This window comes from Lissotriton vulgaris, chromosome 7 (assembly GCF_964263255.1).
Source record: "Lissotriton vulgaris chromosome 7, aLisVul1.2, whole genome shotgun sequence".
NCBI lineage: Eukaryota > Metazoa > Chordata > Amphibia > Caudata > Salamandridae > Lissotriton > Lissotriton vulgaris.
In genome coordinates, this window is record NC_141695.1 from 641,787,930 (window position 1) to 642,076,287 (window position 288,358).

A 288,358-nucleotide genomic window follows, 5' to 3' on the forward strand; every position below is an offset into this window, starting at 1 on the left:
GATACCGCCCTACCCAAGACCCGCTCCTGAAGCAACCTACTCTCCAGCGGTGCGTACTCTGGAACATCTGTGAGCGTGATGTTTTGTGCCCTCCATGCATGTCTCAACTGTGCATATTTGTAAAACTGAGTGTTGTGCAGTCCAAATTCTTCCTTAAGTACCTGGAAGGATTTTAGTTCCCCCCTTGCAATCACATCTCCAATTGTTGAGATACCTATATCGTCCCACCTCCCAAAGCCTCGCAGTTTACTGAGTTACCCCAGCCATTTGCAGTGCCACAGCGGCGTCTGTCGGGTAGGCCTCTTGTCCCACCCCATGCGTCTAGTGGCCTTGTTCCATGCTGTCAGTGTGATCATCGTGGCCGGTAGCAGCGACGTCCTCACCGCCCCCCGTATAGATAGTACAGTAGGTTTTTGGTGGACAATTTGAACCTCTCTAACGCATAGGTAGGGTGATCTGCTGCTGCGTGTAACCAATCATTGATTGGAGCAAGGTGCTCCGCCCAATAGTAGGCCTCCAGGTTGGGAAGGGAGATCCCTCCGCTGTATTGGCGACGCTGTAGCGTTGACAGGGCCACCCTCGGTTGTTTCCCTAACCGCAGGAAGGCCCGAAGGTCCGCATGGATTTTATTCATCGTTTTGGCTGGCAGCTGGTAATACTCGTTTTGGAGCACATACAAAAACTTCGGGAGGATAATCATTTTGTAGATTGCCGCTCGGCCCAGTAGGGTGAGCGGGAGCTACCGCCACCTGTTCATCTCCGTTGTTGCACCGTCTACGATTCGGGCTATATTTTTGCTAAAGGAGAGTCCCCTGTCTAGAGTAATGAATATTCCCAGGTATTGAAAACCCTCCTTGGTATGTATTAGCTGCCCCGGTAGACATTCTCCCCGCTCCAGACCCTGCGGGTCATAGAGGACTGATTTGTGCCAATTAATGGTGAGGCCCGCCCTAGCACCAAAGCCATCCAGCTCCCTGAACAATTCCGGGATTGTAGTGTCCGGCTCGGTTACAAACAATAGCACGTCGTCGGCGTATAAGGATATTTTTTCCTGTGCAGAGTCGGAGTCTCCCCAAGAGAAGCCCCGAATCCCATGGTTTTGTCTGACCTTTATCGCTAGAATTTCTATAGTGAGTGTGAATAGAAGGGGAGATAGCGGGCAACCCTGGCGCGTGCCCCTGCCGATTTGGAATTCGCGGGACAACCTCCCGTTAACCCGAACTCGCGCCCTCGGAGCCGAGTATAGGAGCCCGACCCATTTCTGGAGCTTAGGGCCAAACCCAAATCTCTGCAGTGACGCCATTAGGAAAGGCCAGTGTACCGCGTCGAAGGCCTTCTCCGCGTCCAGGGAGAGGAACCAATGGGGCTCACTTCTCCCCTTAACCTCCTGCAGCCAATTATGTGTGCGGCGGAGGTTCAACTTGGTCGCCCTGTCTGGCAGGAACCCTGACTGATCCATATGTATGAGGTCCGTTATTACCAACCGCAGACGTTTAGCTAGAATAGTGGCCAAGATCTTTATCTCCATATTGAGGAGGGAAATGGGGCGGTAGGAGGCACATTCGTCTCTTGGCTTGCCCTCCTTGTAGATCAGGACGATAGTGGCCGAGGCGAGGTCCGGTGGTAGGCTCTCCGCCTGGTATGCCTCCAAGAAGAGGGTTTTTAAATGACGTTGCAATAGATCAGTAGCCCGTTTGAAAAACTCTGCCGGAAAGCCATTCGGCCCGGGGGTTTTCCCTGGCTTCAGTGAGGCTATGGCATCAGATATATCCTCTAGGGTCACCTCTGCCTCCAAAGCCGCGCTGGCCTCGGGGGACAGCATCGGTATCTCCGTGTCGCCTATGTAATGCTGCGCGTCCTCGCCCGTACCCAAGTCCCTGGCCCCATAGAAGCTCTCATAATAAGACGCAAAGGCGTCCGCTATGGCCTCGTCTGTGTGCACCTGTTTATCTTCCGCCAATGTGATCCGATCCACCCACCTCGCCGCCCTTTCTTTCCTTCCAAGCCAAGCCAGGAGTTTGCCGGACGTATCCCCCACGTCATACAATCGGTGGAGGGTTGCCAACGATTGAGTACGTGCCTCATCAGTGACCACCTCCCTGTAATTTCTTTGTGCATCTAACAGTTGTCTAAGTAATACGTCCTCCTTCCGTTGCTGGTATTCCGTCTCTAGGGCCAAAATAGACGTCTCCATACTAGCTACCTCAGCCTGCTGTGTTCGCCGCACCTCACCCAACCTGCTCTGTATACGATCCCTCAGGACCAGCTTCATCGCCTCCCAGAAGGTGATCCCTGAGTCAACCGTACCTTCATTTTCGGCCACGTAGACCCTGATGTCTGCTCTGATGCCCCGCAGTATTTCCGGTGTTTGGAGGTCCCATGACTCCAGGTGGCATTCTGCCCCCCCCCCCTTCCCCTCTGGCGCCCCAACTGAGCATACAGCGGAGAGTGGTCTGATAGTCCCCTCACTTTATATTCCGCTGTGTCACTCGAGGTAAGGTTCTGCCTGGACGTGAATATATAGTCTAGTCTTGAAAAAACCCTGTGTGCCCGAGTAGAAGGAGTAGGCCACTTGTGTAGGGTGGAGCCACCTCCAGACATCAGTGAGTCCTATAACATTCATCTGTCGTGCTAAGGCCGAACTTGTCCCCATTTTACGTGCTGTCCCTGACCGATCCTGCGCTTCGCACATAACATCGTTAAAATCTCCACCCACTATTTGTATAGTGTGAGAAGTTGACCTGATATGCAGTGCTCACTATTCTAGTGATCACTATGTATCAGTCGAAACAACCCTAATTGATGATTGGTTGTAAGTCAACCTGATAGACCAGCTATCCTAGTAGCATGGACAAGAGCAGTCTTTAGGCTAAACTCTAGAGGGCGTGTTAAGCCAGCTGTTATACCATCACATATACCCCTTGAACACCAAGTGAAAAGACACCACACAAGTTGTTATGAAAATAAAAGGATATTTATTTAGAACACAACAGCCCTGGACTCTTTATGAGGACAGGGCGCTAAGCACAATACAAAGATCTTAAAGAATTTCTGAAAGTCGCACAATTTACACAAATGCCCGAGGGGCACGGAAAACCATATACTACAAAAGTGGAATGCGAAATACTAGCAGGTAAGTAACTAGTCTCAAAGGCTTTAGGGTCGCTAGGACTGGACTACTGAACCTTCAGATTACGAGCAGGAGGCCTAGGGAGATCGGGTGCAGAGTGTGCACTCTCACGTGGGATGCGGGACAAAGTCTATGGATGCTAGATTTCGTAAAGTTAGTGTTATCGGACGAATCCGACTAGGTAGAGCTGAAACGAAAAAGGATCTGGACACTTAGATAGTTAAGCTATGCTGGAGCACCGAAATGCTCAGGTTACCTAGCCCAGGGGCTGCGGCTGCATAGGGCTGAAAAGACGTTGGGAATCCTCGTTGCAGTCTATGGAGCCTGAAAGAAGAAGTTGCTGGCAGGCGACCAGTGATGAAGTTCGAGGTGATCCAAGCCTGGATCGATGATGAAGGATACCTGTAAGCAGAGGGGACCAAGTTCTGAATCACTAGCCAGTGATTAGATGGGCACCAGGATGGCACTGGACGAAGTCACCTCGACCAGGTGAGTGGGCGACGCTGGGCTCTGCAGTCTCTTGGACCAGGAGGCGTTGTCGGCGACCAGGATGGAGGTGCGAGCTGTCCCACCAAGGTATCTGCTGTCGACATCGCTGGACCCAAGATTGGGGCAACAACTCTTGGTAAATGCAAGCCCACGCGTTGGACTAAAAATGGCGTCTGGAGTGGACCAGGAGGGTCCGGGGTGCTCCTCTGTTGGAGGGGAGCAAGGGCCAGTCTGGAGCAACCAGACCAGCGATGAAGATGTCGTCGTTCGTCGTCAAGAGGGCTACAAGCCAGCAGGCAAGTGGCCGGACAACGCGGTGAGCAGCAAAGAGCAGAAGGGCCCCACGCACGACTTTGGTGCTGGAGCTGCTCAGGGTCAGGGCTTCTCAAGCCCCAAAGCACTCACTCGAGGATCCCTCGGCGGTCGTGCTGGATAAGCGTAGTGCAGTTCTGAAGATAGCCGGTCCCTCGAGGTCTCGTCACACCCACGAATCGTAGCTGAGCTGATGATGTAGGTAGAAGTCAGAGGTGCCAGGGAAGCCGGGTCTCGTCGTGCTGGTCGGTCTGATTCCGGAGGAAGGACGTGCAGCAAACCGCAGGTTACTTAGTTGGTGCCTGCAGATGCAGGGTGACTACTCCTTAGTCGCAAGGGAGAAATCTTAGGAAGAAGTCTTGAGTTCCTTTCGTAGAAAGTAGTTTCAGGATTCAAAGATGATCTAATTTGGAAGGGTCCCCGCTCCCACCTTTATACTAAAGAAAGGGGCTGGTACGCGACTAGGTCCTGCCCATGGGTGGGACCAGGAAGGGGGTTGGTTACACCCCTCTCCCATGCCGGACTTTCCCCAGCTCAGGGGCTGGTGTGCCCCTGGAACTGGTTCTAGCCGGCCTATGCATAGTGAGCACCGGGGTGCCACTTGCAGTCACCTTCCTATTCAGCCCTGCCTACCCAGGATACACAAAACCCTGTCTGGGATGGTGCTAGCACCGCCCCTGACAGGAAACCCTTTGTCCGAGCTCTCCTCGCTGGAAGGACTCTCAGCAGCAGGAGGTCAGACTTGTGTCTGTGGTGGCAGCATCCATTTTGTGATGCTGAGGCTCGAGTTAACTTTAACCGGGGTTCACAGTTACATACATGTCGTGTCCCTCTAGAAGGGTAGAATGCTAACCCCGTCGCCATTGGCGAGGGGTTAGTATTCCAATTCGTATGACACCTTACTCGACATGTTTTGATAAAGCGATACCAGAGTTGGCATATAACCGCGAGGATTATAATGCACTTAAGAGTATATGGTATGCGTTATCATGGAACAGCTATTAGGACTTGGTTCCGCAAGCTGCAAACGGGCTCAGCTCATGCCAGAGCACCATCTCACAAGATTCCAAGCACTCTGCCTTCAGGATTGTTAAGGCCTGCCATAGGAGTGACTGATAGGAATCTATGTGTCCATTTTAGGGTTAGATATAGGTATACTATATCTAAAGCAAAGGGTGATTACACCACCTTGCCCCAGCTGTCGTGCAGCCAGTTGTGTCAGATTTAGATGGCCATCCAGGGGTGGCATAATACATGCTGCAGCCCCTGGTAGGCCCTGGGTACACCTACGCCCTGAGTTACAGGGTCTGATAAGGTGGCCCAGTACCAATGGGTAAATGCACCTAAGGTACACGTGTCAGTTTAGTGAGAGAACAGCTAGGCTGTGGGTCTGATTAGCAGGCCCACAGCCAGGGAAGTCGTAAATCAGTGAAGCAAAAAGCAAAAATCTGGGGTGATCATAGGATTGCAGACCCTACTCTCCTACATATAGTATCTGCTGTATCAATGAGTATGGAGGTGATCGCTTTGAGGGTGCGCGCCTGTAGCTTTGGGGGCGGGTATACCGAAATGATAGTGTACCTACGCCTCTTCCAGGTCCCTTGCACGCCTGCGTAGGTCCCCTGTGGGTCCAGCCAGGTACGGGTAATACTGAATGGTGCCGTTTTTTTTATGAGGATCGCCACACCCTGGAACCTGCTGTGTACCCCGCATGCGCTAGTACTACATGGCGGCCTCTCGCTATAAACGCGCACTTATTGCCTCTAAGGTGAGTCTCCTGTAAAAGGATGATATCTGGTGCTACTTTCTTGAGGTAGGAATTCACCAGGCCCCTCTTGATCTTCGACCCTAAGCCATTCATGTTCCACGTTAAGACGGTGACCCCTTTGTCACCCAATTGCGGGGTGTCTAGTGTACTTGCCATTGTGTAGTACGACACTTGTCCCAGGTGAGTCCCTGTGGTGGAAGTGTTACAAGGTGTGGTAAGGTGCGTTGCTGCTGCTCCTCAACTATCACCCCCACCCCCCCTTGACCCTCTTTGACCCCAACTCGAGGGATTTCGAAAACCTTCCCCCCCCAACCCCTCCCCACCTCCCTCCCCTTCCAGTCGCATCCCAACGTGGGACCAAACTATCCACGGGAGTAGGCCTGTCGCCCTCCCACACTTCCTTCCCATCACAAACCAAAGAACAGTATAAGAAACTCAAACAACATTGAAGGGCGTGTCAACTTGCGTGCTCCCATTGGTCGAGCTCTGAGCACCATCGTTCATGAGTGCGAGTCCTGTGTGTCCATAGGGGCCATCTGTCCAGACGAGTCCTGCTCCAAGTGTTGGATTTCTTTGACTAACGGGTGTACTGAATCTCTAACGCCATCTTCCTCCTCTCCTCCGGAGGCGCGGCCCTCCGACTCGTCTTCCTCATCCCCCTCTGAACGGATGCCATTCCGCAAGCAGCTAAACCTAGAGCCCGCCACAGAGTCGTTTCCAGGCGATGTTGATCTGCCTCCCCTCCTTTCACTTGTACCACGGGTCTGGTAAGGCGTTGCCTGCGTTTGTTTCCTTATCCTCCCAGTTTTCCGATGCTGCGGTTTCGGAAGCTCCCATCGCGACCTTTCCCGCAAAGATCTGTCCAGTGCTTCCCTTCCGGCCACCTCTCTGCTATTCAGGATAGGACGTTCCTCAAGCCATTGCCACGCATCCTCTGGGTGTGAGAAGAATATGGACTTGTCTTTGTAGAGCACCTTGAGCTTTGCGGGGAAAAGGAGCATGTACGTAATATTCAGGGTTCTCAATTTCGCCTTCACGGAATCAAATGAGCGGCGCTGTTTCGATACTTCCTGGCTGTAATCCGGGAAAATCATTATGGTTGTATTCTCCAAACGGATCTCTCCCAGCTTCCTGGCTTCTCGTAGGATTAAATCTCAGTCCGCATAGTTCAGGAATCTCGCTATGACTGGCCGCGGTCTTGCCCCCTCCGGTGGTTTGGCCAGGAGAGCCCTGTGTGCCCTCTCAATAATGAAGCACGTGGAGCACTGTGCAGTCGGAAAGGTAGTCTTCAGCCAGGCGTGGAGGAAGGAGGCCATGTTCTTCCCCTCAATTCCTTCCCTAAAGCCCACAAAGCAAAGGTTGTTGCGCCTCGATCTATTTTCCGCATCGTCCACCTTCCATTGCAACTGACGGTGCGAGGCCTGTAGCTCCGCCATGTCTTTCTTCAGGGCTGATATCGATGCATCATTTTCAGTGACTCTAGTTTCGGTTGCTGCCACCCTGTCCGTCAGGTTCCGAAAATCCTGTCGCAGCAGTGTTATCTCGAAGCCCACTTCTCCTATCTTCACCTCCAGGGCAGCCTGAGATTCTTGGATGTCACTCCTGGACGCCTGGATGGCCGCCAGCAACATCGCTGTTTCCGTCTGCGCTCCGGATATCACCGGCCGTTGCTCCGCGGCATGTCTTGGCGCCGCAAAGTTGTCCATGGGGCCCTGCTTAGTGGATTTAGGCACCAGGTCTCTTTTTCCTATGGCTGCCCGTGTCCTGGGAGGGGTCCCGCTGTGGGTTGCTTGCCACCAACGTCTGAAATGCCCAAGACGTGGGTGAGGCCAATCAGGGGGCAGCGGCAGTCCGTCCTGCCGCACCGTGAGCCGTAGTGTTGTGCAATCTGGTGTCCCTCGGAGTCTCCTCACAGCGGGACCCTTACCTCGTGCCTCCCCTCAAGAGCGTGATCTCTGTCCCGAGTCTCCACACCGTTTGAATCGAGGTAGATGCCCCTTCGTGGACTACGGTGACCACCTCTCTTAATCACGGCCGCCCAAGTCCTCCAAAATCCGTCCTTCCCGCTATTCCTGCGGGTGTCTCTTAGACCAAGGGCCCGTTTGCCAGTGTAGCGTTCCGATGGCGGGGGGCACAGGCGAGAGAGTGTGAGGCAGGTAGAGCCGGAGGGCGAAATCAAAGGCTCTCACCCAACGGCCTCCGCTGTTGCTGTGCGTCCCCCCGGGCTATCTCCAGTCGCCGCCGCCACACCAGTGTAGCTGCCCCGGGCAGCCGTGGGCATCTCAGACTTCTGCGCCTCGCTGTCTCCGCTGGTCGCCTCCTCCACCTGCGGGCCACACCACCGCTCCTCCGCTCTCAGCCTCCGCCGTCCCCCCGCCTCGCCTCAGTGTGGGGACGGCAGCGAACGGCCCCGGCCTCCCGTCACTGGGTATCGGTCGCGCCGACCGCCATCTTGGTAAAGGCGGCCGGTCTCCAGCACCACCTCCGATCCCCCTCCAGGCACCCCAGCCGCAGCCACACTGAACCGCTTGGCGGGGCTGCACGTAGCGGTGTCGCCGCTTGTGGATGTCTTCTCTTCAGGGCTGCGGGTGTCCCATAGACCAAGAGCCCAGTTGCCAGTGCAGTGCTCCGGTGGCAGGGGGGGGCAGGTGGGGAGGTGGCGAGGCGGGTAAAGCCGCAGGGCTAAATCAATGGTTCTCACCAGCCGGCCGCCGCCGCTGCAGTGCGCCCCCCCCGGGGCTACCTCGATCCGCCGCCGCCACACCAGTGTAGGTGCCCCAGGTGGCCGCGGACGTCCCAGACTCCTGCGCCTCGCGGTCTCCGCTGGTTGCTGCTTCCGCCCACAGGCAACACCACCGCTCCTCCGCTCCCAGCCACCGCCGTCCCCCCGCCTCGCCTCGATGCGGGGACGGCTGCAAACGGCCCCTGCTTCCCGTCATCGGGTATCGATCTTGCCGGCTGACATCTTGGTAAAGGCGGCCGGTCTCCGGCGTCACCTCCGATCCCCCTCCGGGCGCTCCAGTCGCGGTTACACCGTACCACTGGGCAGGTCTGGACGTTGCGGTGTCTCGGATTGCGGATTTCTGCTTTTTCAGGGCTGCGGATGTGCTCCTCGGCGCCTCCGCATCAGCCGGGCGTCGCGGCCGCCATCTTTAGCCCACAGTGTTCTCTGGACCCGGCTTAGTTTCTTTCTGTTTTCGGGCGGGCCCAGCGTGTTTCTGCCGTCCCGGTGCGCTCCCCAGCTGCTAGCAAGTCCCGGGCTCAGCTGGGTGATGTTTGTGCTTCCTGGGGTTGTATTTTCCGTCTGATTTCGATGCAGCTCGGCCGGAGCTCCGGCAAGGCATGTCCTAGCCGGCCATGCTGCTGGCCACGCCCCGCTTTGATTTACTTTATGATACATTTAAAAGTTTGTCTTTGTATTTGTGATTTTAAATTGATTTAAAATCACATTGACTAATGCACTTATGAATTGATTACTGATTTTCAACTTATTTGAATTTGTAATTTTACTAATCTCCTATTAAACCTTCATGGTTTGCAAATCTACCACTGTCATTTTTGTGGGGCCAAAAGTCCTTTACTGTATATAATTGTATTTGATTTGTTGGTTAATTTCTCAGTGTGACACTGAAAGCCCTTCTACTTGAATGCAGCTTGAACTTAAGTTTGCACAGGAATCTGCATGATGCAAATTTACTGCAACCGATCTAATTTCTCACTAAACCAATGGCAAGTTTTAGAAGTTTGAGTTACATAGCTCTACTTGTGTGAATAATACTTATTATTGGGCTGGCTGGCACCAGCTAAATAAAGTTGGCCATTCTGTGCTGAAACGGTTGGTTTTCATATGCTAGGTGGCCTCACCTCCAAGCTCTTACTCTTTAGTCGTGAACACGATGAGATGGGAGTCTTTCTTTTTGGTGCATGCTTCTTCCAGGCCTCATTTCCCAATCCTCCCTTCCCTTCCTTTAGTAGAAGTTGCCTGGGGACTTTCCCCCTCAGAACATCTACTTTTGGCTCCCTTATGGTTGAGACTTTATAAGGCCAACTCTTTCCAATCACCAAGTAGAACTTTAGGCAGTTTACTATCAGACAGACCAAAAGGTCTTATTCCAGAAATCTTCACTTACCTTTATCACCATTTACTGAATCACTAATTTGCCAACAAACTATAGAAACTGCAGGTCATAAAATGAAAATACATCTTATACAAAAATAAGAGTCAAGCAGCATGTTTATTTTACCACAATAAATTTATTTGATAAAAATGTTGAATATTGAACATCGGAATTACAGTGGAAAAGAGAACAGGTTTTTCCCTCTCATGGATGAAGTAGCTAACAGCCAACGAATACACATTAATTCATTTTATCTTGGTTTATACAATGTAATATCAAGTTATTCTTTTTAATACCCAATACTGAAAACTCGGCAACATATTGTGCAAACCACAGGTTTAGGAACTGCGCATATAGATTTAAATGTCTTGACAGAAACAGATGTAGGACCTCAATTTCTCTCTCTCAACAGCATTTACGCTAATTTAACACATTTCTCTGACCTGAGATATTAGACATTAGTGTTGAAATGCATTTTGTGAGGGAGAGAAAAAAAACACAGTGGACCTCATGTTTTTCTAAGCCACTATATATTTCTTTCACCTCATTTTAAGAAGATATTCAGCTGGGGTATTCTTGAGGATTTCTTTCCGCTTCACAGCTCCATTCTATGAGGCAAAATTTAAGGCAGAGACAAATTAGATAATGCACAAAAAAGGTTTGACATTCATATTACCATAATGAAACTAACTGTGCTACATATATGTCCCGGATATATTTGAATATATAAAAATAAGATAGAATGGCATTTCAATGGTATATCTTCAAAAGACTGACAAATCTCTAAAGAGATCATTAAACGACAAAAACTGTTTCTATGCCATTATCTCCATAAAAAGTTGCATCTGTAGTTAATAAGGCAGCGAGTGGGTAAATTGGTGAGAACTGCCATGTGAACATTTATAACTTTGCAGTTCCCACAAGAGAAATATATTTAGTTATTGTATTGGTAACGGCCCCAGCCATCTGTCCTACAATTGTTAATGTTTAGAAGGTATAATCCCTAAAAAGGCAAAGTGATCAGATGTGTTTTATAGGCTTGCATTTATAGGGGTGTTTAATGCATGAAACAAAAAAACAGTAATGCCAGCCTGTGCATCACCATCATGTACAGTTGAAAGAAAGTTGCATTCAGTTAACAAAATAAACAATTTTCACCAAGTAAACAAAATAATTTTCAATATATATATACATACAACAATCTTATATTACAAATAACATAATGCAAACATGGATGTCGGTAGAGAAAGGAGTACCTGGCATGAGTACCTGCTTAGTTTGACTGAATCCTTGATTTTTAATTTGCCTTTTCATGGGCTGCTCACAACACCAACGCTGTGTGAGGTATGGTAGACAGCTGCAATAATTCATAAGCCCTACACTTCCATCAATCCAATGCTACTGGCTCTCGAGTTATAGAACACACTGCATTAGAATTCAAGGCAATAAAAATACTAGAAACATCCTTGACAAAATCAATACTAACAGTTGAAATAAAGCAAAATAGCCCAGAATGTTACCCAGAAGCATTAATTGTTATGAAGTGGTCTCTATAATGCCAAAAGAAGACTATACATTCAAAACAGTTATCATTATGAGAGAAAAAATAGAATAGACGCTGCAGTTTGCATGTCTCAGGTGAGGTTGCATGTATCAGGTCACAATGAAAGCTAAATACATTTTTTAAAGAGGCACGCTAAGTGGGGTCAAGTCTGCTACAACAGAGCGGAGACAAAATGTACCTCAAAATGTTTTGCAGGACTACACTGTATTTCTTCATAGGATGCTTTAGTACGTTTTCTTGATCCGCTTACTTCCATCTTCATCCGTGCATACTTACACTGCACTGTCAACCAGTAACAAAAGCTCTAAACAATGAAAGAAATACACTTACCTCCATCTGATCTGAGGTCATATCAGATCAGTTTTAATTGGACTGAGTTTCACCTTCAGATTTAATGTCTTCACTGGTCCCATTGACCTCGTTGATAGTCCCACACTCCATTGGCTCGTTATTTGCAATTTCTCTCAATTTTTCTTCAGTGGACGGTTTTCGCTTTCTCTTCTTTTCGTCCGAATATCTCCTTTCTGCAATAAACAAAAGTACCACTGTTAGCCATCAATTTTAATTTGCTTTCATTTTTTATTGAAGAAGTCACTTCGTTCTCATTTTAACTGCCTCTTGTTTCTAATTCTGATAGTTTACAGTCCTTTCTGAATCCATTCTGGTATTTCCCTTAGTTCCCGAGTAACTGCCGTCTTTTTCTGAATGCCTCCACCTGTCTCATTGTTAGTGTTGCTTCCTCTCGGAATCAGTCTCTCATAGTATTCCGTATAATTTTGTAGTTTCAGATTCTCATTCAGTCAATTTTCTTCATATTGCTTCTCTCTCCTCCTTATTCTGAATCCCCCAGTCTCTTGTTCATCATAAATGCCTACCAGTCTGTTTCATTCGGGCAGGCTTCCTTTTCTTTTGATCCGATTTTCTTAATATCGAGCCAATTTTCCTGCTGTTTTTGATTGTGAATGCCTAGTCTTATTTTAAATCTGGCAGCCTCTACCATTCTTTCAGTACGTTTCAATAATAACCATCTCCATCATTCAAGCGTCCTTATTTTTTGGTTTCTAAATGCCTATCCTCCTTACCTTTCATTTTTACTCCTGATCTCTTACATTGCTCCTGAACACTCATTCTGAATGCATTAAGATGTTTCCACTTGGGCTTGCATGCAGTTACTCCCAATAGGACAGCAGTCTCTATTTCAAATTCAGGGGATAATTGCTTTAGTATTTGGATTACCTTCTATTCCTTTCCTCCAGTCTCTCATGCGGATTGCCTCCTATCTATGTAATTTGGTTGTTCTTAGTCTGATTATTTTCTCGTATATCATTCCAATAACTTTCAATAAGAATGCATTTTCGCTTCTTTTAAATTCCATTTGATAGTTTCAATGCAATTGCATTTTTCCCACTTTCTTAATGGTTACCAGTTTAGCATTCCAGTTTTTTTTGGCCTCTCGTGTTCTGAAGGCCTCTGTGTAAGACGCTTTTCCTTTAACCATTCAGAAGTAACTCCTGCCTCGACCTTTCACCGTGAACTCTGCGTCATGCAATCTCACTCCTATTGGGTCCTTTTTTAGGTCTCGGCCTGATCCAGCGCATTGCTGGTCTGGTCGAGACATTAAGTAGGTGCTTTGAAAAGTGCTAACAAAGCGGCGACCAGCTTGCTATTATGCGCACAAAAGCACGCGTGACGTGCACAGCTGCCATTTGCCACTCGCTAGTGTGCGTGCGCCGCCACTTTTCAGGGCCGCGCCAACCCCCCCTTCCCCTCACACGCACACAACTTACAGTATTAGGCCTCAGACAGCAGCTAGTTGTCCGTGGCTCCAGGAGCTGCTATGCACACACGCCCGACAGGGGCTGCCCAAGCAAACGGCTGCTGCTAGCCAAGACTAACGAGCTTGCCTCATGCACGCGGAAGAACGTCACACGGGTTCGAATATTCTGTGACAATCCCCGCCTCCTTTGCTACTGTCAGCTCCCTGCCAGTGATACAGTTGAGGGACAAGGGTTGTGAGTCTTTTAGCCGCAGTGACGCCCATTTGAATCGGACTCCAACCACCGCAACTATTCATGCAGGGCTCGAGTCGGGGTACCACGCAGTGGGATGGCGTCCCCCCACTCATTTTCCAGGGGGGACGCCATCCCTCCTGCTTTCTTATTAAAACCCCGTCCCCCCCTGCGCTGGTCTGCTCCTTCAAAACGCGATTAAGCACACACCAACCAAAGCACACATTTCCGGGTGAAGCTTGCTGATCACTACGCTCTGTTAACTACGCCTATCGCAGCTCACGCAACCCGTCCCACCCCTTCTTAACCTTGTGGGGAGTCTGACTCTGACCTACCAGTGGAACAGAGACGTCTGCGACCAATCAGTGGTCATAGCAGACGTCACTCGGTGGGTGTTTTTGCACCTCAGCAGTCCCGCTCTCGGCGCATGCCCTTTATTTTTCGGGCTTTTCTTGCTCTGGCTCCTTTCCCTTTTGACCGGATCCAGATATCAACTCGGTTCTTAGTCCCTGCATGGCCTCGCCTGCTGCCTGACCTGCTGGAGACTTCCCTTCCTGCATCTATCGTCACCTAGGAAACCATTTTTGGCTTGGCGACCGTTTCACTTTTAAGGTAAGTTTTTGTGCCTTTCTGCCCGCTGTTTCCCCCATTTTTCCCTTGTTTTTGTGCCTTTCTGCCCGCAGTTTCCCCTGTTTTTCCCCTGTTTTTGTGCCTTTCTACCCTCTGTTCGACTCGTTTTCCCTTGTTTTTGTGCCTTTATGCTCGCTTTTTCCCCCGTTGTCTCCTTCAGTGCTGTGACCAGAGAGGAAACTAGGGTGAAAGATACAGATAAGACCGTTTCCTTCTAAATAGTCCTTAAGCTCGGAGGCGACACAGTTTCAGGTGATTTTCATAAGAGAGATCTTCACGATCGTTAGGGAATTTATTGCCCCACGGTCGAATGTGACCCAGACTGCCCCCACTGAGACGTGGGCATCGGATCTTGCATGCTTTTTCACCACAAAGATTAAGCTTATTCAGGACTCCTTTCCACCACGGCCGGCCGTTGCCTCCCCTTGCTTGGAGGTTGGTCCAGGGCCTTTGGTTCCCTTAGGGCCAGTCCTGTCAGACTTTCCGCCTATTTCAATTGCTTCGTCACTGACACTTTTGGCCAATCTTGAATCTGGATCGCCGCTTGACCCATGTCCGGCCAAATTTTTGGCGAAGATGGCGGTAGTGGTAAATCCGTTGGTCAATCCCCTCTTGAATCTTTCTTTGAGCCAGGGTGTGGTCCCTTCGGCTTGGAAACAGGCTATGGTCATTCCCCTTATCAAGAAGCCTGGTCTGGACCCAGAGGTCTTGGCCAATTACAGACCTATTTCTCTCCTCCCTGCATTGGCTAAGACCCTGGAGAAGCACGTGCATAATGTGCTTTCTAATTTTCTGGAATCATACGATCTGCTTCATTCCACTCAATCGGGCTTTCGTCCTAATCTCAGCACTGAGACGGCGCTACTGGAGGTGTCTGAGGCCATCAAGGAGACGCTGGACTCGGGTGGCAGAGCCATGCTGATCATGCTTGACTTGTCGGCGGCCTTCGACACCGTCCCCCATGAGGATCTGCTCATCAGACCTCATGAGATCGGTCTGAGGGGGACGGTGCTCAGCTGGTTTACATCTTTTCTGGCCGGCCGCCGACAAACGGTCTGGGCCTCCTCTTGCTCTGCTGAGATGCGCCATTGGGAGTCGGAGTCCCGCAGGGCTCGGTACTGAGCCCGACTCTTTTTAACATCTTTATGAGCCCTCTGGCGGCTCTGGCAGAGTCCTTCGGGGCCCAGATCGTATCCTACGCAGATGACACCCAGCTGCTCTTTACCTGTCGGAAAGGTGAGGATTTTGATGGAGAGAGTATCCGTGAGTGCCTTTGGGCTGTTTTTAATTGGCTCCAACTGAACAGCCTCAAGTGCAACTCAGATAAATCGGAGGTGCTCTTCTTCGGTTGTCAATCCGATCCGGACTGGCAGGTATGGTGGCCTGCCGACATGTCTCCTCCGGGGTGGTCGTCTCAGTCAGCTAAGAATTTGGGGATCAAAATTGACAATGGCCTGACTTTAAGATCTCAGATCCTTGCCCTCACTGGCACCTGCTTTGGTCTTCTCCGTATGCTTCGGAAGTTTTTCCCTTTGCTTTCTGAGGACCACAGGAGGACTACGGTACAGGCCTTGATCGGTTCAAGACTGGACTATTCCAACGTCCTATATGTTGGCCTGCCGGAATACCTCCTGCAACGGATGCAGGTGGTCCAGAATGCGGCAGCGCGTGCCATTTTTGGCCTGAATAGGCGAGTCAGAGTCTCTGGCCTGCTGCAGTCGCTTCATTGGCTGCCTATCCGACAGCGGATAGTTTTCAAAGGCTTAACTCTTGCACACAAGGCCTTTTATGCCACAGGGGCTAAATATCTTCAGAAGAGGCTCGTCTCCTATCGTCCTTCCCGTTCTTTGAGGTCAGAGTCGCTGTTCCTCGCCATCATTCCTCGTGTGAGGAAGGCACGTATGGGAGGTCGTTCCTTTATGCTCAGGGCCCCACAGCTTTGGAACTCCCTGCCCCTGGCATTTCGTAGCACCTCAAATCTGTTGGCTTTCAGGAAGGGCCTGAAAACTTGGCATTTTGCTTCCTAGATCACCGTATTCTGCTGACCCTGTTTCTTTTATTCTGTGTGTTGTGTTTGTCTTTTTCAGGTTGTCAATAAAGCGCCGGGACACTCTTGAGTAGCCGAGCGCTATAAAAGACACAAAATAACATAACATAACAAGACACGGCAAGCCTGTGATAGGACGGGAATTTGAAAGGCAGTTTTAATAACCCTTCTCTAGAAAAGCAGAGACCGTCTGTGAGGTACTCTTCTGTAAAGCGGAACCCTCTGCCTGCGAGTCACCCCCCTCTATACAGAAAAAGACTCTGCCAGGCACCCATCTTCTAGAGCACGGGTCCTTCTTATTGCATGGCACCGACCTCTATTTAGGATGAGACCTCAGCCACAATCCCTTTTTCTTTAGCCAGGAACCCTTTCCCTGCCAGGCACCCACCCCTACATAGTAAGAGACACACTGCTAGACACCCTTTTCTGGCTGGAGCCAAGGGCCCTCTGACAGCCAGAAACCCACCTCTATTTTGGAAGGGACCCTCCGTCAGACACACGTTTTAAGCCAGGGACCCTTTGCCTGCCAGGCACCCACCCCTACGAAGACAGAGAAACTCTTCCAGGCACCTCTTTTTCTGAAGGCAGGACCCGCCAGGTGAATGGTGCTTCTCCTGTTAGTGCAGAGTACTAGACAGGCAGTCTGTGTGTTCTGGGACGAGTTGTCTGGGTAGCACAGGGAGATGTGTCAAGCTTGGCATTTGCTCTCAGCATACGAGAGGCATAAAGAGCCCATGTACCCCCACCTCCTCGCCAACATCCTAATAAACGTTAAATATCTCGGAGAAACATCCCGGCTATCTATCCACCTTTTAGGATTTTGCAAACGGTCAGACATGAGAGTTAATAGGACGTTATATAAATTTGGCAGTATGGTATATAATATCGTCAGTATCCATTTTAATATGCTTTGCTGTCTGTTACTTCAACTATCAGTCATGGATCATTCAGGCAGCTCTAGGACACATGTTAAAGTGTTTTCTGTTTATATTTTAAATATGTACTGATTAGAGGAAAAACAGATTTAGGTGATTTTTCCTAGCTTTTTTTGTACCAACCAAGACATTAAAATATTGGTCACACCAGTAAAAATCAGTCAGAGGGTAACTCGAGTTACAATTGTCGCGCTACAAACCACAATTAACACTTACATTTCTATGCTGTTGTTTAACCACCTAAGGGCTGTTAATTCCCCCAAACAGGGACCTTAAGTCACAGGCTTAAGTATTGAGCAGCTTCAATTTTTAAATCTTGCAATATGTGCAAATGATAGATCTGCCTCACATGTGATGTCACCTCCTGTTGTGATGTCACTTCCTGCCGTTATGCCACTTCCTTTTGTGATGTCACTTCCTGCCCACCTAAATTTTTTAGGACTTGAGCCCTGTATACATGTAACACATATACAAATACAATTATTATATTTAAATTTGAAAAGTGTATTGGCTATACTTGCGAACAACTGAACACTTTAATCCAACTTTTTTCTTTTTTTTAAATCGTTGCAGTTTGTTGAGAACTGCTTGAAATCCAGGATAAATCTAGGAAACTGCTGCCTAGTTCAGGGGAACAAAAGGTGTTCTGTTATGTTATGCGTTTTTATTTGGCGCACAGATGCTCCAGCTAAGGAGCGTCCTGGCGCCTGACAAGGCAGCTGCACAACACAACTAAACAATAAACAAACAGTGTAAACAGACTAAGGGAATAAAAAGGTTTTCACCGCACGGCGAAAGGAAAACAGATCACTCATAGCGCGGATCACCGGGGGCAGGGAGTTCCACAGGACCGCCGCGCGCACTCGGAACGAACGTCCTCCTGCCCTACTCCGCTTAAAGCGCGGCACAACAGCCAGTTCTAGGTCCGCAGATCTTAAGGGTCGAGCTGGGGTGTAATGGGCTAGAAGGGCCATAAGAATCGTTGCTGGGGACCCCTTCAGAATTTTATAGGCGACACAGAGGACCTTAAACTGGATCCGCTGGGCCACCGGGAGCCAATGCAGAGACCGCAGGGTACTGGAGGTAGGACAGAATCTTGGGAGGCCTACCACCGCTCTTGCTGCGGCGTTCTGGATCCGTTGTAAACGCCCGATCTCTGCCTGATTCAAACCAGCCAGTAAGGAACTCGCATAATCCAGCCTGGAGATGACAGTGGCTTGGATCATGTGTTGCCTGGTGGGGGCATCGAAGAACTTAAGCACTGGACGGAGCCCGCGCAGGATGCCAAAGCAACAGGCCGCCGTGCGTTTGGTGTGACACACAAACGTCAGGGAAGGGTCCAGCCAGACCCCGAGGTTCTTGAGCTCGGCAACTGGGATGGGAGCGGGACCCAGCTCCCCTGGCCACCATCTCTCTCCCCAAAGATCCGGCTGTCTGCCAAAGACCATGACCTCGGTCTTACTAGCGTTCAGCTGGAGACAGTTGGACGTCATCCAGCTGGCGACCGCCCTCAGTCCTTGTTGAAACCTGGGGGCATCGACTTCGGCATCCCTGCTGATCGTGACCGCTAGCTGGGTGTCATCGGCGTATGACACCATCGTCATACCCCATTGCCTGACAACCTCAGTAAAGATTGAACAACGTAGGGCTCAGCGAGGAGCCTTGGGGGACCCCCAGGTTCAACGGATGGAATTTGGACTGGTAAGGTGGGACGGTCACGCTAAAGGCCCGGTTGGCTAAAAACGACCGGAACCACTGGAGAGCGATACCGGTTACACCAGCCTCCTCTAGGCGCCGCAAAAGGATCGGGTGCGAGACAGTATCGAAGGCAGCGCTCAGATCTAATAGCACAAGCGCTGCCGTATGTCCCGCGTCAAGCACGGAGCGAAGGTGCTCCACCATGTAAAGCAGAGCCGTCTCCGTGCTATGACCAGCCCTAAACCCATTCTGCGTTGCATCGAGGATATCTGCGCGGCGGAGATGTTCCGAGAGGACTGCATTTACATGCGCCTCCGTAACCTTAGCCGGCCACGGCAGGAGTGAGATCGGCCGATAGCTCTCAGGCTTGCTGCCGTCCAGGCTGGGTTTCTTCAGGATGGGACGAACCATGGCTCGCTTCCACTTCAGTGGAACATTACCAGATGTCAATGACGAGTTGATCAGAGAACATAGCGGTGAGATATCATGTACCGCTAAGTCTTTGAACGAGTCTGGGCAAAGTGGATCCTCTGGGGACCCAGACTTCACTTGACGGGCCAATGTGTCTAGACTATCAGATGTTAAGACCGGAAAGGAATGCAATCCCTCAGATGATAGCGGCTTAACAGGTGGATTAGCCGAGGGAGTTGCCAAAGGAAAGGCCCGATAAATGGCATTCACCTTTTCCAGAAAGAACTCTGCCAATTTTTCACAGTGCTCAACAGAGCTCTGGTACGTCGTTGTTACCTTTTTGGCAGTAAGGTCTTTCAATACCTTAAAAATAGCCTTAGACGGGTTCGAGCTAGTCCTGAATTGTGCAGCATAAAAGGCGGCACGAGTTCTGCATACCGCCCGGTGATACAATTTCACAGTAGACAGGTAGAGAACTTTTTTCGTGCTGTTGTAAGATTTACGCCAGGCCCGCTCTGCCCGCCTACAGGAGACCTTCAATGCACGCAGCGAGTCATCGTACCAGGGGCTTGCTTTGCCGGTCCCAGTTTCACAGCGTACCAAGGGGATAAGAGTGTCCAAAGCCCTGGATACCCAATTACAAAACCTGTCATAGACCTGGTCAGTCGACCCAGTGATGTCAAATGGGTCGGCCAATAGGAGGTGGAAAAACCCATCCAGCTTAAGTTTATTCCAGCGTCGTCTTGGAATAGAACACACCACTGGCTTGGGTTGAATAGCCGGAGTAGGGCAATGGATCTGTATCAAGTAATGATCAGTCCATGCTAGAGGTGTGTAGCTGGTAATGCAGGCTTCCGTAAGATTAGTAAAAAACGGATCAAGGGTATGACCCCCTGAATGGGTGGGCTGTGCCACCAGCTGAGTCAGCTGGAGCGCCTCAAGATCTGCCACAAAACTGGACACCGTGGGGCTGGTTAAGTTGTCAAAATGCAGATTTAAATCTCCAATGATGGAAAAATTGGAGCACCCCGTAGCCAGTTCACTGATGGCGTCAGGTAGCGCCGCTCTAAAAGCCACTTCACCCCCCGGGGGCCGATAAATCAATAGCCCCGACAGGGTGAAGTTAGGTGTAATAGCTACCTTAAACATTGCGCTTTCGCAGCCCGCCTCTTGAGACTCGGTTTAGAGTGAATACCGAGTATTCCGGCGGGAAGGCCAGATTGACAGCGGCGGTATCGGCATCCTGCAGCCAGGTCTCCGTCAAGCAGAATAGATCAGGCAAATCCTCATCTAGCAGGTCGAGAATATCTAGATGATGCCTGACAAGCGACCTGGCATTAAGATTCCATATGCTGATAAAAGGCTGTGGGCTGATGGCCGCACGAGTGGCCTCCCTGCAGTTCCTACTTACGGGGGCAGGCAGTGTAAAACATCCGCATCCACACGAAAAAGGGCCGCATAAGGGATCCACACGAGGCGCAGTACAAGTCACCCAGGACCGGTTGATGGCATCCAGACTGTCTCTGGTGTAACACCGCATGATGAACAGGAGTACGGCCAGGAGAGGGGTCAGAGTCCAGCCACGTCCAGCACGCCCTGCCGCGGACGGGCGCAGACGGGCAGGACTCTGGCACGACTCCGGCCACGCGAGGGCGCGCCCGCTCCGCGATCCCGCTACGGAAGGGAGGAGCATTAAGTAGGCGTCCCCTCGCTGACTCATGCGCAGTCAAGCGCTGGCGGAAGGAAGCTACTCTGCCCCTCTCAACGATGGCGCCCACCCCAGGAACCAAGCCCGCCAAGCGGCGGTGGGGGACACAATTTACTGTGCGGGTAAGAGGGAATTTTACAAAGCCCAACTGTCTACTAATTGCTAACGCGCAGCACAAATTAAACACACAAAATGCAGTTTAAAAGCGGTCAACACGCAACGCGCTCCTGTAACAAAGCGCTCCGCTACCTTGTCTGCTGGAAAACGCCAAGGACTCGCCTTAAGTAGGCGTCCCCTCGCTGACTCATGCGCAGTCAAGCGCTGGCGGAAGGAAGCTGCTCTGCCCCTCTCAACGATGGCGCCCACCCCAGGAACCAAGCCCGCCAAGCGGCGGTGGGGGACACAATTTACTGTGCGGGTAAGAGGGAATTTTAAAAAGCCCAACTGTCTACTAATTGCTAACGCGCAGCACAAATTAAACACACAAAATGCAGTTTAAAAGCGGTCAACACGCAACGCGCTCCTGTAACAAAGCGCTCCGCTACCTTGTCTGCTGGAAAACGCCAAGGACTCGCCTTAAGTAGGCGTCCCCTCGCTGACTCATGCACAGTCAAGCGCTGGCGGAAGGAAGCTGCTCTGCCCCTCTCAACGATGGCGCCCACCCCAGGAACCAAGCCCGCCAAGCGGCGGTGGGGGACACAATTTACTGTACTTTCTCGAAAATTAACTTATAAAGTGGTGGTGGAGCTGCACTGGAAGTGAAAGGGAGATCTGAAAAAGATCCTGCTAGCCCCATGTTGGACCGAGCAAGCCCAGAAGGTGCTTGCAAGAGAGCGCTGATAGTGGTGCCACGCTCATTTGTAATTACAGACTAGCACTGAGCAGAATAAAAGCGTCTCTCACCTCTAGTTTACTGCATCTTTATTGCTCCAAATTTCAACATCGCTCTCTATTACTTTTCCATGCTCCGGCTTTGTTAATTGTGCTACTGTCACATGCCGTTTAATTTATGCTCCGCTCATCTTATCTGCCTCTGTATCCCCCTGTAGTCATTCATTATCGCATTTCTGCTATTTCTGGGGAAGAACATTCTGGAATAAGTCCCGGCCTCGCCCTCCGTTGCCATAGGCCCGGGTACGCCTTCCCCTCCGGGGCATTGCCTCATTCAAATTCCTAATTTTCTGACCGTTCCAAAACGTGTTTCATCTGACGTGATTGGCAGCGTAGTTAAACATTTTCTTTTCATGGCTTCGCCTTTGAACTACGTGAATATATTCTCTGACTCCCCCCTCTCCCATCTAGGCGTCCCAGGGTGGATCCTTGGAAGCTCAGTCATCGGCCTGGGTGGACAGCAAAAATAAATCATTCGTTCATGTATGTACGTTTAACCATCTACTGTAAATCTTTACTGCTGTTCTCTTCCCAGAGGCCTTCTGGTAATGGCTACAATAAAAGTCTAATAAAATAATATGAAAGAAATTCTATTATCCCTCCATTCTGGAATATTCAAATAGGCAGGTAGAGTGATATTCACTGTAAAATGATTGAATATTACATGCACTAACCAAAATAATGGCTGTCACTTTGGAAAAAATAGTATTGGCATTCCAGGTCCCAGCATTCTATAAAGCGTGTTGATGCTGAAAGCTGCATTCGGATCACCAAGGACTGCATTCAGCTCTGTGCAGAGCTTAGAAGCAGAGCGCTTTCCATGACATACCGGCTGAATAGAGAGGCAGCTCTGCTTCAGCGATTCTCAGGTCAGTCAACAAGTAAAAAGAACGCGATCTTCTAGGCTTCGGCCACTCCACAGGCCTCACAGGAGCAGGCGACTTCGGATGCTCCACAGGCCTCACAGGAGCAGGTGACTGCGGCCTGACCGGGGGCCTCGGCTGAGGAGTTCCCTTAGGCGGTGTCGGGTACCCCAGCAGTGAAGCCATTCTTGGCGGAGCCACCGGCGGTCCAGAAGGAGGAAGCAGAGGATGAAAGTGAGGAGGGGGAAGCGGAGGCGGAGTGGGATTCCGCGGTGGAGGATCCTTGGGTAACGGAGGAGGAGGGGAAGGTGTCCTCGGCTTAGGAGGTGTATATACCTCGAAGTACACAGAGCCCTGTGACTCCCTTTTCTTAGGCGGAGGCGATGGAGAGGCAGAGCCTATCAGCGCCCGCCGGCGCGTCCTAGCGGACCCAGAGAAACTCCTGGCGCCAGAACTCCTTCTGCGTCTCTTTGGCGTCGAAGAACGCCACCTCGACGGCGACCGTCGTTCTCTCGACGTCGTACGCTGCCTCCTCGACGGCGAACGCCTCCTCGACGACGAACGCCTCCTCAACGGCGAACGCCTGCGATACCTCGACGTCAAGGATCCCCTCGACGACGACCTACTCATTTTCGCCAGCGGCGAGCGGCGGTGTCGCCTCGACGGCGAGCGCCGACGCCGGGCCTTTTGACGTTGATGACACGACCACGACGATGAAGATATAGTCACCGGTGGTCTCGACAGCGGTTTAGTCAGATCCCTTGACGCAGAACGTCGGCGTCGTCTCGACCCAGAGCCCTGGGGAGACGGGGAACAGACTACTGTCATCCCTCTCGACGCCGTTGTCGGTGCTATTGACGCCGGCGGAGAACATGGACGTTTGGTGGACTTCTTACCCCTGGAGAGCCCTCCAGAGGCCTCAGCATGAGCAGATGAAGTATGCCCAGACCCACCTTGTGCCTTCAGTTTCCTGTCTTCCAGGCCTTGAAGCCTGATCTTCATCCTATCCCTCAGGGTCCTGTTGGTGAAGGACTGGCAAATGTCACACTCCTCTGGGACATGAGATGAGGGAAGGCAGATGATGCACACCTCGTGTGGGTCAGACTTGGCCTTCTTCCTCGAGCACTTTGGGCATTTGTCAAACAAAGCAAGCATGACAAATAAAAGAGTGCTCAAAGACACAGACACGAAAGAAAGCACAAAAGTACTTCAAATGAAAGCACTCAAACACTAGAAAAGTGATAAAATCACCAAATAAACCCTTGTAAGGAAGAGCTCAATGCTTCAGGGTCCTGCTTACAGGAGCCGGAAAAAAGAACTGAAAGTAAAAGGGACCTGCTGTGCATTCTGGAATACTGAGAGAGTTCTGGAAGGTTCTCTTAAAGTCACAGTATCCTGTTGTGAGCCACATAATGGCAGCCTATGGGGCTTGTCTGTCCACTACTTTCTCTATCATTCCAGAGGCTTTTGGCTGGTAGAGGAAGGTTTTCTCTGGGGAAAACACTGGACAGGCTATGCTGTTTGTGAGTTTTTTTTGGTGGAATTTCTAGTTGAAGTGCTGGACAGTGCAGCCTATGGATATAGGCTGCATTATCTGTCTTTAAATGTAAGTGTTGGTGCAGGTTGCATTTTTCTTGACAACTTAAGAGATTATTTTTGATTGCTCCGGGCTCCGGGGTCCACGCACATGAGCAGGACTATTCACTAGATTATGACTATACACAGAGAACCCCTACTACAGAAATTCTGTTCCTATTATCAAAAGATGTATTTGGATTACATGATTTCAAGGAAAACCGGGAGGTGTGCAAACAAGACAGAGTCATTCAATTGCAGAGAATCAGAGCGCATGGTTAGGACGAACTATAGCGAAAGAAGAGGAAGATTGAGACATTAAAAAGGGGAAGCTCTCACGTGCCACACATGTTGCCCAGAACGTTATGAAGCAGACATTACAGTGAATCTGAATTTGCGATAAAACCCTCCATTCTGTTCCTTATACTACCCACAGCCTTACTAAAGGCAGATGCATGGATCTACATCAGGGATCTCATATCTTTTCTGAAAAATTCCTCTCATGACTCAAACCAGTTAGGGTTTAGTAGGAGCCAGCAAAATCTAGTAAAATTTGGCAGAAAGTCCAATCTTAATCAAACAAAAATTAAATAAGGGCTGTGGGTTTCTCGTGGATACACAAAAACATCCTATGGCCGTGAGGGAGAAGGTGATGTGGCCAAATTTGTGAAGAGGGTTATGGCAAGCTACAGAGGTCTATTAGTTACAATATGTTTGACCGGCTTTGCTTAAAGTACAGTGTAACCGCACAGGGTACTTCCTAAACCCGTCATTCTTTGAAGTACGGACAGAACCACTTGCAGGTAGAATTAAAACATATAAATCTTACATTTGTGACAAAGTTATTCATGTATTCAGAAAATTTATTTTTCATGCTATGGATAAACGTCAATCTTCAACAAGAGGCATTTGGCACTGATGGTGGGCATCAGGATTCAAGGTTAGCAGTTCTATAGTTTTAATTGTACAAATGAAGCGAAGTAGAGTCTGTGGGCAACATCACTTTTCAGACTGCAAATATCTGGGTATTAGGTTACCCTCCAGGATATTAAAAAAGTTAATGAGCCAAAGCCAAAAGAGAATGTTAATGGGGATTTGGCGAATGATGAGGAATGTACATCACCAAGCTAGATGCCCCACGTGAACATTAATTACCTGTAACAATTGGTTTGCAGCTGGTTGTCCTTTGGAATACATACTGTACTATCCAGGGTTAACTGCAGATATTGCAAGTTGTTTTTCTTCGAAGAAGAGGTTTCAACGTGACTGGATACCTCCCTCGAAACTTCTGTACTAGAAAATACAATCCCCTCACCACCCCCGAAACACATTCACCGGGACATAAACCCCACCTTAGCTTGTGGTTTCCCATACAGGGAAGTGTGAGTAGGGCCAGAGATGCAAAACTGTAAAGTTTATTACTAGTAGCTGACAATGTATTAAGTAAAGCAGAAATTGTCAAACTTCCTACAGTGAGATTGCATCAGGGAGGCAGGAGGGCACATCTGAGTCCTCTGCATTACAAGTTCCAAACTGTTAGTTACAGGCAAGTAACTTTTTCCGTTTACAACATCCGGTATCGGATAACGTATAGTTCACCTGTTAGTGTAGTTTTGTAGTGCAAAGAAGTTTCTGGATACACATACTGTGCATTATTCTGCCATTAAGTGGTGGGCCAAAAAATTGTCTCTAAAGTAAAATTTACTTGCCTTCGGTAATGATGCATCTGTAATAGACATAGGTTAGCTATAGATTCCTTACCTTAGAATTACCCCCTGGCATCAGGTTGGATCCGGCACATTTTTTCTTATCAGTACCCCTGTGTGTAGGTCAACTCCGCGTCAGTCGTGGTCGCCGGGAAGATGTTGCGGTGTCAATTTAGACGCCGCTCCTGCGCGCCGTCAGTTCTTTCTTTTTCTGCGCCAGCCCAACGCAGATCCAGAGAGAGCTACTGCTTTTGTCACTTTTTGACAAAACATTTCAGTGTTTCGGCAGCCTCTTTTTAGAGTGCTCTGACTGCGTGGCCATGAATCCTAAGTCTTTACGGGAGTGGTCCCAAAAGCTCTTGGAGACATGGCGGTCGACTCCACGTCACTCTTCGTCTCGTTCAAGGGGAAGATCTCGAGGCTGGTCTCAGAGCCCCCACACCTCTTCGCACTCTAAGTCCTTGAGGTCTTTGGGTAAGTTGAAGCCCAAGAAGAGGGTTAAGAAGCACCAGGGTAATTCTAAGGTAAGGAATCTATACCTAACTGTCTCTTTCAGAAAACATTTTTCTTTCTCTCTTTAATTTTTGTTGTTGATGGGCATCAACGGACCTGCATTTGGTCCCCCCTTGTGACGTTGTCATGCTTCCTCCGGAAGCTCCCACCTTTGGTCGCCATCTTCAGATAATTTTTTCCTTAATACTGGAACCATTAGCTTGCATTATCAGGCAAAGGCACCGGGAAGCTGCATTACGCTTATACACAGGCCCGTTAGCATCTCACTATATGCAGATGATATGCTGCTCTTTGTCCGTGAACCGCAGATATATCTAGCGCCTATATTGTGGGAGTATATCAGATTCGTGTACTTCTCAGGGATTAATATCAACTGGAGCAAGTCACTGGTGGTCCCATTGACAATGTACAGAGACTTACGCTCTGGACTTCCCCATTGTGTGGTCATCTGACCCTGTCAAGTATTTAGGGGTGTGGGTATATCGGAATCCAGATACAGTCATACAGAAGAATTACAGCGTTGCAGGCGACAAACTTGAGCAGCAAGTAGACCGCTGGTCAAGGATGCCATTGTCCCTGGCGGACTGCATTGCCTTGATAAAGATGGTTATCTTGCCTCGTTTTTTGTACCTGTTCAGTATCATACTGATACAACTGACAAAACTATACGCTCGCTGCTGTTGAGACTGATATGGGGAAGAAAAGAAGCTTGGGTGAGCCTAAATGTCCTGGCAATGGACTATGACAAAGGCGGATTTAGCCTGCCTGACATGTATTTATACTATCTCTGTGCGCAATCCGCCTATTACTGGCGCAGACACCACGACTTTATACCGCATGTTGCGGTAGAAGACTGGGATGCGCACCTGATCCCACTCAAATGTATATTATCACACACTTAGAGGCACTCCAAAGCAAGAAATTACACACTGGATACCACCATTGCAGCCTGACAGGATATCGGCCGTCTAACCGCAAATCTCCCGCTGTATACACAATCACTCCCGCGGGCACATCATGCTGCACTGCCAGTGACGTAAGAGGCGGGCGCCATGTTCACTATGGCATGGGCAGGTGTAGACACTATGCAGGATCTGTTCCCTAACGGCAGTTTCATCATGGATGAAGAAATGGGATATGACCAAAACAGCTTGCTGCTTTTTCTATTAATTTTATTTTTTGAAAATCTGTTTATTAGCATAGTGATCAGAGCAAAAACACAGTCATTATCGCATCAATGAATCAGAATGGAACATGTTCCCGCTTACACAGTAGTAATAGTTACATAGTACATTGTGATTTTGTTCTTTTTCCTCCCTGAATGAGTGTAACAAACCCATAAGAACCAAGATAAACCCTCCCTCCACACTTAAGAATCCCTCCCGACACTCCTACTGTTGGCGCATAAATATCAGATTGTACATTGGCTACACCCATGTTACAGTTTACCCCGGCAGTGTCTATCCACACAGTCAGTCAGGGGCAGAATCATGAACAGCACGGGATCTCCCGTACTATCGTCTAGTGCACCACATTTTGAAACGGTACATGGAATCTCAAGAATAGCAGGACGCATTTAATGCATGTGCAACGAATCATTAGAATCCCCATCGTCCCCTGTTTCAAACATTCCCAGTATGGCAAACCAGTCCAGTGAAATCGGTGTTTTCCTAAGGCCTCTACGTTCCTCTCGGTGCAGTGCTTCACCCTCCGCCCTGCCCCAACGTGTCACTTCCGCTTTCCATAAATCAGGATCAGGTGGCCTTGGTGATTTCCACCTCATCGTGATTGCTCGTTTCGCTAGCAATAGGGCCATGTCAGTAAAACGTGTTGCCACGCTCCTTGTACGTGCCGTTGGTCCCAGCCCCAGGAGTGCATATTCTAGTGTGAGTGTTTGTGGCAAGGAGCCTGCTCCTTTGAGCAGGTCATTAATAGTGGTCCAATAATAACCTAGTTTGGGGCAGTGCCACAACATGTGTACTAGTGATGCGTCATCCGTGGCGCATCGGGGGCATGCGTCAACAGCATCAGGGAACATCATGTGTATGTGGTGTGGTGTCAAGTAGGCTCTATGTAGTAACATCAGCTGGATGAACTTGAACTTGGGGTTTCTGGCTACCTTCTTGGGAAATTGGATGATACGTTCCCATTCCTTGTCCCTTAGCGGCCTCCCTATATCTCCTTCCCATTTCGTCCTGAGAGGCGATAGTGTGACCGCTCTCCCCGTTCTGATGCTGGCGGTGAGCCACTTAGTTAGGTGGCTACCCGTCCCCATGAGGTACTGCATCGTTGGCAAGGGGTTTGTGAGTGGTTCCCGTCCCTCGTGTGCCCACCTACTTGTTACAAAATGGCGAAGGCCAGCATGCAGGAGGAACGAGCCCCCAGGGACACCATGCGTGGCCCTGAAGTCTTCAAAGGACAGCAGTTGACCCTTGGTAAAAAGGTCTCCTATATGTGTCACCCCAGCGTCGTGCCAGGACATAAGTTTGTGCGTTGTGAGCGGTCCCGACTCTAGTGGGATTCCCAAAAGTGGAATTGTGGGGGCATAGGACGTCGTCGGAGACGTGTATTTCAGCGCCTTCCGCCAGTATAGTACTGCAAGTCGGAGGAGCGGTGGGGCGTCTCTCGGTAGATCTGAGCGGGGTAAGATCAATGCATGAATTTTCCCTTTAGCGTGATCTTCCTCTGTCATGCTAATCTCGTGGAGGTTCCGACCCGCTAGCCAATAGGCCAGCCATTGCAGTTGGCACGCATAGTTGTAGGCCCTGAAGACAGGTACTCCCATGCCTCCGGATCCAGAGGTGAGCTGTAGTTTAGCAAGGCCTATGCGCCTGCGCCCCGGTCCCCACACGAGTCCCGTGAGGAGTGTGTCTAGTGTTTTAAATGTCGCCGCAGGGATCAGGAATGGCAAGTTGGTGAAGTAGTAAATGAGGCGGGGAAGCATTACCATTTTGGAGATGGCCACTCTGCCGGCCACCGATAGGGGCAATGACAGCCAAAATTGGATTTGCGTTTTCAGTGTTCTCATGGCCCTTCCGAGGTTGCCATCTATCATAACTTCGGCATCCCTGTAAATGTGTATCCCGAGATATCGGAAGGTGGTGTCTGCCATTTGGAATGTGTGTGGTGCGAAGGGTAAAGGAGCGGACAAGCCTGCGTCCGCAAAGGTGAACCCGTAGGACTTGGGTTCGCTTATGGTGAGGCCTGATAGTGACCTGAAGTCCTCAAATATTTGTGGTATGGGGTCCAGGTTGCCCCGTAGATCATGGAGATACAAGATAATATCGTCGGCGTAGGCGGACACTATGTGTGTCGTCCCGTGCCTCTGAATGCCACAGAGGGGGGCCGCCGTCCGTAGTGCACAGAGCAGCGGTTCGAGGGCCAGGATAAATAGGAGCGGGGAGAGTGGGCAACCTTGCCTGGTGCCTCTCGATATGGCTATTGGTCCTGGAATGTGTTTGGAGGTACGCACCCGAGCCGTGGGTTGGGTGTATAGTAGTTTGACCCAGGCGATATATTCGGGTGGAATCCCGAATTTCGCGAGCGTGGCGAACATGTAATCCCATCTGAGGGAATCAAAGGCTTGTTTCAAATCCAATGAGATGCAGCCCTCGGTGCCCATGTCCGCCGGGTCTCGCAGCATCAGCTGGGCCAGCCTTCTAAGATTCATAGCCGTGCTTCTTCCGGCACAAAACCACACTGGTCGGGATGGATCAGCTGTGGAATGAATTGAGCCAATCGCGTCGCTAGCACCTTGCTCAGAATCTTATAATCGGTGTTGAGGAGAGATAAAGGTCTGTAGTTAGCCAGGTGCATCCCATCTTTACCCGGTTTTAAGAGGGTGGTTATTAATGCTTGTAGGGATGACTGCGGCAAGGAGGTAGTCCGCAACGCTTCCAGATAAATAGCGTGTAAGCGCGGGGCTAGGAGATCTACGAATGTCGCATAGAACTCGGCCGGTAGGCCGTCCGTCCCAGGGGCCTTGCTCCTCGGGAGAGCGTGCATCGCTTGCCTAATCTCCGCTATGGAATATGCTACTTACCAGTATGCATCTGTTCTTGGCATAGAGGGCTGCAGAGTGGTACATTATGAATAGATCGCCATCTGGTGTTGGGCTCGGATGATTGCACTTTGTTTTTCTCTTGGAGAGTCTTTTGTATCTTGGTGACTCCTCCCTTGGTTGGTAGTGCGCATGGGCATCGGCTCCATCCTTAGATTGTTTTGCCATAGTAGGGTTAGATGGAGTAGTATAGTAGAATACAGATAAGAGTGCCCATGTAAGTGTATCTAAATAAGATAATGTTGGAACAGACAGGTTTCCGGGGAGGCTGGGAGGGCATGTACCACTCTGCAGCCCTCTATGCCAAGAACAGATGCATACTGGTAAGTAGCATATTCCGTTCGAGGCATATGGGCTGCAGATGGTACATTATGAATAGACTATACAGCAGTTCTCCCCTAGCGGTGGTCGCCCGTGTCTGTTGCAACTGTCTGAAGCAATGTTTTTAATACTGCTTGTCCCACTCTAGCTTGTTGTGTTGTGTGCACATCTACACAATAGTGTTTTGTGAAGGTGTGCGGTGTAACCCAGGTAGCTGCTTTGCATATGTCATCTAGTGGAATATTTCCCAAGAATGCCATAGATGCTCCTAGTTTACGTGTAGAGTGAGCTCTAGGAGGAACAGTTAATGTTCTCTTTGCCTTTAAGTAGCATATTTGAATGCATTTTACAATCCATCTGGCAATGCCCGCTTTGGAGATGGGATTGCCTTTATGTGTAGGAGAAAACGCAACAAATAGCTGTTTTGTCTTTCTGAAAGTTTGTGTTCTTTCTATATAGTACAATATGGCCCTTCTAACATCCAATGTATGTAGGGCTCTTTCTGCTACTGTTTGTGGTTTTGGAAAGAAAACCGGTAATTCCACTGACTGATTGATGTGGAATGCTGAAATAACCTTCGGTAAGAATTTTGGGTTTGTTCTAAGAACCACTTTGTTTTGGTGTAGCTGCATAAATGGTTCTTGAATCGTAAAAGCCTGCAGTTCACTTACTCTTCTAAGCGACGTGATAGCTATGAGGAAGGCCACCTTCCATGTGAGGAATTGTATTTCACACCTATGCATAGGTTCAAAGGGTGGCCCCATTAGTCTGGTAAGCACTATGTTGAGATTCCAGACTGGGGAAGGTGGTCTTCTTGGTGGAATGACTCTTTTGAGTCCTTCCATGAAAGCTTTTATTGCAGGTACTTTAAACAGTGAGAGATGTTGCCTGTTTTGTAGGTACGCCGCTATGGCTGCGAGATGAACTCTGATAGAGGTATATGCTAGGTTACATTGCTGTAAGTGTAGTAAATAGCAAATGATTTGTTTAGTGGATGCGTCCAGAGGGTTGATGTGCTTACTGTTACAGTGTATAGCAAACCTCTTCCATTTTGCTGCATAGCATGCTCTGGTGGTAGGACGTCTTGCTTGTTTAATGATTTCCATGCATTCTGGTGGTAAATCTAAATACCCAAACTCTATGACTTCAGGAGCCAGATCGCTAGGTTCAGTTGTTTGGGATCTGGGTGCATTATTTCTCCATGGTTCTGTGTAAGATGCATGGGTAATAATCTTAGCTTTTGATGTGGTACTTGTGAGAGTTGTAGCAGCGTGGTGAACCACGGCTGTCTTGCCCACGTGGGTGCCACTAGTATCATTGTCATTGAGTGTTGCTGCAGTTTCCGAACCAGTAACGGAATTAGTGGTAGAGGAGGGAATGCGTAAGTAAATTTGTTGGACCAATTTATCCACAGTGCATTGCCCTGGGACCGGTGGTGTGGGTACCTGGATGCGAAGTTTTTGCATTTTGCGTTCTGATGATTGGCAAACAGATCTATCTCTGGTTGCCCCCATTTTTGGAAGAATGGCTGCAGTATTTGGTCGTGCAGCTCCCATTCGTGTACTTGTTCTGACTGTCTGCTTAGGATGTCTGCTATCTGATTTTGAACTCCTGGTAGGTGTTCCGCTAACAGGTAGATCTTTTGAGGAATGGCCCATCTCCATATGTCCTGTGCTAGTCTGGACAGTTGGAGAGAGTCTGTCCCCCCCTGTTTTTGAATATAATACATTGCAGTCATGTTGTCTGTTCTGATCAGGACTGCTTTGCTTTTTATTTGCATTTGGAAAGCTTTTAGTGCTAGAAATATTGCTAATAGTTCTAGGTAGTTGATGTGCAGTTTCTTTTGCTGCACACTCCACTTCCCCTGCACTGTGTATCTGTCCATGTGCGCTCCCCATCCGGAGAGCGATGCGTCCGCTGTTATTATCACGTGTGGAATTGGCTCTAGGAACGACCGTCCCTTGGAAATGTTTTCTGTGTTCCACCACTTCAGAGAGCGATACGTCCGGTCGTCTACCAACACCAGATCTGTAATCTGACCTTGAGCCTGATTCCACTGTGTCGCTAGACACTCTTGTAGTAGGCGCATTTGTAGTCTGGCATGTGGTATTAGCAGTATGCAGGAGGACATCATGCCTAATAGTTGCATAAACACTCGTGCTGGTAGTGAGTGTTGTGGTTGAAATCTTTGTATTAACCCGACCATTGTCTGTACTCTGATTGGGTTGGGGTATGCTATTGCCTTTTCTGTGTCTACTGTAGCCCCCAGGTATTGCTGAATCTGGTTTGGTTGCAGGTGTGATTTTTTGTAGTTCACCGTGAACCCTAGGTGGTGCAGCAATTGAATTGTCTTCTGTGTGTTGTGAAGACATTCTTCTTTTGACGTGGCCTTTATTAGCCAGTCGTCCAAGTATGGGAAGACATGTATTTGTTGTCTTCTTAGGTGTGCTGCCACCACAGCTAGGCATTTTGTGAAAACTCTTGGTGCTGTTGTGACACCGAAGGGAAGGACTTTGAACTGATAGTGTTGTCCTTCTAACACAAACCTTCGGTATTTCCTGTGGGCTTTGTGAATTGGGATATGAAAGTAAGCGTCTTTTAGATCCAGTGTAGAAAGAAAGTCCCCTTTCTTCAGTAAAGGGAGTACTTGTTGGAGCGTGACCATGTGGAAATGCTCCGAATTTATGTAAGCATTGAGAGGTCTGAGGTCTAATATTGGTCTTAGGGACCCGTCCTTTTTGGGGATCAGGAAGTATAGAGAGTATACTCCTGTTCCTTGTTGATCCTTTGGAACCTTCTCTATTGCATGCTTTTGTAGAAGTGCTAGAACTTCTTCTCTTAACAATGTCAGATGATCTTGACTCATTGGACGCTGTTTGGGGGGGATGTTTGGTGGGGTAGCTCTGAGTTCTAGGCAATAACCATGTTGGATAATTTGTCTCACCCACTTGTCTGATGTGATGTTCTCCCAGACAGGTAGGAACTGTGATAGACGTCCCCCGACCGGTGTTATGTGGTCTGGGGGGAGTTCTATGAAGTCACTGTTTTGGTGTTGAGGCATTGCGGTTGTTATTATTTCCGCGGCCTCTACCCTTATTGTTGTTACCTCTGTAACTGCCTCTTGAATTGCCTCTGGGTGATGTTGGTGTGAAAGAGGTGGATTGCTGATTCGTTCCTGTATTCTTTGAGCCCCCTCTATAGGTGGATCTACGAAAGGAACCTCTGTGTGTTGGCTGTTGCAATGCTCCCATTGACTTAGCCGTTTCTGTATCTTTCTTCATTTTTTTTAAGGTCTCGTCTGTGCTTGAGCCAAACAGTGTCTTCTGATCAAATGGTTTGTTCAGTAGGGCTGTTTGTACTTCTTGTTTGAATCCTGAGATTCTAAGCCATGCATGCCTTCTTAGCATGACACTGGTGTTAATAGATCTTGCTGCAGTGTCTGCTGCGTCTAATGCACACTTAATGGAAGTATTGGTTATTATTTTACCTTCCTGTATTAATTGATCTGCCTTCTTCTGATGTTCTTTTGGGAGATGTGTGAGAAGTTTTTCTAACTCATCATAATGTGCCCTGTCGTAACGTGCGAGTAGTGCTTGTGTATTGGCTATACGCCAGCTATTCGCTGCCTGTGATGCTACTCTTTTGCCTGATGCATCTATTAACTTTGATTCTTTATCTGGTGGAGGAGCCTCTCCTGTAGATAATGAATTTGCTCTTTTACGAGCACTTGAGACCACCAGCGAGTCTAGAGGTACATGCCCTTTAATAAATATTGGGTCCTTTGGAGCCGCTTTGTATTTTTTATCAATTCTTGGGTTTAACACCCTGGCTCTCACTGGGTTTTCGAATATTTCCTCTGTGTGACTAAGAAGACCCTTCAACATAGGAAGAGTACCTGATGTTCTCTGTGCATTAGGTAGAGTCTCTAACAAGAAATCCTCTATTTGAGGTTCTGTATGCATATCTAGTTTGTGATATTTTGCTGCCCTATTAATGAGCTGCACAAAACCTGTGTTATCATCAGGTGGTGAAGGCTTTGAGGGATATAGCTCTGGGTCGTTGTCCTCATCTGACCCTACATCATAATTTTCCCATGGGTCCTCCTCATCTGGGATAGTTTCGTCATCCCCTTGATGTTCTCCCTCCCCTAGATCACTGTCTACATCTGACTGAGGTGTAGCTGGTCTTGGTGTGGAGGGTGTAGGAATATTTGGTCTATTGTGAGGAATAGGAGAAGAGGGTGTGACTCTAGGTCGAGGAGAAGCAGGAGGAGTTATATTTGTCCCCATTGTTCTCTTTTTTGAAGGAAGAGGTTTATCTTCTGACTGTTCACTCTTTCTCTTCTTCGTGACCACTTTCCCAGTTTGTGGATCAATAAACAAGATCTTTTGTTTGGGATCTGTCTGTTGCTCCTGAATCGGTACCGAAGATCCTGGTTCCGAGAGCTGTTTTTGTTTTCGATCGTCAGATCTTGTTGTTTTCGACACCGAATGTCTGCTCGATTCCGACTTTCTGGGTATCGAGTGTCTTTTGGGCGATAAATCATATTTATGTTTCGACATGGAATGTTTCGATACCGAGCTTTCCCTTGTTTGTTGCCTCGGTGCCGAAGTCGATGTCGCCCTTTTCTCGGATCCGACATGGTGGGAGTCCAAGTGTTTCGGTTTCAGTTTCGGTTTCGTTGCCGGGCCCGAGGGCGGGGCGTCGGAAACTTTTTTCTGCGGTTTGACCGGGCCCGAGGGCGGGGTCGTTACCGCACGGGGTCGGTTTTTCGGTAAGGGGACGTCGTCACTCACGGTTTGTTGCTCGATGAGTTCTTCGACCTCCGACTGGTCCCCTTCCGACTCCGACTGGTCCTCTTCTTCCTCGATTTGCTCGTCCCCGAACAGCTCCGGGATCGCCTCCGCCTGCATTCTGGAAACCTCGTGTCTTCGAGCTCGACGATTTCTAATCGTTAGCTTGGAGGAGAATGCTGCGCAGGCTTCGCAGTCCCTGGATTCGTGTTCAGGCGATAGACAGAGGTTGCACACCTCGTGTAGGTCCTTGTGTGGGAACTTAGCACCACACGTTGGACATTTTTTGAATGGAGTCCTTTCCATGGACTCCGGGCTTGACTGCGTCGAGAAAGGCCTCCTGTTCTTCGACGTAGATCCAAGTTTTTCTCTTCGATTTTGAATTTGCAACGCGTCGGAATGGAAATGAACGCGTTCGATAACAATACCGTCGAATTGGAAAGGGAATACGCGCCGATAAATCACTTTCTTCTGAAGTTGATCTGGAGCGTCTCGATCCTCATCCGAACCCGATGGCGGAAAAAAACAATCTAAGGATGGAGCCGATGCCCATGCGCACTACCAACCAAGGGAGGAGTCACCAAGATACAAAAGACTCTCCAAGAGAAAAACAAAGTGCAATCATCCGAGCCCAACACCAGATGGCGATCTATTCATAATGTACCATCTGCAGCCCATATGCCTCGAACTTTAATGTTACGCTTCAAGTCCTTGCATTGTCTGTCGGTGAGTTGGGGTAGTTCTAAATCCCTCATAAATTCCTCAAGTGCAGCCTCTGAGAGGTGTTGGTGGGGGCCATAGAGTGTGGTTAGTAGTCTTTGAATGCAGTATTGATTCCTACTTGAGTCGAAGTCAGTATCCCTGCCTGGTCAATTATTTCCAAAATCGGATGGTACACTGGAGAGTCTCGTATAATACGGGCCAGCAGGGGGCCAGCTCTATCCGCCTGTGTGTGCTGTCTATTAGTGTATTCCCTGTAATCTAATAATCTCAGGTCTTCTAGTAGCTCGGCGTGTTTTATATGTGCGTCCTGCAGTGGTGTGAAGTGTGTATTCGTGCCCGCAGCTTCACTCTCCAGGGACGCCAGCTTACCCTCCACCTCTTTTAGATTATTGATCACCTCCCGTCTCCTGCCCACCCGGGTGGCCATCGCCTCTCCTCTGAGGAAGACTTTGAAGGTGTCCCACTCTATTTGTCGGGTGCTGGCAGTATGTGCGTTCGTGTCGAAGTAGGATTCAATGGCGTCTGACAAGGACGACCTGAAGACCGTGTCTTCAAGCAATTCCGTGGGCAATCTCCAAGTCGGGATGGGAGCCAGTAGTCGGCCCCATTGCCAAGTGAGCTCGACAGGGTTATGATCCGAGAGGGTCTTTCCCATGTGCTGAGCCTGGACAATCGATCCCGTCAGGGAACGGGAGCAGAATATATGGTCTATTCTGGTGTGTAGTTGGTGCGGTGGGGAGAAAAAGGTATATTCCCTGTCTAGTAAATGTGTGCTGCGCCATGCGTCCGCCAAATCCCAACCCTCCGCCCATTGTCCCAGTGCGTCCGCCTGCTTCCTGCTTTCGGTGGCATGCAGTGGGGGGTGTGACCTATCCAGAGCAACATCTAACACAGCGTTGAAATCCCCCCCCAATCACCCAGTGGTGATCCGCCCAATCCGCAAGGATCCCGTTGACATTCACCAAATACTCCGATTGACCTGAATTCGGTGAATACACACAACCAAGCACGACTGCATCCCCATCCAATAATCCCCTTACAAACACATATCTATCCTCTTTGTCGATTCTCTGCTCTATCAGTTTAAAGGGAACAGAATTGCGAAGCCAAATAGCTGCCCCCCCTAGAGAACGCTGAATAGGACGTAGCGAAGAGTTGCCCTCTCCATTTCTTGCGCAGTTTCATATTTTCTGAACTGTTCAAGTGTGTCTCTTGCAGGCAAGCTATCATGATTCCCCTACGATTGAGTTGGGCCAGTATCCTGTGCCGTTTGTGAACCGAGCCCATGCCCCGCACATTCCAGGTGCACAAGTGATAAACATTAAGTGGCCCCATGACTGACCGTGTAATGCAGTAATGTTGAGCTCATGGGTGTCCATGCCAAATATGTCGTACTACAGGAGAGGAGTGTCATTCAAACAGTTAACCCCTTAACATTATGGTCCCCAGGCCAACGGGCTCGGGAGCCGAACCAAGATGCCCAACGTGGGCATAAGTCAACCAGTTCCATGTGCATGTGGTGGGGGGAGTAGACCACTCGTGCCTGTCTTATTGGCCTGCGATGGCATGGTAGCCCTCCATAAACTAGGCCCTCTGGCAACCCACCTTGTGCAGAGAGTGAGATCGTTCATACATTACCACCCAGAGAGTGCTCAACGTGCTGCTGCTCAGAATTCTGCTGCCATCTGAGCCGTGATCTTAGGGAACAATTGCAGGCTGTCCACCGATCCTGACACTTCGGTGTGTGTGTCAGTGGTGACCGTGATCCGGTCCCCGGCTGCTCCCGCGTCGTGTGCGGCTAGCGCCTCCTCCGTCAGCTGCACCACTGATAATTGATCTGCTAGCCGGTCCCCTGTAGCCTGTGCCCTCTGCGGTGACCCCGTCGAGGGGGTTCGTCTGGTGTTGGAAGCGGTGTCCCTCCGGTCCGGCGGATTCCGATGTCTGTCGCTCCCGGCGTCGGCAAATGGGTCCTGCGAGGCCGGTGGTGTTAGTGTTACCTCCATCCATTCCTCTGCCTCCTCTGGCGAGTCGAAGAAGTGAGATTTGTTACCATGTAGGATCTTGAGGCATACGGGGAACAGGAGTGCATATTTCAAGTCTCTCTCTCGCAATTTGCGCTTCACGCCCATGAAGGTGGATCTGGCTCGTTGTACTGTGGGCGTGAAGTCAGGATATACGGAGACATTCTTGTCCTCATAGCGTATTGGTGCCTTCTCTCGAGCCACCCTCAGCACAGTGTCACGATCCTTGTAGTGGAGAAGGCGCGCAATCAAGGGACGAGGGGGCGCTCCCGGTTGCGGGGGTCTCGACGGCATCCTATGCGCCCGTTCCACACTGTACAGGGCGGTAAGATCCTCCGGGCCCACCATTTTCCGTAGCCAATCTTCCACGAATTGGGTAGGGTTTCTCCCCTCGCTCCGTTCCGGAATGCCTAGGATGCGGACGTTGTTGCGGCGGGCACGTCCTTCCGCATCGTCCACCCTGTCCCACAGCTGTTTGAGTTGTTTCTCCATGCCCTCCAGCTTCGCAGAGTATTCCGTCTGCTGGGGTATGAGATCGTTCAGCGCTATTTTTTGCTCCGAGACTCGCTCTGCCAGTTTGTTATGATCAGCTCGGAGCAGGGAGAGGCCCGTCGCCATGCTGTCTATGCGTGATTCCAGCGCCTCACGTGTGGCACATATTTCGTTGAGGATAAGATCCAGTTTGGCGTCCTGCGATCCTTTCCCTGTCGGTGGGATAATGTCCACATTTGAGGAGGCTAGCGGGTCCTCCGAGCCCGTGGATTGCATGTCCGCCGGTGCGCCGTGGTCCTGGGTCCTGCCCCTGTGCCTGCCCATTGATCTAGTAAGCAGGGTGGCGCTGTAGAAGGTGCACTCACCGGTCCCGACCCGTACAGTCGTCCTCACACGGCGCCGAAGGGCGGCAACGCAGTCCCTTGAGCCCACGGGAAGGAGGCAAGTGTTAGGCAGGTCCCCAGAACAAACAGAGTCGAGGGTGCTGCGGTAATGGTAGCGCCTCTGGTGGGTGTGGTGGCGCCCTGCGAGGGGTCCTGCGCACGGCGACAGTCTTGACCTCAGCGAGGTGATGGGGGAGGGCCACGGACCGTAGGCGGGGGGGGTTACGTCAGAGGCTGGAAGGAAGGGAAGTGCCGCTCGCCCGATCCAGTAGCAGGGATCTCGTGGTCAGTGGCCCGCCCGCGGGCTGCCGTGTGGTTGAACCCCGTGAAGGTGGTCGGGGGCCCACACCCCGGTGACGAGTGCAGGGGCCTTGTGTGGGTGTCGCAGTGTGTCCTCAGCGCCTCTGTCCCCTGGTTGGCGCAGCGCGTTCCAGGCAGGGTAGGGCGCCGTACCAGTCACTCGGGGAATCCGGGGCCTAAAGGGAAGATAAGATGGCAACTGTAGTACCGCCGCAGCGCCGGGGCGCACCGCGCTGTTAGTGCGTGGCTCAAGTAGCGGTCTCGGGTCCCCGGGTGCCAATGATCTTCCTCTCGCTCCCCCGGCCCCACTCTCCTCACCGGCTCTCAGGTCTGCGTGAGCGCCTCCGCGCCGTGCAGGCGGGCGCTGGGCCGGTCTCTGTGTCTCCCGCGGTCGCTGGCGGGGCAGCCCGGTCAGGACGGGTCCGTCTGGGGATTTCAGCGCAAGGGGGGAGGTAGTAAGGCGATAGTCGGAGTTGGCGGCCGCCACCGTCCACAGGCCTGCCAGCAGGTTCCGTATCATGTATCCGCCCTGGATCCCCCACACAGTGAGCCAACACCCGGCGGCAGCTCGGTCACTAGGCCAATCGAGGCCGCGGCTCACCACGATGCAGCAGGCCCCAGTAGGCACCGCAGTCCCCCAGCGTCTCCGGTGGCATCCGAGGGGGGCGCCTCTCCGTCGCTGCTCGCCGCTCACCTCCTGAGGCTCCGGGCACAATATCTAGGCGGGTCGCACTTCAGGCAGGCAGGATAATTCGCTTGTTTCGAGGGCTAAGGACGGAGCTCTTCAACTACACGTCCGCCATGATCGGCTCTTGGCCACGCCCCCTGCTCTTTCTATTCATTTTCAATACCCCCACCTTTCCGGATGAGCCCCAGACACTGCAGACACTACAACTTCTCCTGGTAAGTCCCACACACCGTAAGTGGATATCAAAGTTATACGGGGCAGCCAGGGAAGAGAAAGTTACAGGGAACAATGTAAGCAAAGACAGATGGAACACAAGAATGAATCCTCCACTCACACACAAGGAGTGGGAATGATGTTGTAAGCTAACTGGTGCATATACCTCAAATAGCAACTTACTCATCGTTCATTTTAAGTATGTGCAGCAGGCGTATTACACACCAGTCAAACAGTTTAAATGCGGTCTCCGGGATAACGATGACTGTAAAAGATGTGGGATGGCTGGCAGGGATTTCTGGCCTGGGACTGTGACCAGGAGGCCGAGTTTTGGGGAGGGGGTGACTGAAAAGATCGGGGTGATGTCCAGTGTTACTATACCTTGTACACACCACACCTGTCTGTTGCATGTCACACCGCAATTGGAGGGCACCATTGGCAAATTTGTAAGAGTGGCTCTATTGATGGCAAAGAGAAGAGTGGCAATGACATGGGAAGGCTCGCTTGCACCTTGAATAGATCACTGGATTAAAGACCTTGTGTATTGGAGGGAGAATCTCGAACTCTATGCTGAGGAGCTTCCATCAAAATCGAAACTTAAAGACATCTTAGAGCAATTAGTGCAATATCTATGGGCAAAAGATCAGGATGCCACAACTTTAAGGGGGGATGGATAAATCGAACTGTGACTGGCATGCACTGTAGCAAGTAAGAAGGATCACAAAAATGTATCTATGCACAAAAAAGTAATGATTGGTTGATCACAGTGGGTTTCTGTTTGATTGTTATGTATTACTGTTGGAAGACGATGCAATATACGCTGACTGAATCCACATGTGTTGAAACCCAATAAAAAGGAATATGCTACTTACCAGTATGCATCTGTTCTTGGCATGTAGGGCTGCTGACATTCATATCTGTGCATAGATCGCCGCCTAGTGTTTGGTCCGGATGATCGCACATTGTTGTCCTGGAAGAGTCTTCGAAGTATCACGAGATAGGTGGCTCCTCCCCTGGACTACAGTGCGCATGGGCATCCTCTCCATCCTCAGATTTTTTTTCGCCATTGTGGCAGAGATGGGGTATGATACAGTAAGTGATGTCCATGCTTGAGATTAATTCTGAGTGCTACAGCTGCGACAGGCACCGGGGAGGAGGGCGGGCGATATGAATGTCAGCAGCCCTACATGCCAAGAACAGATGCATACTGGTAAGTAGCATATTCCGTTCGAGGCATGTGGGCTGCTGAATTCATATCTGTGCATAGAATAAATAGCAGTCTCCCCCTTAGCGGTGGTTGCCCGTGCCAGCTGCAGCAGTCTGAAAAAGAGTCCTGAGAACAGCCTGTCCTACAGCAGCTTGCTGTTTGGAATGTACATCCACACAGTAGTGTTTGGTAAATGTATGTATGGTGGACCATGTGGCTGCTCTACATATATCCTCTAGAGGAATGTTACCTAGGAATGTTACCTAGGAAAGCCATGGATGGCCCTAACTTGCGTGTTGAATGCGCTCTTGGGGGAACTGTTAATGTGCGTTTAGCTTTTTGATAACAAATCTGTATGCACTTAACAATCCATCTGGCTATACCTGATTTGGAAATGGGGTTGCCTTTGTGCTGTGGTGAAAAGGCAACAAACAGTTGCTTAGTCTTCCTGAAATCCTTTGTCTTGTCTATGTAGTACAGGAGAGCTCTTTTAACATCTAGTGTGTGCAGAGCTCTGTCTGCCACTGAATCTGGATTTGGGAAGAATACTGGCAGTTCTATCGTTTGGTTAATGTGGAACTGTGATACCACCTTAGGCATAAATTTAGGGTTGGTACGTAGCACTACCCTATTAGCTTGAATCTGTATGAAAGGCTCTTGAATAATTAGGGCTTGAAGCTCACTAACTCTCCTTAGCGATGTGATCGCTACTAGAAAGGCCACTTTCCATGTTAGAAATTGTATCTCACAAGAGTGTAGAGGTTAAAAAGGTGGTCCCATCAGTCTGGTCAGAACTACGTTCAGATTCCAGACAGGTGAAGGCGGGTGTCTAGGAGGAATCACTCGTTTGAGTCCCTCCATAAAAGCTTTAATGGCTGGCACTCTGAAAAGGGAAAGGTGCTGCCTGTTTTGAAGATAAGCTGCCATTGCAGCTAAATGTATCCGTATGGAACTATATGCCAGATTGCATCTGTGTAGATGTAACAAATAACATATAATGTTTTGAGTTGATGCATCTAGCGGATTTATGTCATTATTGTTACAATAAATGACAAATCGCTTCCATTTTGCCGCATAGCATGCCCTGGTTGTAGGTCTTCTTGCCTCCTTGATAATATTTATACCGTCAGGGGGCAGGTTCAGGTAGCCAAACTCTTTGACCTCAGGAGCCATATTGAAAGGCTCAACTGTTGCGGATCTGGGTGCTGAATGTCTCCATGGCTCTGAGTGAGGAGACTGGGTGTGAGTCACAGTCGTTGATGAGGCACCACGGAAAGTTCTAGGAACGTGGTGTACCATGCCTGCCTTGCCCATGTTGGAGCAACTAGGGTGAGTGTCTTTGAGTGCTGTCGCAGTTTCGTGTGCCACCAGCGGTATGAGTGGTGCAGGAGGAAAAGCGTACGCAAATCTGCCTGACCAGTTCATCCATATCGCATTGCCCTGAGACTGCGGGTGTGGGAACCTGGCGGCGAAGGTTTGGCATTTTGCGTTTTCCTTTGTGGCGAACAGGTCTATCTCTGGATGACCCCACTTCTGGAAATACGGTTGCAGCACTGTGGGATGTATCTCCCACTTGTGCATCTGATGGCTGTGCCTGCTGAGCAGATCCGCCATCTTGTTGTCCTTGCCTGGGAGGTGTTCTGCCATGAGGAACATGTTTCTTTGAATGGCCCACTTCCACATGCTCTGAGCTAGGTGTGGCAACTAAGGAGAGTGTGTCCCTCCCTGCTTCTGGATGTAGTACATGGCAGTCATGTTGTCCGTCCGGATCAGCACGAATTTGTTGCACAAATGCACTTTGAACGCCTTCATTGCCATGAAGATTGCCATCAGTTCCAGCAGGTTGATGGGCATCTTCTTTTGCTGCGTCGTCCATAGTCCCTGCACTGTGTAATGGAGCACATGCGCTCCCCAGCCCTGGAGAGATGCGTCCGTCGTCGGCACTATTTGTGGTACAGGCTCCCGGAACGGTCATCCCCTGCAAAGGTTTTGTGTGTTCCACCAATGCCGAGAGTTGTATGCACAACCTGTCACCAACACTAGGTCTTTCAACTGTCCTTGAGCCTGGTTCCACTGCCGTGCTAAGCCCTCCTGAAGAGGACGGATGTGTAGTCTTGCGTGAGGGACTATGAAGATGCAGGAGGCCATCATACCTATCACCTGCATAAACACCCGCGCTGGGAGCGAGTGTTGGGGCCAATTTCTGAATCAGCAATTGCATGCTGTTGATTCTCACTGAGTTTGGCTTTGTTTTTGCTGCCAGAGTGTCTATTGTCGCTCCTAGGTACTGTTGTACATGTGCGGGTTGAAGATGAGACTTTGGATAATTCAGTGAAAAACCTAGACTGTGTAGGAGGTGAATTGTGCGGGATATGTGGCTGGCACATTGCTGGGCTGACTTTGCTTGGATAAGCCAGTCGGCCAGATAAGGATAGACATGAATGTGTTGTCTCCGAAGGTGAGCAGCTACTGTCGCCAAGCACTTGGTAAACACTCTGGGGGCTGTTGTGACCCCGAAAGGCAGGACCTTGAACTGGTAATGCTGGTTTTGTATGGTGAAGCTGAGATATTTCCTGTGTCCCAGGTGTATCAGAATGTGGAAATATGCGTCCTTCAGGTCTAGTGTTGCTAGGAAATCTCCCTGACTGAGCAGTGATAGAATTTGCTGCAAAGTGAGCATGTGAACATTTTCTGACAAGATGTATTGGTTTAGGGGTCTGAGGTCTAGTATGGGCCCGAGAGACCTGTCCTTTTTTGGAATTAAGAAGTACAGCGAGTACACCCCTGTAGCCTGTTCTAAAGGCACGAGTTCTATGGCCCCTTTTTGCAGCATGCAGATGACCTCTTGCTGCAATAATTGCATGTGCTCTGCGGACATAGGACGGTGTCTTGGGGGTATGTTGGGTGGAGTGGAGGTTAATTCTAGACAATAGCCATATTGGATAAGTTGTCTCACCCACCTGTCTGTGGTAATGCCTTCCCAGACTGGCAGGAACTGCTGAAGTCTTCCCCCGACCGGTGTTACATGGTCTGGGGGCAGTGACAAGACGCCACTGTTTAGTATTGGCGGAGGATCTGGCGTTATTATTTCCTCGTCCTCTGCCTTTGCTGCTGTTGCCACGGTATCCATCCCTATTGTTCTTGTTATAGGTGGTCTGTGTGCCTCCTTTGTTGTATTGGGCTTGCTGTGATGCTTGACCTCTAGAGGTTCCCCTGTTACCGGAGCGACGAAAGGTACCTCCCCTGAACTGTTGTGACTGCAAAGCTCCCATGGATTTGGCTGTCTCAGTGTCTTTCTTTATTTTCTCTAGGATTGTGTCCACATCAGGACCAAATAAATAATCAGGGTTAACAGGCTGATTTAGTAATGTGGTTTGAATCTCAGGCTTGAATCCAGAGATGCGTAACTAGGCATGCCTTCTGAACATCACACTTGTATTGATGGCCCTAGCTGCTGTGTCTGCTGCATCTAGCGCACATTTAATGGAAGCATTTGATATCAGTTTCCCCTCCTGTATCATCATTTCTGCTCCCTTCCTTATAAGCATCAGGCAAGTGTTGTAGCAGTTGCTCCAATGTGTATCGTAATGAGCCCTACCATATCTGGCTAATAGGGCCTGTGTCTTTGAAATTCTCCAAATATTCGGTGCTTGAGCCGCTACTCGTTTTCCAGAAGCTTCCAAGATTTTGGATTCTTTGTCCGGAGGAGGAGCATCACCACTTGTTTGAGTTCGCTCTCTTACGAGCTTTTGACACTACTAAGGAGTCCAATGGCAGCTGGCCCTTGATATACGTAGGGTCTACAGGTGCAGCCCGGTATTTCCTGTCAATTCTTGGGTTCACAACCCTTGCTCTCGTGGTTTCCTTGAAAATGTCACCAGCGTGTTTAAGGACACCCTTCAGCATTGGCAATGTTTTTACTGATCTTTCTGAAGTTGAGAAAGTGTCAAACAAAAAGTCTTCCTCTATTGGGACAGCATGCATTTCTACATCATGATTATGTGCTGCCCTTTTAATTAACGCGTTAAACGCAGCTGTATCTTCAGTTGGCGAGGTTTTGACCGTGTAGGATTGAGTGTCAGGCGTGGTGTGTGGCTCAACTGGGTCAACAGGGTCAGTCCAGGGTTGAGACTCCTCTTGATCGGTGTCAATAGGATAATTAAATTCCTCCTCATTGTAGCCTCCCCCTACATCCTCATTAGTACGTGTGGGTGAATATGTATATTCTTGTCCATAGGACTCCACAGGCTCAAAAAGAACAGGTGAGGTGGAAGAGTCCCTTTTCTTTTTGAGTGGGATCTTGTATGACTCCATAGGATTTTCTGGAATGATCTTTCTTTTATAAATAGTGAGTCTGCCAGAATCTGAGTCGATGAACAGTGTCGACTGGTTATCATAGGAGGGCGCTTGGAACACAATGTCCTCTTCTATGGGCTGAGTCCTTTTTACTATTGCCACCTTTTTGGTCATTTTGATGCTTTGTTTTGGCTCGAACGCCTTAGGTCGTGCGGTCGGGGGCAGTCCGAATTTAATCGATGGCTTAAGCATCGGAGACGGACTGACCACCTTCGAGGGTGGCGCTGTCTTCGATTCGACCGACTTAATATTGTCACCAGTTTGTTTCTGGCCTAGCGTCGACTCGAGCTCTTGGTGCGCAGCAGGCACGCTCTTTTGCTTCGACTCGACGTGCTCTTTCGAGCTGATCTTGGTCTTCGACTCGATGGTCTTGACTACCAGTGGTTTGGGGGCTGGAAGCTTCGGATCAAGAGCCTTCTGAGACTTGAGTCCCTTGTTAGTGTCGCCATCTTTTGACGTCGACGGCGTCAGTCAGACATGCTTGACCTAAGTCACAGGCTTCGGCGTCCAGATCTTCGGGCCGACACCCTTTTGTGACCCCGAAGGGTCGATGACACTCTATTTTTATTGGATCCGATGAATCCGAAATAGTCGATCCGAGGACTGTCTTTAGCAGTTTAGGTTTCGATTGTGATTCTGTTGGTTTCCGTTTCGATTTCACCATCGACTGTGGTTGATCGACCGATGGCTCCTTAGATATATTCTTAGCTGGGCCTTGACACAGGCTATAGAATGTTGTTTAAGATCTTGGCTAAGGCCTTGCGGCGATGCCTCGACCTGAGCCTTCGAAAGTTCAGTGTCATCATCGGCCCCCGCAACTGCGGTTGGGCTTTGCTCATCGCTAGAGTCGTCATCGACGGTAACGATGGCATGTGCGTCGTCCCCTACCTCGACGACGTCTTCATCATTGACGTAGTCTTCTTCTTCGTCTTCATCATAGTTAGAGTTCTGCTCCGAAGCAGGATCAGACTGTTGTTCAGGATCCTCCTCATCAACGCCCTCGTCGTCTTCAGCCTCGAAGATGTTCTCTGGGTCGGGCGCTGTTCTCTGCGCCGATGGTCTCGCGGCGCGTCGAAGCCTAAGCGTCTTCTTTGACCTGAACCGAGAACAGGCCATGCAGCTGGCCTCGTCGTGGTCTGGAGATAGGCATTTATTGCACACCCGGTGCACATCGATGTGAGGGTATTTAGAGTTGCAGACGGGGCATCGTTTGAACGGGCTCCTTTCCATCGTCGATCGTTGATGGGGCCTCTGGTGTCGAAAAAGCCACGCGGCATTCGACGTCCAGCTCGAAGAGCTGGAACAAGTACGCGGCACCGAACGAAAAGACAATACAGATGCCCCAAAGGCCTTTTGAAAAAGTTTTTTTTATCGATTCCGAACTTGAGTTAAGAAAGTACATCCGAACCCAATGGCGGAAAAAACAATCTGAGGATGGAGAGGATGCCCATGCGCAATGTAGTCCAGGGGAGGAGCCACCTATCTCGTGATACTTTGAAGACTCTTTCAGGACAACAATGTGCAATCATCCAGACCCAACACTAGGCGGCGATCTATGCACAGATATGAATTCAGCAGCCCACATGCCTCGAACATAAATAAATTGGGGGCGTGGCTATGAGCTTCAAAATGGCGGTCGTACCTTAGGTGTGCTCTGGACCTCTCAGTCATCTGCTCTGCCATCCACTGCCATTGGGATAGTCTGATAACCTGTACCACATATCTTGCTGCCTGGGGCCCTCCGGAGCTCCGTATGGGGCGCTTGGCGCCGACTTGGGACCGTGTGGGCTGCCCTGGTCTCTTGGACACACTGCACGCCATTCCTCAAGATGGCGGCGGCCGCCGCAGTGAACACATCGCCACTTGGCTGAACGTGGGGGCTTCCCTCCGTGTCGCAGGCCCTGGCTGAGCTCCTCTCAAGAAGGACCTGGCCGCCCTGAGTTCCCACGCGCTGGGTTGCACGGAGCGACAGCGGCGGCATCAGCTGCAGACTGAGTGGTGGAGTATTGGTAGCATCTGGCGACTGGCAGCGCCCTCGGCTTGTCTGTTCCCCTGTGCCCGCTTGCTGTGACCCTTTTGGACCAGTGTGAGGGAGACCGTGAGCGATAGTGCCTCTTCTGCTGCCCCCGAGGCCTAGCCTGACCTTGCCGGCACTGCGGACCCACTGGGGGAAAAGATTCATGGTTCCTTCCTTCTGTTGTTGCTGTGTGCGGCTGGGGGTGAGGCACCACCCCCTGCTGTCCCCAGAGGCCCGGACTGACGACGTAGGCATTGCGGGCCCCATCGCTGGCACGGCCCGCTGAGGCGGGGTCCCTGGTCGGATCTGGGCTTGATTTGGCATAGCTGGTGCCGTGGGCTTCCGCCAGACTTGGGGACTGTAAGAAGCAGTATGTCATCATTGCCCCGACCGCCATCAGCGCCGTGGGCTCCCGCCTGCCGTGCGAGTTGCTGGAGCGGTGATCTCGAGTTGCCCTGGCGGTGATCTCGAGTTGCCCTGGCGAAGATCACGCGTTGTGGCCTGCTGGGCGGCCTGCTGAGGACAGCCTCCCTAGTAACCCTCTGGGCCTTTGGCCCTTCTTCAGCTTTGAGGCCTACCGGGAGTGGAGAACTTCCGACATCTGCGTGGAAGTGGCCTGCACCCATCCTGATCAGCCCTGCTGAGCTCTGGGCCCTAGCCACTGCTGTGGGCACCGGTGGCTGCCGGTTGGTGGTCTACGACGGGCGGAGTGTCCCTGCGAACTGGCCTGAAAGTAAGGATTGGGGGTGCAGAGGCATTTGAGCTGGGGTGAGGATTCGGCCGTCGATCGGGCAGCAGGCAGGGTCGGGGGGGCCCTTGGATAGCACGGCTCCCCCCACCACCGACACACCTCCTACGACCTGGCCATACTGAGTTACGGACAACACCTCAATATAGGAGTGCTTCTGCTTCAGGAGACGCACCTGATGGGGAATCACTGTTCCTTCCTAACGCGTTAGGCTACAATTGGGTTTGGCATTCGGGCTTCGCTCAATAATCAATCAATCAAGGAATTTGTATAGCGCGATACTCACCCGGAGGGTCTCAAGGCGCTTGGGGGGAGAGGGGTCCGCTACTGCTCGAACTGCCAGGTCTTGAGTTGTCTCCTGAAGGCGATGTGGTCTTGGGTACGACGGAGGTGGATGGGGAGGGAGTTCCAAGTCTTGGCTGCCAGGTAGGAGAAGGATCTTCCTCCCATGGTGGCTCTTCGAATGCGTGGAACTGCGGCGAGGGTGTGGCTGGTCAATCGTAGTTGGCGGGTGGGAGTGTAGAAGGTCAGGCGGTTATTGAGGTACCTGGGGCCAAGGTCGTGGAGGGCCTTGTGTGCGTGGGTGAGGAGACGTACCGTGATCCTCTTGCTGACGGGGAGCCAATGCAGGTCTCTCAGGTGTCCGGAGATGTGGCTATGTCGGGGGATCTCCAGGATGAGTCGTGCGGAGGCGTTCTGGATGCGTTGGGAGTCTTTTCTGTAGTTTGTCTGTGGTTCCGGTGTAGAGGGTGTTTCCGTAGGCCAGTCGGCTGGTGACGAGTGCTTGAGTGACCGTCTTCCTGGTTTCGGTGGGGATCCATCGGAAGATCTTTCGGAGCATGCGTAGGATGTTGAAACACGATGATGAGACGGCGTTGACTTGTCTGGTCATCGAGAGGGAGGAGTCCAGGATGAAGCCCAGGTTGCGTGCATGGTCCGTTGGTTTGGGTGCGCTGCCTAGGGCCGGGGGCCACCAGGAGTCGTCCCATGCCGAGGGTGATGATCCAAGGATGAGGACTTCCGTCTTGTCTGGAGTTCAGTTTCAGGCGGCTGTTCTTCATCCACTCGGCTACTTCTTTCATCCCTTCGTGTAGGTTGGTTCTGGCGGTGGCAGGGTCGTTGATGAGGGGGTTCTTGTGGCATTGCCATAATATTGAAACGCACCCTGACCTTTGTACTTACACAAGTTATTTATGGCCCGTGGGCACGTTCGTGATTATTGGCGGTATACTGGGGGGCACTCCCCTTAACCTTGTGTGCTTGTACTCACTCCCCTCGATGCTCGTCACAACTCAAACAATCCACTGCTCTGCTGGTCACCCTCCCCCTGGTGTCCACTGTTATTGGGGGCAACTTTAACGCCCGCTTCTCGACACAACAGGCCCTCCATCTACTTCCAAGCTGGCGCAAGCGAAAAACACTAACAAATTGGGCTAAATCCCTGGGCCTTTTGCAATGCATGGTGAATCTGGTACCCACATGCAGTTCACGCACACCACTCGCAGGCACGCATAGATGCAATTTTCATTCTGTCTATGGACTGCACCACCATCCAAGACATCCAAATACTCCAGTGAGGTATCTCTGACCATTCCCCGCTGCTCCTCAGTACAGGGACTCCGCCCCATTGCTCACGCCCAGTGTGGCGGTTGAACGCTTGGTTCCTTCAGGACAAGGAATTCAAGAAGGTGGTGGGATCAGAACTGAAGCAGTTCTTCGCCACCAACGTGGGGTCTGTTTATTCCCCGGGTACCTTGTGGGAGGCGTGCAAGGCCACTATTCGTGGATATGCCAAAGGCCACATCCAACATCAGCGGCAGGTCCAACCGCTGCAAATCACCTCACTGGGGGCGCAAGCCCTGCGCCTTGAGCAATCCCCCTCTACTGATGGCAACGCAGCTCACGAGAGGCGCCTCACGAGCATTCGAGCTAAAATCAAGCAGCTCTCGTTGGAGGCCGCCAAGCTCCTGTGGAGATCTTCAGTGGCCAGAGTTTATGGCTGGGGTGATAAAAACGAAGAAAAAACAAAGGTGATGATGGACGGAGCGTTGACAATACAAACACTCACCTCCAGTCAACTGATCTGGGTTTAATCCATCACCGTTCTTTAGTTCACTCCGCCACCCTAGTTCAGACATGGCCATATGCAAATCAGTCTGACCATGTGCCTCATGGGAACAGTACAGCCCGAACTGCCAAGCCATGTCTTCCCTGGACCAGAATCAACCTTCCCAGGACTGGTTTCTGGCATTACAGCCGTCTTCAGCCGGGCTTGCTTGAATCCAGTGGCAAAGTGAGCAAGGGACTCACGTCTGAGCATACCCTGCCAACTTAGGGCGAACAATGAAAAACCAAAGGTGATGATGGACGGAGCATTGTCAATACAAACACTCACCCCCAGTCAACTGATCTGGGTTTAATCCATCACCGTTCTTTAGCTCACTCGCCACCCCAGTTCAGACATGGCCATATGCAAATCAGTCTGACCAGGTGCCTTGGTAGCAGACGAGATTAAGCAACCGCATCTCCCCCTTCACTCCTTCAAAAGGGCTAAAAATATACGAGATATGGTGGTCCATTCCTACCTGGAACCAGTGAGTCAACCAACTCTTACAACCTTATGGAATCTGCCTCCCTTGGTTGGACATTACAGATGCGGCACATGTACTGCATGTGACACCACCATTCAGACCAAGACTTTTGCCCATGGTGGACGGGTTTACACCTTAAAACATCACACAAACTGCAACTCGACTAGTGTGATTTACATTGTACAATGTCCATGCAATCATGTATATGTTGGGCAAACCCAACAGAAAATCAAATCCCGCATCTCTTCCCATTGCAGTAGACTGCGATGTAAGGTGTTAGGTGCGCCTTTGGTAGAACACTGGCAAAAGGCAGGACATATGGTGTCTGACTTGAGATGGTTGGTCATTGAAAAAGTATCCCTAGGGAGAAGAGGGGGTAATTTACCGAAAGTTCTCAATACACGTGAATCCAAATGGATGTCTCTTTTAGACTCGATAAAAAATGGGCTCAATGAACAAGACAGTAGCCTGGCACAATTGACAGCACTTGGTTGATGTATCTGATTATTGCTGATGTGTTTTGTTTAACCTTTCATGTGTTATTCATGAGTTTTGCTTAACGCACCATGGGTTTCTGAGTTTACTCATCTACATTTTCTTTTGACAATATCCAAGAGTAGACCAGGTAGTGTACCTGACCACACTAATCATACTCGAATATACTCGTCTACACGCTCATGTTGGAGAAGTGCACGAGTTGTTCTATACGGACTTGAGGGAAACTTTTGTTATGCATGTCATCACATTAAATGTACCTGATGTCGCTCGTCTACACTCTCATGTTAGAGAAGTGCACAAGCTGTATTATGGGACTTATTTGTACTTTTTCTAATAATGAAATATATTAGACACTATGCCAACCACCATTCTAATTCAGACATATTATTCTGTATCAATGTATTGCAACAACTACTCGTGTACAACCTCCTGTGAGAGAGTTGCTCGAGCTGAGTAACATTCTAAGATTGTAATATACCTAACCGGTAAATCATTGTTTTTATTAACAATTCTAATCTCCTTGATTTTGATGCATATACCATGCTTCCGAGCACTAGTTGCTTTCGCTCAGTGCCGTTTCACTGTAATTATCCAGTAACTCTTCTATGTCCTTAACGTTAGTCAAGTACTGACCCCGCCCCCAACTCCGCGTAGCAGCCTTGCGGAGTCCGCAGAGACGAGCGTCTGACTGCAGCGGCCCCTTCGAGTGCCTGTAAGTAGTAGTGCATTCCTCCTCCCCGAGCAACCGCGTCTTTTGCCAAACTCAAATTAGAGACCCCGCAATTCCTCCTTGACTGGTGGTTTCCTTCTCTTGTAGGATTTAATTACCGCGGAGGGTGTCAAGTATTGATTCCGCTCTAACTCCGCGAAGCCGCCCTGCGGATTCAATCATCACGGTGGCTTACGGAACAGCTGTTCCACCTTGCCTCGCGTTATTTTCGGGCTGGTGTTACACGAAGCGACTTTATCCACATAGCACTCCGCCACTAAACATAAGGAAAGATCGGCTCATTTCAAAGGTATGTCACGGAGCCCCGGTGCCCTCTATTAGGTTGGTATCTTCTTCTAGTTTGTTACCAACATGGTCTTTATTGTATCCTTACAGTGACTTATAGCGTTGCAGAGTTATACCAGAACTACGTCCGATGTGCAAAGACTATCAGCGTTCCTTACCTCTGCGTGTCTAATGTAAGTTACGAGGTGATCTACACGCCACTATGTTGGCTTCTATTACGAATATCTCCCGACTAAATCAGTCTTACACTTTTCCCAACCCACAGCCGGTGTACACTAACGGCAGCCTGTTCCTTTGGGATATCAACAACTGGGACTGTTACCCATAATACTCTCACCATTTGGCTGATTGTTTAAAGCTGATGTAAGTTGAATCCCGATGCTAAATCTAGTATGTATTATTGCATGACAGAATATTTTTCAGAACGTTGCTTTTATCCCACATTGGTTACTTCTCCTCTGTTGTCACGATTTAATATCGCTGAGTTTGACCACGACCTCTGGTTTGGTCTCACTCAATTCCCACGTTCAGAGGCCCGTTCGGGCCCGGACTCCATGGTAAATCAGAGTTATTGTACTGCGTCAAATAGGATGACGATTATCAGGTCTTACAAATATATTAGTCTGACCTCTGGTTTTAATTTTCACAGATAGGACCGCCCCACCCAATTCCTGCTTCCCCCCCCTTCCTGAACATGTCCTGATGAAGACCCCATTAAAGGATCCAACGCAACCTACGGCTAGGGGTCGAAACGTCGACGGCTCTTCTTTTTCACTTGGGACCTCCGGCACATGCCCCTGATTGCTCTGAACTATGTATGTGACCGTTGAATGTCCCCAGTTTAACAGTGTTTCAATGGATGCCTTAATTGTTTAGGCTTTTCGTATTTGATTTGTTTCAATTCTCATTTAAAGACTGTTATAATTCGCCTTCTTTTTGACTGTGTTTATTCTCCTTTGACTTTACACCGCCCTGAGCACACTCTTCCCTTCCCTTTCTCTCCTTCCCCAACTGGGGCTATTTATTTATTAAATGTGAATGCTTTTTCATAATGATTGAAATCTGGTATTGTTAAATAAAGGACAATACCTGTTACAAGTACTTTTGATTAATGGTTTTTGATTAATGTTTGGTTTATTCATAAATTGTGTCAGCCTGAGTTGTACACAACACGTTCTCCTTGCGGGGACCCCTTTCTTACACTTACCACATAGCGCCCAGGTCCCCGCGACTGCATAGGTTCAACCCCCCTTTTTGTAACGTCATGGGAACAGTACAGCCCGAACTGCCAAGCCAGGCCTTCCCTGGACCGGAATCAAGCTTCCCAGGACTGGTTTCTGGCATTACAGCAGTCTTCCGCCGGGCTTGCTTGAATCCATTGGCAAAGTGAGCAAGAGACTCACGTCTGAGCATACCCTGCATGAACTGCATGAACTGGGGTGGCTGAGTGAGCTAAAGAATGGTGATGGATTAAACCCAGATCAGTTGACTGGGGGTGAGTGTTTGATTTGCTCAAACGCTCCGTCCATCATCCCCTTTTGTATCGCTATCGGGGTGATAAAAACAGCACAATCCTGCATAGGCTCGCCCCATATCCCAGAGCGAACCGCATTATCCCAGAAGTGCTGGATCAAGAGGGGTCAACACAACGGTCCCCGGTGGCTATGGCCGGCGCCTTTGCCGCCTTCTACCGTCACCTTTATGCCAAACGAACCCAGGTATGGTCGCTCGGCGAGCTTATGGACGCCGGAGGTGCCCACCTCCCTCGGCTGGATTCTACTGCTTAAGCTGATCTTGACCACCCAATCTCCCACGACGAGACTAATGAGGCTATTGCTTACACCTCGTTGGGTAAGACTCCTGGCCCTAGATGGTCACCACTTCCGCTAAGCTCCGCTTGATCCAATTACACTATTTGCATAAGGTCTACTTAACCACGAAGCGCCTACATAGAGCTGGCTTCTCCCCATCCGCCTCGTGTGCAAGATGTGGTCAAGATGTGGTCAAGATCCGGCGACTTCTTCCACATGGTGTGGGCGTGTACCCAACTATCTCAGTTCTGGGGTGAGATCTAAAGTGAACTGACTGAGGTCCTTTGGTGGTAGGTTCCTCACGATCCACGCCACTCCCTTCTCGGGATTACAGATGGACTAGACGGATCCAGAAACGAGAAATTACTTCACAGCCATGGTTGTGGCCAAGCGGGACACAGCCGCCTCCTGGAAGCTTCCCACAGCACCAGGTTCTGAGAAATGGCGAAGGGGGTGTGGGGCAAATGGCTGGGTGCCGTGGTGTAGCCTGAACTCTATACATGATGTTTGTATTTAATGCTGCAAGGTGGGGTTTAAAAACGATGTCTTTGCTCTGCTAAGTGTCTTGTGTCACTATTGGTGTATTCCAATATCGTATTGCTGGTGCTTGTTCTTTGTAAAAACAATACAATTGTTTATCAAAATAAAAAATAAAAAACATTAACACTGCAAATATATCACTTGATAAATAAATCATAAGAATCGGTGCAAATCAGGGTAGATATGGGAAGATACACATCCTATTAAAAGAGAAATTGATGCAAAATAAGAAAAATCTTTGCTCATTTTTAGGCTAGTATAATCATAATTGCCTGCACATACATTATGAGCCAAATGACGCCGACCTATAACCCTCTCCTGGACAATACAAAAGAAGAATTCATTAAGTCTGTAATAGTATTTAGCACATGTGAAATTCAGTTAACAAGACACTTAAACCACTGTTTTGTAAATGTTTCTGCCCATGGACATTTTTGTGTATCTGCTGTGCTACTTTTAAAAAGGATAATGTAGAACAAATAGCACACTTGGTAGGTACGAGAGTCTGATAAACAAAGGATACAAAAACATGTAAAGATAAATGGCAAAAAGTACAACTATAAATGAGGAGGTTTGTGGAAAGAAAATATATTACCAGTAACTGGCTGATGAATATACAACGTAATTAAGTACGGAGGTTTAACAATAAATATATGATTGTACAAAAATATCTGATTACTTCAAGTCCGCGAGATTTCACCAGAATTTCTGTAATTTATGCACCTATTCATCGATTTATGCACGATTTCTTTTCTTACAAGTGTATAATCTTGTATTAGACTTCATCAACTAGTCACCCTTTTATAAAGTTGTTCATAACGGAGTATAGAGCAAAAAGTAAATCTGTCTTGCCTTTTTCTTTTTTATCTGCATTCCACTTCAGGAAAAGCTTCATAAAGTCTGCAATAACCGATACAGCATGTAATTGTGCTAATCACAACAGATGTGCAAACACCAGAGAAACAAGGCTACACCCGTGCAAACAATGTGCTGAAATCAGTTTTTGAAAAGGCGCACCATATACATAATAAAGGCAGGCTAGCAACAACGAAAGTCTGCAGAATGTAGACACTGGCAATCACACAATGCCTTGCAGGAAACTGCACATTTTATGTTAGCTTAATGCTACTTCAAGATTAGAAAAATGAAGTGCACCAACCTCGTTCTTTTGATTTTCTCTCTTGATCCCGCTCTCTACTTTTGCTCCTGTGCTTGGTACTTCTGTGATCCCGACTTTTAGATCTTCTGTCCCGACTACGAGACCTATGTTTTCTCTCTCCTCTATCATGACTTCTTTGACTATCTCTGCTTCTAAAAACAAAAGTGGAGATGATACAGGGTACATATATAAAACACATGTTTACTATGTCGTCATGAACTTAAAGTATTACCTTATGTTACCTTGTATATTTGTATATACAAATATATAATATATACATACACACACACACACACACACACACACTACATGTGTGTATCTCTTACTGCTTGAGTACAAGGCACATTCGTTCACCTCACTTTGTTCATTACGGATGGCTAATACTAACTGTTTTTGTACGATGTATTATAAAATGCAGACAAAACTTTTTGAGTGCAGGATTCATCGCTTTGTATTAGGCACCACTGTACCTGCTATATAACTCAAACCCCAGGGCCCAAGTGATCTTCGGGTAACCCTTGTGTTACAAAACAATTTGAAGATTAGCTACACAACCATAACTCTCTCTATGCAACGCGTATGACATCGCCCCTCACATCACATACAACTTTCTTCAGTAAGGGTTCCTTCTTAGATCCATAACCCTAAGAATTATTCTGTGCTCTAGGCTGGACCTTGAAAGCAAAAAAAAATAAAGGAAGACCATCAACTAATTGAACCAGTGCCTGTCGGTAAGATTTATCTACAGAGAATTGGGCTTACTTCTGAAGAACTGATCCACCCTCACTTTTCTGTTTTACCTCAGTTCTTGTTACCCCGACTTGACAGATCACAACTTTGGAACAACCCTGTATTTCCTCAAGTTTTTGAGGGGACATTTTTTTTTTATCTCACAGATTTATTTTCGACATCTTTTGCCTACTGCTCTTTTTTTCTGATTTTAGCTTGATCTCTAGCGTTCTCTCTGAGGAAATGCAACCAGTGGGAAGAGAAAATGTCTAAATAACATAGGCACTCCAAAGTGCTAGTATTGCCAGCCCCATGACTATGATATTTTCACCTGTGGACATTGCATTATATCTGGGAAGGACAGTTGAAGCTATTTTCCCGTCAACGTTGTTAGAACCCCATTTATTGTCAGTACAGCCTGGAAGAGGAGCTGTTAATGGTGAATGCTGAGGTCATTTAATTTGCTAATCATATTGATGAACGACCATGTTTGTACTGTATTCCTTAAAACGGTCAATTAAAAGATTTCTACAAACAAAATATTTAAACCCTGGAGCCTGTGAAATTTTAGCGTGACCAGGCCTTTAATGTCTGACTTTAGACCTAGGAGAGATTCACTTGTGAAGTACATGACTAGGTGGAAACATGCTCCTTCCACCATCTCTACAGGACTGGCGGCCATGCGAGGTGCCTGTTCAGGCTTACACTCACTGAACTTTGGTGCCTATAAAACCTGAATCCAATCCAGCAAAGTCCAGCTCAGCTTCTATAATGCTACCTTAAGACAGGGAACCTGTGCAATACACCAAGTAGGTGCCGGAATTCAGACAGGGAATACTTCCTCCTCACTCATTCCTAGGGAGATAATGGAGATGACAGACGAGTATGAGTATGTAGGTGCAGATGTTGATAACTGGCAATATTTCAAGGGGGATCCACAGGAGAATCCTTTTACTTGCAAAATGGGCCACCTAATGATGCCTTCTCCCTTTCTGATCATATGTGCAGTAAAGGAGTCTGGTATCCCTATGCAGGACGACCAGCACCAGTCGTGTTTGATATTTGAGTATTTGGAGTGGCTGATGTCATTACTGGCCTTTGTCCCCTACCTCATTGTCTTCTCTGCCAGGTTGTCTTCCGAGCCTACCCCAACACCCCCCCCCCCCCCCCCCCCCCCACTCCACCACTCCCATTGCCCACTGCTATCACAAGTTGGCTGCTGGTATTTTCCACTGTTTATCTATGCCGGGTGTTCCCAACAGACTTCATGTAACCCCAGAATTAAATGCCTTGTTTGACCCTGCCACTTTCTTTTACACCCTCTTCACGTTGTTTCCCCATGTGGCCTTTTCTTCCTGCAGAATACAGTAATTAATGTGTTATCTCGTAATCAAAGGTGGTCACTTTGGATCACACAGGGGCATGTAAATTCGCAAACGTTCTGGCTGACATCATGGTCAGAGCTCAGCTAGAAGTAGGAGCACTGACCTCCTAAACGTGCTATGCAAAAATGGCTATGGCTCAGAGCAGCAACTCCTATTAGTCGCTGCAGACGAGCTGAATACACCAACTCGTAGTAAATCTCCTTAATCGTGTTGCTTTGCACATATTGAGTTATGAGTGCATGTGAATCTTGAATTACGAACGTAATAAACATGCAGAAGAGAGACCTAATTAAGAGTTCAGACATTTGTAAGTACTTTACGGTCAGCAGTGGCGAAAACTATTATCATGAAACCTAATTTACAACATGTGTTGGAAGCTCAAGCCACTGAAGAATCGTTCAAAAATAATCTTTATTAGAACAATAAAAGGGGAGCCTGGTTATCCTGACGTGTTAAAACGTAATCGTCGTGTATCAAGAGGGAGAGAGAGGACCAGATAGCTAGTCCGTATCCCCAATTTATATAGAGTTTAATCAAAAAGAGACTAGCTAAGTCTGGGAGGGGGTTTAACAAGATTTTAGTTTAAAATCTAAGTGACTCAGTCTTGTTTTGTCAAGGGGTTGTGGCACCTGGTAGGTGTGCTCATGAAGCCCTCACCCACCAACCTAGTTGGTGGCATGCTTCATCATCGGGCCCACCCAGTGACACCTAGCGTGTCCCGGGTGTGCTACGACGCCTGGTTACAGCGGAGCAGGTATGTCGCTGTGTGTGCGGTGAAGGGTGTTTAGAATGTGAATTAAAACGGCTTGGCGGGGATCCCAGTACCCGAAGGTTGAAAGAACTTTAATGCCTGGGCCTCCGTCAGCGGTTAAAAATAAGGCTGAGGGACGTTAGAGGCGAGTTACGACCTCCCACGTCCTTTGGTGGGTCAACATGTTTCAGCCAGTGCCTTATGAATATGCTGGCTTTCTTCAGGACAGATAAAAGGTGTGTGCAATTAAAACTAGTGGGTGTGTGATACAGACTATGTGTCTACACGCCCTAAAGTGTATCTATGTGTGAGAGGGGGATTCCCTTCTCAAGAACACATGTACATATAACATGTAAGGACAAGGACAAAACATACAGGAAAAGAAAGAGTCACTGAAAGGTATTACATAAATACTCATGACAGCCAACTTAATAGCGTGGGGGGTGCAGGCTATAAGCGGCTAAGGTGTAATGGTACTGGTGGTACCATTATGGTGAGAATCGCACTAGAACATCGTAGGTGGGGTGGCTAAAACAGCGGTATTCACAACAGTAGTGAAAGAAGTGGTAATAAGTAAAGAAAGCGCAAGGAATTTCTTACGCTAGTTTTAAGGAGTTTTTCTTCAAGGTTATTGAAGTGGCAAGGGGTTGGTCCTATGAGGAAGAAAAAGGTATGTCCACTGAGGTTAGGAGACCTGTAGGGAGAAAAGAGTGGTAGCGCTTACCCATAGTAGAGGTGGTTGTTCGTCATACTCACAGGATTTCTGGCCAGAGCCTGCTTTGGACCTGTAGTGCCTCCTTCGCAGAACCGGTGAGTAATGGCCAGTGCTGCTGGGTTTTATACTGTGGTTGATTGGCTAATAGTGCGCACCTGTGAGGCAGTAGGAATGGTAGATAGACTCGAGCTGCCGAGTCATGATAATGCCCAGGTGCGTGAGAGGTGCTAGCGGGACTGCGCGCATGCTCGCAGAGTGGTGGCTAAGGCCGGCGCATACACGGCGGGACTGGCACTCAGGCGCTTGCGCGAACAGTGATTGTGTCACCGCACATGCGCATTGAGAAGATATGCGCGCAAGGCACTGGCGCGCCTGTGTAGGTCAGAGTCGGGAGGGTGCGCATTGGGGATTTATACGCGCGAGAGATTGCAGGTCAGGGTCGACAGCATTATTGTGCACAGGGAGTGTGAATAAGTTTACAAATTGAACAAATTAACACAATGTGGGATTGAGATTGGCTCTGCCATTTGTAGGCTGTCCGTAAGATAAGGACGCCAGGGTAATAGTACAGGGGGGTTTTTAATCATGAGGGGAGGAGTCCACATCCCATTGCTCAGAACTAACGGGCTCTATCTACAAGGTAGATATTAAACAAGAGGATTTCAGTGTCAAGTGGGGAGATGTGTCCCTTGGTTATAGGGTTGTCAGTGAATTCAATGGGATGGCATAGTTCAAGCCATCAGTGGCAGTGGAAAGGCGATATATCCATCGCTGTTCTTTGCTGAGGAGTTTCTTGTCATTGTTAATGGGGCTTTCTGGGATTTGTTCGATGACTGTCCAGTTGAGGTCATTGGGTGTGTGGCAATGGGTGATAAAGTGATTCGTCAACCTACTGATGTTTTTCTTGCACCGTATGGTGCTTCGGTGCTCAGTTATTCTGGTTTTGACTTTGCGTGTTGTCATCCCCACATACCGGAGGCCACACGTGCATGTGAGCAGGTATATCACGTTTCGTGAGTTGCAATTAGTGTGGTTCCGTTGAGTCCAGATCTTGTTGGGTTCCAGGTTCAGGGTTTTGGTATGGGTTGTGAGGTGGCACACACTGCAATCGTTGCAAGGGTAATGTCCAGTGATTTTCGGCAGGCCCCATGCATTGAGAATTGTATTTTCGGGTGGTTTCGGTGGTGGTCTAGGTCGGGTGCTAACCAGTTGATCTCTCAGATTGTTACACCTCTTGTACGCAAATCTAGGTGCGTCCCAATTCCTCTGCCCGGAGTTGATTATTCTCCAGTGTTTTTTAATGATTTTGGCTACCTCGTTGGATGCTGTATTGTAGGTAGTGACGCAGGTTATTGGTTGTTCCTGGTCCTCCTTTGTGATGGTTTCAAGGAGTGCATCGCGGTTTTGATTTCTCGCCCTTTAGTGTGTTTTTCGAATGATGGCCTTGGGGTAACCACGGTTTTCCAGTTTAGTTGCTAGGTCTGCTGATTGTGATTTGTAATCACTGACATTGGTACAGTTTCTCCGTATACGGAGAAACTGACCAAATGGTACGTTTTCTTTAAGGGGGCGAGGGTGAAAGCTTGTGTGAAGGAGCAATGAGTTCCTTGCTGTCGGCTTGTAATAAGTGGTAGTGACGAGAGTCCCGTCTTTGGCTGTAATTGCCAGGTCTAAGAAGGGTAATTGAAGGTTGCTAGCTGTGCTGGTGAAATTCAGATATGGATCTCTGGTGTTGAGCCAGGTCATGAATTTGTCCAAGTCGCTCTGAGAGCCTTGCCAGATGACCAGGATGTCATCGATATACCTGTGCCATTTGACGATGTGATGACTGAACGGGTTAGTTTCTGCAGAGATGTTGGTGCACTCAAAATGGTGTACATATAATCCTGCCACACTAGGGGCGAAAACACTGCCCATGGATGTCCCGTTTGTTTGTAGATAGAGGGTGCCCTCATACTCGAAATAATTTTCTTTGAGGGCCAGAGTGGCACATGCCAGTATGAAACTTCTCGGAGTGTGGTAAGGCCAGGGTGATTCTTCTAGAATGTCATGGAGAACCTTCAAGGTGGCATCTTGTGGGAGACTGGTGTACAGGCTCTCCACGTCTAACCCTACCAGTAATTGGGTGTCAGGGTCAAAGTCCATATTGTTTATGACCTGTAGTAGGTGTTTAGTATCCTTTATATATGTGGGTGTTTTTTGCACCAAAGGATTCAGAAAGAAATCGCAGTACCGAGATAGTGGTTCTAGCAGGGAATTTATGCCAGATACAATAGGTCTGCCAGGTGGTGGGATTTTGCCTTTGTGTACTTTGGGTACAGTGTAGAAGTACGGTGTCCTGGTATGCTCAGGGCATAGGTATTCAGCTTCCTGTTTGGAAATGTGCTCCGCATCTGCAGCCCTCTTGACAAGTGCAAGGATAGTAGTTCGTAATTGGTCTGTTGGGTCATGTTCCAACCTGCGGTAGTTCCTGTTGTCGCTAAGAAGTCTGCGGCATTCGGTGTCATAGTCTGTTTTGTCAAGTAGTACGATGCCCCCCCCCCTTGTCAGCTGGCTTTATGATCAATGTGGGGTTATTTTGTAGGCGTTGTATGGTTTGTCTATCATCCCAAGACAAATTGTTGAAGTGGTTGGTCGGATTAAGGTTCTCAATATCATGGTATACTGCCTGTTCAAAAGTAGTGATTTCGGCAGGGATGGTTGAAGGAGGTGGGACGAAAGTTGACTTGATTCTAAGACCCGTGGTGTTCGGGTTATCTTAAGGTTGGTCACTCTCGGGGGTGGGTTTTTCAAAGAACGTTTTCAATTTAAGTTTTCTGAAAAATTGTGCCAGTTCGGCATGCAATTTGAATTTGTCAAGTCTTGTGGTAGGCACAAATGACAGTCCTTTTTCCAGGACGGACTGCTCTTTTTGAGATAGCGGGGTACTGGATAAGTTGAATACCATTGATGGCTGGGCGGTGGCATTCACTATTTGCTCGGTCCCGGTGTTGCTTCTTTTGCCTTTTGGCACGTGTTTGAGCTGACTGGGTTCTCTTCTTCGGCACACCCTTCACCGCACACACAGCGACATACCTGCTCCGCTGTAACCAGGCGTCGTAGCAGACCCGGGACACGCTAGGTGTCACTGGGTGGGCCCGATGATGAAGCATGCCACCAACTAGGTTGGTGGGTGAGGGCTTCATGAGCACACCTACCAGGTGCCACAACCCCTTGACAAAACAAGACTGAGTCACTTAGATTTTAAACTAAAATCTTGTTAAACCTCCTCCCAAACTTAGCTAGTCTCTTTTTGATTAAACTCCACGTGTTATAACTTAAGCCAGTTCAGGATTGCCAAGGAATTAAGCTATTAAAGACTTTGCTATCTGGCCTGAAAGAAGGCATTGCTTGTAATCAAATTAAACTGGAACTTATGCAGACTAAACAAATGATGAGGCCGCCTGTAATGCTGAGATTAGTTCCTCAAGAAAGGCATTTACACAGATCTAGTAATAGGAGATTTATTGACAACTCAACATCTTCAGTATACATAGTCTTCAGTAGCTGCAGGAAGAATTCATAAGATAATAAGCCAACAGACTTGCACCTCTCTGCTTAAAACCAAGGTTGTGCACAGGTTGGCTCAAAGACAAGAGTCCTCCAAAGGCTGCATCAATAACAAATGTCTTAAAATCGCTAAGTGCCTCAACACTTAAGGACCTGACCTAGGTAAGGGGTAGGAGAGATGGGTTTAGGCACAAACTAATATCTTGAAATTAGCACCCACATGCATCAAGGGCTTTTGCATTCGCAAACGGTGCGAATCGCAATTTTCGGCCGTTTGCAAATGCAAATCCTTTTTTTGGGATGCATTAAGGTTTTGGCTATTTTCGCAATTTAAGAAATCGCAATTAATTTGCGATTTCTTAAATGCTATGCATGATCATTTTGAAATTGCGAATTCGCACTTTGGAAGGGGTAAATTAGCATGAAGTTAAACTTCATGCTAATTTACCGAAAATATGCACTAGTTGCATATTTGAAAGTTTAAATTTACACACACACACACACACACACGTCCTTGGGTCATGTGTGTAAATTGCATTTAAACTTACATTTCAGGGGTGCAGGGAGGGGTTCTTTGGACCCCCCCCCCCCTGCACCCTTGAAATTGCATTCACATTTTTCGAATCGCAATTTGAAATTCGCAAAATGTGAATGCCTTCCCATTGATTCCTATGGGCCTTTAGGCCCATAGGAATCAATGGGAATTGCGAAATCGCAAATTAGAATTCGCATAATATTTGCGATTCGGTAAAAATTGCGATTTTTACCGAATCGCAAAAATTATGCGAATAAATTGATGCATCCCGTTTTGCGATTCCTTATTTGCGATTACCTAATTTTCGCAAATAAGGAATCGCAAAACCTTAAATTGATGCATGTGGGGGTAAATCCTTTTCTTTGATGTTGGAGAGGACTTCTACAGAGCAAACAGCCAGGTTACACAAAATTAAAGTTTAAGTTCTCAATGTCCAGCTGGAAACACGGACTTCAAATTTTACCTCTTCTCCTAGGGGCTTAGCAGTCTTTGAATAAAAACTTGTTTGCCAAGCACTTCAGACTGTCAAAACATTTCTTCTTCCCCATTTCTTTTGGCTTCTCCTTAACTGCCACAAAAGAGGAATCCACTCTCATTCTTGTTTCCTTTTTTTTTTCTAAAAGTATATTCGTCCATAACTCGAAAGTCTCTGAAAGAAACTAAACAGCATGAAGGGATTATTTTCAGTATTCACTTTTCCACAGAAGAGGTGCTTCACAAACAGTTAAGACACCTTTAAGAGGAGTCATGGTGTGAGAAATGGGGTCCTGTTGCAGTACCCCACACTTTTTGCATGGCTCTTGATGCAACTGACTGTAGAGTACTGGGTCCATGCTGTCCAGGTTCCCAGTAACCGTGTACTTCCCTAAAAGTGTTCCACAATTGACCCTTCAGGACCCCTGTAAGTCCCTAGCAAAATGTATCTGGATACCTAGGGCACTGAGACTGAAGACGGTCCCCAAGGGCCCTCTCAACTTGGCCATGCAGACTTCCACAGCATCTGGATGACCAGGTGCAGACAACAAAATGACAAAGTTGACATGACACGATGCCTGTGTAGTATTGCCAACTTGTACTGCCTAAGGTAGAGCTTTCCAAACTCTGTCGCGGCACAGTACTGTGTCGCCTGCATGGGCGGATGTGTCACGCGATGACAGGCGGTCTATTTACCGTTAGTGATTCAGTACGGCCGCGGAGAAAGGAGAGGGAGACCGTTAGGCGAGCACGTGTGCGCGCGGCCTTGTTCGCTTTGCCGTGCGCAACACTTGCACAGTCCGGTCTGCAGAGTAAAGTATGTTGACGGCGGATTGTTCCATAAGGCAGCGGTAACTTAAGTCAAATTAATGCTCCTTTGCTGAGCGATAACGTCACTACAATGGGATACGCACCCACCACTAGACGGCAGTCTAACACCGATGAGGTCATTGATCGAAGACTGCCAGTCACTGATCGCGGCAGGTTGGAAAATGGCACTAAGTTTAGGAAGGACGGTGATGAGCAGGAGGGTAGCGGTAAGAATGAAGTAGTAGTAGTTAGAATCCCCTCACATTATCAAAATGGCGAGAATCACTTGTAAACCAAGCTCACACTCGCTCCGTGTCGGATTCCTCTGGCCTGCACAGCTTCCTCTGAGACCGCTGCACTGCGCCGGGCTCTCTCCGTCCATAGCCAGGACTATAAACTCGGGCACCGCCTCAGTTTTTTCGTCCCCCAGGGCCAAGGTTGCCTTCAACTGCCTCTCAGTCCTTTGCGTCAGGCGAGGCCTATTGCTTTCAAGCACCAGCAGCACCCGCAATTCCAGGCCGCAGCATACACAAGATTCAACCCCCAGGCCCAGACAAACACTTGTAAAGTAACAAATAGTTTCTTACCTGTCGGTGTAGTTTTGCAGCTTGATGATCTTTCTGGATTCACTATGCTGTGCATTATTCCGAGGTCTGGTGGTTGGGTCCGGAATCGTAGTCTTTTCTTTGTTTTTTTTTGTGGTTTTCTTTCGTAGCCCAGGTGGGCGTCGGCGTGCCACCTTTTGGTGTATTTCCGGTGACGTCGGCACGCTTCCTGCGGAAGCTCCCACGCTTGGGCGCCATCTTCGGATTCTTTTTTCTCGTGTTCGTTCTGTTTCCGAAGGTATGGCAATGTTCAACTAAGTAATTCACCGCTTTAGCCTCTAAGCCTTCTTTTCCAAGTATTGTCTCTGTTTCAACCACCTTTTTCTCTCCAGCCTCATCTTTCTTGCGGAGGTGGGTGGGTTCGCTAGTGAATCCAGAAAGATCTTTAAGCTGCAAAACTACACCGACAGGTAAGAAACTATTCGTTTTGCAGCGTTAATCTTTCTGGATTCACTATGCTGTGCATAGACTTTGTAGCGGTTTCTCATGTTTGTGGCGGCTGGGTGGAAGATGAGCGTTAGTTATTGAATATGTGTTGAAGCACCTTTTGTCCGACTTGTGCTTCCTTGTTCATCTGAATATCCACACAGTAGTGCTTCTTGAACGTGTGCACCGAAGCCCATGTTGCCGCCAGTCATATGTCCTGAATGAGTGTGTTAGCTAGGAAAGCTATTGTTTCTCCCTTTTTCCTGGTAGAGTGGGCACGCGTCCCCTCTGCTAGCTCCTGTCCTGCCCGTTTGTGGCAGGTATAGGTAAGTCACCCCTCTAGCAGGAGCTACAGACCTAAGGATGGGGACACTATACCACAGGCGTGGGGATATCTGCATTAGCAGATATGCCCCTAAAATATTTAAGTTCATTCTTGGATATTGTAAGTGACAGGGCAGCTATAGAGAGTACTTGGGCTGGAAACTCGACAACTCGGGTTCCCCAGCACTATGACGGCTTCTCTGAACACACGAGTGTTTGGTACAAAACTACTCCTATCAAACCTACACTGATGCCAATGCGGAATTAATAGAAACATGTACTCAGAGGTGCTCCCTGAACACCTACCAACCCTGGTGTGGTCACACCAGACATGTTTCTGGACCCCTGGGTCGAGAGCCCCCTTCTCTGGGACCAAAAACAAAGCACATCCTGGGCAGAGGTGTCACACCTACCCCAGGATGGGCACAGTGCTTGAGAGGAAGTTGCAGAGGCCTGCCGCCTTTTAAATGCAAACCCCAGCCTCTGCTGCTAGCAGCAGATGGCAGCCCCCGGTTTTGACCCCTTGGGAGGGTTAGGGGGGCTTGGGGGAACCGGTTGTATAAACTAGGAAGAATAGTAGGTGTGCCTACCTTTGCCAACTCCACACCTAAGGTGAAGGAGACAAGATGAAGGATAAGTTACTTACCTGTAATCCTAGTTCTCTTCCAGGGTGATACTCAAAGTCATGAACAAACATAAAAAAAATACATAAAACCTATATATAGATACATATATATATTCTTTTTTCACAAGCAATGCAGTCTCCAAGAAAAACAAGGCAAACCAATGCTCTGGTAATCTGCTTGTGCAGCAATAGATCAACTCTTTCTCTTTTTATTTTTATATATCACACACATATGAAGAAAAAACAGGTGGACAAGGAGGCACTTGAAGCTTATAGGCTGCATTGGAAATTAATAGCATAGAAAATTAAAGTAATTGCTAGAGTAAACTGACACTGTGCCTTTAAGGCAGCCATGACCCCCAGCTTCCCATCGTGCTTCAGGGGTGAGTTAGGTCAGTTGTTCTTTGCAGAGACCCGAAGGTCAGGGCACAAGGAAACAAATCAAGGATTGGCCATTTGCCCGGGGAGGTGGGTGGATTGCTTATGGCTTTGATGAGGATACCCCTGGAAGAGAACTAGGATTACAGGCAAGTAACTTCTCCTTCTCTTCCTGGGGATCCTCATCAGTAGTCATAAGCACTGAATCTAATTGCAAGCCCATCCTCTACCCCTGCGGGCAAATGATTAGAATCAATATCAGCTGAATTCAGCATTGGAATAACTTTCTCAAGGAGGCCTGGCCTACTTGAGTGTCTGCTCTTGTATCTGAATTGCGACAATAATGTCCCAAGAATGTATGTACCGACCTCCAAGTTGCTGCTTTGCAGATCTCCGAGATAGTTACAATGTGCATAAAAAGCCACAGTAGCTGCCTTCCCCTTGTGGAATGAGCCTTGGGAGTAGCAATGAGGGGCTTATTTGACAACTGGTAAGCCAGCTTGATACATCGCACTATCCATCTGGAGTTGGAGCATTTAGAGACTGGGAAAACTGTTCTGATGGAACCGTAATTTACAAACAAGTGATCAGACTTCCTAATAGTCTTAGACTTGTCTAGGTAGAACTTTAGGACTCTTTTTAGGTCTAAGAGTGAAGAGACGTTTCAGCTGGAGTGGAGGGATTGGGAAAGAAAGTAGGTAGTGAAAAGGACTTGTTAACGTGAAAATCAGACACCACCTTCTTTAGGAAAGACGGGTGGGTTCTCATCAGTACTCTGTTGTTGCGGAAAATTGTGTATGGCTCTTTAGAGCAGACAGCTTGAATCTCGCTTACCCCACGCGCAGAAGTGATTGCCACCAAAGCGGCAGCTTTCCATGCGAGATGTTACAGGGTTGCTTTGTGAACTGGTTCAAAGGGGGAACCCATGAGTTAGGAGAGAAACAGATTGAGCTCCCGGGGGGGGAAAGAGAGTGAATCAGAGGAAAGACCTTCTTTAACCCTTATAAAAAAATCCTTAACCACCTGAAGCCGGGAGAAGGATGGTTGAGAAGGATACTTTCCGAGTGCCATCATGGCTGCAAGATGTACCTTTATGGAAGTAAACTGCAAACCTGACCTGGCCAAGTGTTGGGGATTTGGAGAATTACCTCCTCTTGACCTTGGATCGGCTGGAAACACTTCCGCATGCACCACATGCAGAATCTCTGCTATTTAAATACATAAGAACGCCTTGTGGAAGGACTTCTTGATTCCTTCAAAATGTTTGTGCAGTCCTGAGAAAGTCCTAGATGTCCATAGTGGAGGACCTCAGGAGCCATGCAGCTAAGTTCAGTGAGGGAAGATTGGGATGTTGGATTCTCCCGTTCATCTTGGAAAGAAGATGCGGCCTGCTTGGCAGCCTCCTGTGGATGTAGAAGATCTGGGTACCACTCCTGTTGTGGCCAGTCTGGCGCGATCAGGATTACAATCGCTCTGGAGTGGTCGAGTTTGGTTATGACTCTTGGAATAATAGGAAGTGGTGGAAAAGCATACAAAAAGTCCCATGATCAGTCAATCAAAAGGGCATTCCCCTTTGTCCATGGCCACTAATATCTTGAAACAAAGTCTCAGCAATTTATGTTGGTGTTGTCCGCAAAGAGACCAATGCTTGGATGACCCCATTCTCGGAAGAGGTCTGCCATTACCTCGTTGTGCAGAACCCAGTCTTGCTGATGTTCGAAGTGACGACTGAGGGAATCTGCTTGAGCGTTTTGATCTCCTGGCAGATGGACTGCTATAATTGACAATTGTCTGGCTAGAAGCCAATGCCAGATTGCCTAAGCCTCCAAGGACAGAGGGTGAGAGTGTGTTTCTCCCCGCTAGTTTAGATAGTACATAGTGGTTGTGTTGTACATCTGGACCAATATGGAGCTGGTCTGGATGGAGGGGTAAAAGGCTTTGAGAACCAGATGCAATGCTCATAGCTCCAGCATATTGATGGGATATGCCTGCTGATTGCTCGACCACAGACCTGGAGTTTGAAGAGGGCCCATCTGTGCTCCCCAACCATGGAGAGAGGCATCTGATCAGAGATTGCATTTGAGGGTTCTGATGAAAAGGAACTCCCACCGGGAGATATTTGTGATGGGTCCACCATGGGATGGAGGATTTCGCAGCTTGTGAAAGTAGGATCCGGTCGTCCCATCGAGCCGTTTTCTGATCCCATTTGTCCTCCAGATCCAGTTGCAGAGGTCGCATCCTCAGCCTGGCAATGGGTACTAGGAAGATGTAAGATGTCATCGACCCCAGAAGCAAGGCAACTTGCCAGACTTAAGGATGAGGAGAGCGAAGAGACTGATTACACTTCAGCGTGATAGTTAATAGTCTCTCCTCCGAAGTGTATTTTGAGTAGCATGATGAACTGATTTTGCCAAATTGACATGAAGGCCCAGCCGCTGTAACAAATTCAGACAGATCACGTTGTGGTTTTTCAAACAATGAGATGAGCTCTTCAGGAGCCTTTGAAGACCAGAACTCAAGGATGGCGGCTCAGTCCGCACGAAACCAACCCAAAGGACTCTGGTGCCTTCTGGATTTGCGATACCTGAACACTCTGCACCAGACACCTCTCGCGTTTGTTTGCAGGTGGCCCACCAATCCAGAAAAGGTTCCCCAGCGAACTTACCTCTGCTGTCATGGATTACCTTTGTGAAGCCTCCAGTTTGTCGCCTGCAGACGCTTTCCCAGACCGAGTTTCTCTACTGAATTGCATTGGGCGCCCAACATAGCTTTTGCACCCTGCCACCCCTATGCCGCTGGTGGTGTATGTCAGGTGCCGACTTGTGCCCATCCCCACTGTGCTTGCTTAAACCTCCAAAGCTTGAGCCCTGCAGCCACTTTACTTACCTGCAAGGAGTGTGTCTTCCGTAACCCTCAGTCTCCATTGGGTAACATTGCGCATGATCTTTAAATCTGACCTTTGCACCCAGTTGCCTCTATGCCGCTGGTGGTGCAGCGTTTCTGCTTACCTGACCCTTTCCCTCTTCTTACCCTGCAACCCGAAGACTGAATTTGCAAGGTGTTCACTTATCTTTAAAACCGCATTATTGTTTTTCTCCATAGGTTAACATTGCAAAGACTGAAAATTGCATTGTGTCCACTTTTGAAACTGAAAAGAATTTCCATTTAAAAACATACTTACCTTTTTGCAAAGGTCTTGGTCTCAAAATAAATCTTGAGCAAAGCTTATTTTTATGAAATTGGTGTGGATCTCCTTTTTGAGTCCTGTGTCATTTATTGGTCATTGCGTGCACAACAACAAATGTCTTACACTCCTCTGTGTTAGACCTAAGGCAGTTTGCCCACACTAACACAAATAGAGCATTTCTTTTGGTTTACATTGAGCCCTGGACACTTCTGAGGGAATCTATGGACCCTGTGCAGTATAGAACCACGAAGTGGTATACTATATACAGAGCCACCTTCCTACGTATGGAAAAAAATGTATGAAAAAAATAGAATACATTTGAAAATAGACAGAGCTAATTACTGGTGTATCCTGCTCAACGGAGCCAGAAAAGTGAACTAAAACAACTGCCAATATATGGCATCATGGGATAGAGGTGCTGGTGGGTCCCTAAAAGGAGCAGTGTTACATTTCGTCCTTGTGAAGCTACGCATAGCTCAAGTAACTTCATTGTCTTTCACTTTACTTCAAACAAGGTGTAGGAAGCTGGCTCTGTATAGAATATACCAAAGTAAGGTATAGTGTGGGCAGAGTCCAATGTATCCAAAGAGGCTTTATAGAGGATAAGGTAGATAATACTAATGCTCTTTTTGTGGAAGTGGGTGTGAGCAGTTAGGCTTATGAGAGGGCTGTGTTAAGCATTTGTTTAACACACTCAGGCAAGAAATGATTACACACCCACTGACTAAATCCAAGATTAATTGTTTGTAAAAAATATAACTTTTTATATGTTTAGTTCTTGGAACTAAAGATCGAATAATTTCTTACCTGTCGGGGTAGTTTTGCAGCTTGAAGATCTTTCTGGATTCACTATGCTGTGCATATTCCGCAATCTGGTGGTTGGGTCCGGAATCGTAGTCTTTTTTCTCTCTCTTTTTTTTTTTTCGTAGCCCAGGTGGGCGTCGACGTCCCACCATTTGGTGTACCTTCGGTGACGTCAGCATGCTTCCTGCGGAAGCTCCCACCCTTGGGCGCCATCTTCAGATTCTTTTTTTCTCTTTTGTGTTCTTGTAGTGAATCCATGGCTACGTTTGTTAATCCTTTTTCCAAAGTAATTCTTTTCACATATGTTGTAAGCTTCAACTTGCTTTCTATTCCATATGTTTCCACCGTCTTCTCCAGCCTCATCTTCCTGGCGGAGGCGGGTGGGTTCGCTAGTGAATCTAGAAAGATCTTCAAGCTGCAAAACTACACCGACAGGTAAGAAACTTTTCGTTTTGCAGGGTGAATCTTTCTGGATTCACTATGCTGTGCATAGATTTTGTAGCGGTTTTGTTACTTTTGTGGCGGCTGGGTGGAAGATGAGCGTTGGTTGTTAAATATATGTTGAAGCACTCTTTGCCCTACTTGTGCTTCCTTGTTCATCTGTACATCCACGTAATAGTGCTTAGTGAACGTGTGCACTGAAGCCCATGTTGCCGCCAGGCATATGTTCGGAATTGGTGTTATGGCCAAAAAGGCAATTGTTGCTCCTTTCTTCCTGGTCGAGTGGGCGCGTGCCCCTCCTGTTAGCTCCTGCCCCGCTTGCTTGTGGCAGAATTGTATCGTTTGTGAGATCCATCAAGGTATGGTGTTCTTAGTCACTGGTCTACTCAGGTAACTGTTTGCGAAGGACACGAAGAACTGTTTTGTCTTCCTGTGTTCCTTCGTCCTTTCAATGTAGTGCATTACTGCCCTTCTGGCGTCTGGAGTGTGGAGCGCCCTCTCAGCGCTTGTCGTGGGGTTCTGGAAGAAGCTAGTAATTTGAATACTCTGATTCATGTGGAACCTTGACACCACCTTTGGCATGAAGTGCGGGTCTGTTCTCATCACTTGTATCTGGATGTAGGGTTCTTGCAGTGTTAATGCCTGTAGTTCGCTCACCCTGCGTAGCGAGGTGATCGCTACCAGAAAGGCCGCTTTCATTGTCAGCATTTGCAGTGATGCCTTGTGGATGGGTTTGAAAGGTGCTTTCATGAGCTCTGTCAGTACCACATTCAGGTTCCATGCCGCCGCTGACATCCTTTTTGGTGGCGCTATTCTCTTTGCCCCTTGCAGGAATCTTTTTACTACCCTTGATGTGAAGAAGCTTCTCCCAGTCTCTCATCTTGTGTACGCCACAATTGCTGCCAGGTGTACCCTTAGCGAGGATGAGCTTAGTTTGGCTTTCAGTAGGTGCGTGAGGTATCTTAGCACCGTTGATTCCTTGGTCAGCTTCCTCTGCAGCTCTTTCTTGCTGCACCATTGAGTGAATCTTTTCCATTTTGCCCCATAGCATTTGCATGTGCTGGGCCTCCTTGCCTCTCGCAACACCTGCAGGGTGCTCTCTGGGGGCTTTAGGTGTGCGAACTCTAAGTGCTCAGGAGCCAAGCCGCTAGGCTGAGGCTCTCCGGTTCTGGGTGTAGAATGTCTCCGTTCTGCATGGAGAGTAGGTCCTTCTTTTGTTGGGAGAACTTGTGGGGTGGACCCTACGTCATCTCCATAATCTGTGAATACCAGGTCTGCCTGGCCCATTGAGGGGTCACCAGGATCAATCAATCAATCAATCATCGTATTTATATAGCGCACTACTTACCCAGAGGGTCTCAAGGCGCTGGGGAGAGGGGATCCGCTACTGCTCGAACAACCAGGTCTTGAGTTGCTTCCTGAAGGCGAGGTGGTCATGGGTCAGGCGGAGGTGGGTGGGGAGGGAGTTCCATGTCTTGGCGGCGAGGTAGGAGAAGGACCGTCCCCCTGTGGTAGCTCTGCGGATGCGGGGGACGGCGGCGAGGGCGTGGCTGGTCGAACGAAGCTGGCGTTTGGGAGCGTAGAAGTTGAGGCGGCTGTTGATGTATCCTGGGCCTTGGCTGTGTAGGGCTTTGTGTGCGTGGGTGAGGAGACGGAAGGTGATTCTCTTGTTGACCGGGAGCCAATGCAGATCTCTCAGGTGTCCGGAGATGTGGCTGCGACGGGGGATGTCCAGGATGAGTCGTGCTGACGCATTCTGGATCCGCTGGAGTCTCTTCTGGAGTTTGGCGGTGGTTCCGGCGTAGAGGGTGTTGCCGTAGTCCAGACGGCTGGTGACGAGGGCCTGGGTGACCGTCTTCCTGGTCTCGGTGGGGACCCACCGGTAGATCTTACGTAGCATGCGCAGGATATTGAAGCACGACGAGGAGACGGCGTTGACTTGTCTGGTCATGGAGAGGGAGGAGTCCAGGATGAAGCCCAGGTTGCGTGCGTGGTCTGTTGGTTTGGGTGCGCTGCCTAGGGCGGGGGGCCACCAGGAGTCGTCCCAGGCGGAGGGTGAGGATCCCAGGATGAGGACTTCCGTCTTGTCCGAGTTCAGTTTCAGGCGGCTGTTCTTCATCCATTCGGCTACCTCTTTCATCCCTTCGTGAAGGTTGGCTCTGGCGGTGGCGGGGTCGTTGGTAAGGGAGAGGATCAGCTGGGTGTCGTCGGCGTAGGAGATGATGTTGAGGTTGTGCTGGCGTGCGATGTCTGCGAGGGGGCTCATGTAGATGTTGAAGAGGGTTGGACTGAGTGAGGAGCCTTGGGGGACGCCGCAGATGACTTCGGTGGCTTCAGATCTGAACGGGGGGAGGCGGACTCTCTGTGTTCTTCCGGCGAGGAAGGAGATGATCCACTCCAGTGCCTTCTCCTGGACTCCGATGTTGCTGAGGCGTTGTGCTAGGGTACGATGGCAAACAGTGTCGAAGGCCGCGGAGAGGTCAAGGAGGATGAGGGCCGCTGTTTCTCCGTTGTCGAGCAGTGCTCGGATGTCATCTGTGACTGCGATCAGGGCGGTCTCGGTGCTGTGGTTGGCCCGGAAGCCAGACTGCGAGGGGTCGAGGGATCCGTTCGTCTCGAGGAAGGCGGCCAGCTGCTTGTTGACTGTCTTCTCAATGACTTTTGCAGGAAACGGGAGCAGCGAGATGGGGCGGTAGTTCTTGAGGTCGGTGGGGTCAGCCGATGGCTTCTTGAGTAGAGCGCTGAGTTCGGCGTGCTTCCAGCTCTCCGGGAAGGTAGCGGTGTCGAAGGAGGTGTTGATGATGTCCCGCAGGTGGGGTGCGATGATAGCGTCGGCCTTGTTGAAGACGTGGTGAGGGCAGGGGTCGGTCGGAGATCCGCAGTGGATGGAGTTCATTGTGCGGATGGTGTCTTCGGTGCTGATCGGAGTCCAGGCGCGGAGGATGGGGGTGGGGGGCGGTGGTTCGGTCGTGGTGCTCGTCGGTTGAGTGCTGAAGCTGTTGTGTATGTCCGCGATCTTGTTGTGGAAGTAGGAGGCGAGGGAGTTGCAGAGGTCTTGCGAAGGGGTGATGTCGTTGTTTCCGGCGTTGGGGTTGGAGAGCTCTTTGACGATGTTGAAGAGTTCTTTACTGTTGTGTGCGTTGTTGTCCAGTCATTCCTTGAATGCAGTTTTCTTGGTGGCGCGGATGAGTTGGTGGTGTTTCTGGGTGGCGAGCTTAAGGGCAGTCATGTTGTCCGGTGTTGGGTCTCTGCGCCAGGTTCTCTCGAGGGCTCGGCAGTTCTTCTTGGAGCTCTTGAGTTAGTCGGTGAACCATGGGGCTTTCTTGCTGCCAGTCTGCTGGGCGGGGTCCTCAGGGGGGCGAGCTCGTCTGCGCAGTTGTTGATCCACTTTGTGAGGTTGGTGGCCGCCTGGCTGGGGTTTGTTGTGCTGGTGGGAGGGTTCGTGCTCAGGGAGGACGCGAGCTGGTCGGCTGTGACCTTGTTCCAGTTCCTGCGTGCAGCCTGTTGCTGGTGGTGGTGGATCGTGGTCCTTGCGAAGCTGAAGTGGACGCAGCTGTGGTCCGTCCAGTGGAGTCCGGTGGCGTGGCTGAAGGCGATGTCCTTGCTGGATGAGAAGACTGGGTCGAGTGTGTGTCTGGCGTAGTGGGTGGGGGTGGTCACCAGTTGCTTGAGTCCCAGGTTGGCGAGGTTGTCCAGCAGGGTGGTGGTGTTGCGGTCGTTGTTGTTCTCCAGGTGGAAGTTGAGGTCCCCTAGGAGGATGTAGTCAGCGGAGCAGAGGGCGTGCGGGCTGATGAAGTCGGCGATGTCTTCGCTGAATTGTGTGCGTTGTCCAGGGGGTCTGTAGATGAGGGTGCCTCTGAGGGTGGTCTTGGGGTTGATGTGGACTTGGAAGTGCAGGTGCTCGGCGGTAGAGAGGGTGTCATCGGTGTTGGTCGTGATGTGGATGGTGTTCCTGTGGACGATGGTGATGCCTCCTCAGTCATGTGTCATGTTGCTTATCCTGCACTTGTTGAACACCCTGGGGATCAATGGAATCGGGGGAAAAGCGTAGGCAAATGTTTTATACCAGCTTATCCATAGGGCATTCCCCTGGGATTGTTCCTCTGGTTGTCTGGATGCAAAGTACTAGCATTTGGCATTCTGGCGTGTTGCAAACAGGTCCATTGTTGGGGTGCCCCATCTCCTGAATAGTCTCTCTGTTTCCTGATTGTTGAATTCCCACTTGTGGGATGCTGAAGTCTGCCTGCTGAGCCAATCCGCCTCCACATTGTCCTTTCCTGGTAGGTGTATGGCCAGCAGATCTATTTCGAGGGGTATTGCCCATCTCCATATTTCTTGCGCTAGGCTGGACAGAGGAAACAACTGAGTCCCTCCCTGCTTGTTGATGTAGAACATCGTTGTTGTGTTGTCTGTTTGTATCAACACCTTCCGTTTGTACAGCTGTTTCTAGAAGGCCTTCAGGGCGAGTAACACTGTCTCCTTCTCCTACCTCGCCGCCAAGACATGGAACTCCCTCCCCACCCACCTCCGCCTGACCCAGGACCACCTCGCCTTCAGGAAGCAACTCAAGACCTGGTTGTTAGAGCAGTAGAGGACCCCCCCCCCCCCCAAGCGCCTTGAGACCCTCTGGGTAAGTAGTGCACTATATAAATACGATGGTTGATTGATTGATTTCAGTTCCAGGTAATTGATGTGTCTGACCGCATCCGCTGGTTCCCACAGACCCCTCACTCTGAGCCTGTTTAAGTGTGCGTCCCATCCCTTCTGGGATGCGTCTGTGGTGATGGTCACTGTTGGGTTTGGTGGAGTTAGAGGCTTCCCTACTGTAATGTTTTTCTTGGTCCACCACCTCATCTCTTCCTGCACTTCGTGCGTTACAACCACTAGATCCTCCCAACTTCCTGTAGCTTGTGACCATTGTTGTTGCAGCCATTCTTGGAGTGGCCTCATGTGTAGGCGTACATTGGGGACCATGTGTATGCATGATGCCATCATCCCCATGATCTTGCTCGCTGTCCTCACTGTCAGAGCTTGCCCCTTCTGGTAGTGGCGAGTCTCACTTAGCAGGTTGAGTGTCCTCCTTTCGCTGGGTAACACCCAGCATTGGATTGTGTTGATCTGAGCCCCAGGAAGATCTTCACCGGCTCCGGCTCCATTGAGGATTTTCCCCAGTGTATGGAGAATCCCAGGTCCATCAGCGTGCTTGGGACTTGCTGTGCATGTTCCTCGCATGTTTTGCGAGAGTTCGCCTTTGTCAGCCAATCGTCGAGGTAGGGGTACACGTGGATCCCCTCTCTTCGCAGATGTGCGGCCACTGCTGCGAGGCATTTTGTGAACACCCTTGGAGCGGACTTTAGACCGAAAGCCAGGGTTGTGAATTGGTAGTGATCCTGGTTTACTGTGAATCTTAGCATGTGCTTGTGCTGCCTGTTCACTGGTATGTGCAGGTATGCATCTTTGAGGTCCACGGTGGACATGAAATCCCGGTCTCTTATTTGTGGGATGACCACCTGTAGGGACGTCATCTTGAATTTTTGAGTCTTTATATGTTTGTTTAAGAAGCGTAGGTCCAGGACGGGTCTTTGGCTTTCGTCCACTTTTGGTACCAGGAAGTAGTTTGAGTACACTCCCCTGTTCCTTTCTCTGAATGGGACCGGTTCGATGGCTTCCTTCCAGAGGAGTTCCTGAGCTTCTTCTCGGAGCAGCGTTAGCTCTCTTCCCAGAGTGCTCTTTTTTCTTTTGTCTTCTGCTTGGCGGCCTCTTTTCCAACTCTTATGCAGTATCCGAACTGTATGATGTTGAGTATCCACTTATATGTGGTTATTTTTCTCCATTCCTGGAGGAAAAATCTTAGTCTGCCGCCCACTGGTGTTACATGTTCCTTTGTGTCTTGTCCGTGTAACCCTCTCCCCTTTGCTTTTCTGTGCTCTTCCCTCGGAGGACTTGAGTGGGGGAGCACATCCTTCCGTGCAAAGTCACTTAGAGGGGGGTTGCTCACCGCCTCTTCTTCTCTGGCCTCGGCCGTTTCCCCTCCCGCGAAAGGACTGGCCCCTGTTCTGGTAGTGCCAGGTCTGCTTCTGCTGGCCCTGCGGGCCCTGATTGTCACCCTGGTGACCCTGGTGGAACGCCTGGTGCGATGTTCCTGGCGGGTTACCACCTCTTCCGTTTGGCCTCCTTGCCGGAGTACCTCTTCTCATCCCTCTGAATTGCAGGGCCCCCATGGACCTTGCTGTTTCGTTATCCTTCTTCAGTTGGGTGAGCTTCTCATCAACCGGGGTGCCGAACAGCGATTCTCCGTTGAATGGAGTGTTCAGGATGTTGTTCTGAACCTCTGTCTTGAAGCCTGAGATCTTGAGCCAGGCTGGAGGTTTCTGCTCCGTCCAAGGCTGTCTTCAGGCACGAGTTTGCAATGTTTTTCCCTCTTCCACGAGGTGTGTGGCTCTCTGCTGGAATTGCTCTGGGAGGTGTTTGAGCAATTGCCCCACCTCGTACCAATGTTGATATTGGTGCCTGTTCAGGAGGTCGTTGGAGTTTGCCATCTGCCAGTGCATTGCAGCGTATCTTTCGATTTTTCTGCCTGTCAGGTCCATTGTCAGGTGGTGGCCCAGAGGTTGTCGGGAAGTTGGCCCTCCTCCTTACCGTTGCAGCGATACCACCAGATTGCGGAATATGCACAGCATAGTGAATCCAGAAAGATTCATGCTGCAAAAACTTTGTTACAGTAAAATACGTTTTGCAATATCACAGTTTTTCAGTATAAAAAGTCGACACAGAGCATTTTTCTAAAACTTCAATGTTACCTATGGAGGGAAAACCACCATGCAATTTCACAGGCAAGTACACAACCTAGAATCCTAGTCTGTAATTTTTAGGTTCAGCACTGGGCAAGGGTCAGGTAAGTGCAGAGACTGCACCACAAGTGGCACTGGGGAGGCCGGGTGCAGAGGTCGAATTCGGTCACTGGGGCCCAATGTTAATCAATGGAGACTGAGGGCACTCAAAAAGGTACAAGAAGAGGCAGCACCAAACATACACCTACAGTGGCACAAAGGCAGCCGGGCGCAGAGTACCAACATAGCTTCGGCAACCCAATACAAATCAATGAAGAACGAGGTTTCAAACCAAGGCTGCATGCTCGGACCAGGAAGAAGGACGAAGGGAACCAGTGGCTCTAGAGGTAAGTTGCGATGTTGAAGAACCTAGGGACACTGTCGGATGAGCTCCCCAAGGCCTGGGGGCTGCGGGTGCAGAGGTGTCTTTGGATGCTGGAAATATTTTACAGAGCCGGGCGTGGTTGGGGGAACCTTCGTGTTCAGGATGCAGGCATGGTCATGGAGTCCAAGAGAGATCATTTTTGTGTGGACTCGAACTCAGGGCCGCTGGGGAACCACCTTCTTGGGACCAGTGGGCCACTTCAACTCGGGCCGGAGTTGTCTGGTGCAAAGGTGGGTCCAGAGGTATGGCTGTACGGTTCAGCAGGGCACTGGAATGCTTGTTGTTGGTTTCTTTGTGAACAGGGTCACAGTCTTCAGGAATTCTTGGTCTTTGGAGAAGGCAGCCAGTCCTTCCATGGTTTTTTAGGTCGCTGGGCCCACAGGACGAGTCACTTTTTGGAGCAGGTTTCTTCCATGGCTGCAGACAGGCCGGTAGGACTGGGGCCAAGTCATTTTTCGCCTGGAGACTTCAGTGCGGGTACGACACTTAGGTCCTCCATCTTCTTTAGGTCACCAGGAATCTAAGAATCAAGGGTCCTGGATGCCCCTAAATACTCAATTTAGGTGTGTTACAGGTGCTGAAAGGTGGTAGCCAATGCACTACTTACCTTTAGGGTCACTACACCCTTTGTATGTCCACTCCCTTTGGGGAGGGGGCATACCCCTAATGCTATTGGCTGAAATTCTCTCAAACAATATTGAGAATTTTCAAAGGAGGAGGGACACTTCAGCTCAGGGCTCCTTAGGGGTGGTCCTGGATGAAAGGGGACTCACCCCTCCTGCTCTAAATTCCCCCTCCCCCCGACCATTCTGCCAAAAGTGGGGCTTGGTTAGGAGGAAGGAATATCCACTAGCTGGAGAGGCCCTGGTTAACATAAAGAGCAGGAAGCCTTTGAATTATGTTCCTGCTTGGGGGTAGGTGTGAACCACCTCCACCCAGAGCAGGCTTTGTTTCTGACCCACGAAAGCACAAGGCTCCTACCTCAGGTGGTCAGAAACAGGTCTGGAAAGGGCAGGCTGGTGCAGCCAGTCAGCCACACAGTAGTAGTTTGGTAGGTGTTCAGGGGGCACCTCTGAGGTGCCATCTGTGGGCATTTAATAATGATTCCAACACGGACATCAGTGTGGGCTCATTAATCTGAGATGTTTGGTATGAAACATTTTAAGACCCGGTGAAGCCATCATGGAGTTGTGGAACTCGTATTAACAAGCTCCCAGCCCATATACTCAGTATGGCTACACTATGCACTTATACTGTCCAAGAAATGACTTAGACACTATATGAGCATATCTGCTCATGCAGTTATAACCTCACAAGAGATATAGTGCACCCTGGCTTAGGGATGTAAGGCCTGCTGTAGGGAGTGACATACCTATGCCTCTTGCAGTGCTGGCAGGCCAGGCACACAGGTACATGTGCCAGGTCGACTTCACTCTTAGCTGCACTAAAACACGCAGCCTGCAGTGTGCATGTCTTTGGTGAGGCTCTCTTAGTGTGGCATAATACATGCTGCAGCAATTAGAGACCCCCTCTGGTCACAATGCCCGTGGTACCAATGGTACCTTTTACAAGAGCATTATATGTGGGCCAGAGGAGAGTGCCAATTGGGGAAAGAAAGGTACAGTTTTGAAATGGATCACAGGCACTGGGAACTTGATTAAGAGGAACCGGTGCACATTCAGTCGAAGTTGTATTCAGAGGCAGGCACAAAGTGGGGGGTAACAACACCCAAAGTAGTACTTTCCTACACAAGGTAGACAAATGTGATACTACTCCCTTACCTTTCCCAATAAATTTGTTGATTTACTGGCTTCTCGTTTAATGAAAAAAGCAAATTAAACCTAGCCAATTCAGTATATAAATAGGGTTAAAAAGTTTTTTCAAATCAACAAAAGAGCATATTATATATATATTCTAGTCCGCATTTAGTACTGACCATCCTATGAGATCAGAATGAGAAAAGACTCGCCGCGTCAGCATGGTGGAATAGAGGACCAACCATCTATTTGTTTTCTTTTTCTCACTCAACACAATTAGGATTCAGAAAAAAACCATAACCATACTGTAGAAAAGAGCTGGTGTTGTGGGCAGAGGAAGGTTCATGTATAACTATTATTATTATAGATATTTGTAGAGAGCACAGCTACCCATGTAGAGACTTTCTGGCGCTGAACTATTTGTAACTGCTTTCTGATGTCATGATTCAAAAGAAAAAAGATCTGGTATTGGTTGATTACAGGAAATTCTGTACATCCCAGGAGGTTTTCTTGCAGGTTTAGATGACATAAAAGCAGACCATCCTAGCAAACCTAGTAGAGGAAGACAAATTGTTTTAATTAAGGCTTCATTACATGCCTAATTAGTCGATGTGGGTCATTTAGCAGCAGACTAAACCTACAAATGCAGAGATGTTGCAGCCAAGGGTCACAGAAAAGAACTACATTAAGAACTGCTTTTTGATGAGTTGATCTTCATTCCTCTAACCAGGCCATGTGCCAGTGATTGTATCTGGATCAGTTTCTCCAGCCAGAGATCAAATTAAAGACTGTAATGTAGACCAGATCCTCTCAACAGAGTATCTGTCACTTTCCTCCATCACACACTTCCCAAATATTATTAAACCTTTTCTGAGCAGTATTCCTTTTTGAAATGTCAAATTAAAACCTTTTTCTTCACATCCTTTTCCTAATTCCTCTTCTCTAACCTATACATGTTGTTTTAGTTTAACTTTACAAATGACATAAAACACTATTTCATTAAAAGTGAATAAATAAAATCCTGCATCCACCCTCACAAGCAGAGCCACCTCTACACAATCCCTTACACCAGAGGCACAAACAATCTTCTGCTGAAGCCTAGGAGATTCCGGAAGGAAAAAACTTATAAACGCTCCTTCTCAGGAATGGCACCCAGAATCTGGAACTCACTCCCTCCTGAAATCAGGCTCATCTCCTCCACTATTCGTTTTAAGAAAGTAAAAGCTATCCTCATGGCTAAATACACCTGAACTACCACTTCGGACTCTTAAAGAATCTGCACAGATCCCTTCTACCTGTTCGACCTCTCTGCTTATTTGTATTATTTGTTTTATTGCCTTACAACTATTTGTACTGTTAGCTCTAACGACTTACCTGTTTGGCTATGATCATGTACCCTCTCTTTGTAAAGCGCTCTGATATCTGCAAAGATCTTGTTCGCGCTATATAAAACTTTCAAAATAAAATAAATAAATAAATTAAATAAATAAATAAATACTAAGTGGTTTATTTCAACTATCACTGCAGCAGTTGCTTTGATTGGAAAAGCTCCACGTAGCACAATTTCTAGAACTATAGATTCACAAGGTACTTTTGCTTGTATTCTGCTGCCAGAATGGACATAGACATAGCTCCGAACATGAGCTATATGTATTTTTTGTTGAAGAAAAAGTACTTCACCAGGGACATACTCTCTCCCCCCCCCCCCCCCTCCCACACTCTACAACGAACCAGGAGAAAAGCTGCTAAATTAGATTTTTTGATCTTTTTCGGACTGTTGCTCCAAAATGAAAATGATGCAGCTGCTGTATGGAGCAGAGAAACATTCTGTCTACTTTAACACAATGGTGTCAAGATTAAGCTCGTAGTGTAACACTTACCTGTCTCTATGTCCCACTTTATATTTCCTAGCCAAAAGTGAAACTGAAAAACCGACTTACAACTAGACGTTTTAATTGTGGTTTAAAAATTAATTTTAGAAAGAGAAACTTCAATACAGGCAGAGATTTTCTATGTTTATAAATTCAATGAAGATCCCCACGGAGGAGAACTGGGTTTAATAGTGAACTTCTCCTTTCTGGCGATTCCCACCTGTGGATCTATCCATCTAAAAAGCGTGTGCCCACTTAGAATGCAACGATATTACAGCACAGCGTTTCACGGTAAACCTCACTTTTTAATTGGACTTTGAAAATACTTCAAATAACAATTTATCATTAACTGATAGATGTTCACAAACCTGCTGCGTCTTCGATCACGGCTTCTTGAGCTTCGGTGGTCACGTGACCTACTGCTTCGCCGGTCAGAGGTTTTGCTTGAATGTCTACTGCGAGATTCACTTCTTTTCTGCCTTTCCCGATGCCGAGCCTTTTCTTTTTCTTCTTCCTCCTCTCTGCGTTTATTTCTCTCTTTTTCTTCTCTTTCACGCTCCCTTTCATCTCTTTCCCTTTCTTTCTGCAAACGTTCATCACGCTCAGGTTCCTCAGTTCTCTTACGCATTTTTGTCTATTAAGAATTCCCACAAACATGAAAACTCAAGTTTAAGATCTAGACAGTAACATTGCCTACAATTTTAAACTAAATTATAATCTGATAACAGATTCAGGCCACAAAGTGCAAGGACATCTGTCAAACTGATTTTTAAAGTTTCTTACCTGCAAGATTAGTTCTTTCAAAAGAGTAGCATTATGAGATTTGTGTACAGAGAACAGTTTCTCTGATCACCAAACTGGACCTCAAACACCCAAATTTGAATTATAGTAAAAAGTTTCTAATATCCTCCCAGCTAAAATGATTTATTTAAAGTAAAAACTACAGCACCTTGGAAGAAATATGCCTGCTTTTCTAAAGTTTAGATCTAGGAAGACAGAACTGTTTTCGGCTCAGAAAGATCGAACCAAGAAAAGTCATTTTACTCCAGCCCTTTTAGTAGGTAATGAACCACACGCAATCAGCGAGGAAGAGAGAACTGCTTATTAACGGGGCAAGGGTGATTTAGAAAAGGCGCTTTCGAATTCATGGCATGTGGAAAGCCTGCCTTTCTTTCTTTCACCAGTTTGAGGACCTCATGATTATATAATAACTTGGTATACAAAACAGTGTATAAAACAAAGAGAAGAACAGTTCTTGATGATACGGATTTATTTCCAGTGCTTGGACCTCTTCTTTATGCAATCTTGTAAGCTTTAGCCACCACATGTTTCGTAACATTTGGGGTAGGAGGTGTCCGCCCAAAACGTTCTTAAGACTCTTAAATTGCGGGGTCCTTATTATCCAGGTGTGCTTGCAATTCTCAATATAATGCATTCGGTCTCCCTATGTCCAAGAAGCAATGTGTACAACGCTATTCCCTGGAGAGTCCTTCCAGAGATAATAAGTCTGTGGCATAACCTGAGATCCGTAGAGTACAGAGCGATGACCGTTGTCAGATTAACCACCTTCTTGATATCTCCTCAAAATAATTAAATGGGTGGTTCCCGCAAAAATAGGTTAAATTGCTACTCTATGCTGTTCCAAATGAATATCCGTATTCGGAGGACAGCGGTAAAGTCCTCTTATATATCGTGTTTGATTCTCTCTGGAAGCCGGGAGAGTCCTCTCTGGGCAAGTTCACAGTGCTCACTCACGTCTTTAGACGCTGAAGAGCAGCTGTCTCGAGCGACAAACTTGCCCATTCTATCAGAAAAATACTGGCTTTTAACAACGTAACAAGACAGGGTTCCTTGCTCAGATAGATAAAAAAAGTTACATCAACTGACCGTGCTAGTCATTGTGATTCGTTATCAGTAACTGTTGCTTCCTATGTTTTTCGATACATTTAACGACTGACCAAACAGTTCACTGTAATCATGGATTGTCTTTATTTTTGACGGGACTGTATGTAAAAAATAAATATATTTCAGGCAAAGGATTGCATCAATGATGAAAGTGCTTCAAGGTTAGGTTTTAACTGTAACGGGAATTTCTTTCTCCCTCTTTCACTGGGTTACCGATCCACACCTGTAGGAATAGATGCTCAATGCCTACTTATTAGTTACTCAGTTACACAAGGAACCCCCTCTTTCCATTTTAGTAAGAATTAAAGAATAGGGGATACGCCATAAAACATGGAAAAGCGGACAACTTAATCACAAAATAGTTAAACAAGGCTTACTTTTAACTCTTCAACAGTGGATTTTATTTTGGCATAACCCATGTGCTGCTTTCCCATCAAATGGTCATCTACTCTGGACTGTGCATCTCCTACAATTAAAAAGGCTCCACACACTTCACATACTTCCATTTGCTTCTCCTGGACTGCAAAGCTCTCAATTGTCTGAAATGAAAACACAATCAGTTAATGACTTTAACATGCAGCTCCATCACATTTTGCAGCCAGTTTCTGTGCATTATTCGACAGCCACGTCAATGTTAAAGACTTTTACGCTGGATGGTGGCCATGCTAAAAAAACGGTGCCACCCCAAACAATATGCACATATGTAAGATAGATACCACATACAGAAAAGGCACTTTTACTTAGCACATGTGCTGCATTTAGGTACCTAATATAGAAGCACATGCTTTGCATATTTGTACCATTTGGTAGTAGGATTCTAAAACAGCTTGTTTTCCATATTTTAAGGATGTCTATCCTATAGGTCATCCGCTAGAAGCTAAGACATGCTTCTTTTTAGATGCACTCGTGTCAACTCATGGTCAAACAATGGGATTTTACACGAGGGGTGTGAAAACTGCAAATCTAGCACTACAGAAATGTGATATATTCCGGTGCTTTACACAAATTAGCGAGCACAATGTAATTGTTGACATTGCATTAAGGTAAAAGTGGATTTGCATCACAAATCCTTCAAGGCTGCAGCACCAACTTCACCATCTTAATCATTAGAAAACATGTATTAACAGTGCTTTGCTGTTTTATCTACTGGATACCAAGCCTCTGCTTGGTACAATTTTATTTGCAAACGTGCATTCGACAGGACTTTACATAACGCACAGAGTGAAGTTAATAAACACTTCACAAGAGCTTCTAATGCTGAAAGTTGTGAAACAACATTCTCGTAATGCTTGTCTGGCATATGATGTTGAAAGACATGTCAGTGTATTACAGCAGATTTGGGGAAATATTTTTTTTAAGTGGCGACAGTGTACATAATATCTGTTCTGTGAAATATACGTGATTTGTCTACTGATGAGGCCTGCAAGTCACAGAGCCATGAATCAAAGGGTTGCCTACAATAAAGGTTACCTTACACAAACTGTTACATTATTAGTGTGCATAGGCTCAGAAGAATGAAATGCTTCGATAATATTCCGTTATGCCACATACATGAAGCTAGCAAGAGCAAGGCACAAGCGTAAAACTCAATCAAAACCAATTAAATAACCAGTTCTATGTATGCATAATGATCCTTACATTTTACAAACATTGTATCAAGTTTATATAGACAGTAAGGCATAATATTATCAAATCATAATTGCCAAAGGGTACGAGGTATTACCAGCGATATTGGAATCCGCATTTACAAAAATATATTCAATAACACACTGAAAAACAGGCAATTCCAACAAGGCTAGGGAACACTTCTCTCCTGAAATGCCCATTAAGCAGCTCCTCCCACCGATAAGGTTACTACTGTAACAGGGAGACATATTTTAATTGTCTAAATCAGGGCTTACCAAAAGTTTTAGGCAACAACCCAATTTTTAGAACGATAAACTTTCACGAACCACTTAGCCTTTAAGGATATGAGAGGAGGCAAATTTATTTAAATAACTGCAATTGTTTGTAAAAATCATGACTTTGACCACGCCCTTCAATTATCATACTGTGACCAAGACATTGATCTGCAAACAAAAGTGCAACATGGACCCACAATGCATTCTATGGCCTAGGCCCAGACTCCATCAAAGGGCTGTTTCAGCACTATGTTCCCAGCAAGCAACTTAGGTCGGCTAACAAAAATCTTCTGATAGTTTCAAGGTTCAAGAAGGTTCGATGGGGAGGCAGGGCCTTTTCCCTTGCTGCTGCTACGCTGTGGAACTCCCTCCCAGATGATCTGTCGGGACAAGCGTCCCACACCCGCTCTCGCAGGGCTCTGAAGACCTGGCTCTTCACACAAATATCAGTCTGAGCATATCATTCTATTCTCTCCTGTAGCGACTTGACGCCCTGGGGCTAAGTTTGCACTCTATAAATTCAACATTCATTCATGGAGAACTACCCCGGGGTCCATAGAAGAACACCTTTCAGAGCAAGGTTGTGGCATGATCAATTCGTTCACTAATATCAAAAGGCTTTAAAAAAAAAATATTGGTGGTGATACCAGTGATTTTAGCAAATTTGAGAAACCCCTTCGGCAGCAGAGTATGGGGTAAGGCCTCGTATCCATTTTTGTGTTATACTAGGCCCAATGGTGTAATGTGGAATATATGGAGAATGTTATCATGTAAGCATATGTTTGTGGCATGTAGTGCTGTAGATTCACATAAGTCTGCTATCGAGTGTTGGGTTCGGAAGTTATTTTTCTTCGAAGAAGCTTTTCAAGTCACGAGGTGCAGTGACTCCTCTTGCATGGTCCTCAACTCCACTGTTAGATTGTTTTTCTGCTTGATGGGTGAGGACGGAGTGTAAAGGATGATGTATCTTAGTGAGGAGACCATGGAAATATAATGTAACTTAGTTAAATGCAACCCTCACAGGTTTCCGGAGAAGAGGGTGGGCGCATGTGAATTTACAGTAATACATGCTTTCAAGGTAAGTAACATTCACAGTTTGATTGCACATGTGGCTGTAAAAAAACGTGCTCAACAGACTTTAAAGCTTTTCTCCTCCCAAAGAGGTAGCAAATCTGTGAAGGGTGCATTTGTTTGAAATAATGTGTGAAAAGTGCTTGGCCCACATTGGTTTGCTGATGGGCCATGACATCTACACAGTAATGTTTTGTAAATGTGTTCTATGTAGTCCATGCAGCTACTTTACATATTCCAGCCATGGGTACATTGCCTAAGAAAGCCACAGTGGCTCCCTTTTGGGAGTAGAATGAGCTTTTGGAGCAATAGGTAGAGCTCGTAAATGCATTCGCATAACAGGTTTGGATGCATTTTACAATCCATCGTAAAAATGTCTGATTTAGAAATTGCTCTTCCTTTTTGGAACTTGTTGAATGCAAGAAAGATTTATTGGGTCTTTCTGAATGGTTCAGATCTATGAATACAGTACACAAGTGCCCTTATGGATGGGTCATTACTTCCATGGGATTATTTAATGAATAAAGTAGGCACAAGTTTGTCGAGATTTAAATATATTCAGATCTCCAGCTGGTCACAGTCATATAAAGAGCAGCCAGCACGGATTAGTAAGCTGCCTATAGGTGGTTATAGTGATTTGGTAACTTGCCTCTTGGACAGCCCAGTGGCAAAGAAAGAAATTTCACGTTGGTACAATAAAATAATCGATGAAATAGATGCCAACTTTCATCTACCGACATCACTATGGGCTGAACTAATGCCAGGCTTAGATGTGGAAGAGCTTTGGATAGCTTCCTGCTCAACGCTCTGGGACCTAGTTAAACCCGCGTGGCTTCGTAGGAACCACCTCTTTACTATACATAGGGCATACTATTCCCCCCATAGGTTGACTAAGTTCTCTCTAACAGGCCCAGTTTTATGCCCAAGATGCGGGTTAATCGCAGCATCAGACATCCATATGTTTTATGAATGTCCAAATGTATCCGCTTATTGGGAAGCCATTAGGAATAAGCTATCACAATCTTTGGGTGAACATATCTCTATAGACCTCGCTCTTGTTATACTTGGTCTTAAAAGTAAAACCCGCAACGCCGCAACCAATCTGCTATTTTATTCCATTCTAGCGGCACGTAGGGAGATATGTAGACATTGGAAAGATGCTCAACCGCCTACAGTGCATGAATGGCGAGCGTCACTTTTTCAAATCTCCAAACTCGATCTCGCCAGAGCAGGAAATCCCAATAGGAGAGCTTTTTGGGCTATGCTTGGATAGCAGTGACAAGCCTGTTTTTTTTTTTTTTTTTTTTCCCCCCAGGTACCATGATTAACGCGCGCATTGCTTATTTTTGCTACCATGACTAACAGTCTTGGTGTTATGGGGGTCTCGATAACTCGGGCACTATCTACTAAGGCACAGCCCTAAGCAAAATCATGTCTGGCCTGTGTGAATGGTGCTGATGGGAATTGGTCTTCCTCCCTCCCGAACGAATTCTCCCACCAGTTATAAGCTGAGACAGCACAGAACACGACCATTCGCCTTTTTGCTCTGTGGCGGTCTTTTGGTTTTGATAGATTGGAGCTATGCACGCAAATGAGGACAAAAAAAAAAAAAAAAAAGGGAACAAGTGCCCTTTTCACATCTAATGTGTGTAATGATACTTCTGCAACTGAATCGCGTCAAGGAAAGAATACAGGCAACTCAAATTGGTTTAAGTGAAATTGTGAAACCACTTTTGGGGTGATATGTAGTACCACCTTGCCTTAGAAAAAAAAAATCATAGAGCTAATACCTTAAGCTCACTGATATGTTGGAGTGAAGTGATTGCAACGAGAAATGCAACTTTGCATGAAAGGTATTGGAGGGGACATTGAGATTCCAAACGGGAGTAGGTGAGACTGGGTGGAATAACTTAAGTCCCAGTAAAAAGGCTTTGATTACAGCAATACTGAAAATAGAGGTGTGTTCTCTATTGTGTAGATATGCAGAAACTGTAGTTAAGTGTATTTTTATGCAAGTGAAAGCTAACCCTGAGGTTTATAAATGCAACAAGTAACAAACAATATATTTAGGTTGTGAAGGTAAAGGGTCAATATCCTTTGAATGGCAATTGTGTACAAAGTGTTACCACTTTGCTGCATAACAGGCTCTAGATGTGGGTCTCCAGGATTCTTTTAGAGTAACCATACATTGCAGAGGTACGTTTATATATCCTAATTATAATAACTCATGAACCAGATCACAAGTTTGAGCAACCTCAGATAAGGATGTCTTACCGCTCCCTGGTGTTGTGTTAGAAGGTCCTGCCAGTTGGAAAGCCCCTGACGTGAGACTACTTATAGTTCTAGAAGTGTGGTAAGCCATGACTGACTGACTGAAATATTTGTAAAGCGCACGAATGCCGCGGCGTCTTGGCGCTGTAAGATACAGAAAGGAGAGGAAAGCAGTGCGGCAGATAGGTTTAGGTAAAGAGCCAGGTCTTTAGATCCTTCCTGAAGCTCATTTTAGATTTTTGGGCGCGTAATGCTGGGGGAAGTGAGTTCCATATTTTAGCCGCCTGGTAGGAGAATGACTTTCCTCCCCATCGGGCTCTGTTTATTCTGGGCTGGCAGACTAGGTCATGGGTGGCTGACCTCAGCGTTCGCGAGGGTACATATCGTGGCAGTAGATTAATGAAGTCGTCAGGTCCCTTACCATGTAGAGATCTATGTACCAAGCAAAGAGCCTTGAATTGAATACGGCGCCTAACCGGGAGCCAGTGAATCTCCCGAATGGCTTTGGATGTAGGGTGGCGTTTGGGGAGGTTCAGTAAGGCCCTGGCCGCCGCATTCTGGATTGCCTGCAGTTTGGACAGTTGTTTTTCTCCTGCTCCCAGATAGAGGGAGTTACAGTAGTCTATCCGGGACATTACGAGGGCTCCCATCACCGTCTTTCTTAACATGATCGGGATGTAGGGTAAAACTTTTCTGAGCACCTTGATGCTGTAGAAACAGGCCAAAGTCACCTGATTAACCTGGGCTTTACATGAGAGATCTTTATCTAATAGAAAGCCAAGGTTTCTGACCTTGTCTACAGGGAGAGGGCAAGCTCCTGCTTCGGGGGGCCACCATAGGTCACTCCAGATAGATGGTTTATGACCGACCTCTATGATTTTGGTTTTGTCCGTGTTCAGTCTAAAATTGCGGCTCATCCAGTTCTTCACCCCAGCAAGGCAGTTTCTAAAGCGTTCCGCCGTTGCTTCGATGGACTGTGAGATTGACACAATAATTTGAGTGTCATCGGCGTAAGACACCAGTTGTAGGTCATGGGATCTGATCAAGGCTGCTAGAGGAGTGACATATAGGTTGAATAATGTAGGCGACAACGTCGATCCTTGTGGGACCCCACCCGGAAGGGAAAATTCAGTCGATTGTAATCCATTCCAGATCACTTGGTTAGTGCGAGCGCCTAGAAAAGAGGCGATAAGGGCCAGAGCAGTGTCGGTGAAACCTAGGGAGGTTAGTGTTTTTAGTAGGACAGAGTGTTTTACAGTGTCGAAGGCCGCCGTAAGGTCTAATAATATCAGGGCCGACCGACCACCCTCGTCCATGGTTTTACGTATCTTTTCGGTGGCCATGATAAGAGCTGATTCCGTGGAGTGTAGGGGTCTAAAGCCATGCTGTGACGGATCTAGCAGATTCTTTTCATCCACATGTCTCATGATTTCCTGATTCATGGCTTTTTCCAGGATTTTTGCAGGTAAAGGCAGACAGGAAATGGGACGGTAGTGTTTGGGCTCAGAGGGATCAAGGGTGTCCTTCTTAAGAATAGGTCCGATACAGGCCATCTTCCAGCTTTTAGGGAATTTACCTTGAAGAATAATTTTATTAAGCAGGGGAGTCAGGATATTTGCGATGCTCTCAGGGATCAGATGCAGTACATAGGGGGGGGCAAGGATCCAGCGGGGAGCCAGATTTCATCTGGATGAGTCGGTCACAAACTTGCTTCTTCTCTAGTACGGAAAAACTGGAGAAGCAGGAGGTGGTCATAGTGGACTGTCCGACTTCATTGGTGGATGTATCGGATACCATGGTGCTGAGGTCATCATATACCGTTTGTACTTTAGTTTGAAAAAAGGTGGCAATTCCATTAACAAAGCTCTGATCTGGACTAAAAACTGTATCCCAGGGGTTTTTTATTAAATGGGCTACAGTTTTGAATAGTTCCCTGGAAGAGGAACTATGGTTGTCTGGCCGAAGCTAACATACCAGAAACTGAAGCAATATGAGAGGTGGAAAAGTGTATGCAAATATCCCTGACCAACTTGTACATATTGCATTGCCCTTGGACTAAGGGTGTTGGAACATGGAGGCAAAGTTTGGGCATTTTGCTTTTCCTGCAGTTGCAAATAGGTCTATATGTGGTTGACCCCACTGTTGGAAGAATGTGACCTCCCACTCAAACTTGTTGTTGTATTCTGCTGAGAAGATCTGCAAGTTGGTTGGTCACCCACTTCCAGCATGCACTCCTCTAAGAGGTGAATGTTGTGCAGAAGAGTATACATCCAAATGTTTTGGGATAGGCGAGATAGCTTGAGTGATTTGGAGCCTCGTCTTTGCAGATAATACATGGTAGTCATGTTATCTGTTTTGATGAGAAGGATTAGTTACTTACCTGTAATCCTAGTTCTCTTCCAGGGGATACTCATTAATAGTCATAAGCACTGAATAGAGTAGCAAGCTCATACCCACCAGAAGCGGGCGAACAGATAAAAGCATAGCCACACTTTTAAATCACAGTGTTTAACTAGAAGTAGCAAACAAATTTCTGAGTGATGATTGTCCCACTTGTGCATCAGTCTGCGCATCAGAATCCAAACAGTAATGGCGTGTAAACGTATGCACTGAACGCCAAGTAGCTGCTTTACATATCTCTGACAAAGCCACATTCCTAAGGAGAGCTGTGGTAGAAGCTTTTCCCCTCGTAGAATGAGCCCTAGGTCGACCTAATAAAGACTTGTGGGCTAGCTGATAAGCCAGTAAGATACATGACACTATCCATCTAGAAATGGATCTCTTGGATGCTGCCAAACCAGTATTCGTAGGACCATAGTTCACAAACAGACGGTCCGTGCGTCTCAAAGACTTTGTTTTATCTAAGTAAAATTTCAAAACCCTTTTCAGATCTAATGAATGTAAAGTCTGTTCTGCCGGACTCGAAGGGTTCGGAAAGAAAGTAGGCAATGTTATGGATTGGTTAATATGAAAATCCGACACCACCTTAGGTAGGAAAGCAGGATGAGTCCTGAGCACCACTCTGTTTCCATGAAAAACTGTGTACGGTTCATTGCAACACAGAGCCTAGATTTCGCTCACCCTACGAGCAGAAGTGATGGCCACCAGGAATGCTACTTTCCAAGATAGGTGTTGCAAAGACGCTTTATGTATGGGCTCAAATGGGGGACCCATTAACTTAGTCAACACCACATTAAGCTCCCAAGGTGGAGAAGGAGACCTGACTGGAGGATACACCTTCCTTAACCCTTCCAGAAAATCCTTCACCACAGGCATCCGAAAGAAAGATATCTGTGTTGGCGATTTTCTATAAGCAGTTATTGCAGCAAGATGGACTTTGATAGAACTAAACTGCAAACCAGATTCAGCAAGGTAAAGAAGATAAGGCAAGATCACCTGTTCTTGACCATGAATAGGGTCAAGACCCTTACTCTGACACCAAAGGTAAAATCGTTTCCACTTAAATCCGTAGGATTGTCTTGTAGAAGGCCGCTTTGCCTCCTTAAGGATGTTCATACACTCCGAATTCAGCTGTAAGTGCCCTTATTGGATGACTTCAGGAGCCATGCTGCCAAGCGCAGGGAGGGCAGATTGGGATGAAACACTCGCCCCTCCTGTTTGGACAGAAGATCCGGGCGACATGGCAATCTCCTGTGTGGTATTATTGACAACTGGAGGAGATCTGGGAACCACCACTGGCGTGGCCATTCTGGGCAAATCAGTATAATTCTGGAGTGGGTCTTGTACAGCCGATTGATCACTGCTGGTATCAACAGTGTCGGTGGAAAAGCGTACAGCAAGTTTTGACACAGTCCATCAAAAGGGCATTCCCTTGAGACCCTTTCTGGTAGAACCTGGACGCGAAGACGGGGCATTTTGCGTTTGCTGCGTCTGCGAACAAATCGATGTCTGGTGTTCCCCAATCCTGGAAAATGCTGTGCGCGACGTCTTCGTTGAGAACCCAGTCGTGCGCTTCGACGAAGTCTCTGCTGAGGTCGTCTGCCTGTGAGTTGAGACTCCCCGGTAGGTGAATTGCTGTTATGGACAGGTCTCGTGAAAGTAACCAATGCCAGATGGTCTGGGCTTCTATGGAAAGAGTCCTGGATCTGGTACCCCCCTGCTTGTTTAAGTAATACATTGTAGTTGTATTGTCTGTTTGCACCAGGAGGGACTGAGTATGTAGCGATGGCGCCAGGGACTTGAGAGCAAGATGGACCGCTCTGAGTTCGAGTAGATTGATGTGATATCCTTTCTCGAAGTCTGACCATAGCCCTTGTACCTGAAGAGGGCCCATATGTGCCCCCCAGCCTTGGAGAGAAGCATCTGTTATCAGAGTCTGCGTTGGTGGGTCCTGATGAAAAGGAACTCCCTTCATCACGTGTACCTTCTTCATCCACCACCGGATGGAATCTCTTGCAGACTGTTGGAGATGAATTCGATCCTCCCAGCATCCCGTCCTCTGTTTCCACTGATCTTCCAGACACTGGTGTAGAGGACGCATCTGCAAACGTGCGTTTGGCACGATGAAAATGCATGACGCCATGGACCCCAGGAGAGTGGACACTTGCCGAACTGTCGGACGTGCAGACTGAAGGAGAAGCAAACACTTCGCCGTGATGGATGACCACCTCTCCTCCGAAGGACACTCGTTCTCTTCTTCCGTGTCCAACTGCGCACCCAGGTAGTGGATCTTCTGGGTGGGGTTCATTATGGACTTCTTGTAGTTGACTTGCAGACCCAACTTGCACATGAGTTGGAGGCATATCGACAGGTGTTCTTCTAGAAGCGATGGGGATGAACTCTTCAGAAGCCAGTCGTCTAAGTACGGATATATGAAAATTCGCCTCTTACGAAGACAAGCCGCCACTACCGCCATACATTTTGAAAATGTTCTGGGAGCTGATCTCAGGCCAAAGGGAAGCACTGCGTACTGATAATGACGAGCCGCTACTTGAAACCTGAGAAATTTGCGATGTTTTCTGGATACCGGAATATGAAAATAAGCGTCCTTCAGATCGATGGAGCACATCCAATCTCCCTGGTGTAATTGAGGGAAGATCTGGTGAAGAGCCAGCATTCGAAACCTTTCCTTCCGAATGAATTTGTTCAACCGTCTCAAATCCAGAATGGGTCTGAACTCTGTAACTGGACCTTTTTTCTTTACGAGAAAGAATCGAGAGTACAGGCCTTGACCTCTCTGCTGAAAAGGAACTGGTTCTATGGCCTTCTTCAGAAGGACGTTCGCTTCCTGTTGTAAGGGCTTTATATTCCACTGTACCATCTTTAGAGGAAGCATGACAGGGGGTGGCTTCTTGAATCTCAAAAGGTACCCGCTCTGAATGATACCCAGCACCCATCTGTCCTTTGTGATCTGTTTCCACTCGTCCAGATAACACACAATACTTCCTCCAACCGGAGTGGGACACGGTTGTAGAGGAAGCCTCCGTTCATTGTTTTTGAGGCTGCTTGGAAGCAGATGATTGCTGCCTATTTCCATTGCCTCTGCCTCGTCCAGGTCGTCGCTGTTGGAATTGCAACCTCTGTTGATTCTGGCCTTGATTTTGCGAAGACCAATTCGTCTGTTGGCTCCTCTGCTGAAAAGATCTCGTCATAGGGACGAAATTACCCCGACGTTTAATTTCTTTCTTCTTCTCAAGGCCTACGGCCTTAAGAGTGTCCAACTCCACTTTCATTTTAGACATCTCGTCGTCTGCGTGAGATCCAAACAGAGTCGACCCATTGAAAGGGAAATTTACCATTTTCCACTGAGCCTCCGGCTTTAGCCCCGTAAGGCGAAGCCAAGCTGTACGTCTTGCGCAAACACCGTGTGAATAACCATGAGCTGACAGGTCCGCCGCATCAGCAGCCGCGCTAATGCTCTGGTTAGCCACCAATCCTCCATCTTCTACTATTTCCAGGAAGTCTTTCTGATCCTCCTTAGGGAGTTTATCTGCAAAACGAGCCACTGAGTCCCAGAGCAGACGGTCATAGCGGCCCAATAAGGCTGCCGCACTGGCCACTCGCATGACCGATCCTGAGGTATTGCACATTCTTCCCCCAAGGAATCCATACTCTTACTATCCTTTTCAGGTGGAGCAGAAGAGGTAGATGCTGCAGAATGCGCCTTTCTGACTGCCGCTACAATCAGTGAGTCTGGTGGTGGGTCAGAACGCAAAAACATTGGATCTTCTTCTGGAGCCTTGTACTTCTTTGCAATCCTAGAAGGACCTGAAACCACCGTGGCCGGAGTTAGGAATGTTCTCATCGCTGGTTCTATCAACCCGGGCACTAACGGCAGATGAGGCCTGCCAGTCGTCTTGTGATGCAGGGTTTCAAAGATGACTGACGTTGCTTCTTGGGGAACTGCCATCTTGAAGTTAAATTTACTTGCTCCACGACATAACACAACATTAAATGTGCTCAAGTCATCCACGGGAGACACTCTGGAAGGAGGAGTAGATGATATAGTTGGAGAATAGTCTCCATATGAAGATCTTGAAGAAGACGAAGATGATGTAGAAGATGGAGATGGGGTTCTACGTCTTCTCTGAGGAGTTGCCGATCGCTGCCTCCTACGCTCCCTTGAACGTGATTTCTCTCTCACTAAGGATCTTGAGCGTGATCTTCTATGCAGCTCCGTCCAAAGGAACCGGAGCTCTCTCCCCCATTATCGGACGCATCTTCCAATGTCTTAGACTTTCTAGCCACCTCGGTGACAAGTTAATAGGCCGTTCTGTATGCTCAGGTGAAGCTTCAGGTGACACCTGCACAATATTCAGCCCTGCTGAAGACTTGGAAGCTCTGGAAGCTCCACTGTGTAAAGAAGCCAATGAACCAGAAGGAGTCCGTTGTCTGGGCACCAATTGTCTGTCGTCTGACACTTGCCCTGAGGTTGAGCCCGAATGAGCCACCACAGAAGAGTCCTGGTGCACTATCTCTTGCCCCACTGCAGATCTGTCCTCTTGCTGATTATGCGGGGAAGTCTCCACTATAGGTTCGGGACTTATTTCTGACCTCGACAAAGACCTAATTGAGGTCCGAGAGGCTTGTCTTGACAGTCTCGACGCCGACCTGTGTTCAGGTGGGGGAGACCTAGACACTCCATCCTTCGAGCCCGAAGCAAGCTTCGACGTCGACCTACGTCGCGATGGAGACCTTGACCTTCTCTTTTTAGGTCTCAACGTCGAATTCTTAGACGTCATTCTTCCTCTCAACGTCGACCTTTTCCTCGACGACGACGTACGTCTCTCTCTCGACCTCGGTCTATCCTTCGACGTCGATCGATGACTCCCTTTCGACGTCGATACTTTACCCTTCGACATCGACACACGATCCTTCGACGTCGGACGTCTCTCTTCCCTCGACGTCGACCTCTCACGATCCTTCGTCATCGAACGTTGCACTCCCGACGTCGTCCTTACTGCAATCGACACCAATTGTCTCGACGTCAAAAAGGATTTCGACAGCGACTGTCGAGACGCTGAACCTTGCCTCACTGGCGAAGACCTCAACATCGACGGAGCCCTCTTCGACGCCGACATAGCTGACGGCGATCTGGTTCTCGACGTCGAGCACACCTTTTTTGACGGCGACGCTCCCTGGAGTCGATGTTTCTTAGTTCTACCTTCTGGAGACGCTGATCTTCGACGTTTAGGTTGAGAAGATGGCTTAGCAGATGGTAACAAGCCTTTGGAACTCTTCTCACCACGGTTTTCTCTCTCCAGAAGGCCCAGCAACCTCATTTTCTCCCTTTCTCTTAAAGTCCTACTTGAAAGGTTGAGGCAGTGATAATCTTCCACCTTATGAGAAGCTGGAATACACACCACACAAACAGAGTGTGGGTCAGTTTTCGACATCTTATTCCCACAGGAAGGGCATTTGTAAAATAAAGGTGGCATTCTGACTAAAAAACACCAACAGTTTAGTCAGAAAAGGATAACAAACCACCACCAAAGCTATATTTTGCCAAAAAATGACAAGAAAAAAACAACTTCTGTCAGAAAATACCACAAATGAGCAGAGCTCAAGTTCTAGAGGAACAAGCTAGAAAAAAGAACTGACCTAACTGTCACCTGTGGTGCATGATGGGAACAGAGTTCTCCTGGAGGCCTTAAAGGCAAAGTGTGCAGATTCTCTGGGGCCTTAAAGGCAGGGTGCCAGTCTGATTTTCTGTACACAGAAATTTTTTCATATGCAGCCTTTTAGGCTAATAACTGTTTACAACAGGTTCTTTGATGATAATAAAAGGTTTTTCATGGTTATGAAATGCAGTTTAGGCTCATGCCTGCTTATTGCATTTATATACAGCATATTTTCATGCTTCAGAACGTGTGTAAGGTTTGGTTTGATTAGCGTATGTATTCAGGTTAGGCTGCATATTATGGTTATTATACATGTATATGTGTATAATTAGTTAGTACTATGTACCTTTGGTTATATTTACACATATATATGTATATTGTTTATGTGTTCCGGGTTCCCGCTCATGGGCGGAGATAATTCAGTGCTTATGACTATTAATGAGTATCCCCTGGAAGAGAATCACCTTGCCCATCAGGCGAGGTAGAAATGCTTTCTGTGCTAGATGATCAGCTAGCAGCTCTAGGTGACTAATGTAGAGAAGTGTCTGAGTGGGTGTCCAGTGTCCCAGCAAAGTCAATTATTTTGAGGACGCTCCCCAGCCATAAAGTGATGCATCTGTTGTGATGTTTCTCTGTGAAATTAGGTCTAGAAAAGGCCGTCCCTTTAGGAGATTGTGGGAATTCCACCACTGCAGAGAGTGTCACGCTCGACGGCTTATCAACACTAGATTCTCTTGCTGACCTTCCGCTTGAGGCCTCTGACTCGCTAAACATTGTTGCAATGGACGCATATGGAGTCTAGCATGGGGTACTATACCTACGCATGATGCCATAGTCCCTAGGAGACGTACAACAGTTCTCACCGGTAGATGTGGGAGAGGCGGAAACTGTGGAATACGTTTTTAGAAGGATTATATCCTTGCTGCATTTGAGTAAGCAGATCCCTTTTGTGAGAGGAAGATAGCTCCAAGGTAAGGCTGGATTTGCAAGGGTCGCAAATGGCTGCATTTATAGCGAAACCTAGTTTGTAAAGGTTTATTGTTGTTTGAGTGTTTGAGTGTTTTGAAAACAGTTTTTTTTGAGCCAGTCATCTAGATATGGAAAAACATATGTTTGGCTTCGTAAGTCACCTGCTACTACTGCTAGAGATTTTGTGAATACCCTTGGAGCTGTAGTAACCCTCAATGGAAGCACTTTGAACTGAAAGTTTTGTTCTTGAAACGCAAACCTGAAGTATTTGCGATGTGCTTGGTGAATAGGTATGTGGAAATAAGTGTCCTTTAAGTAAAATATTGCAATAAAGTCGCCCTTTTGAAGTAGTGGGGTGACATCTTCCAGAGTGACCATAGGAAAGTGCTCTGATCGGATGTACTTGTTTCAGGATCTTAGGTCCAGGACTGGGCTTAGAGATTTGTCCTTTTGAAGTATAATGAAGTATATAGACTAGACCCAGGTTGCTTTGTGTTTTGTAGAGACCCAAGTTCTATTGCTCCTTTCTGAGCAGTTGGTGATGGTCTATGGACAGTTTATGAATGAGAGGTGGATTGTGTGGATGTGAGCTCCAGGCAATAACTACGTTGGATAAAATCAAACACCTACTGGTCGGAGGTGATGGACCTCCAGACAAGAAGAAACTGTTGAAGGTGTCATCCAACAGCTGTTGTGTGATCGTAGTATGGAGGGTTGGATGGTAGGTAGGTCATGGTTTTGTGGTGGTTGATTTGGGGAAGCCTCCTTTTCCTCTGAAATGGTTACCTCTAAGGATCCCCTATACTATCCCCTAGACGAAGAGGTTTGTGATTGGTGATGTTGGTAAGATGTAACGGTGTATGTGGATGACAGTTCTGCTACTCCACGGTATGGTGAGCAACGAAAAGTACCTCTTTGTGCAGAGGTCTGTAACTCTCCCACTTCCTTGGACGTTTTAATGTCGTTCAAGTAGGGAGTCTACTTGAGGGCCAAAAAGTAGCTTGTAATCAAATGGGAGTGCAAGTATGTTCTGTTGTACCTCAGGCTTGAAGCCAAAAACTTAAAATCAGGGATGGTGTCTGATGAGCACACTAGTGTTAATCCCTTTAGAAGCTGAATCTTCTGAATTAAGAGCGCATTTAATGGATATGTTGATAATTAGTTTGCCTTCTAAGGCAATCGCAAATGGCCTCTTTATATACTGCTCCTCCAGATGTTGAAGGAGCCCCTCAATTTTATTCCAAGTTGCCCTGTCATAGCTGGAGAAGAGCCCAAAGGGGTTGACAATTCTCCACTGGTTTGCGCATTGCGCAGCTACCATCTTTCCCGCTGTATCAATTTTCCAGCTTTTGGTGGTAATTGGCCTTTTATAAAAGAGGGATTGGTAGGAGAAGTTTCATATTTGTTGACCCTTGGTGTTATTACCCTTGCCTTAACTGGGTCCTAGAAAAGTTAGGGGTATGTCTGAGCATGACATTTAGCATTGGGTAAATACTGGCTTGACCTTTGGGATGGGGATAGCGTCTCAAATAGGAAGTCATCTTCCAATGGATCAGTGCGAAGTTGAAACTTGCGGTAGCAAGCAGCCCTCTGTTCGATACTGTGGTATGTGGTGGTATCACTGGGAGGAGGGGGCTTAGCTGGGTAGAGGTCTGATCAGGATTAGTATGTGGGTCTATATCAAATGTATCTAATAGGTCATCCTGGGGTGGAATGGAATACTGATCACAGTCATCCTTATCATCATCACTATTATCCCCTTGCCGGTGAAAGGAATGTACGGACCCCTGTGGAAAATAGTGTCTCTGTGCAGGTGGTGAAGGTGATGGTGAAACTGTCTGTGGAACTACATATTGCTATTGGGTAGTGGGCGTATGGCTTAATCAGCTCTTTTAGTGGGCTTTGGCGAGCATGGTGGTTGTATTGCCTCCTCAAAGCTCAAACGTCTCTTGGCTGGTTTTTCTTTTGACTTAAGGTTGTGCAGTTAGAATGCGGTCAGAATCTGGATGTATGGGCAGCTGTTTTTGTCTGGAGTCCAGATGGTCCTGAAAAAGATAAAGCAGAGGTTCAACAGTTTCGGGGACGTCCGTGCGTTTCGATGTGCTGTGTTTTTCGGTTCAAAAGTGTTTGAGGCCAAGGGTTTTGATGTCAAAGAGATTGTTTTCAACTCCGAATCTCAGGTTGTAGCCGAACAATGGTCGCTATAAGTCTTTCCCTGGTCTTTTAATGCCGAGCCGGAGCTGGCTTTGTCTACTGCAGTGGTTCGTGCCCACCACGGCCCAAGGACAGGAGTGGCCCTTGTAAAGACTTTGGTTGATTCGAGGTGAAGGGTAGACCTTTGGGGCTATTGGTTTCTGGCTGTGGACAAGTTAGAGGGAGCCCAGTAGTCACAGATTGTACCAGAGGCAAGTCTTGGATCTCGAGCTCGGACCCAAAGCTGTCTTCGTGTGAGAAGCTCCCCTCATCTGCTGCCGACACATGGACTTGGGCCTGCTGTTGGTAATCTTATGTCCCTAACATGTCAGTAGTCTCCTCGATGGTGCGTTCAGATATCTCCACTCTCTTTGTGCGCCAATCACACATTTTCTTGGACCAAAATGATTGACACACCTCACAAGTGTCTTTGTGATGATCTGGCGAAAGGCATAGGTTACACAACAGATGTTTATTGGTGTGTTGGAATTTGGTGCAGCAGCGTGGGCAAAAACGAAATGGTGTTTATTCCATTACCAGCTGCACATGGCGTGGACTGGACGTCGAAAGTTTGAAAAGCAACCAATCGAGATAGCCAAGAAACCAAAATCCATAACAATACCAAACTTTCAGGCATAACTAGTAAAGAGACCACCAACGGCGTAAAAAAATAACCTAACAATGGAGACGAGTTCCATGCGCATTTAAAGCAAGAGGAGTCACAACACGACTCACAAAGATTAGTCGAAGAAAAACAACTTGCACACTTCCGATCCCAGCACTAGATGGCAGGCTTATACTAAGCAGGAGTATCTACAGCCACACATGCCAGCAAACATAAACAAGCATTGGAAATGCAATAGGTCTCGGATTTATTTGAGTTTGAGCTAATGGCATTGTAAATGACAATGTCTTTTTGCAATGTGTTATGGAGTGTATGCTTGTGGTGTGTAGTGGAATTATGTGGGTTGGATTGGAATTGTAGCAATGATGGCATGCTGCGCTTTAGATGAATATGTTTAAAAGTAAAGTGTGCCATACTGCGATTGCTACAATAGTTAATTGTGGATGCGTTAACAATTGATGTGTGCACCGACGGCTGGTGTTGTGTTTGCCTGTTGAAAGTGTACACCGACGGCTGGTGGTGTGTGTGTGTGTGCCTGGTGAAAGTGTGGTGTGGTGAGTGTGTGTGTGTGTGCCTGGTGAAAGTGTGGTGTGGTGAGTGTGTGTGTTGATGTGTGTGTGTGTGGTGATGTGTGTGTGTGTGTGGTGATGTGTGTGTGTGTGGTGGTGTGTGTGTGTGTGGTGGTGGTGGTGTGTGTGTGGTGGTGTTATGTGTGTGGTGGTTTGTGTGTGTGTGTGTGGTGGTGTGTGTGTGTGGTGGTGGTGGTGTGTGTGTGTGGTGTGTGTGTGGTGGTGGTGTGTGTGGTGGTTTTGTGTGTGTGTGTGTGGTGGTGTGTGTGGTGGTGTGTGTGGTGTGGTGTGTGTGGTGGTGGTGTGTGTGTGGTGGTGGTGTGTGTGGTGGTGGTGTGGTGGTGTGTGTGTGGTGGTGGTGTGTGTGGTGGTGTGTGTGGTGGTGTGTGTGGTGGTGTGTATGTGGTGGTGGTGTGTGTGGGTGGTGTGTGTGGGTGGTGTGTGTGGGTGGTGTGTGTGGGTGGTGTGTGTGGGTGGTGTGTGTGGGTGGCGTGTGTGGCATGTGTGGTGTGTGGTGTGTGGCGTGTGTGTGGTGTGTGTGTGTGTGTGTGTGTGGTGTGTGTGGTGTGTGTGTGTGTGGTGTGTGTGTGTGTGTGTGTGTGGTGTGTGTGTGTGGTGGTCTTATGTATGTAGTGTAATGTGTTGTGTGTGTGAGTGTGTGAGTGTGTGAGTGTGTGAGTGTGTGAGTGTGTGAGTGTGTGAGTGTGTGAGTGTGTGAGTGTGTGAGTGTGTGTGTGTGTGTGTGTGTGTGTGTGTGTGTGTGTGTGTGTGTGTGTGTGTGTGTGCGTGTGTGTGTGTGTGCCTGTGTGGTGTGTGCCTGTGTGGTGTGTGCCTGTGTGGTATGTGCCTGTGTGGTGTGTGCCTGTGTGGTGTGTGCCTGTGTGGTGTGCGTCTGTGTGGTGTGTGTTGTGTGATCCTCTGTGAGACACGGCGGTCTGTCTAGAATGGAAGCTTTGGTAGCTTTGGTCAGATGGGGGAGCATGGAAATGTTGCGCTCCTGTGAAAGAGCTGGCAGGTGATTGGTGTCCCCCTTAGGAGCCAAAGAATCTGAAAACAGTGCCCCTGTTTCTAACACCACCACACCAGTGTGCCTCAAGTAACATGTGCCAGGTTTTCTAGGTGCCTAGAACAACGTCCCAGTGAAAGCACTGGACTTCACTGGCATCAAAGCGCATCATTTGTGCTCACCCTGCACACTTACACACTGCTCCCCCTACACACACACACACTGCTGGCCTTGGACACTCACATACTGCTCACCCTGCACACTCACACACTGCTCACCCTGCACGCTCACACACTGCTCACCCTGCACGCTCACACTGCTCACCCTGCACGGTCACACAACGTTCACCCGCACACTGCTCACCCTGCACACTCACACAGCTCACCCTGCACACTCACACTCTGCTCACCCTGCACACTCACACTCTGCTCACCCTGCACACTCACACTCTGCTCACCCTGCACACTCACACTCTGCTCACCCTGCACACTCACACAACGTTCACCCTTCACTCACACAACGTTCACCCTGCACACGCACACACACACACACACAGAGTAAACAAAGCAATTTTTTCTATTGGAGGTCCAAAGTGTGAGTTCTACCCTGTACCAGAGAAAGTATCAAGCTCTGGCCTCTTGTAAGTCCATATTAAAAATTGTCATCATAATGAGGGGGTAAATCTCCCCACTCCCTATCATCATCATCTCTGGATAGTGGCAAATTTTGGTCAGAATTAGAGTCTAAAAGGTAACCGTAAAGGCAATGGAGCATACTGATGATGTGTTCGAAGGAGGAAAGCATAGAATCTGACTCAGGTTTTATGATGACTGATTGCGCTGTAGAGATTTCGCCGCATGACCTCAATCAAGTCATGCCAAAGCTGCTTTGGGTTTAGGCATCAGAGCCAGCAAAGGATTCTCCTCCAGCGCTGGAACATCGGTACCAGTGACACAGGTCTTGGTGGCGGGGTGGAAATCTGCGCCAGAGTCAGTGCTCAACCTGTGATGGACCCAAGTGGGTCAGGTGGAAAAGCAGGACAGATCTGCCAGAAGTAATCTGATGGAGAGCCCCTGCAGATCCTTTGTACTCTGAGGCACGCCACAAGGAAAAGGGGCAAAAGAAAGGTGCTGATGTCATTGCACAGAGGTAGTAGTGCTTATATGCATCTCTGCTCCATCACTTCACGGTTGTACAGACTCAGCGTGGAGCCGCAGTACACCACAAAGCAGCACATGGGAGTATTGCTAAGAAATGCATCCAGATCCAGTCTGGCAATTGAGGAATCTTGTAAAAATGAGAAATCTGCTGTAGAAGTATACATTACAACTCAACACCTCAGTTGGCAATCTCCAGCCTGCAGAACGGTTGTGCCAGCCATCTATCATCTGGTTATAATTCTTTAATATACTTTCTATCACAGGAACAGCTTTACATCAACCAGGGCATGATGTCTCACCCTCTGAAAGGACTCAGTAATCAAAATGCAGAGCAATAAGCGCACCAACATCACTCAGAGTTGGGAGATTGTGGATGGAAAGAGGAGTTGAGGTTATAAAAGTGTGCAAGGGGTCAACAGCATTTTCTACATAATCAGGAAGTGCTGGGGAGTATTAATGAAACATCTGAACATTGCAGAAAAAACGAGTTACTTATCTGTACACTATGGTTCTCCAGTATTATCTTTCATAGATTCACATGCGTGTATCTTCCCCGGCGTCATGGTGGGAGTCTCCCGGTAAAAGAATAACCATAGCAGTTGAAGAAAAAGCTGCCTGGATACCATAGAGTAGTAAAACAAAAGGCAACCTCTCCTCCTCATTATGTGGTCCAAACCACAGCCAATCAGCTGCCAGCACCAACCTACACCATCCCCAGCCGAGCCACCATACCTCAGATTTCCAACAGCCCAAGAGTGAGCTATGTAAGAAACCAGAGATAAAGATGGTCTACCTAGAAGAAATAGGAAGGTGGGTGGGCGCATGTGAATCCATGAAAGGTAATAGTGGAGAACCATAGTGTTTAGGTAAGCAACTAGTTTTTTCTCCAGAATTGTATCTTTCATGGATTCACACGCTTGTATCAGAATAGATAGCAGTCCTTTTCCAAGAGCGTTTCTAGGCTAGACCCTCTTTGTCTCAGGGCTCTGCGCCGTAAACTCCTTAAAAAAAATTATTTTTAGAAAGGACTCATTAAGAAAAGCATGTAACAACTTTTGCCATTAAGCAACCTTTGAATATTCACAACATTACAGAAAAGTAAAGAGAAAAAACATGTACCTTATTTAAAAAGGTGTCGTAGAACTGCTTGTCCCACTGCTGCATCTGCTTTCCCCGTTCCGTGTCCAGACAATGTTTGGTAAATGTATGGACATTTGACTAAGTTGCAGCTCTGCATATGTCTGGAAGCGAAGCCGCCATCTTCCGTGTATCATGAGCACGTACTTTTGTGCACAGAGGTTTTCCCGATTTTTCATGACAGAAGACTATGGCGGATGCAATCCATCTAGAGATGGAGGATCTTGAAGGAGCCAAACCTTTTCTAGGCCCTGAGTAAGCAATAAACAACTGATTTGATTTACGAAAAGATTTTGTCTTTTCAATGTAAAACTTAAGACATCTCCCAATGTCCAAAGTATGAAGAGCTTTCTCGGCCACAGTGATAGGATTCTTGAAATACGTAGGTAGGATCACTGGTTCATTTAGATGAAAGGAAGAAGGTATTTTGGGTCCAAATTTTGGATTAGTTCTTAGCAGCACCTTATCCGATCTGAATTGCATGAAGGGATCTTGAATTGAAAAAGCTTGAATTTTGCGGACTCTCCTGGCTGATGTGAGAGCAAGAAGTAATGCTACTTTCCATGAGAGAAATTGCAACTCAGCCTTGTGAATTGGTTTAAAAGGTGCTTTCATGAGCTGTGACAAGACTATGTTAAGCTGCCAAGGAGGCGGAGGGCGTTTAATTGGAAACACAACTCCTCCTTTGAATGTGGATCTAGGAAATAACACGCACGAGCTTTGTGGAAATTCCAGGACCATTTTCAAAACGCCAAGAAAAGGACTCTAGCTGCGCAACACTACATGCGCAGTGTACGCTAGGCCCGAGACCTAAATATATATCTGTTTATATATATAGCAAACACAGCCCAAGGGCATTGGAGCACTTTATTTACATGAGAACCAGAAAACATTACAGAATGCCAGATTCATTTTATTTTAAGCACTGTAGATTACATGATTTTTCCAGAATAATAGGATGGTGAGACAACACTGGGACTCTAACCTCGTTCCCAAGGTCCAAAGTCAGCAGCTCTGGCAGCTAGTGATATGGCTGTGTACACAAATGTATAGTGAGCGTATTCTCTGTTGAAATGGCGTTCTAGAAAGGGTGTTGTTTTAAAACTGGACTTAGGCACACTGCTTTGCACAAGTGCACAAAAAGGGCTAATCATTTTAAACATTACTTACAGACAGACCAAACCTTTGATGACCAACCAAAATTTGGCGCACGATCCACCAGGGGGTCCTGACCCACAGATTGGGAAATTCTGGCTCAAATGATAAACGCATGGCAAATTTCCAGGGCACCAGCTGTGTATTGACCGGTTATACATGTCATGCAAATGATCCACCAAACCAGGGTTTGTTTCTGTCAAAACTCCATTATCTGGGTTTTAGCAGTATTCATCACCTAACAATTAAGTTCACAAGAAAATGCTAGCGCAATTAGCGGCCTCCTCAGACCCATTGGAGTCTGGTCAAGCAGCACAAAATCATCTGCATAAAACTTATATGAAGCTCCTTCGTTTTGGGAAGGAAAGAAGGAATAGTTTCTTACCGGTCGGTGTAGTTTTGCAGCTTGCTGATCTTTCTGGATTCACTATGCTGTGCATTATTCTGCGGTCTTGTGGTTGGGTCGACGTTCCACCTTTGGTGTATTTCAGGTGACGTTGGCACGCTTCTTGCGGAAGCTCCCACTCCTGGGCGCCATCTTCAGATTCTTTTTTCTCGTGTTCGTCTTGTTACCGAAGTCATGGCAATGTTCAACTAGAGTTTTTTCCCCGCTTTAACCTTTAAGGCTTCTTTTCCAAGTATTGTCTTTGTTTCAACCACCTTATCTCTCCAGCCTCATCTTTCTGGCAGAGGTGGGTGGGTTCGCTAGTGAATCCAGAAAGATCATCAAGCTGCAAAACTACACCGACAGGAAAGAAACTATTCGTTTTGCAGCGTGAATCTTTCTGGATTCACTATGCTGTGCATAGACTTTGTGGCGGTTTCTCATGTTTGTGGCGGCTGGGTGGAAGATGAGCATTGGTTATTGAATATGTGTTGATGCACCCTTTGTCCGACTTGTGCTTCCTTGTTCATCTGTATATCCATACATTAGTGCTTCGTGAACGTGTGCACTGAAGCGGATGTTGCCGCCAGGCATATGACCTGAATTGGTGTGTTAGCTAGGAAAGCTATTGTAGCTCCTTTTTTCCTGGTAGAGTGGGCACGTGTCCCCTCTTAGTTCCTGGCCTGCCTGCTTGTGGCAGAACTGTATTGTTTGGGCAATCCATCGTGCAATTGTTCGTTTAGTTACTGGTTTCCACATGAAATTGTTAGCGAAGCACACAAAGAACTGCTTTGTTTTTCTGGGTTCCTTTGTTCTCTCAATGTAGTGCATGACTGCCCTTCTGGCGTCCAGAGTGTGCAGTGCCCTTTCAGCTCTTGTCGGTTTTTGGAAGAAACTCGGTATCTGTAAAGTTTGATTCAAGTGGAACCTTGACACCACCTTTGGCATGAAGTGTGGGTCCATTCTCATCACCACCCTATTGCTGTGTATCTGTATGTAGGATTCCTGTAGTGTTAGTGCCTGCAGTTCGCTCACTCTGCGGAGTGAAGTGATTGCTACCACGAAAGCCGTTTTCATGTTCGGCATTTCTAGGAAGGCCTTGTGAATCGGTTCGAAAGGTTCCTTCATGAGTTCTGTTAGGACTAGGTTAAGGTTCCATGCAGGTGGTGACACCCTCTTTGGCGGTGCGATCCTCTTTGCTCCCTCCAGGAATCTCTTAACGACCTGTGATGTGAAGAAACCTTTGCATGTTTCTCCTCTCGTGTAGGCGACTATCGCTGCCAAGTGAACCCTCAGTGAGGATGAGCTCAGATTTTTGTCGAGCAGGTGCGTGAGGTACTTTAGCACTGTTGAGTCCTTTTTCATCTCATTGTGTAGCTTTTCCCTCCTGCACCACAGTGTAAATCTCTTTCATTTCGCTACGTAGCACTTCCGTGTGCTGGGTCTTCGTGCCTCCCGAAGTACCCTTAGGGTGCTTTCTGGCAGTTTCAAATGCGCAAACTCTATGTCCTCAGGAGCCACGCTACGAGGCCCAGGCTCTCTGGCTCCAGGTGCAGCACTTCTCCGTTTTGCATGGAGAGTAGGTCCTTTCTTTTCCCGAATCAGTGGGGTGCACTCGGTGTCATCTCCATGATCTGCGAGTACCATGTCCGCCTGACCCACTGTGGTGCCACCAGTATCAGGGTCATGTTGCTCGCTCTGCACTTGCTGAGTACCTTGTGTATCAGCGGTATCGGTGGGAAAAGCGTAAGCAAATGTCCTGGACCAGTCTATCCATAGGGCGTTCCCCAGGGAGCCCTCCCCGGGCTATCTGGATGCGAAGTTTTGGCATTTTGCATTCTGGCGTGTTGCAAATAGGTCTACCGGCGGTGTCCCCAACCTGTCGAAGAGCCACTTGTGCATTGAGTTCCCACTCGTGGGATGCCGATGTCTGTCTGCTGAGCCAGTCTGCTTCTACACTGTCCTTTCCTGGTAGATGCATGGCTAGCAGGTCTATCTTGAGTGGGATGGCCCATCTCCATATCTCTTGCGCTAGTTTCAAAGCGGGGCCGATTGTGTCCCCCCCTGCTTGTTGATGTAAAACATCGCTGTTGTGTTGTCTGTCTGGATCAACACTCTCTGGTTGTACAGTTTTGTTTGGAAGGCCTTTATGGCTAGGAAAACTGTCTTCCACTCCAGGTAATTAATGTGTCTGACCGCATCTGCTGGTGTCCACAGGCCTCTTACTTTGAGTTTCTCCATGTGAGCGCCCCATCCCCTCTGGGACGCGTCTGTGGTAAGGGTCACTGTTGGCGTTGGTTGCGTCAGAGGCTTCCCCCTTGTTATGTTCCCCATGTTCCACCATGCCATCTCTTTCTGCACTGCGTGCGTTACAACAACTAGATCCTCCCAACGACCTGTAGCTTGTGACCATTGCTCCTGTAGCCATTCCTGTAAAGGTCTCACGTGGAGCCGTACGTTTGGCACTAGGTGAATGCATGATGCCATCATGCCCATGATTTTGCTCGCTGTCCGAGCTTGCCCCTTCTGGTAGAGCTGAGTTTCCCTCACAAGCGCTATCGTTCTCTTCTCGCTGGGGAACACCTTGCTCTGTCAGGTGTCGATCTGTGCTCCCAGGAAGATTTTTATTTGTTCTGGTTCCAGGGAGGATTTTCCCCAGTGGATGGAGAATCCTAGGTTCATCGGTGTGCTGGTCACTCTCTGTGCGTGCTGCTTGCACGTTTTGTATGAGCTTGCTTTGATCAGCCAGTCGTCCAGGTAAGGGTACATGTGTATCCCTTCCCTTCTGACCATGAAGTCCCCGCCTTGCAATTGAGGAAGTAACTCTTGTAGGGAGGTCATCTTGAACCTTTGCGTTCTTACGAACTTGTTTAAGAATCTTAGGTCCAGGATGGGTCTCATAGTTTCGTCCACCCTTGGTACCAGGAAGTATGTGGAGTATAAGCCCTTGTTCCTTTCCCTGTAAGGCGCTGGGCTCTATGGCTTGTTTTTGCAGGAGCTCCTTTGCTTCCTCCCGAAGGAGCTCTAGGTCTTTCATAGCTAGTGGCCTTCTTTTTGGTTTCCTGTCCGTTGGCTTTCCCTCCAACTCTATGCAGTACCCGTACTGTATGATGTGGAGTACCCATTTGTCTGATGTTATACTCTTCCACTCCCTGAAGAAGTGTTTCAGTCTTCCTCCCACTGGTCTTACATGCACGGAGGTGTCTAGTTCGTGTAACTCCTGTCCGATGTGTTTGTGCTCCACCCTGGGAGTTTTTGCTCGGGTGGGCACATTGAGTTTTATTAGGTCACTTAGAGGCGGGCTGCTGTCCCTCTCTCTTATGTCCAGGTCCATTCCCTCTCCCTCGAAAGGACTGGCCAGGCTTGTCTTCTCTCCTTAATGCTCATCATCATGATCCTGCTGGAGGGGTCTGCTCTGTCCAGGGCAGTCTTGAAGCAAGAATTGGCTACATTCTTCCCCTCTTCGACAAGGTTTTCAGCTCTTTGCTTGAATTCCTGTGGCATGTTCTTTACCAACTCGCCCAGCTCTTCCAGGATCTGGTATTGGTGCCTGTTGAGCAGAGCATTGGAATTCGCCATGCACCAGTGCATTGCGGCATTCCGTTCAATTCTGCTCCCCACCAGGTCCATCCTCTTGCTTTCTTTGTCTGGAGGTGGCCCAGAAGTGGTAGGCACATTGGCCCTCTTTCTTGCCGTGGCTACGATGATGGAGTCTGCTGAGACCGATCCCTGAATGTAGGGTGGGTCCTTGGACTAATGTTGATACTTTTTCTCTGACCTGGGAGTGACTGCTTTGCATGTAGCTGGTTCTTTTAAAGCCTCTTTTCCCTGTGCCATGACACTGCCGAGCATGGGCAAGAACTGGCTCCTTGTTTGTGTAGGGAGCAGTGTCTCGAGAAGGAAGTCTGCTTTCTGCTTTTCTTCGTCAATTTTCTTTGAAAACTGCAGCTGCATTCCTGAGGACTGTGTTGTAGACCCCGATGTCATCTGGCGGCGAGGGCCTCGAGGGGTACGTGTCGACTGCTTCCTCTGGGCTCTCGGTGTCTATGTCCTGACAATCTATATCCTGAGTCTCCGAGGATGCAGACCCGAGGAGTGTCCTGCGGTCGTCGTCTCCTTCCTCCTCGTAGTAGGAGGCCTCCTCCTCTTCTTGGTCGTCGACGGTCTCGACGTCCACCGACTGTCCTTCGAGGTCATAGTCCTCCTCCTCCGTTTCCTCGACCACCTGTAGCCTAGGTTTCGTCGGGATTGGGTATTCTTTCATCCTGGCGTCGAAATCTTTTTTCCGCTGCAGGATGTTTTCCATCTTGGCCTCGAGGCGTCTTTTCTTTTTCTCCATTTCGGCCGCGTGGTCTGCGAAGGTTTCGGTGCCGAGCTGGCTCTCGGGTCCTTCGGTGGCGCTGAAGGGCCATTCGGGTCCTTTTCCCTTGGCGTCGTACGCTCCTTCTCCGGGGCGATTTGACGCCTTTTGCTGTTTTCCAGCTCTCGGCGTCTGGGAGTCCTTCTCAGAGGATCCGCTGTGCCTTGGTGTAGCCGCGGACGCCGAGGTTTTCGGCGTCGGCGATTGAGGTTTTGCCCTCAATTTTTCGAGACTCGGGGTCTCTTGGTGCCCTAGGGGCGTAGAGTCTCCTACCTTCTTTGGAGTCTTCGTAATATCGGTCTCTACGACCGTGTAGCCGTCGTGTTTGGCGGCGGCGTTGTCCTCCTCGTCTTATGACAGCCCCAGGTCTCGAAGGGACGGTGGCTGTCCCTTGCCCTGCGTTGTGGCGTTGGCTATCCTCTGTCTCTTTCTCACTCGAAGAGTCTTCGGCGTGAAGGCGGAGCACGCATCGCAGTCCTCGCTCTTGTGGTCGACCGGTAGGCAAAGGTTGGCGACCGGGTGCTGGTCCTTCTGCGCGTACTTGTGGTGGCAGTTACGGCAGAATTTGAAAGGAGTGTTGTCCATCTCATGCGTTCAGGGGGCCCCCTGAGCTTGCATTCTCCGATGTACGTCTAAGTTCTTGAAGTTCATCTTCCCCTTCGTCGTCCTCTTTGAGTCTAGTCTCCTGTAGTCTTCTCAATCTCTTATCTTGCTAAAATGCGTATTTTTCTTCTTTCTCCAAAAATGTCTGGAGCCCTTTCAAGAACGATCCAGAACCAACCGCAGAAAAAAGAACTGAAGATGGCACCCAGGAGTGGGAGCTTCTGCAGGAAGCGTGCCGACGTCACCGGAAATACACCAAAGGTGGGACGTCGACGCCCACCTGGGTATGAAAAAAAAACAATGAAAAGACTACGAATCCGGACCCAACCACAAGACCGCGGAATAATGCACAGCATAGTGAATCCAGAAAGATTCACGCTGCAAAACTTGTTTTAGCATAAGTTTTTGGAAGATGTGCCAGGGATAGGAATTGAACAAAAGAGCAAAAGTACATCCTTGCTTAAGGCCATTCGATGTCATAATTCCCTCTATCACTCTCTTTGCTTAATTGAACCCTCTTCCAAATAAAGGAATACAAGGCTTCTGCCAGGTTTAACAGCAACTATATTATTCTAATTGCACACAATTTTCCCCACAAACTTCACCTGTTTTTCCAGTGGAATGCTATGCAAAAGTCAGCAAAGGTATACAATCTTCTTTTAATGTGGACACTTGTACACGATGCCTGCAGGACAGACACTTGGGGTAATATACTAAGACCTGGATGCAATCTGCCGTGCTCCAGTACAATCAGAGACAATTTGTCAGCCTTCTCTAAACACTGGAACAGGAGCCTAGCCAAAATTTGTTAGGAGTCCAGAAAATAAATAAGGCCATACTAATACATTTTTTATATATTGGTTTTGCATGTAAAGTAAGCCAGGAAGAAGGGATGTTGCCCATTAATACAATGTATATAAAATGAGGTAATAAAGTGGTGCCCAAAATTCAAGCGCCCTTTTAATTACTACTCAAGGGGCTCCATATAGGATTGCCGAGCGGCTTAACTTTAAAGATGTAAGTATATTTATCAGATTGCTATTCATATTCTTTGACAACAGGTAGCATAAAGTATGTAAAACAAAGAATGAACTGACTTTGGCTTCAGGGGTTTGTACAAGTCACTGATGACAACCCCCCCCCTCCTTTTGCCAATTTTCTGATGCACTTTGACTTGATGTGCCCTGGGTCCCTGCCAATCATGATTCCAGGGCCGGAGTTCTTTCCCAAAACTGTATCTTTGTACCTCCAATTGGCACCTCTCTGGCCACATGTTAGTCCCTTGTAAAAGGTACCATGGGTATAAAGGGCACTGTAACAAGAGAAGGCTTCTAAGACCTGCAGCACATATTGGGCCACCCTTAGAGGTCCTGTACCTTAATACACACACACACACACACACACACACACACACACACAGCCATTGCAGGTTGCGTGTTTTGGTGCAGAGAACAGTGAATAGTCGACATGGCACACATACTTGTGTGCCATGCCTGCAACCCACTGCCTATGGTATAGGTAAGACACCCTCTAGCTGGGTGCACTATACCACTGGTGAGGGTACAGTTGCATGAGCACTGCACCCCTACAATGTCCGAGTCCATTCTTAGACATTGTAAGTGCAGTAAATCCATAAAAGAGTATATGGTCTGGGAATTTGTCATTACGAACTCCACAGCACCACAATGTCTGAATTCTGGGAAGTTTGGCATCAAACTTCTCAGTCTCAGCATAATAAACACACACTGATGCCAGTGTGGGATTCATTATACAATGCACTCGGAGGGCATCTTAGAGACGTTTGAGGAGTTATATATAGTGCTGCCTTGACCGGTGGGTATCGGAGCACTTTACATCAGTTACAGAGCATGATAAACAAAAAAACAATGATGCGGACAGTCCCGAATACAAATACTGATAGGTCACAATGCCAAAGAGATCTGGTTTGAAGTCTAGCTGGTGTAGAGTCGGGGCGGAGTGAGGACCTGGCTTGGCAGTTTGGGCTGGACTGTTCCCATGAGGTACAGGGTCAATACTGATTTGCACATGGACAGGTCAATCAATCAGTCATTTGTTAAGCGCACTACATACCCACAAGGGTCTGAAGGTGCTGGTGGAGGGGAGGGGGGGGGGGGGCGGGGGGGGGGACTACTGATTGAACAGCCTGGTCTGGAGTGTCCTCCTGAAGGTCAGCAGGTCTTGGGTCTGAGGTAGGCTCAGTGGGAGGGTGTTCCATGTCTTGGCGGCGAGGTGGGAAAAGGATCTCCCGCAGGTTGTTGCTCTTCGCGCGTGACGGTGACGAGTTAAGAGGTCCGCGGAGCGTAGCTGGCGGTTGGGGATGTAGAAGGAAAGAAGTCTTTTGAGGTAGGCTGGGCCGGTCTTGTTGAGTGCCTTGTGTGCGTGGAGGAGGGGCTTGAAGGACATCCTCTTGTTTACGGGGAGCCAGTGCAGGTTTCTCAGGTGGAGGGGGATGTGGCCGTGGCGTGGTATGTCGAGGATCAGTTGTGCAGAGGCGTTTTGGATGCGTTGTAGTCATTTGATGAGCTTGGTTGGGGCTCCCGCGTAGGGGGCGTTTCCGTATTCGAGTCTGCTGAGGACGAGAGCCTGGGTGACTGTCTTTCTTGTACCTGTCGGGATCCATCTTTAGATCTTGAGGAGCATGCGGAGGGTGTTGAAGCAGGAGGAGGAGACGGCGTTGACTTGCTTGGTCATTGAGAGCGTTGAGTCGAGGAGGATTCCCAGGTTGCGTGCGTGGCCAGTGGGTGTCGGGCCACCCCCGGTGCCCTCGGCCACCAGAAGTCGTCCCAGGCTGAAGGGTTGTAGCCGAGGATGAGGACCTCCGTCTTGTCTGAGTTCAGCTTCAGACAGATGACCTTCATTCCTTCAGGGAGGTTGGCTTTGGCAGTGATAGGGTCCTTGGTGAGGGAGAGGATCAGTGGAGTGTCTTCGGCGTAGGGGATTATGTTGAGGTTGTGCTGTCGGGCGACGTCTGCGAGCGGGGCCGTGTAAATGTTGAACAGTGTCAGGCTGAGGGTGGATCCCTGGGGTACGCCGCAGATAATCTCGGAGGCTGCGGATCAGAATGGGGGAGGCGGATGCTCTGGGTTCTGCCAGAGAGGAAGGTGGTGGTCCATTCCATAGTCTTGTCTCGGATCCCTGCGGCGTGGAGGCATGCACATAGTGTGCGGTGGCAGACGGTGTCGAAGGCAGCGGAGAGGTCTAGGAGGAGGAGTGCTGCGGTCTCACCGTTGTCCAGCAGGCTCCTGATGTCGGTGGCGGTGATGAGGGCGGTCTCGGTGCTGTGATAGCTGCGGAACTCTGACTGGGAAGAGTCCAGGATTCGGTTTTCTTCGAGGTATCGGGTTAGATGTCTGTTGACTATCTTCAATGACCTTGGCCAGGAACGGGAGCAGAGAGATGGGCCAGAAGTTCTTGAGGTCTCTTGGGACTGCCTTGGGTTTTTTGAGTAGGGTGTTGGTCTTGGCGTGTTTCCAGCTCTCTGGGAAGGTCGCTGTCTCGAGGGAGAGTTTGATGGCGTTGCACAGTAGAGGTGCGATGGAGCTGCTTGCTTTGTTGAAGACGTGGTGCGGGAATGGGTCTGACGGAGAGCCAGAGTGGATTGTGCTCATGGTCTTGATGGTGTCATCAGTGTTCACGCTGGCCCAGGCTAGCAGGGGGTTGTGGTCGATGATGGGCGGAGAGTCTGTTGTGTTGCTGTCTGTTAGGGCTGTCTGGGTGTTGAAGCTATCGTGGATGTCTGCTATCTTGTGGTGGAAGAAAGTGGTGAGGGAGTTGCACAGGGCTTGCGATGGCAGTATGTCGTTGGTGTTGGAGTCGGGGTTAGAGAGTTCCTTCAAGATGTTGAAGAACTCCTTGCTATCATGTGCGTTGTCGTTGAGTCGGTCTTTGAAGGAGGTCCTCTTGGCAGCCCTGATGAGGTGGTGGTGGTTGCGGATGGAGTTCTTGTGTGCTGTGTGGCTGTCCGGGGTCTGTTCACTGTGCCATTTCTTCTTTAGTTTCCAGCAAGCTTGCTTAGAGGCTATTAGTTTTGGGGTGAACCAGCTGGCCCTCTTGCTGGTGTGTCTGTGGGGGTTTCTTCAGCGGGGCGAGGGTGTTGGCGCAGTCCTCGATCCAGCGTCTGAGGCTGTGGGCCGTGTCGTCGGTGTTGGAGGATATGGTGGGTGGGCTGAGAGGTCTAAACTGGGGTGGCCTTAGAGCAAAAAAATTGATGGATTTAACCCAGACCCCTTGACTGGGGTGAATGTTTTCATTTGTTTCGCATTCCGTCCATCAATTATTTGTATCTTGCAGATGGCAGGCACTCTCCAATCAGGATTAGGGATTGTGCGCACTCCCCCACGTGGAGTGAGCAAACCAAGTGTGTAGTCACCCTAAGGTCAATAGCCCATTGGCTACTGACCTTGAGACCCCTAAATGGCCCCCTAAATACAGTATTTAGGGGGCAGCTCTGATACAAGAAGACAGATTCCCGCAACCTACGAAGGACAAAAAAGTCGCACAGCAGAGTAGACTGCAGAGAATAACTGACTTGGCCCCACAGCACTAACGGACCATCAGCAGTTTCGAATATGCTACTTACCAGTATGCATCTGTTCTTGGCATGTAGGGCTGCTGACATTCATATCTGTGCATAGATCGCCGCCTAGTGTTGGGTCCGGATGATTGCACATTGTTGTCCTGGAAGAGTCTTCGAAGTATCACGAGATAGGTGGCTCCTTCCCTGGACTACAGTGCGCATGGGTATCCTCTCCATCCTCAGATTGTTTTTCGCCATTGTGGCAGAGATGGAGTGTAATACAGTGAGTGATGTCCATGTTACATAGTAATTCTGAATGCTACAGCTGCTACAGGCTTCGGGGAGGAGGGTGGGCATATGAATGTCAGCAGCCTTAAATGCCAACAACAGATGCATACTGGTAAGTAGCATATTCGGTTCGAGGCATGTGAGCTGCTGAATTCATATCTGTGCATAGATTACATAGCAGTCCCTCCTATTAGCGGCGGCCGACGGTGCCAGCTGCAGCAGTCTGAAAGAGAGTTTTTAGAACAGCCTGTCCTACAGCTGCCTGCTGTTTAGAATGCACATCTACGCAGTAGTGTTTGGTAAATGTATGTGTGGTGGACCATGTGGCTGCCATACATATCTCTTGTAAAGGAATATTCCCCAGGAAAGCCATGGACGCTCCTAACTTACGTGTGGAGTGTGCCCTTGGATGAATGGTTAGTGTGCGTTTAGCCTTAGCATAGCAAATCTGTACACACTTAACAATCCACCTGGCTATCCCTGCTTTGGAAATGGGGTTGCCTTTGTGCTGTGGCGAAAAGGCAACAAAAAGCGGTTTTGTTTTCCTGAAATCCTTCGTTCTGTCTATATAGTACATAAGAGCTCTCTTGACATCAAATGTGTGTAGGGATCTCTCAGCGACATTTTCTGTATTAGGAAAGAAAACTGGCAGTTCTATGGTCTGGTTCATATGGAACTGCGAAATCACCTTAGGCATGAATGTAGGGTTGGTGCGTAATACAACCCTATTTGCGTGGACCTGTATGAACGGCTCTAGAATGGTTAAGGCCTGTAGTTCACTAACTCTTGGTAGTGAGGTAATGGCTACTAGGAAAGCTACTTTCCAGGTTAGAAACTGAAGCTCACAAGAGTGGAGAGGTTCAAAAGGTGGTCCCATCAGTCTGGTGAGGACCAGATTAAGGTTCCAGACCGGTGAAGGCGGGTGTCTGGGAGGGATCACTCTTTTGAGTCCTTCTAGAAAAGCCTTAATGGCAGGCACTCGGAATAGCGGAAGGTGCTGCCTGTTTTGAAGATAAGCTGCTATTGCGGATAAATGTATACGAATGGAACTGTACGCCAGATTACATCTGTATAAGTGCAGAAAATAACAGATAATGTTTTGAATAGATGCATCCAGCGGGTTAATGTCATTGTTGTTACAATATATGACAAACCTCTTCCATTTAGCCGCATAGCAAGCTCTGGTTGTGGGCCGTCTTGCCTCCTTGATGATATTCATACATTCTGGCGGCAAGTTGAGGTAGCCAAATTCTAAGACTTCAGGAGCCAGATCGCCAGATTGAGCTGCTGCGGATCTGGATGCTGAATGTCGCCATGGCTCTGCATCAAAAGCCTGGGTGTGAGGTGTAGCCTTTGATGCGGTACCACGGATAGGTCCAGAAACGTGGTGTACCATGGTTGGCGTGCCCACATTGGAGCAACCAGGATGAGTGTCATCAAGTGTTGCCTCAGTTTGCGTGCCACCAGCGGTATTAAAGGTGCTGGGGGAAAAGCGTACGCAAATTTGCTTGACCAGTTCATCCTTATCGCATTGCCCTGCGACTGTGGATGTGGGAACCTGATTGCGAAGCTTTGGCATTTTGCGTTTTCCCTTGTGGCGAACAGGTCTATCTCTAGATGACCCCACTGCTGAAAGTACGGTTGGAGTACTGATGGGTGTAGCTCCCACTCGTGCATTTGGTGGCTGTGTCTGCTGAGCAGATCCGCCATCTGGTTGTCCTTGCCCGGGAGGTGTTCCGCCATGAGGAAGGTGTTCCTCTGAATGGCCCACTTCCACATGCTCTGAGCCAGATGAGACAACTGTGGAGAGTGTGTTCCTCCCTGCTTCTGTATGTAGTACATGGCAGTCATGTTGTCCGTCCAGATCAACACGACCTTGTTGCACAAGTGTACTTTGAATGCTTTCATCGCAATGAAGATTGCATTCAGTTCCAGAAGGTCGATGTGCATCTTCTGCTGCTGTGTCGTCCATAGTCCCTGCACTGTGTAATGGAGTACATGAGCTCCCCATCCTTGGAGAGATGCGTCCGTCGTCAGTATAATCTGTGGCACAGGCTCTTGGAAAGGTCGGCCCTTGCAAAGGTTTTTTGGGTTCCACCAATGCAGAGAGTTGAATGCCCGACCGCTCACCAACACTAGGTCTTTTAACTGTCCTTGAGCCTGATTCCACTGACGTGCCAAGCACTCCTGAAGCGGACGCATGTGTAGTCTCGCGTGCGGAACTATGAAGATGCAGGAGGCCATCATGCCTATCAACTGCATGAACACTCGTGCTGGAAGCGAGTGTTGGGGTCTGAATTTTTGTATCAGCAACTGCATGCTGTGTATTCTCGCTGAATTTGGCTGAGCTTTGGTTGCCAGAGTGTTTATTGTCGCGCCCAGGTACTGTCGCACGTGGGCAGGCTGAAGATGTGACTTTGGATAATTCAGCGAGAATCCCAGACTGTGAAGAAGATGAATGGTGTGGGACATGTGGCAGGCACACTGCTGGGCCGTCTTTGCTTGAACAAGCCAGTCGTCCAGGTAAGGGTAGACATGTATGTGCTGTCTCATTAGGTGTGCTGCTACTGTTGCCAGACACTTTGTGAACACCCTGGGTGCCGTCGTTACTCCGAAAGGGAGGACTTTGAACTGATAATGTTGGTTTTGAATAGTGAACCTGAGATCCTGTCTGTGTGATGGGTGTATGGGTATGTGGAAATACGCATCTTTTAGATCCAGCGTTGCGAGGAAGTCTCCCTGACCGAGTAACGGCAGTACCTGTTGTAAGGTGATTCAGAAAAGGGGGTGGTATGAACAGAGTGTCTGAATTAAGCAGACCACTCTTACCCAGTCCAAAGATCAGGGCTTGATCCATCACCGTTTTTCAGCTCACTGCACCATCCCAGCTCAGAACTTGGCTATATGCAAATTAGTCTGACCCTGGCCCAGTGCATCATGGGAACAGGGCAGACCAAACTACCAAGCCAATTCTTATACTGGGAAGGAAACAAGCTACCGGGGACCGGTTTCTGGCATTTCAGCCGTCTTCGGCCCGGCTTGCTTGAATCCTGATGGTGCAATGAGCTAGGGACTCACATCTGAGTATACCCTTCCACGCTTATGGTGGACAAAAATGATTCAGAAAAGGGGGTGGTGATGAACAGAGTGTCTGAATTAAGCAGACCACTCTTACCCAGTCCAAAGATCAGGGCTTGATCCATCACCGTTTTTCAGCTCACTGCACCATCCCAGCTCAGATCTTGGCTATATCCAAATTAGTCTGACCCTGGCCCAGTGCATCATGGGATCAGGGCAGACCAAACTACCAAGCCAATTCTTATACTGGGAAGGAAACAAGCTACCGGGGACCGGTTTCTGGCATTTCAGCCGTCTTCGGCCCGGCTTGCTTGAATCCTGATGGTGCAATGAGCTAGCGACTCACATCTGAGTATACCCTTCCACGCTTATGGTGGACAAAAATGATTCAGAAAAGGTGAGCATATGAAAATGCTCTGTCAGAATGTAACTGTTTAGAGGCCTGAGGTCTAGAATAGGTCTGAGAGACCAGTCCTTTTTGGGCACTAAGAAGTACAGAGAGTACACCCCTGAGCCTTGGTCTTCTACAGGCATGAGCTCTATGGCCCCTTTTTGCAGCATGCCGACGACCTCCTGCTGCAATAAGAGTAAGTGCTCTGCGGACATAGGACGGTGTCTTGGTGGGATGTTGGGTGGAGTGGATGTTAATTCCAGACAATACCCGTACTGGACAATGTCTCTCACCCACCTGTCTGAGGTGATGGATTTCCGAACCGGCAGGAACTGTTGTAGTCTCCCCCCGACAGGTGTTATATGGTCGGGGGCAGTGACAGGGTGTCGCTGTTTGTTATTGGCAGAGGATCTGGAGCTGTTGTTTCCTCTGCCCTTGACGTCGTTTCCACGATATCCACCCCGGTTGTTTTTATTGCAGGTGGATTGTGTACCTCCTTTATTGTACTGTGTCTGCTGTGTGGACTGGCCTCTTGAGGGGCCCCTAGTATTGGAGTGACGAAAGGAGCCACCCAAAACTGCTGTGACTGCAGAGCCCCCATAGACTTTGCAGTCTCTATCTTTTTAAAAAAAAATTCAAGGGTGGTGTCAACCTCAGGTCCAAATAAGAAGTCCGGGTTAACTGGCTGATTTGAGGATAGAGGTTTGTATTTCAGGTTTGAACCCTGAGATTCTCAACCAGGCGTGTCTCCTTAACATAACGCTAGTGTTGACGGCCCTGGCTGCAGTGTCAGCTGCGTCTAGCGCGCACTTGATGGAAGCATTTGTTATAAGCTTCCCTTCCTGGATTAGTAGTTCTGCACCCTCCTTGTACTGATCTGGTAGGTGTTGCAACAGTGTCTCAAGGGTATCATAATGGGACCTGTCATATCTGGCTAAGAGTGCCCGAGTGTTGGCAATGCGCCAGATGTTAGCCACCTGCGCAGCCACCCTTTTCCCTGAAGTTTCCAGAACTTTTGACTCTTTGTCAGGAGGAGGAGCATCACCTGTAGTCTGGAAGTTTGCTCTCTTAGGTGCATTAGAAACAACTAATGAGTCCAAAGGCAACTGTCCCCTTATATAAGCAGGGTCCGCAGGTGCTGGTTTATATTTCTTTTCAATCCTTGGGTTTAACACCCTGGCTCTAGTGGTGTCCTTAAAAATGTCATTAGCATGCTTAAGGACCCCTTTTAGCATGGGCAGGGTCTCGACTGTTCTTTCCGAAGTGGAAAAGGTGTCGACCAGAAAATCTTCTTCCACAGGGTCAGCATGAAGTTCGACGTCATGATTACTGGCTTCCCTTTCAATAAGGGAGTTAAAGGCAGTTGTGTCCTCAGTAGGAGACGTTTTCACATTGTACACATGAGTGTCAGGGAAAGTCTGCGGATCCCTTGGGTCAGCTGGGTCTGCCCATGGCTGGTTTTGATCATCAGGATCAGTGTCCACATGATAAAGACCATCTTCATGTTCGTCATCCCCTGCATCCACATCCGAGTATGCTGGGGACTAATTTTGTGGTTCTTGTCCATAGTAATAAAGGAGTTCCACAAGAGTGGTGACGTCGTGGAAACCCTCTTCTTCTTCAAGGGAATCTTATATGACTCCATGGGTGATTCTGGTACGATTTTCCTCTTATATATGGAGAGTTTACCAGTTTCCGAGTCGATGAATTGTCTCGACTCCTGTTATTCAGGCTCCTCTGTAGCCTCCAATTCCGTCGACACTTTCTTACTGGCGCCGATACCTTGTTTTGGCTCGAACATCTTCGGACGTACTGAGGGTGGCAACCCGAATTTGATCGGCGTCTACGCGGTCTGAACGTGTTCGACCAGCTTTGGCGTCGGGCCCTTCTTCGGCCTGACTGTTGTAGCCTTGTCCTTGATGCGTTGGAGTGACTCCGACACTTCCTTGGCTATGAATGGGCTGGGCTGCGACGACTCGACAGGGTCCTTGGAGACAGTCTTTGTCTTGTCCGCAGGCCTCGACCGAGGATCGATCCCGTCTTTCGGTTCGAGTCTTTTGTGTGTGTCGACTCCCTTTGGCGTCGGTCTTGGTGGTTCGACAGCCTTGACCTTGGTCTTCGGTGCCCCAACCATCGGTTCGATGACCCTTTTGAGCTTTTTGGCATCGACGGCCATTTTCTTTTTCTTCGGCTCCGAGGGGGTGGAGGCCTTGGAGCCGACCAGAGTTAGTTGCACTTTCGGTTTCGGTTTTGGCATTGCTGCTTTCGGTTTCGATTTCTTTGGATCGACCGATGGCAGTTTTGAAACCGATCGCTCTTTAGTAATGTTCGAAGCCGGTGCGGGCCGTAGAACGAGACTGTAGATCTCGGGTAAGGCCTAGTGGCGATCCCTCGACCTGAGCCTTATTGAGTGCGTCATCTTCGGTCCCCATATAGCCGGTTGGGCCTAGCTCCTCCCCTGAGCTATCTTCTACGGCTTAAGGGCCATTGCGTCGTCTCCTACCTCTTCGACGACGTTTTCGTCTTCTTCTTGCACCTCCTCGTCTTTGGCGTCATACTCCGAGTCATGTCCCGAAGCCGGGTCGGAGCGGTAGTCTTGCTCTTCTAGATCAACGACCTCCTAGTCTTCGGTCCCGAAGATGTTTTCCGAAACAGGCGCTGACTTCTTCGACTCCAATCGAGCCGCGCGTCGAATCCGAAGAGTTTTCTTCGACCTGAACCGGGCACAGGCCATACAGTTGGCCTCGTTGTGATCCAGGGACAGGCACTTGTTGCACACCGGGTGGACATCGATGTGCGGGTATTTTGCATTGCAAAGCGGACACCTCTTGAACGGGCTTCTTTCCATTTCAGATCGAAGATCGGGTCAAGCGTGGAAAGAAACTGTCTGAGTCCTCGATGTCCTCTCGAACAAGTTACCGGTACTGAACGAAACTATACTGACGCAGCCGAAAGCCTTTTGGCTTTGTAGAAAGTTTTCCGAACTTGAGCTAAGATAGTAACATCCAAACCCAATGGCGGAAAAAAACAATCTGAGGATGGAGATGATGCCCATGCGCACTGTAGTCCAGGGGAGGAGCCACCTATCTCGTGATACTTCGAAGACTCTTCCAGGACAACAATGTGCAATCATCCGGACCCAACACTAGGCGGCGATCTATGCACAGATATGAATTCAGCAGCCCACATGCCTCGAACACAGAGATCCTGTGCCTAAAGTTGCCTTGTCCTGCAGGCAACAACCTCCAGAACACCCGGGAGGACTCCCAGACGTCACCTGCAGCCTCTGAACAGAGACCCCGCAGCTGCGAGTGGCCGGGTAAGGTAAAATCCGAACTCAAAAGACACCCCTGTATCCAGCTGCCCTGCGTCCTGGAAAAAAGAACCCAAGGTGCACCTATGTCCGAGAGCCCTCCAACTAACCTGCCCAGCTGTTGGATCCTCCCATAAGTGTTCCTGGCCTGCAGCCAAATCCAAAATGGGCAACTCCCACTGAAAACAGGGCACTCAATGCCAGATCAGCACTCTGCACCCAGCCAACCCTGTGCCTCTGTGGTTGCACCTTGTGTGCTAACTCGGATCCCACTTTGCCCGGAGCTAAACCCCAGGAGCTTTGCTCCCACAACCTTTCGGCCTGCTCATGAGCAGCCAACAACCGTAGGCACCCTATCCCCTATTGGATAACATTGGGCCTCAGCACTCTGCACTCGGCTGCCCTGGTGCCACTGAGGGTGCAATGAGAGTGCCCCTTCGACCCTGGGGGAACACTGGTTCTTACCCCCAGAAAACCAACTCCCAAGCCTAAGTACTTACCATTAAACCAATAACATTGATTTCTCCCATAGGAGTGCACTGACTGCTTTCTGCATTGACTGCTTTCTTATGAAAATTGTTCTAAGTGAGGAGTTGGTTTGTATGAAACCTTAAGAAACGGTCTATGTACAAAAAACTGATTTACTTACCTTCCTCCAGGAAATGTCTCAGTTTGATATCTAGGCATATCACACGGAGTAGAAAAAGTAACTTAAAGAAAAGTAATTCAAACTGTTGTATATACAAATGACTTTTCTGTAACCAATCCAATTGCATTTAACTGCATTATTCTTGCAAAGTACAATTACATTTACCTGTACCAGGCCTGGCTTGGTTCTAGAAAATAAAATACAACTAGATAATATTATTATACCAACAAATTTATCGGAGTTCAGTCTTTGTGTGTGTGACATAATTTCTTGCCTGATTGTGAACAATAAATGCTTAACACGACCCTCTGATAAAGCCTTACTGCTCGCCTACACTACCACAAATAGAGAGCAAGGTATTATCTACCTTAACCTCTGCCTACCTTTGGGGATCTACAGGACTCTGTGCACACTATACCTTACTTTGGTATAGTATATACAGACCCAGCTTCCTACAAATGATAACTATGTGTCAGTGCTGCTCTGTCAATTCTGGTTGCAGGTACATCACAGAAATATTTGTTTTCTACCACCAGTGACTGAAAAACAAGAATTGCCAGAGGACACTGCAGTCGTGATTATTTCCCAAGACCTCCACACAACCGTTTTTTTCTTAAACTTAATGTAGTGTTAGTAAGAGAGCAATTCAGAACCAAGTTGTTCAGAGTTTAATCAAGGATTAGCTCTAATACAGTAACCAAGTTCCTTGCTAAAGGCTCTATGCATGACCTTGCGTTCATGACCATACCCAGGTCTTCCTCAGTCAACCGGAGTAATCAAAATTGTAAAGACTATGATCTCTACTTGATTTAGAACAAAGTGATTGGATGCTGCAATGGCCAATTTAAAAGCCAACCTAACTTCCTTGCCTGCAGCCTCCCACCATGCATCCTCTTGCCATCAGCATTTGATAACTTTGCTTACCATGTGGCCATTACCCAATAAAGGGTCTTGTTCTAGGGAATGGAATGGCCCAGTCCAACCACAGGCCAAGCTGACTGACTGATTTTTATTGAGGGTGTGGAGGGGGGGGTAGGATGGGGGGGGGGGTGAAAATCCTTCTCAAGCAACAACCACAATAATTGTCCCGGATGGCCACCATCTGAGCACCACAATGCCATACCACTTACACTGGACAATGAATAGCCCAAGCTATGTTCTCTATCATCAATGTATGCCCCAACACCTAAGGTGGTTGGCTGCACGACCAGTTCTATCTCAGCCCTCACCTTACTCCCACTAGGGTTAGTTTGAGTTAGGACCAGTGTTGGCCTGCTTCAGTTAAGTAAGGAGTGTACGGTGTTCATTTGTTTTTCGTAATGTTTGTACCTTTCCTTTTTATGTTAACACCACATGTAGCAGATACCATCCTTGAATGTGCCAAATACATATTATGCTGGAACATGGTTCCTCTTCTGTATTTTTATGCTAACATTTAAATAAAAAGGAATTTTATACATAAATATGCCCAGAGGTAAGCACTGTGATAACCCACATATCTTATCAACCTGGAGATTGAAAAGGGTGAAAAGGGTGAAATTCTCACACTCCATTATGAAGGTGGAATTTTAACTCCCTGCCCTAGAACGATACCATTAGGAAGCATTTGGCCAATTCCCAAGATGATCAAGTTGGTTTACTTTTGGTAACACTTTCTGGTAACGATACTTTTAGTAACACTTTCTGGTAAAGAGTTTAGTGCTGCAGATTCCTCACTTTTTGGAATATTATCCAGGCGTCAGATTCAATGTGAAATCTTTTCAGCAGTATCTCTGTGCCTGGTAGGTGGTGCTGTGATGCTCCACACTGGCGCTGTACTGCTTCGGAAATTACGCGCATAGCCACTATAGGTGCTACTCTTGAGCATGGACGTCAGTTGCTTTCAAGACTGTCGGTATTCCCTTGAGCACAGCATTAAGTTGTTGAGAGCGTACATGGCTATCTGTGAACAAAAAGTGCCAGTTGAAAGGGAATGCATGTGCCTTAGGCAACAGATGCAGACCTTGTAAACAGATCTGGCTGAATACTGAACTCTATGCCATCGCCATATTACAGAAGGCACAGGGACGTGCATGGGAAACTTTAAAAAAATAAAAATCTTACAAAGAGTTACTATAGAGTTCCTCTGAAAAACAAGAGCAAGGCACGGTTCCCCCTTTAAATGTTGGGCAGAAAAAAAATGAACTGATGAACAACTGAGCACACAGAAAGGGCATACCTCAGTCTTTGACCTCACAACTTCTGGTTCAGACTAATTTTCTGATAACTGGCAATCGAATGGGCTAACTAAAAGTGACAGTGATACAAACCATGCAGAATTCAGCATTGCATATTTTATCTCCTCAGTAGCGCTCCAACTTACTGATGTAGTTGAAGTGAGTATGTCTCTCTCTTCCTTCAGCTGTTCAACAAGTTTCATCATTCCCTGTGCCTCTTCTACTTTGCCCTGAGAACCTAGTTCTTCGATCTTGAAAGACAATAAAAATAAATGTTTACATTTTTTTAAGGGTTTCATTTAAATGAGATGCAAAAGGAAGTACAGAAGAATAATCTCACCTGTTGCAGAAGTCCATCAATTTTATCAGTTAACACCTGAACCTTTTCATCATTTTTACCACCATGACCAGCAGCTTGCTAAAATACACGAAAATAAGAAATATATATATATATATAATTTAATCTAAATCGAAAGAGCAGAGGAAATCATTAAGGCAACGTGGTTCAAGTACGCAACATGACAGCTTCACAGTACACAAACAGCAATAGATTTATCAATTAACAACTAGTAGCAGCAAAAACAATGATGCAGCAGGAATATTTCCCTTCTGAACGCAGTGAGGGCTCTTCTTTCTGGGGCATTTAACCATGTCCCCCAGGAGCTGTATGTGCTGTGTCAGAAAAGGAATGCAGTGGGAGCTATATTCTAGATGGTTCATCCACCCAAGCACACACTGGGAGACCTGATGGGAGTAAGCAGAAGTGGAATCATGGGGTAGGGAAAAGCATGAAGAATGCATGTTACCAGGACTATAGCTGATGGTGTCTAGGGCCATGAGGAGACTATGGCAAAGAGGACAGGTGCCAGATACTAACAGAGAAAACTACCCACCTGGATAACCTGGAGCACTGTACAGAGTGAAGACACCAAAGGCCAACACCCCTTTTATCAAACTAAGAATCAGAGCCTTTCAGAACATTGCACAGCAGTCCTGAATAGTGTCATGATAAAAACAGCATGCAAAAATGCCACACCTGTAGGCGGAAGCTTGGTTGGGATCCCGCCTTCAATGAGCAGGCAAGAGGACACAATATTGCAAAACCACAAAGGTATCCTTTGTAATGTCAAAAAACACAATAAGAAAAGGTACAAAGAGAAGGATGAGTAGTTGGAAAAGCTATTGTGACAAAATAATAGTTATAAATTCCTCACTATAGAATTACCACCAGGTGCCAGACTAGATCCTGAGAATTTTTTTTTCAGCAGTACCCCTGCGCGTCGGTAGGTGGCATCAGTCGACTCCACGCCAGTCATCGGGGTCGCCGGGATGACGCTGCGGTGCCTACTTAGATGCTGCACCTGTGCGCGGACGTCCGTTCTGACACCACTTTCCAAACCAGAAGCACAGAGCCATGAAAGACACTGACCACTGGTGTGCCACACTAGGGCACTGCAAAGGAGTCCCTTAACCCTAGAAGTCAGTTTGCAGAGCAAGGAGGATTGGTGTGGCGGCAAGGAATCTATAACTAATATATGCCTCTTAAAGATGGAAAATGCTATTTACCAGTATGCATCTGTTCTTGGCATGTAGAGCTGCAGAGTTGCACACTGTGCATAGATCGCCACCTAGTGTTGGGTCCGGATGTTTGCAGTTTGCTGTTGTGCTGAAAAGTCACGAGATAGGTGACTCCTCCTTTGGACCACATTGCGCTTGGGCATCGGTTCCATCCTCAGATTGTTTTTCGCCATTAGAGAAATGATGGAGCTTTGCAAGAAAAGGAAGGATGCCCATGTAAGCTGTATGTAATTAAGATAATACTGGAACAGATAAGGGTAGCCGGGGAGGCGGGTGGACGTGTGTAACTCTGCAGCTCTACATGCCAAGAACAGATGCATACTGGTAAGTAGCATTTTCCGTTTAAGGCATATGAGGTGCAGATTACACACTGTGAATAGATTGTATAGCATTAGCAGCGACCACCCCTATCTGTTGCAGTAGCTTGAAATAATGTTTTGAGAACAGCCTGGCCCACATTAGCTTGTTGTTTGGTTTGCACATCTACACAATAGTGTTTTGTGAATGTGTGCGGTGTAGACCATGTAGCTGCTCTGCAGATGTCATCTAGGGGAATGTTCCCTAAAAATGCCATTGAAGCCCCTATTTTTCTTGTAGAATGTGCTTTAAGAGGAACATATAAAGTACGTGTAGCTTTGTGGTAACAAATTTGTATGCATTTGACAATCCATCTAGCTATCCCAGATTTTGAAATGGGATTACTCTTGGGCGGTGGTGAGAAAGACACAAAAAGTTGTTTTGTCTTACGAAAGGGTTGTGTTCTCTCGATGTAGTATAGCAATGCTCTTTTGACATCTAGGGTATGAAGAGCTCTTTCTGCTACTGTCTGTGGCTGAGAGAAGAAAACTGGCAGTTCCACAGATTGATTGAGGTTGAAGGGAGAAATGACTGGGCAGAAAATTTGGATTAGTACGTCAACCTTATTAAGATGCATTTTCAAAAAGGGCTCTTGAATTGTTAGTGCTTGTAGTTCACTAACTCTTCACAGAGAAGTAATAGCTACTAGGAACGCAACCTTCCATGTTAAAAATTGTAGTTCACATTTATGTAATGGTTCGAAGGGAGGTCCCATTAGCAGTTTGAGAACAAGGTTTAAATTCCACGCAGGTGAAGGTGGCGCTCTGGGAGGAATTATTCTTTTAAGCCCTTCCATAAAGGCTTTAATAGCAGGCACTCTGAACAGAGATAGATGCTGTCTGTTTTGCAGATATGCTGCTAATTGCAGCAAGATGCAGTCTAAGGACTAAGTTACATCTTTGGAGGTGCAGTAAGTATCCTAAGATGTGTTGAATAGACACGTCTAAGGGGGTTAATATTATTTTTTTTACAATGTAATACAAATCGTTTCCACTCGGCTGCATAGCATGCTCTAGTGGTAGGGCCTCTAGCTTCTTTTATGACATTCATGCAGTCTGGAGGAAGGTTCAGATATCCAAATTCTAAGACCTCAGGAGCCAAATGGCTAGGTTGAGCTGAGCTGGGTCCGGGTGCCTGATCTCTCCATGCTTCTGCGTTAAAAGGTGTGGAGACAGTTATAATTTTTGGTGTGGTTCAACAGACAGTTGTAGCAGTATTGTGTACCACAGCTGTCTGGCCCACGTTGGAGCAACCAGGATACGTTTTAGAGAAAGCTGCTTCAGTTTGCGTACTACCAGTGGCATTAGTGGTAGCGTATGCAAATCTGATTGACCAGTTCATCCATATCGCATTGCCTTTGGACAACGGGTGTGGATATCTGGCGGCGAAGCTTGGGCATTTGCAGTTTTCATGAGTGGCACAGAGATCTGAAAGAATGGTTGAAGAACTTGCATATGAAGTTCCCACTCGTGGGTTTGTTGTGTCTGAAGACTTAACAGACCTGCTATGGTACTTTGTACTCATGGAACATGTTGGGCTAAAAGGAATATGTTTTGAGGTATAGCCCAGCGCCATATGTCCTGAGCTAGTCGAGAAAGTTGCAGGGAGTGTGTTCCGCACTGTTTCTGAATGTAGTACATGGCTGTCATGTCGTGCGGACTAACACAGTCTTGTTTGACACTTGTTTTTGGAAAGCTTTCAGTGCTAGAAATATAGCTAGTAACTCCAGGTGATTGATATGGAGTAACTTTTGTTGTGGTGTCCACCTGCCTTGCATGGTGTGTTGCAGCAGGTGGGCTCACCAGCCGGAGAGCGATGCGTCCGCTATCGAGTCTACTTGGGGAACTGGCTCTAGCAACGGTCGCCCTTTGGAAAGGTTTTTGGTGCTCCACCACTGCAGAGAGCAATGAGTCCGACCGTCTACCAACACTAGGTCTGTTAATTGACCTTGAGCCTGGTTCCATTGACGTGATAAGCACTTTTGTAGACTTTTGAAGTCTTGCATGGGGCACTATGAAAATGCAAGAGACCATCATCCCTATGAGTTGCATGAACACTCGTGCTGGAAGGGAGTGTCGTGGCTGCAATTTTTTGAGAAGTGTTTGCATGCTGGCTATCCTTACTGGAGTGGGATAAGCTAGCGCTGTGGAGGTGTTTATTGTAGCACAGAGGTACTGTTGTACTTTGGATGGTTGCAGATGAGACTTGGTGTGGTTTATTGTGAACCCCAAGTTGTAGAGCAGTTGGATTGTGGTGTGAGTGTGTTCCACTCACTGGTGTATGAGCTGGCTTTTATGAGAGGTACGGGAAGACATGAATGTGCTGTCTTCGTAAATGTGCTGCCACTACTGCTAGGCACTTGGTGAATACTCTTGGTGCTGTTGTGACTCTGAATGGGAGTACTTTGAATTGATAGTGCTGCCTGTCTATTATAAATCTGAGATACTTCCTGTGAGCCTTGTGAATGGGAATGTGGAAGTATGCATCCTTGAGATCGAGAGTAGCAAGGAAGTCGTTTTGTAACAGGAGAGGAAGGACCTGTTGGAGTGTGACCATGTGAAAATGGTCTGACTGTATGAATACGTTTAGCGGTTCGAGGTCGAGAATAGGCCTTAGAGAGCCGTCCTTTTTTGGAATAAGAAAATATAGGGAGTAAACCCCCTGGTTTTATTGGTGCAGAGGAACTGGTTCTAGTGCACTTTTTTCCTAGCAGAGACATTACTTCTTGCTTTCACAGTGACAGATGTTCTTGTGACATTGGACGATGTTTGGGTGGTATGTTTGGGTAGGTAGAGGTTAGTTCTAGACAGTAACCTGACTGAATAATTTTTCGCACCCACCTGTCTGATGTGATGTTGATCCAGGCAGGAAGGAATTGCTGCAGTCTTCCCCCCACACTAAGTGGAATGTTGGGGGAGGGGAGGAAAGTCATTGGGTAGGGGTGGAGGCAGAGCGGGAGTTATTGGTTTTGCCTCTGCCTTTGTTGTGGTTACCCCTATAATCCCCTCTTTGGTAGCCCTTAGTGTATGTGGATCGACTAGGGGTTTTGTAGAAAGTGGAGGGGCTTTCGGAGGAGTAGCCTCTTGTGTTGCCTCTGTATGATGAGTGACGAAAAGAACGTCTGGGAGCTTGCAGCTGCAAGGCTCCCATAGATTTTACTGTGTCAGTGTCTTTTTTCATCTTTTCTAAAGACACATCAACATTAGGGCCAAATAAATGTGTTTCATCAAATTGCTGATTGAGGATGGAATTTTGTACCTCAGGTTTAAAACCTGAAATACGTAGCCAGGCATGTCTCCGCAAAAGGGTACTGGTATTGATTGCCCTTGAGGCAGTATCTGCAGCATCTAGGGCACAACGAATGGAAGTATTAATAATAGTTTTACCTTCCTGTAGGAGTTCATCGGCCCTATTTTTAGATTTGTCTGGTAGATGCTGCATTAAGGACTCCAGCTCATGTGCCCCTTCATATCTTGCCAACAACGCTTGGGTATTGGCAATGCGCCAAATGTTAGCTGCCTGCGACGCTGTTCGTTTACCAGAAGAGTCAAGGAGCTTAGATTCTTTATCTGGTGGGGAGGCCTCACCTGATGTTTGTGAATTAGCACGTTTACTTGCATTAAACACTACTAAAGAATCTAGTGGTGCTGGACCTTTGATGTAAGCAGGGTCTGTAGGGGCAGCTTTATATTTCTTCTCAATGCGAGGGTTGAGGAATCGAGCCCTAACAGGATCTTCAAAAACCTCTGTTGCGTGCTTAATGACGCCTTTAAGCATTGGCAAAATGGCAGTAGACCTTTGTGTGTTATCAAAAGTGTCTAAAAGAAAATCTTCCTACACAGCATCAGTGTGTATGTCAACTCCACGGTACTGGGCAGCTCTTTGGAATAGTAGATTAAAACCTATAGTGTCCTCTGGTGGGGAAGGCCTGGAAGGATATACATCATCTTGTGGGACGTAAGGCACATCAGGGGTGTTATAATCATCCCAAGGATTAGGTGACTGAGGGGGTCTATTGGTCCTTGCTGGGTCATGTGCACCCCCACCTGTGTCATCAGTCTGTATCCACATCATCATCTGGATTAGTGGATGGTGTAGGAGTATGATGAGGTGGAGGAGGTGTAGGAGGAGGAACAGTATGGGGAGGTGGTGGAGAGGATGCAATGTCTCTCTTCTTTGGAGAAGGAGGACGAGGTGCTGGGGCTTCTAGTGGTCTCTTCTTGGAACTAAGAGCTAGTTGGCTAGTTGTAGGGTCTTTAACAAGAGTGTTTTTGGTGAGGATCTGGTGTAAAAAGTTCTTCTGTATAGGGCAGACCCTTTGGCGTCGAAGTTTTCGGTTCCGGAGGGTTTTTCGGCACAGAGTCTGTAAATGGTCTTTTGGTTTAGAAGTGTGACCTTTTAAAATGTCCTTTACCGGAACATGTTTTTTCAGTTCCGGGTGTTTCTTCGGCTCCGAAGCGTGTGAGTTGGGGTCTTTGGGTAGTGATGTTTCGGCATGGATGAGCCGCTGCCAGTCTTTGGCGCCGAGTGCTTAGGTGTTGGAGCAACGGTCGGCATGGTTGAGGAAGATGGCTTCCTCCCTTTGTGTCGGTATCAGATCGGCATCGGGAATAGGTTGAAGGCTTAGTAGGCTTCTTTGCCAGGTCTGAAGGCAGGGGCGTGGGAAGCAGTCTCTCGGTGTGGCCCGAAAGTGAGGGTGTGACCGAAGCCTTTTTTGAGGGTGTCAAGGAAGGGTTGGGGTCGACTGTCTTACTTACGACCCGTTGAGCTGGAGTGATGTCCTCGACATCTGAGTCTTCGGCATCAGAAGAGCTGGAGTTTTCTTTGGTGTGCTGGTGTTCTGGCATGTGGATGCCCTCTCCAAAGAGGTCGTCGGGGATCGAAGCTGACGAGCGAGCCATGGTTCTTCGAGCTAGTCTGTCCCGAATCGTCTTCTTGGAGCGGAAAGAGGCATAACCGGAACAGTCTTTTTTTAATATATTTTTTATATATTTTTATTGATGACATGAGGACAAAGTTTCAGCAAATAAACAAATTCATCATGCAAAAAAATAAAGGAAAAAGAAACTGGCAGTTGTGGCAAACAACAAAAGTTAAAGCACTTTGATACAGCAAACACAGGGTGAATATTCTTACACAAAAACAAAGGGCTCAAAACCCATGTGAAGCAAGCAAAACTTCAAATAAACAAATAAACAGTTTCCTTAACACATTCCTAGACAAATTTTCACCTTTTTTATTTCAATTTACATAATGCTCTTACACCCCTGACTTTAGCTAATGCACATTCCATATTGTATGTATCTGGTATTATTGCCCACGACTCTGCCGTCGAAGGTGGGTCTGATGCGATCAATGCTCGAGCAATAGTCAGCCTAGCACAGTCTAATATAATACTAATAAGTTCGCTTGAGATATGGTCACATGATTGTGGGCCCAGTAATATATCTATGGCCGTGAATGATGTAGTTTTATTAAGTTTATGGGACACAGTCTTTTCCAGATCTCTCCAAAATGTTAGTAATAATGGGCACGAATAGAACATATGCGTTAAGTCAGCTGCGTATAAATCACATTTTGGGCATCTAGACCGATCGCTACTTGAGTTACTTGTTGCCCATTTCGAGATACGTGCAGGGGTATAGTAAAGAGAACAGATAGTCCGATATGACTGCAGCCTTAGACTAGATGAGAGTACTGATTTACGGATGGTATCCAATGCAGAAGATATAGAATTAGCAGTGACATTAGACTCCAATTTCTGGCTCCAGCGTATGGCTAGTTTCCTATCACCATCTTTCTGAGAGTTAAAGCTTTTATATGCAGAGTTGATCAAGGATTTATCTTTAGCTAAGTGGATACATTCCCATACGCTAGTCCGATAATTCAGTAATGTTGAGACTGCGTATAAAATAGTCTCCAATTTGATAATATTTTAGGTGCATATTTTCTGTCACCTTATAAAGAAGTTGAAGTCTCACAAATGATGAAAACCCAGTATTATCATATAAATCACCAAGATTTTCGATACCCAGTTGTGCCCTTGGTCTCCCTCCCCCATCATGGAAAATTCCTGGGAGAGCAGGATTGTTCCATAAAGGAAGTCTGGCATGATATAACAACATTTGGAATTTGCAAAGGATAGCTCTCCAAAGATATACTATATCTCGTGCAGTCTTAAATTTGACCATCTTAAAGTAATTTGGATCGGTTATACGATATAAAAACATTTTAGATTCGGTTCCTAACATAAATGCAAAGTAAAAGAATGGTTTATTATAGGGGTGTATCATACTGCGAATATGTCCTATAAATGTCGACCAGAAGTATGCTTTGAAATCAGGAAAGTCAAGGCCACCTTTTCCATAAGGTAATTTGATAAAATCAATTTCCCAGCGTGCTTTTTTATAGCCCCATATGTAGCTGCTTAGTATGCCATCTAGGCGTTTAAAAAAAAGATTATTAATACGAAATGGAATAGATCGAAATAAGTAGATACATTTGGGAAGAATCTTCATTTTGATTAGATTAATCTTACCAATTAAACTTAGTGGAACCTTATGCCATTTTTTCAAAACAGTAGCTGTGTCTTTTAGTAGTAGTTCATAATTCAGCGTATCTATCTCTTCTGGACAAGCAGAAATATTTACGCCAAGATAAGTAGCAGTTTTACACACTCCTTGAATTTGAACCTTTGGTTTAGAATTCATGGTAATTAGCGGAACAGTCTTTGGCCTCGTGCTCCGGTGAGAGGCAAAGGTTGCACACCTTATCTAGATCGGTGTGGGGAAACTTCGACCCACATTGAGGACACTTCTTGAATGGCGTCCTTTCCATGAGCCAGAAGATGAGGCCTAAGTATGATCGAAGGCCTTCGTCGACGACCGGAATCAAAGACTTCAAAGTTGTTGAAGAATCGCATTGATGTGGATCGCGATCGAAACAATACCGTCGAACCGGGTGAGGATTGCGTGTCGAAGGAAATTCGGTTCCAAACCAGAGCGCAGGAAAAAAGCAATCTGAGGATGAAGCAGAGGCCCATGCGCAATGTAGTCCAAAGGAGGAGTCACCTATCTCGTGACTTCCAAAGAACTTTTCAGGCAACAACAAACTGCAAACATCCGGGCCCAATACTAGGTGGCGATCAATGCACAGTGTGTAATCTGCAGCTCATATGCCTCGAACACATCGTTACAAAGGTAAGTAACTTATTCATCTGAAAGAGACTATTAGTTATAGATTCCTTACCTTAGGATAGATCCCCCTGCAATACGAACCCCAGAGGAGAGATTGCAAACCAAGTTCACACCAAAAAGTCCTGGAGGACAGTACGGGCAAAGTAGCCATCCCTCCGGACTGGACTATCCAGACAGTAATGTTTGGTGAAAGTGTGCATTGAAGCCCACATGGCCACCTAGCATATGTCGTTGAGTAGTTGCTGCAGTAGCTCTAGTGGAATGAGCTTGAAGCCCCACAGGAGGTTCTTTTTTAGCTAAAGCATAACAAATCTTTATACAAAAGGATGGCCCATCTAGAGATGCAGTGCTTTGGCACAGCCCGACCTTTCTTGGCACCCACATAGCCAACAAAGAGTTGATCTTTCACCCAGAAATCCTTTGTGCGGTCAAGGTACAAAGACCGCACACTTTTCAGGTCCAGGTGGTGGAGTCTCCTCCTCATCCTCTTTGGTAGGGTGCTAGGCGGGGAAAAAAGGTGGGTAGAGTGATAGTCTGTCTGATGTGAAAAGGAGTGACAACTTTAAGGAGGAACGAGAGTCTCGTTAGAAGAACCACCTTGTCTGTATGCACCGAGAAGAAAGGTGGCTTAGAAGAAAGAGCTTGAAGCTCACTCACTCTGCGAGCAGAGGTGATGGTAACAAGAAAAGCAGCTTTCAAGGTAAAAAGCCTAAGAGGACAGTTGTGAAGAGGCTCAAAGGGAGCGCACATTAGATTAGTCAAAGCAAGGTTCAAGTCCCACTGAGGCATTATGAAAGGAGATGGAGGAAAGAGAGGAATAATGCATTTAAAGAACTTACTTAGAATAGGGGACTTGAACAACGAGAGCGGATCTAGTAGCTTAAGAAGGCCAGGTAGCCTTTAAGAGCCTTTAAGAGTGCCCAAAGCAGAGCCCCGCTGGGCCAAAGAAATAAGGAAAACCACCTCAGAAAGAGGGGCAGAAAGGGGATCCACAGCCTTTGCTGTGCACCTTGCCACAAACTTGTTCCATCAACAGGCATATACCATTTCCGTGGAGGGACGCCTGGCTGCCAAGATGACATTGCAGACTTCGGGAGGAAGGTCAAAAGCGGTCAACTGTCGCCGCTCAATCTTCACACAAGAAGGTATATGCTGGACTGGTTCGGGTAGAGGACAGTCCCCTGCTTCTGCGACAGAAGATCCTCCCGAAAGGGCAGTCTGATCAGAGGATCGATAGCCATGCTCAGGAGCGCAGGGTACCAGACTCTTAGTGCCCAGTCCGGTGCCACAAGAATGACTTGCGCGTGGTCGCGCTTGATCTGCAGCACTATGGGCAGAAGTGGTACAGGCAGAAAAGCGTACAGGAGGCCGCAACTGCACTCACGATAAAAAGCTTAGCGAGTGCCGCCTTGGAAACACCAACAGGCAGAACTTCTGACATTGCACGTTCTCTTCGGTGGCGAACAGATCTAACCAAGGCTCTCCCCACTGCTGACGTGAACGTGAAAATGGACGTCCTGCAAATCCAACGCCACCATCCAGTCTCCAGGATTGAGGGCAAATAGAACCTGAGCCAAGGTTAGCATTTTGAACTTTTTCTCGAGGAACTGGTGGAGGGCCCTGAGGTCCAGGATAGGACGCAGGCCTTTGTCCTTTTTGGGCACCAGAAAGTAGCTGGAACAGCAACCACGACCTACTTCTGGTGCAGGGACCCTCTTGATAGCTCCCTTGCCCGAGAGAAGCGCCATATGATCCTCCAACATGCGATCAAAAGACGGTGCTATGGAGGGAAGAGTAGTCTCGAAGGGGAGGGAGTAGCCCCTTCAGACTATGTGCGAAACCCATTTGTCCGACATGATGGAATGCCAGTGGGAGAGGTGATGGCGAATACTGCCACCCACTGGCCACTGATTACACGGAAAAGTCAGACTAAGAGGGTTTGGAGGCTGCTGCTGGCCCGCCTGCTGGTTCCAAGAGCGGTATCGCTGGGTCCCGCGTCTGCGGCCACGCAGAGGCTGGGCAGCTTTCGTGGGCCGGTGGCTGGACTGGGTCGGACGTGGTGGGGTGCCCCTTTCAAAGCTAGGAAAAAGAAACGCCACGGTGGACGGGAGGATGCAGAAAGGCCTATAGATCTGGCAGTAGCTGAGAATACTTGAAAGCGCACCAGCGCAGTCTGCCTTGTCACCAAAAAGGCAACGGCCATTGAAGGGCATGTCCTGCAAGGTCGCTTGAACATTCCCCGAAAAACCATACGTCTCCAACCAATTGTAGCGCCGAAGGGCTATTGACGTTGCAATCGTTCTGCGCAGTGAGTTGGCGGTAACCAGTCCATATTGTTTTGTGAATTTTGCTGCATCTCTCCCATCCGCCACTGCCTGGGAGAGAACAGCCCAGGCCTCCTCCGGGCCCTAAGGCAGCACTTGTGTAACTGTATCCCAAACTGTATGGTTGTTTCGGCCGAAGAGGCACATGGTATTCACGGACCGCAGCGCCAAGCTGGAGGAAGAGAATATGCGCTTCCCAAGATGATCCAGCTTCTTGGATTCCCTAGTCGGGGTACAGAAGGAAATGGGCTCTTGAAAGAAGCTTGGACCACCAAGCTCTCGGGGAAGGGTGTTGGGTGAGGAAAATGGGATCGCCTGGACCTGGCGACAGGAAATAGTCTGTTCCACAGGAGCCCCTGGGCTGGGTTTGGAATAAGTGCCCGGAATGACTTCTGCGAGGGCTTCATTGAAGAGCAAGAGGGGTTCAAAGGAAGTTGAAGCACCTCTATCAGGAGGTTAGTTGACTGCCACTGTAGGGAGCTCCAGGCCCAAGACCTCGGATTCCCTATGCACCACCACTGCATATGACGCTCCCTTCTCCATAGCCACGGTACGGGGAGAAAGTATGCCAAGGTCTGGGGAGGAGTCCAGACCGCAGGCGTCACCCAATTCCTCTTTCCAGTCCGGTTTTTCCAGTTGGTCTGTCAAAGGGTACAGCGACCCCTCCCAGTCCTCAACACCCTCAGGGAAATACGGAACACCTGGGATGAACATGGAGACAAAAGTACCCTCCAGCGATGGATTTGGCCCGGCTCTGGGTACATCTTGGTGATGAGGATGGAGACGGCATCTGCCGGGGACATGGACAGCACCGGGGGGAAGGTTGAGTGTGGTTTACCGGCATGGATCTGGATCCAGGCCTAGATCCACATGGGTCCGCAGCGCCGGCATAGAAAGCCCAGGACCCCCAACCGACTCCGTGAGGCCCGAAGGCACGCCAGCGGAGTCGAGCAGCCCAAAGATGCGGTGAAGGGCTTCGCAGAATGTACAAAGCTGGGCAGGGGAATGCCCCAGCTCCTGCAAAAGGAGGGAGGTGTGGAGTCGTCCCTGAATCAGGCACCGGAGACAGAGGCTTAGCGTGACGGCCTGGGAGGTGTGCGACTCTGTGCATAGATGTGTGAGCAGTTGATTCACTTGGTGTATGGGTTTAAGAGTGCATGTAGAAACAGCTGTATGGGCGGTTGACTATAAGCATGGGTGTGTTGGTGAGTGAATGGATATCTCAGTGCTACATGTCCAAGTAAGTACATATGTAAAACATAGTGCTTGGGAGAGTTGGCATATGTAAATGACTATACATGGGAGCATGTGATTGCGTAAGTGGCTGTATGGATCAATGTGTACTTGTATCAGTGATTGTAAAAGACAGTAAGTATGTGTTAGTATATGTTTGAATAAGTAAGGTTTAGTGTGTATAACTGTGTAGATGTGGAAATGGGAGTGTGATTGATTCTTTGCATAACTGACTAGGTGTATGAGTAACTCCGTGGATGAGTATCAGTGTGTGAGTGTCTGTATAGGTATATGAGTGGATATGATAGTGTTCTATTGATGAGTGACGGTATGTATGAGTGATTGTATGGGTGAATGAGTGGATGTGTGTGTACACCTCGAAATCAGTGAGTGTGTATGTAGTTACTGGTATTGGTGTGTCAATAATTTCAGGAATGGTAGTTTGTATTTAACACTGGGTGTATCAAAGGTTAGATTAGAGTGTGAGGAGGTGCATCGTATTATCACATGGATGATGTCATCAGTGATGTCATTTGAGATGTCATCACAGGGGCGGCCTTAGGCATGTGCAGGCTGTGCACCTGCACAGGGCCACCAAACCCCAGGGGCCACCACGCCAATATATATCCTGAATATAATAATCCTCGGAGGATGGATACATATTTGTGTGGCTGCCCCGGGCAGGGATTTGGCGGCCTCCGGCTCTGTTCCACTTCCAAACACCCTGACCCCACCCCCCCCTCTTCACTGGCCTCCGCACCTGCGTTGCTCCTGGTTCCTGATTGGCTTCTTTTTTCCATACCCACTGCTGGCTGGCTGGTACCTTCCTGAGCTCCGGGGGGCTCCGCCCCACCCAGACCCCCTCTTCTGGGGCCTCCTACCTACGCTCCCTGCTCAGGGCCACCATGAGCCTTGAGCCGCCCCCGGTCATCAGTGATGTCATCAGTGATGTCACTGACCAGGTCATGAATGATGTAATATGTGATATCATCAGCAGTGGATTGCGGGCGCGCAAGTTATAGTGAGTCCAACTAACTATAACGTATGAATTTCAATGGTTTTGTGTGAGTAAAATGTTCAGCTAACTATAACTGGTGTGAAACCTATGGTTTTTTCTGTGAATTTCAAAGGTTTTTTAAATGCTAATTCCTAACTAGAACGATTGTGAAACCTATGGTTTTTTCCTGTGAATTTCTATGGTTTTTTAAAAGCTAATTCCTAACTATAACGTGTGGGGGAAGGCGTGAGGATGTGAAAGGACAGACTGAGTAAGAGAAGGAGTGAGTGAAGCGGAGTAAGGTGAGGGAGAGAAAGGCAAAGAATGAGGGATCGAAGAAAGGGAACAGAGGGAAACAGGACTGAAGCAGAGGTACTAAGAGAAGGTGACTGGGGGATGAAAGTAAGGGGAAGGGGAATAAAGGATAGAGAATGAAGGGTAGTGAGGGAACCTGAGTAAGGGAACAGCACTCTAAATTATTTTTTTCACTCTAATTGTTTACATGTTTTTTCCACGTGTTGCGCTCAGGGTACACGCATCGGTAAGCGCCCATGTGCGTGCACCCTGAGCTTACTCCGCGAATTTTTTAAAAAAAACAAACTTTTTTTGCTCTTCGGAGTCAACCTAGGCCCCCCTGATAAAACATAAGGGGGGCAGGGTGTCTCTACCCTGCCCCCTATCAACGTTTTCCACTTTTATTTTTCACCTCTTGTGTCTATGTTCTTCAGAGTCACAAGATGGCGGACTATGCAGACCATTTAGAATGTTTACAGACACCCAAGAGCCAATTAGCTTTTGAAATTTAGAACCAATTAAAATGTTTCTTTGGTTTTGAATTTGTGTGTGATGAAGTTTCATTGGTTTTCTACATGAATATACATGAAAAATGAGAGGGAAACACAGCCATTTTGTGATAGTACTCTTTGAGGTACATTTGTGAGGAATTTTTGGTGTTCTATTTCTGGTGTGAAATTTACACAGTACTAACTCTTCTACTGCTTTCTAAAAGGTGAGTACCGGAAACCCAATTGTTCCCTATGAATTGACCTATTTCTATCCAAGACCTCTAGTGACCCCTATAACATACCCCGGGGCTCTATCTTGCCTGCAGACTAACCCCCCTATACCTTTTAACAAGCGGTACAGGACGCATGTATTTAACCCTGTGAATTTTGAAAACTTATCTAGGTGGGATACGGTACCATTTAAGAGCAACAGAAACAGAAATGGGAGGATGGACCACTTGCTGCCGTTTACCCTGCTGGAAGTCGCAAATAGATTTGACGCCTTCTCGGGCTTTGATGATTGAGATTGACAGACGGGCCCCCTAACAATATACTACCCACCACTGACAACCTAGTTGGTAATGCAAAATTTAGCCCCTTAACAAAAAATTTGGTAGCAGTACAACTCACTCAACCTGCAATTGTCTCTTTCTGATGAACGACACCCTGTGAATTGCGAGCCTGAGCAAGGTGCAGAAGCTAGCCCCTCTGTCTCTAACAACTTTTCTGGCCCTTTGGATTGTGAACAAACCAAGCAAGTCTTGGTTGATGCTCAAGTCAAAATGTTATCCTGGAATGTGGTGGGACCATTGTCCATTCCAGAGTGGGGCTCCTTTATGGCTTCACATGATATTTGTATGCTGCAAGAAACTTGGGTGTTAAAAGAAAGTGTAGCCCAGGGTTTTGCAACATACGATATTCTGGCAAGTATGGGTGACAGGGGCAGACCCTCAGGTGGGTTGTCTATATGGGTTGGCACGCCCTTGGGAGTAAAGGCAACACCAATCCTAACTAATTCGTTGGATGCCCAGTGTGTTTTGCTGATCTTGCCTAATGGGCCAGATATTGCTTTGATTAGTGTATATTCAAGGCCAGTCAGGTGGGGTCTTGAGTCAGAAGCTATTGAAACACTGTTAACCCTTACACACTCAATTGACCCCTCTACCCTATTAATTTTGGGTGGAGATTTTAATTGCCACTTTGAACCCCTTATGGACCCAAACTTTGGTGATCCGGACGATGTGGATTTGCTTTGGGCTATTCCAGAGCCATTGACCTCTCAGGTCAAGGTATGGACCCCTCTTGTTCTGCAAGTGCAGTCATTTGTGCTAGTTACATCACTACGAGCATGCAATGGGAGGGTGGAGCCTGACAGACCAGGGAGAGCCACGTTTAATCGATTAAATCATACTTCAATAATCGATTATATTTTTATTGAGGCTAGGCATTGGGATAGGCTGTATGAATTTAGGGTCATTGAAAGGTTGGACAGAGACCACAATGCCCTAGTTTTGTCCCTTAAACCGGGGAGTTTCGGGTTGAAGGGTTCAACTTCAACTGAGCACTCTGTTACTGTGCCACTAATAATAACAAACTGTAGGCGTAGGGTTAAATGGCCAGACCTACAAGCGTCGATCACCAAACTCGCAGAGTTATATCAATCAATCAATCAATCAGTGACACTTATAAAGCGCGCTACATACCCGTAGGGTCTCAAGGCGCTGGGGGGGGGGAGGGTGCCGCTACTGCTCGAACAGCCAGGTCTTCAGCTTCTTCCTGAAGGAGAGGTGGTCTTGGGTCAGGCGCAGGTCGGACGGGAGGGAGTTCCAGGTCTTGGCGGCCAGGTAGGAGAAGGACCTTCCTCCTGTAGTCGCTCTTCGGATGCGGGGGACGGCGGCGAGGGCGTGGTTGGCTGATCGGAGGTGGCGTTTGGGAGCGTAGAAGTTGACTCGGCTGTTGAGGTAGCTCGGGCCTTGGTCGTGTAGGGCTTTGTGTGCGTGGGTGAGGAGGCGGAAGGTGATTCTCTTGTTGATGGGGAGCCAGTGAAGGTCTCTCAGATGTCCGGAGATGTGGCTGGATCGTGGGATGTCGAGGATGAGTCTGGCTGAGGCGTTTTGGATCCGTTTTGGATGGTATATGAAACCATTATTCCGCTCTTTGAAGAGATGGGGAAATCCGGCCACCTGGGAAGGGCAACTCAAATACATAATCAATTGGTTGCCATACTAAAAGATATACTGTACCCAGTGAGAAGGGCAAACCACACCCAGACCACGACTTCTCGATGGTTAAACAGCCCCTGTAGGAAGGCAAAAAAGGCTTTGATTACAGCACTAAAATCTAATGATAGTGAGGCCATCAGGGTGCATCGCATTACATACAAAAAGGCAATCTGTGATGCTAAAAGGGAATGGGAAGCCACAATGTGGGAGGAGTTGGGATCTGCACTTAGGTGTAAGGCAGGGGTGGGGAATTCATATCGCCAGACGCCCGAGACTTGTTGATTTCTGTCAGGGGCAAGAAGATTTAATGTCTATTTTGTCCCACGGACAACTAGACATTAAATCAAAGTAAACCGAGATTGCTCTGTCCCGCCCCACAGCTATCTCCTCGGTGTGTGGCCGGTAGTGTTCCATCCTCTCTCTGCAATTGTTTTTTTAGCTTCTGTATGCAGGCATAGATTTTACATATTACGAGTTCACACAAGAACAATCGTCTGCCTATGAGTGCTCAAGTCTCTCACTTGATTTACTAATGCCATAGTTAGTAAGCGTGATAGCATGGGATGCCGAATACAGAATGCCCAATTTATTTTCCTTGTAGGCAAGCATTTTAAAAACACGCTTTTGTATTCTCCTAGCAGCTAATGTCTGTGTAGCTAGTGCCCTTTTGCTCTGCAAGTTTATGAAGTAGGGGAAAGAGGCGGTAAAGAGAGAACGAAACCGGGATGAGCAAAGAGCGGGATCTTTGAGAGCTTACTATCTGCCAGTATGTATTTATTTCTATTTTTTTACTAATTCAGGCACGAATCGCCCCCCAAATGGCCCCTCACCCCTGCCTTTCCCTACCCCGTCGTGTGTGTCAGCCCGGGCTGAGACTGCTTCTCGGGCACACAGTCTTTGAGCTTATCTCAGCCGCACCCGAGTACTTCGCAGGTCTTTAAAAAGGCCATGTAAGCGTTAACGAGGCTTAGTTGTTTTTTCACCCCTTCATGTGCACCTGCCTATTGCTAGAAGAATGACCCCCCCGCCCCCCACCTCCCCTCGGAAATATAGCGCTAGTTGTGCCTTTGTACTAATCGCCACAATAATACAAGAGGCAATATAAAATGGGCTGAGGCACGGTAACTCATTTCCTCTGTCCATTTTGTTGTCCATTTTCTCTTTCTCCTGTGATACTGCTGTCTAAAGAAATCGAAAGTGTGGTGAAGATTGCTCATGCAGGATAGTAAGTAAGTATTTACAAGCCTTATCTACTATTGTGCCTGGAAGCAGTCCTGTGCCAGTGGCACTGGAGAGGGATGTCTCATCTGGCGTGCCGGGTCCCATTTGGCTCAGATTCTCTACTTTTCCGGCCAGGGGGGCCCTGCCAGGGTTGAAGCAGACGCCTGTAGCTGTGCTTAAGGGGGCAGTGGAGTTAGACAGTGGCTCCAAGTTCCAAGAGACCCAGATTTGCTGCCAGGAGGGCATAGACCTTCTAATTCAGGTGCTGAAAGGTGAGCTTATGTTTGGGAGAGGCGCTGCCACGTTTTCAGTGTGCTTAGGTATTAGTTTCATATTTTCAGGGTATTTATATTTGACATTGTCTTCGTTTGTTTGAGTTATTCTTTTGGCTCTTTAAGCGACACACTTAGCACAGCATTTTGAAGGCCTTTTGTGTGATGTGGTGCTCATAGCTGCCGATTTTTCATGGTTTGTGTGACATTTCAGTGTACTTATGATTGACAGTCTACTGACAAATGTTGGACACCTCGAGTGACATTTTATTGTGAGTAAACCGAATAAAGAAGACCATGTAACTAAATGCATATCTGAAATTACCCCTTTGGAGCAATTTACTGTTGACAGTCTAGCCTACTGGGGATGCGTTGAAAGGAAAACAAGTAAAGAAAGTGAGGCTGTCTGACAGAGAAACCAATGCAGAATATTAGAATTGTATATAATCTACCATAATCAATGTATGAATATAGTCAATTAAATTCGCAAAAATACTTTGCCATGATAAGGGTCAGGGCAGGATATTCTTTTTAGATCGGATTAGCATGATTCTTCAATGGTGTGAAAGAATACTTTTTTTTAAAAAAAAGGAGCAACAATGTTTCATATTCTGCTTCATCTCACACTTTTGCCATTTCTAAGCACAGACAAAACACACAGCTGCTTTCTACAGGAGAATCATTGCTCCAGACTGTATCATTTAATTAACATACTTCCGAGTCAACACATGTAGTTTGCCCAACAGTAATACGGTCTCCTCTTTTCTCCATGCTCAGGGAAATGAGCTACAAAGGAAGCAGTAAGACCTTTTCCTACAATCCCACCTAAAATTAGGTGGTGTTTTCTTTCCACTTTTACCCAGGACACAGTTTTTGTCCGATCTTTGATATGAGCAAATATTTGGCTATGTACATGAGAATGGGCAGTGGAAAAAATTGTGAATACTCTTAAATGCATTATTTTGTGGATGTACACATACTTCCTAGGGCATTCCGACCCTGAAACACCCACTTCTCAGAAAATATTAATTCATAAAAAAAGGTAGGTGTAAGTGAATCTTTTTAGAAGTGCACATATACACTTTGGGCATAACAAACTGAAAAGCTGTGCTATTTGTGAACCGAAGTTGAAATAAGCATGGGCAAACTAGAGATCCTAAACAGCCAGAGACTAGGGGTATCCACTGTGTACCAAGGAGGACCAAACCCATGCTAGATTTTCAGAATTATCATAAAATAAACAAATATTAATTTGATATCCTGGGAACTAATTTAAAAAGTCAGTGGAAATGTTGAAAGTCTGGCCATGGATTCTGGCCTCCCCTCACTGACCTATGCTGGACATCATTGCCCCCTAATCCAAGACTTCCTTGGAATCCTTCTCCTTCTGCAACATACATTTGTATTTCATGTACATTTGTAGAATGTCCTTCCTTGGAATAGGAAAGGAGTGGCTTCTTCCAACCTTTTTGGAAATCCGTGGATATCTTTGCAGGCTGTATCTCTGATACAGTCAGCATCAAGTTAGACAGATGTTATGCAAACCTTTCATGTTGGGAACTGCTTGTCAATAGGAAGTGCTTGGGTCTTTCTATAGTGGGTGTCTTTGTCTTCGCAGGGGTAGGTCTTCGGTGTGTGGTAGATTGTAAGTCTATACTTTAAGTGACGTATGAGCCTATGCATCTGTAGTGTAGTAGATTTCTGTGCAGTGGGTGTGTTTGTCTGTCCAGAAGTGTGTGCCCCAGCAGTTGGGTTTTGTGTATGTGCAGTGAGCATGTCAGTGAGGCAAGATGAAAGAGGACAAACCAATTAGACTGGAAACAGGCCAGACGTCTTGTGACAGACACCTCCCCAACTGCACAGAATTTCTCATCAATTTCTTTTTTACTGCAACACTGAGGTATTCCACCTTAATTTTGACTTCAGAATATCGTGCTACCAGATTATTATATACCAGATATTGAGGGTCAAACTTTTGAGAAGATTATTGGTAAGTAAAGATTTTTTATTCTTAACTCCAGACACTATATTTTGGTCCTCAATATTTTGGCAGCATGATGTTTCTGGAGTAGATATTTCCACATACAACCAACATGGATGGATGTGCAAATATGGTTCAGCTTGCGTTTTGGACCAGTATATCCAAACTGCCATACCGTAAGTCCGTGCAGCGTTTCACAATTTTAAAGAATGTTTTAGAGCAGTCGCAACTTGGATGGGTAAAAATTGATTAAAACTAAATTTTGACAAAACAGAATTTTGGTTTTTACCTAAATGGCCCCAACCAACTTCTATGTGGTGGCATGCCCAGCCTATCCTAATCATACCAGGGATGCTAGAAATGTGTGCATTATCTTTTACTCTACCCTCTCTTTTACATCGCAAATTAAACAGATTTCGTCTGTCTGTCTTTTGAAGATGAAAATGGTAAAGAAGTTTCTTGATCTGGTTCCTGAAGAGACTAGGAAAAAATTACGTCCCATCTGGACTACTTTAACTGTCTCTACCTTGGTCTTCCTGCATATTTGATACAGACTTTAGCTAATTCAAAATGCAGTGGCACAACTAATCAGGAGCGTTCCGAGGCGCCATCATACCTCTTCACATTTGAGACATCTGCACTTGCTTCCTATAGAATAGCATATCAACTTCAAAGCTCTAACGTGGTCTTTCAGAGCTTATCATGGTGAGGCCCCATGTTATCTGCTGAATAGACTGTCTCGGTATCATCCAAAGAGGGCACTTATATCCAACAATAGTCATCTTCTACGGATTCCAAAATTTCTGAAGTCTCGTCGTGGTGGCAACCCCTTTACTGTGCACTCTGCAAAATTATGGACAGTCTTCCTTTTCTGTTACGATTAATTGACCCCGTCAGCCTTCATATGACAACTTAAAACCTGGCTATTTGACTCAGTTTAGTTTCTTGTTACTTTGGCCTGCCTTTACTGTCTGCTAGAGGGATGGGACGCTACCTTCAAAGCAGCTGTGCGCTTTAACAAGTGTCATTTGATTGATTTATTGAAGATAAATTATTGTTGTGTTTCAGTACTTAAGGAGAATTTCACTTTTCTCAGCAATAAAGTTAAGTTTTCACTGTTCAGTTTTATTAAAACAAAATTTCATCAATGGCTTTGTCATCCCACAATATTGATTTGCGAATAGGTGGGACAAGTGGACTGTCTTACAGGACATGTAGATTTATTTTGCATTTTGCCCCATGGACAAGTAGATTATTTGAAAATTTCCACACCCCTGGTAAGGATTCCAAATTATTCTGGTCCATTGTTGCAACTGGTCTTAGTGGGTATACCCAGGCGCTTGCTCCTAATATTGCCCCTTCAATCTGGGAAAGCCACTTTGCTGCTCTATATGGTACCTCTGAGTTTGATGCATTGCCTGTGAGTACCCTCGAACCCCAGCAACTGCAGGGCGTCAGCGGGGCTGAGGAATGTGGATGGTTGACTGAAGCCCCTACGCTCCTCGCTCCAGTTGAACTTTTCACCGCGGTAGAGGTCAAAACAGCCATAGGTAAATTGCTCCCAACAAGGCCCCAGGATTGGATAAACTGCCGGGGGATTTGTTTAGGACACAACCTAAAATTTGGGCCCCCTACTTGGTCGTTCTATTTAATGGTATTTTGCAGGGAGACGACCCGCCCCCTACTTGGCTAGGAGCAGAAATTGTCCCTATTCTAAAAAAAGGCTGCCCGCTTATCCCCTCTAACTACAGACCCATCAGCCTAATTGATACTTAACATAAGCTGATGGGCAGGGTCATCCTTGATAGGATTCTCGGGTGGATTGAAGAGAAAGGGATCCTTTCTGTACTCCAGGCAGGCTTTAGGCCTGGTACATCTACCCTAGACCAGATATTTCGCCTGCAGGTCCTGTATTGGAAAACAGCAAAGGTAGAGGGTGGCAGCCTCTACCTTGTGTTTGTGGACCTGCGGGCGGCATTCAATCTGGTTCCGCGTGACAAATTGTGGAAGGTGCTGGCAGACCTGGGACTCCCCCCATACCTATTAAATGTACTAACTAGGCTACATATAAAAAACTTTGCCCAGGTAAGGTGTGGTAAGCATGGCGAACTCACAGACCAATTCCCAGTTCAAAAAGGAGTTCGCCAAGGGTGCGTGTTGGCACCCACACTATTCAGCCTTTACATTAATGGCCTTGTGGAACATTTGAATGGTATGCCTAACAATGATGCCCCTAAACTGGCCACGGGTAAAGTGCCCGCTCTGATGTTCACAGACGACACATTGTTGTTGTCTAGAACATCGGGCATTCAAAGAACACTTGATGGATTTGTTGAGTTCTGTGAGCTTCGGGGATTGGAAATCAATCTGGGAAAAACTAAGTTCATGATTTTTAACCCCCCTAAGCGGGTACGCCCAAATCCGGTCCTACATGGTACCCCCCTCGAAAGGGTTAAAACATTGGTTTATCTGGGTGTTACTTTAACTGAGAACTTCGATTGGAACACCCAGACTGCTAAGTCCACACTCAAGCTATCCCAGCTCGCTGGGGGTGTAAGTAAAGTTTTTAGGGAGTCAACATTTAGGCCGCTGTCCCCAGCTCTGGAAATATACTGCCGCCAGGCTAGAATGGCAGCAATCTATGGGGCTGAACTCTGGGGGCACAAGCAGATAATGAACCTTAAAAAAGGTAGAACAGTCCTTTGTGAGAAACTTAGCTGGGTTACCGCCTAGTACGCCTTTGATTCCTCTTAGGCTTGATCTTGGCATGGTCCCAATAGAAGAGATTGTCAGTGCAAGGCCAATTGTGTACTGGAAGAGGCTGTGGTCAGTCCCTGAACTGGCTGCGTATAGAGCGGAACTTTCTGAGATGTTGTGTCTTCTTATACATAAAAAAGATCCCTTGGCTTCAGCACATTCGTGCTGCTAGTACCCGGTTAGGTCTTTCGGAACTGTGGGAAAACCCAGAGACTTATTGCCTGGGGGTATCAAAGAAGGAACTTCTTTCTCATATACGCACGCAGAGCGCTCATATGCTATCGAGTTCTACATCACTGGGTAGGTTAACATCTAAAATCCTCCTAGTGAAATCTGAACCCAAAATTGAGGAATTCTTGGATATAATTGAACCCCCGCTAGCTCGAAAGCTATATATTCAGTTAAGGTACGGCACTCTACCTAGTGGGTCTTTTACATCTAAATGGGTAAAATCTAATACCGAAGTTTGCCCTGCATGTAATTATAAAAATGAGAATGTAACCCATGTATTGTTTTTTGCCCTGCCTATTCTGCAATTAGAAAATGTTGGCTGATCCCTATTTGTAAGAACTTGGGATTCTTGCATTTTACACAGGCTTGCAGGATATTGACCTATGATACCCATCCTCCCATTGTGTTTGCGGTTTCACGCTATCTTTTTAGCATGTGGCGTAGGAGACAAACCTTTTTTAAATTAATTGTTGTACCTACTGTTTTTTATCTTTGTACTCTGATAACTTCTAGTTTAATTCCGTTTTAACATTTTATGACTATTTATTGTTTTATTGATCGTGCTGATGTATTTAATGTGCACTTTTATGGTCAACCGACCGAAATAAAGTTATCAATAAAAAATAAAATTTGTAAGGGGAATTTAATACTTGATAAAGCTAGTTTTATTTTATCTATTACTAAAAACGATAAATTAAAGTGATTTTTTTTCTGCAATTTACAGCAAGAAATGTGTAAAGAATATGGATCTGAATGAGGACACCGTTGATAATAATTTTGAAATTTCTGCGACTTTTGTTCAGACGAGTTTTATTGAGGTCTTGAATGATCCTGTTGATAACACTATCCATGAAGAAGCCCTTTTTTTGACAGGAGATGGAATGGGGGATTTTAATGATGAGACTTTGGATGCTGAATTAATCGAATGTTTGGACTATATTGAGTTCCAGGACTCATGTTTGGAGACTTCCGATGAGGAAATTCCTGATCAGTTAATGTTAGAAGTTCTTTTAAATTATGAAAATTCTGAAGAATAAATTTATATTTAGAAATTATAAATTGTTTGAGACATTTTTCATTATTCTATTTGTAATTTATGAGATAGTAGCGAAATGATTGTGGTATAAAGTGAGACTTATAGTATAGAGTGCAACATTTACTTCCCTTCTCCCAAAAAGAGTGAAGAAAACAAGTTACTTACCTGTAACTTCGGTTCCCCAGTATTGGTAACTTTCATAGATTCCCATGCTTTGTATCATTCCCCGTCGTCGGAATGGGAGCCTCGGTAAATAAAAAATACCTTAGTAGTAAGCACAAAGTGAAAAAATAGGCCTAGGCCTCATCTCATTTTGTAGCTTATCCACCTCTTTTTGTAAAAGAGACCAAATTCTTGCAGTAGCCAATCAGAGCAGCCTCACCCCATAGAACCTTCCTGAGAGAGCCTCAGAGCCTCAGATTTTCGTAGCCGTTGTGAACAGCAACATCATTGGATAATAAGGCTGAGCTTTCCCAGGGGAGGAGGGTGGGCGCATGGGAATCTATGAAAGTTACCAATACTGGGGAACCAAAGTTACAGGTAAGTAACTTGTTTTCTTGCCCCAGTATTGGAACTTTCATAGATTCCCATGCTTTGTATCAGAATAGCTAGCAGTAAAGAGAAAAGCATATTTTGTAATATGTGTACCTGTAATGTCATACATAATCCTGATAAAACAGATACACATTTGCATCACAAAGCAGAACAATCACAAGTAATATAAAATATGCAAACAGGAAGGCGGGATAGTAAGGAAAGCTCACCGACTTATTGGAAAAGGTTCCTCAAAACCGCCTGGCCCACTGCTGCATCCTCTTTCACAGAAGAATCCAAGCAGTAGTGGTGAGTGAAGGTGTGGACACTGCTCCATGTCGCCGCTCTACATATGTCCTTGATCGGGACACCTGAGAATAGTTCCACCGATGAAGCCATTGATCTCGTAGAATGAGCACCAACTGCTCGCTGAAGTGGTTTCCCCGCTTCTTGATGGCAAAAGTGTATTGCACTGGATATCCAGCGGGAAATGCAGGGTTTAGAAACAAAAAGCTGGGAAGATTTTCCAAACAGTCTTGTGCGCTCCAAGTAGAACTTGAGACATCTGTGAATGTCCAAAGAGTGCAAAGCCCTCTCTGCTGGCGTGGAGGGCCGCGGAAAGAAGGATTTTAAGACCACCGGCTCATTCAGATGAAATTCTGAGGGTACCTTCGGAATAAATTTGGGATTTGTTCGTAGGATGAGAACATCATTCTTGAATTGTAGAAAAGGTTCCTTAATTGTGAGATCCTGGAGCTCACTAACTTCTAGCCGATGTCAGGGCCAAGAGAAGAGCCAGTTTCCATGAGACAAACTTCAGGTCAGCTCTATGAACAGGCTCAAATGGGGCCGTCATTAGATGTGACAGGACCAAATTAAGATGCCAGGCTGGTGGTGGAGGCCGGACTGGTGGAAAAACCCTGAACAAACCTTTCAAGAATTGTTTAATGATCCTCGCAGACCAAAGGGAAGGACCTGATGATGATCGTCTAAATCTAGTAATGGCCGCTAGATGTACCTTTATAGAAGAAGGAGCCAATCCAGATTTCGCAAGAGAAAGGATGTAAGGCAAGAGTTGGTGCGGTGCAGAAGTATATGGATGTAGACCTTCTGTCCGACACCAAAGGCAGAATCTCTTCCACTTAGCCCGATAGGTTTTATTCGTAGTAGGCGCTCGGGCCTGGGCCAAAATGTCTTTACATTCTCCTGAAAGATTTAAACCCTGGAACTCTCTGAACTCAGGAGCCACGCTGTCAATTGTAGTGACTTCAGGTCTGGATGCAGAACCTGTCCGTGAGCCATTGTTAACAGTGATGGAACAGGACGCAGGAGAATCGGTTGATCTTGGGAAAGGAGTAGAAGTTCTGTGTACCAGAACTGCCTGGGCCATGCTGGTGCGATCAGAATCATTCTGCACGGTTCCACCTTGAGCTTGCGGATCAGTCTCGGGATCAGCGGAATAGGAGGAAAGGCGTAAACAAATGCGCCGTACCAGGCAATCAAAAGCGCATTCCCCAAGGATCCCCGGTGGTGAACCCTGCTTGCGTAGGACTGGCATTTGGCATTTTGGGGAGTTGCAAACAGATCGATGGTTGGGGTCCCCCAACGTGAAAACAGTTAGTTCAGAATGGTCTGATCCAGTTCCCATTCGTGGCTGATAGTCTTTTGGCGACTCAAAGCGTCCGCTGTGGCATTGAGTGTGCCCGCCAGATGTTATGCTGAAAGGGTGATATTGTGTTGGATCACCCAATTCCAAAGCCTCTGTGCTTCCTTCGAAAGGGAGCAAGATCTCGTTCCGCCCTGCTCGTTTATGTAGTGCATGGCTGTGGTGTTGTCTGTACGAACCAGCACTGAACGGTTGCAGATCCTTGGAAGGAAAGCCTGCAAGGCTAGACGAATGGCCATAAGTTCCAGTAGATTGATGTGGAACTTGACTTGGACTGAGCTCCAATGACCACTGACTTTCAGTTCTTGAAGGACCGCTCCCCATCCCTCCATGGAAGCATCTGTTGTCAATCTATGGTGCACATCCAGTCCCCTTGATGGAGTTGGGGAAAGATTTGGTGTAGCGCTACATCCGAAACCGCTCTTTGCGGATAAAAATGTTTAAGTGTCTTAGATGGAGAATGGGTCTGTACTCCTGGGTTGGTCCTTCCTTTAAAACCAGGAAGTAACAGGAATACATTCCTTGTTGTTGTTGGATAAAGGAACTTCCTCTATGGCGTCTTTTTGTAGTAGAGTATTCACTGCTGTCTGAAGTAAATGGTGTTGATAGACAGACGTTCCCCAAGGTATTGTTGGTGGAGGGGACTTGGATCTGAACAAGTAGCCCTTCTGAACAATGTTGAGCACCCATTTCTCTATTGTGATATGTTTCCACTTGTCCAGGTGAGACATGATACATTCCCCCCCCCCCCCTCCGGAGTGGGCATCAAGGACGGGGGAAGTAAGTGCTCATTGATTTGCCAGCTGTTTTGCGGAGGACTGTACTCATTTAGAGGCTCCTCTTCCTGGTCGACGCAGAAGATAATGCAACCTGGACTGTTGCCATGTCGACCAGTGAGGGGTTTAAACCCTCTGTAGGAAATGCCGACAATCGTACGGTCGGTATTTGCGTCTGAACTCTTTTCGTTCGGAGGCCAACTACTTTCAGGATGCCCAATTCTGTTTTCATTTTGGACATCCCATGACCAGCATGGGTGCAGAAGAGGGAATTGCCGCTAAAGGGGAGATTCATGGTCCTGCACTGTGCTTCAGGCTTTAGACCTGTGAGCCGTAGCCCGGCAGAGCGCCTAGTACAGATGCAGTGAGAGTACCTATGGGCTGTAACATCAGAGGCATCAGCCGCTGTGCTGATCACCTGGTTTGCTACAAGACCACCTTCCTGAAAGATCTCTTGAAAATCCTGTCGGTCTTCCTTGGGCAAATTAACGGTGACATTTTGCAAGAGAGTCCCACAGCGCTCTGTTGTATCTCCTGAGGAGCACAGAGGCACTAGCCACCTTCATATGTGACGCAGAAGTATAGCGCATCTTTTTTCCTAGGGAGTCCATGTGCTTGCTCTCCTTTTCAGGTAGGACTGAAGAGGAGGCAGCCCCTGGATGCGCCTTCCTAGCTGCTGCCACTAGTCCGGTGGTGAATCAGCTCTCAGAAACAGTGTGTCCTGGTCAGGAGCCTTGTACTTCTTAACGATGTGTGGAGTCGCCGACACTACCACAGCCAAGAATGTTTGTGGAGCTGGGTCAAGCAGCCCGGTAACCAGAGGGAGTAGAGGCCTTGCTGAGGACCTGTGAAGCAGTGTCTCAAATATAACAGATGCAGAGGTAGCCGGTGTAGATATTTGAATGTTCAGCTTATTGGCACCCCTGCTTAGGACTTTATTGAAGGTGGTCATGTCGTCCACTGGAGACACTTTAACTGGCAGATTAGCAGACCGCGTCGATGAATAGTCCCCAACAGAAAATTGTGAGGAGGCTGCAGCTCATGAAGGGGATCCTCATCTGCCTCTTCGTGATCTTGAGGAGCGAGAAAGAAGAGATCTAGACCATCTGAGAGGTGTTCTGAATCAAGATCTTCGTGTGGAAGGAGATCTCGTTCTCCTTGGAAATCTGTGTGGAGATCTTCCAGAAGTCGTTGTAGGTGGAGGACCAGCAGAGATTCTGGAGTAAGTTTGTTAGAAATCTGAACCAGGGCTTATTTGTGGAACTCTCCAATGTTTGACACACTGCAACCACAATTAAAACCACTTTCCTGCTTGTAAGTTACAAAAGTGCCTCCTCGGGTCCATACATATATACACACACACACACACACGCAGCCTTAAAAACATTCAATAGGCTAAAATATAGATGTATGTGTGTGTGTGTGTTTTGAAAGTACTACGTACGTCTTTGACTAAACGTCCATGTATATATATATATATTTTGTATATGCTTATGACTATTGATGACAGTCATATACACACATATATATACACACACACACACACATATATATATATATATATATATATATATATATATACACACACACAGCCTTAAAAACATTCAATAGGCTAAAATGTGTGTGTGTGTTTTGAAAGTACTAAGTACGTTTTTGACTAAACGTCCATGTATATATGTATTTCGTATATGCTTATGACTATTGATGAGTATCCCTTGGAACAGAAACACGAAACCCAGGCCCTGATTATGTTACAACTTAGTCAAATTAAAATATTCACCAGAAGGGCCGATAGAAGTGGAACAGGGAAACGAGCAAAAAGGAATTTGCCAATTTACACTTTTTCTGCAGACCAAGAAAAAAAAACACAAACAAGAGTTTAACTATTTAAAAGTTTGAACAGATACTAGTAACACTGACTTCAGGTACTGCATTAGGAGTTCAAAGGCTAGAGGGTGAAAAGCCGTGGACAAGAATAAGAACCAGCTTTCAATCAACCCTTCGAAGTGAAATCAGTGATATGGCTCTTTAGGATTCATGCCCTCAATATAGGAATGAATAATACTCAACTCTGTTGCGGAGCATTATGAATCTCCAAAATGGATAATAATTGTAATGTAAATATCTGTGATTAAGTGTTTTGTCGCGTGGGCTACCTTCTGACAATTATTGTGTAATAAAAAATGTTAAAAAGGTTGTCATATTTTAGAGAGCATACATGGAAATATATTGCTAAAAAGACGCTTTGCATGTGGTTTCATTCATTTAGGAGGAATAAGTAACAGGGAAGCCTTTGCAGTAACAGACATAATACAAATAGTACAAGGATCAGGTTATTACAACAACAACAACAACAACAACAAGCATTTACAATGCAATAGGTCTCGCAGCATTAAAGTTTGAGTTATTGGCATTGTGTATGACAATGTCAATAGTTATAACTTTTGCAAATGTGCAGTTTAATTCTAGTGGCTATGACAGCTGGTAACTATATCAGAACAAGCATTAGCAATGCAATCAGTCTAGTCTTTGGGACCGTATATGTATTAAGCTATGCAGCACATTATACTGGGTGCTGAAATATCTACTGCTCTTTAAAATGGAGGGAAAGTACGCACCAAACTGCAGAACACGCCAGGTATGGGAACACAGACAAAAATTGTAATGTCCAAAGCTCTATTTTTAATATAAAAAGCAGCCCCTTCATTGGTCACATCACTGAAAATACAAGATTTGGGGGAAAAATGTATTGCTATGGGTGCTCATTGAATACAAGTTGATATGGCCTGGAATCTAGGGAATGCTAAAGTTTTCCTGGTATTGTACCGACTTTTACTGGTCGTTGTCTATCAAGAAAGTTAAATAGAAGCAGTTGAACAGAAAAAAAATCCCTAAGCTAAAGTGGAAGCAGACCAGTCCTAGAGATAATCTCCAGGTGACACTTTATGTACTTTACAACAGATCTTCCAAACAGTGCAAGTGCTGTCTACGCTCGAGCTAAAAAGGGGGTACCCTGTGTGAAAAATAGATGGTCGTCAAGAACATGGTATCAATTCAAGAAAAACAAGCATTGGAAATACAATCGGGCTCGCATTAGGAAAGTTTGAGCTATTGGTGTTATAAATGAATTATTTTTATTTATGTGTTTTTTTTTAAATAGCTAAATTAATAGCTTTGTCATTTACAATGCCAATAGTTATAACTTTCGCAAATGTGACACCTATAGCATTTGCAATGCAACATGTTTTGTATTTACGTGACTTAGATGTATTGATATTACAAATAACAATGGCTTTTAATTTTTTTAAATAATTAATACTTAAATAATTTATTTAATTTGTAATGGCAATAGCTTAAACTTTTGTAAATACCATTTGTGAAGATTACGTTCAGTGTTTTTTATTGTGACGAAAATCCAAGAACAGAAGTGAAATATTAACATCTTTTTGTAATTTGTAATAAAGCGTGAAAGCTTGAAAAATTGAAAGAACATATTTGAACCAGTGATGCTGTGGTTGTGCTGAGTGGTGTGTGCATCGGTGTAGCTGTTTGGTGGGTGCATTGGTGGAGCTTAGTTGGAGCATCGGTGGAGCTGTGTGGTGGGTGCCACGGCGGAGCTGTGTGGTGGGTGCATCGGTGAAGCTTAGTGGATGCATTGGTGGAGCTGTGTGGTGGGTGCATTGGTGGAGCTTAGTTGGAGCATCGGCGGAGCTGTGTGGTGGGTGCCTCGGCAGAGCTGTGTGGTGGGTGCCTCGGCGGAGCTGTGTGGTGGGTGCCTCGGCGGAGCTGTGTGGTGGGTGCCTCGGCGGAGCTGTGTGGTGGGTGCATCGGCGGAGCTGTGTGGTGGGTGCATCGGCGGAGCTGTGTGGTGGGTGCATCGGCGGAGCTGTGTGGTGGGTGCATCGGCGGAGCTGTGTGGTGGGTGCATCGGCGGAGCTGTGTGGTGGGTGCATCGGTGGAGCTGTGTCGGTGGAGCTGTGTGGTGGCTGCATCGCTGGAGCTGTGTGATGGGTGCATCGCTGGAGCTGTGTAGGTGGAGCTGTGTGGTGGGTGCATCAGTGGAACTGTGTCGGTGGAGCTGTGTGGTGGGTGCATCAGTGGAACTGTGTCGGTGGAGCTGTGTGGTGGGTGCATCAGTGGAGCTGTGTGGTGGGTGCATCAGTGGAGCTGTGTGGTGGGTGCATCAGTGGAGCTGTGTAGGTGGAGCTGTGTGGTGGGTGCATCGGTGGAGCTGTGTCGGAGCTGTGTGGTAGGTGCATCGGTGGAGTTGGGTGGTGGGTGCATCGGTGGAGATGTGTAGGTGGAGCTGTGTGGTGGGTGCATCGGTGGAGCTGTGTCGGTGGAGCTGTGTGGTGGGTGCATCAGTGGAGCTGTGTGGTGGGTGCCTCGGTGGAGCTGTGTAGGTGAAGCTGTGTGGTGGGAGCATCGGTGGAGCTGTGTCGGTGGAGCTGTGTTGTGGGTGCATTGGTGGAGTTGGGTGGTGGGTGCATTGGTGGAGCTGTGTCGGAGGAGCTGTGTGGTGGCTGCATCGGTGGAGCTGTGTGGTGGCTGCATCGGTGGAGCTGTGTGGTGGCTGCATCGGTGGAGCTGTGTGATGGGTGCATCGGTGGAGCTGTGTGGTGGGTGCATCGGTGGAGCTGTGTTGTGGGTGCATCGGTGGAGCTGTGTGGTGGGTGCATCGGTGGAGCTGTGTTGTGGGTGCATCGGTGGAGCTGTGTGGTGGGTGCATCGGTGGAGCTGTGTCGGCGGAGCTGTGTGGTGGGTGCCTGGGCGGAGCTGTGTGGTGGGTGCCTCGGCGGAACTGTGTGGTGGGTGCCTCGGCGGAGCTGTGTGGTGGATGCCTCGGCGGAGCTGTGTGGTGGATGCCTCGGCGGAGCTGTGTGGTGGATGCCTCGGCGGAGCTGTGTGGTGGATGCCTCGGCGGAGCTGTGTGGTGGATGCCTCGGCGGAGCTGTGTGGTGGATGCCTCGGCGGAGCTGTGTGGTGGATGCCTCGGCGGAGCTGTGTGGTGGATGCCTCGGCGGAGCTGTGTGGTGGATGCCTCGGCGGAGCTGTGTGGTGGGTGCATCGGCGGAGCTGTGTGGTGGCTGCATCCGTGGAGCTGTGTGGTGGCTGCATCCGTGGAGCTGTGTGGTGGCTGCATCCGTGGAGCTGTGTGGTGGCTGCATCGGTGGAGCTGTGTGGTGGGTGCATCGGTGGAGCTGTGTCGGTGGAGCTGTGTGGTGGCTGCATCGCTGTAGCTGTGTGATGGGTGCATCGCTGGAGCTGTGTAGGTGGAGCTGTGTGGTGGGTGCATCGGTGGAGCTGTGTGGTGGGTGCATCGGTGGAGCTGTGTGGTAGGTGCATCGGTGGAGCTGTGTCGGTGGAGCTATGTGGTGGGTGCCTCGGTGGAGCTGTGTGGTGGGTGCCTCGGCTGGGCTGTGTGGTGGGTGCCTCGGCGGAGCTGTGTGGTGGATGCCTCGGCGGAGCTGTGTAGTGGATGCCTCGGCGGAGCTGTGTAGTGGATGCCTCGGCGGAGCTGTGTGGTGGATGCCTCGGCGGAGCTGTGTGGTGGATGCCTCGGCGGAGCTGAGTGGTGGGTGTATCGGCGGAGCTGTATGGTGGGTGCATCGGCGGAGCTATCTGGTGGGTGCATCGGTGGAGCTATCTGGTGGGTGCATCGGTGGAGCTATCTGGTGGGTGCATCGGTGGAGCTGTGTAGGTGGAGCTGTGTGGTGGGTGAATCGGTGGAGCTGTGTGGTGGGTGCATCGGTGGAGCTGTGTGGTGGGTGCATCGGTGGAGCTGTGTGGTGGGTGCATCGGTGGAGCTGTGTGGTGGGTGTATCGGTGGAGCTGTATGGTGGGTGCATCGGTGGAGCTGTATGGTGGGTGCATCGGTGGAGCTGTATGGTGGGTGCATCGGTGGAGCTGTATGGTGGGTGCATCGGTGGAGCTGTGTGGTGGGTGCCTCGGTGGAGCTGTGTGGTGGGTGCCTCAGTGGAGCTGTGTGGTGGGTGCCTCAGTGGAGCTGTGTGGTGGTTGCATCAGTGGAGCTGTCTGGTGGGTGCATCGGTGGAGCTGTGTGGTGGGTGCATCAGTGGAGCTGTGTAGGTGGAGCTGTGTGGTGGGTGCATCGGTGGAGCGGTGTGGTGGGTGTATCGGTGGAGCTGTATGGTGGGTGCATCGGTGGAGCTGTATGGTGGGTGCATCGGTGGAGCTGTGTGGTGGGTGCCTCGGTGGAGCTGTGTGGTGGGAGCCTCAGTGGAGCTGTGTGGTGGGAGCCTCAGTGGAGCTGTGTGGTGGGTGCATCGGTGGAGCTGTGTCGGTGGAGCTGTGTGGTGGGTGCATCAGTGGAGCTGTGTGGTGGTTGCATCAGTGGAGCTGTGTGGTGGTTGCATCAGTGGAGCTGTGTGGTGGTTGCATCAGTGGAGCTGTGTGGTGGTTGCATCAGTGGAGCTGTGTGGTGGTTGCATCAGTGGAGCTGTGTGATGGGTGCATCGGTGGAGCTGTGTGGTGGTTGCATCAGTGGAGCTGTGTGGTGGTTGCATCAGTGGAGCTGTGTGGTGGTTGCATCAGTGGAGCTGTGTGGTGGTTGCATCAGTGGAGCTGTGTGGTGGTTGCATCAGTGGAGCTGTGTGGTGGTTGCATCAGTGGAGCTGTGTGGTGGTTGCATCAGTGGAGCTGTGTGGTGGTTGCATCAGTGGAGCTGTGTGGTGGTTGCATCAGTGGAGCTGTGTGGTGGTTGCATCAGTGGAGCTGTGTGGTGGGTGCATCAGTGGAGCTGTGTCGGTGGAGCTGTGTGGTGGGTGCATCGGTGGAGCTGGGTGGTGGGTGCCTCGGTGGAGCTGGGTGGGGGTGCCTCGGTGGAGCTGGGTGGGGGGTGCCTCGGTGGAGCTGTGTGGTGGGTGCCTCTGTGGAGCTGTGTGGTGGGTGCATCAGTGGAGCTGTGTGGTGGGTGCATCAGTGGAGCTGTGTGGTGGGTGCATCAGTGGAGCTGTGTGGTGGTTGCATCAGTGGAGCTGTGTGGTGGTTGCATCAGTGGAGCTGTGTGGTGGTTGCATCAGTGGAGCTGTGTGATGGGTGCATCGGTGGAGCTGTGTGGTGGGTGCATCGGTGGAGCTGTGTGGTGGGTGCATCGGTGGAGCTGTGTCGGCGGAGCTGTGTGGTGGGTGTCTCTGAGGAGCTGTGTGGTGGGTGCCTCTGTGGAGCTGTGTGGTGGGTGCCTCTGTGGAGCTGTGTAGTGGGTGTATCGGTGGAGCTGTGTAGGTGGAGCTGTGTGGTGGAGCTGTGTGGTGGGTGGCACTGTGAAAATTGAAGAAATTGATGTACATAAACAGCATTCATTTCCCTTCTTCTCCCACTCCTCTCCCTGTGAGCACCATGAATACCGTAGACTATTGACCGTATCACCCTGTTAGTAAGAGTCCATACCCCTATGCATATGTACAGCCATCCTAGGCACCATGGCCTTTTTACCCATTGAAATCCCCGGCTTCCCTCCTGCGCGTATCTTACACCCCCTCTCTCATGCATAGACCATGAAACCCTCTCCCTCTGCGCGACCCTGCTGTGAAAGGCAACTCTCCTGCTTGACCCGCACAAAACCCCCCCCATTCCCTCTTGATGAAGCATCCTTCGTCTTAGCTGACATAGCCCTCCCCAGCTGCACCTGACTGCCCCCGCTCTCTCGTGTACGGGTCATAAGATCTCTCTCTCTCTCTCTGTGACTCTGTCCCCGTGTCCACCCTGGCTCCCCCTCCCTCCTCTTCACATGGGCAAGTCATAAACCTTCTTCTTCTGCAAGACCCTGTCCTTGAGAGCCACGACCGCGCCTGACCAACACCTCCTTTCCTTCCATGAATGCCCCTCTGTTGACAAGCCTTCCCTCCGCGCTCGATTGTCCACGCAGCATGAATACCACTCCTTTGATGACCCCTCCCCCCGAGCCCGGCTGACCACACATGTCCGAGGCCATCGCCTAAGCCAGGAGATACCATTTACTGCCCTTATTGTATGAAGTCACTCCTCTTCAAAGGACCCACTATTGATCCTGGCCACCCCACCCCCTGGGCTATGATCAGGCGCATACATCCTAAACTGTTGGCGGAACACTCAGCTGCGTGATTGCCCTCCCCTCTTATCAGCAGGTCAAGGGTCCCTATTGTGAACATATGTGGGGTAGGATTGACACGAGGATTATGGGGATGTCTTTTTCTTTGCGTCACACTGTCCTGATTGTACTATCAAGTGTTTTGTAAGGTATAAAAGAAAGAGTCTCAGCTCACTTGTTAGAGCACCTCCCGAAAGACACTGTGTTTCGTGTCCGAAATGACTGGCTCTCCTCATGAGAATTAAAACTCTGTTCTTGATTCCTGCTTCCAGCCCCCGTCTCTTTATTTGGTAATTATTCAACATGGGAACTAAGAGGCGGTTTGCGCCAGCAGCCTGGGCATCGATAGAATTATGGGCTCATGCTCCACAATTGGCGCCCAACGCTGGGCCCATCAGTGACATAAGGTTCGGTAAGAGAGATCCAGACGAAGAAGTGAACATCTAGAATGATCGGAGTATACCTGCCTTGAGAGGGCCCTAGCCCGGCTGCCGATCAAAAGAACTTCACCAATTCTGAACGGACCTCTCTTGAGTGACCTATTGTCCTGACTGGAATCCCACAGGAATGCTACATGGAGTAAGAGAACGATCGGGCGCTGGAGGAGGAAGTCGAAGAACTGTCCGTATGGTCCGGTCCGGGTAAGATTAAGTAGGGTGTTTTTACGCCTGATTGGTAGGGTGGCTCTATCCACCTGATTGATTGATTGTTTGTATTGAAATCGGTATTTGTATACTGATATTGTTGGTATTGGTTCATTTAGCTTTGAATGCTACTTGACATATTGGTTCTCTTTTGAGAACGAGACATTCTCTGTTTGCAAACAGCGGCGAATAGGAACGTCGTCCCTCTTTGCAGATAGAGAAGGGTAGGTAATGCAGACTTTTGTCCCCGTTGTAATCCGTCATGCCTACTTTTCTCCCCACTGGATTGTTTGAAATCGATTAAAAATCGATTGTTGCTCTTTGAGATCTTCCCTGCCTACAAACTGAGACGAGTAGAAATATTCTGTCTTCCTTTCTGGATAGCGAAGGGCAGGTAATGCAGACGTTTGTCCCCGTTGTAATCCGTCATGCCTGTTTTTCTCCCCACTGATTGGTTGGTTGCCTGGACATTGTTGTTCCAGGAATTGTTTCGTTTGAGGTATTTTCTGCCTGCAAACAACGTGGAATAGAAATATTCTATCTAGTCTTTGCAAGTAGTAAAGGGTAGGTTATGCCCCTTTGTGAATTCGTCAGTCCTACCCACTCCCCACTGTTTGGTTATTTGGGGGGTAGCTCGCATGGTCCGCCCAGGAGACTACCCTTATGGAGGACATATGCTCCCCGCTCATGGGCCATTTAATGGAAGTAGACCATCTGGTCCGTCCAGGAGGCTACCCTAGTAAGTGGAAGTACATCGCTCGGTCTGTCCAGGATGATACCCTAATGAAGGAATATATGTTCCCCTTTTGATCGATAATCTCGTTCCACCCCGGACCATTTTATTGGAGGGAACTCGTCTGGTCCGTCCAGAAGTACCCCCTAGTGAAAAGGACACATAAAAATATGAAGTGATCACCGTTCCCTACTAACAGAAAGCTTTAGCTCGAAACACGCTAAGGAAGAGAAAGAAAAATAAAAGAAATCAGGCTAAGTCGGTAACCCCCTGATGAGCTTTTGACTTCACTAAAAATAAGAAACATTAGAAATAGTTCGTAATAAGAAATGTAAAACGGTGAAAAGTTTGAAAGCAAAAATAGCCACGAGGTAGCTAGGCTTCACTGCCTATTCCTTCTCCCAACATGTCTGCCTCATTTCCCGCCACGCCCAAATAACGGTCACATGAAATAGAAACAATTCAATAGGTACCTACCCTCATTCCGGAAGCTCCCGAAGTGCAACAGGTTCGCGGTTACGCCCATCCGGAAGGCGAGGCCTCGAGGCACGAGGGGCTCGCCTGGCCACGGTCAGGAGATGATGTTGGGCAGGCGGTCCAAAGAATGGCAAGGACCTCTCCATCTCTTCTCTTCTGCCGCCCTGCAGGCCGCGGGGAGAGAGGGGGCTGTCTTGCCTCGGTCACCGACCACCCCTCTCTCTCACCCGATCCGGCTTTCGTCGAAGGCCGAAGCCAAAGCGAGGATGGCGGCATTTCCTTGTGCTATAATGGCCGCAACTACACCCAACGCTTGACAGTTCCAGGTAGTCCCGCCACATGCCATCGCCTGCATAGTTACAGGTAGTCCCGCCACATGCCAACGCCTGGATAGTTGCAGGTAGTTCCGCCACGTGTCCACTCCTGGAGAGTTGGAGGTAGTCCCGCTACATGTCGAAAAGGAAGGGGGGGGCTGTCTTGCCTCAGCCGCCGACCACCCCCCCCCATCTTCATCGCCTGACACGGCCTTACCGAAACGCTGGAGCCGGAGAACGGCGCGGGGTCGCTGGAAGGGGGAGGTGACGCGAACGAGCCTCCCCCACCTCCCTCCAGGTGGAGGCTTCCAGCGACACCCCAATGCTCTTGCTTAAAGAGGGTCAACATCAAAAAGCGGTCTTTTACCCAGGACGGGCACGCACCCCATGCCTTCTCTCCTCAACCTTGAAGATTCTATGAGAGCCGGGGGGCACCCCGATCCCTCCACATGGGCGCCCCCGCCCCCTTCACTGGGAACCACGACAATCGGTGCAACTCCTGCCGGCGCCAGCCTCGGATTGGAAATGGCTAAAATGCAGCCACGGCACAGACTTGTTCAGTTCCGGTGGAACACCAGAATGACCCGGTAGGAAAATTGTTGCCGCCCTCCCCACTCTTTGACTAATGGTCCATATTGTTAGAACTGTTAACCACATGATTCAAAACTTTTTGAACTTCCAACGGAAGGTTCTGGTCCAACCACGAGTCATTGGAGATATTCTGACTGCGCTGGAACTCGCCTGGCCCCACCCAAAATGGCGCCGACACAAAATGAGACTTTTGAATAAACTTTATTGCACCCTGACCACGCAGCTTTTTGCCCCGAGATATGTATGTAGTTTTCTTGGATAATGAAAGTAGATACGAAGGATATTGAGTATGTGCTTGGACAATGAACTGACTTAGGGTGGGTACTGATTATGATTTGGAAAACGAATTGGTGTAATTTAGGTAATGAATGAACATTGGATAATGAATTTATTAAAGATGAATTACTGACATGCATCATGCTTGCTCTGTAGGGAAGTTTTATACGATTTTATTGCACTGCTGCACTTTATGCAATGAACTGCCACCAACTTCGTTCTTCTTATGTACAGTTTCAATCTGCTTCGTAGCCGGCCCACTGAGTTGTGGGCCTGTATTTGTACCTCAACGCTTTTGATTAAAAGTATTTTGAAAAAGAAAGCATGGTTGTAGCAGTTGCATTAATGAGTTTTGGATGTCTTACTACTGTGAGCGAAGAATAAGTATGATGAAAGAAGTAGATCAAAAGGGATCAGATATTTAGCAGCTACATTGTGTGTCACAGGCAGCCAGAAAAGTGTTTTAGACACCCTTAAAATGACACCACAGAAATGCCACCTGACCGTCACCCTTGCACCCGACAAAGAGGGTTACGGCCAAGTAACTCATGTAGATACGCAGATCGTCAATAATTATCTATCTGACCACTGGTCCCTCTGGGCTTAAACGCCGAGATGGCAAAGGAATGCAGTACGTGGAGATAGGTTGAGTATGTGGTAGGTAAAAACATTTTCGAACTGCTGCATGCTGATGTACTTTGAATGCTGCCCCCCACCCCTTCTTTTTCCTCCCTTCTGCAGGTCACGTCAGAACGTCGGCTGAAGTGTGGGAGAGCGATGGTCGGACCACCGACGAAAAGGGAAAGAGGGAATATGTGTGTAGTCGTTATAACGATAAGTTTTTAAAAGACGTAGACTTAACATGACTGTTCCTCCTTAGAACATAGCGACTGGGAGGATGGACTGACATAGAAACTGGATGTAGGAGAGTAGGGTCTGCAATCCTATGATCACCCAGATTTTTTGCTTTTGTTTCACTGGTTTACGACTTTCTCTGGCTGTGGGCCTGCCAATCAGACCCACAGCCTGGCTGTTCTCTTTCTAAATTACGATATGTACCCTAGGTGCATTTACCAATTGGTACTGGGCCACCTTATCAGACCCTGTAACTCAGGGCATAGGTGTACCCAGGGCCGCCAGGGGCTGCAGCATGTATTATGCCACCCTTGGCTGGCCTCCTAAATTTGACACAACTGGCTGCATGACAGCTGGGGCGAAGTCGTGTAATCACCCTTTGCTTTAGATATAGTAGCCCTATATCTAACCATACAATGGACACCCGAGTTCCTATCAGTCACTCCTATGGCAGGCCTTGACAATCCTGAAGGCAGAGTGCATGGGCTCGTGTGAACTGTGTTCTGGCCCGAGCCGAGCCGGTTGCAGCTTGCGGAGAAAAGACCCAATGGCTGTTCCATGATAACGCGTACCACATCGGTAACTTCGGTGTCGCGTTATCAAGACATGTCGAGTAAGGTGTCATACGAATCGGGGTGCTGCCCTCTCACCAACCCTGGCGACGAGGTTAGCATCCCGCCCTTCTAGAGGGACACGACATGTACGTAACTGTGAACCCCGGTTAAAGTTAACGAAAGCCTCAGCTCCACAAAATGGATGCTGCCACCACAGACACGAGTCTGACCTCCTGCTGCTGGGAGTCCTTCCAGCGAGGAGCGCTTGGACAAAGGGTTTCCTGTCGAGGGCGGTGTTCGCACCGTCCCAGACAGGGTTTGTGTATTCTGGGTAGGTAGGGCTTTTGCAAGAAGGTGACTGCGGAGTGGCACCCCGGTGCTCACTACGCATCTGCCGGTTAGAACCAGTTCCAGGGGCGACAGCCCTGGCCTGGGGAAAGTCCGGCAGGGGAGAGGGGTGTAACTACCCCCTTCCTGGTCCCACCCTTAGGGCAGGACCTAGTCATACCCGCCCCTTTCTTTAGGATAAAGGCCGGAGCGGGGACCCTTCCAAATTAGATCATCTTTGAATCAAGAATACTTTCTACGAAAGGACTTCAAGACTCTTCTCAAGATTTCTCCCTTGTGGCTAAGGAGTAGTCACCCTGCATCAGCGGGCACCATCTAAGAACTCTGCGGTTTGCTGCAAGTCCTTCCTCAAGGAATCCGACGGCCCAGCTCGACGAGAACCGGCTTCCCTGGCACCTCTGACCTCTACCCACGTCATCAGCTCAGCTGTGATCTGTGGGTGCGACGAGACCTCGAGGGACCGGCCATCATCAGAACCTGCACGCTCTTAAAACCAGCACGACCATCGAGGTAACTCTCTGGTGAGTGCTCTGGGGTCCGGGAAGCCCCGACCCTGAGCCGCTCCAGCACCGAAGTGCAGTCTCCCAGCATCTCCACGATCTGCGTGGGGCCCTTCTGCTCGCTGCTCAGCACGTTGTCTGGTCACTAGCCGCTGGCTTGTGCCCTTCTGTGACGACATCCGAGAATCATCACTGCTGGTCTGGTTGCTCCAGACTGGCCCTTGCTTCCATCTTTGCGAGAAGCACCCCGGACCCTCCTGGTCCAACCAAGACGCCATCTTAGGCCCACCACGTGGCCCTGAGACCTGCCAAGGCTTGTTGCCCCATCCTGGGCCCAGCGACGCCGACAGCACCATCCTTCGTGGGACAGCTCGCACCTCCACCGTGGTCGCCGACAACGCCTCCTGGTCCGTGAGACTGCAGAGCCTAGCGTCGCCCACTCACCTGGTCGAGGTGACGGCCAACCGGTGCCTTCCTGGTACCCTCTGACTACTGGCTAGTAGTACGAACTTGGTCCCCTCTGCTTTCAGGTTTCATCAATCTCTGATCCAGGCTTGGATCCCTACGAACTATTCATCACTGGTCGCCGGCCAGCAACTCCTTTTCTTCCGGCTCCTGGCTCGTCAGCGAAGACCCCGACACCTGTAAGACTTGTGCAGCCGCAGCCCTCGTGGCTAGGTAACTCGGCATTTCGGTGCCTGCATAGCCTCCTTACTCTAGGGTCCCGAGTCCCTCGCTTCCGACTTGCCTTAACCTTTCCGTGTCCTCGGACACTTGTTTAAACGTGCACTTGAAGTATTTGCTAAAGAGATTTGGTTGTGCTTAGTACCCTGTCCTCATAAAGAGTACAGGGCTGTTGTGATTCTTAATAAATATACTGTTTATTTTCATAACACTTGTGTGGTGTCCTTTCACTGGGTGTTCAAGGGGTACATGTGTGGTAAACAGCTAGCTTAACGCGCCCTCTCGAGTCTTTAGCCTTAGACTGCTCGTATCCACGCTACTAGGATAGCTGGTCTATAGGTTGACTTACAACCAAACACCATAAGGGTCGTTGGAACGATACATAGCGGTCGCTAGAATAGCGAACGTTACATATCGGACCAACTTCTCACACTGGACAGGTACTGAATGACGAAAAATTGACTAGAAAGGACGCGTTGAATAATGTAACTGGACGTTTGACTAGGTAGGGAAAGGACAAAGAAAAATATACGGGTAAGGGTTACCACGGCACCACCCGTCTGGGAAGTTAGAAATGTTGCTGATGTTCAAAATGCACTGCCCCCTTTCTCACACTCTTATAGATGTAGCCAAGCTGTCCGACTGTTCTCCCGATCAAATACTTGCCGTTGCCTCAGCCTGGAGAACTTCCCACCAAAGGAAGGAACTGAAAAATGGTTTAAGATCCAACCATGGGTAAATAGCGCGACCAGGTTAATTTCTGATCGACTAACCGAGGTGTAAGTATTGGCAATTGAGAACGCTCGCAGGGATAACAAGCGAGAAGGAAAAGGAGGGAAGGGTAGAAAGAGCTAAGCACGTAGATAAATAGGATAGTAAAGATACGTAGGATATAATATGAATTTTGTTGGCCACCTGTCGTTTTCGGTTTGTCGTGGATGTCTTATGTATGTGTAGTACATGTGTTGTCTTCCCTGTCCGAGTTTTGTGTGTATATAATGTACGGATTTATGTCTTCCCTCTGCCTGTGTTTACGTGTTACCTGACCTTTGCTGTTCCGTGTTGTGAGCGCACTAAATGACCTATTTTCGTACACGTCTCTCTCTCTCTCTCTCTATCTCTCTCTCTCTCTACATGTCATACGTGTACCGAATGGCTCGTTTAGGTTGCGGACGACTCTCACACTCTATGAGAGTCTCCCTATCTTCTCTCCCTCTTTGTGGTAAAATTGTGCCCCACCGGCACCAGCCTGATTTGATACATATTGAACGCGAAGGTGTTCAGCGAAATTGACCGAAAATAAAATGATTATATCTCGCCATATTACTGCCTCTCCTTTCTGCAAAATGAATGAACTTGAATTGGCTGAGAAGGAAAGGACAGGTAAGACGACTAAAGTCCCCCAAATCTGGCCATTTATAGGGGAACTGTACGTCAATGGCACCTTATGTCCGTTCGTCAGAAACGAACGCCAACGTCTAGATTGACCCCCAACGCCCAGATTGCCCCACCCCCCTTTTTGCACCTAAGCGCGAGCGCCCGAAGCATCCCCGCCCCATTTTGATAGACCCCAGTTGCTGTCCTGAATATAAACATGATGACCATGAGTAACTGTTGACCCTCGAGAAAAACTTGTTTTGCCTGACTCTCGATGATGGCACCCCCGCCCTGGTTGAAAAGGTTAGCCAGCCCTGAAGGGAAATGCTCTGTAATGTTGAATATGATGTAATGAACAGTTGATGGGAATCTTATTTATCCTCACTTGAGTTATAAATAGGACGATGAATAAACCTGCCATGAACTCAGTAGGAATGCTGACACATGCACTGCTTGGTAATGGACCTCTGACTGTGACCAATGAGCGTATCTCCCAAATGCATAGAATTGAGGGAGGAATTCACATGCGTAGATATCTTCTTCTGCCATTTCTCTAAAACCTTGCTTTGTACCTATTCAAAGATTCACGATCACCGAAGGAGATGGGTCAGATGTGGCGTACAGCCTGACTGCAGATCTTGGGACACGTGTGACCTCGACCAAAGGTGGAGCTGCAGAGCAACAAGATACGGGACGAGACCGCAATTTCAACGTGGAAAATGAAAAATGACGGACCGCCTTGAAGCCCTCCGTCTGCTAACCCACGTGTGCCTGGAGTCTCCGTCCCCCTTCTTTGGGCCCGATTGATGGGCCTGCCTGCTTGTTATCCTTTGCTCCCTTGGTCCCTTTTGTGCGTCCCAGGAACTCTGACCCAACTCCGCTCTCTCTCCTATCGACCATTTGAACCACACTCACCCTCTTTTCCACGTGACGTTTTGCCAAAAGGAAGAACTGCATTCATATGGGAATGGGGTGTCGCCACGGAAATGTAGGTGCCGAGCATAAGGCGCCGCCAAACGGATTGTTTAGGGAACAGGACTGTGGTCTAACAGCAGAGGACTGACCGCACCCTGCAACGCGTAAGGATAGAACCGAGCTGGACCTATAGCTCCACCGCCGGTGCTCAACAGCGCCAACGAAAGTACACGGACTAGAGCCTACCAGTGATGGCTCACTGATAAAAAGACACTGTGACGAAGAAATCTTGCGTATTGAACTGAATTCCGCTCTCAACTACCTGGTCAAAACTGTTCATTGGTCACATTTTTAAGTCAGAAAGATTTTTTTGCTATGTAGTGCGTTTAATTGTTAGGAACTCAACGAAAAGCAATTTTCTATGTGCTGCATTCTGCCCATCACCTCAACTGTCTATGATTGTACGCCAAATGTTAGTATCGACGAAATGCTAATTCATCAACGATGCCTGTCTACCTGTAACCCCATCAATTGCAAAAATGACTGCTGTAATGTAAAAGGGGCGACTGTGAAAATTGAAGAAATTGATGTACATAAACAGCATTCATTTCCCTTCTTCTCCCACTCCTCTCCCTGTGAGCACCATGAATACCGTAGACTATTGACCGTATCACCCTGTTAGTAAGAGTCCATACCCCTATGCATATGTACAGCCATCCTAGGCACCATGGCCTTTTTACCCATTGAAATCCCCGGCTTCCCTCCTGCGCGTATCTTACACCCCCTCTCTCATGCATAGACCATGAAACCCTCTCCCTCTGCGCGACCCTGCTGTGAAAGGCAACTCTCCTGCTTGACCCGCACAAAACCCCCCCCATTCCCTCTTGATGAAGCATCCTTCGTCTTAGCTGACATAGCCCTCCCCAGCTGCACCTGACTGCCCCCGCTCTCTCGTGTACGGGTCATAAGATCTCTCTCTCTCTCTCTGTGACTCTGTCCCCGTGTCCACCCTGGCTCCCCCTCCCTCCTCTTCACATGGGCAAGTCATAAACCTTCTTCTTCTGCAAGACCCTGTCCTTGAGAGCCACGACCGCGCCTGACCAACACCTCCTTTCCTTCCATGAATGCCCCTCTGTTGACAAGCCTTCCCTCCGCGCTCGATTGTCCACGCAGCATGAATACCACTCCTTTGATGACCCCTCCCCCCGAGCCCGGCTGACCACACATGTCCGAGGCCATCGCCTAAGCCAGGAGATACCATTTACTGCCCTTATTGTATGAAGTCACTCCTCTTCAAAGGACCCACTATTGATCCTGGCCACCCCACCCCCTGGGCTATGATCAGGCGCATACATCCTAAACTGTTGGCGGAACACTCAGCTGCGTGATTGCCCTCCCCTCTTATTAGCAGGTCAAGGGTCCCTATTGTGAACATATGTGGGGTAGGATTGACACGAGGATTATGGGGATGTCTTTTTCTTTGCGTCACACTGTCCTGATTGTACTATCAAGTGTTTTGTAAGGTATAAAAGAAAGAGTCTCAGCTCACTTGTTAGAGCACCTCCCGAAAGACACTGTGTTTCGTGTCCGAAATGACTGGCTCTCCTCATGAGAATTAAAACTCTGTTCTTGATTCCTGCTTCCAGCGCCCGTCTCTTTATTTGGTAATTATTCAACATGGGAACTAAGAGGCGGTTTGCGCCAGCAGCCTGGGCATCGATAGAATTATGGGCTCATGCTCCACAGCACTTTTTATAAATCATTAGTAAAAGATCAATGAAATTCAACTAAAACCCATATATAGCAGAAGAGGAGAAAGCTCTAGTAATGGGATGCAGGATGAATGTATTCCTTTGAAGCAAATCACCAGCATGTGAAAGGTGCAAAATAGCAATCAGCATAAAATGAAAATGCCAGCAAAAGACTTTATAAAATTCTGTGTGGCCCTGATTAAATAATTAGAGCGTTTAATTATATCATAACCAACAACGGTTATTATTTCAGGAGCAGCGTGGGAGATGGTTAGGCTGCAATATAAACAAGCCCTCTGCATTGCTGTAGTGGGAAGGGGGGGTGGGGAGAGGCAAGAAGGGAAGAATAGGGGCCGGGAGCAGCAGCCTTTGATGTGCCGGCCGGCCGGCCTTGCAGTGAATAATTAGGGGAGGAGAAATGCCGGCTGGGGGAAGCTTGAGATGCCTAAGGAGGCTGGTGGCTTTGATGTGCACGCGCTTCGGGCACTGCAACAAATCGCCGAGTTAGGTAAACTCTGTTTAAGCTGCAATATAGCTCGCCAGCTATGCGCAAGCGCATCAGCAGGCGAGCCCTAAAAATCCTCCTGACCTATACTTCTTTCTAGCGAGTCAATATATGTACTCCAATGCCTACTGAGAAATCTGACGCTAAAAGTCAACCAGGTAAAGCATGCGCTCAACTTCATTTAATGACGCAACGTTACGAAAATACTTTTTCTGCTAGCTCGTTCAATTTTATTGGCTGGCTCATCCTGAATGCACTACTCATATTTTTAGTGTTAGTGTTACGGCTCTCTAGTGCATTCATTTTAATGTTTCTTTTAAAACAATTACAACCAGAGATAAAAGTAAATCTAAAATACTCCAAATTGCATCCTTCCAAAATGTTCTAAGAAAAAATAAACCACCTCGTCTGTGTCCCATAGCAGCACTTTAGTTTAAATATTCCACTTTCAATAGATAAGAAACATTTCACTTCGATGAAAATCAAGTGGAATTACAATTAAAACGATGTAAAGTGATAATGGATATTAACAACTATATAAAAAAAGTATTTCGTTTGCTCCATAGATATTTACTGAAGCACAGAAAAGCAGTCGTGTGAATTCCTTTGTCGTGTCATTCGCAATGTTAAAAGGGGCTCCTAAAGTGCAAGAATTGAGTCTAACATCTTCATGAACTGCTTTCTCGTAACCGTGTCGAATCATTCTAAAGTTAGTGGGTCATTACATTGAAGAATAGATTACTGGAACTATATCCGGGACTGCCCTCCTACCTGGTCAATCAGCTACAGATGGCCCAGTGATGTCACCTGCATGATTTTATGCCTCTAATCTGAAAGATTAGCACCGGCTCCCAGTCAGACAATGGTTCCCTTTTAAACTCTTCTTTTAGGTCGAGTCTACTACACTGGTTTGAGCAGGACGTATTGTGGCATACCAAAACCATAGAGTGCATTGGAGCCCACCGACAACTCCACTTTGGTTGGCTTTCTTGGTCACTTATTTCCCCGTTTCTTTAGTGCCCTAGGTCGTCAATTTTGGGCTGACCCTCCCGTGGAACATTGCCTCTTTACCATCAATTTGACTGGCATTTCTGCTTTCCCTGCTTGCTTTTCAAGCTGAACTTTGTGCAAGGCACTCCATGAGGACGTTTTTTGCAGTTTCCAGTCAGCAGGCCTCTCCTCCCGCAGCCCACCCTTCTGTGCTCGCCTGTGCACTACTCCACTGTATTTCTCCCCGTTAACTCCAGCGCTGTCAGTAGTGTTGCCCCCTTCCCTCCTGCTGTTACTTGGTGGTCCAACCCCTGTTGCTTTCGCCCCCATCCGTCTTAGCATGTTACCCAATGTGATACCCAGTCCCCCATTTTATCCGTTTCTCTCTCGCAAAATTCTTCTTACTCCATATTTTCATAACCTCTGCTCGAAAAAAATGCGGTAGGCTATTCCTTAGGGGAGCCCGGCCCTCTCACGCCCGCACTGGACCCCCCTGGCTTATACTGCCACCCTCGTTACCTTGTAGACCCTGGCCGCCTCGCCCACAGGGCGCACGCAGTGGGACCGGTACTCCCGGCACCGCACGCACCCGGCGCAGAGCAGCACTTGGTCCTCCTCGCAGAAGAGCTGCAGCGGCTGCCCGTGCTTCTCTCAGCGGGCCGCCTCGAACACGCAGGGCCGCTTCACCAGGTCCACGATGTTCCTGATCTCCCAGTTGGGACGCAGGTCCCTCTTGTAGGAGGCGCAGCGGGGGCAGGGCAGGCAGCCGCTGGGGCCCTGCTCGCAGACCTCCACGCAGGAGAGGCAGAAGTTGTGCCCGCAGTCCACGGACACGGGGCCGCGGAAAAAGTCCAGGCAGATGCAGCAGGTGACATCGGCCTTCAGGTCCGGGAAGCAGTTGGACGCCATTGTGGATGGACCAGGACACCTCCGGCCTTAGAGACACAGACCCCTCGGTGCCTGATCTGAAGCACTCAATACTCGCGGGTCACGAGCGCGCTTTGTTTATAAAGTGGAGCTGCGAAGCCCTGCTCGCGACCGTTCCTTTACACCCCCACCCAATCGTGTTCCATTTCACGTGCAGGTCTTTCCCACTGTATAAATGTATTTGCTGTATGAAACAGCATAAATAAACTCGTCTGTGTCTGAGCCGTCGTTCACCCATAGCATATGTTAATTAGTAACGTGCTCCAGTTTCTGGGCAGTGGAAGTGCGCGCGCAAAACGAAACCTACAGTGGGGCGGGACTTCCGTTTTGTGAAGCCCGCGCCCACGGAGTGCCTGGAGGGGCCGTGGTGACGCGGGGCTCCCATGCCCGAGGGAGAGCCCCGCGGATGGAGGCTGCACAAGTCCGGAGTGCCGGTGAGCAGGGAAGGGGAAGGATGCCTGTATGTGTGCATGTGTGTGTGTCTGTGTGTGCGACGGCGGAGGGGTGGGGGGGGGGGAATGTCTCTCCGTGTGTGTATGTGTGTATGTGTGCTTGTGTATGTGTGTGCGCATGCGTGCAGGGGGAGGTGTGCCTGTGTATGTTTGCGCTTCCCAGGAGACAGCCACGGCGAGCGCGTTCGCCTGCGCCGATCGCCTTTTGCGAGATGTGCGCGGCCAGGTGCTGTCGCCTGGGAAGCAGACCCAGTAACAATAGATCTCGGCAAGACAGCGCTTACGCGCTGTATCGCTACGAGACCTAAAAACAAAAACTAAAATATGAATATATTGTAAATAAAATGAACTCACTGAACTGCTCTGGTACCTCATTGGGAGTAGTTATGTTTCTTTGCAGTTTTATTCATCATGCTGTCCGCAAGGTATACCAACAGCTTTATATACAATAGGTTCCAATTTAGAAACTGTTGTGCACTTACACTTGCAGCCTGTTGGCTCTGCGACAGAGCCAAACGTGCATGACCCCTCCGTATTCTACGTTCCACCTCTGCCAGTAAACTCTGCAAATACCGAAGAAACTCTCTTTCATAGCCCATTTTCAAGTAACGTGAGCTTTTCTCGTACCTGCCAGGCAAAAACAAATGCATTTTAGCGTGTATTGTAATTAGGATAAATTAGGATAAGGACAAAGGTTAGTCTTTTACTGTAGGCTCTTTCCCATTATCAACATGTGAGTAGCCCTGCTGCCTAGTGGATGGAGTCGGAACCTGCTCCAAAATTGTTAAAAAGCCCGTGGAGTCAATCAGGAACTATTTTCTGTGTGACAGTTGAGGGAATGGGGGAACAGCATTGACAAAAGTGCCCAGGAATTAAAAGCAACAGTCACCAAATAAGTATCTTCATACTGTTAAAATATCCAGGTTCTTTGGGATTCTCAGCCTGTGCTTAGATTGTATAACAATTAAGAATGAGAAAAGGAGGAAGAGGAAAAAAGCAGCATACTGCAAATTAGGCCAAGTGTGAGAAATTGGGTTGTTGATTAAAGGGGGTGAAACGCTACTCAAGCAACATCCAGAATTCTTGACAAGGCGAACCACAAAGTCACAAAATTAACAATTTGTTTAACCCTCCGGTAGCTTGGAACAAAAGCAGTCAGGCTTAACTTAGATGCAATGTGTAAAGTATGTATGCAGCACTCAAGCAGTAATAAAATAAAAATACAAGAAAAATACCACACCAGTTAAAAAAATAGTGAACACTTCAATAAATTGACACCAAAACAGGGATATGCAATTTTAAAGATTTTAGATAAATATACCTTATAAAAGCACAAAGCGCCACTTGCAGCCATCTGGTCATCTGAGATCAGGTTAAAGTCACAAGTTCAGTACAACCACGATGGAGTGTAGGCCACACAGAGACCAGGTAAGTACAGCTGAAAAATGTACCTTCAAAAAGTCCAGCACGTAGAATTCAGTTTGCAGTGGAGGAAGACACAAGGAGCAGGGATACTGTCACAGATATTTTTGCTGTGGCGCAAAGATCCTGTTGGGCATCACAGACAGGCATGGCTGGCGATTCTCGTTGGTAGTCACTGCGGGCTTTTGAGGCAGTAGCACAAAATGCAGTTCTCGCGTTGCCAATAATCCCTGGCAGTCGATGTAACGCAGAGACCAGATGCCTCTGATCTCCACCTCTCCTAAGTGGCCTCCCCATCCCAGGAGGGACGCATCCGTCACCACTGTGTGCTCCGGTTGGGGAAGGGAGAGAGATTTGCCATTGACCCAATCGAGATTCGTGAGCCACCACTGCAATTGTCGTGCAGTGCCCTCCGAGATCTGGACATCGGACAGGTTGACCTGATGCTGTGCCCACTGGAACTTCAGGTCCCACAGCAGAGCCCGCATATGCCATCTGGTATGTTGCACTAGCAGAATGCAGGAGGCCATCAGGCTCAGGAGCCGGAGGGTCATCCTGAATGAAACCAGGGATAGAGGCTGAAAGCTCAGAATCATAGCCTGAATATCCCGGACTCGCTGCTCGTGAGGATAAACCCGAAACTGCATCAAATCCAGAACCGCTCCGATGAAGGGGAGCTTCTGAGAGGGAGTCAGTTGCGACTTTGGCACATTGACAACCAGGATGTCAGCCATAGTCTGAAGGTGGGTGAGGACTGCCTGGGGCGAGCCCGTCTTCAACAACCAGTCATCGAGTTAGGGGAAGACTGACAACCCTAACCTGCGCAGATGAGCTGCGACCACCGCCATCACTTTCGTGAACACCCGAGGGGCACTGGTAAGGCCGAAAGGGAGCACAGTAAACTGAAAATGCTCCTGGCCTACCGTGAACCGGAGTAACGCTGGTGGGCCGGCAAGACGGGGGATGTGAAAATATGCGTCCTGCAAGTCCAACACCACCATCCAGTCTCCAGGGTCGAGGGCAGCCAAGACCTGAGCCAGAGTTAGCATCTTGAACTTCCTTCCGGAGGAAGCGATTCACGTCCTGAAGGTTTAATATAGGACGCGACCCTCTTTTGCCTCCTTGGAGACCAGAAAGTAGTGGGAATAACAACCACTCCCTACTTCTGGCCCAGGAACGCACTTGATGGCCCCCTTGCCCAAGAAGCCGGAGACTTCCTGTCAGAGAAGAGCCAAATGATCCCCCGACAAGCGGTGGCACAGAGGTGGCATGGCTGGGGTTGGGCACTGAAAGGGAAAGGAGTAACCTTGGCAGATTATCTTCAGGACCCATTTGTCCGACGTAATCTTGTGCCAGCGGTGGAGGTGGTGGCGAATCCTTCCATCCATCGGTGTAGGGTGCTCCCTGAAGCTCAGATTAGGAGGGTTTAGAGGCAGAAGCAGCAGGAGTGGAGGTGGACGGACCCACAACCTGGTTCCCCGGCCCGCCCCTGCGAAAACCGCGAACTCGCTGGGGCTGGTTCTGCACAGGCCTGGTGGATGAACGTGCCAGGGCTGGGTTCTTGGTAGAAAGACCCAAGGACTTGGCCGTAGCCCACGAGTCTTTAAAGCGCTCCAGTGCACTGTCAGCCTTGTCACCAAACAGACGGGTGTCATCAAAAGGCATGTCCATGAGTTAACTCTGGCGATCGGCCGAGAACCCATTCGAACGCAACCAGGAGTGGCGCCGCAACGCCACAGTCTTAAACTCGTGACTTCATGATGGCCGCCTGGTAGGAGCTCTGGTTAAGAGCTCCTAGTGCTTGGGATCCCTCTTTTGGATTTATCCCAGTTAGCACAGTCTCTTTTAAAGTATTGTAACTACCTCAAGTAACTGGATTGTACCCTTACCTGACTGCTGATGTTTGGAGCCTGTCTGGAAACTGTGATCGGAGCCTGTATCGTGTGGAGGCGCCCCCCCTTTCGCCAGACTGCCCTTTGCCATCGGTGGAGACCGCGACGGACGTCTGAGCCTGCTGGGGATCCTGTTCTCACCGGGAAGGTCCTGACGGTTGCGGGGCATCAATGAGCCTGAGTCTGAGGGCTGGTGCCTACTGAGAGTGTCTCTTGGAGATCGGCCTCCCCCACCGGACATCGGACATCCGACGACTGCGGTGACCCCCACCTGACTGCCGAGGGCTGCGTCAGCCTGGAATGATCGCGCCGCTGCCCGGGTTGCGCGACTGGTGTGGAGCCCTGGGGCAGACTGGGCAGCTCCTGACGGAGTGATCTGTGGCTACTGGAGGCAACGGTTGGGATCCGGACCGGTTCCCCTAGTTGGTGCACGGCACTCCGCAGTGTACGTAAGTGAAGAGGAACTGATCATCCTTGGCTTCTGGAGCAGGCTTGCAGGGAGAGGGCTGTGGTGGGCTGCCTCGAATCCGATGAGCTAGTGGCACATGCAGACACGGAGCTCCTGCGGGCAGGCGGGGGTTGATGAGCGGAGCGCCCTGAAGCTGGACGTGACTGCTGCCAACGAGGCGGGCTGGGGTCCCGACCCGACTTGTCCCCCTGGCTGGCCCTCGGCAGCACACCGCCGGACTGATGGTCCTGAGTCCTGAGGCACGGATCTGCCCAGTGCAATTGCGTCCGCTCCTGTCTTGTTCATCACGGCTCTCCCGAGGCCCCCATGCTGCTCCCGTGTCCTGCATGAGCAGTCCTGCAGATCGTCCCAGAAGTTGTTGCACACCTCGATGATTCCCACGGTGATAGAAATGATCGGACGATAACTCCAGCACATTCGATGCATAGGACTATGAAAAGGTATTGTTTCTGTCTCTGTTTCTTCATTGCTCTTAATTTTTAACAATTTACCCTTCTGAGATCGGGTGCCCAAAATGGCTGGGGTCATAAAACTACAACAACAATTCGCCTCCATTTTTACCAGACCCTCACAAAGCTAAGAACTCAGCCTGGCACTGTGACCCTCAAAACAGACATAGGACTCCCCACTCCCTACTCAACAAGCTAGAAACTGGACTTCCTCGGTCAGCCCTGGCTCAGAAAGTGAAACTGGTCTCAAAACATAACAACAAAAAAAGGACTACTACACTTCTCTCGACCTTCGCGGCCATCTTAGACTAGTCAATCTTCTTTACCTTTCCATGCCTAAGGAAGCGGCCATTTTAGACTAGTTACTTTCTCCACTCCTTCATGCTCACTTATTAGCCATACCACCCTCACCTTACTCGCACCTACTATAGCCCCTAACTACACCTACCTACACAACCTCCGTCACCTACCTACACCTCTACGCCCAACATGGAACCCATAGGCAAGCACACATATAAAATTAATTACCCCCGAGGCCTCCCAAAAAAACGCCAAACGTTTTAAACACAACTTCCTGAAGTCCAACCCTGAAACCCCCTTTGTAGACACCTACTTCTCACTAAACAATGGAGCCAAGAACACAGATATCATCTTATACACTATACGTAGAGCACAATGGAGAAAAGCGTTCCTCACCTTACTCACTATCTCCGCCACCAGGAAATCCGCCCATGGCTTAACATTGTCCACCACACCTTCCCAACTCTTCCCAGCTAGAGCAACCATCACTATCTATAACAACGGCATTATCCTAATTCAATCCACTGACAGGAACCTTAACCTATTCGACAACTTGTTCCCCACTTTCAAAAAATATATCTCCAACCCTCAGACTCCAATCCATCTGGCCCCCCAATCCTAACAACCTTGACTCCACAGAGCCTCCTACCACTAACGCACATCTCCCCCCTCCTCCCATTACTCTATTCCATCACCCACCCGCTACAGTCACCACACATCCCTCTATCACAGTCTTAGATCTTTCCTCTTCCCACATCCTCCCCACCCCCCAACAGAACCCTGCCCTCCCACTTCCTACTAGACTCTCAGAACACCCTACCTCCCTCAATTGTACCCCCGCTCCCCACAATAGGTCCTCCTCCCATCCCATCTCCCCCCATTCCGAGTCCCCACTACCTCACCTACACCCCAGCCGCCCTTAGCCCTCACTCATTCCTCAACTTCTACCCCCACTCTGTCCCCACTACCTCACCCGCACCCCCGCAACGCCCAGCCTAAACTCACTCCTCAACATCCCTCCCCCTCCTAACTCAACCACACCCAACCTACCTACCCTTCCGAACACTAACCCACTCACATTTTCCTTGGTGACTTCAATCTCCACTGGAACGATGACAATGACGCGGTGGTAAATAGCCACAAAAATTACCTCAACGCTCTTGACCTCACCCAAATCTGCAACTGCCCGACCCACGATAAAGGCTCTATCCTCGACCTTATCATCTCTAAAGAGAACTCTACCCAACTTGGATCGATCCAACCCTGTGACTGGTCAGACCACCACATTATCACATTCTTCATCAATGAAAAAGTTCAATTTAACCTGGTTCAACGCACCAAATCCAAGGTCTGGAAAAAGGACCTGAAGAAACTCAATCCAAACTCTTTACCTTCCCACAGCTGCAATCTCCTCCTTCCCCCTACCGGTGCTCTGGACGTTCAATCTTTGACCGACCACTACCTCAACTCTATGACTTCTATAATCAATGAAGAATGGAGAAGTGTGGCTCACTGGTTAGAGCAGGCAGACCCAGAAGCAGAGGTCAGACCCGGACCACGGACCAGGGTTCGATTCCCGACGCGGCAGGGTGTTGAGCTCAAATGTCCACGGACTCGGTAATTCTCGCTTCAGTGCCTGACCTAATCATGGGTTCACACTATGCAGGGTTCGATTCCCGACGCGGCAGGGTGTTGAGCTCAAATGTCCACGGACTCGGTAATTCTCGCTTCAGTGCCTGACCTAATCATGGGTTCACACTATGCAACTCTGGGCATTAAGCTTGCTTAATCTCCACAATGGCCCCCCGGCGGCGGGATGCCTGGCTTTCACCTTGGGGATGCCCTATAGGGGCTATCTCACAGGGAAAAACCAGGACGGGTTCCCAAGGCAAGCGCGGAGATACCCCTTCGGGGGTCGATTCTGGCGCTATATAAGAAATGCAATGAGGCCGCCCCCTTGCAACTGAAAAGTGTCTCTACCAAGAAAACCAACCCATGGTACGATGGTAGACTCAACGAAGATAGACGGGCCATGCGAATGGTAGAGCGCACCTTGAGATCAGCCCCTTCGGCACTGCACCTTAAAACTCTGAAGGAAAAAGGAAACGCCTACTTCAGGAAAATCAAGCGCACAAAATCAGATTTCTTCAGCCTCCAGCTCGACCAAGCAAAAAAAAAGGCCAAGAAAACTTTTTGAACTAATCAATACACAATCCAAGGAACAACCACAACTATCGCACAGCACAATAGGCGATATTCCATCCTGTGAAGACTTCTCTGCTTTTTTCAATCTAAAGACTGATAACATAAGGAAAGATCTCCTCAATGACGTAAACCTTTACTCCAACCCCCACAGCATAACACCCACTGAATCAAAGAACAATGCTGCATGGTCATCCTTTGACACCTACTCGGAAGAAACAATTAACAAACTGCTCACCACATTGAAACCTTCCAATCACCTCACAGACCCCCTTCCTGCTAACGCTGTAAAGGACTTCATCCCACTACTCCTCCCACTATGGACCAAAATTATTAACAGCTCATTTCAACAAGGACGCATCCCCGACTCCCTCAAAGTTGGACAAGTCACACCTATACTCAAGAAACCAACAGCTGACCCTACTGACCCAAACAATTACCGTCCTATTACCAACATTCCCACCCTTGCCAAACTGTTGGAAAAATGCGTACAACTCCAACTAACGAAACACATTGATCGGTTTGACCTCCTCAACCCTCATCAATCAGGCTTCCGAGCAGGGCACAGTACTGAAACTGCTATTACACACATAATTGATGATGCCCTCCAAATCCTAGATCAAAACGATACCTGCCTCCTCATCCTTCTTGATCTGTCCTCAGCATTTGACACAGTCAAACACGAGAACTGACTCCAGTTGTTAAACACCAGAATGGGTCTATCTGGGACTGTTCTCAAGTGGTTCACTTCCTTTCTACATAACCGGTCTCAGAAATTCAAGAGCAACAACTTGATGTCCCCACCAGTGCCTGTAACATTAGGCGTCCCACAAGGATCTTCCCTATCTCCAACATTGTTCAACCTGGTCATGGAACCTCTCACCACCTTGTTACATGCATCTAATGTACACTTTCACATGTACGCAGACGACACCCAACTATACCTGAAATTACAATCCCCCAATGACATCAAACTACTGAACTCAACGCTCAGAAACACACAATCATGGCTTGCCGATAATCACCTCAAACTCAATGCTCTGAAAACTGAGTTCCTTCTGATCTCACCTCTGCGAAAAGCTCCACCTCTCAAACCTGGCTTAAGCACCTAACTGCACTCCGTGTCCAACCTACCATCGTGGATTCAGCGAAATCTCTAGGCATAACACTTGACGCCAATCTCAACATGCAACGGCATATCAGCAAGGCAACTAAGGGAGCTAATTTCCAAATCAATACCTTGAGGAAACTTAAACCCTTCCTCCCAGCCAAGGACTTCCAAATTGCAGTACAAGCCCTAGTCATACCGCGCTTAGACTACGGTAGCGTCGCCCTCTGCGGACTCCCCCTATCTTCAACTGCCCCCCTGAGAGCCTCTTTGAACGCTGCAGCGAGACTTATCACTGGATCAAAAAAACACTCGCATATTTCCCCTGACTTTCCTTGAACTGGCTGCCTTTTGAGGCCAGAATACATCTGAAAATTGCATGCATTACTCAAAGAGCTATACACCACAGCTCACCTGCCTACCTCACTCAGAAGCTGACAATTTCTGGTGGCTCAAGAACCACTAGAAGTACAAAGAATCTTCTTCTGAAACCTTGTAGATTCCGGAAGGAAAAAACATAAGCGTTCCTTCTCAGGAATGGCACCCAGGATCTGGAACTCACTCCCTCCAGAAACCAGACATATCACCTCCACTACATTCTTTAAGAAAGAAGTGAAAGCTATTCTCATGGCTAAATTCATGTGAACTTGTACCTTACTTTGGATCTATTTGAGACTCCTCACTATTTGTAATATTCGTTTTTCAGACTGTCTATTTGTATTATTGGTTTAACTGATTGTTTATGCCCCCTCTTGTATCTACCCTATTTTGCTACTCATTTACTACCTTCAACTATCCTTCGCTCAAAAGCTTGTTAATTGCACTCTTGTTTCTCCTACCCCTTGTTGTAAAGCGCTCTGATATCTGCAAAGATCTTGTTCGCGCTATATAAAACTCTCAAAATAAATAAATAAAAATAAATTAAAGATCGCCCTGCCCGTTGAGTCAGCAGTGTCCAACTCACACCGAATGGCGAACTTAGCCGCATCCTTACCCTCAGCAATCGCCTGAGAAAGGGTAGCCTGCACCTCCTCAGGACACTGAGGCAACACCTGAGAAACGGCATCCCACACCGCGTGGGAGTAGCGGCCCAACAAGCAGGCGGTGTTCACCGACCGCAGCCCAAGGCTGGCCGAAGAGAACATCCGCTTCCCAAACTGGTCCAGCCTTTCAGAGTCCTTATCCAGCAGGGCCGTGGGAAAAGCACTCTGCAATGTCGAGGCCTGAATTACCAGGCTCTCAGGCGTAGGTTGAGTGGTCAAGAAAGCTGGGTCACCGGGCACCGGTCGGTGGCGTCTGGTAACATTTTTATCCCCAGAGACCCCCATGGCGGGCCTCGACCAGGTGCCCAGAAGGATCTCTGTAAGGGAGTCATTTAAGGGAAGCAGCGCCTCCGCCAAAGTAGACGATGTCTGGAGCACCTCGTGAGGCGGTTGGTCTTAAGGGCCACTGTGGGGAGGTCAAGGTTGAGGCCCTCAGCAGCTCGACGGACAACCATCATATAGGAGGCACCCTCCTCCATAGTAGGCGGGGGAGAGGCGGACCCTGAGTCAGAAGAGACATCGAGGTCACCCGCATCCTCTAAGTCATCCCCCCCAATCGAGTTCAGAGTCACATTGCCGAGCAAGCGGGTCATCGGACCCTTCCCAGTCGACGCCCGGCTCTGGCGTAGAGGGGGCCAGTTGTGGCGGCAGAGAACGGCGTCGGTCGGGCCAGACTGGGGTCGGCTCCCAATGCAGGTCCCAGGCTGGAACAAAATGGTCTGGGAACCGGGGCAAGGGTGGGATGAACGGTACCCAGTGAAGCGCCAGGGGTGGAGCCGAGGGTAGCACAGAGGGTGGCACCGGGCATGGAGGAGAGGGTGGCGCCAGAGCCGGCAATGCCGCACCTCGTGACGCTGGGACCGGAGCCAGCGACGCAGGATCCTCTGGTGCCAAGGCTGGCGCCGATGGCGGAGTCGCAGGGCCAGCAGGATCTGGGCACGGGTCCGGGGGGCCCGAAGGCCCGCCCGCTGGAGCCCAAGGCCTGTAAGGGCGGTCCAAGGCAGCAAGGAACTCTTGCATTTGTGCGCGAGTCGCCGACGGACCTGGGTATGGTGGGTAGGCCGTGGGACTCACAGGCTCCAGAGGAGCCGCAGGGGCAAGGCCCCTGACCCCCTCGTCCGCCTCTGAGGAGCGACAGGGGGACGCTTCGACTTTTTTTTATGGCGACGCTTACCGGAATCCGAAGTTGAAGACTTGGAGTCCGAGGAGCGACTGTTCCGTTCCCGGGAGTGGTCCCGGGAACGCCACCTAGACCTGGAGCGGCGACGCAACGAATTCTGGACCGCCAGCAACTTCAGACGCCGCTCCCGCAAGGCCTTGGGGGCCATGGCATGGCAATCCCGGGAGTCGTGGTCGGCCTCCAGGCAGTAGAAGCAAACATCATGGAGGTCCGCTAACAACATGTTTCGGTGACAGGTCGGCATCCCTACGTGCACCAAGAGAAAAGTGGGAAGACAAAGTCTCAAAATAGAAGTCAAAAAGAGACCAAGGTACATGCTCAATCCGGATCTGCGCTTACTGGCGTGGAAAAAGAAAGAACTGACGTCCGCGCGCATGGGTGGCGCCTAAGTACACTCCGTGATGTCATCTCGGCGCAGACGACGCCAGTGACGGACGTGGAGCCGCAGGACGCAACCTACTGATGTGCAAGGGTACTGCAAAGCAAAACTTTCCAGACCCAGGCTGACGCCTCAGGATATTCTAAGGTAAGGAATCTATCACTAACGTGTCTCTTTCAAATGATTATGTTATGACCATCAAAAAGGCACCCTTCTACAACAGAAGTTCCTTGTTGCATGAGGACAATTGGTACATAAGGCTTGAGCATCAACTGGGCCAGTAATAGATTCAAATCTCCGGAGCCACTGGACCTCCTTACAATAGTTTGTAAAGAGTCTGTTCAGATATGTTTGATAACCACGAGGTAAGTCGTTTAAGGGTCCAACTGCACCCCACTGACATTCAACTTATTATTTTCTTCTTTCTTTTTTAAACATTTGGTTCACCATTAAAACCGATAGGCTAACTTGGAGTAATTTGGATCTGAAAACACAGCGTCCTGGAACAACACAATTTGCAATCTTCCCTATTCCTATAGAAATCAGACTCATTTTAAATAAACTAAAAGTAAACTGTAACTTTTGGGTTAATGTATATATCTTCTATAAATTAAAGCTGCCCGTTTATGAAAATGCCAACAGCATTGTTTAATAATTAGGACAGAAACTTAAATGTACTACAGTCTTATCAACTGTCAACAATATTTTATTTACACATAAATAAACACTTACTGTTTACGTAAATTTTCATCATGAATCTTTTCACATGGACCTGAAATATAAAAATACACGTTTTCATGTATGGGTTTATTGAATGCAAGCAATACAGAGGAGACTCACAATTTTTTAATCCACATATTGCAATTAGCTTTCAAAACTCGCATATCTAGTATAAACAAGCATTAGCAAAGCATCAGGTTTGGCATTGGCTATCAGTCTTTTAGACTTGTCAATGCTTGTTTTTTCATGGTTTTTGCAAAACAATAGTGATTGGGAGGCTGCTGGGTCCTCAATCTAAAAGAAAATTACATTGGCTGATAACAAAAATATTTGTTTGGTCTAAATAAGTGTTGACCTGTTTTGCCTGGTAAAAGACACACAATTGATGGACGGAATTCAGAACAAATCAAAACATTTAACCCCAGTAAAGAGATCTGGGTTAAATCCATCATTCTTTTGCTCACCAGGCCACCCCAGTTTAGACCTGGCCATATGCAAATCAGTCATGACCCTGTGCCTCATGGGAACAGTCCTCCCTGGACTGGAAACAAGCACCCTAGGACCGGTTTCGGGGTTTCACCCCTCTTCAGCCAGGATAGCTTGATTCCAGTGGCACATTGAGCCCAGGACCCACGTCTGGGCATACCTGGGGCACTTAGGGCCAGGACTGGGGGTGAGTGCTTGCAATGTTCAACACTCCGGCCATCATCCCCTTTGGTTTTGCTTTGTTCGCCCTAAGTTGGCAGGGTATGCCCAGACGTGGGTCCCCTGCTCACTTTGCCACTGGATTCAAGCTAGCCTGTCTGAGGACGGCCGATTAGCCAGAAAGCGGTCCCAGGATGCTTGTTTCCGGTCCAGGGAAGACATGGCTTGTCAGTTCGGGCTGGACTGTTCCCATGAGGCACAGGGTCAGACTGGATTTGCATATGGCCAAGTCTGAACTGGGGTGGCGGAGTGAGCTAAAGAAGGATGATGGATTAAACCCAGATCAGTTGGCTGAGGGCGAGTCCCTGCAATGTTCAACACTTCGTCCATCATCCCCTTTGGTTTTGCTCTGTTTTGCCTGGTATTCAGGCTGACTTATTGACTTAGTGTCGTAGCGCTCTTGCTTTATTGTTAATTTTTGTTAATTTTGTAACTTTGTCTTGCCCCACTGTTGATCCTTGCCACCTGGTGACCACGCCCGCTTCCCCGCCTGCCGCCTCCCCCCTCATGCCGTCTTCTAACTGCGCTTTCCATCCCCCTCCACTATTTTATGGAAGCCGCTCCACGGCCGCGCATTTGACGTGTGCAGCGGGCTTGTCAACGGCAAGCCCGCAAGCACCCGTCCATGAGCCAACCACGACCAGCGCCAGGAACCCTGGATTTACAACCACCCTACGCTATGACGCAACTATCCTCCTCGCCTTCAACCCCAGAAGGAAATCCACTGCCAGATGTAGACGCCAAGCACCACCCACGGACAATTATCCTGTCGCCACTGCTGCCAAACCTTCAGCACCATCATCAACACCGCTCAGAACGCCAACACCCCCGAAATCCTGAGGTGCACCCTCCTCAAAGTGCGTTTCCTACACAGACATGCCACGGAACTCTGGGACCTCCTAGACACCCGCTAACCAAACGTCGCCTTATTTACATAGACCTGAACCAGCTACTCTTCCGCACCCGACATCGACACGGCCATCCCAGACGGATACAAGATCCAGAGGAAAGACCGCCCCAACCACCCAGGAGGTGGACTCGCCATCACACACAAGAACTCTCTGTGACTTTCCACCTCCACCACAAATGACCCCCTCTCCACCGCCAAGCACCTTAACTTCCAGATACAAAGCAGCCCTAGAACCACTCTTTGGGGCATCCTCTCCTACAGACCGCCCGGACCTCGCGCCTCGTTTGCCACAACCATTGAGGAAGTCCTCGCACCCCACGCCATAGTCTCCATGGACTACATACTCATCGGAGACCTGAACTTCCACCTCGACAACCGCACTTACCCCAACTCATATCACCCTCCCTGCACAATCTCGCCAACATCGGCCTGAAACAGCTCGTCACCACACCCACCCACAAGGCAGGCATACCCTCGACCCCATCTTCGCAGGAGGGAACAACATTCAATTCAGCCACACTACGCAACCCCCATGGACGGACCACCACTGCGTACACTTAAACGTCGACAAACTCACTGCCCCCAAACCAGCTACGCGCGCGCCATTGAGGAACTGGACAAAAATCACTGAAGAGCAGCTCAACCACAGCCTTATCTGCAACGCCCGCACTACCTCGATCAACGCCAACCTCGCTGCCAAAAAACTCCACACATGGATCTTCAACTGAGCAGATAAACTTGCACCCCTACGCAACTCCAACAGGCATCTCCCCAGAAAGGCCGCCTGGTTCACCAACGACCTCCAAGTAGCCAGACGCAACTGTAGACGTCTCGAGAAGAACTGGAAAAGCAGCAAAAATCACATCACCTACAAGACTGTCATGACAGAATACCACCAACGCATCAGAAATGCCAAAAGAACCTTCATACAAAACAGGGTCGCTGCCAACTCCAGCAACTCCAAGGAACTCTTCAGCATCATCCAGGAATTCACCAAGCCACCCAGCGAAACCACGGACACATCCCCTCCCAGAACCTTTGCGACAAGCTCAGCTCCTACTTCCATCTGAAAATCAAGGGCCTCTACGAACATTTCAATGACCTAACACCTGACCCAGGAACCACCACCCTCTCCAGCAACACCAACGGACCGACCATTTCCTGCTGGACACCAGCCACCAGCGAGGACACCACCTCAACCATCAAGGGCATTCACTCAGGAGCCCCCATGGACCCCTGCCCGCCACACATCTACCACAGAGCCACCACCGCCATCACTCCCAAAATCCGACACACCATCAACACCACCTTCAAGACCAGCACTTTCCCAGATGACTGGAAGCACGCAGAAGTCAGACCCCTGCTCAAGAATCAAACAGTGGACCAGACCGACCTCAAAAACTACCGACCCATCTCCCTCCTCCATTTCGCGGCCAAAGTCGCAGAGAAGATGGTCAATGCCCAGCTAACAACATCCATCACAGAAACTCCATCCTTGATCCCTCCCATTCCAGATTCCAAAGCAACCACAGCACTGAGACCGCGCTACTCGCCACCGCAGACATCCTCATCCTCCTCGACCAAGGACACACCACGGTCCTGATCCTACTCTACCTCTCCACAGCATTTAACACCGTCTCCCATCGCACACTCACCAACAGACTTCACGATGCCGCCATTTGGGGAACCATCCTCAAATGGATCAGCTCCTTCCTCACCGGTAGAACCCGAAGGATCAGACTGCCACCTTTCCTCTTCGAACCCACGGAAATCAACTGCGGAGTACCCCAAGGTTCGTCACTCAGCCACACACACTTCAACATCCACATGGCCCCCCTCGCCGCCATCGTCAAACACCACAGACTCAGCATCGTATCCTACGCTGATGACACCCAGCTAATCCTCTCCCACACCAAGGACCCCTCACCATGAGTCTCAACTTCCAGAAAGCAATGAAGGACGTCACATCCTGGGGATAAGCAACAACTGCCTGAAGCTCAACTCTGAGAAGACAGAAGTCCTCATACTAGGACCCTTCCCCCTCAGCCTGGGACGACACCTGGTGGCCCACTGGCCCACTACCCTCTGTAGCCTTCCCACACCCACGGACCACACCCGAAACCTCATAATCGTACTCAACTCCTCCCTCTCCATGACCAGACAGGTCAACGCCATTGCCTCCAGCTGTTTCAACATCCTCTGCATCCTCAGAAAGACCTTCAAATGGATCCCCCCTGAAACAAGGAAGACCGTCACCCGCGGACTCATAACAAGCAGACTGGACTACGAAAACGCCCTCTACGCTGGGATCAACAAGGCTCTCAACGACAAATTACAGACCATACAGAACACCGCAGACACACTTGTCCACAGCATACCTCGACAGGAACACATCACCCAACAACTGTGCAACCTCCACTGGCTCCCCGTACAGAACTTTCAAGATACTCACTCACACTTACCAATGTCTCCACAACACCAGACCCCAACACCTCAACGAGAGAATCTCCTTCCACGTACCCAAACCTCTGATCCGCCAACCTCGCCCTCGCCGAAACACAGCGCATCAGCAAAGCCAGGACAGGTGGTAGAGCCGCCTCCCACATAGCGGCCAAGACCTGGAACGCACTCCCGATCGACGTCAGACTTGCCCCCTCCCTGAACATCTTCAGGATAACACTCATGACCAAGGTTTTTGACTGATCAGAGCTGTGAACCCCCTCCCCCCCCCCCCCGACTCCCAGCACCTTGAGACCCTCACAGGTGAGTAGGGCGATTCACAAGTCTGGATTCATTGAATAAGCACAAACCACCATAGTAGCCCATGGCACTAAAGTAAAATGACTTGTATGTGGATGTGCTCCTTGTAAAAGGACAGAATGCATTCACTCAGAGAAAAGTTAGACTATTTCTGAAGTGGGCTTACCTACTGACCCAAGCTGTATGCTGTACTGGCAGGAAGAAAATGTTAATGACAAAAACAGACCAATGGATGAAGAGGGTTGTCTGATAGCCCCTTTAAGAATATAGAATATACATCTAATTTTTATAAAACATAAAAAGTCTTGGCTAACATCAGACCTAAAAACTTGCTTATAACACATAACCTACTGCCTAATTGGCAAGTTGCACCTCACTGTCAAGTTGTGTATCATTTGAGTGTTTACAAGTGTCTCCTTGTATCACAACATGTCATTTTGCATGGATTAGGGATAGGAGTATTCATAACACCAGGGGCGACATTTCACCAGCCACATGACCTCACTTGCACTTGAATGCCTGATGACGCTTACAGGAAATCATATAACAACTTTTGATCTCAAAGCAGAGTGACTATATACCTTTTTTAAACAATCCTAATAACTTTGCAGCATGTCATTGATCAGTGACTTGATAACATGCATCAAATGCAACTAACTCAAAAGTGTAAAAAAAAAAATATTCGAAAAACATAGTGAAATTGATTACTTTAGATGAGCTGAAAGCACTAATAATGGGATAGCAGGGGCGTACACCAGAGGTCCTGTTCTTTAATACAACAGATTCAACCTCACACTGCACCCTTTTAATAGTACCAGCCAGAGTTTAGAATACATTTTTTCCATATACTCATGCGCCAGGTACTTTTTAAACCTTCACCACATCCCACCACTCACTTGTAAATACACCCCACACACATGCACCACATATAGTCATTAACTACAAGTGCTCCCGCGTAGCCGTTGGTCGCAGCACGCCGCATCCCGTTAGAGGGGTGCGAAGACCCCGATGATGAAGCATGACACCAAGGGGCCTGTTGGTGTGTGAGGGTTATTTTACAAAACACTAAGTGCTCCTACATTTGTTGAGCACTTCAACCGACTTAGTTTATTAAAATAGCAGGGGCGTGGCCACGGCGGCGAACGAAATGGCCGCTCTGCTGTGAAGCTCCTCCAGGCGGGCTCCCAGCGACAGCGAACGAGATGTGACCCACGTCTCATTCCTCCCCCAGCCACGCGGAGCCGTCTCCTGATGCCCACTAGACCACCTGGGCGAAGTTTCCACGCCGCGGGAGCAACCTGGCACTAAATACACGGCGGAGGGGACTTGAGGCCTCCGGACCTCGGCGCCATCTTCCCTTCTGCGCCGGTGCGCCGGTTGAGTGCTGCTCGGCCGTTGGCGGTCGTGCTTCCTTTGCCCGCTGGGCTCGCGTGGGCATCCCCCTTCCTGCCCGGTTCCCGTTTTTCTGGGACGCTTGGTTAGAGGCCTTTGGCCCGGGTGAGCGCCGGGACCTAGATTTCGGGCCTGTGCGGGCGTACGGGTGGTGGCTGTGGGGCTTGGGCGGTGGGGGTGGGGCACGCGGCTGCTGGGGGCTCCGGTGGCGGTCTCCGGTGACGCACAGCGGCCCCGCCGTGCGCTGGCTGTCACGGAGCCTGTGCCACTCCGCTTTCCTCCGGCGCGAACTCCATGAGACGGTTGCTCCCTGACTAACAACGCCGGGTGTGGCGAGGGCCCATGAACATAAGGGGCCCGTTTTAGGATTACTGTGCTGGCTGTTCCTGACCGCTGTTTACCTGACCTCGCTCCCTGGGATTGGGTCCTGCTTACAGTGTTCATTCACCGCCAGGTCTGCACACTCTGGTGGCTTCGGAGGTGGGGCTGCCATCTGGTTAATTGGTTCCTGTCCTACACTATTGTCGCTGCGTTTGCGGCTTCTCCACGCGACCTTGGGGATGGGAAAAAGGGATCCTTCCCAAAGGAAGCTCAGCTTCAACAAAACATCTCTCCTCACCGCTGACCCCCCCGCCTGGTGCGGCCTCTGGCTCATGGATTACCGGACGGTGGCAATGCAGCGTCCATGATGGCCGCCATGATGGGGGAAATGCGTGCTGGCTTCAAGGCACTTGATACTCGCTTTGACAGCCTGGAGAAGAAGCTGTCTGACATTGGTTCCACGGTACAGGCCCATGACCGACGCCTCGACTTAGCTGAGTCCAGAATATCGGATGTGGAGGACGGGTCTTCTAAAACGCTGAAACGGCTGGAACGTATCGAGAAAATTCTTAAAGACGTGGCCGTTAAGAATGAGGACTTGGAAGCGCGTAGCCGGAGGAATAACATTCGTATCCTTGGTGTTGCGGAGACAACTGCCACTGGCCGGTTTGATACCTTTGTAGAACGCCTCCTCATTGAACTGTTCGGAAAAGACACCTTCACGGCTGGCTTTGTAGTGGAGCGGGCGCATAGGTCACTGGGGCCTAAACCGCGCACGGGGCAACTGCCCCGTCCCATTATTGCCAGGATTATGAACTTTCGAGACCGTGACGCCGCGCTCCGAGCTGCACGTGAGATGGGAGCGGTGCAGTGGCAGGGGAGCAAGTTGTCCTTTCCGGACTACACTCTCATGGTGCAAGAGGCACGGCGGAAATTCACTAGTGTCAAAGCTGCTCTTCGCAATCTTGGCTTGAAATACAGTATCCTTTACCCGGCGCGTCTGAAAGTAGACGTGAACGGCCGATTCCGCATCTTTGACTCTCCGGCCGAGGCCCAAGACTTCTGTCATGCCTACAAAAAGGGTCCGGGCTCGGCCTCCGGCTCCAGGCCTAATTCTCCACCTCAATCTGACACACAGGCTAGTGCTGACTTGTTCGCTGCAACTGGCCTAGGCTGATCATTCGATGATACTCTATGCATGGCTCCTTATCTATGATGGATGACGGTCCGACTCTGCTGGGTTTAATTACATGCCAGTATCTCGTATGTCGCGCAGCTGGGTTGTCCGCATGGGGGTAGCGTTGCTTCCCCCTATGGCGTATGCCTGTTTATTTCGTTCTTCTTGGGGTTTGTTATTTTTAAGTTTGCAGATACGTTCTACTACAATGTAAAATTGGCTATTGGTGTTCTGCACTGCTGTTCAGAGCTTGTCTGGGTTCTGCCTCTCCTGGGGTGCTGGGAGGCTGGGTGGTGGGAGGGGGACGGGTTGTGTGTTTTTTTTTGTGGCTCATTTTATTTTTTTTGTTTGATTGCGAGACTTATGGTATCGGCTTGTTTGATGACCACTCATTGCTTACGGTCCTTGATCTGACAATATGGCCGGGTTAGGTCTGCAGTCTGGTCCTTCCAGACTAACATTGATGTCATGGAATGTTCGTGGCTTGAACACCACTCGTAAACAGGTTTTGCAATATGATGACCGGCATAAAGTGGATGTTCTCTTCCTGCAGGAAACACACATGGTGCAGGCGGACACAGCTTCATTGGCCAGGGGTTGGGGTACCCATAGAGTGTTTTCAACCTACAGTAGGTATGCACGCGGGGTTGCGATTCTGATACATAAACGGATACCCTTTGTGTTCACAGACAGTAAGGTGGATGGAGAAGGCAGATATGCGATACTTTCTGGTGTGTTGAATGGTTACAAGATTGCCTTGGTGGGGGTCTACGGTCCTAATACTGACTCCCCGGCCTGTTTCCACGACCTGTACCTATCACTGCTCCACTCAAACATAGAGCTGCTGGCGTTGGTGGGCGATTTCAATCTATTGATGAACCCTTGCAGGGATAGCACGTCTTCCTCCCCGGATCGCAAGCCACTTGCCCGTGCGGCTGTAGCGGCTATATGTTCGCATTTCTCACTGCTTGACATAGAGGCCATACTGCACGCTAATGCCCCAGCTTTTACTCACCACTCCAGCTACCACAACACGAGCACAAGACTTGACTACTGGCTAATCTCTCCGGGCTTAGCGGGATGGGTGACTGATCTTTGCACACTTCCGCGCACTCTTTCTGACCACTCTCCAGTGGTATGGACACTAGCGATCCCTAGGTTGGGCGGATATGAACGGCAGTGGCGTTTCCCGGGGAGAGCCCTAGCGGACCCGGTCATAACTGATGAGGTCCGTACTGCCATTGAGGATTATTTTGACATCAACACTGGCTCTGTGACCACTTGGGCCACGTTGTGGGAGGGGTTTAAGGCCACCATAAGGGGGGTTTGCATCACCAAGCATGTTGGGGCACTGCGTGAGATCCGTGCTACTCTGAGCCGACTTGAGACCGAGCTATTAACGGTTGAAAGTGAGATCCTCGCTGACCCTTCGCCGAGACGTGAGGCTCGGCGTCTCGAGCTACTACTGGAGTTCAGGGAAACCGCGGACAGAAAGTTGCGGTTTCGGGGCAAATACCACACAGCGCGCCGATATGGTGAAGGGGATCGGCCGGGCAGATTATTGGCTCAGCTGCTGCGCCCGCCGCGGCAAGCCGCATATATCACTGACATAACTGACGCACAAGACAGGAATCATTTTTCCACCCCCGCTATTTGCGACACTTTTTTAACCTACTACCGCCACCTTTACACTTCTGACCTTCCAGATGATTGCCGCGACCCGGGGTCATATATTAACGAAATTGCCATGGTATACTTGGAGAAATATATGCAAGACTTTCTGGCTCATCCCATCACACCGGAATTGATCGCGGAGGCCATTGACTCCTTGAGGGGTTCCTCGGCGCCTGGTCTTGATGGCTTCACGGCCGACTTTTACAAAGAATACAAAGAGGAGCTGGTGCCCAGACTTGTTGAAGTGTATGCGGAGGCACTGGAGTCTGGTGTTCTTCCCCCCCACGCTCCGGGAAGCGGTCATCGTTTTACTGCCCAAGCCGGGTCGCGACCCCACGGTCTGTAGCTCCTATCGTCCGCTGTCGCTCCTTAATCTCGATTACAAGATTTTGGCCAAAGTCCTGGCGATGCGGCTAGCACTGCTGGTAGATACCATTGTTTCACCGGCCCAGTCTGGCTTTGTCCCTCAAAGATGCACCTCCCTGAATCTCCGTACACTTTCCTCGGTCCTACACAGGATCGAACATTCCACTCCGGCGGCCGCTGTATTTTTAGATGCCGAAAAGGCATTCAACACTGTAGAGTGGCCTTTTTTCTTGGAAGTAATGCGGAGGATGGGCATGCCCACAATGTTTGTTGCGACGGTGGAGCTGCTGTATACTGCACCCACGGCTCGCATTCGCCTAAATGGTACCATCACTGAGAGGTTCACACTCTCCAGAGGCACCCGACAGGGATGCCCCTTATCCCCACTCCTTTTCATCCTTGCGATGGACCCCCTGGTTCGACACTTCCAGGAGAAACATCTCCACAGGGGGCTCCAATTCCGCACCGGCCCTCTAATGGTCTCGCTCTATGCGGACGATATGGTCCTATATGTCCGTACCCCGGAGGCCAACCTGCAACCCTTATTGTCGGAGATTGCTCGATTTGGTGAATACTCTGGCCTCAAGGTCAACTGGCACAAATCACAACTATTTCCGCTCACCCCCGCCACCACGCGGTGGCCTTGCTCCCTCCCATTGGAGTGGTGCGAGGACTATCAAATACCTTGGGATCCATATACAACTTGACACAGTGTCCATCATTCGTCTGAACTACGGACAAGCCCTGGATTTTTTGGAGGATAACACAGACAGATGGCTCCGACTCCCTCTGTCTATGGCTGGCCGGATCGCCATCGTCAAGATGGTAGTTCTCCCCCGGTTTTTGTACCTTTTCAACAACATCCCAATCCCTCTAACCAAGGTTTTTTTCACACAACTATTCACTGCCCTGGTACGATTGGTGTGGGGCGGTAAAAACCCACGCGTAGCCTGGCGCACACTGACACTATCATACAAGAGGGGTGGCTTTGAGGTCCCGGATTTTTATCTCTACTACTTGGTCGCCCAATGCTCGTACGCCCACCCTTGGTACCATCCGGATGCCAGAATTCCACATTTGAAACCAGAGGCTGATGCGGCGCTCCCAGTGTCACTTAATGCAATCCTCCCCAAGGGTCTCCCTCGGGACCCACACGACATACACCCGCTCACCACGACGGCCTGGGCTTGGGACAAGATCAGGCGCTTACTACACACAGACACACTGTACTCCTCTGCCCTTCCTTTGCCCAACCCACACTGGCTCCCCATCACGGGCGAATCGGTGGTCCGTCGTTCGCTGTCCAAATTCCAGCTACTCACGATCGGTGACTTGTTCCCCGATGGACATGCCTTCTCTATGACAGAGGACCCCCGCTTCACTGACCGAACATTTATGGATGCTTTCATTCTCACGAGACTCCGTGCAATGTTGCGAGCTGCATTTCCCACATTCCCCCTTCCACCTGAGGACAATCCGGCACTTACATTCATTATACAAAACAATTCAGGGGCGCACGTGGTGTCCAAACTCTATAAGTTGTGCTTATCCTCTCTTCCATCGTCAGACGGGGTGGTGTGCGCTGCATGGGAGCATGATCTGGGCACGCAGATTTCGGATGACCAATGGGAGGCATGTTGTGCTTTGACCAGGGAGGTCTCCCTGAATAGTAGACACAAACTCATACACTTTAAATTCCTGCGAAGGATGTATCACACACCGGCACTTGCTCACAGAATTGATGCCAATAGACCCCATGTCTGCCCCAAATGTAACGCCCCGCAGGCGGACTTCGCACACCTGTCTTGGACTTGCCCGAGGCTACACACTTACTGGGTAGAGGTACACAAGATTTTGGGTGACATATTGGGTTTGCCATTAACGGTTACACCGGAAATTGCGCTGCTGGGCTATGTGGCAAATTTCCCCCGCAAACTTCGTAAATTGGCGTCCATTTGCTTCCTCGTGGCCAAAAGGGAGGTGGCACTGCTCTGGTGCGCAAGACGCGCCCCGACGATCACCTCGTGGCTTGGGAGTGTGGCATACTGCAATGTGAATAGTGTGGAATATTCGGAACAACTCCCAACCTCTTCCCGCCCAACAGACATCTGGGGTCCGTATCGCCAATACATTGCAAAAAGGACTCAAGAAACGCCATCTCAGTCACTTCATCCTAACACACCAACTGGGGTGGGCTAGAGCAAGGGGGGGCTCCTTCGCTGTACCGGACAACGTATGGATACCAGTGCGGCTCCCATAGGCCCCTCGATTCACAAGGCTAGGTTCTTGTCGTCTGGTGGCACATTGCCCTTCGTGGCACCTAGGGTGTCTTGCCTGATATTCATGGGGATTTTATTGTGCTTGTTCTGTCCTCCGGCACTTCTTGTTAACACTCAGCTGTATGGGCTGCATTGTGCCGCCCGTGGCCGGGTTGTGTGGTACTTGATGTCGTCGGCTGAGGATGTTGTCCGATGTGGTGGTTGACACATTGCGAGCTGACTTGCTGTATTGGTCTTGCAATCTTGTAGATATGATTTTTATTTCTTTTATCTTGCTTTCAACTTCTGTGATGTTCATTATGTTCTTTGTGATTTTCTGTTGCCTTATCAAAAAATACACACCTTGTATCATTCTCTATGTCGAAATACGCAATCCTACTGAGTACACCAGTGTTTTACTTGCAATGTTCTGTATGGTATCTGATGTCCTTTTGTACTTGATATGTAATTGGTCTTTACAAATGTGGATTGCCTCAGTTGCTTTAATAAAGTGTTTAAAAAAAATAATAATGGGATAGCAACCGGTATCCCTTGCTCAAAATATTATCAGTTGTAAAATATAAACATCTATAACTTACCCAGATCTGAACGTGTATTAGTAAATAATTCAGCTGGACAATATTCACATAGGTAGTATTTGCATACCTAGTAAAAAAAGGAAAATAATGTTTTATTGCCCGTTGTGAATGTTATGCAAAAGCAATCATAAATGAATGGCAAGAAAATCAGACAACATAATTCTTCATACTACGGCTACACTATTTTCAATCTCATGTACAATTTGCAGGCGACTTTCGTTTTAGGTGTGGGTTTTGACAGTGCAGTTGTCAATCAGACCTACTGTTCACAATATACTTGAAGTGGGCTTTGGGTCCACCCCATTGTTGCTTGAACATGAAGTACCTTGAAAATATAAGAGACAAGAAGCATTTGGCAAAACAGGACCTATTTGTTTAATCAAACATTGCAGCTGGGAGAACAGTTAAAGGCATAGGTTCTGAGGACTGTCAACTTATAATCGATCTGCCGTGGGTTTTTATACAATTCATCGAATGCCATAAAATAGTTCAAGTGATTCTTTTTTGGTAATGAATGTGAACCTCTGTCTTTGGGGCCATAAATGAATGAATACAATGAGTAATCCAGGTGGGCCTCGACCTTGTGTGGACCCAGTGTGGCCAATGGGTAACGTCTCTAGATGTCCAGCATGAGGAGCTTCTCAGGGAATTACCAGGGTAGGTGTGTGTAGGGTGACCAGGTAACCAAGTCTGCATCATCAGGGAATGAGACGAATGTAGGCAAACTAACCGCCTTGCCAGTCTTTGAGAAAGTGCCCTCTTTCTGCATGGTTGCCACTACTGTTTGCCGAAGTGCTGATGTACTTTGACAGAGTGTGCCATGGGCTCCTGCCAATCAGGTACCCAGGGCCTATGTTTTTTCCCTAAAACTGCATTGAAGACCAAACCCAATTGGCACTCTCTGGCCACAGGCCTGCCCCCGGTAAATGGTACCACAGGTACCCAGGGCACTGTGACCAGGGAAGGCCTATAAGGGTTGCAGCATTTATTGTGCCACCCTTGGAGTCCCTGTACTATTACACTCACACACTGCCTCTGCAGGCTGCGTGTTTTGGTGCAGAACAAAATGAAGAGTCGACAGAGCACATCCCTGTGTGCCATGCCTACAATCCACTACCCTGGCATAGATCAGCCACCCCTCTATCTGGGTGCACTATACCAGTTGTGAGGGCACAAGAGCACGAGCCCTGTACCCCTACATTGCATAAGCCAATTCTTAGAACTTGTAAGTGCAGTAATGCCATTAAGAGTTTATGGTGCTGGGAGTTTGTCATTACGAACTCCACAGTACCATAATGGCTTTACTAAAAAATGAGACGTTTGGGATAAAACTTCTCAGCACATTAAACCCACACTGATGCCAGTAAGGGATTTAATGAAAATTGCACACAGAGGGCATCTTAGAGATCTTCCCTGAAATATAACCTAACACTAGTGTCCAGGCTGAGTGGCTGCTCCCCAGCTGCCACCACCACCAGACAGATTTTTGGACCTTGGGGTCGAGAGCCTGCTGCTCTCCGGGGCCTTAAACATTGCACATACTGGGACGAAGTGCCATGCCTCCTCCCCCAGGATGGGCAGGGACCACGAAGGGGAAGCTTTAAAGGCTTGCTGCCTTTGAGAGCTTCCCTAGGTATTTTACTGCTTCTAGCAACTGGTCCCCACCGGTTCTGACCCCCACTTCGGGTGGGAAAACCTAGTAAGGAAGGGAGGTGTGCCCACCTTTGCCAACCCCCACCCCTCAGGTGGGGAGGCAAGCAGAAGCACGACTCTCAGTCGCCGGAATATTGCAGATGGGGGAGGACCCAGCCAACTAGGAGAGAGGAGCTGGTAAGAGAAACCCAGCGCCTAAAGACACCCCTGCAACCGAAGCCCGTCGGTATTGGGTGGCCAAACCGACAGTGTCCCAGCATCCCAACTTACCTCTCCAGCCGGTGGTCACCTCCAGAAGATCTTTGTCCCTGAGCTTACAGTCTTTGTTAAAACCGGAGAATGCCCACTGAAACCAACAGAGCACCAGACGCCAAAACAGCACTCTGCACCCAGCCGCCGCTGTGGGTGCACTTTTTGTGCAAAACAGGATCCCCCTTTGTCCTGAGCCTAACACCAGGAGCTTTGCTCCCACGACCCAGTGGCCTGCTCGTAAGCAATCACCAACCGGAGGCTCCCTATCCCCCTTTGGATAACATTTGGCCTCAGCACTGTGCACCCGGCCACCCTAGTGCCGCTGAGGTTGTAACAAAAGTGCATCCTTGACCCTGGGGGAACCCTTGTTCTAACCGCAGAAGCTCAACCCCAAAGACCGATTACTTACCTGGTAACCGTTACCTTAATTTCTCTACATAGGAACCTATCGACTCTTTTTTCTCTGAAAAAATTTCTAAGTGTCGAGTTGGTTTGTATGGAAACCTAAAAAAGTACAATTATGCAAAACTGTTTTTACTTACCTTTTCTCTAGGAAATGTCCCAGTGTGATATCGAGACATAACACTAAATAGAAAAGTAATCTAAAAGTAACTAAAGTAATCTGTACAGTAATTTCAAAACCTTGACTTACCTGTATTTCTAAACACTGCATTTGAACTTGCATTCACTTATAAAAACTGCATAATATTTTGCAACACATTTATTTCACTTACCTGTGACTGGCTTGGTTCTAGAAATAAAATAAGTTAATACAGTCGGTGACCTCTTCCTTGTTACTCACGTCAGAGCATTGTATTGTTGCCGGGGACTTTAACGTCCACATGGACGTGGAAACGGATGCCGATGCGATTAAAATGCTGGATGTCACAGCCCCTCTGGGCCTGGTTCCCTATCATGTTGGACCGACCCATGAGAAGGGACATACCCTAGATTTGACCTTCTCTACGACCCCTATAGAGATGCTGGCTCCTATCCAGGTGCTTTGGTCTGATCACAGGCTGGTGAAATTTTATTTCTCGGAAGTTAGGAAGCCTTCCGGTGCCCCCCGGCAGACTTCCGTGGGTTTCAGGGCACTTCACCGGATTACTCCGGAACTGCTGGCACAGTCTTGCGCGGACCACCCCTGTGCTTTAACAGGGAACTTAGAGGAGGATGTGGAGCGATTGCAGGCCTGGCTCTCAGAGAGACTTAATGATATTGCTCCTCTGAGACCCCTCCGCAAACCCGAAAAAGGTGCATCTGCCCCTTGGTTTACGGAAGCATTGGCGGCTTCACGTCGGCAATGCAAGGTAGCGGAAAGAGCATGGCGCGTGAAATACGACGCGACGGCGAAACTCGCCTACAGGTCTTTGGCGAAAGCTTATCATCGGAACATCCTCGCGGAGAAGAAGGCTTATTTCGCGAGAAAAATTGAAGCTGCCTCCAATTCCTGTAAGGAGCTTTTCGCCTCCTCCTCCTCCTCCTCCTCCTGCGCCTTGGGTCAGGGCGATTGCGGACTTTTTCACCTCTAAGATCCAACGGATCCAGGACTCCTTCCCTGTGCTGGAGCCTGAGATGCCAGGTCGGGCGGAGAATGCCGCTGTTACCCGGCCTAACGCAGGTGTGGCCCTGGCAGCTTTCCCTCCTCTCTCGCTGACCGCTTCATTTGACCTGATGGCTGGGCTTAAATCAGGTTCCCCTCGGGATGCCTGCCCCGCAAAATTTCTGGCTAAAATGGCAGCTGTCATTAATCCACTCGTGAACCCCCTGTTGAACTGTTCTCTTGCACAGGGTGTGGTTCCCCAGTCCTGGAAGCAGGCAATGATTATTCCCCTGCTTAAAAAGCCTGGTCTGGATGTGGAGGTGTTGGCGAATTATAGACCTATCTCGCTCCTGCCGGCTTTTGCGAAGGTCATTGAAAAGCATGTGCATAAGGTGCTTGCCGATTACCTGGAGTCCCACGACCTACTGCACCCCACCCAGTCGGGTTTCCGCGCCAATCTTAGCACCGAAACAGCTCTCCTGGAAGTCTCGGAGGCGATAAAGGAGGTGCTGGATTCGGGCGGGAGAGCGATGCTGGTGATGTTAGATCTGTCGGCGGCCTTTGACACCGTCCCTCATGAGGGTCTTCTTGCAAGACTCTCAGAGATTGGTCTCCGAGGGACGGTGCTCCAGTGGTTCCGATCATTCCTGGCAGGCCGTCGACAAACGGTCTGGGCTTCTGCGTGCTCCGCCGAGATGTCGCCATTGGGTGTCGGAGTTCCTCAGGGCTCTGTTCTGAGCCCAACTCTACTTAACATCTTCATGACCCCTCTGGCGGCACTGGCGGAGTCTTTCGGGGCCCAGATCGTTTCCTACGCCGATGACACCCAGCTCCTCTTCACCTGTGAGAGGGGTGCGGACTTCGATGGAGGTCGGATCCAGGGTTGCCTTGAGGCTGTGTTTCAGTGGTTCCATCATAACAGCCTCAAGTGCAACTCGGATAAATCCGAGGTCCTCTTTTTTGGGTGCAGTTCGGACCCGGACTGGAAAGTGTGGTGGCCTGAGAACATGTTTCCACCAGCAAGTTCGTCCCAGGTGGCAAAAAACCTTGGGATTAAGATGGCCTCACACTACGCTCACAGGTAATCGGTCTCACTGGCACCTGCTTTGGCCTACTCCGGATGCTACGCAAGTTTCTTCCCCTGTTATCGGAGGAACACAGGAAGATCACGGTGCAGGCGATTATAGGCTCGAGAATTGACTACTCCAACGTCCTCTATCTCGGCCTGCCAGAATACCTGCTCCAACGGTTACAGGTTGTCCAGAATTCGGCAGCACGTGCCATCTTTGGACTATCTCGCCGTGCCAGAGCCTCGGGCCTCCTGGAGGCTCTGCACTGGCTTCCTGTCCGGAAGCGGATAATTTTTAAGACTCTTACTCTGGCACACAAAGCCTTGCACGCCTCCGGAGCAAAATACCTTCAGAAAAGGCTGACCTTTTACCTTCCTGCCAGGTCGCTCAGGTCCGAAGCCTTGTTTCTTGCTGCGGTTCCTCGTGTGAAGAGAGCTCGCATCGGTGGCCGCTCTTTTAAATTACTAGTGCCTCAGTTGTGGAATAAACTGCCTGTGCCCCTGCGCAGCACTCCTAACTTGTTGGCCTTTAGGAAGGGGCTCAAAACCTGGCTCTTTACCTCTTAGTTTCGGGCCCTATTAGGTTTCCTTTTTTCTCTGTCTTTTATTTACTTTCCCTGTTGTGTTATGAGATTAGTGTGCAATTCAAAGCGTCGGGACACTCTTTCGAGTAGCCGTACGCTATATAAAACCCCGGTATAACAAAACCCCGGTATATAACTATTTTTGATACAAACAAAATTGGTCTGAGTTCAGTCTTTGAGTGTGTGACATCATTTGCCTATTGAATGTGTACAACAAATGCTTAACACTATCCTCTGATACAGCCTTACTGCTCTCCGACACTACCACAAATAGAGAGTAAGGTGCTATTGAAGTTTACCTGTCGGTGTTGTTTTGCAGCTTTAAGATCTTTCTGGATTCACTATGCTGTACATTATTCGGCGGTGGTTGGGTCCGGAATCGCCGTCTTTTCTTTCTTTTTTTTTTTTCATAGCCTAGGTGGGCGTCGACGTCCCACCTTCTGGTGTACTTCCTGTGACGGCGGTGCGCTTCCTGCAGAAGCTCCCACCTTTGGGCGCCATCTTCGGATTCTTTTTTTCTTGTTTTGTGTTCTGTTCGTGAATCCTTGGCAATGTTTTCCAGTTCTTTTTTAAAGCAAATGAATTTTTACTTTGTCTCTTAAAGTGTCTCTTTGTTTTTTATTCCTTGTATTTCCACCTTCTTCTCCTGCCTCATCTTTCTGGCGGAGGTGGGTGGGTTCGCTAGTGAATCCAGAAAGATCTTCAAGCTGCAAAACAACACCGACAGGTAAGAAACTATTCGTTTTGCAGCGTGAATCTTTCTGAATGCACTATGCTGTGCATAGACTTTGTAGCGGTTTGTTATGTTTGTGGCGGCTGGGTGGAAGATGAGCGTTGGTTGTTGAATATATGTTGAAGCACTTTCTGTCCTACTTGTGCTTTCTTGTTCATCTGTGTATCCACCCAGTAGGGCTTAGTGAACGTGTGCACTGAAGCCCATGTTGCCGCCAGGCATATGTCTTGAATGGGTGTGTTAGCTAGGAAGGCTATTGTTGCTCCTTTTTTTTCTGGAAGAGTGGGCTTGTGCCCCCTCTGTTAGTTCTTGACCTGCCTGCTTGTGGCAGAATTTTATTGTTTGTGCGATCCATCGTGGAATGGTGCCCTTTGTTACTGGTCTTCCAAGGAAACTGCTTGCGAAGGACACAAAGAACTGCTTTGTTTTCCTGTGCTCTTTAGTTCTTTACATGTAATGCATTACTGCCCTTCTAGCGTCCAGAGTGTGCAGGGCCCTCTCTGCGCTGGTGGATGGTGTCTGAAAGAAGCTTGGTATTTGTATTGTCTGGTTCATGTGAAACTTTGACACCACCTTTGGCAAAAAGTGTGGGTCAATTCTCATGACCACCCTATTGTCGTGTATTTGAATGTAGGGTTCTTGAGTGTTAGCGCTTACAGTTCGCTTACCCTGCGTAGCGAGACGATTGCCACTAGAAAGGCTGTCTTCATTGTGATCATTTGTAGGGATGCCTTATGAATGGGTTCGAAAGGCGCCTTCATAAGCTCTGTTAGGACTAAATTAAGGTTCCATGTCGGTGGTGGCATCCTTTTGGGTGGTGCTATCCTTTTAGCCCCTTCCAGGAATCTTATTACTACTTGTGAAGTAAAGAAGCTCTTTCCTGTCTCTCCTCTTGTGTAGGCTACTATTGCTGCTAGGTGTACCCTCAGTGAGGTGGAATTTAGGTTTGATTTGAGTAGGTGTGTTAAATATTTTAGCACCGTGGATTCCCTGGTCATCTTCTTGAGCAGTTTCTCTTTGATACACCATTGTGTGAATCTTTTCCATTCTGCCACATAGCACTTCCGTGTGGTGGGTCTTCTTGCTTCTCGTAGCACCCGCTGTGTGCTCTCCGGCAGTTTCAGATGTGCAAACTCTATGTCTTCAGGAGACATGCCACTAGGCAGAGGCTCTCTGGCTGGAGTACCTCTCCGTTTTGCATGGAGCATAATCCTTTCTTTTCCCAAATTTATGAGTCGGTACCTGCGCCATCCCCACTATTTGTGAGATCCATGACTGCGTGGCCCACTGTGGTGCTACGAGTATCAGTGTCATGTTGTTGTTTCTGCATTTGCTGAGAACCCTGTGTATCAGTGGTATCGGGGGGAAAAGCGTAGGCAAATATTTTCAACCAGCTTATCCATACGGCATTCCCTTGGGATTGTTCCCCAGGTTGCGAAGTATCAGCATTTTGCATTCTGGTGTGTTGCCAATAGGTCTATTGTCAGGGTCCCCCACTCATTGAATAGCCTTTGTGTTTCTTGTGCATTGAGCTCCCACTCGTGGGATGCCGATGTCGGTCTGCTGAGCCAGTCTGCCTCCACATTGTCCTTCCCTGGTAGGTGTATAGCTAGGATGTTTGTTTTGAATGGGATGGTCCATCTCCATATGTCCTACGCTAGGTTGGATAGTGCGACTGATTGTGTTCCTCCAGGTTTGTTGATGTAGAACATTGCTGTGGTGTTGTTGGTCTGTATCAACACTCTTTGCCAGTTGTTTCTGGAAGGCTTTCAGGGCGAGGAACACAGTCTTTAGTTCCAGGTAGTTGATGTGCCTGATCGCATCTGCTGGAGTCCACAGGCCCTGCACCTTGAGTTGGTTCATGTGTGCTCCCCATCCCTTCATTTCTATAGACGTGCAGTGTTATATTAAACAGCAAAAAACACAGTTGATGGACAGAATGTAGAGCAATGTCATACATTCACCCCAGTACAAGGATCTGGGCCTAAATCCATCGTTTTTTTGCACTCCACACCACTCTGGGTTAGACACTGGCTATATGCAAATCAGCTCCGACCCTGTGCCTCATGGGAACAGTCCAGTCCGAACTACCAAGCCATGTCTTTCCCAGACCGGACTCAAGCATCCAAGGACCGGTTTCTGGCTATCAGCCTTCTTCAGCCTGGATAGCTTGACTCCAGTGGTGTGGAGAGCCTGGGACTCACGTCTGAGTATACCCAGCACACTCGGGGTGAAAATTGCAAAAAACACAGTTGATGGACAGAATGTAGAGCAATGTCATACATTCACCCCAGTGCAAGGATCTGGGTCTAAATCCATCGTTTTTTTGCACTCCACACCACCCTGGGTTAGAGACTGGCTATATGCAAATCAGCTCTGACCCTGTGCCTCATGGGAACAGTCCAGTCCGAACTACCAAGCCATGTCTTTCCCAGACCGGAATCAAGCATCCAAGGACCGGTTTCTGGCCATCAGCCTTCTTCAGCCTGGATAGCTTGACTCTAGTGGTGTGGAGAGCCTGGGACTCACGTCTGAGTATACCCAGCACACTGGGTGAAAATTGCAAAAAACACAGTTGATGGACAGAATGTAGAGCAATGTCATACATTCACCCCAGTACAAGGATCTGGGCCTAAATCCATCGTTTTTTTGCATTCCACACCACCCTGGGTTAGACACTGGCTATATGCAAATCAGCTCTGACCCTGTGCCTCATGGGAACAGTCCAGTCCGAACTACCAAGCCATGTCTTTCCCAGACCGGAATCAAGCATCCAAGGACCGGTTTCTGGCTATCAGCCTTTTTCAGCCTGGATAGCTTGACTCCAGTGGTGTGGAGAGCCTGGGACTCACGTCTGAGTATACCCAGCACACTCGGGGTGAAAATTGCAAAAAACACAGTTGATGGACAGAATGTAGAGCAATGTCATACATTCACCCCAGTACAAGGATCTGGGCCTAAATCCATCGTACCAGATGCACCAATATGGACTACGAGCCTGGAATCCCTGCCTCTCCTTATAAAACACAAACTTCAGCACGAAAATCTTCAAATTTGAGTCGGTAACCCAATGTCACACATGCTACGATGGCACCCGAACTAAACAAAACAATTCAAAACAAAGTCCGAAAACAAAACACTGTACAACTCAAAACAGCCACCTGACGTTTTTCTCAGCTAGAATAGTGAATAAAACTATGTAAATATTAGTTAGATGCAACTGGACCAACGCACCCCCAGTTGAGGGTGTAATTTAAGTAAAGCTGTGTAACATACGTTAAAAAAGTCTCAAGTCGAAATCAAGAATGAAACTGACGTCTGTGATTAACGGAGCCTAAGGGGTAATTGTGGAAGTATAGGATCATATGTTTATAGGCGCTCAGGGTGTGTGCAATATTGGAGTCTGCGCTGGAAGTCCAGACAATGCAGCCAGTCTTCTTGGAGGGAAAGTGTAGTGGGTTTGTAATTATGTTTATTACTGTGGTGACATGTGTAATGTTCTAATGTTCACAAGCTTGGGGGGGTGCATCTTCTGAGGTTCGATCGGTTTCTTCAGTTTAAGATCGTACCTCTGCATCCTCCGTGGATGCGTTGCTCCTGGCCCTGGTTGAAGATTGATGAAAATAAACTACTTACTTGATGAAGCTAGAGAAGACTTCTGGTGAATCCTTATAGTACATACTGGCGACGAGGATGGGATCAGAGTCTCTTCAGCCCCATTTTTCCTCGAACTTCACGTGCCAGTTTTAAGATCCCATTTATGACAGTTTCGGAGTTTTTCAGTTGCCGGAGACATCTGAGAACATTTGAAGCCACTGAACCGGTAGGATCGATTTCTTTCATGAAGGCTGAGACAAGCGCTAACCCTCCGGTGTTTTTTTTGCACAGTGCTTTCGGTTGCTGCTGCTCACGCATACCCGGCACGCATCAATTTAGTTACGTGCGTGCACATTAAGTTTCAAGCGCAGAGGATCTTCACGCGCAGATTCAGCGCATTCTGGGAAAGGAAGTCACGTGCTTTTCAACGCATTCACGCAACGGGAGGACGTCAGACGGCCATTATGTATTTCATTCGGCTGAGCACTTCATTGGGTGTTTCTTCGGTGATACACTCACCTAGACTTTGTTCTCTATATCAATACTATTCGTGCATCACGTTGATGCACACACCTTTAATCCTATTGGCCACAGTTCGTGTTTTCAAGCGCAGTTACGGTGATGCGCACACCTTCATTTTATTCTGACATTTTTCTCTTTGTATACCTCGGTGAGATGCTAATCTTAAATCAAGCCACAACCAATTACTGTTCTCAGTTTTCATATTATCGTAAATTAATGGTTCTTTACAATTTAAATAAATATTTATTTATTTATTTAATTTTTATAATTTTATTGATATTTGTTTTCCTAATGTTCACGAGCTTGGGGTGTGCATCTTCGGAGGTTCAATCGGTTTCTTCCGTTGAACAACAAACCTCTGTGGATGCGCTGCTCCTGGCCGTGGTCGAAGATTGATGAAAATAAACTACTTACTTGATGACGCTTGGTGAATCCTTATAGTACAGAAAGTTTCTGAATGCATGTGTGCATGCTGAAATGAGAGACAACCAGTGATTGTAATATGCATAGTTAGAGAAATCATTCAGGAGCATAACCTGTAATCTTGATTTTGAGCATCACAACAGAAGAGAGCAAAATTGAGACTAGATTCTTACCTAATGTTCTATTTTTGTGGAAGTACTGAAAATGCATTCTATGGAAAGGGTATGCAAGCTTTCAGTTACAGTGCCACTGTAGATTGGATAGACAATGGCCTGGGTTCAAAAAGACATGGCATTCACATACTGTTGTCAAATTGCTGCACCGCGAAAGTAAAGTTATAAAAAAGAAGCGACATGACGCAGTCAGCGCTCGTACATCATTATAGTGCTTTTTAGGTCTGTGCGTGTGTTTTTTGTCTGCTCTTCTGTGATTGGGCTTGGAGTGTGTGCATTTTTTTTTAACAGAGCACGCAATAGACCAAAGGTGGGCGCATTGCTCCGCCCATGGCCTATTGATGTGTTACGGGCGCCAAAGCCCATGTGGTTTTAATTATTGTGCCCAGACCAGGGCGCGATAATTGAAAGCACATGTCCGCTGTGATCGCGAAAGGGATCGCTTTCAGTGCCGCTTCTTTTATTAAGTTTGTGCAATATAGGAAGCTCCGGTTCTGCTCACAGAAGGAGGGCCCGGTGGATTTAAGGAACTGGGCTGTCCCGCCCGGGGAGGGGCCGCTCTTCCTGAGTGAGTACAGGCGTGAGTACAGGCCCAGTCACCACTCCCGCCCTCTCCGGTTGCACAGATTCCCGGGCGATAGCGTGTAAGAGAAAGAGCTGTGCATCAGTGAGTGAATGAGGACACATAGCGCACACTGACCCTGGGCGAGGAAGAGCAGAACCCAAAACAGTGCAAGCCAGCTGCCAAACACAGAGCACACCCCTCTGCCTCGCGCCGCCCGGGCTCTGCAGCAGCCGCTTCAACCATCTGAGCTGCGTTAATGTATGTGCGTTCTTTATTGCATGGTTAACTAAAACCGTTACAAAGCAAGTCAAGTAGAGGAAGAAGAAGCGGACCACAACTTTACATATTTAAAACAGGCAAAAACAATATTTTATATTTTTTTGTTTCCTTTTTTTATTTAACATTTTTTATTGATAAAGGCATCGCAGTATGAACCAACGAAATACATGTAAACAGATAACCATTTGGTATAATCCTTTACGAAAAGTAATAAACAAAAAAATATATATATATAACTAAATGAAGAGTTGATGGATGGTTTTCCCCTTTTTCTGCCTAACGGTTTTTAAGAGTATGCCTTTTCAATCAAAAATACTTCTCCATATTGCCATACGGTCATTGACCGCATCCCTCTCGACCCCGCCAATGAGAATTCCATATCGTAGATCTGCCTCACTAAAAGCCACCAATCCATCACAGTTGGAGTTTTCGGGGATTTCCACACCCTAGCAATTGTTAATCTTGCTGCTACTAATAAAATGGTAACCAAGCTATTGCAGTTTGTATTTCTATAGCTATATCCCAATATAATCTCAGACATCTGTAAAGGTACCCCTAATCCCTAGTTTTTGGTGCAAAACATACTCTACTTTCCACCAAAATGTTATCAATTCTGTGCAAATCAAGAACATGTGCTCAATGTCTGCAGCATGTAACTCACATTTTGGACAATATTTTCAGAGCAATAGTAATGCCCAATAAGCAATTCATCATATGTTAAATTTATAAAATCTTAAAATCGACTAGTTTTAGGATATAAAGTGCAGTGCAGCTGGCAGAAAGGGGATGGTTCAGACTTTTGTATCCAGCAGGTGTGGGACATGATCCATACATTTCACACATTTGCAGTTGCAATATATATGCTGGCCATTCAACCTCTGGATCAAACCTTGGTTATTTTACATATGGAGTATTTTTTTTTTTTTTTTTTTTTTTTACAAAGGCGATCGCTTTCAGTGCCGCTTCTTTTATGAAGTTTGCACGATATAGGAAGTCTAGGACCCAGGAAGACGCACACTTTTGGCGTGCACATTCACATACCCCAGAACCAGTGCAGGTTCAGATAGCACATTTTAACAATCCTGAACCAATGCACACAGACAGTGGAGGTGCACACATTTCCACATTGCAGAACTAAGGTGTGCATATGTGCCATTGTGTGCTTATTTGCACACCCTAGAACCAGGAAGCACCCACCCGCTCCTGGGGTGCCAAGTCACACACTCTAGTGCCCATGTGCATTCAGATGCTGCAGGCATGCTCCTGTTCAGATGTCAGGACAAATGTGCCAACCGGCCTTTTAGGTAGACTCATTCTCAAACCCAAGAAGCGAGGCGAGTGAATACTTTGTGAGTATGCGTATTCGACACCCAGAGCACAGGTGAACGCAGATACTGCTGGAGTGCACATTTCAACACCCCACAACCAAGGAAAGTGCAATGCAAAAACAGCGAGTGTGCACACTCCTATTGCCACCACGGACCAACTTTTTGGTTTTGAAGAGTCCAAGCAAACTCTCGTTTCTTTTTAGTTTTTGACCATGCACTTTTATATAGTGCATGGCACTGTATGGTCTCCAGCGTCACGCTGCCCCCACATCCATTTCCCCCTGCACCCTCTGCAGCCGGCGTCCCTTCCCCTTCACTCCTCCCCAGCCCCTACTCGCTGCTCTGCCACTCTGATGTTCTTGCTTCCTCTAAACAATCTGCGCTTCTTTCTGTTCACCCCCGAGCCCGGCTCTCTCCCCAGACGAGCAAACAAGGGACCCCACTGCCTCCCACCTGCACAGAATACCACAGGCTGCCAAGTCTGGAGCCCTCGGCCCAGGGCTTCATATCACTGCCTCGCCTTGTGACACTCGCCCCGCTTTGTTTACAGCCAGGCCAAGCGCACAGCTCCAGTGAGGCTCCCATGGTGCTTCAACTAGGGTTACCAACTGGCATGGTGCAAAATTCAGGACAAAGGGTCAAAATTCAGGACAAAAATTCAGGACAGAAGGTCAAAATTCAGGACAATAATTTGGGACAAAACATACGTTTTACAGACATATCGGAGGAGGTGGCACAATAATATATAAGTAAGTAAATAGACAACCAAAATAAATACAAGTCAAAATAAGTTTATATAAGGTTGAGCCAATTGTGCACTTCACATTTTTCAGTATGCGCACAACTTTGCAAAGCGACATCGGGCCCTTTCTGCAATCAAGATTTGTGCTAGTAACAATACAGATTAATACATAGTATTTTTTTATTTGTATGTTGAAATCTGTCTTTTAAATGTACAGTGAAAACGCTGTTAGTTACTTTCTTTTTATTTTCTCCAGCATGGCGCCAAGACAAAAGCAGAATGCTTTGGCATAATAAGTCCCATGCAGGAGAAGGCACCCCACATGCTGTCACTACAATTGTGCCCATTGTCATTCTGTAAGTGCTAATCAGCTGGAGTCTCAGACTGACTATGGGCCGCTCCACAGTCTGCACGAAGGAGGTCCGGGAGGGGCGGCTGCAGGCAGCCTCTTCAGTTTAAAAGACAACTGCGAGAGGCCCAGAGTGAAAAAACTTTTAGACTTACGGGGCCTCTCGAATGGGAAACTGCATTCCTTACTCAGATTTCCCATTTCGATTTTAGTATGATGTCTGTAAGGCGTCCATAATTTGAGATCCCCAAATTACGGACACCTTGTGGACATCATACTAAAATAACGGACGGTCCGTAAAATTTATGGACGGTTGGTCACCCTAGCTTCAACGCACCAGGGCCGCAGCTACCAACAATGCAGCAGAACTTGAGGTGTCAGGGCCCCACTGTGCCCCATTATGGTCATTTTTTGCTACTAAACCAGATGGAGGCCAGTTTCACATGCTTACATTAGGGCCCAAGGCGCCGTCTGCACACGTCCTCTTTGGATACATACCGGCTCAGCGATGGCTTCTAAGCAACCCGCATTCTCCAATCGCGTTGCTGGAAGGGACTACTCGGCGGGTAGGCAAAAATACAGAAATGCTTTGTAGTTACATCATATTATTTTCAGCTGCCTGCAAATCCCAAGGTTTTGTGGCATTGTTGTGCTTTGATTGCAGAACGGGACAGTCTCATGAGCATCAAGACTGCATAGGCAGATTTATTCTCATTTGTAACTCGTAGGGTGACAACACAACGTTTCATGCAAAGTGGAGGGGCAGCCAAGAACGTGGGGCTAAATAAAAAAATTAAAAAAGTAAATAAATAGAAAGAAAAGCAGGCAGATGCCGCATTTCTTTCCCATTTGTATACTTTTGTAGCAATATCGGCATGCCACGCTTTAGCTTGTCCTCCTTTATAGTTCCCCTATCTTACAGCTCTACTGTGTGTCTGCTTTGTTTCCTCCATTAAAAACAAGCATTTACAATGCAACGGTTTCGCCTTCGGAAAAGTTTGAGCCATTGGCATTCTAAATGGCAAACTTTTTATTTATGTGTTGGTTTTGAAAACAGATAAATAAATGGCATTCTCATTTACAATGCCAATACACACACCCACACAAGAGCCCCCCACACACACACACACACAAGAGCCCCCCACACACACCACACAAGAGCCCCCCACACACACACACAAGAGCCCCCCCCACACACCACACAAGAGCCCCCCACACACACCACACAAGAGCCCCCCACACACACCACACAAGAGCCCCCCACACACACTAGATGTTCTGCCTGCGGCGGCGTGTGCTGCCATCTAGATCAAGGGTCTCCAAACCGGTTCTAGAGGGCTGGATCCATGCCAGATTTTTTAAATTACTACATGTATCTCAATGGGGATATCCAAAAAATCTGGCATGGATCCTACCCTCCAGGACCGGTTTGGAGACCCCTGATCTCGATGTTCTACCTGCGGCAGCGTGTGCTGCCATCCAGAAGTTCTGCCTGGGGCAGCGTGTGCTGCCATCCAGTAGTTCTGCCTGTGGTGGAGTGTGCTGTCATCCAGAAGTTCTGCCTGTGGTGGAGTGTGCTGCCATCCAGTAGTTCTGCCTGTGGTGGAGTGTGCTGCCATCCAGAAGTTCTGCCTGTGGTGGAGTGTGCTGCCATCCAGTAGTTCTGCCTGTGGTGGAGTGTGCTGCCATCCAGTAGTTCTGCCTGTGGCGGTGTGTGCTGCCATCCAGTAGTTCTGCCTGCGGCGGTGTGTGCTGCCATCCAGAAGTTCTGCCTGCGGTGGCGTGTGCTGCTATCTAGATGTTCTGCCTGCGGCGGCGTGTGCTGCCATCCAGAAGTTCTGCCTGCGGTGGAGTCTGCTGCCATCCAGAAGTTCTGCCTCCAGTCAGTGCTTCTCGCAGCAGCGGGAATGACGTGAGATTCATTGTGTAGTCCCCCACCGGCAGCTGGAAGCAGGCTACTTAACCTGCACTGTAGCGAGACTGATCGTAAACAGTGACTTGTTAAATAACTGAGCGCTATGAACTTCACTCCCAGGAAATCTACACCTAAGCCTTGATGTTTGTCTAAGAGAGACTCTAACCCCAAGGGGAGAGCTGCCAAGACATACAAATGGAGGGGGTCGTAGGAAATACCCAGGAGAGGAAGTGGGATGGGGCAGGACACAATGCACAGGAGCCAGTACATGTTTTGTAAAAGTTACCTTTTCTGTGGCGTATATTGTTTGTTTGTAAATGAAAGTACTTTTCATGACTAAAGTAAAGCGCTGGGTTGGACAATTGTGTTACCCCTGAGAGTCAGGTGCTGAAGGGGTCGTTACTGGCCCAGTTTGCAGATCCATAGTAGAAAGGACCCTAGGACATCCGAGGGAAACCTCTCCCAGCCTTCACCGCTGAGAACCAGTGGCCCCTGTGGCCCTATGACTGGTGTCTGACATACTGCATCAACTCGTGCCCTGAGGAGCGGTGGTCCCCGCTGCATCTTTTCTGTGCTTAGCCTTCTTCATCCCAGTCCAGCTGCTGGAACCGGCCCCGTGCGCTTTGCAGCTCCTCGAGCAGTGCTTCTGGCTCGACCCTGGCATGGCGAGTTTGAGAGCTCATGAGCATTGGTTTACGAATGGGAAGTGTGCAGAGTCGGAGTCCGTGCTCCTGGGATCTTCAAGCACCAGTGAGTGCGTACCCCGTGAAAGCCGCGGCTTCAGAAACACGAGGCTCGGCAGGTAAACCCAGCGATCCGCCCTGGCTCAGCACCTTGAACGAGTCGCAGTGGGCTGAGATGTGTACGGTGCTCTCTTACCTACCACTGACTGCTTCCAGAGCGCCGTTGGTTGTCATTGCCCATGCCCCACTCCTTGTTACACCGTTTATAGCGCGTATTTAAAATGCTGGGCCCTATTGCTGGGTAGAGGAAGCAGGACATTCTGCTTGCCTCGGTTCGTCGCCATTCCCGGAAAGAAATTCCTTTTGTGCGTTTCTGTGAGCCCTTCTGTTTAGGCCATACAGCACTGGCCTGTGTGTGTTTACTCTTTTCCCTGCGAGTGTTAGAGCCAGCCAGGCTCTGTGTGTTCTCGGGCTTTGCACATACCTGCCCCGACTCCTTGTGATGATCTGTGTGCGTCGGTGTGTTCGTGCGGGGCAGTGTGCTGCTGCGCCCTGCCCTCGCTGGCAGCAGCCTCTCCGGGAACTCGAACACCCCCGCCCCCCCCCGTCTCCGCCGCCGTCTAGCAGTGCCGGGGCTCAGCTGGCAGCGCCCACGCGGTTGTGAATGAGATTTGTACCAGCAATAAAGCGCCAAGAGGCGGCTGATGAAACTCGTGTTCAGTGCCCCCCGCGGCCCCTGCGCGCCTTTCCTCTGCCTGGTGATAGCCGGGTCAGGGGCCCGCCGGTTCGGAAGTAGGCCACGCTGCCCGCTGTGACTGTAGCGCTTGCTGGCGCGGCGAGGCGCTGCCGAGTGCGCAGTACAATTCCCTCCTGCATGCCGGGCGGACACAGAGCTAAGCAGGTTAGCGCAGTGTACACTTGCTCCACCGCAGCTCTGGGTCCGGGTTGTATGTGCACTCTCTCCGTCTGTCCCCAGGGGAGTTGTCTGTCTGTGTACAACTTTTCAGAGTTTATCGTAATCGTTGTACGGATACGATCTGTCTCACCCTTCTGTCCCATTTCAGCATGTTTTTAGCTCGTGTCTGCAGATGGGTTTATCTGTCCAAGACCTGCTGTGGACCGTACCCATTATTTACAGGGGGCCTGGGTGAGCCTGTTGCTTCTATCCCCTGGATTTCTTGTCACTCTTGCTTGGATCTTGATCAATGACTTTCTGTTGGTATTAAATGTCGGATCATGCATACATCGTTTCATGCAGCAGGCTGCTGGTAATCATGCATACTACATTCAGAGGTGTTCGCAAAAAAACTATTTCCTTCATCCCTGTTCCCTGCATCAGCCTCCGCAGCAACTCCATAGAAGCGACCAGAGTAACAGATACACATCACCACTTAGTCTCGAGGGTACCACCCTTCATCAGCTGAAGATGTTTGCACCCATGTAGGAAGCAGGGAGGGTCAGTATCATCAGGTGCAACACGAGCTTCTAGTCGGGCGAACATGGTGTATCGAAGTCCGCCTTGTCTACCGTTCAGTAGCGTGGAAGTGAGATGAAGGCTACTTCGTAAAATGTGTGTAATTAAAAATCAAGAGGTATTTTATGATTAAGCAAGACCAACACTGCTAACATTGAACCAGTCACAGCAGAGTTGTAGCATTTCAAAGTACCAGCTCGTTCCATGGTAGCTCCTCCATTATGCATGGACAGTCAGTGACCTTCCTGTGCAGTGCTCAACAGTGGTCATTGGAGGCACTCACGGCGCTCCCTCGGCGAGGTCGGGTCGGTCTTCCCCGGCTTCGTCACTCCCACGCAGCTTCCTACCAAGCAGGGCGCCGAGGACCAATCCGGTCGCGGCGTTCACGCCAAGCCTCCACACACGCCCGGGAGTCAGCCATTGACAGCGCGGCTCCCAGGGACCTGCCCCTGGATGATGCTGAGCCGGCAGCCAATCAGTGCGCGGCCTCGGCGATGACGCGGCGGCGCTGGGCCAATCCCAGCGCGGCGTTACTGGAGGGGCTCGTCTTGCTGGGCCAATAGGAGCGCGGCGGCTTCGATCTTTGCTGCTGCAGCTCCTGGTCACGAACGGCCGCTTTGGAGGGTGTTTCTGGCCCCGGGCCGCGACGGTGATTTGGCGGCAATAGATTTTCGGGGCCCCAGGTCGCGGTTAGACCGTTTCTAACCAGCAGATCAACAGGGGGGATCCTGGGCGCAGGGAAACACCGCGGGCCTCGTTTCACCCCTGAATCTGTGCCAGCAGCAAGCACGGCCCGGCCGGACCAGACACGGGGGCGTTCCCGGCGTCGCGTGACGTCGGCAAAAGCCAAAGAATCTCGGGAACGCCCCCGTGTCTGGTCCGGCTTTGACGGACGCCTCTCTGTTCCAATGGCTAGCCTCCATTTATGGAGCTAGCCAATGAAGCAGAGAGGCGTGTTCAAGTCACCCATACTAGAAACTACAGATTTCTCTGGAGGAGGAGCCTAACGGCTCCGCCCCCCAGCGAAACCTAAAAAGTGATGTTTCTGGCTGTGTTTTAGGCTTTTTATCTCCTTTTTAGGTCAACGCATAAATAAATGGCTTAGTGATTTACAATGTCAATAGCTCAAACTCTAATAAATGCGAGACATATTGCATTGCAAATGCTGTTTTTCCAGATGGGGTGGGCAAGAGAGCCGGGTTACAAGCAAACAACAACAGGGGGGGCAGCAACATAGATGTTAAGTAAAGCAGGAAGCAGACTTTGCAGATGTCAGTGACCTCAGTCACCACTGTTGGGGCACTAACCACCCACCTACCCACTAAGTTAATTAGATAACTTCCCTCAATTCACAGCGCACAAAATCTCACATACTCGCCTTCCGACAATGAGTTTGTCTATGTCTGCTATCCACCAGTGAGAAAAAGGCACTGTTCCGGGCTCTGTTTTTTTCCAGCAATGGGCAGACGACTGGAGCCTTCCAGGCACTGGCGCTATTAAGCTTGTGTTCTACAAGCCTTGCGGCAAATCAGTTGCTGAGCCAATGATAAAATCAGAACATGCCTCAAGGACATGGACAATGAAAGTGGTATGTAAAAACACAAGTGTATGACTCGTGCTGAACATAGGTATATTTTGTCTAACAGGAAGAGACAGCGCAAACAAACAGCAGCACCATGGCTCCGGCAGGGTGCATCTCTCTGCTGAGTTCCTCCTTTGGAAGACATAGGTTCTAGCATAACAGTAACCAAATCACAACTGGAGAAGATATAGGGTATTTTACATAACTTCGCTTCAAACAAAAGCAGATAAAAGATGGGTGAGCCGCGCCTAACAAAAGCAAAGCGGGGTCAACATACTTAAAGAGATCATGGGAAACACAAAGACTTCAGGCAGACAATAATCAAAGTTGCAACCTTGGCTAAATTCTTTTTTTAGGTCGAGCAGACCTACTCTCAATGCGTGAGCATTGAGAGTGTCTGCTTCAGACCTTTTGTGGCCCGTATTTAGGAATGTGGACAGCTACCAGACGCGCGCTTTGACGAGGTCAGATTTCACCTCGGGAGCGAGCGTCTGGTAGCTGTGCATGCGCGGTGCGAAGCCCTTACTCACACACACACAGACACAGGCAGCCCACACCCCTCTGCATGCACGCACGCACGCACACACACACACACAGGCGCGCGCATGCACATGCAGGCATACGGCACACATACAGGCACGCATACAGGCACACTATCCCCTACCTCGCATTCTCTCTCAATCACACACAGTCACGCATGCGCACACACATTCCCTCGCGCACACACGCACACACGCGCTCACACACTCCCCCCCCCACAGGTCCCCCCATCCCCCACGGCATACACACAGGCACGCACGCACTTCACATCAGCCCTGGGCCCCACTCACCGACTGCGCTCTTCCGGCGGGGCTCCTCACAGCGCGTCTCCTCATCTAAATCGGGGCTCCCTCAGGTCAGAGGAGCCCCGCAACAGGCGCCACACTCCTCCTTCTCCCCGGCCCCCTCCTGGGGACCCGGGCTACCCCGGACGGCAGGGCGCTCCATGCGCCGGCAGCTTGCAGCTCGCGGACCTCGGGAGGCGGGACTTCCGGTCAGCCGCGAGCGGATTGGCCGGCCAAGAGCTTCCGGGTCGCCGCGGGCAGCGCGGCGGCACTCTCGCGGCAGGCAAAGCAGGCAGGACAATGGTAGTGGGGCAAGCACTCCGCAGCCAGCCTCGCTAGTTTACCATGCTGGTCCGTTCCTCGAAACACTAAGGCGGGTTTGTTAAAGGGCCTGCACCTCAAAAATTTCCTTACGTCTGCCCTACCCCTTTAAATTATGAAGCGAGTACCGAATAAGCTGCTCCTACAAAATTATTGCACAGGTTTGGGTCGAAACTTCTACGTTCTTTTTGATCTCCGGCAGCGATTTTTGAACACAACATACAACAATTTGCATGCATGTAGCTGTACCAGTTTACGAAGATATTAATTGGAAACTACTTTTCTGCAGTTTACATAGAAAACACTTTTCGCAGTAATTAACCACACAGAAGGGAGTGGTCCTGGAACAACAGCACCACCTTCAGGATTCGACTAGCATCGCCGTGCAACCATAAATGCTGCCTTCAGCCCGACCAAGGAGCGAGCGCCCCGACCCGTTCATCTGCTCACCACAGACACTTTCCCACATAACACAAGCGCTTGCGCTAAGGATGTTAGGTGGAAAATAAAGAGGAATTTTGTAGGTTTACATGATGTATCGAAACATGTGCCCTCTATCCACACCTGCTTATTCAGATATCCTAGTCCACTACTAAAGGGACCATATTTGGTGTTAATGGCCCCCTAAAAACACACCCCGCTCATTAGTACATTGATTGTATGGAGGGGTATGAAACCAACTAAGCTTTGATACAAGAGGGATTACACAGAATATTCTGAATATGTATTTAAAAAATGCAGCGAGGACGCACTGTGAACAAAAATAAAGCTCGAAATTACGAATCTGAATTTCACATACCTATGCGCAATTTTGCCCTAATTTAACATAAGAACACACATTTCGCAAACACCTGGTTGAGTATTGGGAACACCTTTCATAACGTGCACATGCACATCATAACGGGGGTGGAAGGTGGTAAGAAAAGTGAGATGGGACAAGATGAGGCTTGGTGAACTTCGGCAGTGCAAGACTTTTGCCTTGTACATAGGGATATGGTGTGAAAGTTGTATGTACCAAAATCGAGCTCACAATACCTACAACCACTATATCATTGAGGTACGTGTATAGCTTGAAGTTTATTTGCATAAGTTAATTAAAACCATTGCATTACAGTAAAAGGGCATTAAAAAAGAACCATAGTATCTGCGTTCGGCTCTTGTGTCAAACTTAAAAAATAACGAAATTACTTCTGGTTATATGCGGTAAACACATATTTTCTTCATTGGTCCGTACCCGGTGAGCTTAGTCTCCAATTTTGTGGTTAGTCAATACTCCCTCTTTACAACCCTCTCCCTTTAGCAGCGGGAGGTTTGCCTATGGGCCTTTCTCTCTAGGAAGGTGCAGGTGCTATGTGCCATCATGTTGTTCAGGACTTACATTTCATGTTTACAATTGCACCTTTCTCTACAACCAGCCCCGGTGGAAATTGACCCCTGTCTAACTCATCCGTTTTCCGGTTCTTCCATTCTTTCCTTGTCCCTTAGCACCTTGATCCTAGTTCTCTGATAAAGTGCTTGTTATTAATAAGCCACCCGTAGGGAAATCCTTGGTAACCCACCTGACGGGGTGCTAATTATTTCAAAAAAGGACATGTTCCTTTTGTGTTTGACATTCCCTGACAGTCCAAACCTGAAATGGCTTTTTTAACTGTAGTAAGGCTGGTAGCCCCATTGGCTAACATGTACAGTAGTACTAATTTCCATATGGTACTACCAAATCTAGTACTCCAAGGTATCAAATTCTTTATTACATTACGTTAAACCCGACTTAATGCTGAGTCGGATTTTGAGTAACTATTAATAAGAAGCGGACTTTAGAAAGTCACCACTTTTTTACCTTAACCTCTGGTAGAGGACAGCTTTTGTCACCCGAGACAGCAGGCTGTCCCCCTTAAGATTGAAGCGTTACCAGGAACAGTGAGCATAGGAAATTTCAGGTGGAATGGAGTGTGACCTCTACCATGATGACGACCGGGTGGTGGCCATAGAAGACCCAACTTAAGAGGCTAACACCTCAGAGAAGCACATGCCTATCGCACCTGCGCCTGCCAGTTTCACTAGACAGGCTGGAATCTCCTACAGAGGGTGCAAGCCTGTTGCAGAACCAGTTTTTCATGAGGGGTGATTCATTCTACTGTGTACACTTTAGTGGTGTGCCAAGAGCTCTTCAAATGGGAAGAAGTGCTGATGCATCTTTGATTCAGGCAGTGAAGGTTCTCTGCGATTTTTTTTTTTTAGGCAAATCCCCAGTAAGTAATGTAAATTGGTATGGTTAGCCACAGAAAAACTGTTGCCCCATTGGCTAGTGAGTCCTCCACTCCAGCAAACTCGAATGAGACCTAAAAGTGGCCCCAGACATACAGTCCTCAGATCGCTACTGAACTAGAAAGATGACAGAAGGACTGCCATGCTGCTCCCTGGACCCAGCAAAGAGAGCATGTACCAAAGACGGGACTGCACCTGAAAGACCTGCAAAGAGGACTGTGGCTGCTGTGTCCACCTGTGGAAAAGAGCTCCTCTGGTGTCAGGACAAAGTGAGTGACCCCAAGGCATGTTGACTAGCCCCCTGTTCAAGGCCAGAGTCTTAAAAGTTGGAAGAAGCCAGCAATCTCGAGAGCTTAGCTGCCCATGAACGCCTGGTCACCAAAATGCCTGTTGAAAGACTGAGTCCTGACCAATCCGATGTGTCTCTAAGGCCGTGGAAACCAAGGCCAATTTTGATGTGGACTCTTGTTACACTATAAGAAAGAAAAACCTACCTACAACCAACCCCTCTGTAACGGGAGACCAGTTGATCAGTGGCAACTAACTAACCTGTCCCTGTATCGTGGGATATCAAGACCGGAGGCCAGAGACGACTTCTGATGCTCATGAAAGACAGGGTGGCCCCAGGAACACTTGCTGCATTTCTGCTGTACCTTCAGCATCCGGCATCACAAGCATCAGGACTGCTTCTTAGCTGGACCGGGGTAAAGGGAGAAAAGTACACTGAGGACCCTAAGAATGCTGAATATGACAGTTAACTGCCCTTCTTGTTACAATAACTTTTTTAAAAGTATTAATTATTAAAAAAATTACAAACCATTGTTATTTGTAATATCAATACATCTAAGTCATGTAAATACAACACATATTGCGTTACAAATGCTAAAGGTGTCACATTTGCGAAAGTTAAAACTATTGCCATTGTAAATGACAAAACTATTAATTTCGCTATTTTCAAAACCAACACATAAATAAAAAATGTCATTTACAATACCAATAGCTCAAACTTTCCTAATGCGAGACCTATTGCATTGCAAATGCTTGTTTTTTTAAGGAGTGTGTCAAAACTAAACATATGGCCGATAGTGAAAGGATCCATGTAGCAGGGGCAGGACAAATCAGCCAAAAAGGTAAGACAAATGTTAACTATTCACCAACGACAGCAAAGGGATTTCGAAAGCCAGTCTAAACAACCAATGAAAAGCCCTGGGTGCGTTTAAAGGCCACAGAGTGAATACATCATGTCTACAGAGTGACTACAGCAGGTCTCGAACACAGTGCTCCAGGATCGACCTAAATGTTTTTGATTGGTTAAAAAAATTATTTTATTAAATAAGAACAGTGAACCTATCTCACCTAAATTAAAACAAAACACTGGTGGCGGAGAGACTTAACTTCTACTGATATCAGAAACCACCTTCTTGCCCTCTAAAGGAATCTGGAGAGTATCCAATAATCACTATTTACGAACTGCCCCCCTCAGTCCAGTGAAAAAGATTTAGTTCAGACACCAGCCCCTTTATTCCTTCTTGTAGCCAAATTCAATTCACTTTACACCATACCAATATTACACTAGATAAAGAAGAAGTATTACTCCTCATCGACAATGTAGGAAGCTGGCTACTTATAGGATATACCAAATGAGATATCCTGCAAGGAGTCCATGGGTTCCCTTATGAGTGGACAGGGGCTTGCTCTAGCAATCCCAAAGAGTTCTTCTGGGGGGGGGTAAGCATGGTCGAGCAGCCTTTGGCTTATCAGAGGGTAATGTTAGACATCACCAAACTCACAGTAGAGTCAATAAATTATGCACATGACTCAATAAGGAGATCCACACCAATTTATAAAAATAACGTATCTTTATATATTTAGGCAACAGAAACAATACGATCTGGTAAGTACGATTTTCAAAAGAAATACTTTTGCATTTAAAAACTCAACACTGTGAATTTTTCAAAAGCTGCAATGTTATCCTATGGGAGGAAAAACAAGTACTGCATTCAGGTTCAGCACAGCGACTTACAAGACAAATCTCTGGGACTTAAGGTGAATGGGGGGCAAGCTCCAAGACAACGCCAACCAAGGCAACACCAACCAGGTACTAGGGTGGCCGGATGAAGGGGTGCAAAACAGCGTTGGGTGCCCAAAATAAGTCAATGGGGACTGGTCTCCGTAAAGAGAGGCTGCAGACTAACTTGGAAGCAAGTCAGGCTAAATCGACAGGGGGGGGGGGGGGGGGGGTGGAAATCAGGCCTCACAATGCTCGGGGACACAGAGACACCTTTGGTCCTCTTCTCCATGGGCCATGGGTGACTGCTGCTTTTCCTGCGCTGCCAGTCGCCCCAGCACTGCCCGCTGCCTCTGCGCTGCCTGCTGCCCCTGCACGGTTGGCGTTGCGGTAGTCAATTTTATGTGGGAGATTTCAAGAAGTGTCATGCTATTGAACAAGTTTGTAGGAAATGTGGACGCAAAGGCCATTACTCTCGGATGTGCAAGCAAAATGATAATTCAGACAAGAACAAATCTAAAGTTAATGTGTTACAATCCTCTGACCATTCTCAAAGCACAAACAGAGTATTGATTGTACAAGAAAACAATGATTGTCTTGTTGCTGAAGTTGATGTTGATGCTCGTAGATTAACAAGACCTTCTGTAGAGTTCACAGTGTGTGGACAGAAGGTGTTTTTAATGGTTGACTCAGGATCTCTTTTTACAATAATTCCTGAGCCCTCGTTCACTACTTTGTGGAAAGGTGTAATTTTATCAAAAAAAGACATTAGTCCAGTAGGCATCAAGGTCAAACTATTGATATTTTGGCCTACATGTTTGAGACCATTGCTTTTAGAACTAGGAGTGTTGACAGGAAAGTGTATATTGCCAAAGAAAGTCCACCAATTTTGGGGTGGATGCACCAATTTGATTTACATATTATCAATCCTAGGTCACCCAATTGTGTTATGGTGGTTGATGATGACATGCAAAATGGGGACATTTTGAATGGTGCACGTGGGGTCTTTGAAGACAAATTGGGGTGTGTTAAAAATTATTTACACAAAATTTTGAAACCCAATGCCACACCAATCCAACACAAGCTTAGGAAAGTACTGTTGTCAGTTAGACAAGGTCTCAAGGATTTGCTTCATGATTTATTAAAAAGTAAGGTTATTGAGCCTGTTGAAGCATCCCCATGGATTTCTCCAGTTGTTTTGACACTTAAGCCGGATGGCCGCCTTAGATTTTGCATTGATCTCAGGTCACTTAATTGTGACATAATTGTTGACACTTTTCCCCTTCCCAATATTAATGAACTTTTACAGTCAGTGGGTGGTGGTAGGTCATTTTCGAAGATAGATCTCAGAAGTGCTTACCATCAGATTAGGTTGCATCCATAGTCCAAACCACTTACTGCGTTCATCACAACAGAAGGCACATATCAGTTCACGCGTATGCCGTTTGGCCTAGTCTCGGCCGCAAGTGTTTTTCAACGCATGATGTTGAATATGTTTGAAGGGCTATTAGGGGTAGTCTATTTCCAAGATGACATTTTAGTGTCTGGCAAGACTGTTAATGAACAGAATGCCATTTTACGCCAAGTTTTATGGAAATTGGAAAACACCGGGTTGACTGTCAACAAAGACAAGTGCGTATTTTTATCTGAAGAGATTGAATAGTTGGGTTACACCATTACCAGTGGTGGGATTTGTCCCAAAAAGAATTTGTTGGATGCAATTGAAAATGCACCTCCTCCTAAAGACAAGGATCAACTCAGGTCTTTTTTGGGCCTGGTTGAATATTATTCAAAGTTTGTTAGATGCTTTGCTGACATTTCTGAACCATTAAGAGCCTTATTACGAAGAGGAAATAGGTTTGTCTGGGAACAGGCACAAGTTGACTCTTTTTGTCGAATTAAGAATGAAATTTGTGGGAGGAGCTTCGCTGCCAACCAAGATGGCCGCGTGAGCTCGGAGCTCCGAAGACCTCCCGGTCCTCCGCAATAATCCTGTGATCCATCCTGTCCCACGATTGTGGGAATCGGTTGCTAAGCCGGTCCTGAGGCGGCACCCGCTTTCGGAATGAAAATCGGACATTCCTAGACTCAGTTAGCTCGACGGATCCCGGAGGCTCCGCCCGCATCACTGGCGACCGTAGTGGGTACAGCGGTGTTTCCACATGGTACCTCCCTGCCTACGCTTCTTCACCCTGATGGGTGCTTCTGACCCTTGAGCGCCTTGCTGGGCGGCCTCAACACTGGACTTTGGAGATATCGTCGTGTGCATTGGACGTACTACACTGGACTCTTTCGCCCCTGGTATCCCCCCGTCCCGAGAGTGCCAACATGGCAGGCAAGGGAGGCTCGGACGTAGGCAAATCTCAGCGGCTCAACAGGAAACCATCCCAGTCCCAGTTCACCATTCCGGAGCGATTCTCCCAGTCCAAGGGATCACCGGTACTGGTGGTTCGTGCTAAGGGCTCAGGTAGAGATGAATCGCCGGACGACTCCGAGATAACGCTTCGGGACGTCATGGGGGCGATATCGGGGGTGCAGACGGAGATGCACACTCTCTGCGAGGAACTGTCCAGCAAGGTTGACTCCCTGAAGATTGAGTTAAACCTCATCAGGACCGACCTCGGGAAAACTAATGACCGGGTGAAATCGCTGGACCTTAAGACTTCCAGCCTGGTCACGGACGTGTCTGATATACAGTTGGAGGTGCGCGACCTGAAAATGTCTAACGGAATGCTGGCACGTCGACTGGACGAGTTCGAGGGTCGCGCGCGGCGCCAAAATGTTCGCATCACCGGTGTGCCGAGGAAGGCTCGACTGAGCTCTTTGTGGAAGAACTGGTGGTTAAGAACTTGGCACCGGGGGGCCTGAGCAAGTTCTTTTCGGTGGAACGGGCCCACAGGATCCCGGGTGGGCCGCCGAAATCGGGTGCCTCCCCTCGCCCCATCATCGCGAGGCTGTTCAATTACAGGGAGAGAGACGCTATCCTGCAAGCATCGAGGACCGCGGGCCCTCTCCGCTTCCAGAACTCTGATGTGAACTTCTTCCCGGATTTCACCCAGGCTGTTCAGAAAAAGCACCAGAGCTTTACGGGGGTGAAACGGAGACTGAGGGAAATGGGCCTACGCTACTCTATGCTCTATCCGGCTAAGCTTCACATTGAGCGTGATCACCGGACCTTCTTCTTTGACTTCCCGGATGAGGTGGGACACTGGCTTGATACCCTGCCCCAGGAACGACATGAGCCGACCGACCAGACGGAGGAGACCACCGGAGGCGCGGAAGCACGGGAATGATTGTTTGGTTACTTGCCTTCCGAGAGCTGGGTTGCCGCGAGGGACTTCGGCTTTTGACATTGCTGCTATTACTTTGACTCTTTTTGTAATTAATATGGGGGATGACGGGGGGGGGATGGGATGTCTCCTTTCTCCTCTGTGGGCTTCTTGTAGGTTAGTTAAGGGGCGACAGGCACACTGCTAGTTGGGGTGGATTATAGTCTGATGCAGGGGTGCAGGGTGGTGGGTAGTTGGGGTGTGTTTTTTCGTACTTTTTCTTTGTCTTACTCTTTGTTCTGGCTGAGGAACTACTGGTCTGAAATGTTATTGCTGTGGGCGATATGGTGGGTGGGGGAGGGGGCGCGGATCGTCCTTGATGATGGGGGGTAAATCTCTTAATTTATTGAGCTGGAATGTTAACGGGTTGGGGGACCGTATTAAGAGGGGTGTTGTGTTGCAGATGCTCAAGCGCTGTTCGCCTGATGTAGTTTTTCTACAAGAGACCCACTTGGTGGGACATGCCTGTAAGGCCTTGAATAGGCGGGGATACAAAATGGTGGCACATTCAGGGTTCTCCTCGGGTTCCAGAGGGGTGGGCATCATGGTGCGCACGTCCCTCCCGTTGGAGGTGGAGTCTGTACTTGCTGATGAAAGAGGCAGATACGTGGCGTTGGTGGGCAAGTGGGAGGGCCGCACGCTAGTTTTGGTTTCGGTTTATGTTCCCCCGGGGCTGCAGGAGACTACTTTCAGGGACCTGGGAGGCGCCATTTTAGGTCTCCCGGAGGGATTGTTGCTGGTGGGTGGGGACTTCAACTCTGTAGTCTCGGGGGAGCTGGACCGCTTTCCATCCAGGGATCTTCGCCCTTCCCAGTCTTGGCTGCCTGATTTCTTGAGTTCCATGGGGATGGTTGATTGCTGGCGATTGTTACACCCTACCCAGCGGCAGTACACTTTTCTCTCGGGTGTCCACGCTAGCTTTTCTAGAATAGACTACGTCCTCACCCCGGCTGCCCAGGCGCAGTCTGTGTCCACCGCGCGTCTCTTAGCTAGGGGCATTTCAGATCATTCTCCGGTCTGGGTCTCTTTTGACTTCCAGATCCCCGCGTCTTCGCGAGTGGCTCCCATTAACCCGTGGTACTTTCGCGATCCGAAGACCAGGGCTCTCCTGACTAAAGCTATGGACGGGTACTTTGTCGAAAATACTGGCTCCGTTGACTCCGCTGTCTCCCTTTGGGAGGCCTTTAAAACTGTGCTCCGTGGCGAGGCCTTCTCTTTGATTGCGGAGGCTTGCCGCCGCCGGGACGAGGACGTGGTGCGGCTGGAGTCTGAACTCGCTGACCTGAGCGCCCAACTGGAGCTGGATCCGTCTCCCGACTTGATTCACGCTCTCTCCCTTAAACAGTCCGAACTCCGGGCGACCACCACTGATGCAGCGAAGGCCTTGAGCAGGGAACAACAGGGCAGGATATATGACTCGGGTGATAAGGCGGGCAAACTCTTGGCATGGCTAGATAGGCGGGAACTGGCGTCCCGGGTGGTCCCAGAACTGGTGGGTGAGGACGGTCTATCCCTGACGGACCCGGCTGCTATAGTTGGGTCCTTCGCTGAATACTTTGAGGGGGTATATGCCTCCGCCAATCCTCTCCCAGAGTCTGTCTCGGCCTCCTTTCTGGAGGACATTGACCTTCCCTGCCTCTCGGATCTTGACCGAGAAGACATGGACCGAGACCTGTCCGTGGATGAGGTGGCCCTAGCGATCCGCTCGCTACGCTCCGGCAAAGCACCGGGACCCAACGGTATCCCGGTCGAGCTTTATAAACTCAAGGCTGATGCGCTGGCCACACCATTGCTTAATATGTTCCTTGAAGCCCGCGAGACGGGAGAACTCCCCCTCGACCAGAGACTCGCCACCATTGTGGTGATCCACAAAGAAGGAAAACCACGTGATCTGTGCCGGTCCTATAGGCCCATCTCGCTACTGAACGCCGAACCCAAGATCCTGGCCAAATTGCTGGCCAACCGGCTGGTGGGTGTGATCGCGGACTTGGTCCACCCGGACCAGTCCGGCTTCATACCGCACCGGAACACGGCGCTCAACCTGAGGAGACTTCACGCGGTCATGGCGCGTGCTCACCTGCTTCGTGAGCCTGCAGTTCTCGCCTCGCTTGACGCCACTATGGCTTTCGACTCGTTGGAGTGGAACTACTTATGGGCTGTCCTAGCCAAGTTGGGGTTTGGGCCCACTTACATCGGATGGGTCCGACTGCTGTATACCGCACCGTTGGCAAATGTGGTTGTCAATGGTCGGCTGTCGGCCTCCTTTGCGCTGCACAGGGGCACCAGACAAGGTTGTCCGCTCTCGCCGCTCCTGTTCGCTCTGGCACTGGAACCCCTGGCGGCTTGGATCAGGACGCATCCTGATGTCTCCGGGATTACGTGGTCACCTGGTCTCGAGGACCGAGTGTCGCTTTACGCGGACGACATCCTCTTGTATCTCACCTCTCCTTGCCGCTCACTTATTGTGGTTTTTGACCTGCTGGGTACCTTCGGGACTCATTCCGGCTTGGTGATCAACTGGTCTAAATCCTCACTATACACGTTGTGTGGAGACACTCCGCGCCTCCCCCGGGGGTGCTCAATACAGATAGCCCAGCAGGGCTTTCGATACCTGGGCATTTACGTGTCGCGCGACCCCCGAGCCCGATACTCACACAACCTTTTACCACCGCTTGCGCGATTACGCAGAGATGTCGAGGGATGGAAGAAGCTACCGATCTCCCTAATGGGCAGAGCCGCTTTATTCAAAATGATGGCGCTACCTCGCTTCCTCTACGCTTTGCAAAACACCCAAGATCCGGTCCCGGCCAAATACTTTGGAGAGATCGAATCTCTGCAGCGGGCACTGTTGTGGGATGGGAGGCCACGAATCTCGTTGCTCAAGCTGACCATACCGTGTTACGACGGGGGTATCGCCCTACCGGATATGCGACGCTACTACTGGGCGTCCCAGCTTGCGGCTATCAACCACGGCCTTTATGGCCCAGCGGCCAGCCCGGGCTACGCCATGGATCGGTGGCTCGTGAACGACGGGAACTATTATAGAGCCTTATACTCCAGGTCCTTGGACCGGAAGCTGACGGGCCCCACCAAAACGATGGTGCATATATGGCGTGCGGTCACTGACACTCTGGGCTGGAAAGATAGGATTACCTTGGCCACGCCCCTATATGACTCGGACATACTGGGAAGGCTGTGGAACACTAAAGGTTTCGACCGGTGGGACACCATCGGGATATCTAAGGTTGGGGACATGATGGCGAGGGGGAGGGTCAAGTCGTTTGACATGCTACAGTCTGAGTACCAGCTGGCGCCGACGGAATATTTCCGCCACGCCCAGCTTAGTCATGCCCTTTCCCCTCACATATCTGATGAAGGTGCGATCCCTGAGTCATCACCCCTGGAAGATCGGGTACTGGACGGCCACATGCCGGACAGCGCTATCTCCCTGACGTACAAAAAACTCATCAATGTGAGAGTGGATCTGCTTGAGCGATTGAGGTTGCACTGGGTGAATGATGGTATAGAGATGGACGACGAGGAGTGGCAGTCAGCGATCTCCTCCCCCAGGGAGGTGGCCATATCAGCGCGACTCCGCCTTGTGCAGTTGAAAATACTGCACAGGGTGTATGTCATTGGCCCTAGACTCATACATATGGGACTTTCCACAGATGGCCTGTGTCGGAGGGGTTGTGGTATGCTTGCTACTTTCCTGCACATCATATGGGAGTGTCCTGGGGTTGCCCGGTATTGGACGCGAGTGCATGAGGTGATGGCGGAAGTGACTGGTGTGGCCCTACCGGCTGAGGCCCGGCGGTGTCTCCTCAATGTTTGGTGTCCGAATGATTACAGTGTAGCCCAGACCCGTTGGGTCACCCTGGGTAATATGGTGGCCAAAAGGGATATCGCCCAGAAATGGGGTGCGCCTGCTCCCCCCTCCCTCAGCTTATGGGAAACCAACATGGACTGCTGCATGCTGCGTGAACAGACGGTGTACGTGACCAGGGGCAAACCTAGAATGTGGAGGTCTGTGTGGGGAGCCTGGAACTCCTACAGAGGTGATATTTGTGACCCCCCCAATGGAGACTGACTCTGAAGTCCAACCTTCCCCGTAGTGCCCCTTCCCGCAGTTCCAGATGGGTTATCCTGGTGTGTTACCCCCCACGTGCTTTTTCGTTGTCACTGCTGTTGTGTGCTGCCATGGGTGTGCGGCCCTCGACCCCCTCCCGCTGCGCAATTCCACTACTTCTGTACTGTCCTCAGCCACACCTCTTTCTCTTTGACTTCTTTTCGTGCCTAGCGCACGCCTCTCTCTCTTAGCCTTTTTGAGGCTTTCCTATTCTTTGGTTTATTTATACTAAGTTCGATGTTATTGAAAATTAAACCCGATTGCTTCTGCGCACAGTATTGTACATGGTCTTACCTGCTACCTCAATGCTGCCTGGCCTCCGGGATATATGGCTGAATAGCGGTGTACTTTTTCTACAAATAAAGGTTTTCCAAAAAAAAAAAAAAAAAAGAATGAAATTTGTAACGCAGGGATTCTGTCTCCTTTTGATCCTGCATGTAAATCGTATATTACTGTAGATGCCAGTCTTACTGGGATTGGTGTGGTATTTTCTCAGTTGCAGTGTGGTGCTAAAAAGACTATTCCATTTGCGTCTAGGACTCTTACTCAGGCCGAGAGAAATTATTCGGTAATAGAGCGTGAAGCTCTTGCTGCTCTCTGGGGTGTTGAACATTTTAGAGTATCTTTGGGGAGTGAAATGTATACTAAGAACAGACCACAAGCCATTGGATGAAAATGTTGTCTGCTGGTGGCGCAGGAAAGGGTTCTGCAGGCCTTGCTAGGTTTGCAGCTAGATTGCAAGGAGTATCTTTATGATGTTGTGTTTATTCAGGGATGGCGAAATGTGCAAGCCGGTTGTTTATCTCGCATGTCTGTGGATTGGGAGAGTGTTGACAAAAATTTTGCTGAAAACTTGTACAATGAGGAAGCTGTTGCCTTAGTGGATGATGTTTGTGAGTGTTCTCTAGGTGCGTTCTCAAAAGCTCAATGTATGAGTGAAATGAAATTGGATTCTACATTACAAGAAGTGGTTTCTTTGATAAAAAAAAGGGGCTTCTCGTGAGAGCATGGTACCTATTTCGGTTAGACGAATTGTCTCTTTCTGGTTCTGATGTAATCATGAGGGGATATGGTTTTGTGCCACCTTGTGGTTTAAGGTTACATATTTTTAATTTGGCACGTGAGGGCCATTTAGGTCAAGGTATGACCAACAGAAGAATTAAACAAGAGTTTTTGGTGGCCAGGGATAGTTGAACAGATTAGAGGTTGGGTACAGGTTTGTAATCCTTGTAAAGAGAGCGAGAAAAGATTAAAAATTGGTAGTCAGAGTATCATGGGTCAAATCACTGATCCGGGCAAACCCTGGTTTAACATTTGTTTAGATTTCATAGGTCCTAAGTCTGATTCGTCGGGCGATATGCGTTATGATGTTGTGGTGGTTGATGTTCATTCTAGATGGTTATGTGTTGAATTCATGAGACATTACCACAATTTCTACCATTAAAGTGATTGAAGGGCTTTTCCTGCTTGAAAGAGTTCCACACGATTTTGACAGACAATGGTACACAGTTAACTTCCAATGAGATGAAGTGTTTTTTAGAAAGGTGGGGAGTTAAACACTTGTGCACTTCACTCTACAATCCCATGGATAATGGAATTGTGGAAAGGCTAAATAGACTAATTAAAGGTACCATCCAACTTGCTGTGGCTAATAGCTTCTCTCATAGAAGTGTTATTGAGGATATGATTTGGTCTTATCGAACTACTGTTCATAGTGTCCCCTTAAAGTCTCCTTTTCAGCTTATGCGAGCACGTCTTCCAGGCTCAATTTTAATACCCGCATGGTTGAAGGACTGGGTGCATTCTGGTGGTGAGAGTGTTCCTGAAGTTGTTGGAGACAAGATTGAAATAGGTGACTGGGTTAAAGTGAAATCTGGCAGAGTCAAAGCTGGTTTGAACAAATTTAAGGGACCTTTCCGTGTGGTCAATGTAGGGAAATTCTTTGTGGTTCTGGATGGTGGCGAGAGGAGGAATCTAAGGAGAGTGGCTTTGCATCAAAAGGGAGGTATGTGTGTCAAACAAGTTTGTGAAGATGATGAATGTTCAGTTGCTATGTTCATTCCTAATTTAACTTCCAATAGTTTTTCACAGCAGTCTAGTGAGGTTTTGTCTCAATTGTCGCAGTGTGGAGATAATGAAATTGGGAGTGGAGTCAATCCTGAACATAGACTGTGCAGACCTCCTTCATATCTCAAAGACTAGGTTACATTTTAATTTTGTTTTTCTTTGGTTGGTTAGCCTATTTTACTTCTTTGTTTTTTTGTTCACTAAGGAAGAGGATGTGTGCCTGGCGTGTGTTCAGTGTCTCGAGTGTTTGTCTCGTGAGGGCGTGTTATATTCTACATTGGATTACTATTCTCAAGTGAAAGTTAGGTTGACGACACTCGACAGTGGTCAGTTGCACTGGACTGTCGAGGTGGTCGGATGCCAGGTTGTGTTCTACCAATAAACTTACCTTCATCTGCCTTCTGCGTGGCTGTTTCTTGAAGAATCATCACAACCCCCCCACCCCCTACCGCAACCAGAGTGGGTTCGAAAATACGATGTCCCAAAGCACCCCTGCACCCGACGCCCCATGACCTTGTGTGCCCAAACCAACCGTGCCTAACCAACACTCAACATCCCAACTTACCCCTCAAAGTGGTGGTCACACCTGGAAGATCCTCGAGCCTGCAGTGTTTCTTTGTCCCGGAGGCTCTCCATTGAAAACAACAGGGCACCAGACCTCAAAACAGCACCCTGCACAAGGCAGCCCTAGTGCCGCGGAGGGTGCACCTTTGGTCCCAACTTACCCTGAGCTAAGCCCTAGGAGCTTTGCTCCCACAGCCTTGTGGCCTGCTTGCCAGCAGCCCCCAACTGGAGACCCCCTATCCTCAATAGGATAACATTGGGCCTCAACACTCTTCACCCGGCCGCCCTAGTGCCGCTGAGGGTGAAATTCCAGTGCATCACTGACCCTGGGAGACAACTGAGTCTAACCCCAGAACCTTAACTTCCACAGTGGTTTACTTACCTGCAAACCGATAACCTGTTTTTCCTCCATAGGATAACATTGACAATTTTCCCTCCAAAAAACGACTGTGTGTGGAAATTTGAAAACTAAAGATATTCTTTAAAAATGGTACAAATAACCAAAACGTGTTTTCTCACCTGTTTGCAGGACATGTCCCTGTGCTGAATCTAGGCATCCAGCACGGAGTTAGAAAAAGTAACATAAAAGTAACTTACCTGCACTTTGTTTACAAAGCCTATTCATTTCAATGTACAGCTACAAAAAGTTTCTAAGTGTGGAGTTTTGAAATCTGAAAATATTATTTAAAAAAAAAATATTGCACGAACAAAAATGCATTTACTCACCTGTTTACAGGATATGTCCCAGTGCTGAATCTAGGCATCCAACACGGAGTTAGAAAAGTACGTAAAAGTAACTTACCTGCAATTTATTCAAAAAAGCCTATTCATTCCAATGTACTGTATTTGCTAGGTGTCGCATACTACTGCTCCCCGTAAATCAAACAAAGTACAAGTTTTATTGCATTGTTCTATATCCCGTAACTTATTACTGAAAAGTATTTAATGCCTATCTGTACCAGGCCTGCTTGGTTCTAAAAATAAATCACAGTATATTTTTATACAAAAACAATTGGCCTAGAGTTCAGTTCTTGAGTGTGTGAATTCATTTGCTAACCGAGTGTGCACATCAAATGCTTAACATTGTCCTCTGATACTGCCTTACTGCTCGAACAAACAACCACTATTAAAGAGTAAGGTTCTATCTAACGTTAACCTCTGCCTTCCTCTGGGGACACTTTGACTCTATACACACTATACCTCATTTTGGTGTAGTGTGTATAGAGCCAGTTTCTTAGAGCTGACATAACACCAAAAATTACAGATCTGTTTAAGAAGGGAACCTTCCAAAAAGATGGCGCTGTTTACAACAGCCTTGGAGAAAGGAAGAGTACACAGACTTCAAAGAGGTTTTTGTGTATCCTCGGTATTAGGTGCAGCGCGAAAACCTCCATTCTCCAGCTCAAGAGAGAGGCGAAGGCAACAGTTGTATTTTGTTTTACAATTAAAATAACGAAGAGGATCGCACCCGGTGGGTAAAGGAATGCTGTGCAGCCATCATGCCCGCTCGGGTATGCAAAGCAACAACAACAAACAAGCATTGGAAATGCAATAGGTCTCGCATTAGAAACGTTGGAGCTATTGGTTTTTTAAATGACAAATAATTTATTTATTTGTTGGTTTTTAAAATAGCTAAATTGATAGCTTTGTCATTTACAACGCCAATAGTTATAACTTTCGCGAATGTGACACCTATAGCATTTGGAATGCAACATGTTTTGTATTTACGTGACTTAGATGGCAGCTCTGGTCGTTAGGCGACAGACAGAGGAAGACAGTGGGAGACAGGGAAGGAGACAGAGGGCGAGTGGGAGATAGACAAAGGGAGGGAGATGGTGGTAGACAGAAACAGAGAGAGGGAGACAGAAAGGGAGACATACAGAGGGATGAGGTTGACAGGGAGACAGCGAGAGAGAGGGAGACAGACAGTGAATGAGAGAGGGAGACAGAGGGAGAGAGGGAGAGAGATAGAGAGAGAGGGAGATGTATGTATGTATATATATATATATATATACACACACACACACACAGACATGCCAGGTCTGGTGGCTCAGTAGACAAAGGTGTCCGCTGCAGGGGCCTGTGTTCAACCTCATGGTCACAGTTTTCTTTTTTTGCTATAGCCCCTCCCCCACTGATGCGGCCCTCGGCCACAAACCACACTGTAAATTTGGTCCCCGAGAGAAAGTTTTTGAGTACCCATGTCTAGAGTAAATAACTGTCAGAGGAGAAAAATGCACTTGTCTTATCTGGACAGCAAAGCTCGTGTAGTACAATCAACAACATTAAAGCAATAAGAAGATGGCAAAATGTAATCACAAATCCATCAATAAGATGCATTTACAATGCAATCAGTCTCACAATTGTGAATGTTAGAGCTATTGGCAATGTACATAATAAGAACGGGCGCTGCAGAGGGAAATTAGAAGGAATGAACTGGAGGGGGGGGGTGCGAGTGAGGAAACACTGACGCAGATGCTGACAGACTGCTTACTGGCTGCAGCTTGAAACTACTCATGTGAAATTACCACAGCTCAGTGTAGATGTCGGATGAGAACTTGTCGGTGAATCTGCAAAGCAGAAAGCTCTTGCCCACACCAGAGATACTTATGAGTATCACCCAGAAAGGGTGTTTATAATGCTTGGAAAATACCTTTGTAGGGATCTCATTTAAGTATGCTTTCAGCTCCTCTGGCCTTGAGCTCCTCGTGAAACAATACATGCATTGAATGACATTCTATAATAATATACAAATAATACAATATAATGGGGTAATAATGAATGTGATAATAATAATACTATTCATCACAACCTGCCCTGGAGTCGAATATGATACCTGCTCAGATGAACCCACCCCCCCCTTTACTTTCAAGGCATCCTTGGCAGATTTTAACCTAATTATTACTTCAGCTCCACTTGTGTCCAGATTCTTACAAGCCATGGGTGCTGCGATATTATGTCTGCACTGCATTTCCTTGGATTGCACATTTTATGTGTTTTTTTTCTTTCTCTGAAGTCCTCTGCTGCAAGTATCATTAAAATCAGAGACATGGCATTGGTAAACAAGCAGCGACCGGCGGGTGAATGGAGTGGGTATGGCATGGCAGATGAAGTGAAATACAAGCATAGCCGATGTGTCGGTCTCTGCAGCCGAAATCAGCAGTTGAGGTATGTAATGATTCCTTAAAGCTGCTTGGAATTCCTGGCTCTGTGAATGTTCTTGGAGTGGGTCCCCACTGCTGGCTTTACCAGGACATGGTAGCCACCATGCTGTGCTTTGTTGCAAATGAAAACACACCCTACTGCAGTGTCCTAGTGCCTCTGGAGGGAGGAGGACACATACTTAAACAAGCAGTGATGGGTGTGAGGTGATCTGAGGATGGCACAGGAGATAAAGTGAAATACAAGCAGCGCTGATACATCGATCTCTGCAGCTGAAAGCAGGAGCTGAATTGTGTAGTGCTTACTTAAAGCTGCTTGGAGTTCCTGGCTGTGTGAATGTGCCTGGAGTGGCGCCTCGCTGCTGGCTTTACCAGGACGTGGTAGCTGGCCATGCCATGCTCCATTGCGACTAGAAACATACCCTACTGGAGTGTACCTCCCAGCGCCCTTGGAGGGAGGAAGAGACATAGTTGAGCAACAATGGGTGGGAGGTGGTGTGGGGAGGCCATGGGAGATAAAATGAAATCCAAGCAGTGCCGAAGCAGAACACACTGTATGAAATAGTGTTTAATAATGTAGCACTGCCATGTTGAAGCTGTACGGTCTCTGCCTTACCGTAAGCGAGAACTTAGGCAGAAACGGCACAGACCAACTTAATTAAAAATGACAGTGTGTGGGGGATCGAGATTAGGCCAGGGGGGAATACAAGCAGAGATATCGAAACACACCGTATGAAAAAGTGTTTACAAATCTAAAATGGCCTTGTTGAAGCTACACAGTCTCTACCTTACCGTAAGTGAGAGCATAGGCAGAAACTGTGCAGGACCAATTTGATTAAAACAATAGATCGTGCGGGTGATCGAGATTATGTCTGAGGTTTTAAAAGTGGGATGTGGAATCCTGCTTATAAGAAGTGCTCATGTACTAAATTAAAAAAATAGTTCTGAGGACACGACATTCAATGGCACTAGTATAAGCGGACACCAGCTTTTTCCCAGCTTCGGACATGCAGTGTTGGGGAGGGGGGGGAGGAGAAATGCGACACGGCGGGTAGGGGAGGGGAGGGGGCGGAGCGGGTAAAAAAAAAAGAAGACGGAGGGAAGGCAGAGAAGGGGGGGGGGGAGGAGAAATGCGACACGGCGGGCAGGGGAGGGGGCAGAGCGGGGAGAGCCAAAATTACACGCGTTTAAAAAACAAGGGGCCAAATCCAACAAGGTGCCTTAGTCTTTCCATTACGTTCAGTGGACTGGCCGGATAGTAGTTCAAAATTCCACCAGCAAATAATGGAGTGCAGTGGAGTTGAAGAATGATGACACTAATTGTTGCCAATGCTATGAATCTTAAAGACGGAGGGAAGGCAGAGAAGGGGAGGGGGGAGGAGAAATGCGACACGGCGGGCAGGGGAGGGGGCCGAGCGGGGAGAGCGGCGATGAGGGTGTGAAGCAGCAGGGGCCTTTGAAGTGAAGCTAAGCTTCACTTCAAAGGTGTGGGAGGAGTGCTGCTGGGGAACAGATGGCGATTTGATGATGTGCACGCACATTTTAGGTCAATGCGCTTGCGCATTGACCTAAAAGCGCACGGGCACAGCATCAAATCGCCAGTCAATCGCCAGTCTAGGTAAAGCTTATTTAAGCCCCTATAGTCTCGCTCTGCTCAATGCGCATGCACATTGAGAGGCGAGACCTAAAAATAAGGCGCAGAAAGGATCAAGCACCGATTCAGGAGCGGATTTGCTGGCGAGTTCACGCAACAGATAAAATGGCAATAATAAAGCAAAAGACACGGTTCTGATCCGAAGTGAAGGATAGCAATAGAAAGTTAAAGCGCAGCATGGAGCGCGGTTTGTGGCTATTTAAATGCACATTCCTGGGTGGGAAGTGTTGTTGGGGAAAGCTGGGGAGATTAAGTAAAGTCAAGCAGTGCCGTGTGCTGCAGCAGTGAGAGGGTGGAAAGGTAGGGTGGCGTGCCGCGCTGATCCTTTCGCAAACTATTATGAATAGGCTGCTGAATAGGTGCATGGACGCCTTTGTTAACAAGCAGAATCAAGGCACATCGCCATGGTTCATGCCAAGCTGGTGAAAAAAGCATTGTGGAGGAGCATCTCGTGCCTGCTGGCCGCGACGGACAGAAAGTAATAATAGGGAGGGGTATTTTCTGTTTGACTTTTTGTATTGTCTAATTCTTTTTTGTGGTTGTAAAAAATTAACTATTAAAAGGTGGTCAGGGTTCTGGTGGGTGTGCTGGTACGTATGGAGAGTGGAATGAGTGGATGTTTGAGAAGACTAACAGAGATGGGTGCATTGAGGGTGTGTGAAAGAAGTTGCTGTGGGCGAAAGGAAGTTCTAAATAGGTTCTGGTGGGTGAAGAGAGCTTGGCGTTTTCCCGAAAATTTTTAAATGGATGTCATTGTTTGTGAATTATACATGCGAGTATCTAAAAGATTTTGATTAAATAGTTCGGAAAAAGAGGTACATGGTGACATGGTTTAATTTCAATGGGCCTGTAGCAGTTTGAGAATTAAGCATCAGTATTAGCGTTCTGTTGGTTTTTGTCAGAGTTGAGCTCAGCCGTACTGATTAGCCCAACCCCTTCTTTGTTTCTTAGTGTTTACATATGGAAAGCGATAGGAGAAATTCCCCGGCTATAGGCGGAGTTTCACCCCTGATACAGATTACTTGATGTTTCAGAAAGGCAGCGCATGCGTGCTACCTAGGAGACCTAAAAAATAACTAGTGGGATGGTACAAGTACTGTGCCCATGCTCCAGGGAACGGACAAACACAAGAAGGCAGCTTACGACGGCTGACCACCAAGTAGCAACCACATGCGAGGGACAATTAAGTCTGCTACTGGCAGAATCCAAGCTCACTGTTGGAAAAAAATAAAAGGTCTTAAAAGAGACAGCTATCTAGGCGAGACCTAAGAAAACACCAAAGGGTAAGCCGAGATCGTGAATTTGAACCGGCTTTCAACGCCAGCAAATATCAAAAGAAAGCAAGGTAGTTGACTAACATGTCAATGAACAAATAAGCTCCCTGGAGGCTGGTTTTTTTTCTACATATGCATCTACTTCTCCCAGTATGTGTTTTCATGTAACCCTCTATTGGCCCAGCAAAGCCAGGGAAGAAGGTCTGGCATAGCTTTGAGCACGACCTCTGAGCCAGGAGTCAGATGAGAAAAGGCAATTCTGCTTTGAAACAGAGGCAGCACTCACAGTCTCGTGATCCCAGCGAACGTTACACCTCTTCTCGTCAGGAGCCAGGTTACGGTCCCTGCCCATCAACTCGTCGAGTAGCTGGGCGGCTGACAACATCATTCAGCCCGAGTACTCCAGCTCAAGTTGTTCGTTTACCTGAAGCCTCTATGCCTAGAACACAAGAAAATGGTGGCACAAGCGGAGTCGACGCCGACAGAGGACTAATTAATCGTGCAAAATAACGGGGCCATTTTGAAGTTGTACTGTGACTACATGATTTTTCGGAACCTTACGGGACGTTAACCCGTTTCATACTTGTTTCATACTTATAATATTTGTGGTATTTTTTTTAACGCAACTACATGTATATTTCAGAATACTACGAAACACAGGCCCCTGAAGATGTTTCACAAAAAAACGCATTTGCTTTCAGATAGCTATTGAACGGTTCAAAAAGTAAAACCAATTATTAGACGGAGATTCAGTTATTAGGGGCGGGCGCTTAGTACGATGCAGTTCGGCCGGCGGCAAATATCGTCTCCCAGAATGCAACTGTATTTAGAAGTCAGTTGCTAAGAAATACGAGCAGAGAACACTAGAGCGCGCATCTCAGTGTACAAGTAGGTAAACTCCCTTTCTATTGGTGGGACGTATATGGCCGTGCCTAACACAGTCACCTTCTGGAACCGCACAAAAACACAGGAGGCGAGGATTATGCTTTCTCATTTCTTTAATGAAATGCTCAGCAGCCAATAAAAAACAACCAAAACTACATTTCCCATGAACACTAGGGAATGACCATAGAGACTATCATATAAAAGGTCCCAACATTAGTCCTTCTTCCTCTTTCTTTGTGGAAACAGATCCAGTTAAAAATAAAATCCCATGTAAATCAACAATAACAACTCCAAACATGCTGCAGAAATCCAAAGAATCCTGAAGTAGGCAGCAGAAGAACCGTGGGTCCAGAAACCAGGAGGAGAACGAAACTCCGGAGGAGGACGGTCAACATCACTTCGGATCTGAACCTGAAAAAGACACATAGCCGTAACATCCAAATAGTGCAAGAGAGTCAAATGCAATCATGGGGGGGGGGGGAACAAGGATTAAGATATTTGCAATATCATTTAAACAGATTACAGTACATCACCATGCAAATAAAGAACAATGGGTGGGATAATCCTCGCCTCCTAGTCCTTAATAGAATTCTTGTCACGAATGTTTGCAAATTTTGAATTCTATGTCAGGACAGGAGGCTCCGATTATGCTTTTTTAAAGCTGATCCACCACCACAGAAGCAACACTATCAATAGGTTTATAATAAAATGTTTTGAAAACAGAATCAGAAGACCAATCTTCGGCCTTCATAATGTCAAACAGCGTAACACCCATGGAAAAAGCTTTAGAGGCCATTGCCCCTCGTGCAGAATGCACACCAAACACAGACACATCAATGCCCGCCTTGCACATAAGCCACCGCACCCAGCGCGCCAGAGTAGCTGGAGTGACAGGGCGAAATGGTTTCTGTAAGGCAATCAATAGTTGACCCTGCATGTCCGAACGGAAAGAAGCAGTACTCACCTCATAATCCTTAAGGCATTGTACAACACAAAGGTTGGGACGAGCGGGAAAAGAAGGATACGTAATGGAAGTTGTATTAGATTTAGTTCGCCTAGAAAGATGAAAAGTAACACCCTCAGGACTGAAACTGCGACCCGCAAGATCTAAAGCGCGGACATCCGACACACGTTTGCAAGATACAAGGCATAATAACATTGTCAATTTAGCAGACAACTGTTTCCGGGATAACAAGAGATTGGAAGGCCAAGCCTCCAAGAACCTTAGAACAACAGAAACATCCCATAAAGAGACATATTTAGGTGTGGGAGGTTTCGAAAAACGAATTCCTTTAAGCAATTTGGAAATGAAGGGATGCTCACCCGCAGGTTTGCCATCAATCTGGATGTGGCCAGCTGAAATAGCGGAACGAAAACTATTGACCGTCCTATAAGCCAGACCTGAGGTGGCCAGGGACGCCAAAAAATTAATGATCAAACTGATATCCGCTGAAACGGGATCAACTTCCCGTTGAGCACACCAATCACACCATCGCTTCCAAGCCCCTTTATATCGTTTGTGAGTATTGGGAGACCATGCCTCACTAATGAATTTGGAAGCGTCGCTAGAAATGCCTGGGATCGTCCAGCGATCCCCGAGATCCGCCACGCCAGCAGCTGAAGAGAGCCGGACAGAATCAGGGGATGCGGGTCTCCGAGAGGATCCAGCAATAGATTCCACTGCTGGGGAAGAATGAGCGGCGGTTCGTAACACATTTCCAGGAGAACCGGGAACCACGCCTGAGCCCTCCAGAGATGAGCAATCAGAATCAGATCCGCTCGAAATCGTTTGGTGTAAGCTAGAACTCTGGGGAGCATCATGAATGGGGGAAATGCATAGCACAGAGTCGATGGCCACTGCTGAAGAAAAGCATCCGTGGCCAAAGCTAGTGGATCCGGTCTCCAACTGTAAAATCGAGGGAGTTGCGCCTTGAGGCGAGAGGCAAACAGATCTAAATGACACTGGCCCCACCGCCGAAGAATGGCACGGAACACTCAAGGGTGAAGCCTCCAGTCGCTGAAATCCCGAAGATGCCTGGAGTGCCAATCCGTAATCTGATTGTTGCAACCCGGAAGATACTCCGCAATAACAGTGATCTTCCACTGCAGACAAAAATGCCAAAAATCCTTGGCTATCTCTGCCAACACCTTGGACCGAGTCACGCCCAGCTTGTTGACATAGCGGACTGCGGACACATTGTCCATCCGGAGAAGTATGCAGCAACTTGTTTGAAGGGAGAAAAACACTTGATCGCGAACAAACCCGCTAGGAGTTCCAGACAGTTTATATGGAGAGATAATTCCTGAGGGGACCAACGACCCCCCGTCGAGACAGACCCGCAACGGGCTCCCCAACCCCAACGACTGGCATCGGATTCTATCACCAGTTCCGGCGACGCACCGAACAGGGCTCGACCATTCCAGGCCTCCATGTGGTCCAACCACCATTGCATCTCCCACCTCACTTCCTCCGTAAGAGGAATCTGGTCCGAGTATTTGAGACCTTTCCGGAGATGCTGGATTTTTAGCCGTTGCATCGCTCTGTAATGTAGAGGACCTGGAAAGATCGCCTGAATGGAAGACGCCAACAGACCTACTACACGTGCCAACGATCTCAATGACACAGTCTGTCTGGAAATAACAGATGTCAATTCCCTCTTGATGTAACGCATCTTCTGGCCGGGTAAGAGAAGCTGGCAAGCAACTGAGTCGATCTGGAAACCCAGGAAATCTATAGATTGGGTTGGAGTCAAAACCAATTTAGGAACGTTGATCAGAAAACCGAGAGACTGTAAAAGACCGATGGACCACTCCAGATGTTGCAGAAGCCTGAGCGGACAATCCCCCATAAGGAGAATATCGTCCAGATAAATAATCAATCTGACCTCCCGAGATCGCAGATGTTCCACAACCGGTCTCAGCAGTTTCGTGAAGCACCATGGTGCTGACGAAAGGCCGAACGGGAGAACCTGATATTCGTACCAAACTCCCTGCCACTGAAACTGGAGAAAACGACGATGAGGTCTGTAGATCGGAACCGACAGATACGCATCCTTGAGATCTAGGCGGACCATCCAGTCCCCTTCGCTCAGGAGATCCCGCAAGAGATGGATACCCTCCATCTTGAAATGCCGATAGACTACCCCTCCGTTGAAGTCTTTCAGGTTGAGAACCAGGCGGGACCCGCCTCCTTTCTTCTCAACCAGAAAGACTGAGCTGGCAAACCCCGTCGGATGACGGACGGTTCGAAGAATCGCCCCTTTCTGGAGAAGGGCGTCGATTTCGCCGGAGAGACAAGCTTGATCCTGAAGGGAAAAACTCAAACAAGGGGGAGGACGGGTCTGATGCATAGGGTGATAAAACTCTATTTTGAACCCTTGTACAGTTTCTAGCACCCATGCATCGCTGGAGATCATGCGCCAATTTTTGAGAAAAAATTGAATGCGACCCCCCCAACATCACATCGCATGCACGAATCAGGCTCACCTGCAGAGTTGGAATCCTGGAAGTGTCCTTGCTGTCCACCGGAACGTCCTTTGCCATACTGGCCCTTTCCTTTTCGGGAGGGATAAAAGTTGGCCCTGGTGGAATATCCGGCGTCGTATGTTCCTCCTCGCTGAGAGGTGTTACCTCGCTGGGACTGGTGAGCGGAACCACGGCCGAACGAGCGTCCCCGATGTCGTCCGGCCTTTGCAAAAACCGGACGCATAGCCCGGCGCAAGGAGGCCTGTGCCTTGTCAATACCACTGAAGGTTGAGACAAACCTTGTGAGTTCTTTTAGGAAAGGCTGACCAAATAAGAGACCTTGTGCCTCGGGACCAGACTCCGAAGTCGCCAGGTCGGACAGCTTAAGATCCAACTTCAAAAGGATTGACGTGCGACGTTCAGCAGACATAGCACAATTGGCGTTCCCCAATTGGCAGATCGCCCGTTGGGCCCACTCAATTAACTCGTCTGGGTCCACAAGGGCCGAGGCTTCCTTTGCCTTAAAGCCCAGATCTAGAATCTTGGTAAGAGGTCCAAGCATGTCCAGCAACTTGTCTTGACAGGACCGCCAAGATCTGTCAAGGCCCTTCTTCGGGTCCTTTGCATATTTTTTCAAGTACGTGACCATCATGGGGTCAACTTCCGGAGTATCGGCCAAATGGTCCGACAGGTCAGGCCTCGGGCACTCAGAACGCAACCTAGCACGAACTGAGGCCTCAAAAGGTTGCCGAATGTGCACCTGAATATAGGCGGCAACAGCAGGCGAAGGCAGCCAGGATGATGAATTCGGATGAAATATATCCTCAGGTTCAAAATTGAGTACAGGAGGACGTTCTGGGGCGTCCACAAAATGTTCTTTACTGACACGCTTTTTTGGCGGGGGAGAAGTACGGTCCGAAGAGGCGGAAGACTGAGCGTTGTCTGAATCGGTATCATGAAGCGCAGAAGTAGTGGAAGGCGTAGCCGCCAAGGTCTTAGCCAGTCTCTGGAAGTCAGTTTTATGGGGATTAACTGGTGACTTTGCAGTTTTCTTAGAAGCAGGCAGCCAACCCTGCTGCTGTGCATACATATTTAAATGACGCTTCAGAGGATTAATTGCACGTACCAGTGATTTATTAACTGACTGTTGGACACCTTTATCCAATTGTTCCACCAAATTATGCTCCAATGAGCCTTCATCCTCATCCCCATAGTAGTAGTCATCATCTGCGTCGTAGTATTCAGCCATTCTACACAAGTGTAGGAAATAGTGCCCACAAGACGACTACAGCAATATTGAGTGTCAAAACACAAGTCAAGGGGGAGTGTTAGAACCCCACAGCAGGCTTTGAGAAGAAGCAGGCACAAACCTGACTTCAAAAGAGTTCAAGCGTGGAGGGAGCCAAAGCCTGCGCAGCTCAGAAACACTCTAGGCAGAGCCTACGTGACAATGTTGCAACCGAAGCCTTCACCAGACTCCAGTGTCACACGGGGTTAATAATTTGGAGACAGGCTGTGGGCAGGGACGCCTAAACGACCTTCGTCACTCAACCGGCGCTGAGGAAACCCCAGAAAACCGGAAACAAGGCAGCGCGCTTGCGCGACCGCCGCCTGTCAACCAAAGACCGTCTCGAGAGCGCTCGCGCTCTCCCAACAAGACGGACACCCCTGCTCCCGCTCCACAAGAGTCCGCGAGCAGCTAATAAGCGCACAGACTGACAACGGAGGTGAGACACACGCTCCAAGGAAAAACAAAGCTGCGCGCCGACAGCAAATGCAAAACCACACATGAAGAGACGGAGTCAGAGAGCTCCAATGACGTGTAAACACAACGCGCTACTGCAAGACGTGAAATACAAGTAAGCAAACACAGCAATACAGTAAGCAATCAGCAATACTAGGCATAAAGATATAAAGCACTTAACTGGCTGCGGAGCAGCAAAGAAAGAGGAAGAAGGACTAATGTTGGGACCTTTTATACAATAGTCTCTATGGTCATTCCCTAGTGTTCATGGGAAATGTAGTTTTGGTTGTTTTTTATTAGCTGCTGAGCATTTCATTAAAGAAATGAGAAAGCATAATCCTCGCCTCCTGTCCTGACATAGAATTTAGCATCCTGAGACACTCAATGTCACAACGCTCTCACTTCTACCCTTTATATGTAGAGGGACGTTGAGTTGAGTGAGCTCTCTTTCGGTTACAATTTTTGACAGAAGCTACATTTTATTTGCGTTTCCTACTCATTGTTGACAAGTTTTTAGTTTGATACGTTTTTAAGGTGCTGATGTGTGAAATTACAGTGCCTTATGTGTGCCACTTAATCGCAACAGTTACGCCTATGAAATTAAGTAATTTTAAGATATTACTACTTCAAATTCAAAGTTAGGGTTAAAAAAATGCCTTAAAACAGCAGCTGTAGGTGCGTGGCTTGATGCGTCAAGATGGCGGTCGCTCTCTAAGAGTGCCCTGGACCCGCTCCGTCATCCGCCTTACATCAGCCCACTGATCCTGGCCATCAACGTCCCAGAGTCTCGGGGACGACTTCTCCATCCTGCCCGCATCGCCCTGACTCCTCGAGGGGTTTGCCCTGTGCCGGTGCTGCCCATACTGGCCCTTTGCTCCGAGCGGTCTTCCGGCTGCAAGATGGTGGCCCCCCCTGCTGCCCGCTCCTGATGCCGGTCTCCCTGGCACGACGCCCTAACTGCCCCTTGCCGCCCGGCTCCCCTGCGCTCCACTGACGGCGGTGGACTGTGAGGGGGCGGAGAGTAGAGCTGCGGCCCAGAATTGTGCAGCGGCCTCCACCCGGTACTCGTGGAGCTAGAGGGCTGGCTCAGAAGCATAGCGGTGGGGCTTGTGAGGTGGAGCGGCGCCCGATGCTCCCCCGGCGGAAGCGGTGACCAGAGGGGGTTGCTGCCGAGTGGCGCCGGGCGCGGCACTCCCCAATTACTGCGCCGCCACTGCTCCCGCCGACGGCTTGAAAGAGCAAGCCCAGACCCAGGCACCCTGGAGTGTTTGACTGCCGGCCCTGGGGGAAGTGCCCGCCGAAGTGACAAGGGAGACGCCTAGGGTGTGAAGCGCCGGCGCGGAGCTCTAGAGGAGGTGAGGTGTGGGGGTTTGCTGTGTGGGCCCCCTCTCCGCCCCCCACCCTCTTCGGTGGCCGTTTCGGTCCGCGATGCTGCCGGGAATGTGACTGTGTGGGGCGGTGGATCTAAGCACTGTGAGCGGGCCGGTCTGGCCGGTCTTGCAGCCCGAACTTGTCCTGCTGCCTGTGTGGGCCCCGCCAGACCTCCGTGGCGGCGCCCCCCAATTACCGCACCGCCACTGCTGCTGCCGACGGCCTGAAAGAGCAAGTCCAGGCCCGGGCGCCCCTGGAGTGTTTGACTGCTGGGCCCGGGGGAGGTGCTCGCCGAGGTGACGAGGGAGATGCCTAGAATGTGAGGCGGCCGGCACGAAGCTCCAGAGGAGGTGTGGGGGTTTGCTGTGTGGGCCCCCTCTTTTCCCCCCCACACTCTTTGGCGGCCGCGGTGATGCCGGGACTGTGATTGTGGGGGGCGGCGGATCTTAGGGCTGCAGGCGGGCCGGTCTGGCCGGTCTTGCAGCCCGAACTTGTCCTGCTGCCTGTGTGGGCCCCGCCGGGCCTACGTATGCGTCCCCCCCCCATATGACCGGCTGTGGCTGTTGCCCCCCCGCCATTTCGGGGTGCAAGGTGTTGGAAGTGCTGGGGGCCCGCAGCGGCGATAGGGAGACCACCAGTGTCATTCAGGTCTCTCACACACTAGAGGCGTGTAGCTGAGGACGGCAGGCCATGCAGTGAGTTGGGCCACCCCCCCTTTTTTACCCACTCCCATACCGGAGAGTGCCCGGCTCTAGAAACCCGTCGGGTGCCCTGGCCTGCCTGGACCTGCGGACTGGAGGGTCACCCTCTTCCCCCCATTGACTGTGGGCTGAGTGGGGGGCTGAGACTTGGCGAGGGGCAGATTGGCTGCTGTGTCGGGTAGCGCACGAGTGTTCCTGCCCCCGTCTTGCCGCCTTGAGGTCCTGGTTGGTTGCTAACCGTTTTAGAGTAGCGAATCACCTTTCCGTGGTGTAGTTAGTAGTTGGGGTTTTGGGCGACAGATACTTCCACTTCAGAAGTGTAGGGTGGGAGGAGTTGGGGGGGTTGGGGGACGGCGGGGGACCGTTGTTCCTCGACAGTTTGTACGGGCCTTTGGTTGCAGTTCATCTTTGACTGATTCACAGTTGACACACAGATTACGTCTTCTCTCAGTTTATTATTTTTGGCCGCCCACGGGCCGCCAGGGGGCTCTTCTGACGATAGTTGAGTTCTCTCCTTCCTTGGTTTCCACAGTTGATGTGCAGCTCGCCACCTTCCATGGCCCCGTTTCTGAGCTCTGGTTCGGGCGGGGGGGGGCGTTTCCCTCCGGGTGGGTAGGGTCCCAGGTAGTTATCCGCCCCTCCACAGTCCATTCCCTTAGATGACCTACACTCTCACTAGACCTATCCACATCCTTTCCTGGAATGTCAATGGCCTCTTGGACCAAATTAAGCGCACAGCTGTCCTCCGCGCTGCTCACCCCCACGCGCCTGACATTCTCTTTCTCCAAGAGACGCACCTCCTGGTTACACAATGCAACTTCCTCGCTCGCTATGGCTTTGACAAGGTCTAGCAGGCTAGGTTTACACGGGGTTCCCGGGGGGTGGCTGTTTTAATTAGGAAAGGGCTCCCCTTTACCCTAACTACAACTGAAACTGATACACAAGGCCGCTACGTGGCAGTTACGGGTACCATTGAGGAGCGCCTCTTGAGCCTCCTCTGTCTTTACACCCCCCCCCCCCCCCACTTCTGCCTCCAACACTTCGCCACCTTACACAAGTGATCTCCTCTCTCCCGCAGGGTCTTATGGTGGTGGGAGGGGACTTTAACGCAGTTCTACATCCTCTACGGGATGCGACGGGGACCCCATCCGCAGCCCGTGTTGCCTCCGCGAAGATCCTCTCTAGCTGGTTGTCAGCCCTTGGTCTTTGTGACGTGTGGTGGGTTTGGAACCCCGTGGGGAACAATACACACACACGTCAGCAGCCCATCATACTCACTCCCAAATCAACCTTCTTCTAATGCCGGCCACAGAATGCCAGCTAGTTTCTGGGGCCGCGATACTGCCCAGGGGGATCTCGGACCACTCTCCCGTCTCTCTCCGTCTCGGATTCCCTCAGACGGGCCCGAGAACGACTTGGCGGCTAAAGCCTAGTTCTTGCAGTACTCTGCGATGGTGGAGTCACTTGGTCAGGAGTTGCGTAGTTTTTTTCCATCAATATGGGCCCGGTTCCCTCGACGGGGACGCTGTGGAAGACGAGCAAGGCCGTTATTCGGGAGGTGGCCAGGGGACTGGTCCATGCGAAACGATCGGAGCAGACGGCCCAACTTGTCCAGCTGTAATCCCGGGCCGCACAGCTTGAAGCAGCTCAACTCAGTTCAGTTCAGTTCTTTATTTGTTTCGATGGTTGAAAACCATCATAAAAATGCATATTAATACATAACCACATAAAAACATACTGAACATCAAATTTTTAAAAAGACGAGTTAAAAAAGAATTTTTGTAGTTAATATATACAGACTGTAAGCATAAAAGGGAGCAGCAAATTTCATTTCGTTTCATCCCCTTTCATCCACCATCAACCCCTAGTATTTCTCAATTTAATCACAATTTTTAGAAAACTCATAATAGCACACAAGGTACGCATTTCAGTTGCTCTTTGCAGAAATAATAAAGCAGATTTGGCATGGATAATTTTTGAGTCCTTTAAAATGTCCACCAGAAATCTCCGACGCGGGATTTTATAAAAAGGTCAAAGTAATACAAAATGAAGGGTGTCCTGCGGAGACCTGTTGTCGCAGCCGCAGGCACCCTTCTGCTCAATTGTTTGCGTAAAACCAGGCGGATAGGCTAAAATATTATGCAACAAATTGAGCCTAAAACGAGTCATTAAAAACCTCTCATGTTGACTATACATTAAAAAGAGATACGGTTCCATGCCCATTTCATTACAAACAAGCGAGTAAGCAACTACCGAGGATTTAGTAGAGTCAAGTTCCATCCTCCAGCAATCATATTTTTCCAGTAGTTGCTTTTGTACATAGTGTCTGCAATAGATGTCCACATTTGAGGGGTCAGAAAATAACCTTTGCTGGTCAATAGCTCCTAATGTTTCTTTGATATATTTCAACCAGGGGATTTGGAGCAATCTATCTTTCCGTAAGCAGTCCTGGATGATCTGTCTGGTTAATTCCGCGTTGGGGTTTAACCAAGTTTTAAACCAGGTCAGTATTGGTCTCAATCTAATCAAGTCAGATATGTATGGGGTACCAAGCTCTTTGTGTGTTATTGCTGCTGGGATGCTCAGGGGAAGCTTTAACAGTTTTTGAAAAATTTGTCTTCCTCTCCTTGTATCTGTTGTGCATCCCTAAAACCCCACTTCTCTGCTCCATAGATAGCCTTCGAAATACGGACCGACCTATACAGTGTCATCACCTGCTCAGGGGACCAACGTCCCAGTCGTCGGGCAAAATTTAATATGGCCCCATTTGCTGAGACTAGTTTCCTAGACCTCTCCTCAATCAATGGGGCAAACTTAATCTTTTCATCGAATAGGAGACCCAAGTACGGGAAAGTGGTCACAGTGTCCAGGACATGTTCCCCTAGTTTGAACACAAATCTCTTGTGTGGTTTCTTCCCTGCTACCATAATGAAAGATTTTGTCAAATTGACGGAGAGGTCCAGATTCTTCATGAAATCAGTAAAACCTCTAATTAGGAGCTGGAGACTGACTGCTGTTCGCGCGAGGAAGACCGCGTCATCTGCGTACAAAAGTACCGGTATATGACGCGGGCCTACCTTTGGGCAGTCAGTCCCCAGTGCTAGCAGGGCACTCTCCAGACCGTTTATGTAGAGGGAAAACAAAAAAGGCGCCAGGATACACCCCTGCCTCACCCCGCCGGAGCACAGGAAAGGATCAGTACTCACCCCCCGCGCTATAGCGGACCTTGGCAGTGGTGTTCCAGTGCAGTTCCCTAAGTACGTTAATAAGATCTGGGTCAATTCCCAATCTATACATAAGTGTCCAGAGTTTAGCTCTATTAACGTTAGCAAAAGCCGCTGCTAGGTCCATGAATCTCATATACATGGTCCCATCACTCGTCTTAGTATATTTAGCAGCAAGGAGGTATAGATTGAGGCATTGGTCACTAGTTGACCTAAGTAACAATAATAAGGGTCAATGGGGAATATTTAATGACCATACAATGATACCATCCCCTGTACCATAATTATACCAAAAAATATCAGTAGGTCAAAAAAAAACTGTCAGAAACTATGTGTTGATTAGGGAACAGTCAAGAAGTCCATATTGAAATGGTACGTGGTGACCATCAAATGATTCCCATCAGATACCCGTCCTGTACCGCCCTACATCATTTGGGATCCTTCAACCGAAGGAAGTGATGTACAACCACTTGCGATTAGGTGAACTGTAACCTAATCAAGTGAACAGGAAATCAAATGTGGTGGCGTTGTTTGTATGGTATAAACTGATTCGCAGTGCAAATAATGTGTTAAAGTAACAGTGCTTAAAGAGTGAGTGATTTAAGATTGGGTTGTGGAAGTGGAAAAAATATATTTTAATAGTATCCTATCCACACCCAACAGTAAAAACAGTGCAAAGTAGTGTTATGCAAATAACTACTTAAGATGTATCAAAAAGTCAACATGTTTCTGCGGTCTAGCGGAGTCACATGATCTCCTCCTGCTTCATCAGGACCTTATATCAATGCTACTGCGTTATGTGAGCTATTAAGAAAAAAGTGAAATTGTTGTCACCTGAAATTCGCCTGTTCAGAAGATCACGAATGACGAACAAACAATTAAAGAGAAACAGAAACACATAGTTATAGTCGACAGTTTACAGGACACATAATGTACGTGTTAATTACAATAAGCCAATCGATGTTGGTCAAAAGGGTCTCAATTAGTAGACCATGAATATAGTAGCCATCTTATTTTGAGGCCTGTTGAAAAAGATAAACTTATGTTCACTCACCCAATTTGTGGGGAATATACGCTCCACTCACCTGGCTACAGCGCAGGTAAAAACGGAGCACCGCTCTGAGGGAAAAAAAAGGGAGAAGAAACTAAAAAAGGAAAGATACAGAGACTGTATTCATAGCATCCACATTGGATAGCAGACTAACCACGAGGAAGTGGAGAAAGTAACCCAGAACAAATGTGTGCATAGAGCATGTCATATGGTTGCTTTGGTATGTTCTGAACCAATCATATTATCTTTTTTGCGGTGACTGATTGGTAACGAAGTGGGCAAGCATTTGTTTATATACGCCCAAAAATGGTATCTAAAGATAGAAAATGCGATGCGCCTAAATATTCCTCTGTCACTAGGAGCCAGGTTGTTTTAAGTAATGTACGTTGTCATTCAAAGTTTCACTCATCTACAATCGTATGTCAAAAGCATGCACAACAATAAATTTAAAGTTGAGAAGATGTCGAGAGGCGGGCTGCAGCCAATATAAGAACCACCCCGCCCACTCAAAGAAGGAGGATACAAGCTGTCCGGTATTCGGATGAGTCTCATCCTCAGCAACCAAAACTCACATCCCGCCTGCTTACCTGTCCGTCGGTACTCCGGACGTCCGTCTAGGCTGTCATGCAGGGAGGTACCCTGACGGACAGGAAGCGGGTTCTTATTCTTCCTGTTGCCGAACATCAGTGTCGCAATTGGCGGATGGCGTCATGTGATGCTACGTGGAGGTTACTAGTTGGTCTGGGATTTGTAGTTCCCGCATGTTTTTTACTTATAATAACCGAAACAGAGATCTTTGCCTCGGTATTCATCAGAAATCCAATCTAGCAGAATAGTCCAGGCGAAAACCTGGTGAGATCCGTGATACATATGTATATTTGAAATCTGTGCTCAAAGATACGAGAAAAAAGTGCTCTTTGATGACTACGTCACTCTGCGACGTATCACAACGTCTGCTGGGAAATGTAGTTCTCACGTCTCAGAGACAGAACGGCTTTTGTTTGAGAAGAGTATGCCCCTCTGTGTACCAGTTATCGACCTAGCGAGAAAGGATTATTAATGTGTGAGCCTTATTTCTTGTAGACCCATAAATTTTGTATAATACACAACAAGTATTAAACCCAAATGGGCGCTGTGAAATACGCCTTATAAGCAGATAGACTGGACACCAGATATTTCATTAATTAGTTCGCACTAACTCGGTCTTTTCTTTAGTGCAAGCACGATACCTAAGTGTGCGCCGTGGTCTTCGCCCTGAAAGGCGATGGAAAGAACACCTGAACTCATATCTAAATCACAAGTCCTCATGTCTCATACAGAAAGCTGATTCGCTGTAAATCGCTCTTTCAGCTGGACGTGATTTTTACAGTTTCATGGGGTGGAATCAAATGGTTGATAGTTATAATATTGTGTATCAGATGTAGTTCACAGTGACATCCATGGAATGTCTTCATTCAATCCTGTTTTGTGAGTTTGTAATTTATAAACCCATCTCTGTTCGCGTTTAAACAGAAAAGTGCTTACATCAACAATATGAGCCGGGATTATAGGTTGTTCCAGGACTGTCCACCGTATGTCCGTGGGGAGATGTTGTACTGATAAAAAGTGGTTTGTAAGTTTGGTGGCTTGTTTGTTACATCGTATGGAACTCTTATGTTCTGATATTCGTAGTTTGACTTTACGGGTGGTCATGCCCACATACATCTTATTGCAAGGACACTTAATTAGATATATTAAGTTTGCACTGTTGTAGTTTGTAAATCTGCGTTGTTCCCAAACTTGTTCAGTCCCTATATCTATAGTTGATACCTGTCCTGTACCGCCCTACATCATTTGGGATCCTTCAACCGAAGGAAGTGATGTACAACCACTTGCGATTAGGTGAACTGTAACCTAATCAAGTGAACAGGAAATCAAATGTGGTGGCGTTCACTTCCACGCCACACCACGAAGATGTCATCGATGTAACGTTACCATGCTCGCAGACACCTGAGATGGGGATTGGTGTCTGCAAACACGTGCTCCTGTTCGAAGTGATGTACGTACAGATTAGCGAGACTCGGGGCAAAAACGCTGCCCATACTAGTCCCGCTAATCTGCAAGTAAAGACAGTCCTCAAAGCAGAAGAAGATTTCTGTCATAGCCAAAGTGGCTAGAGTCATGATAACACTAACTGGTGTTATTGAATTCAGATCTCTGGCTGAAAGTAGTGTTTCTATAACTTCTAATGTCTCTGCTTGAGGTATTGACGTATACAGGCTTTCAACGTCAAATGACACCAAGATGTCAGTATGTGAATTAAAATCAATATCGGGTAAATACCTCAATACATCTTTTGTGTCCATGAGAAAGGTAGGCATTTCTCGCACCATGGACTAGTATGGGCAGCTTCGTGGTGTGGCGTGGAAGTGAAACACAGTTAAAAGAGTTCCATACATGGCTTAACCTGAGGAATCAATTCTTGAAATTCACTATGGAGTATGATACCCATAAATTGGCCTTTTTGGATTTGCTTATCCATAGTACACCTATTGGCCTATCATCAGAACTGTATCGCAAACCGATGGCGCGCAATTCTCTGCTCAATTATAACAGCTGCCACCCGAAGGCATTACGGGATAATTTGCCTTATGGGCAATTTTTGCGCATACAAAGGAATTGCTCTAATCGTGCATCCTTTGAGACACATGCCCAGCGTCTTTCTAAAGATCTGTCACACAAGGAGTATCCTAGAAGATTAATTCAGACGTCTAAAAAACGAGCGGCAAATAACAACAGAGCCAGTCTACTTGAAATTTTACCCCCCAAGCCTAAGACTGAACGCATGACTTGCGTGGGCACTTTTGGTACCTTTTCGAACCAAATCACCAAGATTGTTAGGAGGCACTGGGGCATCCTTAACACTGGCAAAGATACATTGCCTCCCCCACTCTTCGCCTTCAAAAGAGCATCAAACTTGAAGGACAAATTGGTCCATACAAGGCCTAGAAGTGACGCACCCAGAGCAGTGGGAACTCTGTGGAACATGCCGGCAGTTAAAGGGCACTACCCGTGTGGACAATGTGCAGCATGTCCCCAGACATCAAGAACAACAACTATAGATATAGGGACGGAACAAGTTTGGGAACAACGCAGATTTACAAACTACAACAGTGCAAACTTAATATATCTAATTAAGTGTCCTTGCAATAAGATGTATGTGGGCATGACCACCCGTAAAGTCAAACTACGAATATCAGAACATAAGAGTTCCATACGATGTAACAAACAAGCCACCAAACTTACAAATCACTTTTTATCAGTACAACATCTCCCCACGGACATACGGTGGACAGTCCTGGAACAACCTATAAACCCGGCTCATATTGTTGATGTAAGCACTTTTCTGTTTAAACGCGAACAGAGATGGGTTTATAAATTACAAACTCACAAAACAGGATTGAATGAAGACATTCCATGGATGTCACTGTGAACTACATCTGATACACAATATTATAACTATCAACCATTTGATTCCACCCCATGAAACTGTAAAAATCATGTCCAGCTGAAAGAGCGATTTACAGCGAATCAGCTTTCTGTATGAGACATGAAGACTTGTGATTTAGATATGAGTTCAGGTGTTCTTTCCATCGCCTTTCAGGGAGAAGACCACGGCGCACACTTAGGTATCGTGCTTGCACTAAAGAAAAGACCGAGTTAGTGCGAACTAATTAATGAAATATCTGGTGTCCAGTCTATCTGCTTATAAGGCGTATTTCACAGCGCCCATTTGGGTTTAATACTTGTTGTGTATTATACAAAATTTATGGGTCTACAAGAAATAAGGCTCACACAATAATAATCCCTTCTCGCTAGGTCGATAACTGGTACACAGAGGGGCATACTGTTCTCAAACAAAAGCCGTTCTGTCTATGAGACGTGAGAACTACATTTCCCAGCAGACGTCGTGATACGTCGCAGAGTGACGTAGTCATCAAAGAGCACTTTTTTCTCGTATCTTTGAGCACAGATTTCAAATATACATATGTATCACGGATCTCACCAGGTTTTCGCCTGGACTATTCTGCTGGACTGGATTTCTGATGAATACCGAGGCAAAGATCTCTGTTTCGGTTATTATAAGTAAAAAACATGCGAGAACTACAAATCCCAGACCAACTAGTAACCGCCACGTAGCATCACATGACGCCATCCGCCAATTGCGACACTGATGTTCGGCAACAGGAAGAATAAGAACCCGCTTCCTGTCCGTCAGGGTACCTCCCTCCATGACAGCCTAGACGGACGTCCGGAGTACCGACGGACAGGTAAGCGGGGCAGGGCGGGATGTGAGTCTTGGTTGCCGAGGATGAGACGCATCCGAATACCGGACAGCTTGTATCCTCCTTCTTTGAGGGGGCGGGGTGGTTCTTATATTGGCTGCAGCCCGCCTCTCGACATCTTCTCAACTTTAAATTTATTGTTGTGCATGCTTTTGACATACGATTGTAGATGAGTGAAACTTTGAATGACAACGTACATTACTTAAAACAACCTGGCTCCTAGTGACAGAGGAATATTTAGGCGCATCGCATTTTCTATCTTTAGATACCCTTTTTGGGCGTATATAAACAAATGCTTGCCCACTTCGTTACCAATCAGTCACCGCAAAAAAGATAATATGATTGGTTCAGAACATACCAAAGCAACCATATGACATGCTCTATGCACACATTTGTTCTGGGTTACTTTCTCCACTTCCTCGTGGTTAGTCTGCTATCCAATGTGGATGCTATGAATACAGTCTCTGTATCTTTCCTTTTTTAGTTTCTTCTCCCTTTTTTTTCCCTCAGAGCGGTGCTCCGTTTTTACCTGCGCTGTAGCCAGTTGAGGTGGAGCGTATATTCCCCACAAATTGGGTGAGTGAACATAAGTTTATCTTTTTCAACAGGCCTCAAAATAAGATGGCTACTATATTCATGGTCTACTAATTGAGACCCTTTTGACCAACATCGATTGGCTTATTTTAATTAACACGTACATTATGTGTCCTGTAAACTGTCGACTATAACTATGTGTTTCTGTTTCTCTTTAATTGTTTGTTCGTCATTCGTGATCTTCTGAACAGGCGAATTTCAGGTGACAACAATTTCACTTTTTTCTTAATAGCTCACATAACGCAGTAGCATTGATATAAGGTCCTGATGAAGCAGGAGGAGATCCTGTGACTCCGCTAGACCGCAGAAACATGTTGACCTTTTGATACATCTTAAGTAGTTATTTGCATAACACTACTTGGCACTGTTTTTACTGTTGGGTGTGGATAGGATACTATTAAAATATATTTTTTCCACTTCCACAACCCAATCTTAAATCACTCACTCTTTAAGCACTGTTACTTTAACACATTATTTGCACTGCGAATCAGTTTATACCATACAAACAACGCCACCACATTTGATTTCCTGTTCACTTGATTAGGTTACAGTTCACCTAATCGCAAGTGGTTGTACATCACTTCCTTCGGTTGAAGGATCCCAAATGATGTAGGGCGGTACAGGACGGGTATCTGAAGGGAACCATTTGATGGTCACCACGTACCATTTCAATATGGACTTCGTGACTGTTCCCTAATCAACACATAGTTTCTGACAGTTTTTCTTTTGACCTACTGATATTTTTTGTTATAATCACTAGTTGACCTGCCTGTTCGAAACCCGTACTGGGTATCCACCAAGATATTATGAGTATCAGTCCACTCTATTAAGCGGTTAAGAAGTGCCCGCCCGAGTACTTTAGCAGAGACATCAATCAGCGAGATTGGTCTATAGCACTGCGGACTGTCCCTACAGCCTTTCTTATATATAGGGACAATCACTGCAGTGGACCAAGATCGCAGAAGGCCCGATTTAATTGCTGCATTAAGTACTCTTGTTACTATTGGTGCCCATAAATCAGTATTGCTTAAAAATAGGTCTGGTGGGGTGCCATCCGGGCTGGGGGCTTTGTTTTGCGTCAACCCTAGAATTGCTTTTAGAACTTCCTCCAGAGATAATTCTAGTTGTTCTGCCCTGGGACCCTTCCAGATTCCATCTCCAATGTCTACCTCCTGCTAGTTATACAAAGATTTAAAATGGTTAATCCATTGTTCTGGTAGTATGTTGGAACTAATAACTGGGGAGCTTGAGTCATGGAAACAGGGTCTGTTTATGATTCTCCAAAACTGGGCATAATCCCTATTTTCTCCTGCCTCTCTAAGGTCTGCCCAAACTTCTTTTTGGAGAGCACTCTTTCTTCTCTTTACCTGGGTTTTATAGTTCTGTCTGCATCGGGCAATTTCAATCTTGTCCCTCGGGGCCTTTTTTAAACTCTGCTTTAGTTCTCTTAATTCCCTTGAGCAGTTGGTATCAAACCATCTTGGGGAAGGTAATTGCTTAACAGGCCTCTTGGTTTTCAGTAACCCTTCTACTATTTTGGTTAACGATTCGAAAGCCACAACCACTCCTCTGCCCTCTATTGTAGGGTCTAAGCAGGTCTCTATGTGCTCTTTCCCTGCACCCACTAGCTTGGAATAAAAATCTTGCGGGTTGATCATTGTCCACCTTATGCGTCTCCCTTGGTCTGTTGCTTGAATTTGAGTTTCTGTGACATCCCCTGGGTTTTTCCCCGGTAAGTCTTTATAATTAATTTCTAGGGAAAGGGGATTAAGATCGCTGAAGGGACTCCACTCCGTTCTTGTTCTTATAATCTGCTCTTTAGTGCAAGCAGAGATCATTATAAAATCTATTATAGATCCACCACCTCTCCCTTTGAATGTGGGTATAGGGGTCTCCCCTGCTTTCAGTGCAACTAAATCCATAACATGGGTGAGCGCAAAGTTATCTAGGAGCTTCATCAGCACTGTGCCCTCTTTGTTGTGTTCAAAATGGGGACCCTTTTCTAGAGGGCAGGTAGACCAGTCAACAGAAATAGGAAATAACTTAGGGCATAGATGACAATTAAAATCTCCCATCAGCAGGACAGTTGGTTCAGGCCCCTTCATCCTTAAATCCAGTTCCTTGTTTAACCTACTCTCCAGCTCTAATAATATAGGAAGATTCCCGTCAACCGGCCCAGAATTATAGAAATTTAGAAATAGTAGTCTCTGCCCCTGGTTCTGTAGTGAAACTGCTTGTAGTGTGTCTGATGCCCAGTCTGACTGTGACCAGGTACCCTTTAGATCTAAATCTACATATATTGCTAAGCCTCCTTTTGCTCTCCCAGAATTCGTCTCTTGGGCAGGTCTGAAAAAAACACTTATAGCCCTCCAATTGACAGAGGTCAAAATCACGCGCCCATGTTTCTTGGAGAGCTATAACATGAAAGCACCTTATGAATTCTTTCCACTCCTTGTTTTTAAGTTTAGCTTCCAGGCCTTCTATATTCCAGGATAACACGGTCAATCCCGCCCTATTCTCTTTCCTACTCACTATGATAGATTCATTTATTCTAACCTCACCCGCTACTAATGGCTCTATAGTATTTTCACTTTTCTCCCCCTGTTTCGGTAGTTCTTGTGACCTCAAGATTTGTACATTCCCGGCACTCCCGCAACTACCCTCTATTTCCGGGCTTGGGCATTCACTGGTAGCTAAGGGTGTTACAGAATTATTTTCTATCGGGGTGAGTCAATCATTATCCTCAAGTGACTGCAAAGGGGCAAATCTGTTTCTCCACTGAGAGTAATCTCGCGGGGGTAAGAACTGGTCGGGGTGGTCTACGGGTCTTGATCTTTGTGTACGTTCTGGTCTTCCGGGGTTCCACCCACCATCATCATCAGCACGATTGGTGTTCCAACTCCTTGGGTAAAAATACCCGAGTGGGAGTGCATAAATTGTGCTGGTTTGATTCCTATTGGGATTCTTCAGGATATAATCAACCAATCTAATGTCTCTAAAATTTGCAACTATACAGTCCCCTCTTATGTCTTTTTTCCTCCCACCAAGCCAGTTCACTCGTCTTACATGCACTGTCTCTCCTCTGTCCCCATTATTTAAGGGTCTGTGTATATTCAGCCACTTGGAGATTTTAGCGTGTAATTGATAGTGTGATTCTCTCTCGGTAGGCCTAATTTCTGGCACCCCTGCAAAAACTATTACAAAGGGGCTGGCCTCTGGAGGGAGATCTATATGTGGGGCGGGGCTGTTTGTAGTGTAGAAAGGGTCAGAATCCGTATAACATGGGTCGTGATTCCCATCTCTCTGGTAACGGTCTTCCTGTCTCCATTGCATTAGTGGTTGTAAAGGGGGTTTATCCATATTTTTGGAATTTGTATTTTGAGTGTGTCCCCCTCTTGGTTTGTCATTGGGACCCCCTCTTTGATTTTGGGAAATTTTTGGTGCCTCGTGGATCTGGGCAATTGTGTGTTGAGTATGACTAACACAGTTGTTATTCGGCAATCTGTTTTTGTCAGCATTGTCTTTGGTGACCACCTCATTTGGTTGATTAGAACCAATAGAGGGTTTCGTGAATGTGTGTTCTATTGCCTTACTTTGTTTAGACAGCTCACACACAATTTTGTCCACCTTGCTTATGATTGGTTTTAGCTGTGCAGTTATAAAGGATTCTAGATGTTTTTTGAGGTCTCCTAGGACTACCTCAACCCATCCTGGTGGAACTGTTTCTGTTTGGGTATTATTTTCTACTAGTATAACCTCTTGCCTGCTCGTTGAGCGACTGCCTCCTACGGGTACTTTCCTTTGCCTCTGTGGCCCCTTGGTCCTCCCCTGTCGCTTCGTTTTTCTCTGATGGATCATTTCGCTACGCCCAGAGATTTCTAACCCCGGGGATTGTGCACAAGGGACATCCTCAGTGTCATTGTTTGATTGGGTCACATTTCCTATCATATTTGGGCTATCTGCAATTGATGGATCTCTAGAGGGTGTTAGAATAATTGCATTAAGATTAGGTGAGGAGGATAGACTCCGTTCCATACGTTCTATTTCCCCCGAGACCTTCTTTAGCATTAAGTCAATTGCAGTAGGTTTATTTCCTTTGGTTAGGGCAGACTCCTTAATTACCGCTCGCGTTTGCTTGGGGGTCTCTCTAGTGTGGGTTTTACTCACAACAGAACGTGTGTTGGGATGATTAGACATTTCTTTTCTTTTAGGTCTACAACTTAGTCACTCATATACCCACAGAATCAAGGTTGGGAATACTGCGTTACTTGGTAATCCCACAATTAACAGGTGACAAAACCGACTTAGTTCTCTAACACCCCTATTCCTACAACCGTAAAATTAATCTAATGATTTTATTAAAGGGCTTAGACGACAGTTACTCAGTCCAGAACCTCGATATATAATACCTGAGTCAATAGTTGGAAGTCCAATGGGGCCAAGTGGGGTGGCCCATCCCGTCCCTCGTCGTCCCCGGACGGCCACAGACGGCCCGCCCTCTGCCTGGGCTCCGCCCGGAACATCCTGCGCGCGTCCCGCGGGAGGCCCTCCTCGCTTTTCTAGCGCCTCCGGGCGCGGTGGTGATGTCAGGGTCGCTCCGAATACGCCGGGGCACCTGGGAATTGAAGTTCCCGCCCTCGCGGCGCTCCGGTTGCCGGTGTTGCTGCCTTGATGATTTCTGGCAGTAGGGTGCAAGTGCCGTTCCCCTCACGGCCAGCGGACACAGGGATTTGCCAGGTGAGTTGTAGCTTGTGCTCAACTCACTAATGACGCGAGGGATGCCTCCCGGCGACTTGCCATGATACGCGAAGAGATCCGTCGGATCTCGTTGGATTCTGCTAAGATGCTTTGCCGTTCGTCGTTGGCCCGTATTTATTGGTGGGGTGACAAGAATGGCAAGCTCCTCCACAACCTTGTGTCCTATTCCAAAGTTAACCGTATTATTCCGGAGGTCCGCTCGGACACCGGGGCCCTCCAAGTGACGTCCTCGGCCATCGCACAAACCTGTGCTGCTTATTAAGCGTCCCTCTACTCGCTCATTCCCCAGGCGCTCCGCTGGCTGCCTTGTTGGACGGGACTGGTACCCGACTGCCGTGTCTCTTTCAAGAAGCTGCAGAAGCCTTGGACCGCCCCCTCACCCTGGAGGAAATCCAGGACGCTCTTTCGCTCCTACACCCTGGGAAGATGCCTGGTCCCGATGGATACCCTCAGGAGTACTATGCGACCTTTCGGGATAATTTAGACCCCCATTTGGTGGCTCTTTTCCGCCATGTGGCGGAGACTGGGTCATTCCCGCTCCAGTCGGATGTCGCCACAATAGTGGTTATTCCGAAGACGCAGCCGCCCTCCTTGAACTGTGCGGACTACCGTCCGATCTCACTGATCAATACGGAGGTCAAGATCTTCGCCACCGTCTTGGCTCAGAGACTGCGACCCCTCCTGCAGGACCTTGTTCACCCCGACCAATGCGGGTTCAAGCCTGCCAGGGGTACTCGCCACTGCATTCGCCGGCTCCACCTGGCTCTGGCCCACCAGGAGCGCATAACCCCATATTTAGCACTGCTCTTCTTAGATTTTGAGAAGGTGTTCGATACAGTGAATTGGGATTACCTGCAAGATGTGCTGGACAGGATGGGTTTGGGTCCCTCGTTCCTCCATCTGATCGAAGTTTTATACACTAATCCCAGAGCCTGAGTACTCATTAATGGGGAGCTTTCTGAGGCATTCCCGATCCATCGGGGTATGCGTCAGGGGTGTCCGCTCTCGCCCCTCATATTTGCGCTGGCGATGGAACCCCTGGCGGCCCTCATCTGACAAGACCCACTTATTCGTGGATGGGCCTGGGATTCGAGCCCCCTTTATGCCGATGATGTCCTGCTTTATTTGGCAGATCCGGATAGCTCTGGCCCCAGGTGCCTGGCGACTCTTGTCGCTTTTGAGCGGGTCTCCGGACTCCGTCTCAACCCGGCGAAGTCAACTTTGGTCCCTCTGCATCCCTCCAGAGACTGCTATGACTGGCAGTCGGTTATCCCGCTCAGGAGACACTCGGTCAAATACTTTGGCGTTTGAATAGCTCTTCTGCCGGAACTCGAATGGGCTTTGAATATTACACCTCTGATCATCCGGATGAGGGCGGATCTCAAGAGGTGGCAGACCCTTCCCCTTAACTCCCTGGGCAGGAGTGCCCTTTTCAAAATGATGGTCCTCCCCAGTTTCCTTTACATAATGCAAAACACTACTATCCACCTCCTGGGTAATTGGTTCCGCAAGCTTGATGGTGTCCTCACCCGGTTTCTCTGGGGAGGGGCAAGACCACATTTATCTCTGGTGCACTGTCATATTCCCCCCTTTGATGGAGGTATAGGGGTAACCAATCTCCACCTCTACTACCTGGCCACGAAGCTTATTGTCATCCACGATTGGTATGCGGGCTGCTGGTCTGACCCGGCATACCGCGTGGAACTCAGCACGTTGGTCTTCCCACGGATCCAGGCATTTTTATATGGTAGCCCAGTGCCACAGACCCTGCCCTCGGTCACCAGGACGGTGTTTCTGGCCTGGCGTGCGGCTCTTCGCCACGTGCAATGGGATCGGAGACTCACTCGGCAGACGCCACTATGGCACGGGTCCTGGATGCAGGAGGTCTCGTCTCTGCCGGGATTTCGCCAGTGAAATCTCATCGAATATCAGTACTCGGGGATGTCTGGGTGGGGGACCACATTCGCTCCTTCAAGGACATGCAACAGCGTCATGCCCTTCCACACTCCCAACACTATCAGTACCTACAACTCAGACATGCCCTCCATACACACGTCTCACCACCTGTCTCCCTTTAGGAAATCAATCTGCTGGAAGCTCAGGTGATGATGGGAAATCTGGGGAGGGGGGAGTGCCCGTATTTACCGGTCCCTGGCGAACAATGGTCCCGCTTCCCTAGATCGGCTCCGGGATCGCTGGGAGGGCTGGCTGGGCCCCCTAGAGGAGGCAGACTGGAGAGATGCTCTTATGGTGCCCAAGACCCTGACTACATCTTCCAAGCTGCACCTAGTCCAACTTTATTACCTGCACGCGGCTTATCTCACCCCGGCTCGTCTATTCCAGGCCCGGTTGAAACCTACTCCAGCATGTGTACAGTGTGCCTCGGCACCAGCCGACTTTTGTCACATGGTATGGTGCTGTCCAGCTTTGGAGCCGTTTTGGGGGGTCGATGGAGCGTGAGCTCATGCAGGCCCTGGGATGGGAAGTTCCACACGATCCGCTACGTATGCTGCTGGGGGTGTTTGATGGCCTGGATGGCTCCACTGCGGACAAACGCCTTTTGGGGACAGCCTTGGCAGTGGCCAAGAGGAATATAGCGGCGCACTGGTCCCAGGTTAAGGCGCCTACTGTAAAAGGTTGGAGGAGAGGAGTAGACTGGTGTAGGACCCAGGAGGAGGCCCTATTCAAAGCACGGGGGTGCTCTGATTTATTCAGTAAAGTGTGGGGTAAATGGTTCAATACGCTTCCACCCCGATGTGCTGCCTGTCTTTTCTTTTCTCATATATGCACCTCTGCCTACCGTATGGACTGCCGTGGTATAGCCCGATGTATCGCCCTTTTCTCTGTCAACTGTATGTACTGTCATGATTTCCTGATTAATATTGAACTGCAACCAATGAATTTGTCTCTTGTAAACATTTTAATAAAATTGATTATCAAAAAAAGAAACAGCAGCTATACTCCTGATGTGCGCATGCATTTACTATTACTTACTGGTAATCTTCATTACTCTTAATCCTACTAGTCCTCGTCCCAGTCATCACCTTTGAGGGTGCACCCCGCTTCAGGATAGAAAACAAAAACAGGAAAAGCAATGACTAAACTCACACACCCTCAGATGGGAACTGTAATAGACAAGCATCCCTGCAACTCTTCCTGTAACACCAAGCTTCATCAAAGGCCTGATCCAGGGAAAGGTGGGTGGGTTTATGATGACTGGGATGAGACAGAGTAGGACTAAGAGTAATGAAGATTAACAGTAAATCGTTGGTCCATTACTTGTAGTTCCCCCTCCTTGATCTAGTCATCACCTTTTAGGTATATCCAAGACTACATATGCCCTTTGACATTTAATACAAATAGTCAAGCCATTTAAAAATCATATATCCGTAAATGTATATAGTTTCCTAACTAATGAATGCATTAACACCACGTAATGCTACACTATGTTTTGTAATGGAAATATCAATAAAAAGTGCATCATATTCACCACCATTTCCAAGCTTTATTTTCGTCATTATAGACCATAAAAGCAGAGAATAAAATACATACATCACTTGGATTTGGGCAATAAAACATCAGTAAACATTACAGAGTATGACCGGAATACAAATGAGTTAATCACATTTCATAATAGTTAAAAAGAAATTAAAATTTAAGAAGAGGTTAAGTCAATGATTTTATGAATTGATAGTGTTAAAACAGTAGAAAATACAAAGAGGACATTTAACATATGCGAGGGGAATTAGAAAACCTACGGCGCCTATGCCACATAGAATTGAGGAAACGGAACACAGCAAAAACAATCGAAGGATGGGTGTCAGTTTTCAAAACTCTAAAGGCCTCCAGACGCTCCCTATACCCCAAATTCCTGCATAGTTGCAAGAACCAATAACTCCTGGCTGCATTATACCCAGGACAAAAGAAAAAAACATGAATGGCTGTCTCTTCCTGGCTATTACAAGCAGGACATCCAATGGGAGAAGCTTTTGACCATTTGCTTGTAAATGCATGAACCGGCAGGGAACCCAATCTGAACTGTATATATATAGTTTCCTCGCCATTGATGGATGAACAACATCAAGGAAAGACTCAAATAGATACTGGTCTTTAAAATTGAGGAAATGAGAAGTTATGTGGCCTTTTTTTTATTCTCCCCTGAGTTTCAGTCACTCTAAGCAGTCTGTAAGCTTTAACTAGTTTCAGGCACAATGTTGTCGGGGACACTTCCTCAGGGTGGGTCCATAGGTTTGGCCGACCTAATCTGGAGCACAGGTCTTTTATGTGTACAAACCAGGATAGTTTTCCCACCCCTAGGAGTCCCAGAATCGCCTTGAGTTGAGACTGATAGGTTGTTAATTCAGGGGTTTCCCATAGTCCACGCCAGAAGGTCATGGGTCGCAGTCCAATCTCCTCCTCTATGTGTCTAATCCCAAGATCCATTCGTAGGTGGATGAGAGGGGTACTTAGCGGTAGACCCAAGAGCTGCCTCATGAACTTGTTCTCATATTTAGCCAGTCGACCTGCAGGAAGATGACCCCAGAGTTCTGCCCCATACATTATAGCACTCCTAATTTGGAATTTATAAATCTCGACCAGGGGTCCCGGCTGTCTACATGATGAGTTCCTGAATGATTTTACCATTCCCCCAGCCATCTGTACTAGCCGGAAACCTGCCATTTCTTGCTGCGAGCCCCATCCAAATATTTCTGACAGCGTAACACCAAGGTAATCGAAGACAGCTACCCTCTCTAGCTGGGTGCCATTAAGGGAGGGATTTGGCGAGATGTTTTGCTTGTTTTTTGATGTGTTGATCTCCAACCCCCTGTCTTTGCAAAATAGAGAGAAACTGTCAAGGATCCTTTGGATGCCCATGGGAGACTTTGATAGTAACAAGGTGTTATCCGCAAACATCATTGCTGGCACCTTCTCACGGAACAGCTTTGGGGTACCATTGTTAACTACCTCATTTAATTGGTCCACCAGAGCATTAATAAAAAAGCAGAACATTGTGTGGGCTAGAAAACATCCCTGCCTTATACCTCCATTTACTCGGAAACGGGGGGTTATTTCCCCATATTTCCCGTATCTCACCTGGACATAATTTCCAGTGTGTAGGCGCTTAATCAAAGACAACAAGTAGGGCGGAATGCCCATTTGTTCTAAAACCACCCACAGTTTGTCTTGAGGTACCAAATCAAAGGCTGATTTAAGATCAACGAAAATCAAATGAGCCCCCCACCCTCTATTGACACCACCTTCCAATATAATAATTGGAGCCTGAAGATTTGGTCAATAGTTGAGATGTTTTTACGAAAACCAGCCTGGTACGCACCCAAAATTTCACGCTCGTCCACCCAGGAATGGAGATGCTCCAGAACAATCCTGGCTAACAACTTCTGAGTTACATCAATCAGTCTGGTCGGCCTGTAATTAGTGGGCAGAAGGGGTGAGCCCTTCTTATATACTGGAAACATTTCAGCCCCTAGCCAAGTATCCGTGATTTTCATGCCTTTTAAAATGGCGTTAAATATTACCCATTAATAGGGGCCCAAATATTGGGTTGTTCCTGAAATAAATCCTCAGGGGTCTTATCTAACCCGGAGCCTTTCCAAGGGGTAGCTTCCCAATTGCGCTCAGCAATTCAGTCAGATTGAACCCTACATCATCTTCAAGGGGGTTCCCTTCTGCAGCTGACAAAGTTCCCTCAGTGAGCTCTAAAGTTTCCTGTATAGAATACAGCAATTGGAAATGAAGTTTCCAGGCGTCTGCAGCGCTGATCTGCTCAATAGGTGAGTTCTCTGTGGAGCTATCTGTACGAACCAGGATCCAAAACACCTTCATATCCCTGTTGGTAAGTACCTGTTTGATTGCATCCCATCTTTCAAGCTCCCAGTTCTTTTTGGCTTGCTTTATACTATCACTATACAGACCCCTCTTTGTTTTTGTCAGGGATCTGTTTTTAGATTTTATAGCGTCGATAAGGGCACCCTTTACCGTTCGGCAGGAATTATTAAAACAAGCAGATTTAGGGCTCCTCTTATCCTTGGAGTGCCTCAGGGGATTAAAGATGTTGGCCAGGCTAGTGGTCAGATCCACATGTATAGCCATGAGTTGAGGTATGGTTTCAGGAGAATTGAGAGTCTCAGCAGCCTCCTGCATTGCCATAAAGGTGAAATAATGAAAGAATAAAGGGCAGCAGCCTTGCCTGGTGACTGTTTGAGGGTTTCCCATCTAATTTTCCTTCTACTATTGGCTAATATTAGATTGCTGTGTGGGAGTGCGGGCCGGACAAACTGACGCGGAGGCTGTATGTAATGAGCCAGTCGGTATGTTTTATTTACCAATGTGGGATAAATGTCCTTAAGTATTGCCTTTGGGGGTTCTTGGTTGGTTTTCCGGGTCTCCTCCTGTTCCTGTGGGTCCTGGTCGTGTTCTGGGGATGTTGGATCTTTTATAGTATGAATGGTTCTCCCTGTGAGGCTCATAAGAAAGAAGAGAAACAAGGACCAGTCAGTGACTCTAAGATACCTCTTAAGAAGAGCGAAACTTGAATTGACCTTAGGTAGAAAACGGAGGTCTGGTTTTAGAACTGCTGTGTCATACAAGCATCTCAAAAAAAGAAGATAGCACAGAAGAACCAAAGGCTCGACTAGGCGTTGTGCAGAAGCGATAGCCAGAAGAAAATGTACTTTTAGAGAAACAAGTTTTAAGTCCTTTGTGTTCAATAGGGTGAGCTTTCAAGCATTTCAGAACCATAGGAAAAGGCCAAGAAAGAGTCATATTATGAGATGAAGGTCTTAGAAATGGAGAAACTCTTGAAAAGCATTGAAACAAGAGAGTCTGATCATCACCATGGAAAGCCTTTATCGAAAGCCATTGCGACATAAACATTGATAAAGAGATATTTTTCTGAAAACATCTAACAGTAATTCAAGAATAGAAAAAATTTGGGGAAGGGACAAATGGTTATGATGGCGGACAAACTTTAGAGGAGCTCTGTGGAACCCTGTTGTATATAGCATTGATCCAGCTGACCCGGCAAATCGCTTTGGCTTTCGTGGAGTACTGAAGGCTCTGTCGAAGGCCCTCCCTTCGACAAAAAAAACTTAGCTGGACTGTGCCATTGGGGAAACTTTGAGCAGCTGCTGCTGAACTGGACTGGAACCCATAGGGTTGGACTGGGCCTCTCTAGGGAAAGCAGTGAGGCATATTATATGGAGAAAGTTCCTTTGACAGCTTAAACCCAGAACTGAGACTAGGAAGCTGAGACTGGGGTCCGTGTTATATTGGAGAAGCGTCTTATCACAGACTGTGGCTGGATCCTAGCAGGTGGTAAGCTGAATTAAGCTGATTGAGATCAGGGCAGCTGGGGGTAGCAGCAAGCCTCAGGCCTGTTGGTAGGAAAGGCTGGTGTAATGGGCTCCCAGAGACAGCTTGTACCTGAAGAATGAGTGGAGTAGCATCTGCAGTGGGCGCGGCACTGAAATTTAGACCCCCCTATGATGAAACGGTGAGAGGGAGTCCAGGGCCCTGGGACAAAGTGTTAAATACACAGCCTGACATTATGAGACCCCATATGCAGCAGTGGGTCGCACGGGCTATGTTGTAACAAGGAGAGCAGAGTGGTTCGGGGAACTGATATGTAATCTCTTGCGCCTAGTTGAAGTGCCTCTCACTTGATCGGACCTGAGAATTGAAGCAAACCACTGAGCATAAACATTTTTTACACAGCGGCATGACCCCAGATCTTTCTACCTCTCCTTGCTATTGCTCATGACGTATGGTACTAGTTATATAATTATCAGAAAATACTCGGTACTTGAACGAAACCATAGGGAGTCCACAGGTAGCTGCTCTTCTGCAGCAGAAGAAAATTGACAAGTATGCTAAAATATCAACAGCCGCTCTGCAGACTGAGGAATAGAAGAAGCAGGCAGCGGCTCCTAAAGTTCAGATATTGTCCACTCAAATATTCCAAGCCATATTTGACACCGGTAGATTTTTAGAGACATTATTCAGAAGTGTGGGGCTTGTGTGACAAAACTTTAGGAAAATAGCATATGTTATGTTATAAAATTTGTAAAGTGCATTTCTGTCCAGGCAATGGGACGTCCCAGCGCTGGCAGCAGAGAGAGGTGGGTGAGAGAGGAAACTATCCATCAGTGAAAGAGCCAGGTCTTAACCGCCGTTCTGAAGGCCAGGTGATTGGAGATGCTTCCGATAGAAAGAGGCAGAGAGCTCCAGAGGGCCGGCGCGAGCACCTTGAATGAAAGCTTTCCAGCTCTGGTTCTACGAAACCAGGGAACCCGTGCCAGAGGGAGACCGCCCGAGCGTAGAGCACGTGTCGGGATGTAAGAAGGTATGGATCACTCAAAATCGTAGGGCTCGAGCCAGAGAGAATCTTGTGAGTGAAGACAAAAGCACCTTAAATGGATTCTCTGCTCTATAGGCAGCCAGTGAAGTCAGCACAGAAAGTCGGAGACCAAGCTGTGCCTGGAGAGGGCAAACAGCGTACAGGCTGCGGCGTTCTGGGTGTGCTGTAGTCTTTTGGTTGCAGACTTATTAGAGTCAAGGAGCAGCGCATTACAATAGTCTAGCCTGGCTAGGACGATGGCTTGAACAATAAGCTGGCATGTGTGAGGGTCAAAGAATCCCAATATGGGTTTTAGGCCAGGGAACAAGCCGAAACAGGTACCTGTTACAGATTTGGCATGATCTTCAATGGTAAAGGCGCTATCCACTCAAACGCCTAGATTTTTTAGAATAGTTTTCGGTAGAGGGGTTCACCAAGCTCAGGGGGGCACCAATTGCTGTCCCAGAGATGGGTGTTTCTACTTAAGAGAAAGATCTCAGATCTAGTAGAGTTCCGTTGAAGACAATTCTATGTCAGGACTGGAGGCGAGGATTATGCCTTCTTTCTTCACTTTATTGCATAGCAGCGAAGACAAACACAACTACACTTCCCATGAACCACAGGTAAGGGAAGTAAACAAAGAACAATGGCAACAGCCAATCACAAGTCCCTAATACGGTGTCCAATAGGGGTTCCAGACAACCCACATAGTCCATCAACTGTGTCCTCTCCTCCTCTTTCTTCGCTGCTACACAGCAAAATAAGTACTCTTCAGTTTGTCTTGACTGTTTAGTGCTTGGTATTGTGCTTAAGATTGTTTCCTTGTGATTATGTATTCATTGTGCATTGTATCCTATTATATCACTTGTGCAATTTTGCTTATTGCTCCTTTTTCCTGATTAGCGCGGTGCGCGTTGTGTTTTCCTAGACGGGGGCCGCTCCGGTTTACCGCGGGTGTGCCCCGTCTCCCATGTGAAATCTTTTGTTAGACGCGCTGCGTCTTATGTTCCCGATACCTGCAGCAGGGGCTGCGCCGCGGAGAGGCAGGCCGCGGGTACGGTCGGGTCCGTACTTACGCGGCTGGGTTGCTGGCGTGTGCCCGGTCCTCCCGCCACTAGAGGGCGCGGAGGTCTCCACAGGCGGCGCGATGTAGAATCTCTCTTCTGGGAGTTTTCGAATGTCACGCCTCCGTCTTTGGCCGGGTTATGGTCTGAGGTGGACGCCCAGCGGGGTGTAAAGCGGCGAGGCGGAGTTTCTTGAGCATAAGTGCCTCGCATCTCCCTTTGTTGTAAATGTAAATGTAAAGGACACTTTTATAGCGCACCTATCACTCCAAGGAGTATCTTGGCGCTCAAACAACCAGATGACAAGGTTGAGGGGAAGAGATCAACTCGATGGAGAATGCTTTACACTTTACACCAATGCTCTGCAGGCCACATCTGTAAGAGAAAACACCCAAGTTTTTAAAGCTTTCCTAAACTGAGTTTCGTGGGACAATGACCTAAGGTAAGGTGGAAGCTTATTCCAAGCCCTAGCACCCAGGACGAAGAGAGATTTTCCTCCTTTGGTAGCCAGTCTGAATCTGGGGGTTATTAGTAGGTTCTGACTAGCAGACCTGAGGCAATGGATGGGATGGTACCGTTTAAAACCGTTACACAGATATTTGGGCCCTTGCTGTTGAAAGGCTCTAAATGTGATCAGCAAGATCTTAAATAGGATCCTTTTGCCAATTGGTAGCTAATGCAGCGCTTTAAGCGCAGCTGAAGCAGATGACTTACAGGGCCAAAGTAGCACCAACCGGGCAGCAGCATGTTGGACCATCTGTAGCCTATGGAGTACAAACTTATTGACTCCAGCATATAGGCTATTACAGTAATCCAGCCTCGAAGTTATTAAGACAACTGCGACTGATTTTCTGGCTGACAGAGGAAGAAGATCGAAAAACTTCCTCAGGGATTTAATTATGTGGAAACACATACCAGCTACGGCCACCGCTTGCTGTTTAAAGCACAATTGGTCATCAAATTTAATGCCAAGGTTTCGAGCAGACAAGATGGTATCAGGGGGGGCTTCAGCACCATCCGGCCACCAGTTTTTCGGGGAAAACAGATTTTGATTTCCATAAGGCAAGATCTCCGTCTTGCCGGAATTGCATTTGAGGTGGTTCTCAGTCATCCATTTAAATGTGGCTGTTAGGCATTTTTTCAGGTTTTCTTCCGCCCTAGGCAGTTCCCCATCCAGTACCAGGATAAGCTGGGTGTCATCTGCATATGATATTGTACTAATATGAAATGATGCAATTAGCTCAATCAGGGGTACCATATATAGATTAAAGAGGACAGGGCTTAACCTCGCGCCCTGAGGGACCCCAGAGCTGATGACCTTAGCTTCCGACTGGAATTTGCCCAGAACTGTAATTTGGCATCTGTTGTTTAGAAAGTTCCTAAGCCAACCCAAGACTGTCCCTCCTATTCCTGCGGCCACCAACCGGTCCACTAAGATGTTATGTGAAACCGTGTCGAAGGCTACCGACAAATCTAATAAAATCAGGACAGCCTTCTTTCCCTGGTCTATGGCCATTCGAAGGGTCTCTGCTGTGAACAGCAGGGCAGATTCTGTAGAGTGTTTCGACCGAAACCCTGACTGGTTGGGATGTAGGATGTTGTTCTCCTCCAGAAAGCTCGTAAGTTGACTGTTGACAAACTTTTCCACTAGTTTGAACAGCAATGGGAGCAGGGATATAGGCCGCATGTTAGAGAGGGTCGTTGGGTCAGCTAGGGCCTTTTTGTGAAGGGGCTTAACTGCTGCGAGCTTCCATTCACTGGGGATTTCTGCTGTGGCTAGCGATGAACTTATAATGCTGTTAATGGACGATCTTCGTATGCTACAGGATAAGGGTTTCTCCGTTATCCTGGTGCTCCTAGATCTGTCAGCGGCGTTTGACACTGTATCACATGAAATCATGACCTCCAGACTAATTGACATCGGTCTGGAAGGCAAGGCGCTGGCCTGGTTAAGGAGTTTTTTTACCAACCGCACTCAGAGAGTCATACTGGGTCCTTACCAGTCAGAGGAGGTTGAGATCTCAAAGGGGGTGCCACAGGGCTCCTGCTTGAGCCCAACGCTTTTTAACATCTATGTGGCACCCCTAGCTAACATCATGAGATCTCATGGGTTTATCCCTGTATCGTATGCAGACGATACTCAACTCCTCTTCCCGTTTAAAATCATGACTCCTGAGGTGCGCAACTCCTTTGCACGGGGAATGAAAGAGGTGGCACATTGGATGGCAGCAAATTTCCTTCAGTGTAACGTCTCTAAGACTGAGGTTATGCTCTTTGGGGAAGCCAAACGATTATGGACTCCTGACTGGTGGCCTCAAGATCTAGGCCCAGTCCCTGTACCTAGAGTTGTAGTGAAAGACCTAGGAGTTAAGTTGGATCAGGAGCTTGCCCTTAAACATCATGCGAATCAAGTTGTAGGCTCCTGCTTCCATGTTATTGGCCTTCTCCGACGGGTATTCCCCCTTTTATCCGATACAACAAGGAAAACACTAATTCAGTCGCTAGTGCTGAGCAGACTGGATTATTGCAATGGTTTGTTGCTGGCCGCCAATGAGGGGGTCATGGCCAGACTACAAGTCATGCAAAATACAGCTGCACAGCTTGTTTTTAATGCCCCAGCCCGTACTCCCTCAATGCCACTATTAAACAAACTCCACTGGCTCACTGTAAAACAGAGGGTGTTGTTTAAAACATGCTGCACCATCCACAAATGCCTTATTGGCAAAGGTCCTGACTATCTGACCAAAAAGTTCATTCCCTATACCCCCTCAAGGTCCCTGAGATCTGGAGAGCAACAACTGCTATGTGTCCCCAGGTTTTGGAAATCTAGACAAGGGGGAAGGGCTTTGTCAGTAGCTGGGCCAAAGCTCTGGAATGATCTTCCCTATGACATCAGAGTTTGTAGGGAACATTTTCCTTTTAGGAAAAAACTAAAAACTTTCTTGTTCAATTACCAACTCTGGTAGGGCAATTGATATACATTAGACAGGGCTTTAGTTCACAGATGCTGCCAAAGGTGCGGAGATACTCCTTAGGGAGTCGAGTTCCTAGCGCGTTACAAGTCTGTAAATAAATAAATAAATAAAATTAACAACCTCCACTAATGCCTGCAAAACCAAAGGGGGGCATGGGTCAAAAGGAGATCCAGATTTACTGGCCAGAATGGCTTTAGAGGTCTCCTCAAGGGAGACAGGCGCAAATGATTCGAGGCAGGGGATCCTCATTACTGTCTTAACTCCTTCAACCTGTTCTAGGTTTTCTGGAGAAGAAGATGTCGGGGGAAAGGTCTTCACAATGTCGAGGATCTTATTTTCAAAGTAATCAGTGATCAGATTGCAAAGGTTTTGAGATGGAGGAATCTCTTGTGACAGGGCCGATGGGTTAGTGAAATCCTTTACTATTTTAAAGATTTATTTTTGTCCAGAGCCCGCCGTGGATATAGGCTGTAGGTAGTAGGCTTTCTTTGCTAGTTTAATCCCTGCATGGTAATGCCTTCTGGCTGATTTGTAGATATTACGAGTGGCCCACTCGTATTTCCTACGCTATCTCCGCTCAAGTGCTCTCACTTCTCCCAGCTCTAACTTCAGGGCAGGCGAGAACCATGGGGCATTCCTTTTGCCCTTAATGGCAGCTGAATTTTTCCTACCAGCTGGTCCTAATAGAGCGCCAGCCGTACCTATTCAGTCACAGAATTTCTGATTGTCTATTGAAGTATTGCCTGTTAAAGCGGGCGTGGCTTCTTTTAACATTCCTATCAGATCTGGTCTGCTGAAAAATTTCTTCCAGTTAGGTTTATACTTGTTGTCAGATCTTCTCTTTTTCATGGTGTCGGCTGAGACGTAGTTATTTAGTGCAATATCAAAAGGGATAAAAAAGTTGTCAGACCAAATTTGGGGGCGCGGCGATTTATCCTTCAACCGAGCCGAATTGGAGCAAATACAGTCCAGCAAGTGTCCAGCTACATGGGTCGGTTCTCAGTTTCGGAGAGTAAGACCAAGAATGTCAATGATATCTGTAAAGCCACTCACTCCTGGCTCTTTGGGGGAGTCTAAGTGCAGGTTTAGGTCTCCTAACACCATAAAGTGTGAGTATCTGAGCACCAAATCGCTCAGTGCATCTCCCACAGTTTCAAGGAACTCAGTAGGAGAGCCAGGGGGACGGTAAATGAGGGCGCCGTAAAAGGTGAAAGAATCATGGATACTTAAGCAAAAGTCTAAAGCTTCAGCACCTTTAATGACTACCGCTAGTTCATGGGTGGAACATTTAAGTTGTTGCTATGCTTTACCTCGCGCCCAATCTTTTGATTGAGGGAGAGCCTGTATCCACTGTGGTGGGCTGAACCCCTCGTATTCAGAGGTCTGGTATTGCTATTAGCGCTACAGCTAGGGACTTTTAACCCAGGCCATCGCTCCCTTCTCCAGGGGGGTTCTTTTCCAATAATACATTGTGCCAGCAATTAGTCCCTGGGGTTATCCCCGATAAATTGGTGGTCTTTACCACTTAATAACATTCTGGTTGCCACCCAACCTTGAGATGCCTTTGTGTTGGACCCTGTGGGAGTTCCCTCTTGTAGTTTAGAGCCTTCCAGGATGGAGTATTACGATGATTACAATGAGGAGGAGGAGGACCCCCTCGCTGACATGCCCTGGGGAGAAGCCTTTTATGATGCAGTTGATTCTTCTATTTATAAAGCAGTCGACCAGGCTATGTCCCCATTCGAAGATAGGCATTCCCGGCAGATTCAGCAAGCCTTTACCCAGCTGTCTCAGCAACTGGCTCCTCCACCCCAAGCCCCCTCAACCAGTGGATCCTAGGGCACCATGGGTTCCCCCCCCCACCTAAGAGGCCCTGTGAAGCAGGGGTAGATGTAGACGCTTTTGATCGTCTCCATCAGGCTTTCCTTGCCAGTCGTCCAGCGCTCCCTGGGGTTTCCCTGCCCGCAGGTCCTGGGCCTTCTGGCCCGCTCCCAACACCAGGGTCTGACCCGACACCCGCCCCCGCCCCGATAGTCCCGGTCCCTCAGGTTACCCCTGTTACTTCCCAAAGTACCCCCAAATACCGTGGATATGTTGGATCCGAACGATATTGTGCACCCTAGGTCATCGGAGTGGTCCCCAAGCGATAAGGTGGCAGCCTATGTGGACGCCCATATTCGCAGACCCCTGGAAAAAGAGGCGCGGAATTGTTTGAGAGCAGAGTGTCCTCGCCCTTCATTAGATGATAAGGTTGCCCTTACACCCGAGATAGATTCCCGGATGGGTACGTTCCTCCAGAAATTCATAAGGAACCCCAAGAAGGCATAGACAGATCCTGGCGGGCATGTCAGGATAAACTCCTGGATGCCCTGGGCCCGATTACGAAAATCCTCGACATAGCAGAGGCCAAGGAGTCAGGGTCCGTCATTTCTCCAGAGACCTTGTCGAGTTGGGCGCAACGAGTAATTTTTTTTTATGGGCAACGCCAATTGTGCCCTTTCTACAGAACGCCGCCGGTCCCTCCTCATTAAAATTGATCCAAAGCTTGGGGACCTGGCGGATTATGAGGCGGGCCTGATAGCCCAAGGTGGGCTGTTTGGAGAGCCCTTTGTGAAAGAGCTGGGCGAATTCATGAACACATTCACTTCTTTAGACCGGGCTCAGTCTACCATCAAAAAGGTGTTCCCCTGTGTTTTTCGCGGGGCCGGTTGAGGAAGGGGCCACTCGGCCGGTCGTCAGCAGTGCCAGACCAATCAGAGAGGCTCCGGACAGTACCAGGACCAATCCCGGTTTGGGAACTTTTACCCCACCCGAGGTAAACGGGGTAAAGGCAGAGGCTATCATTTAGGAACCACAGCTTCCAGCCCAGGTGAGAGTTCTCCCTTCTTCCCCTTAAGATATAGGAGGGCGGTTGGCAGGGTGTTTTCAGGCATGGTTGACTGTTACACGAGATGCGTGGGTCCTGCAGATGGTCAGGGGTTTCCGTATAGAGTTCGAAGGCACCCTGGTGCAGAGGGTCTCCCCCTCGTCCTATTCAGTTTTCCACGCAAGACCGCGTCCTAGTGGACGAGGAGGTCAGTTCCCTTCCCAGGAAGGGCGCTATTACCCTTACTTCCCGTCACCCAGAAGGGTTTTTGAGCAATCTCTTTCTGGTCGACAAGACCGATGGTGGCAAGCGGCCGGTGATAAACCTCAGCGAGTTCAACCAGTGGCTGGTTTATCGCCATTTCAAAATGGAGGGGATTCACCTCCTTCGAGATGTACTCCGTCCTTTTGACTGGATGGTCCGTCTGGACCTGAAGGACGCATACTTGGTGATACCAATTTGTTCTCTTCATCGCAAGTTTCTGCAGTTCCAGTGGAACGGCCGGGTCTACGAGTTCACCTCTCTTCCCTTCGGCCTTTCTTCGGCTCCTTGGTGTTTCACCAAGGTGCTAAAACCTGTTGTGGAGTTTCTGAGGTCCAGGGGTGTAAGGATGATTGTGTATTTGGACGACCTCCTTTTGATGGCGTCTTGTCCCCAGAGTCTCCTGAGTCAGATGGCGGTCACTCTCCTCCAGGACCTCTGGTTTGTCATCAACGTGAAGAAATCGTTTTTACAGCCTGTCCAGACTATTACATTCTTGGGATTCGTAATAGACTCCACCGAATCCACGCTCAGCCTTCCGGCCAAGAAGGTGACCAAGATTCGTCACGAGCTGCGGCGAGTTTTGGCAAGGCCGCTTATTTCCCTCCGACATCTAGCTCGGTGATAGGCCTTTTGTCGGCCTCCATCTAGGCCATCTTTCCAGGACCCCTCCATTATAGGGCCTTGCAGCGACTGAAAGGTTTCTTCTTGCAAAGGGGGTTCCCGTACTCTCACAAGGTCCCCTTGTGAGAAGTTGGCCCGATATGCAACGTTCGCTATTCTAGCGACCGCTATGTATCGTTCCAACGTCCCTTATTGTGTTTGGTTGTAAGTCAACCTATAGACCAGCTATCCTAGTAGCGTGGATACGAGCAGTCTAAGGCTAAAGACTCGAGAGGGCGTGTTAAGCCAGCTGTTTACCACACATGTACCCCTTGAACACCCAGTGAAAGGACACCACACAAGTGTTATGAAAATAAACAGTATATTTATTAAGAATCACAACAGCCCTGTACTCTTTATGAGGACAGGGTACTAAGCACAAACCAAATCTCTTTAGCAAATACTTCAAGTGCACAATTAAAAACAAGTGTCCGAGGGCACGGAAAGATTAAGGTCTCGGGCGGACCCGATAAGGCAAGTCGGAAGCGAGGGACTCGGGACCCTAGAGTAAGGAGGCTATGCAGGCACCGAAATGCCGAGTTACCTAGCCACGAGGGCTGCGGCTGCACAAGTCTTACAGGCGTCGGGGTCTTCGCTGACGAGCCAGGAGCCGGAAGAAAAGGAGTTGCTGGCCGGCGACCAGTGCTGAATAGTTCGTAGGGATCCAAGCCTGGATCGGAGATTGAAGAAACCTGAAAGCAGAGGGGACCAAGTTCGTACTACTAGCCAGTAGTCAGAGGGTACCAGGAAGGCACCGGTTGGCCGTCACCTCGACCAGGTGAGTGGGCGACGCTAGGCTCTGCAGTCTCACGGACCAGGAGGCGTTGTCGGCGACCACGGCGGAGGTGCGAGCTGTCCCACGAAGGATGATGCTGTCGGCGTCGCTGGGCCCAGGATGGGGCAACAAGCCTTGGCAGTTCTCAGGGCCACGTGGTGGGCCTAAGATGGCGTCTTGAGTGGACCAGGAGGGTCCGGGGTGCTTCTCGCAAAGATGGAAGCAAGGGCCAGTCTGGAGCAACCAGACCAGCAGTGATAATTCTCGGATGTCGTCACAGAAGGACACAAGCCAGCGGCTAGTGACCAGACAACGTGCTGAGCAGCGAGCAGAAGGGCCCCACGCAGATCGTGGAGATGCTGGGAGACTGCACTTCGGTGCTGGAGCGGCTCAGGGTCGGGGCTTCTCGGACCCCAGAGCACTCACCAGAGAGTTACCTCGATGGTCGTGCTGGCGTTAAGAGCGTGCAGGTTCTGATGATGGCCGGTCCCTCGAGGTCTCGTCGCACCCACAGATCACAGCTGAGCTGATGACGTGGGTAGAGGTCAGAGGTACCAGGGAAGCCGGTTCTCGTCGAGCTGGGCCGTCGGATTCCTTGAGGAAGGACTTACAGCAAACCGCAGAGTTCTTAGGTGGTGCCCGCTGATGCAGGGTGACTACTCCTTAGTCACAAGGGAGAAATCTTGAGAAGAGTCTTGAATGTCCTTTCGTAGAAAGTAGTTCTTGAATCAAAGATGATCTAATTTGGAAGGGTCCCCGCTCCGGTCTTTATTCTACAGAAAGGGGTGGGTACATGACTAGGTCCTGCCCTAAGGGTGGGACCAGGAAGGGGGCAGTTACACCCCTCTCCCCTGCCGGACTTTCCCCAGGCCAGGGCTGTCGCCCCTGGAACTGGTTCTAACCGGCAGATGCGTAGTGAGCACCGGGGTGCCACTCCGCAGTCACCTTCTCGCCAAAGCCCTACCTACCCAGAATACACAAACCCTGTCTGGGACGGTGCGAACACCGCCCTCGACAGGAAACCCTTTGTCCAAGTGCTCCTCGCTGGAAGGACTCCCAGCAGCAGGAGGTCAGACTCGTGTCTGTGGTGGCAGCATCCATTTTGTGGAGCTGAGGCTTCAGTTAACTTTAACCGGGGTTCACAGTTACGTACATGTCGTGTCCCTCTAGAAGGGTGGGATGCTAACCTCATCGCCAGAATTGGTGAGAGGCCAGCACCCCGATTCGTATGACACCTTACTCGACATGCCTTGATAACGCGACACCGGAGTTACCGATATGGTACGCGTTATCATGGAACAGCTATTGGGTCTTGATTCCGCAAGCTGCAACCGGGCTCGGCTCGGGCCTGAACCTAGCTCACACGAGCCCACGCACTCTGCCTTCAGGATCGTTAAGGCCTGCCATAGGAGTGACTGATAGGAACTCGGGTGTCCATTGTATGGTTAGATATAGAGCTACTATACCTAAAGCGAAGGGTGGTTACACGTCTTCGCCCCAGCTGTCGTGCAGCCAGTTGTGTCAAATTTAGGAGGCCAGCCAGGGGTGGCATAATACATGCTTCAGCCCCTGGCGGCCCTGGGTACACCTATGCCCTGCGTTACGGGGTCTGATAAGGTGGCCCAGTACCAATTGGTAAATGCACCTAGGGTACATATCGTAATTTAGAAAGAGAACAGCCAGGCTGTGGGTCTGATTAGCAGGCCCACAGCCAGAGAAAGTCGTAAACCAGTGAAACAAAAGCAAAAAATCTGGGTGATCATAGGATTGCAGACCCTACTCTCCTACATGACCCCCCCCCAAACGTCGGAACAATAAGCTAACCTTGACCAGGTGAGTCTTCTTGTTCTAAGTGGAAATATCTGGAGAGCCCATCGGCATTGCCATGATCAGTACCAGGTCTATGTTCCACTGTAAAGTCCATCCCCTGTAGGGACATGGACCACCTAAGCAGTTTGGGGTTTTCACCCTTCATCTGATTTAGCCACAAGAGGGGCTTATGGTCGGTCTGAATCTTGAAGTGAGTGCCAAACAAGTATGGCCTCAGCTTCTTCAGGGCCCAAACCACAGCAAAGGCCTCCCTCTCAATAGCTGACCAATTCTTCTCTCTAGGGGTCAGCCTTCTGCTTATAAAAGCAATGGGCTGGTCTTGACCATCAAAATTCAGTTGAGAAAGAACAGCTCCCACACCCAACTCAGAAGCATCTGTTTGGACAATGAATGGTTTGGAGTAGTCCGGACTCTTGAGGATAGGCGCCGTGCACATGGCCTGCTTTAGGTCATCGAATGCTTTTTGACAGCTCGCTGTCCACTGAACCTTTTTTGGCATTTTCTTACTTGTCAGTTCGTTTAATGGTGTCACAATGGAACCATAGTTCCTGACAAACTTCCTATAGTAACCAGTCAGGCCCAAGAAAGCTCGAACCTGAGTCTGGGTGGTTGGAGGAGCCCAGTCCCTGATTGACTGTATCTTGCTCTCCAGTGGCTGAACCTGACCTCCACCTACAAGGTGGCCCAGGTATACAACCTGTGTCTGCCCTATCTGGCACTTGGTGGCCTTGATAGTGAGACCTGCTGCTTGCAGTGCCTCTAACGTCTTCCGCAGGTGGACCAGGTGATCCTCCCAGGTGGAGCTAAAGACAGCGATATCGTCAAGATACGCCGCACAGAAGTCATCCAGCCCAGCAAGGACTTGATTCACCAACCGTTGGAAGGTGGCAGGTGCATTTTTCAGACCAAAGGGCATTACCACGAACTGATAATGCCCACCAGGGGTTGAAAATGCGGTTTTAGGCTTGGCGTCCTCAGCTAACCTGATTTGCCAATACCCAGCTGTCAGGTCAAACGTACTTAAGTAGTTGGCCGAAGCCAATCTATCGATAAGCTCGTCTGCCCTTGGTATTGGGTGGGCGTCAGTCTTAGTGACTGCGTTGAGACCCCTGTAGTCTACGCAAAACCTCATCTCTCTCTTACCACCCTGGGTGTGAGGTTTCGGCACTAGAACTACGGGACTAGCCCAAGGGCTATCCGAGGGTTCAATGACTCCCAACTCCAACATTTTCTGCACTTCACTTTTGATGCAGTCTCTAACGTGATCAGGCTGCCTGTAGATTTTACTCTTGACGGGCAAGCTGTCACCAGTGTCAACCTCATGGGTGCACCAATCGGTCTGACTGGGTGTTAGAGAAAACATATGTCTGAACGACTGAAGAACCTGTTTACAGTCGTTCTGTTGATGTTCGGAGAGGCTGCCACAAAAGACAACACCATCTACCGATCCATCGTCAGGATTCTGAGTGAGCAGGTCGGGGAGAGGGTCACTCTCCTCTTCCTGTCCCTCATCTAGGGCCATGAGCAAACTCATGTCCTTCCTGTCGACATATGCTTTTAGCCTGTTGACATGAAGCACCCTGTGGGGGCTCCGGGGAGTTCCCAGGTCGACCAGGTAGGTGACCTCTCCCTTTTTCTCCAGGATGGTGTAGGGCCCGGACCATTTGTCCTTGAGTGCTGCTGGGGCCACTGGCTCCAACACCCACACCTTCTGTCCGGGCTGGTAAACAGTCAAGACAGCCTTTTGGTCATGCCAAGCTTTTTGGAGTTCTTGGCTGGCCTTAAGGTTTTCAGATGCCTTTTCCATGTACTCAGCCATCTGCGAGCGGAGGCCAAGCACATAGTCCACTATGTTGGCTGCCGGCTTTTTGAGAGGTCTCTCCCATCCTTCCTTCACCAAACACAGGGGTCCCCTTACAGGATGCCCGTACAGAAGTTCAAAAGGGCTGTAGCCAACCCCCTTCTGTGGGACTTCTCTGTAGGCGAACAAGAGGCAGGGGATCAGGACGTCCCATCTACGCCGAAGCTTTTCCGGTAGTCCATGAATCATCCCTTTTAGGGTCCTGTTGAATCTCTCAACAAGCCCATTGCATTGTGGATGATAGGGTGTAGTGAACTTGTAGTTAACACCACATTCCTTCCACATAGCAGTTAAGTAGCTCGACATGAAGTTTGCACCTCTGTCGGAGACGACCTCCTTAGGGAAGCCCACTCTGGAGAACACTCCAACTAGGGCTCTTGCCACAACAGGTGCTGTAGTGGTCCTAAGGGGAATAGCTTCAGGATACCTGGTGGCATGATCCACTACCACCAGTATAAACTTGTGCCCTGATGCTGTAGGTGGTTCCATGGGACCGACGATGTCGATCCCCACCCGTTCAAAGGGCACCCCCACCACAGGCATTGGTATAAGGGGGGCCTTTGTCGTGCCACCTGACTTACCACTGGCTTGGCAAGTGACACAGGAGCGGCAAAACTCCTTGGTATCCTCGTTCATGTGAGGCCAGTGAAAGTGTGAGACAAGCCTGTCCCACGTTTTCGTCTGGCCTAAGTGACCTGCTAAGGGAATCTCGTGGGCCAAGGTAAGTAGGAAACCACGCTGAGACAAGGGTACAACCAGCCTCCTGGTCATGCCAGGCTTGGGGTCTCTTGACTCAGTGTACAGGAGTCCATCTTCCCAGTATACCTTATGGGTACCTGTGGCGTTCCCAGCAGCCTCAGCAGCAGCCTGCTGTCTGAGGGGTTCAAGAGAAGGGCAGTCTAATTGGTCCTTCCCCAGGTCTTCCCTTGAGGGTCCCCCTGAACCCAAGAATTCAACTTGATCAAGTTCGAATTCCTTAGGCTCAGTTTCCCTCAATTCCTGTAGGTCAGCCTCCTCTGAGACTTGATCCTCGACCTGGGGCAAGGGGGAAGGCGCAGCCTTAACCCTACTGCTCTTTTTCTTGGGAGGTGTCTGGTCCGTTGTTCCAGGATCCAGCACCTGTTCAGTGGGGCATTTCCTGACCTGTGACCTAGTCACAGCGAACACATGTGCTGGCAAACCTAACATTTCCATGTGAGTCCGGTGCTCCACTTCTGACCATTGTGACGACTCCAAATCATTGCCCAACAAACAATCCACTGGGAGGTCTGGACTAACTACAACCTTCTTGTGGCCAGTTACCCCTCCCCAGGAGAAAGCTACAATTGCCATACTGTGATTGGTAGTGACATTGCTTGCATTGGTCACCAGGAATTCTGTACCTGGCATGATCTGTCCAGGGTCCACAAAGTTAGGCGTCACCATGGTGACGCTGGCACAAGTGTCCCTATAGGCCTGAGCCATCTTTCCATTTATGAAAGGCGTTTGTCGGTATTTGCCCAAAGTATTGGGGCTTACGTCAGGGGATACGTCTGCGTCCCCTGTACTGACAAGGACAGCCTGAGTGAGTGTGCCAACTAAGTTGTCACGCCCCTCAGAACCCAGGGTTAACCCTACTAAACCCTTGGGAGGCGCACTACCACTGCTGACTGTACTAGGGGGCACAGGTGCCGTAGGGGCTGCAGTGGCAGGAGTCTGCCCTCCTCCTTTCTTGGTGCACTCACTAAACCAGTGAGACTTACTTTTACAGTACTGGCACCATCTTTTGGATTGGCCTTCTTTCTTCTTTTGGGGAGCCTGACCCCCACCCTCTTTGGGTTGTTGGGGACCTGTCGAAGACTTCTGGTCATTTTGTTCCCCTTTAGAATCTTTACCCTTCTGGTCTGCTTTCTTCTGACCACCTTGATTCTGGCCCTGGTTCTGTTTAACTCTTGTACGAACCCATCTGTCTGCCTTCTTTCCCAATTCTTGGGGAGAGGTCAGATCCGAGTCGACAAGATGCTGATGCAACAACTGGTTCTGACAATTGTTTAAAATTTGTTCTCTCATCATCAAATTATACAATCCTTGATAATCAGTAACCTTACTGCCCAGCAACCAGCCCTCAAAAGCCTTAGTGGCACAATCGACAAAATCAGACCAATCTTGAGACTGCGTTTTCTGGGTATCTCTAAACAGCACCCTGTACTGCTCAGTGGTTAGGCCGAACCCTTCAACGAGTGTATTTTTCAAGATTTGGTAATTGTTAGCATCCTCCACCCTTGTGGTGAGGAGCTTGTCTCTTCCTTTTCCTTCAAAGGAGAGCCACAAGATAGCTGCCCACTGACTCTGGGGAACACCCTGCACAGTGCAGGCCCTCTCCAAAGCAGTAATCCATTTGTGGATGTCGTCCCCTTGTTTAAAGGGGGGCACTATCTTACCAAGGTGTTTCGTATCGAAACTCTTTTCCCTATTACTAGGTACATTGCTGCCACCAGTGGGGACTACCCCACTTAACTGTTGCTCTCTAGCAAAGGCAAGCCTTTCTTTGGCCAGGGCAAGTTCTTCCCTTTCGATCCTCAGATTAGCTGCCCTTTCCTTAGCTTCGTACACTCTCCTCTGAGGGGACGTCATCCCTCTCTGAGAAGAGTTGTGAGAGCCATTGGTTCGAAGGGATCCGCCAGAGTCTCTTGACAGAGATCGGGCTCGTCCATTCCCAATGTTAAGCTGACCTGATAGTGGCCCCAGGGGTCCCCCAGTACCGCTATCATGTTTGCTTAAGTTGGACCTGCTTAGTCTGACGACTTCTACCTGTCCCTTATCTGCCTCATCCCCAGAGAGATCCTCATCCTCATCCTCCTCCACATCTTCGTTCTCAGTTGCGAGGTGAATGAGGTCAGGATCGTCTCGAGTTCCCTCGAGGGGAGGCATGTCTCCTTCTGGATTAGAAGAGCTACGAAGTTTCTCAGCTCTCCTGGCATCATAAGTCTCCAAGAGACCAATCAGAAAGGACGTTGTGGGGTTAGACCCCTGCTGAATCTTCCTGGAGTGACACAGTCGTCTTAACTCCTTGAAGCTCAGCACAGTATATCCTGAAGGGATGACCTGTGGAGGGTCAACTGACACAAGGGGAGACCCAGAGTTTCCTCCTTTGTCCGACATACTGGTTCTAGTGTGGTGTAAGTGATGCACCTACCTACACTACGTGTTTACCTACTGTACCCTCGCTAAGAGTTGTAGCCAAGGTGTGCTAAGCCTTGAGGAGCTACAACAGCTGGTTCAGTAGAACTCAGAGTATTCTAAGCTTTTAGTTATATGTACTAACAGTACTTGTGCGATCTTTCAACAAGATATTCTTAGGATACGTGTGGTAAAACAACAGCAAGCTCAAATCCCAACCGCTGCTCACCAATGTGAGAAGTTGGCCCGATATGCAACGTTCGCTATTCTAGCGACCGCTATGTATCGTTCCAACGTCCCTTATTGTGTTTGGTTGTAAGTCAACCTATAGACCAGCTATCCTAGTAGCGTGGATACGAGCAGTCTAAGGCTAAAGACTCGAGAGGGCGTGTTAAGCCAGCTGTTTACCACACATGTACCCCTTGAACACCCAGTGAAAGGACACCACACAAGTGTTATGAAAATAAACAGTATATTTATTAAGAATCACAACAGCCCTGTACTCTTTATGAGGACAGGGTACTAAGCACAAACCAAATCTCTTTAGCAAATACTTCAAGTGCACAATTAAAAACAAGTGTCCGAGGACACGGAAAGATTAAGGTCTCGGGCGGACCCGATAAGGCAAGTCGGAAGCGAGGGACTCGGGACCCTAGAGTAAGGAGGCTATGCAGGCACCGAAATGCCGAGTTACCTAGCCACGAGGGCTGCGGCTGCACAAGTCTTACAGGCGTCGGGGTCTTCGCTGACGAGCCAGGAGCCGGAAGAAAAGGAGTTGCTGGCCGGCGACCAGTGCTGAATAGTTCGTAGGGATCCAAGCCTGGATCGGAGATTGAAGAAACCTGAAAGCAGAGGGGACCAAGTTCGTACTACTAGCCAGTAGTCAGAGGGTACCAGGAAGGCACCGGTTGGCCGTCACCTCGACCAGGTGAGTGGGCGACGCTAGGCTCTGCAGTCTCACGGACCAGGAGGCGTTGTCGGCGACCACGGCGGAGGTGCGAGCTGTCCCACGAAGGATGATGCTGTCGGCGTCGCTGGGCCCAGGATGGGGCAACAAGCCTTGGCAGTTCTCAGGGCCACGTGGTGGGCCTAAGATGGCGTCTTGAGTGGACCAGGAGGGTCCGGGGTGCTTCTCGCAAAGATGGAAGCAAGGGCCAGTCTGGAGCAACCAGACCAGCAGTGATAATTCTCGGATGTCGTCACAGAAGGACACAAGCCAGCGGCTAGTGACCAGACAACGTGCTGAGCAGCGAGCAGAAGGGCCCCACGCAGATCGTGGAGATGCTGGGAGACTGCACTTCGGTGCTGGAGCGGCTCAGGGTCGGGGCTTCTCGGACCCCAGAGCACTCACCAGAGAGTTACCTCGATGGTCGTGCTGGCGTTAAGAGCGTGCAGGTTCTGATGATGGCCGGTCCCTCGAGGTCTCGTCGCACCCACAGATCACAGCTGAGCTGATGACGTGGGTAGAGGTCAGAGGTACCAGGGAAGCCGGTTCTCGTCGAGCTGGGCCGTCGGATTCCTTGAGGAAGGACTTACAGCAAACCGCAGAGTTCTTAGGTGGTGCCCGCTGATGCAGGGTGACTACTCCTTAGTCACAAGGGAGAAATCTTGAGAAGAGTCTTGAATGTCCTTTCGTAGAAAGTAGTTCTTGAATCAAAGATGATCTAATTTGGAAGGGTCCCCGCTCCGGTCTTTATTCTAAAGAAAGGGGTGGGTACATGACTAGGTCCTGCCCTAAGGGTGGGACCAGGAAGGGGGCAGTTACACCCCTCTCCCCTGCCGGACTTTCCCCAGGCCAGGGCTGTCGCCCCTGGAACTGGTTCTAACCGGCAGATGCGTAGTGAGCACCGGGGTGCCACTCCGCAGTCACCTTCTCGCCAAAGCCCTACCTACCCAGAATACACAAACCCTGTCTGGGACGGTGCGAACACCGCCCTCGACAGGAAACCCTTTGTCCAAGTGCTCCTCGCTGGAAGGACTCCCAGCAGCAGGAGGTCAGACTCGTGTCTGTGGTGGCAGCATCCATTTTGTGGAGCTGAGGCTTCAGTTAACTTTAACCGGGGTTCACAGTTACGTACATGTCGTGTCCCTCTAGAAGGGTGGGATGCTAACCTCATCGCCAGAATTGGTGAGAGGCCAGCACCCCGATTCGTATGACACCTTACTCGACATGCCTTGATAACGCGACACCGGAGTTACCGATATGGTACGCGTTATCATGGAACAGCTATTGGGTCTTGATTCCGCAAGCTGCAACCGGGCTCGGCTCGGGCCTGAACCTAGCTCACACGAGCCCACGCACTCTGCCTTCAGGATCGTTAAGGCCTGCCATAGGAGTGACTGATAGGAACTCGGTGTCCATTGTATGGTTAGATATAGAGCTACTATACCTAAAGCGAAGGGTGGTTACACGTCTTCGCCCCAGCTGTCGTGCAGCCAGTTGTGTCAAATTTAGGAGGCCAGCCAGGGGTGGCATAATACATGCTTCAGCCCCTGGCGGCCCTGGGTACACCTATGCCCTGCGTTACGGGGTCTGATAAGGTGGCCCAGTACCAATTGGTAAATGCACCTAGGGTACATATCGTAATTTAGAAAGAGAACAGCCAGGCTGTGGGTCTGATTAGCAGGCCCACAGCCAGAGAAAGTCGTAAACCAGTGAAACAAAAGCAAAAAATCTGGGTGATCATAGGATTGCAGACCCTACTCTCCTACACCCCTTGTCTGACGAAGCCCGCAACGAGATCAGGTGGTGGCTGGACCACATGGAGGCCTGGAACGGACGGGCAATTTTTGGTTCCGCTTCGGATTTGGTCATAGAGTCGGACGCCAGCAGACTTGGCTGGGGTGCCAGGTGCGGAGATCTTTCTACAGGAGGTTTGTGGTCTTCCGAAGAACAGAAACTTCATATAAACTGTTTAGAACTCCTGGCGTGGTCATTCGCAGTTCGTTGCTGGACGAAAGATTCAGTTCAGTCATGTGTAGTGTTCAAAATGGACAATGTCTCAGCGGTCCGTTATGTCAATTACCTGGGGGGAACCAGGTTGAAGGCCTTATCGGACTTGGCGGAAAGTTTTTGGCAGTATTGTCTCGATCACCAGGTGTCAGTCACGGCGGAGTACCTCCCGGGCAGGGACAATCTGGAAGCAG

The 288,358-nt window shown here is 48.4% G+C and overlaps 1 protein-coding gene across 2 annotated transcripts; it reads right to left on the reverse strand.

Moving 5' to 3' along the window:
- Positions 1-9,933: 9,933 nt before the first annotated feature.
- On the reverse strand, positions 9,934-239,739 carry LUC7L3 (LUC7 like 3 pre-mRNA splicing factor). Of its 2 annotated transcripts, none has more exons than XM_086930848.1 (11): positions 239,570-239,739; positions 198,222-198,288; positions 186,072-186,111; positions 175,378-175,522; positions 127,088-127,165; positions 126,894-126,998; positions 85,167-85,328; positions 83,253-83,518; positions 56,304-56,455; positions 11,712-11,905; positions 9,934-10,425 (listed from the first exon to the last, which is right to left on the reverse strand). In XM_086930848.1, the coding sequence occupies exons 1-10, from the start codon at positions 239,669-239,671 to the stop codon at positions 11,745-11,747; spliced, it is 1,278 nt and encodes a 425-aa protein (XP_086786974.1). In that variant the 5' UTR covers positions 239,672-239,739; the 3' UTR covers positions 9,934-10,425; positions 11,712-11,744. The 2 variants fall into 2 exon arrangements, with proteins under 2 accessions (XP_086786974.1, XP_086786973.1); XM_086930847.1 differs by having other exon boundaries at positions 11,765-11,905; positions 239,570-239,732.
- Between the last annotated feature and the right edge of the window lie 48,619 nt (positions 239,740-288,358).

Excerpts from the sequence above, each read along its gene's own strand:
- LUC7L3 (XM_086930847.1), bottom strand. The coding sequence starts at position 239,671 with ATGATGTTGTCAGCCGCCCAGCTACTCGACGAGTTGATGGGCAGGGAC. Across the intron at positions 186,112-198,221 it reads TAATACACGTTCAGATCTGG|GTCCATGTGAAAAGATTCAT; the intron begins GTAAGTTATAGA and ends TTTATATTTCAG. Across the intron at positions 126,999-127,087 it reads TTGATGGACTTCTGCAACAG|ATCGAAGAACTAGGTTCTCA; the intron begins GTGAGATTATTC and ends TTGTCTTTCAAG.